Source organism: Ranitomeya variabilis, chromosome 4 (assembly GCF_051348905.1).
Source record: "Ranitomeya variabilis isolate aRanVar5 chromosome 4, aRanVar5.hap1, whole genome shotgun sequence".
In the NCBI taxonomy this organism is placed as follows: domain Eukaryota; kingdom Metazoa; phylum Chordata; class Amphibia; order Anura; family Dendrobatidae; genus Ranitomeya; species Ranitomeya variabilis.
The window spans coordinates 761,527,950-761,771,410 of record NC_135235.1 but is presented as its reverse complement, the minus strand read 5'-3'; the positions used below and the strand labels follow the sequence as shown (position 1 = coordinate 761,771,410).

General features: G+C 46.7%; 2 protein-coding genes and 2 long non-coding RNA genes across 4 annotated transcripts; 1 reads left to right on the top strand and 3 right to left on the bottom strand.

Annotated features, from left to right (window-relative positions):
- The first annotated feature begins 14,336 nt into the window (after nucleotides 1-14,336).
- LOC143766907 (uncharacterized) lies at nucleotides 14,337-23,012 on the top strand. Its single transcript, XR_013213661.1, has 2 exons — nucleotides 14,337-16,135; nucleotides 18,463-23,012. It is a non-coding gene; the product is annotated as an uncharacterized LOC143766907 (long non-coding RNA).
- Nucleotides 23,013-30,951: 7,939 nt separating this feature from the next.
- LOC143768282 (uncharacterized) lies at nucleotides 30,952-139,680 on the bottom strand. The gene is made up of 7 exons (XM_077256976.1): nucleotides 139,531-139,680; nucleotides 137,099-137,248; nucleotides 136,790-136,969; nucleotides 49,614-49,737; nucleotides 49,433-49,530; nucleotides 49,144-49,234; nucleotides 30,952-32,797 (listed from the first exon to the last, which is right to left on the bottom strand). The coding sequence occupies exons 1-7, from the start codon at nucleotides 139,678-139,680 to the stop codon at nucleotides 31,527-31,529; spliced, it is 2,064 nt and encodes a 687-aa protein (XP_077113091.1). The 3' UTR covers nucleotides 30,952-31,526.
- LOC143766903 (uncharacterized) lies at nucleotides 85,747-97,573 on the bottom strand. The gene is made up of 2 exons (XR_013213657.1): nucleotides 96,529-97,573; nucleotides 85,747-88,544 (listed from the first exon to the last, which is right to left on the bottom strand). It is a non-coding gene; the product is annotated as an uncharacterized LOC143766903 (long non-coding RNA).
- Nucleotides 139,681-208,683: 69,003 nt separating the features above from the next.
- Nucleotides 208,684-242,905, bottom strand: LOC143766897 (uncharacterized). Its single transcript, XM_077254901.1, has 8 exons — nucleotides 242,594-242,905; nucleotides 233,354-233,503; nucleotides 233,045-233,224; nucleotides 232,838-232,961; nucleotides 232,657-232,754; nucleotides 232,368-232,458; nucleotides 213,284-213,382; nucleotides 208,684-209,342 (listed from the first exon to the last, which is right to left on the bottom strand). Exons 4-8 carry the CDS (start codon nucleotides 232,866-232,868, stop codon nucleotides 208,825-208,827), a joined length of 837 nt encoding a protein of 278 aa, XP_077111016.1. The 5' UTR covers nucleotides 232,869-232,961; nucleotides 233,045-233,224; nucleotides 233,354-233,503; nucleotides 242,594-242,905; the 3' UTR covers nucleotides 208,684-208,824.
- Nucleotides 242,906-243,461: the final 556 nt, after the last annotated feature.

Below are 243,461 nucleotides of genomic sequence, written 5' to 3'. Positions count from 1 at the left end.
GGCATTTGAGGAGTGGAGACATTGGCTTGAGGGAGCCAAGCACCGCGTTGTGGTCTTGACCGATCATAAGAATCTGATTTACCTCGAGTCTGCCAAGCGGTTGAATCCTAGACAGGCTCGATGGTCCCTGTTTTTCTCCCGTTTCGATTTTGTGGTCTCGTATCTTCCGGGATCTAAGAATGTGAAGGCGGATGCCCTCTCTAGGAGTTTTTTGCCTGATTCTCCAGGAGTCCTTGAGCCGGTTGGTATTCTCAAGGAGGGGGTGATTCTTTCTGCCATCTCCCCTGATTTACGGCGGGTGCTTCAAGAATTTCAGGCTGATAAACCTGACCGCTGTCCAGTGGGGAAACTGTTTGTTCCTGAGAGATGGACTAGTAAGGTAATTTCTGAGGTTCTTTGTTCGGTGTTGGCTGGTCATCCTGGGATTTTTAGTACCAGAGATTTGGTTGCTAGGTCCTTTTGGTGGCCTTCCTTGTCGCGGGATGTGCGTTCTTTTGTGCAGTCCTGTGGGACTTGTGCCCGGGCCAAGCCTTGCTGTTCCCGCGCTAGTGGGTTGCTTTTGCCTTTGCCGGTCCCTGAGAGGCCTTGGACGCATATTTCCATGGATTTTATTTCGGATCTTCCTGTTTCCCAGAAGATGTCTGTTATCTGGGTGGTTTGTGACCGGTTTTCTAAGATGGTCCATTTGGTACCTTTGCCTAAGTTGCCTTCCTCCTCTGATTTGGTTCCATTGTTTTTTCAGCATGTGGTTCATTTGCATGGCATTCCGGAGAATATTGTGTCTGACAGAGGTTCCCAGTTTGTTTCCAGGTTTTGGCGGTCCTTTTGTGCTAGGATGGGCATTGAATTGTCTTTTTCTTCAGTGTTTCATCCTCAGAAAAATGGCCAAACTGAGCGAACCAATCAGACCTTGGAAACCTATTTGAGATGCTTTGTGTCTGCTGATCAGGATGATTGGGTGGCCTTCTTGCAGTTGGCCGAGTTTGCCCTTAATAATCGGGCTAGTTCGGCTACTTTGGTTTCACCTTTCTTTTGTAATTTTGGTTTTCATCCTCGTTTTTCTTCAGGGCAGGTTGAGCCTTCTGACTGTCCTGGTGTGGATTCTGTGGTGGACAGGTTACAGCAGATTTGGACTCATGTGGTGGACAATTTGACGTTGTCTCAGGAAAAGGCTCAACGTTTTGCTAACCGTCATTGGTGTGTTGGTCCCCGGCTTCGTGTTGGGGATTTAGTCTGGTTATCTTCTCGTCATGTTCCTATGAAGGTTTCTTCCCCTAAGTTCAAGCCTCGCTTTATTGGTCCTTATAAGATTTCTGAAATTATCAATCCGGTATCTTTTCGTTTGGCCCTTCCAGCCTCTTTTGCCATCCATAATGTTTTCCATAGATCTTTGTTGCGGAGATATGTGGTACCCGTTGTTCCCTCTGTTGATCCTCCTGCCCCGGTGTTGGTTGAGGGGGAGTTGGAATATGTGGTGAAGATTTTGGATTCTCGTTTTTTGAGGCGGAAGCTTGAGTATCTTGTCAAGTGGAAGGGTTATGGCCAGGAGGATAATTCTTGGGTTGTTGCCTCCGATGTCCATGCTGCCGATTTGGTTCGTGCTTTTCACTTGGCTCGTCCTGATCGGCCTGGGGGCTCTGGTGAGGGTTCGGTGACCCCTCCTCAAGGGGGGGTACTGTTGTGAATTCCGTTCTTGGGCTCCCTCCGGTGGTTGTAAATGGCACTTTTGTGAATTCTGCCCTTGGGCTCCCTCTGGTGGTTTTAAGTGGAACTGCTGCTCCTTGGATTGAGCATTAGCAGCTGCTTCCACTGATCATCTCTCCTGTTCTGCTATTTAACCTGGCTCTGGTCTGCAGCCATTGCCAGCTGTCAATGTTTCTTGGTTGGATTCAGATCTCTCTTGGATTTCTCTGATAGTCTGTCCAGTTCAGCACAGATAAGTCCTTGCTTGTTCATTTGTTGTCCACTTGCTGTGGACTTAATCGTTCAGCTCACTATATGTTTTCTCTAGTCCAGCTTGTCAGTATGATATATTCAGTTTAGCTGGAAGCTCTGGGGAAGCAGATTTGCCCTCCACACCGTTAGTCAGGTGTGGAGTTTTTTCTGTAAACTCTGCGGTGGATTTTCTAGCTTTTAATACTGACCGCACAGTATACTTTCCTGTTCTGTCTATCTAGGTAGAAGTGGCCTCCTTTGCTAAAATCCTGATTTCATTCTGTGTATGTCATTTCCCTCTCCACTCACAGTCAATATTTGTGGGGGGCTGTCTTTCCTTTGGGGAATGTTCTCTGAGGCAAGATAGCTTTCTGTTTCCATCTTTAGGGGTAGTTAGTTCTCCAGCTGTGACGAGATGTCTAGGGAGTGACAGGAACATTCCACGGCTACTTCTAGTGTTGTGTTAGGATCAGGAACTGCGGTCAGTACAGATACCACCACCCCAGAGCTCGTCCATGTTGCTCCTTAACCACCAGGTCATAACAGCGCCCCGCCGTGCAAACACACCGCCGTACTTTGAGGGGCCCTGTGCCAGTGCCAATGCGAACGAGTGGGCCCTCCTGCTTGCTCAGGATCACAGCACTTGCAAAGTTTAAATACTTATGTCTCCCTGCTCCACCGCCGTGACGTAGTCCACGTTTCCTGGGCCCACTAAAAACTTGAACCAGCCCTACCCCCCACAACTTTAGCCAAATGACCCCCAATTTCCAATGCCTAACTATTATTATAAAGTAAATTGAGATTGACAAGCTTCAGTAACAAGAATGGATGTTTTTGCCATTAAAATGGGCACTGTAGGTGTTTTCCTGGCCCCCACTCACTGCCGACTATGCTTCCCCATTGACTTGCATTGGGTTTCGTGTTTCAGTCGATCCCCGACTTTTCGCGATAGTCGGCCGATTTCACTCGACTCGACTTTTGAGATGGTCGGGTTTCGCAAAACCCGACTCGACCCCAAAAAAGTAAAAGTCGCTCAACCCTACCCTATACGGGTTTTAAGCAGCAAAACAGGAAAGCAAACAGTTAACTATTTACAGTCTTCGGTTCTCCGAGATTTATTCTTGTTCTGGCGGTCACAGCTCTGCAGGTAGCAATGGGCGAGGCCACCCGCCTGGATACTTGCGGCTACCAGGTGCCACGTAGGAAGCCCCCTCACTCCACATGGGGGTCTGTGTACCCAGTTTTCCGCTCAGAAGCAGCCGAAGCACCATCACTGGAGTCAGTTCCTTGGCCACAACTGTGGTAGTGGTAGCCACAGTACAGGTTGTGGTTTTGTTAATGGTACACGTTGGGGTAACAATCGTAGTCTTGGTAATAGCCATGGCTTGGGCACAAGGGGGCACTGCTGCCACAGGAGACAATTTCACTGGCGCTTTGGTTGGAGGTGCTATAAGGTCTTGCTTTTTATGCACATTCAGGGCAAACCAGCCCTTTTCCCCAAAGTGCCGGGTATAGGTGACTATGTCTCCCGGGTAGAGGTCTCGGTCCAAGTGTCCCTCCTGGAGATGGGATTCCACGTCCCTCCGATTTACAAAGACCTCAGCGTACAGCCCTTGCTCCTTAATGAAGCACCATCCTCCCTGGTGCTTGAAGGCTACCACCGTGCCCTGCCTGCGCGGGGCCTGGTGAGCGGTACGGTCCTTGCGGGCCTGGTCTTTCACCGCTAGGTCATGTCGATTATGGGCCTCTCGTTGGGCCTGGTACTTCTTTTCCTTCTCCAACTGTCGATCAAGCTGGGCCTGGTAATCTTCCCAGCTAAGGGCTTCCACCATCTCCCCTTCATGCGATTTCGCCCCGGGGAACCCCATGAAGTCTGACAAGGGTTCACCCAGCGGTACACAGTCCGCTCCACGTAGACCTCACCCGGCAAATTGGTTGGTGAAATCGGGGCCTTTAGGAACCGCTCCATGCCAATGGCCTGGTCCCAGGGTTCAAGGCACTGGAGTCTATTGGTCCCAGGGGGAGGTGGCGCTGCGACGGGGCCTATCAGCAGGTCCTCTGCCGCCGGGGCAGGGTCGGCTTGCTTACCGGCCGTAGCGGCGTCCTCAATGGCGGCTGGCTCTGCTGGTGGTGGCGTCGGCGGAGATATCAGTAGCAGCTCTGGCAGCGGTACAGGAACTGAAGTCGGGGGATCCTCCACTGGCACCACCTGGTACGGGGCCTTGGTCTTCACCCGTAGTTTAAGGAGCTGATCGATTAATTCCTCCATCCCAATCTGTAGGGGGTCGGTGCCAACAGTGGAGATTTGGCTGCAGTGCTCTTCCGGGTGGCTGGGGGAGTCCTCTGCTTCAACCCCACACTCTGGTTTTTAGCAGCTGGCCATGGCGTCCTCCATGTGGCTCGCTTCCTCCTGGTCTTTTTCCCGCTCTCTCCTCCATGGGCGGTTCCGTTTTCTTTGTCTCCGCCCACCATTGAGGATCAGGAGGCGGATCTCGGCTGCTGAAGGACACGTTCTCAAGGTACAGAAATATTTAGACTGGGCGGCCATTATCTTTCGTGCTTCTCAGTTCGTTCACGCCCACTTCACGCCCTTCTTCTTCTCCTGCGCTCCTCGTGGCCCTGTAGTGGCGGCGGTTTTGGCGGGAATTTTTGCGGCAAATGACGATAGTCTTTGCAATAAATCACAGTTCAAACACAATTCAGACACAGTTCCAAGGCACACATGACCCGATTCTCAGGCTTAAGTAGATCCTGTTTGTGACGCCAAAGTTGGATCGCCCCCAGGCGCAGGGCAATGGGGTACCCGGCACCGGGTCGCTCTGTCTCGGTTCTGGGGAAGTCACGGTGGACCGACCCGGTCCGTGGCCCTGCTAAGGGGCTCCCAAATAAAGGTGTAGAAAGTTTGTCAAGTGTTCGTGACGCCACCTTTGTTGTTCGGTCAGGGTGACCGACGCTGCTGGGGGTCCGCTGGGGTGATGGAATGGCAGCTAGATGGTATACCTTCCCACAGGTGAAGTATGTCCCCAGGGCTTCCCAAGATGTGTAGATGTGATGGTGGTCATTGTAAGGCGCGATGAATAACGAGGACACAACGGTTGCAGTCTCTTTACCTTTTACTGAAGACTTCCAGCGTCCAGAGTACCGTTCACAGGGCTAGCTGAGTCCGACCGGTCCGAAGGCACATCCAGAGTTCCCTTAGCCAGGAAGAAATCAGTAGCCTTCATACTAGCGCCTGTGTGTTGTAGAACCTCCCTGCTGAGCACCACAGGAAAGCCCTCACAACCTTTGTAGATGTTTTTGATGTTCTCTCTCTCTGTCCCCCAGATGGTATGGCTAGGACAACCAGTATGACGGGGTAGGCCTGGAGTTAATTTATAGGGACCCTAGTGGCGCCCCTCTCCCACAGTTGCCTCCTTTGTCTTCTTAGGTATTTAGGTTGGGCAGCGAATTTGGAATTGACTGTCCTGCCATTGTTTAGAGTAATGCGTAGAGCCTATTACTCCCTCGGTGTTCCGGCCACCAGCTACGTGCCTCAGAAGGATGTTGCCGAGATCTTAAGGCAGGACTCCTGCTGGTGTTATCTCCTTATTGCTAAAACTTCGGTTCTCACTCTCCACAATATACTTCACTTCTTGTCCTTTCTTAGGATGCCGCCACAATGAAGTGCAGGCGCAGCTCCGTAACGCTCTATCTGTGCTAGGCCCGTCAGGATCCCACCCCTGACAGGTCCTCCCTGGGTCTCCCCAGTCAGCTATCTGACTTGATGTTGCTTGGGCAGAGCCTAGTCTGCTTTCTCCCTAACTTCCTATCCAGCTCCCAGTTTTACCCAAGTGTGAGGAGTGGCCTAATAGATAGGACCCTTAGCTCCCCCTGGTGGCTGGAGTGTGAAGTGTAGTGTGTGACTGATACCTGGCAAGATGAACTCCTTTAGTGCAATCAGACGTACCATCACTCCCCCTGGTGGAGGAGCGACATTACTGCAACGACCAGTACTCTGGGGCACTGCAATAGCATCTGTTTTAGTCAAATATTCTTGGGTCTTCTTGCCAATGACGTTAAGAGCTAAAGCATGCTCCAAGATTACCGCTATTTTATCCTTAATAGATGCTGTAGGGTTATTGGATAAAGGCAAATAGACATCTCTATTTGAAAGTTGTGATAGAATCTCACTACGATAAGAGCGGCCCATAACTACTGTGGCCCCCCCCATTGTCCGCTGGCTTTATTATGATATCCTTGTCATCTATTAGAGTTTGTAAAGCTACTCGTTCAGCCTGATTGAGATTAGTCTGAAAGACCATCTCACCATTTGTAATTTGCTTCATAAATTTACATACTTCCTTCTCAATTAAAGAAATAAATGTTTTAACTGGTGGATTATTCTTTGGAGGATTAAACAAGCTACATAGTCAAAGTCCTAAATCAGGTAGATTTATCGGAGTCCTGTTGATCTCCATTGGTAATTGATGTATCGGTGTCTGACTATTAAAATAAGCTTTAAGTCTTAAGTTCCTGTAAAATCTTTGTAGGTCTAGATCGAGTTGGAACGTAGTAAACTTATATATCGGACTAAAAGATAATCCCTTTTGTAATAGACATAACTGCGAAGTACCTAGTGATTTTGACGAGATATTCATTACCAAATTTGAGTTATTACCTGTGACCTGGTGTTCATTGTATGTCGATTGGTTTCTAAAGCATTGCCCCCCCTCCGACCTTTTCTTTGGTTGTATCTCCTGCTAGAGCCTAAAAAGAAGATCTACCTGGACCAGCACATTCATTGTCTGAACTAGAAACTGATGAGCCATCAGTGAACCTATAATTTCGATAACCAAAGTAGGAGGAGAAAGTGGGGTTTTGCCATCTATAAACTCTTTTTTGCAAATAGTCTTGTGTGTCATTAATTTTTTTTTGACGTTTACATTTTTCAGTTTCTTGTTTAAAAACGTCCAAATTCTCTTTAGTGCGGGATTTCATGGAGTCAAATTCGTCCTTAGTTAAAGTGTCTTTCAATTGTGCTTCAATATTGGAGATCTTTTCTTGACCGTTTTTGATTTCCTTATTGAGATATTCCAGAGGTAATGTCATTATGTCTAGTGAACATTTATTTAACACCTGTTCAAATCTTTGACAAAAATCAGTGTTCTCCTGAAACAAGATAGGACGTAGTGATACTCGGAGGCCTCTTGGAATCCGTTGCGTTCTAATATATTCAGCAATCGTTGCACTGTGAAGCTCCAGGCTTATAAGATGACGAGATTCTCTTTCCAGATCACGTGATTTAACGTCACTGCCGGAAATTTGTAAAAATTCGCTGGATGCGGTAACTTGTGAGACAATATTGGCCACATCTGTCTCATTATAAGAAAAGCTGATTGCAGACATCTCTTGGTACGTTAATCATTGGAAAAACGGGTGCTTGTGTATATGGTAAAAATATATTCAATCACAAAACACGTCACTCCGTTCTAAAATTTGGGTGCACAGATAAAGGATAGCAATCCTAGTAATAAATATGAAGAAAAATCTGCCACTCCTTAATGCATCAAAATGAAAGATATTTATTGAAAATATGAGAGCCCCAATAATGTATAACTTTGGTAATTTAGTTATTGTATAGCATTGTGAGCTCTCCAGTGTCGTCATGTCTTCATTCATTGTTCTATTTCTGTGTTACCTGTTACCAAATATCAGTGACATGTTATAACTGATTGTAGATTGTTTTTTGATTTGTTTCGTTATATGTATCCCAGTCTGAAGAAGGTCCAATTTTGGACCACAACGTTACATAATTTTGTGATATAATTTTCAATAAATATCTTTCATTTTGATGCATTAAGCAGTGCCAGATTTTTCTCCTAATTTAGAGTGACATTAGTTGTAGCTGTATAAATAGGTATAAAGTGAACCCGGCATTGTTAGGGTGACGCTGTTAAGGTACCTTCACACGAAGCGACGCTGCAGCGATAGCGACAACGATGCCGATCGCTGCAGCGTCGCTGTTTGATCGCTGGGGAGCTGTCACACAGACCGCTCTCCAGCGACCAACGATGCCGAGGTCCCCGGATAACCAGGGTAAACATCGGGTTGCTAAGCGCAGGGCCGCGCTTAGTAACCCGATGTTTACCCTGGTTACCAGCGTAAAAGTAAAAAAAACAAACAGTACATGCTCACCTGCGCATCCCCCAGCCTCTGCTTCCTGACACTGACTGAGCTCCGGCCCTAACAGCACAGCGGTGACGTCACCGCTGTGCTTTCACTTTCACTTTAGGGCCGGAGCTCAGTCAGTGTCAGGAAGCAGAAGCTGGGGGACGCGCAGGTGAGCATGTACTGTTTGGTTTTTTTACTTTTACACTGGTAACCAGGGTAAACATCAGGTTACTAAGCGCGGCCCTGCGCTTGGTAACCCGATGTTTACCCTGGTTACCAGTGTAAAACATCGCTGGTATCGTTGCTTTTGCTTTCAAACACAACGATACACAGCGATCGGACGACCAAATAAAGTTCTGGACTTTATTCGGCGACCAGCGACATCACAGCAGGATCCTGATCGCTGCTGCGTGTCAAACGAAACGATATCGCTAGCGAGGACGCTGCAACGTCACGGATCGCTAGCGATGTCGTTTCGTGTGAAGGTACCTTTACACCAAGTACAATGATTCCTGGGTTGGAGAAATCCGTCTTGTGTTTCTTTTTTAAATCTGTGATTGAAGTTAATGAGATGCTTCATGCCAGACAAAGAGAAGTTCCTGATTCTGGGCCCCCTGCAGTCTGTGGCAGAGGGAGGTCTATGTCGGCACGGTAATAAATTGTGTTATCTCCAGCTTCACAGAAGGACGATAACCCCATAGAAATGAGAAGAATAATAGGCCTCAGTTACCACAACTGTCTACAAGGAAAACTGTTGCTCACAGCAACCAATCACAGCTCAGCTTTCATCTTCTAAACAGCTCTGCTGAAATGAAAGATGCTTAGTGATTGGTTGCTGTGGTCAACACAGTGAAAGCTGTTGTGGTCAAGATGATGTGCCTATGAAACATATACATAAGATATTATATACACTGCTCAAAAAAGTAAAGGGAACAATTAAACAACAGAATCTAACTCCAAGTAAATCAAACTTCTGTGAAATCAAACTGTCCACTTAGGAAGCAACACTGATTGACAATCAATTTCACATGCTGTTGTGTAATTGGAATAGACAACAAATGGAAATTATTGGCAATGATCAAGACACACTCAATAAAGGAGTGGTTCTGCAGGTGGAGACCACAGACCACATCTCAGTACCAATGCTTTCTGGCTGATGTTTTGGTCACTTTTGAATGTTGGTTGTGCTTTCACACTTGTGGTAGCATTAGATGGACTCTACAACCCACACAAGGGGCTCAGGTAGTGCAGTTCATCCAGGATGGCACATCAATGTGATCTGTGGCAAGAAGGTTTGCGGTGTGTTAGCATAGTGTCCAGAGGCTGGAGGCGCTACCAGGAGACAGGCCAGTACACCAGGACACGTAGAGGGGGCCATAGGAGGGCAACAACCCAGCAGCAGGACCGCTACCTCAGCCTTTATGCAAGGAGGAACAGGAGGGGCACTGCCAGAGCCCCGCAAAATGACCTCCAGCAGGCCACAAATGTGCATGTGTCTGCACAAATGGTTAGAAACCGACTCCAAGAAAATGGTCTGAGTCCACAGATGGGGGTTGTGCTCACAGCCCAACACCGTGCAGGACGCTTGGCATTTGCCACAGAACACCAGGATTGGCAAATTCGCCACTGGCGCCCTGTGCTCTTCACAGATGAAAGCAGGTTCACACTGAGCACATGTGAGAGACATGACAGAGTCTGGAGACGCAGTGGTGAGCAATCTGCTGCCTGCAATATCCTTCAGCATGACCGTTTTGGCAGTGGGTCAGTAATGATGTGGGTTGGTATTTCTTTGGATGGCCGCACAGCCCTCCATATGCTCACCAGAGGTAGCCCAACTGCCATTAGGTACCGAGATGAGATCCTCAGACCCCTTTTGAGACCGTATGATGGTGCGGTTGGCCGTGGGTTCCGCCTAATGCAGGACAATGCCAGACCTCACGTGGCTGGAGTGTGTCAGCAGTTCCTGTAAGATGAAGGCATTGAAGCTATGGACTGGCTCGTCCATTCCCCAGACCTGAATCCGATTGTGCACATCTGGGACATCATATCTTGCTCCATCCACCAATGTCACGTTGCACCACAGACTGTCCAGGAATTGGTGGATAATTTAGTAAAGGTCTTGGAGGAGATCCGTCTGGAGACCATCCGCCGCCTCATCAAGAGCATGCCCAGGCATTGTATCGAGGTCACACAGGCACGTGGAGGCCACACACACTACTGAGCATCATTTCTTTGTCTTGAGGCATTTCCACTGAAGTTGGATCAGCCTGCAATTTGATTTTCCACTTTCATTTTGAGCATCATTCCAACTCCAGACCTCCATGGGATATTAGTTGTGATTTACATTGATCATTTTTAGGTTTTTCTGTTCTCAACTCATTCCACTATATAATGAATAAAGATTTACAACTGGAATATTTCAGTCAGTGATATCTAGGATGTGCGATTTTAGTGTTCCTTTTATTTTTTTGAGCAGTGTATATATTTATTAGATTATTTATATATATTAGATATTTGTTATACGGGGTTTTGCGTGTGGAATGAGTGTGGCTATGTGGAGTGGGCGTGGCTTCATACACACACATACATATATGTATGTATACATGATTGATTACCACTTATGTCTCTGTAAAAACAATCCCCTCTAACCCCTTTCCAAAATCAGGTGGAAATGCACGCCGATGTTGGACTACTTTCCTTTGATGTGGGCTGATGTGGGCACTGGGTAGTGCTGAGCCACATCTTTTCTGGTACATGTCAACAAGAGCGCCCATTAGTGACCCAGTCACATGATCGCGGGTCATTGATGGGTTGGCATGACAACCAGAGGTCTCCCCTTGAAGTCTATGGTTGTCACTGCCGGATTGCTATGAGCGCCACCCACTAGCCGAAAACGCAGGGACCATGGACCATCTCGCCGAACTCCTGCTCTCCTTTTAACATGGGCAAAACGCTATTCAGGCAACACAGGGTGAGGGTAAAACAGTGTGGCATAGCTTTATTGAACCACAAAACAGGCAGATAACATATAGAACAGTCCCAGCACAGTACCCAAGATGGTGCACATTAGAGTCTCACCCTTACGCTGACTCACCTGGATAATACCAGCTGTGACTACAGATCTTCCAAGGACGCTACCTCACCTGTGGCACACACACAGAGAGGAGGTAACGACAAGTGTAGGAAGATACCAGTCCACACAAGGCCAGTTGATCCTAGGAACACAACCTGGCTTCAAAATCCAGGGTCGGTTACTCCACCTGTGGCACACACAGAGAGGAGGTAGCAACAAGTGTAGGAAGATGACAGTCTATTGAGTCCATACAAGGTACAAGGCCAGTTGATCTGAGGATCACAACCTGGCTTCTCCAAACGTATCCATGGTTCAGCGATGCTTAATGGAGCAGATCTGTATTCTTCCAACCGAGGCTGAAAACCCCTAGGTTGTTTCCTATAGAATGATAGAGCCGTGTCCCTCGTAATGGAGCCATGATGTAAAATGGCTGTTGTTCTGTCTCTGGTCCTTTTGAGATGTATGGATGTCTTGGCAGAATCTCTCTGGCTGTTTCTCTCTCTGTCTCTTTATACAGAGGCATGTGACCTATTTTTTTAACAAGTGTCTCTCATTCAGTATTTAAATAAAAGGGTAAGAATGGAGACGAGATCAAGTAGCAGTACTTGATTATTTAAACTATTTGCATAGTTTTTCCTTCTCTGGTTTAGAAGTCAACAAGCTAGCTCAATAATACAATACATACTTAGCATATCAGCAAACATCACTAGTAATCAAGGATAAACCACAATAAAAGTCAATATTGCCGGCGTACACAAACAAAAGTCTGCTTTCTTGACTAACCAGAAATCAACACTTAATTTGCAAGTCAACATACAGATAACATTCTAGTATTCTTCGTTTGCTAAAAATAGTCATCTGGTTAATTAGGATACAATGCTGTATGTCTTCACAATGCCAAAAGTAAACAAAAAAGGTTTTAAAAATATAAAAAAAAATATAAAAGTTCAAATCACCCCCTTTAGCCCCATTCAAAATAAAATAAAAAAATTCAAACATCCACATATTTGTTATTGCAACGTTCAGAATTGCTTGACCTATCAATATAAAAGAACTAACCCAATCGCGTAGCGAGAAAAAAAAAAGTCAAAACTGTTATGATCTGGCGGCTTAGGAGCAGCATGAGACGTGCTCTGGAGGAGGTGGTACCTATACTGACCGCAGACCCTGAACTTAACACAACTAGAAGTAGCCGTGGGATGTACCTAACACGGCCTAGACACCTCGACACAGCCGGAGAACTAAATACCCCTAAAGATAGAAACGGAAAACTATCTTGCCTCAGAGAAAATCCCCAAAGGATAGACAGCCCCCCACAAATATTGACTGTGAGAGGAGAGGAAAATAACATATGCAGACTGAAACCAGGATTTAGCAAAGGAGGCCAATCTAGCTAAAATAGAAAGGACAGGACTGAGTACTGTGCGGTCAGTATTAAAATACTAGAAAATATCCACCACAGAAATTACAAAAATCTCCACACCTAACTAAAGGTATGGAGGGTAAATCTGCATCTCCAGAGCTTCCAGCTTGGCTGAATAAATCTTTACACAGACAAAGCTGGACAAGAAAAAACATATAACTGCACTGAACTATAAAGTCCACAGCATGTGGACTGCAAAAACAAAACCAGGACTTATCTTTGATGAATTGGACAGAGTAGCAGGAGAATCCAGGAAGAGATGTGAATCCACCACGGAACAATGGACAACTGGCACCAACCAAAGGATCTAGCCAGACCAAACAGCCGAGTCAGAATTGGCAATCAGTGGAAGCAGCTGATGACTGCTGAAATCCAAAGGAGCAGCAGTACCACTTATAACCACCGGAGGGAGCCCAAGAGCAGAACTCACAATAGTACCACTTATAACCACCGGAGGGAGCCCAAGAGCAGAACTCACAATAGTACCACTTACAACCACCGGAGGGAGCCCAAGAGCAGAATTCACAACACAAAACACCACAATTAGGTTTTTTTGGTCACTGCCACATTGCATTAAAATGCAATAACGGGCGATCAAAAGAATGAATCTGCACCAAAATGGTATTAAAAATATCAGCTCGGCACGCAAAAAATAAGCCCTCACCCAACCCAAGATCATGAAAAATGGAAATGCGACAGGTATCGGAAAATGGCGCAATTCTTTTATACTTTACCTAATGAAGAGGAGTTATTTTAACTGATGTTTGTTTTGGGTCATTTATTTTCTGTTGGTATTTGGTTTATCCTATAAAACTCCCATATAATATTCTCAACTTAAAAGAACGCCACGCGCATCATGTTTTTGTACAATTTGTCAATAATATATTTACAGTGCCTTGCGAAAGTATTTGGCCTTCTGGAACTTTTCAACCTTTTCCCACATATCATGCTTCAAACATTAAGATACCAAATGTAAATTTTTGGTGAAGAATCAACAACAACTGGAATACAATTGTGAAGTTGAACAAAATTTATTGGTTATTTTTAGTGATGAGCGAGTATACTCGATGCTCGAGATTTCCCGAGCACGCTTGGGTGACCTCCGAGTATGTATGACTGCTCAGAGATTTAGTTTTCATTGCGGCAGCTAAATGATTTACAGCTATTAACTAGGTTGAGTACTTGTGGGGGTTGCCTGGTTGCTAGGGAATCCCCACATGTAATCAAGCTGGCAATTAGCTGTAAATCATTTAGCTGCTGTGATAAACTAAATTTCCGAGCAGTCATAAATACTCGGAGGTCACCCGAGCGTGCTTGGGAAATATTGAGCAAGGAGTACACTCGCTCATCACTAGTAATTTTAAATTTTGGTAGAAATTTAAAAACTGAAAAGTGGGGTGTGCAATATTTTTTGGCCCCTTTACTTTTAGAGCAGCAAACTTACTCCAGTAGTTCATTGTGGATCTCTGAATGATCCAATGTTGTCCTAAATGCCTAATGATGATAAATATAATCCACCTGTGTGTAATCAAGTCTCCGTATAAATGCACCTGCTCTGTGACAGTCTCAGGGTTCTGTTTGAAGCACCGAGAGCATCATGAAGACCAAGGATCACAACAGGCAGGTCTGTGATACTGTTGTGGAGAAGGTTTAAGCCGGATTTGCATACAAAATGATTTCCAAAACTTTAAACATCCCAAGGGTGATTCTTCACCAAAAAATTACATTTAGTATCTTTATGTTTGAAGCCTAATATGTGGGAAAAGGTTGAAGAGTTCAAGGGGGCCAAATATTTTCGCAAGGCACTGTAGGTTCTCCCAGTCTGAGTTATTTTTGAAGGTCAACAAAAAACGATTTTCCTGTAATTCATTTCTCACTATCTAGGTATAATGGATTTTTCCTGTGTGGGATTTTTGATGTTTAAAAAGGTTGTCAACTAGTTGAACAAGGCCTTCTCATTCCTCATGTTTGGTCCTGTTCAAATAAAAATCCTCATACAAACCTCCCATGGTGTTGCCGTTTCATTGGTGCTAGCGCTTGCGTCTCTTCTGAGGTTTTTACGTCATGTGAGCCCTGTGTCCAATCAGCGCTGACGTCACTGTCTCCACGTTTGGACAAATCAAGCATCATGAGGCAGAGAGCAGCCACGGCAATGGCTTCCTGTTCATGTTCAATACGTCCGAAGGATTAGTGAAGCTGCTGCTGATCGGGTACAGGGCTCGTGTGATGTAACAACCTCACGTAAGCCCCGGGACAGTGAGTCGACACCGCTGGAGTGGAGCCGACACACCAGCGGAGTATGAGTGTTTTTATTTTAATGAGGCCAAACATGAGCAATGAGTTCGCTGTGAAAAAAAAGATATATATACCGTATTTTTTGGACTATAAGATGCACCTATGTTTTAGAGTAGGAAATTATACAAAAAAAAAAATAGAAGCAAAAAATGTGGTCAACTCTGTACTTAATATCCCCTATCCTGGTATATATGGCCCCCTCACCCTCATCCTGATACACATGGCCCTCTCATCCATATTCTGGCAGGAATGATCGCCCTCGTCCTTATCCTAGTATGCATGGATCCCTCATCCCTATCCTAGTATGCAGGGCCCCCATCTCATCCTAGTACGCATGGCCCCATCCCTATGCAGGGCCCCCATCTCATCCTAGTATGCAGGGCCCCATCTCGTCATAGTATTCTTGTATGATTGGACCCCATCCAGTTCCTGGTATGCATGGCCCAATCCTTATAACTGCCCCCCACACCGATCCTGGTCTGCATGACCCCATCAGAAAACATAAGAAAAAAACAAAACATGACACTTACCTACCCGGCGCTCCCTCGCAGCGTCCTGCTCCGATACCAGCAGCTGCTTTATGCTTGTAAGCAGCATATGGCAGGGACGTCACAAGCAGAGCACAGCGGTGAGTATTCATTGCTCTTCAGTAGTGCGCAGTGTCAGCCACCGGATTCCTGCTGCTGTCAGTCACGTGAGCCGCTGTGAAGGAAGAAATTAAGAAAGAATCTCCATTTTGTGCTTTTCGACTCCATTTTGTTGTTTTGATATAAATTTTGTTAGTAGGCTAAAGGTTACAGCTGTTATGAGATTTTGATGAGACCTTGATTGTTGCAACCTCGGTAGAACATGAGACTGAGGGTGTATTGTTCTACAAAACTTTGACGCACAGATTGTTCCTGTATTCTTATAGGCTAAGAACCGTGAGCGTGTTCTTATGCTGATTGGTTGAAGTGTAATTTCTATGACTGTGATATAGTCATGCAGAATAAACGGGGGCCAGAGATCAGCTCGATCCCTCATACAGAGACACACGTCTCCGTCTGGTCATTTTCAGTTGCCGGCAACACCATATATATTAATTTGGAAATCACTGGGTTAACCGTGAAGGATCACTTTAAATCCTCCCTCAACAGTTGGTGCCGAAACCCGGGATCCAAGCAGGAACGCTTCTGCCCCCCGGAGGACAACAAGACAAAGGACCCTCGGACCGGACGCAGGCACTGGAAAATTGGGACTGATCATCCCCCACAACCACGGTAAGTTGGCAGTTATACTGTCCAGACTGACCGTTTGGTGTGGTTTTCCTGTGTTTGTTGCTGCAAAGAGGATCTGAGGTTTGTTCCCGGAGGTGGGATGATTCTAGGGTGGAATCATATAGAGGTGTAGTTCCGTTGGAAGCCCAGTGCTTGAACCGTACCTCATAAGGGATGGACACCCCGGATTAACCAGTGATGTAATTCTCTTTACAGTCAAAATACCCTGAATTCCTGATCACTGTTAGAATCAGGAGCGGTGAGGTGATCGAAGATTGGGTAGGATGCGTAACTCAGGAATACATAGATATATATGTGTATTTCCAGGGGTGTCCGGAGGGTTAAGTCTAAGACGCCCTCCTCCTTTCACTGAGTACCGCGATTTTGGGTTGTCCCAGCGGGGGACAGGTAAAAACCCCAGTGGAATAGACTATAAACGGCCGCTCTGGTAACTATACACGACTAAGTAGGGGTATTTCGCTCTAAAGGAGAATCAGTCCGTGGAAGAAGAAGACTTTGAATTGTGTGATAAAAATTAGATATTGTTAGCCCAAAGAAGGGAAAAGAAATCTGTCAGGAATGCAGGGAAAATATTCTCAATCTGGTATGTGAATTGTGCGATGAAGATTTTGTAGAAATTAATTAAGTCTGAGAACTGCTGTATTTCCGTGTCTGTGTTTGTCTTTGGAATATCCGATGGGCGGGGGGAGTTATACAGCTGCGTTATGGTTTTTTTCTGTGCTGAGGAATGTTGTGATTCCTCCTATCTCCGTGTTTCTGGTAAAGAGGGGCAGCAGCAGGTCGCTGCGCTCTTGAGTCTCTCTGTGTTTTTTTTAGTGTTGTACGCGCTGGTAGATCTGTGAAATATTGTAAATTGAAAGTGAAATCTGGTTGTGCCCCTCAGTCCTAAGGCACCAATATATATGTTGGGTTGTCAGAACTTAGTGCGCCTCCATTCTGTGATCCGGCTGCGTGGATCTGTGATGTATGCGGAGTTACTAATTCTCAGTGTAGAGAGGTCTGTTCAAGAAGACCCGGAGTTGTAGCCCCCACCTTTCCCTTGCTAAACGCTGACAGCAATTCCCCCGCTCCAAATACAGCCCCCCTTTCACAGCTGCATGGATAGCAGCGCTCCTTATCAGCTCCAGCCCTCCCCTTCTTACACAAATCCAGTCTCATACTAAAATATCCCTTTTAACCCTGTCTGGGAATCTCCCTCCCCAGCCCCATGTCAATTCTCAGATCAAGAGCTTGTTTTAATTAGAGTAGATAACAGACCCAATAAATATACTCTTATAAAACCTATCCCTGTGGGACCTTTCCCTGAAGTTACTGCTCAGTTCGTAATCTCTTCTATATGTTCGGTAAATTTACTGGGGGCAGATTTATTATTACAGTTCTGCTCCAGAATACAATTCCAAGATGATGGTCCTGATAGACCCAGATTCTCCCCCAATAATGCCTGTAGAACCAGTAAAAGTGTTTCTCAAACCTGGTGCCCCTTTTTCTAAAGTCCATCAATACCCTTTGAAATATGATCAGGAGCAGTGTCTCAAGGGGCAAATACAAATGTTATTCGATAATGGTGCCCTGATACCCTGTGTTTCCCAATGTAACACACCCTTGTTTCCCGTTAAGAAAAAGACCCAACCCAGCCAACCCCCTGTGTACCGGCTGGTACAAGATCTACAGGCATTTAATGCAGTTACTGTTCCAGAAACTCCGGTGGTGTCTAAGCCACATACTCTTTTGTCCCAGATATCTCAGGATGCTGCTTGGTTCATAGTTATCGATCTTGCCAATGTCTTCTTCAGCATTCCATTACACCCAGATTGCCAGTTCTGTTTGCATTCATTTATCAGGGATGACAATTGACGTGGACAGTTATGCCAAAGGGGGGCCAGTCATAGCCCAAGAGTGTCAGGCCTACCTTGCCACTTATGGCCCCTTGCAACCAGGAGAGTCTATGGCCACCCCACACGATGTATATAGTATCCTTAACCAAGTACAACCTGGCCACATGTCCATGGCTAGACAGTTGCGACTTCAGTGTGCTATTCTCATGCCTACTAATGTGACTTTGAAAAGGTGCGCTGTCCTGAACCCCGCTACTCTTCTCCTAGTTCCTATGGATCCAAAGGGGGGAGGAGTAGGTGACATAAGGAGTAGGTGACATGAAAAAGGACACTAAAGGACACTTTTTCTTTCTAGAATGGATCCAGAGGAACAAGATCAGGTTTCCAAACCACATGATTGTCTAGAATTGATGTCTCAGGAAACGGCTGGTCTCTAGTGTGCCTATTCTAATGCTGATTTTGAGCTTTTTGTAGATGGATCCCGTCACCAAGATGACCAAGGACGCTTCTGTACCGGATATGCTGTGGTCTCAGAACATGAGGTAATCAAGGCAGAGTCAATGCCAGCTCATATGTCTGCACAAGAAGCAGAAGCTCAAGGCGCTTACAGAAGCGTGCAAACTAGCAGAAGGTAAGACTGTAAATATCTACACTGATTCCAGGTATGCTTTTGGCATTGCACACGGTTATGGGCCTATCTGGAGAGCCAGGACTTTCCTGACAGCAAATGGCCACCCCTTTAAACGTGCTGAGGCAGTCCAGCAACTTATGAATGCAATACAGCTTTCCACCCAAGCAGGCAGGCATCATAAAGGTAAAGGCACATACCAAAGGCACTGATGGACGGACAAAGGGTAACGCACTGGCAGACCAGGCTGCGAAGAAAGCAGCAAGCACTCCTGTAGCCTCTCAAGTATATCACCTAGACACCCCACCATCCCCACTTGTGTTGAAAGACATCTTAGCCCGGTTACAAGAACAGGCAAGTAAGGAGGAGAAAAATAGGTGGCAAAAGATAGGGGCTTGCTCTGATACCGTCACTGGACTATGGGGGAGGGGTGAAAAGGTCTGCCTACCACAGGTACTGTACCCAATGATGGCACAGGTTCTGCACGGGAATGTGCACCACTCGAAGACGGCCATGTGTGACACCCTACAGAAACAATGGATTGCCCCCGGGTTTTCCACCTGCGCAGAAAGGCAGGTACAGAGCTGCATGATATGTGCCACACATAATCAGAGTAGGACAGTGAAAACCCCATCCAAACACACTCCCCGGCCCTTTAACCCATTCCAGAGACTGCAGAATGATTATATTCAGTTACCCAGGGTAGGGACGTATGAGTATGTGTTGGTCTGCATTGATTTATTTTCAGGTTGGCCAGAAGCCTACCCAGTTGCCAAAGCTATGGCTAAGACAACGGTGAAGAAACTGATGGCTGAGATCATATGCAGGTATGGAATTCCTGAAGTCATTGAAAGCGATCGGGGTTCCCATTTTACTGGAGAGATCATGTCAGAGGTAATGGCAGCACTGGGGGTAAGTCAAGCATTGCATACTCCATCCACAGAGTAGTGGAAGAGTGGAGAGACTAAATGGAACTCTTAAGCTTAAAATCCAGAAGGCAATGACAGAGACTGGTAAACCATGGACAGAATGCCTTCCTCTAGCTTTGTTTTTAGTAAGATATACCCCAAACAGGAAGACAGGACTGTCACCGTATGAGATTCTGTTTGGCAGGGGCCCCAATCTTGAATGTTTCTTTCCACAACAGTTGCAGCTCAAGTACCAGGACTTGACTAGCTATGTGCAGGCCTTACATGGACACCTTGCCAAAGTGCATTTAACTGTCTTCAGTTCTCTTCCAGACCCAGACAAGGTTCCTGGACACCATCCCTTTGTGCCAGGAGACCTGGTGTATGTGAAAAAGTTTGTGCGCAGAGATTGTCTCCAGCTGAGATTTGAAGGACCCCACACGGTGATCCTGGTTACCCCCACTGCAGTAAAACTCGAAGGAAAGAGCACCTGGATCCACGCCTCACATTGTAAAAGAGACCGAACCAGTGTTTAGTCACAGAAGTGACTGAAGGGAAATGTTGCTGTTGTTTTTGATCCTGGAACTGAGGGCTATCCTCGTCCCTACCTTTTCGGCCCCTATTGTAAAAATAAGAATTCTGGTCCCACTATTCTCTGGGTAAACCTGACAGCCCCGGCAAATATCTGGCGATTTGATTTTTGTGATGTAATCAAGTGCCTCGACACTGAACGGGTGGTAGAGGGGACCATCCAGTTTTATATGTGTGTTACCAGAAATGACAACAATAACCGTTATTATTGGTCAGATGCTGCCTGGAATACGGGAGATGATTGGGGATATAAATCTAGTGAAGCCATGTTCCCAAGGATGGGACGGGTAGGAGTCTCCGTGAGAGAATGCATCTAACAGCCCTTCTGCAACCACTTAGGGGCTGTAAATGGGGTAAAAGTTGTCACCCCCTCCTCCTAAATCTCGAAAGCCCCCAATCTGCTGACCTGCAGACATTTGTACTGGGAAGGCATTATAATTATGTATTTAGTAGTGGATACCATGGGAATTTAGGCCCAGGTGAGCGTTTGCAAAATGTAGTCAATGAAGTGATCCCCATTCCAGGTCTCAGTTGGCAAGAGGTTTTCTCCATAGAAACACAAACAGCCCCAAGGAAAAATCTATGGTTAGAATGGGTGAGATACAATGTAAGAGTCCAGAATATCTCTGTAGGATGTATTGCTTGTGCTGCTGCGAATACACACCTATACACACATGCATTGCTTTTTCCTGATGACAACACCACTGCCTGTGTCATGAATCTGTTGAAAGGTTTGAAGTCCACTGATTGCCCAGATTACGTCCCACTAATTCATGAGGAACCTAAACTAAAGGTCCCAGGAGAAGTAACCGTATTAGCTGACAATTACACCTGCTATAATTCCCACGACACCACAGGTACACTAGTAGGGATCTTCGAGACAGGTTTCTGCAAGGGGAGCAGTTCTCTAGATACTGATTTGCTAATCAAACATACAAAATATATGTACGACATTTATTGGTTATGTGGAGACGGTAAGCTCCGTCCTAGGTTGCCTAATGCCTGGATAGGCCAATGCACCCCTGTTAAACTAGCCATGCAGTTAAAGATTTTATTTTTGGGATCCAAAGATACCTGATGAACCTACCAGAAAGAGGAGAAGTCTCAATCAGCTCCACATGAGTTATGGAGAAGATCCACTAGTATATATTGATGCCATTGGGGTGCCAAGGGGAGTGCCTGACCAGTTTAAAGCCCAGAACCAGATTTATGCCGGCTTTGCTTCTATAATCCCACAGGTGCAGATTAATAAAAATGTTGAATGGATCAAATATATATATATATATATTACAGTGAACAAAGATTTGTCAATTATAGCTGTGATGCCTTTTAGGGTATAGTTGAGGATTTGGGCCCTAACACTCGTATGACTCGTGCTGCGACCCGACCTAAGAGAATTACACTGAATCCTGTCCAGACAAGATCACATGCAGTGACATAAGCTGACACAGGATTGTGGTTGGTGGATACTGGAGACACTAACTTTTGGGAGTAGGCTGACAGTAATCCTTTTGGAAAGGAGCTGTAGACCAGCATGTCATGTCGCCCCCACCACCAGAGAACCAACCACATCAGGTAGGGTAAGACAGATACAGGAGTATTATCCCTGGAGGCCCTCTGACTAGCTATGCAAAAACAATTGGCTGACCCTGAGAACCAACCTTTCTCATTTTACAAACAAATAATGACAATATGATGGACGTATAAGTACACCTAGGCAGGCCTAGGTAGTTAGTGAAAGCAACTCCGATTGGCACCTTCCACAATTAAGAAGTAGACCCACCAGAGTACGATGGTACTGATCCAGGGGAGATCCCTAAGTATGTCCCCCTCAAGAGAGAGTAGACAGAACCCCTCATTCTCAGATGATGCTAAGAGATTTAGTTTAGGGACAGTGGGAGAACTCCATGTGAGGTTAGTGAAGGGTTCAGCTGCCTGGAGGCCTCTCGTTAGGGGAGAGTTTCTGAGGTGTCTGGATGAAGAAATCCACCTCCCCTTTTCCCATCACATGGACAGTCTCGAAGGATCTTTCTTTAGGGAAAAAAAACTTAGTATTTAGGGGGGATTGTCAAGGTGAAAATATATATATATATCTTTATACCTTTTTGTACTGCTATACTCTTATACTGTGAAACAATAACTTTTTCCTATGCTTGCAGATATTACTGTATTTAAAATGGCTGCCAGTATTCACCTTTATCCTTGTTATGTATGTAATACTAAAACCTGTTTTTTGGTGTATTTCTGTGTGTATTAGGAAATTCTGCACTAGGATAACTAGTGATGAAACCAAAAGCGTTGCCACCTCTGCTCTTCTCTACACCGATTTCACAAAGTTACCTGATGAAGATGTTGAAGCCAAGCGCATGGCTGTCTTCAAAGGATACCCACTACTGTTATCAATAATTGTTATTCGTAAATTCTAGTATACAGGGGGGACGGGTACGCCGCAACAGACATGGCTGGTAACATGGCACCAGCCATGTGAAGACCAGTACCCCTCGAGCTTAGAGCTTGGGATAGTATCTCTGATGCTGGACATTAATTAACAAAATTTATCTAGGGGGGAATGTGAAGGAAGAAATTAAGAAAGAATCTCCATTTTGTGCTTTTCGACTCCATTTTGTTGTTTTGATATAAATTTTGTTAGTAGGCTAAAGGTTACAGCTGTTATGAGATTTTGATGAGACCTTGATTGTTGCAACCTCGGTAGAACATGAGACTGAGGGTGTATTGTTCTACAAAACTTTGACGCACAGATTGTTCCTGTATTCTTATAGGCTAAGAACCGTGAGCGTGTTCTTATGCTGATTGGTTGAAGTGTAATTTCTATGACTGTGATATAGTCATGCAGAATAAACGGGGGCCAGAGATCAGCTCGATCCCCCATACAGAGACACACGTCTCCGTCTGGTCATTTTCAGTTGCCGGCAACACCATATATATTAATTTGGAAATCACTGGGTTAACCGTGAAGGATCACTTTAAATCCTCCCTCAACACCGCTACTTAAAGGGAACCTGTCACCCCCCCAAGTCATTTCAAACTAAAAGAGCCACCTTGTGCATTGTGACATTGCGGGGCTGGGATTCACAGGCAGGGTGGCCGCGCAGGCAGCTGGGCTGCATATGAGGAAAGACGGGCAACGCTCACTGCGCCTGCACCAGGCAGGAGAAAAGAGCGCAGGCACCGGCTATTTTCAAACCAGCGGTTAAGAGGAGGTGGCGCCCGGTGCCAAGAAGATGTGAGTGACAGCTGTGTGGCGTCTAAAGCAGGGGGGAAACGCCGGCCTTCTGAAGACCAGGTATTTCTGACAAATTAAAAAAAAGGATTATTTCTCTAGTTACAGCACCCAGAACTAAAAGAGCCACCTTGTCAGAATGCAGCATTACTGCTGCACATGGTGGCTCTTTTAGTTTGAAACGACTGGGGGGGGGGGGGGGGTGACAGGTTCCCTTTAAGAGAAATGATTATTCATTATTGGATTCATTCATCAGGAGACTATTTAATACTGAACTATATTCAAGCAGGTTAGATTAAGAAATCCCTAAAATCATGTATCATGTTATCTGAAACAGTCAGAAAACTAGCCACATATTGGCAGACCCCAGACCTCAAACTATATACTTCGTAAGTTTATAAGCGACACCAGTGCAAAAAATATATAGTATCAAAATACAGTATATACCGCTCAGGGAACACTTAACTTTCAGAGATAATCTCCATATTCATGCTAAATAATGGCACAGATCTTCCAGACATTATGATTGCACAGATCCCTAGTCTTTATAAGGATATTGCACTCATTCCTTGACAGACCGCAGCATGGCCATTAGTTAGAAGCTGCTATTGATCTTTGGGGCAGGTAAGTTTTCCCTGAGTGGTACATATTGGGCCGCCTGAAAACGGAGTTTAGTCTAGGACAATTTGTCTGCACTACTAATTAACAGCTGTTACAATACAAAACTAGGGCAGTCCCTATAGGTGAAAAACACAAGAGTTATACTGTATTTTCACATACTATCTATTCCTGACACTGGAGTGGATTATAAACTTATGAAGTATATAGTTTGAGGTCTGGGATCTGCCAATATGTGGCTGGTTTTCTGACTGTTTTGGATAACATGATACATGACTTTAGTTTTTTTGTCTAGTCTTACTTGAATATAGGTCAATATTAAATAGTCTCCTGAGGAATCGCTTTTGGTGAGGACGACGAAACCCGTAGAAATGAGAGGCTTGGAGAGCGAGTGTGTATATGTCACCTGTTATGACCTGATGATTACGGGGTAGCACTGAGATGACCTGATGGGTAAAACCAATCATGGACAAGCTCAGAGGAGGTGGCAGCTCCACCGACAGCAATCACTGTTATGACCTGGTGATTACGGAGCAGCACTGAAATGACCTGTTGGGTAAAACAAATAATGTACAAGCTCTGAGGAGGTGGTAGCTTTACTGACCGCAATCCCTACTCCTAACACCAACACTAGAAATAGCCGTGGGATGTTCCTATCTCTGCCTAGACGCCTCGTCACAGCCTAAGAACTAACTACCCCTGAAGATGGAAACGGAAAACTATCTCGCCTCAGAGAAACCCCCAAAAGGAAAGATAGCCCCCCACATATATTAACGGTGAGTGGAGAGGGAAATGACAAACTCAGAAATGAAACTAGATTTAGCAAAGGAGGCCAATACTATCTAAATAGACAGAGATAGAAAAGGCTACTGTGCGGTCAGTATAAAAAACTAAATATCCACGCAGAGTTTACAAAAATAACCTCCACACCGACTCACGGTGTGGAGGAGCAAATCTGCTACCCCAGAGCTTCCAACTAGCCGGAATTTTTCATAATGACAAGCTGGACAAAAGAGACATAACTTAAACTGAACAGAAGGTCAAAAGCAGGGAAACACCCAAGAACTAGCAGAACTTATCTTAAGCTGAAATAGACTGGCCAACAGAGAACTTCCAGGAAAGGACTGAATCCAACAGGAAAACATTGACAGCTGGCATCGACTACAGACTAGAGCCCAGTTAAATAACAAGGCCAGGGAACCGATTAGTGAAAGCAGCTGCTAAGTTCCACTTAAACCACCAGAGGGAGCCCAAGTGCAGAACTCCCAAAAATACCATTCGTAACCACAGGATGGAGCCCAAGAACGGAATTCACAACAGTACCCCCCCCCTTGAGGAGGGGTCACCGAACCCTCACCAGAGCCCCCAGGCCGATCGGGACGAGCCAAATGAAAAACACCTACCAAATCGGCAGCATGGACATCGGAGGCAAAAACCCAAGAATTATCCTCCTGGCCATAACTCTTCCACTTGACCAGATACTGAAGTTTCCGCCTCGAAAGACGAGAATCCAAAATCTTCTCCACCACATATTCCAACTCCCCCTCAACCAACACCAGAGCAGGAGGGTGAACGGAGGGGACCATGGGCACCACATATCTCCGCAACAAAGATCTATGGAACACATTATGAATGGAAAAAGAAGCTGGAAGGGCCAAACGAAAAGACACCGGATTGATAATTTCCGAAATCCTATAAGGACCAATAAAACGAGGCTTAAACTTAGGGGAAGAGACCTTCATAGGAACATGACGAGAAGACAACCAGACCAAATCCCCAACCCGAAGCCGGGGACCAACGCACCGACGGCGGTTAGCAAAACGTTGAGCCTTTTCCTGAGACAATGTTAAATTGTCCACCACATGAGTCCAAATCCGCTGCAACCTGTCCACCACAGAATCTACCCCAGGACAGTCCGAAGGCTCAACCTGCCCTGAAGAAAAACGAGGATGAAAACCAAAGTTACAAAAAAAAGGCGAAAACCAAAGTAGCCGAACTAGCCCGATTATTAAGGGCAAACTCGGCCAACGGCAAGAAGGTAACCCAATCATCCTGATCAGCAGACACAAAGCATCTCAAATAGGTTTCCAAGGTCTGATTGGTTCGCTCAGTCTGTCCATTTGTCTGAGGGTGAAATGCCGAAGAAAAAGACAAATTAATGCCCATTCTAACACAAAAGGACCGCCAAAACCTAGAAACAAACTGGGTACCTCTGTCAGACACAATATTCTCCGGAATACCATGCAAACGAACCACATGCTGAAAAAATAAAGGAACCAAATCAGAGGAGGAAGGCAATTAGGCAAAGGTACCAAGTGGACCATTTTAGAAAACCGGTCACAAATCACCCAGATGACAGACATCTTCTGAGAAACAGGAAGATCAGAAATAAAATCCATGGAAATATGCATCCAGGGCCTCTCAGGGATAGGCAAAGGCAAAAGCAACCCACTAGCAGGAGAACAGCAGGGCTTAGCCCGGGCACAGGTCCCACAGGACTGCACGAAGGAACGCACATCCCGTGACAAAGAAGGCCACCAAAAGGACCTGGCAACCAAATCTCTGGTACCAAAGATCCCAGGATGACCAGCCAATACCGAACAATGAATCTCAGAAATCACCTTACTAGTCCATCTATCAGGAACAAACAATTTCCCCACAGGACAGCGGTCGGGTCTATCAGCCTGAAACTCCTGAAGCACCCGCCGCAAATCAGGGGAGATAGCAGAAAGAATCACCCCCTCCTTGAGAATACCAGCCGGCTCACGGACTCCCGGAGAATCAGGCAAAAAACTCCTAGACAGGGCATCAGCCTTCACATTCTTAGATCCCGGAAGATACGAGACCACAAAATCAAAACGGGAGAAAAACAAAGACCACCGAGCCTGTCTAGGATTCAACCGCTTGGCAGGCTCAAGGTAAATCAGATTCTTATGATCGGTCAAGACCACAACACGATGCTTAGCTCCCTCAAGCCAATGTCGCCACTCCTCAAATGCCCACTTCATAGCCAACAACTCCCGATTGCCGACATCATAATTACGCTCAGCAGGCGAAAACTTTCTGGAGAAGAAAGCACACGGTTTCAACACAGAGCCATCAGAATTTCTCTGAGACAGAACAGCTCCTGCCCCAATCTCAGAAGCGTCAACCTCAACCTGAAAAGGGAGAGAAACATCTGGCTGACGCAACACAGGGGCAGAAGTAAAACAACGCTTAAGCTCCTGAAAGGCCTCCACAGCCGCAGAGGAACAATTCACCACATCAGCACCTTTCTTGGTCAAATCGGTCAGAGGTTTAACCACAGTAGAAAAATTAGCAATGAAGCGGCGATAAAAGTTAGCAAAGCCCAAAAATTTCTGAAGGCTCTTCACAGATGTGGGTTGAGTCCAATCATAAATAGCCTGGACCTTAACAGGGTCCATTTCAATAGCCGAGGGAGAAAAATGAACCCCAGAAAAGAAACCTTCTGAACTCCAAAAAGGCACTTAGACCCCTTCACAAACAGTGCATTAGCACGAAGAATCTGAAATACCATCCTGACCTGCTTCACATGAGACTCCCAATCATTGGAAAAAACCAAAATATCATCCAAATATACAATCATGAATTTATCCAGATACTCCCGGAAAATATCATGCATAAAGGACTGAAACACAGATGGAGCATTAGAGAGCCCGAAAGGCATCACAAGATATTCAAAATGGCCTTCGGGCGTATTAAATGCTGTTTTCCATTCATCACCGTTTAATACGAACAAGATTATACGCCCCTCGAAGGTCAATCTTGGTAAACCAGCTAGCCCCTTTAATCCGAGCAAACAAATCAGAGAGCAAAGGCAAAGGGTACTGGAATTTGACCGTGATCTTATTGAGAAGGCGATAATCTATACAGGGCCTCAAGGAGCCATTCTTCTTTGCAACAAAAAAGAACCCCGCTCCCAACGGTGACGAAGACGGGCAAATATGCCCCTTCTCCAAGGACTCCTTTACATAACTCCGCATAGCGGCATGCTCTGGCACAGACAGATTGAAAAGTCGGCCCTTAGGGAACTTACAGCCAGGAATCAAATTAATAGCGCAATCACAGTCCCTATGAGGTAGGGGTGTTGTGAATTCCATTCTCGAACTCCCTCCTGTGGTCAGGAATGGTACTTCTGTGAGTTCTGTCCGGGGACTCCCTCTGGTGGCTGAAAGTGGAGCTGCTGGTCTTGAAGCTGCTTCCTCACCTGTCCCCGTTTAGGACTGGGCTGGCTTCGCTATTTAACTCCACTCAGATCGTTACTTGATGCCAGCTGTCAATGTATCAGCACTGGTTCAGATCTCTCTTGGACCTTCCTGATGACCTGTCTACTCCAGCAGAAGCTAAGTCACTGCTAAGCTCATTTGTTGTTCATTTGTGTACTGAATATATTCATTAGTACTTTCTAAGTTCTAATCCAGCTTGCTATCATGATATTGCCTTGCTAGCTGGAAGCTCTGGGTTGCAGAGTGGCACCACCGCACCGTGAGTCGGTGCGGGGGTCTTTTTGCACACTCTGCGTGGCTTTTTGTAGTTTTTTATGCTGACCGCAAAGATCCATTTTTCTATCCTCAGTCTATTTAGTAAGTCTGGCCTCCTTTGCTGAAACCTGTTTCATTCCTGTGTTTGTGCCTTCCTCTTAACTCACAGTCAATATATGTGGGGGGCTGCCTTTTCCTTTGGGGAATTTCTCTGAGGCAAGGTGAGGCTTTATTTCTATCTTTAGGGGTAGTTAACTCTGAGGCTGTGACGAGGCGTCTAGGCAGAGTTAGGCACGCTCCACGGCTAATTCTAGTGTGTGTGATAATAGGCTTAGGGTTGCGGTCAGCAGAGCTCCCACTTCCCAGAGCTCATCTTGTTTTGCAGTTTACCTATCAGGTCATTTCAGGTGCTCCTAACCACCAGGTCCATAACACAGGGGACTGGATTTGGGCTCCTCAAATATATCCTGGAAATCCGACAAAAACTCAGGAACTTCAGAAGAAGGGGATGAGGAAATTGACATCAGAGGAATATCACTATGTATCCCCTGACAACCCCAACTAGTCACAGACATAGATTTCCAATCCAGCACTGGATTATGTACCTGTAACCATGGAAACCCCAGCACAACCACATCATGCAAATTATGCAACACCAAAAAGCAAATATTTTCCTGATGTGCTGGAGCCATGTTCATGGTTAACTGTGTCCAGTACTGAGGTTTATTCTTGGCCAATGGTGTAGCATCAATCCCCCTCAAGGGAATAGGGCTCTGCAAAGGCTCCAAGGAAAAACCACAGCGCTTGGCAAATTCTAGGTCCATTAAGTTCAGGGCAGCGCCAGAATCCACAAAAGCCATTACAGAAAAGGACGACAATGAGCAAATCAGGGTAATAGACAAGAGAAATTTAGGCTGTACAGTACTGATGGTAACCGACCTAGCAACCCTCTTAGTATGCTTCGGGCAGTCAGAGATAGCATGAGTAGCGTCACCACAGTAAAAACACAGCCCATTCTGACGTCTGAACTCCTGCCGTTCTGCTCTCGTCAAAATTCTATCACATTGCATAGGCTCAGAACTCTGCCCAGAGGACACCACCATATGGTGCACCACCTTATGTTCACGTAGGCGCCGATCAATCTGAATGGCCAGAGACATTGACTCGTTCAAACCAGCAGGCGTGGGAAACCCCACCATAACATCTTTAAGGGCTTCAGAAAGACCCTTTCTGAAAATAGCTGCCAGGGCATCCTCATTCCATTTTGTAAGCACAGACCACTTTCTAAATTTCTGACAATATATTTCTGCTGCTTCCTGATCCTGACACAGAGCCAGCAAGATTTTTTCTGCCTGATCCACAGAATTAGGTTCGTCATAAAGCAGTCCAAGTGCTTGAAAAAATGAATCTACATTGAGCAATGCAGGATTCCCTGGCTCAAGGGAGAATGCCCAGTCCTGCGGGTCGCCACGCAGTAGAGAAATAACAATCTTCACCTGCTGAATGGGGTCACCAGAGGAACGGGGTCTCAGAGCAAAAAACAATCTGCAATTATTTTTAAAGTTCAAAAACTTAGATCTATCCCCAGAAAACAAATCAGGGATAGGAATTCTAGGCTCAGAAACAGGAGTTTGAATAACATAATCTTGGATACTCTGTACCCTTGCAGCGAGATGATCAACACGCGCAGACAGACCCTGAACCTCCATATCAGCACCAAGCTCCTGAACCATCCAAAGATCAAGGGGAAAAAAAAAAAGACCAAACAAGCAACAAGAAAAAAAAACAATGACTCAGAACTTTCTTTTCCCTCTTTTGAGATGCATTTAACACATTGTGGGCCAGCTGTACTGTTATGACCTGGTGATTACGGAGTAGCACTGAGATGACCTGGTGGGTAAAACCAATCATAGACAAGCTCAGAGGAGGTGGCAGCTCCACCGACAGCAATCACTGTTATGACCTGGTGATTACGGAGCAGCACTGAAATGACCTGGTGGGTAAAACAAATAATGTACAAGCTCTGAGGAGGTGGTAGCTTTACTGACCGCAATCCCTACTCCTAACACCAACACTAGAAATAGCCGTGGGACGTTCCTATTTCTGCCTAGTCGCCTCGTCACAGCCTAAGAACTAACTACCCCTGAAGATGGAAACGGAAAACTATCTCGCCTCAGAAAACCCCCCAAAAGGAAAGATAGCCCCCCACATATATTGACGGTGAGTGGAGAGGGAGATGACAAACTCAGAAATGAAACTAGATTTAGCAAAGGAGGCCAATACTATCTAAATAGATAGAGATAGAAAAGGCTACTGTGCGGTCAGTATAAAAAACTAAATATCCACGCAGAGTTTACAAAAATAACCTCCACACCGACTTACGGTGTGGAAGAGCAAATCTGCTACCCCAGAGCTTCCAACTAGCTGGAATTTTTCATAATGACAAGCTGCACAAAAGAGACATAACAAACTGAACAGAAGGTCAAAAGCAGGGAAACACCCAAGAACTAGCAGAACTTATCTTAAGCTGAAATAGACTGGCCAACAGAGAACTTCCAGGAAAGGACTGAATCCAACAGGAAAACATTGACAGCTGGCATCGACTACAAACTAGAGCCCAGTTAAATAACAAGGCCAGGGAACCGATTAGTGAAAGCAGCTGCTAAGTTCCACTCGAAACCACCAGAGGGAGCCCAAGAGCAGAACTCCCAAAAATACCATTCGTACCACAGGATGGAGCCCAAGAACGGAATTCACAACAGTCACCTCACCCTATATACTCAACTGTGGGGTACATGTTTTTTCTATTAGTCACCTACTAAATAACCTTCAGGGGGTGAATTATGGGTATAGTTTTACATTTGGAATTAATAAAGTTTAGTTTTATCCTTTTGTCAGCAAATATGAGGAATGACAGGAGACAACCCATTTAAGAAGATTCAATTTTGGTTAAAACTATTGCAACATTATGAACAGAAAAAAGGCTTCTCCCCTATGTGACATCTCTGATGATTATTAACAGTTGATTTCCAAGTTAAATATTTCCCACATTAAGAAAATGTAAAAGTTTTCTCCTCTGTGTGACTGCACTGATGTTTAACAAGAAGCGGTTTCCATTTAAAACATATCCCACATTCTGAACAGGAAAAAGGCTTCTCCCCTGTGTGAGTTCTCTGGTGACTAACAAGATTCCCTTTACGGTTAAAACTTTTCCCACATTCTGAACAGGAAAAAGGCTTCTCCCCTGTATGAGTTCTCTGGTGACTAACCAGACATGATTTCTGGATAAAACATTTCCCACATACTGAACACGAAAAAGGCTTCTTTCCTGTGTGAGTTATTTGGTGTGTAACAAGACTCCTTTTTTGGTTAAAACATTTCCCACATTCTGAACAGGAAAAAGGCTTCTCCCCTGTGTGAGTTATTTGGTGTGTAACAAGATTCCTTTTCTGGTTAAAACATTTCCCACATTCTGAACATGAAAAAGGCGTCTCCCCTGTGTGAGTTATTTGGTGTGTAACAAGATTCCCTTTCTGGTTAAAACATTTCCCACATTCTGAACAGGAAAAAGGCTTCTCCCCTGTGTGAGTTCTCTGGTGACTAACAAGACTCTCTTTGAAGGTAAAACATTTCCCACATTCTGAACAGGAATAAGGCTTCTCCCCTGTGTGAGTTCTACGGTGATTAACCAAATCTGATTTCCATTTAAAACATTTCCCACATTCTGAACATGAAAAAGGCTTCTCCCCTGTGTGAGTTCTCTGGTGACTAACAAGACTCTCTCTGAAGGTAAAACATTTCCCACATTCTGAACATGAATAAGGCTTCTCCCCTGTGTGAGTTCTATGGTGATTAACCAAATCTGATTTCCATTTAAAACATTTCCCACATTCTGAACATGAAAAAGGCTTCTCCCCTGTGTGAGTTATTTCGTGTCGAACAAGATGCCATTTCTGATTAAAACATTTTCCACATTTTAAACATGAAAAAGGCTTCACCCCTGTGTGAGTTCTTTGGTGCTTAACAAGATGACATTTCTTGTTAAAACATTTCCCACATTCTGAACATGAAACTGACTTCTTTGCTTTAGGAGTAGTTTGTTTTTTAATGCCTCTTTTGTGACTTTGATTTTCCTTAGTAGTCAATAATGAATCAGAAGATGGGACCTGTTTCATAGGATCAGATGACAGATCTTTGCTGTGAATGGATGATGATATATATGGAGTAACAGCAATCACTTCAGTTGTATCTTGTAGGATCTCAAGATCATCAGATTTAAAAATTGAAGATGTCAACTGTCCCTCTGATCTCCTGTCATCTGCTAAGATAAAAACATTTTTTTACTAACATATCCTTGAGTTTTATATTTTTGAACATTTCTACTTAAACTGTCCATAAAAATGGCAAGCTATGTAATAAACTTTAATTATTTACCAAGACAATGACAGTTCAGAGTCTAATAGAAAACCTTGTTGGATGAACCAGTAGTGCGTGGTGTTCAACTGTTTGTTCATTCTGCCTCCCAAATATTGAATAAAAAGAAATCAATCAATGTTATGTAGGCAAAAATAATACCAATTCTCATCTCACAAAAAACAAGTCCCCACTCAGGTCATCTGTCAATGGAAAAACAGAGATTCCCACACTATTAGTGGCTCAAAGGCTGTTGACAAGCAACAAAGTTTCTATAAACCAATCCATCAAAATCCGCTCTCACTTCTAAGTCTTGCAGTGTTCTCAAACAACATTTAGGATCCCTGTATTTAGCAATATTATAGTGAGAAGAATCCACTTAATTTGCAGTGCGTGTGTCTCCTGGAGCACAATCTGGGCACTATGTGCTGAGCAATAAAATAGCAAATGTGTAAGTTTCACTCTCCAACATCCACTTCGTGCTAATTTCCAGAAAGTGGCTGTGGAGTCAAAATATTAATTCCTGCTACATACGTGGTCAAAATTGTTGGTACCCCTCGTTTAATGACAGAAAAACCCACAATGGTCACAGAAATAACTTGAATCTGACAAAAGTAATAATAAATCAAAAATCTATTAAAATGAACAAATGAAAGTGTGACATTGCTTTTCAACCATGCTTCCACAGAGTTTAAAAAAAATAAAACTGATGAAGTAGGCCTGTACAGAAATGATGGTACCCTGAACTTAACCGCTTCATGACCGCCAACAGTAGATAAACGTCGGCGCTAGAAACACTTCCTGTGACCCCTAACCTCATCAAGACCTGATTGGTTCAGGTCCTGATGACGTCATTGTCACACCAGCCAATGAGCGAAATCACTTGGAAAGTTTGTTGTAGCAACTTACTTTCCTGGGCGATCTGCCTCATAAAAACACTGTTTCTCCTCAGATCTCCTGTCAGTGAGAGATTAGAGGAGAATCAGTGCTTCAAATGCTGCTGGCAACAGCTGTGTCAGTCAGTGATCTTGTTATAAAGTAACAAAAACAGATAAGGCAGGTTAGGGTTAGTGCTATCGGTAGGGTTAGTGTTGGGGATAAAGTTAACGTTACCGTTAAGCTAAAGTTAGGGTTAGGGTTGCTGTTAGGGTTAGAGATATGGATACTGTTAGGCTAAAGTTAAGGTTACTGTTAGGCTAAAGTTAGAGTTTGGGTTTATTCTAAAGTTAGGGTTAGGCTAAAGAAATAGACTTTTCTCAATTGTCTCCCCAATAATTTGGTTACCTCAGTCACGTCAGTCAGTCGGATCACGTCAGAGTTTTCTATTTCCGGGGAAAAAAAAAAAAGTAAAATGGCCCATCAGTATTATAGTGCAGAGGAGGCTTATGCACTTTTATGGTCTGACAGCGAAGAAAGTGCAGTGCCACGTGGCGATGTGGATAGCTAAGAAATGAGCAGGGATTCTGGTCCATCCTCACACACAAGGACCAGTACAACAAGAAAGACAAATAGCGCTTCTGGAGAAATGTCTCCAACTCAGGGAACAATGCCCAGTACTAGCGCTGTCCCTAGTGCTCGTGATTTGGCGCACACCAATGTCCAAGGGGCTTTGCATTTTGATGTAGCATTTCCCAGATTTACACCCCAACATTAAACATTTCCATTGATGAATCCCTTGTAAAATTCAAAGGAAGACTGCACCTCAAGCAATTTATTCCTTCTAAGAGGGCAAGGTTCGGAATAAAGAGCTATAAAATGTGCGACAGTTCAACCGGATACACATCAGCTTTTTGCATTTATGAGGGGAAAGATAGCCAACTAAACCCTCCAGGATGGACATCTGGTAAAAACGTTTAGGAGCTGATGACTCCATTTTTACAAATAGGCTACAATCTGTATGTTGACAACTAGGGTTGAGCGATTTTTATTTTTTTTATTCGCGAAACCCGACTATCTTAAAAGTCGAGTCGAGTGAAATCGGCCGACCACCGTGTAAAGTCGGGGATCAACCGAAACACGAAACCCAATGAAGATTTTTTTTCTCTCTCTCTCTCTCTCCCCCTCCCAGGCTGGTTTTACACATTACAAATCGCTGCAACACACTAACGAAAAAATGGCGATAGGTTTGCACGCCCCCTGACACCTATGTCATCACTCTGCCGCTCCTTCATTGGCTGGAAAAATGGCGCTAAACGCGTCATACGAAACGCGACTTTGGCGCCAAGTTCGCGTACCGCGTGGCCGACCCCACGCTGGGATCGGATCGGGTTTCATGAGACTTATGAAAATGACCGATCCGTTTCGCTCAACCCTATTGACAACTACTACACCAGCATACCCCTATTTAAAGTCTGGTTGAACATAACATGGGGGCTTGTGGAACCATTCGCAAAAACCATCAGGGGTTTCCACAATCATTAGTCAATGAAAAGTCCGAAAGAGGCAGTCAGGGACTTTACGCAATGGAGGTCTGCTTGCCCTTAAGTATAAGGATAAAAACTATATTTTTATTCTGAGCTCGATCCAGGCAGAGGCCACAAGGGCCACTGCAGACGAACAGGGATCCACTACTCCAAAACCTGTGTCTGTCATTGACTACAACAAATATATGGGGGTGTGGACCTTGCAGATAAGGTTCTACAGGCATACCGGGTATCAAGAAAATCATATACCTGGTATTAAAAGTTAGTCAGTTATTTGTTTCAGGTGGCCACATATAATTCTTTTGTGTCATACAAAAAAGCCAGAAATGCAGATACTTTCCTTGATTATCAGGAAAAGGTCATTGAAATTCTTGTTTTTGAAAATGTTGTCCCCGCCAATCCTTTAGAATCTGAAGATGTCAGAAGACTCACTGAGCGACATTTTATTGCACTCAGTCCAGCAACTGAAACAAGAAAGAACCTCCAGAGAAGATGTCATGTATGCTCCAAGAGAGGAATGAGCCATGATACCCACTTTTATTGCCCACAATGCTCATCATTGCCAGCCTTATGCCTCCATGACTGATTTACAATCTTCCACACAGAACCACGTTTTCAAACTGTTTTGACATTGAAGCATTTGGTTTATTTAGTGACAGACACATCTGAGTTGAGCTGACTTAACAATTTCCGGGGGTAGGTGGGGGGGATGTCTCCAGAGACACAAGCTGGGCACAATATATTGGGCACTACAAAGAAATGTTTGCAATTTTTGCTCTAAAACTTCCACTAGGTGTTTCTGGAAATCATCGGTATAGTGAAAATGGTCACTATATCCATAGATGAATTCCCAGAGGGGTGTCATTTCCAAAATGGGGTCACTTCAGGGGGATTCTGTTGTTCTGGCACTTTGATGCTCTCCAAAATTCCCTAACAGCAGAATCTCCCCTGAAGTGACCCTATTTTGGAACCGACACGCCTCTGAGAATTGGAAATGACACCCCTCTGTGAATTCATCTATGGTGTAGTGAACATTTACCTATCTACCGATTTTCCAATGTAAAATCTGGGGTTAAAACAAAATTTTAGTGGTTACAATGTAATTATTTTTTCTTCACTGCCCAATGGTATAATTTTCTGTGGAACAGCTGTGGTGTCAGTATGCTCACTGCACCACTACAAGAATTCAATCAGGGAAGTATTTTGTAAAATGCAGTCACTTTTGGGGGCTTATACTGTTCTGGCACCTCAGGGGCACTGACAATGTGACATGTCACCCACAAACAATTCCAGCAAAATTTCTCCAATATGGCGCTCCTTCCCTTCTGAGCTCTGCCATGCGCCCAAACGGTGGTTTACCCCCTGTGGCATAGCGACTGGTCATGTGATTAATGGGCGGTATGTATCGCAGAGGTGGGTGGCCCTGTGATGGAAGCCTGGGTATGTTTTGCTCAAGCAGATCTACTGCTGAGGGATTTGTTTACATTGGGAAGGCTTCCAGGTGATTGGAGAGATGGGTGGGTCCAGTCACCTACAAACCCACCCAAAGTGGTGTATCTGAACACCTAAGATGGACCTGTGGTGATGTCACGCTCACCTGACTGGCCATGTGACAGGTACCTGGGTGTGGTAACACCTATGTAAAGGAGGTGTGTGTAGCACATGGTGAGAGTGTTGGGGAGTCTGCGAGTGTGGACAGACTTCCATGTGTCCTGGCTGGACACTGCAGAGTGGCCTGTGTGTTGGACGGTTCCAAGTGGGGACAGACGTCCTGAACAGCACACAGAGACCATATCTAGGCTGGAGAGCCTGCGTGCTGGACATAGCACAGTCTGTGTGCCCACAGACCTGAGAGAGCGGAGCTCTACTATGGACATTGAGGATTCATCTGTCTGATGTAAGACTGTTTATCGTTTGTACATCTTTCTATGGTTTTTGGAGAGAATAAATCAAAAGACTGCTTTAAGTGGAAAACCGTGCCTGAGTGCTTGACTACCGCAGCCAAGAGAGTGTTTCCCCAAGACACGTAGTATGCGAAATGCTACACCCCACATATGGGATGTCAGCTTACTCAGGAGAAATTGCACAACAACTTTTGGGGTCCAATTTCTCCTGTTACCTTTTGGAAAAACAAAAATTGAAACAATTTTTGAGGAAAGAAAAATGATTTTCTATTTTCACGGCTCTACATAATTAACTTCTCTGAAGCACTTGGGGGTTCAAGGTGCCTACCACACATCTAGATAAGTTCCTTGGGGGGGTCTAGTTTCCAAAATGGGGTCACTTGTGGGGGTTTCCAATGTTTAGGCACATCAGGGGCTCTCCAAACGTGACATCACAACCACTAATTATTCCAGCATATTTTACATACAAAAAATCAAAATGGCGCGCCTTCACTTCTGATCTCTGCCGTGTGCCCAAACAGTAGTATTTTTCCACATGTGGGGCATCGGCATGCTCAGGACAAATTGCACAACAAAATGTATAGTCCATTTTCTCCTGTTAACCTTGCGAAAGTAAAAAAAAAAATTAGGCCTAAAGAAAAATTGTTGTGAAAGAAAAGTAAATGTTCATTTTTTCCTCCCACATTCCATTCATTGCTGTGAAGCACCTGAAGGGCTAATAAACTTCTTAAATGTGGTTTGCACACGTAGAGGGGTGCAGTTTTTAGAATGGTGTCACTTTTGGGTATTTATGTCATATTGACCCCCCAAACTCACTTCAAATGTAAGGTGTCCCTAAAAAAATGGTTTTGTACATTTTGTTGCAACAATGAGAAATCGCAGGTCAACTTTTAACCCTTATAACTTCCTAAAATAAAAAATTGTGCTGATGTAAAGTAGAGATGTGGAAAATGTTATGTATTAACTATTTTGTGATATGACTGATTTAAGAGCATAAAAATTAAAATTTTGAAAACTGCGAAATTTTTGCCAAATTTTCATTTTTTTAACAAATAAACGCAAGTTATAGCAGAGAAACATTACCACTATCATAAAGCACAATATGTCACAAGAAAACAATCTCAGAATCACCAGGATTCATTGAAGCGTTAGAGTTATGACCTCATAAAGTGACACTGGTCAGAATTGAAAAAATTGGCCAGGTCACGAAACCAAAAACAGGTTCTGGCGCGAAAGGGTTAATATTTTGCTGCACAACCTTTTGAGGCAATCACTGCAATCAAACGATTCCTGTAACTGTCAATGAGACTTCTGCACCTCTCGACAGGTATTTTGGCCACTCCTCAAGAGCAAACTGCTCCAGTTGTCTCCTGTTTGGAGGTTGTCTTTTCCAGACAGCATGTTTCAGCTCTTTCCAAAGATGCTCAATAGGATTTAGGTCAGGGCTCACAGAAGGCCACTTCAGAATAGTCCAATGTTTCCTTCTTAGCCATTCTTGGGTGTTTTTAGCTGTGTGTTTTCGGTCATTATTAGTGATGAGCGAGTATACTCGTTCGGGTGGTCTCCGAGTATTTGTAACTGCTTGGAGATTTAGTTTTTGTTGACACAGCTGCATGATTTATGGCTGCTAGCCAGCCTGAGTACATGTGGGGGTTGCCTGGTTGCTAGGGAATTCCCACATGTATTCAATCTGTCTATCAGCTGTAAATCATGCAGCTGAGACAACGAAAACTAAATCTCCGTGCACTTACAAATACTCGGTGATCACCCGAGCGTGCTCGGGAAAACTCGAGCAACGAGTATACTCACTAATCACTAGTCATTATCCTGTTGCAAGAACTATGACCTGCGCCTGAGACCAAGCTTTCTGACACTGGGCAGCACATTCTTCTCTATAATCCCTTGATAGTCTTGTGATTTCATTGTACCCTGCACAGATTCTGGACACCTTGTGCCAGATGCAGCAAAGCAGCCCCAGAACATAACAGAGCCTCCGCCATGTTTCACAATAGGGACAGTGTTCTTTCCATGATATGCTTAATGTTTCCATCTGTGAACATAGAGCTGATGTGCCTTGCCAAAAAGCTCAATTTTTGTCTCATCTGTCCATAGGACATTCTCTCAGAAGTTTTGTGGCTTGTCAACATGTAGTTTAGCAAATTCCAGTCTGGCTTTTTTATGATTTTCTTCAACAATGGTGTCCTCCTTGGTCGTCTCCCATGAATTCCACTTTGGCTCAGAAAAAGATGGATGGTGCGATCGGACACTGATGTTCTTTGAGCTTGAAGTTCACCTTTAATCTGTTTAGAAGTTTTTCTTGGCTCTTTTGTTACCATTCGTATTATCCGTCTCTTTGATTTGTCAGCAACTTTCCTCCTGCACGCACGTCCAGGGAGGTCGGCTACAGTCCCATGGATCTTACATTTCTGAATATGTGCAACTGTAGTCACAGGAACATCAAATGCTTGGTGATGGGCTTATAACTCCCCACAGTAGCCCCCATACTGTACGATGACCCCCACAGTAGCCCCACACTGTGTTATGACTCCCCACAGTAGCCCCCACACTGTATGATGACTCCCCACAATAGACCCCATATTGTATGTTCCCCCCAGAGTAGTCCCCACACTATATGATGCCTCAAAAGTCACTCCATTCTGTATGATGCTCTGACAGCAGCCCCCACTTTGATGAACAAGAGAATTACGTGCTATAGGGTGGCAACATGCAGGTGGTCCTCCCCCTCCGCCCTCCGGCAGCTATGCTACTGCAATCCAGTGGCGTATCCGGGGGGGGGGGGGGGCAGCCGGGGCATGTGCCCCGGGCGCATTCGACAGGGGGCGCCAGCGGGCCGCCTGATGCGGCGGTCCAAGGTGGAGGCTCCCCGTCGGCGGAATTCTGCAGACGCGGAATCCACCGCTTGTCCGATTCCGCGTCTGCAGCATCACTTACTGGGTTGCATTAAGTCTGCGTTTTTTTTGCTCATGGTTTCCATTTAAGGGATATCAGCAATATTTCAGTCTACCCACCGGGTATAGTTAGTTACATCTTGACCTACATTCATTCTCTGAATCCCTCCTCCCTCTCACAGACATAATTTCCATACACAATGCGGATGACGCTGCCGCTCTATATAACACCACAATAGCTGTAGCTTTGGAATCTGCTGCCCCACTTACACATACCAAAGCTCGCAAAATCAACAGACAGCCCTGGCACACCAGCCTGACCAAAGAACTGAGGCGAGCTTCCAGGGCTGCTGAGCGCAGATGGAAAAGATCCCACTCCAACGACCACTTAATCGCATTCAAACAGTCCCTCACTACTTTCAAGACCGCACTCGCCACAGCTAAACAAACCTACTTCTCATCTCTCATATCCTCCCTGTCTCACAACCCTAAACAGTTATTCAACACCTTCAATTCTCTCCTCCGTCCCCCAGCACCTCCTCCCTCCTCACTTATCTCTGCTGAAGACTTTGCCTCATTCTTCAAGCAGAAGATTGATAACATCAGAGACAGTTTTGGTCAACAAGCCCCAGAGCCCTTCCTCCCAACTTCCCTACCCTCCACCTCCAAAACCAACTACTCCACCATTACAGAAGATCAACTCGCCACTCTACTCTCAAGATCGCATCTCACCACCTGTGCACTTGACCCGCTCCCAACCCACCTCATCCCAAACCTCACCACAATCTTCATCCCAACCCTAACCCATCTCTTCAACCTATCACTAACAAATGGTGTTTTCCCCTCAAGCTTTAAACATGCCTCCATCACACCTATCCTCAAAAAGCCCTCTCTTGACCCATCCTCTGTATCTAGCTATCGCCCTATATCACTTCTCCCCTATGCCTCAAAACTACTGGAACAACACGTCTACCTTGAACTGTCCTCCCATCTCTCTTCTTGCTCCCTCTTTGACCGCTTACAATCTGGCTTCCGGCCACACCATTCCACTGAAACTGCCCTAACTAAGGTCACCACTGACCTTTTAACCGCCAAGAGCAAGCGACACTACTCTGTTCTCCTCCTCCTCGACCTGTCGGCTGCCTTTGACACAGTGGACCATTCCCTATTATTACAGACCCTCTCATCCCTTGGCATCACAGACTTGGCCCTATCCTGGATCTCATCATACCTAACAGACCGGACATTCACCGTCTCCCACTCACACACCACCTCCTCACCTCGCCCCCTCTCTGTCGGAGTCCCACAAGGTTCAGTCCTTGGGCCCCTGCTCTTCTCCATTTACACCTTTGGCCTGGGACAGCTCATAGAATCTCATGGCTTTCAGTATCACCTCTATGCTGATGACACACAGATCTACATCTCTGGACCAGATATCACCTCCCTACTAACCAGAATCCCTCAATGTCTGTCCACTATTTCATCCTTCTTCTCCGCTAAATTTCTGAAACTTAACATGGACAAAACAGAATTCATCATCTTTCCCCCATCTCACGTGACCCCCCCAACGAACCTATCCATTACAGTAAATGGCTGCCCACTCTCCCCAGTCCCACAAGCTCGCTGCCTCGGGGTTATCCTTGACGCTGATCTCTCCTTCAAACCACATATCCAAGCCCTTTCCACTTCCTGCCGACTTCAACTCAAAAATATTGCACGAATCCGTTCATTCCTCAACCAAGAATCTGCAAAAACCCTAGTCCATGCCCTCATCATCTCTCGTCTTGACTACTGCAACCTCCTGCTCTGTGGCCTCCCCTCAAACACTCTCGCACCCCTCCAATCTATTCTAAACTCTGCTGCCCGACTAATCCACCTGTCCCCCCGCTATTCTCCGGCCTCTCCCCTCTGTCAATCCCTTCACTGGCTCCCCATTGCCCAGAGACTCCAGTACAAAACCCTAACCATGACGTACAAAGCCATCCACAACCTGTCTCCTCCTTACATCTGTGACCTCATCTCCCGGTACTTTCCTACACGCAACCTCCGATCCTCACAAGATCTCCTTCTCTACTCCCCTCTTATCTCCTCTTCCCACAATCGTATACAAGATTTCTCTTGCGTATCACCCCTACTCTGGAACCCTCTACCACAACACATCAGACTCTCGCCCACCATCGAAACCTTCAAAAAGAATCTGAAGACCCACCTCTTCCGACAAGCCTACAACCTGCAGTAACCACCGATCAACCAACCGCTGCACGATCAGCTCTATCCTCACCTACTGTATTCTCACCCATCCCTTGTAGATTGTGAGCCCTCGCGGGCAGGGTCCTCACTCCTCCTGTACCAGTTATGACTTGTATTGTTCAAGATTATTGTACTTGTTTTTATTATGTATACCCCTCCTCACTTGTAAAGCGCCATGGAATAAATGGCGCTATAACAATAAATAATAATAATAATAATAATAATAATAAATATTGCAAGCAAAGTATAGTTGTGGTACACCTACACTCCTAAAAGTTATGCAGAGTGCAAAGCATTCCAAAAATTAAAAGCAGCATCATCTATACACCCCTGAAAGCAACAACTGGACGGTCTCCTTAAAATATTAAGAAAGTGTAGTTGATGTGCTCCTACACTCATGAAGGCTCTGTAAAAAGTGCAAAATCATGAAAAAAATGATAAAGAGGGTAATGCAGTCATCCATAGACCCTTGAAGGCAACAACTGTAGTGTCTCATTCAAGTATTGTGAGCAATATTTAATAATATAATATGATGACTACCCACAGTAGCCCCACACTGTATGATGACCCCCATAGTAGCCCCCACTCTGTATGACTCCCCACAGTAGCCCCCACATTGTATGATGACCCCCACAGTAGCCCCCACACTATTATGACTCCCCACAGTAGCCCCCACACTGTACGATGACCCCCACAGTAGCCCCACACTGTGTTATGACTCCCCACAGTAGCCCCCACACTGTATGATGACTCCCCACAATAGACCCCATATTGTATGTTCCCCCCAGAGTAGTCCCCACACTATATGATGCCTCAAAAGTCACTCCATTCTGTATGATGCTCTGACAGCAGCCCCCACTTTGATGAACAAGAGAATTACGTGCTATAGGGTGGCAACATGCAGGTGGTCCTCCCCCTCCGCCCTCCGGCAGCTATGCTACTGCAATCCAGTGGCGTATCCGGGGGGGGGGGGGGGGCAGCCGAGGCATGTGCCCCGGGCGCATTCGACAGGGGGCGCCAGCGGGCCGCCTGATGCGGCGGTCCAAGGTGGAGGCTCCCCGTCGGCGGAATTCTGCAGACGCGGGATCCACCGCTTGTCCGATTCCGCGTCTGCAGCATCACTTACTGGGTTGCATTAAGTCTGCGTTTTTTTTGCTCATGGTTTCCATTTAAGGGATATCAGCAATATTTCAGTCTACCCACCGGGTATAGTTAGTTATTCACCCCACTACTACTCACAGTATGTAACTGATGAAGGCCGTTGTTTGTGACCGAAACGTCTTATTGTTACTGTTCCATCACTTGGAATAAAAACCGCTTGCATACATAAAAGTTGAGTGCCACGTTTCGTTATATATGTCACTAAGGTTTGGGAACCTACCTTGGCACCACTCCATTGAGCTGTGCACACGCCTATTTTGATATTGAGGCTGGGTAATGGAGGCTGGAGCTGAAGACACAGAAGGCTTAATGTTGGAAATTTAAGGGGGCTACTAAGTACCTGGCTAGGAAGGGATGGTTGTGGTCGGCGGGGACGCTATTTGGCAGCAGACGTCACACATTGCCCAGAGACTCCAGTACAAAACCCTAACCATGACGTACAAAGCCATCCACAACCTGTCTCCTCCTTACATCTGTGACCTCATCTCCCGGTACTTTCCTACACGCAACCTCCGATCCTCACAAGATCTCCTTCTCTACTCCCCTCTTATCTCCTCTTCCCACAATCGTATACAAGATTTCTCTCGCGTATCACCCCTACTCTGGAACCCTCTACCACAACACATCAGACTCTCGCCCACCATCGAAACCTTCAAAAAGAATCTGAAGACCCACCTCTTCCGACAAGCCTACAACCTGCAGTAACCACCGATCAACCAACCGCTGCACGATCAGCTCTATCCTCACCTACTGTATTCTCACCCATCCCTTGTAGATTGTGAGCCCTCGCGGGCAGGGTCCTCACTCCTCCTGTACCAGTTATGACTTGTATTGTTCAAGATTATTGTACTTGTTTTTATTATGTATACCCCTCCTCACTTGTAAAGCGCCATGGAATAAATGGCGCTATAACAATAAATAATAATAATAATAATAATAAATATTGCAAGCAAAGTATAGTTGTGGTACACCTACACTCCTAAAAGTTATGCAGAGTGCAAAGCATTCCAAAAATTAAAAGCAGCATCATCTATACACCCCTGAAAGCAACAACTGGACGGTCTCCTTAAAATATTAAGAAAGTGTAGTTGATGTGCTCCTACACTCATGAAGGCTCTGTAAAAAGTGCAAAATCATGAAAAAAATGATAAAGAGGGTAATGCAGTCATCCATAGACCCTTGAAGGCAACAACTGTAGTGTCTCATTCAAGTATTGTGAGCAATATTTAATAATATAATATGATGACTACCCACAGTAGCCCCACACTGTATGATGACCCCCATAGTAGCCCCCACTCTGTATGACTCCCCACAGTAGCCCCCACATTGTATGATGACCCCCACAGTAGCCCCCACACTGTATTATGACTCCCCACAGTAGCCCCCACACTGTACGATGACCCCCACAGTAGCCCCACACTGTGTTATGACTCCGCTCTGCTAATGACCTCAGGTTAGCATCCTCAATAATCAGAACCTCCCACTCCCGTCTCCAAGACTTTACACGTGCGGCGCCGATTCTTTGGAATGCACTACCTAGGTTAATACAATTAATCCCCAATCCCCACAGTTTTAAGCGTGCACTAAAAACTCATTTGTTCAGATTGGCCTACCGCCTCAACGCATTAACCTAATTATCCCTGTGTGGCCTATTAATAAAAAACAACAACATAATCACGTTCCTCCATCATGTTCTCATACACTTTATGCAGTTAATAGCCTCTGTGTCTGTACTGTTACATACTTAGGCAGTTAACTGGTTCATGCAGCTTTACATGAACACCCGAGCCTTACACTATGGCTGGTCCGAACAACGAAAGCAAATGTTACCATCCACCTCTTGTGTCTCCCCTTTTCCTCATAGATTGTAAGCTTGCGAGCAGCAGGGCCCTCATTCCTCCTGGTATCTGTTTTGAACTGTGATTTCTGTTATGCTGTAATGTCTGTTGTCTGTATAAGTCCCCTCTATAAGTTGTAAAGCGCTGCGGAATATGTTGGCGCTATATAAATAAAATTATTATTATTATTATTATTATTACCTTTAACATGTTTGTCTATAATTTTCTTTCTGATCTCCTGAGACAACTCTTTCCTTCGCTTCCTCTGGTCCATGTTGAGTGTGATACACATCATGTCACCAAACAGCACAGTGAGTATCTGTAGCCCTATATACAGGCCACTCACTGATTCCAAGATTGTAGACACCTGTGATGCTAGTTAGTGGACACACCGCGATTTAACATGTCCCTTTGTCACATTATTTTCAGGGATACCATCATTTCTGTTACCTGTTTCATGAGTTCTATTATTATATTTTTAATTCTGTGGAAGCAATGTCTGACTTTCATTTGTTCATTTTCATAGATTTTTTATTTATTATTACTTTTGTCAGATTCAAGTTATTTCTGTGACAATTGTGGGTTTTTCTGTCATTAAACGAGAGGTACCAACAATTTTGACCACATATGTATAGATTATAACCCTCAGTGAATTAATTTATCACTTTATGAGGATTTCGACTATTCTGATTTCTGTCATTTAGTCATATTAGGGCTTCTGCATATGGTGTGTCCAATCTCATCTGGGATCTGTTCCTGCTGTCCAGCTGGAGTAATCTGCTCCCTACTTCAGCCAATTGGAAAGTACCACATCCTACGAAAGCTCAAAGCACATGGCCGGAATCTGCCAGAAACAGCGTTGTTCTCCTCTGGTTCAGTCCTCTGTGTTCAGCTTGCGGCTTGTGTATTTGTTTCCTGCTGTGACCGTGGCCCCTTTACTGACTACTCTTGTGTCTTCTGATTCTGTATTCTGTCCTTCTGGTTCTGACCCAGCTACCTGACTATTCTTCTTGCCATCTAATACCACAGAATAGCAGGTAACACCATGGTCCAAGCCTAGGGGTCTCAGTGTAAGTGCAGATCCATGTAATGGTGTTAAAGGGCGATGAGCAAGGCGATCCTTGGGATATGGAAAGCAGAGAAGATAGTGCCAAGCATGTTCATGGTGGAAATCTTTTGAGCTGCCAGTTGACCATGAACAGTGCTCCCAATACATTGTGTCTGCAAACTATTCCAGCTAGATCTGCAGTCAAACAGCTAAATGGCGCTCCTTCCCTTCTGAACACTGCCGTGTGCCCAGAGAGTAGTGTACAATCGTATGTAGGGTATTGTGAGAAGTGGGAAATAATTTGTAAGATCCATTTGTTTTCTATTATCCTTTGTGAATAATTCCAAAGTTATCACCACATAAAGTGACACACGTCAGATTGTAAAAATGGGGCCTGATTAAGAACACAAAACTGGCTGCGGGAAGAGGATAAATCAGAGTATTCTGGACACTACTGTAATCAGAAACTGACTATAGACAATAACATCTACTGAAATGCTCAAACTGAACAGTCTCCATCAGTAATAAATGAGGAGCTAGTGGTGAAACCTCTCTGGGGGAATTAGAGCACGGAGCTCGGTGACTTCACAATCTAAACTATCGGAAGCTCCAATATTTTCTGTCAGATGAGTTTCAAGAAGAAATATTACACATTTATAGAGAACTGTGTATAATAGTGCAGAGCGGAGATGTCTTACAGGGAACCTGTCAGCAGGATTGTGCTCAGTGACTACAGACACTGTCAGGTCGGTGCCGTTATACTGATTGCACTGATACCTGGTGATGAAATCCGTCTTGTGGTTGTTGCTTAATCTGTATTTGTAGTTTTCAGTTAATGAGATTCTCGTGCTCTGGGGCGGGGCTTTATGTGGTGCTCTGTGGCAGGACTTTATGTGGTGCTCTGATTACATATGCATCTGTATTGGCTTATGACAGGTCGCCGATCCCTCACTACAGGGGCTGACAGCCCCTCTGACTTTGAATCAGAGACTCCGTGGCATGATGTGACATGATCGCCCTCACACCAAGGCCGGCGTCACACTAGGAGTAAGTAAATACGGTCCGTTTTTTACGGCCGTAATACGCGGTGATGCGTCCTCTGCTGGATGAACTCATATGAACTCGAGCGTGGGAAAATATTCTGAAAAGTTCCCACGCTCGAGTTCATATGAGTTCATCCAGCAGAGGGCGCATCACCGCGACTCGAGCTATCTACAGTACATTCCCCTGCATTCCATTTATTCACCAAGTTTTACAGTCAGGAGCACAGCTGCATTAGCAGAGCTCCTGGGTGTAAAATGACTTAACCACTTCAGATGGATTTACAGCTTGGGACAAGACTGTAACGACGGAAGGTATGGAATATTGTTGTTTGCTTTTTTTAACTTTATTTCAGGTCACAAGGGTCTTCAGGTGGATTAAGAGTATAATAAAATATTAAAACACCATTATTAACCATTTCGTACTATTGGATTAATAATGGATAGGTGTCATAATTGACGCCTCTCCATTATAAACCTGGCTTAATGTCACCTTACAATAGCAAGGTGACATTAACCCTTCATTACCCCATATCCCACCTCTACAGGGGAGTGGGAAGAGAGAGGCTAAGTGCCAGAATAGGCGCATCTTGCAGATGTGCCTTTTCTGGGGTGGCTGGGGGCAGATGTTTTTAGCCAGGGGGGCCAATAACCATGGTCCCTCTCTAGGCTATTAATCTGCCCTCAGTCACTGGCTTCACCGCTCTGGCAGAGAAAATTGCGCGGGAGCCCATGCCAATTTTTTCCGGGATTTAACCCTTTAATAGCTAGAGCCCCCAAATTTGACACAAACACACTTCTACATTAGTAAAGAGGAATATGTAATATAATTGTCTAAGGGTTTTTCCGTCTGTCTGTCTGTCTGTCCTGGAAATCCCGCGTCTATGATTGGCCGAGGCCGCCAGGCCTCGACCAATCAGAGACGGGCACAGCATGGTGACGATGATGTCATAAAGGTTGCCTCGACCAATCATCAACGGGCACAGTATCGACGTAGATGTCATAATGGTTGCCATGGCGACGATGATGTCATAAAGGTTACATCGACCAATCAGCGACGGGCACAGTCTGCCGCGAATTCTGGAATCATCATTGTCCATATACTACGGGGACATGCATATTCTAGAATACCCGATGCATTAGAATCGGGCCACAGTCTAGTATGTAATATAAGAAGGGATATGAGATGGTTTCGCAAGTCACACTGCTGGTCCGTGTGTAATCCGTAATTTTCTCGCCCCCATAGACTTTCATTGGCGTATTTTTTGCGCAATAGGCTGACAAACGCAGCATGCTGCAATTTTGTACGTCCCCATAACACACCGTATATTACGAATGCGTAATATACGGCAGATAAGAGCTGCCCCATAGAGAATCATTGGGCCATGTGCAATGCGTATTTTCTGGACGTATTTTCTGCGCTCATACGTCCGTAAAACTCGCTAGTGTGAGGCCGGCCTAATACCAGGGAGTAGGTGGATCTACCAGGTTGTAAGTTCCATATAAAAGGGTTTTCAATGCCCAAAGTCATTTGAACAGTTTTGGGTGGAGGAGAATGTTGTGGTCTAGAGGCAAAATGGTGATCATGGTAATACGGCCGGACTACACCACCGATAAAGCAGCCACAGCCGGTGACTGAGAAGAATCTGTGACTTCTCTGCATTTAGTGGTTACTACTCACCTGGGTAGTCATATGTAGGAATCTCCTCTTTACACCGCTCATCCCCCCTCACATATGTCTCTGTAGTATTAATATGGGTCAGATCTTCACCCTGAAACAAATATTGTAAAAGTCACCGACAGATGGAGAAGTCACATCTATGATCAGCTCTAATCCTGCCATCTCCACCGTTCTCATTACACAAGTATAAAATATATAATACTGGTGGATAAAACAAGACTGAGCACAAGACCTTCACCGGCGTCTACACATCATAGGGGAGATCTCCTGATACCTTCTCTCCATCTACCTGATGGTCCTGAGGAGCATTGGGATCTTCTTGGTTACAGTCCTGTGGAAGAAGAGGACGGGGACATCTCTCTGGTGTTGTCCTCTTACTGGATAGATCTGGAGGAAACACATACAGGGAGTGAATTCATTCTTTACATACAGATAATTATAGGCCGTGTGTATTTAGTCCTGTCTATTACCTGGAGATGTGAGGGGCTGGGGAACCTCCATTATGACGCTCTTGTACAGATCTCTGTGTCCTTCTAAATACTCCCACTCCTCCATGGAGAAATAGACAGCGACATCCTGACACCTTATAGGAACCTGACACATACAATGATACCGTCATCCCCCGATCCCTTCATAGTGTTACTGTATAATGTCCCAGCATTCCCAGCACTGTCACCTCTCCAGTCAGCAGATCAATCATCTTGTAGGTGAGTTCTAGGATCTTCTGGTCATTGATGTCCTCATGTATCAGGGGGTGAGGTGGAGGCCCCGTGATTGGGCTCAGGGGTCTTCCCCATCCCTCAGACACAGGATTCTGACAGCGATCACTAGAGGTCTTCTTCACCACTGTGTAATCCTGGTAATGGAGAGACACATTAATAAATCTCACTACAGACATTTCCAGAGTCCTCACCTCTCCAGTTCTGTCCATCTCTTATTCCCATAGATAAGAATGATGTAATGTGACGTCATCAGAATCTCTCACCTCTCCAGTAAGCCGGAAGAGGATCTCTAGGGTGAGGTGTAATATCCTCTCCGCCATCTTGTCTCTGTCCATATCCATCTTTGATGGGTAAATCAGGAAAATTCTCTTTTGTAGAAGATCTTCATTGAGAGGATCCGATATTGTAGAGACCTGAATGAGAAGATGAGCCGATGTAACATCATAAGAATCCTGTGTAATAATACAATTACTGGAGATAATAAGGGAAACATATGAGGAGATTTATTATTTTACAGTATTTAGTTTCCTTCTTTCCATCTACTAATAAATCCTATATATTTAGGCCACCGACAACGAGCAGTTTCTTCCTCGGAGTCGGCAGCTGAATACGTTCCTCATAGACTCATCTTCCATAACGCTAATTCTCGTCTCATTTACCGACCCTGGAATCGGCATTAGCAATACTGCAGGAGATATTCATTACACGCGACATGAGAAATAACTACTTCATGATGAGGACGACATCTTTATCTTCTACTACGGCTCTAGAAACAGATTTGGCCAGAGTCTGTCACTGACTCCATTCCCACCGGCCGTCTATATGAAGGTTTCACATCTTCCCCGCACTGTAATCTTTTATCACGTTAGATCTCAGCTCTGATTCACACACACAAGTTTGTTTATAGCCTAGGAAGGGGGTAATACCCATGGAGCTTTCCAGGCTAGTAATATCAGCTCACAACTGTATACTTCGCCTTTAGTGGCTATTAAAATGGGGGACCCCCCAAAAAAGTGACGTAGGGTCCCCCTATAATAACCAGCAAAAGTTATGCAGACAGTTGCAGGTTGATATTAATAGCCTAGGAAGGGGCCATGGATAGGTGGCCCTAGGCTAAAAAAATCAGCTATCAGCCACCCAGAAAAGGCACATCCCTAAGATGCACCAATTCTGGCACTTAGCATCTCTCTTCCCACTTGACCTTTAGTGGATATCGCTGAAATTGTGATGATGGGAAGGAGAGGGTGACCAATACCACACCCCACTGAGCCCTGTCAATTCATAGGCATCATAGCAACCGAGTGGGCTACTGTTATGGATGACACACTCCTGCCTATCCAACTATTGTATGGTAAATATCTCATAGATGCTGGGTTCATTAGTATTTGCACCAAGAATGAGGCTAAGTGAGTATTTATTAATTAACTGTCGGTGGTCGGAGGTAGTCAGTGAGGTGGATGGTACCATATTGTGCATGTAGGGGCAGTACTGTGGGAACATTAAAAAGTGGGGGGATGGCAGTACTGTGGGGACATTAAAGTGTGTCTGAGGGGGATGGCAGTCCTGTGGAAACATTATGGTGTGTCTGTGGGAAGCCACTATTGTAGGAACAAAATACTGTGTGTGGTGGGATGATGGTACTGTGGGAACTTTATACTGTGTGTGGGGGTATGGCGGTACTATGAGAAGATTATACTATGTGTGGGGTTATGGCGGTACTATGAGAACATTATACTGTGTGTGGTGGGATGGAGGTAATGTGGGAACTTTATACTGTGTGGGGGGGTATAGCGGTACTGTGAGAACATTATACTGTGTGTGGGGGTATGGCGGTACTATGAGAACATAGTACTGTGTGTGGAGGGATGGAGGTAATGTAGGAACATTATACTGTGTGTAGGGGGGCAAATCACGAGAAAAGGGGACCGAAACACAGAGTACAAAAACCAGGGGAGGGAGGTTTTCTATATAAGTATAGTGAATCAGAATATAAAAATAATAAAACACCACCTTAAGTTTGTACTACTGTGAAAATGGACCTTGATAAAAATTGGACTATCAGGAAAAAAACACCATAGAAACACAAGAACAAAAGCCGACTAAAAGTCCAAAGTACAGAAAGTATAAATGTATTTTTTATTGGTATACCAGGTTAAAAATAATGTAGAATCGGGGGCGTGGCTGGCAGCTGAAGAGACAGGACGTGTTCTCCCTGAGCTCCGTGGATGGTGGCTGCAATACAAGCAATTCACAGCCTTTCGGTGCCCATCCACACCAATACCAAGCATTATCCATCAGCTCAAGAGCCCCTGTGCCAGTTTTTGATCATCCAGGGCACAAACTATAACTCTGAGCCTAGAGATGGACTGGGGCCTGTAGGAGAACCCGAAGCCTCATGGACGTGGTTCCCGCCTTTTGATTAAAGCATCTCCCCTGTCTATCCCTGTCCCTGCCACACTGAATTGAAAATAGCGGAGAGGGGGCCGGCAGGGACCTTATGCCCTTCAGCGGCACACCTTGAATCCCGGGAGATTCCTCCGGACTAGATCAGGGGACGTGGAGGAGGGACGACAGCGGCACCTGAACCGACTGCGGCTCTCCCAGCAGCGCTCCTGTCCTGCCGTTACCAGCGGCGGACCTTATAGCTGAGGCGCTCCTGGTACGAGGTCGACACTTCACGGGGGACCCTGCAGCACTTAACGGCAGGGAGAGGACGTGGAGGAGGGACGGCAGCGGCGCCTGAACCGACCGCGGCTCTCCCAGCAGCGCTCCTGTCCTGCTGATACCAGCGGCGGACCTTATAGCTGAGGCGCTCCTGATACGAGGTTGGCGCTTTACGGGGGACCCTGCAGCGCTTACCGGCAGGTGAGTGTTCCGGAGCTGCCCGTGTCTTACGTGGACTCTCCTCTTGCCGCGCTGTCTGAGGCCGGGCCCCTGCCTGTGTCCGTTGCCTGGGGGAAGGTCGCAGAGGGAGAATCAGCGGGCTAGGTGGAGGAGCTGGAAGCGAGGTGAAAGCATCGCTGGCAGTTACCTGACCATCATCTCTCTGCCTGGCCTGGACCGAGGCTCACGGACATAGTCCCTTCATACTCTTTGAGGAACTGAGGTGGGTGCCAAAGTACCCAGCAAATTTCTAAACCTAAGGCCGGCGGAGGGCTCTGGGAGAGACGTGTATTTTGCTTAAGGCTTGTTTCCCTCCCTACTGTCTCCTGCTGCCACTGACAACGCTGTCCTCCCTGCAGCCCTTCCAGCTATTACTAAATCAATCTCAAAGATACAGCATAATAGTGCAACAGGACCATATATATAACCGCCTGCTCGCTGTTCGCACATAGGTTTCCTGGGTGAATGTGAGATTGCACAAGAAGTACTTGTTCACAGCATGTTGAATACCCATCCACTCACCAAAACTCTGCTTAAGTCAGGCTTGAGACCCCGGATTTAACCTGCAGGAGACTGAGTTTACACCAGTGTGGTGGTAGTGAATAATTACATGCACCAACACTGACATCTAATGGTCACACAGGGAATCTGTAATTGATATCTAACTAAGACCACCCAGGAACTTGTAGGCATCTATACCTGCGAACGCATCACTTCACTATTAGTTGGGCTCCACCACTAATTCTTTGGTGCTATGGGTTAATGGAATACTAGATTTCTGAAATGGAAAACTAACCTCTCTGTCTTACGGGCTGGGAGAGATTATTGAAGCAACTTAATAAGAGTCACTCCGAAGCCTACTCAACTAGTCATGGGGAAAACCGGGGTTAAATTCTTAAGAGGAGCCGCAAAATCCTCAAAATCAATAACTCAAGCTGATGTTGATAAATTCCTAAAAAAGCAATCTGACATCTCTGAGATTATTAAATCCCCAAGACATATAGACTCTCAAATAGAAGAAGACTCAGAAATTGAAAGTGATTCGGATCTGGGGGGAAGACAACCGTGTGACCCGTTCATTTATAAAAAGAATACTCTCGAAGGGGTTAGAACCAATAGGAAAAGAACTAGCCGAAATAAAACAGGACCTCTCACAACAAGGCCACAGATTAGAAATAGTCGAGAACACTCAGACATCAATATCACAACATACCAATATCCTACTAAACTGTCTCAAAGAACACGAATCACAGATCCAAACGATTCAATCTACACTGGAGGACCACGAAAATCGTGAACGCAGAAATAATGTCCGCATTAAAGGGCTTCCAGAATCAGTGGCATTTGAAGCCTTACCCAAGGCCGCAACAGAGATCTTCGGTAAAATCCTAACACCCGAAGACCCCAAAGAAATAGAACTTGTCAGAGTGCACAGAGCACTCCGCCCGAGACCTAAACAAGGAGATCCCCCTCGGGATGTCATATGCAGATTTCTCGACTACCGAATTAAAGATCTTGTTCTTCGCCGAGCCCGTGAATCACAGGACATTTCATATGAAGACTCACAAATAGGACTTTTCCAAGACTTATCGGCTACAACGCTGAGAAAGCGAAGGATTTTGAAACCCTTCACAGAAGCCCTGACAACAAAGGGTCATCGCTATCGCTGGCTATTTCCCTTTGGAATCTTTATCACGGCAGGAGATAAGAAACTCCAAGCTAGAACATCTATGGAGATCAAAGAAATTTGCAGGGTTCTAAACATCACCTTAGATACTTATCCAGATTTGGAGACTTTCCACTCAGCTGCACAACAACTGTTCCCAATTCCTACGCCGTGGCACCTTGCAGGGACTCCCAAATCTCAGAGACAGAAAAGAAAATCAACCAAAACACCACCTCCAAAAGGAGACACTGAAGTTACTTGATCTGCTGGAGATAGCTTTAACTTGGAATACTATATCCTCCTCTCTGATTTGAGCTTAAATTGTTGCTGAACTATTGTTCCCGACTCTACCCAATCCTTCCCCCCCCTTACCCTTCCTATACCACCCCCAACTTTACCCCTTCCCCTCCCTCATCTCCCTTTCTACCCTCCCACTCTATACCCAACTTCTCTCCTTCCCCCCCTTCTCTTCCTCTCTCCCTTTCTCCCTTTCACCACATCCAAACCTTACCTCTACCCACCCCTCCCTCCGCAACCCTCCACCCTGCCCCCATCCCACCCTAACCCTACCCTATTACCCTAATTTACCCCTATACCCCGGTACGAATGTTAACTTTCAATTACTAGGCTTCGGACTAATTACTATTCTCTCCCACCAGAAGCCTGTGAGACAGCTGTGTTATCTGTCTAAATATGTTAGTTAAGAACCTTCTTGTGTTTGCATTTATAACTAATGTATTGTCTGTTAATTCTTTTAGGTTTTGCTCTCTCTCTATTTCTCTCTCCTTCCCTCTCTGCTTTTTCTTTCCCTCCTTATTTCCTGACCTCTTAACCAATTCACTAGAGCACCCGCATCACCAGATGATGATTACCCTACAGACGCTTGACTCCACTGAATATCATGGGCGCGGCAACTCAAGATAAGGTATTTACCTTTGCTTCCCTAAATGCAAATTGCTTAAACTCACCGATCACCAGACGACATACATTAAGCTACCTTAAAAAACAAAAAGCGGACGTGTTGCTAATTCAAGAAACACATTTCAAACCTGACAAACTTCCCAACTTTGAACACTCTCAGTATGATACATGGTTCCATGCTACTACAACACAGACCGGTTCAAGAGGTACTTCGATAGCGATAGCAAAGGGAATACCTTTTCAACCCCATAATTTGATAACAGATCCCAATGGTAGATACGTGTTGGTAAAGGGATTACTGGCTGGAAACCTAGTCACTATCTGTAGCTTATACGCTCCCAACAGAAAAACCCTAAAATGGTTCATGTCACTCTTAAAGAAAATTGAGGATTTCCGAGAAGGTTCCCTTATCATTGGAGGAGACCTGAATGTAGCATTGGAACCTCTAATTGATACAACAACAAAAAAGAGCTCGTTCCCTATGAAAGAATTAATCAAGATAAAAGCAAAACTTGGGTCTATGCAGGTAATAGACATCTGGAGATATTTACACCCGTCGGATCTAGACTATACCTTTTACTCCCATCCGCACAAATCATACCATCGGCTTGATTATATTTTCATACCCAGACAACTTCTACCCAACGCATTAAAAGCCAACATAATTCCCAATGTCCATTCGGATCACTCCATAGTACTGCTTCAAACAACACTAGCCAAACCCTTCTCTCTTAATAGATCATGGCAACTTAATGAATCCATTCTGAACTCTCCGGAACTCAAAACACGCATTGAAAAAAAACTTAATCAATATTTTGAACAAAACGATACTGGAGAGATATCTGCCTCAATGATATGGGAAGCCCATAAATCGGTGATCAGAGGGGAATTAATCTCAATCTCCTCGTATATCAATAAACAGAGACAAAAGGAGTTACACACTTTATATGAGGAGATCTATAATCTGGAAACTCGACACAAAAAACAGGTAGAACAACTCTTGAAGGAATTAACCAAGAAAAGGCAAAGGTTAAAAGATATTTTAAATTCAAAATCTGTAAAATGGTACTCTTCGTGGCGAACCAAAATGTTTGTACACGGTGACAAAGCAACAAAACTCATGTTATCGAAGCTCAGACAACGACAAGCGCACACTTATATACACTCTATCAAATCCTCAAATGGACATAGTACTCAAAATTATAAACAAATAGAGTCTGAGTTTCTAAATTACTATAAACATCTCTATAATCTCCGCCCAAAAGAGTCCAATCCCGAAAAATCCGAACGGAAATGCGCTATTAAGACCTTCCTAGCATGCCTGAATTTACCCCAACTAACAACTCCTCAAAACAACTATTAACTAAACCATTTCAGATAGGGGAACTCCAGTCCACCCTGTCCAGATCTCCTGCAGGGAAAGCCCCCGGTCCTGATGGTCTACCAACAATATATTATAAGTCCTTTCCTCTTGTGCTCCTTCCTCGCCTCTTAAAAATGTGCAATTCAGTATTAAAAGGAGATCATTTCCCTACACAAGCATTAGAAGCTAAAATATCACTAATTCACAAAGAGGGCAAAGACCTTGTTAAATGTAGACCTGAAATTATTTGCTAGTATGATAGCAAGGAGAGTAGCTATGTTTCTACCAGAATTGATCACGACAGATCAGACGGGTTTTGCCGCGGGCAGGGAGGGAAAGGACAATGCTTATAAGATACTACATCTGATACACTATGTTAAGAAAAGAAAACTACCCCTAGTTTTACTTGGGACTGATGCGGAGAGAGCCTTTGACAGGGTGGACTGGACATACCTAGAAGAGACCCTAGTTGGCTTTGGTTTTCCTCAACAACTAATTGAATCAATAATGGAAATGTATAGAAATCCCAGAGCCCGAATTAGGATTAATGGCTCACTGACTGACGCATTTACAATCCAAAATGGCACACGACAGGGTTGACCCTTGTCACCGATTCTTTTTGTGCTGGCGATGGAACCCCTACTGAGAGCAATACAGCAGAACAAAGAAATTGATGGCATTAAAATAGGTAACGCTCATTACAAAACAGCGGCCTTTGCCGATGATCTTCTTATACTAATGACGAGTCCACTCAAAAGCCTCCCTGCCTTGGCGAAGGTTTTAGAGGAGTATAGTTCCCTTACTAACTTTAAAGTAAACTTATCAAAATCCGAAGCATTAGATCTTAATGTCCCCCCACATGCACTGACTAAGCTAAAGAAATTATATCCCTACTCATGGCCTAAACAATTCATCACATATCTTGGAATTAAAATATGTAGGAACCATAAAAAATTATTTGCTCTTAATTTCTACCCTTTACTCGATAAGGTGAAGTCTACCATCCAATCCTGGAGAGACCAATACTTATCATGGACAGGAAGGAAAAATCTCCTCAAAAGTCTAATACTGCCTAAATTCATTTATTTGTTTCAAATGCTACCTATATATATCCCAGACTCCTACCTAGCTAAAGTTAATTCTTTATTTCTCCATTATATGTGGAAAAATATTAAACCGCGAATTGGCTACCACATGCTAACGCTTCCCAGATCCAGTGGTGGTATGGGTGCTCCAGACGTAAAAAAATATTATTATGCCGCAGTATTAACACGCGCAGTTGATCTAATTCGAGGCACTCAGAACAAACAGTGGCTGGCGGTGGAGGAGGGACTCTCTCCTCTACCCATCAGACCACTTCTGCTATCTTATGCTAAGGAGCACCCACCCCCTAAGTCTTGCAATCCGCTTACCCATTCACTTATTAGAATCTGGGCCAAAACTCACAACATTCTTCTTCCTCCTTCATCCTCCTTGCTTACACTTGCGTCTTACATCTTACATCTTACCACACACACTCACGACATCAACAAAAAGAGAGGGACAAGGTCAGCAGAGGTTTGACATACCTATAGATCGATTGATGCTAGATGGTGCACTCATCTCATTGTTAGACATTAGAAAACTCCCGGGACTAACAAATTTCAATTTTATACAATACTCTTCTCTCAAAAAATTATTGAGGCAACGGCATTATAATCCAGACTCCACTCAAAATCTTACTCCTTTTGAAACCCTCTGCGTTAAAGCAACTAGACCCTCAAAAATACTCTCCACAATATATCATTCACTCTTAACTGAAAATCTCTGCTTAAAAAGAGCTTACATAACAAAATGGGAGCAGGACCTGGGCTGTTCGCTTTCCAGGGCTCAAGTGCAACACATTTATAACCACTCACACGGTCCTACAAAGTGTGTTAGGACTCAAGAAAACTCTTACAAAATAATATCAAGGTGGTATATATCTCAGGCGCAAATTGGGACCTGGAGGGCGGATACCCCAACCTTGTGTTGGAGATGTGAGAAAGGGGTCGGAGACTATTTGCACTTATGGTGGTCATGCCCAACTATAAAAACTTTTTGGTCACTGGTCGAGAAGACCATTCAAGTAATTACGAAGAAGTCGCTGAAGCTGACTCCCGAAATTGCACTTTTAAATCTCCCTATGAGCTCTGAATACACCTGCTTTTCCACTCTTGTCGGCAATATCATGGCCGCTGCTAAACTCCTGATCCCGGTATATTGGAAGTCGCCGAATGTACCCTCACACTCTCAGTTATTAGAGAAAATAGATCAACTCTTTTGCATGGCCGAACTGGTTGCTTCAGTTAATCACTCATGGGCAAAATTTGCTGAACAATGGCGTCCATGGACTCTATATAGAGCTCACAAATACCGTATACTAAATCTGAAGATGCACATTGAAGACCATACGTGGTCTCTGCAGGGCGCTCTCCCCCTCCCTCCCTTCCCTTTCTAAATCATCTTCTCTTCCTTTTCTGACCGCTAACCCTCCCCCACTTACTATATTTTCTACTTTTCTATTTTTAATTCGCTCTCAAAATGTCTTTTTTTCCTGTTTGAAACTAAGATGAGTTATAACCAGGGTCTTAACCCAAAACCAGATATCCCCTGTCGAGATTTATTGACTTACGACGATAGTGATCACTCCGTAGTGATTATTAGTGTTGCAATGATTTGCCGTTATCATCCATAATGACTCTAGTTTTATATACATGATTTATACTTGATCACTCGTCTATACAACCTGTCTTTTGATCATATCTTGTTATGTCTCGACAATCAGTTACTGTATGTTTAAACATGTTAAAACCAATAAAAGATTTTTGAAAAAAAAAAAAAAATGAAAATTGAAAATGTGCCATTTGAATAACCAATAATAATAATAAAAATAAATAAATGTAGAATCAAAAAATTACATAAAATGATAAATACAATGCAGATCTGTATTCTACAAAAAAAAAGGGGGCGCACTACACAAGAATGGGGAAATATGGGGAAATATCTCAGGGTGCAACTAGGCAAAAATATAAAAAAAAAATGTGTCAACAAAAAATATGTAGTGCACAATAACAAAATATATAAGTGCACAATTACAAAATCAAAGTGTTATATATAGTGAGCATGATAAACATACATATTTTTTTGCATATAAAATAGTAAAGTGCAAGAGAGTGCAAAGATTCACAATTGTGTGTCAACGTGTCCACTGTAAACACAATACTCTGAATAAAATAATAATAAGTATAAAAGCGAAAGTTACACCAGCAGCTGTCAGTGTACCCATCGAGTGACCAGGATTGAACATCAGGGATCAGTAAATGAAATACAAGAGTGGTAATATCAGGTAACTTACAAAGTAGTAAGATCTGTTCCTGGTCTCCTGGATGGGCGCCCTCCCCAACGCACGTTTCGGCACGCTGCCTTCGCATGGTATTTCATTTACTGATCCCTGATGTTCAATCCTGGTCACTCAATACACTGACAGCTGCTGGTGTAACTTTTGCATTTGCACTTTATTATTATTTTATTCAGAGTATTGTGTTTACAGTGGACACGTTGACACACAATTGTGAATCTTTGCACTCTCTTGCACTTTACTATTTTATATGCAAAAAAATGTTATGTATGTTTATCATACGCACTATATATACAGTAACACTTTGGTTTTGTAATTGTGCACTACATATTTTTTTGCTGTGACACATTTTTGATATTTTTGCCTAGCTGCACCCTGAGATATTTCCCCATCTATCTACTATATAATTGTCTAAGGGTCACGTACGTCTGTCCTCCTGTCTGTCACGGACTCTGTCTGTCATGGAAATCCAAGTCGCTGATTGGTCGTGGCAAAACGCCCACGACCATTGCCACGACCAATCAGCGACGTCCATAGTCTGGCAGCGAAATGGCCGCTGCTTTACTGCCCTGCAGTCAGCGCTGAGCCCTCACACAGGGTTAATGCCAGCGTTAACGGTCCGTGGTGTAACGCACTCCGTTAACGCAGCTATTAACCCTGTGTGATCAACTTTTTACTATTGATGCTACGTATGCAGCATCAATAGTAAAAAGCTCTAATGCTACAAATAATAGTAATAAAAAAAGGTTATTCTTACCATCCGACGTCGTGCGCTGTCCTCGGCAGTGCAAGCGGCAGGTTCCGTTGCCAAGGATACTATGCGAGAAGGACCTGCCATGACGTCACGGTCATGTGACCGCGACATCATCACAGGTCCTGCGATCATACCAACCCTAGGACCGGAAGCTGCTGCGTGCACCGCACACCGGCGCCAGGACTTCACGGGGCCTTCGGAAGGTAAGTATATGTTTATTTTTTATTTTAAGTCTTTTCTAACCACGCATATAGTGCCCACATTGCTATATACTACGTGGGCTGTGTTACATACTGCGTGGGCTCTATTATATACTACATCTCTGTGCTATATACTATGTAGCTGGGCAATATACAACGTGACTGTGCAATATACTACGTGGGCTGTGCAATATACTACGTGGCTCTGTTATATACTAAGTGGCTCTGCTATATACTACGTGTCTGTGCAATACACTACGTGGCTATGTTATATACTACGTAGCTATGCTATACACTACGTCAGTTGTGTTATATACTATGTCACTGTGCAATATAGTACGTAGCCTGTGCTATATACTACCTACATATTCTGGAATACCCGATACGTTAGAATCAGGCCACCATATAGTTTTACATATTCTTGTGTAGGATGCCCCCTTTTCCTCGTAGAATACAGATGTGCATTGTATTTATCATTTTATGTAATTTTTTGATTCTATATTAGTTTTAACCTGGTATACCAATAAAAAAAAAAAAATTATACTTTCTGTAATTTGGACTTTTAGTTAGCTTTTGTTCTTGTTTCTATGTGTGTGTGTGGGGGGTATAGAGGTACTATAGGAACATTATACTGTGTGGGGGGTATAGCGGTACTGTGAGAACATTATACTATGTGGGGGTATGGCGGTACTATGAGAACATTGTACTGTGTGTGGGGGTATGGCGGTACTATGAGAAGATTATACTGTGTGTGGGGGTATGGAGGTACTGTAGGAACATTATACTGTGTGGGGGTATGGCGGTACTATGAGAATATTATACTGTGTGTGGGGGTATGGCGGTACTATGAGAACATTATACTGTGTGTGGAGGTATGGCGGTACTATGAGAACGTTATACTGTGTGGGTGGGTAAGGCGGTACTATGAGAAGATTATACTGTGTGTGGGGGTATGGCGGTCCTATGAGAACATTATACTGTGTGGGGGTATGGCGGTACTGTGAGAACATTATACTGTGTGGGGGTATGGCGGTACTATGAGTACATTATACTGTGTGGGGGTATGGCGGTACTGTGAGAACATTATACTGTGTGGGGGTATGGCGGTACTATGAGTACATTATACTGTGTGGGGGTATGGCGGTACTGTGAGAATATTATACTGTGTGGGGGTATGGCGGTACTATGAGAACATTATACTGTGTGGGGGTATGGCGGTACTATGAGAACATTATACTGTGTGGGGGGGTATGGCGGTACTATGAGATTATACTGTGTGTGGGTGTATGGCGGTACTATGAGAACATTATACTGTGTGGTAGGATGGAGGTACTGTAGGAACATTATACTGTGTGTGTGGGGGTATGGCGGTACTATGAGAAGATTATACTGTGTGTGGGGGTATGGAGGTACTGTAGGAACATTATACTGTGTGGGGGTATGGCGGTACTATGAGTACATTATACTGTGTGTGGAGGTATGGCGGTACTATGAGAACGTTATACTGTGTGTGGGGGTATGGCGGTCCTATGAGAACATTATACTGTGTGGGGGTATGGCGGTACTGTGAGAACATTATACTGTGTGGGGGTATGGCGGTACTATGAGAACATTATACTGTGTGGGGGTATGGCGGTACTGTGAGAACATTATACTGTGTGGGGGTATGGCGGTACTATGAGAACATTATACTGTGTGGGGGGGCATATCGGTACTATGAGATTATACTGTTTGTGGGGGTATGGCGGTACTATGAGAACATTATACTGTGTGTGGTAGGATGGAGGTACTGTAGGAACATTATACTGTGTGTGGGGGTATGGCGGTACTATGAGAAGATTATACTGTGTGTGGGGGTATGGCGGTACTATGAGAACATTATACTGTGTGTGGGTATGTCGGTACTGTAGGAACATTATACTGTGAGTGGGGGTATGTCGGTACTATAAGAAGATTATACTGTGTGTAGTGGAATGGCGGTACTGTAGGAACATTATACTGTGTGTGGGGGTATGGCGGTACTATGAGAACATTATACTGTGTGTGAGGGTATGGTGGTACTATGAGAACATTATACTGTGTGTGGGGGTATGGCGGTACTATGAGAAGATTATACTGTGTGTGGGGGGATGGCAGTACTATGAAAACATTATACTGTGTGTGGGGGGATGGCGGTACTATGAGAACATTATACTGTGTGGGGGGTATGGCGGTACTATGAAAACATTATACTGTGTGTGGGGGTATGGCGGTACTATGAGAACATTATACTGTGTGGGGGGGTATGGCGGTACTATGAGAACATTATACTGTGTGGGGGTATGGCGGTACTATGAGAACATTATACTGTGTGGGGGTATGGCGGTACTATGAGAACATTATACTGTGTGGGGGTATGGCGGTACTATGAGAACATTATACTGTGTGTGGGGGTATGGCGGTACTATGAAATACCTTTTTTACGAGAGATGCCAGTACTGTGGAAACCAGGGGCGTAACTACCGCGGTCGCAGCGGTCGCCATTGCGACCGGGCCCCGCAGGTCAGGGGCCCCGGGCCGGCAGGTCTGAGCAGGGCCAGGCTGGCCATCGGGCACTTCTGGCAAATGCCAGAAGAGCCGATGCCAGTAGTGGGCCGCTGCACTGTTCCTCCCCCGGAACCCCCCCCAGTGCCGCCGCCGCCGCATTTAACTATACCGGCGTCTATGACACCGGGATAGTTCAATGCAATGATGGGAGGAGAGAGCGTCACCTGACGCTTCCTCTCCCATCATTCCCCGCTCTGCCTCTGACAGTACACTGCGGGTGCGCGATGACGTCATATCATCGCGCACCTGCAGTGTCCTGGGCAGACTGCAGCCGCCAGGAGCAGCGCGGGCAAAAGGAAAGGTGAGGAGAGTTTTTTTTTTTTTCTTTTTAACCGGACTGTGGGGCCATTATCGGGGGGGGGGGGGGGGATGAGATGAGATGTGGGCTTTGCTCTATATATCCCTGTGCGGGCTCTGCTGTATATACCCCTGTGGGGGCTTTGCTCTATATATCCCTGTGCGGGCTCTGCTGTATATACCCCTGTGGGGGCTGTGCTGTATATATCCCTGTGCGGGCTCTGCTGTATATATCCCTGTGCGGGCTCTGCTGTATATACCACTGTGCGGGCTCTGCTGTATATACCACTGTGCGGGCTCTGCTGTATATACCACTGTGCGGGCTCTGCTGTATATACCACTGTGCGGGCTCTGCTGTATATAACACTGTGCGGGCTGTGCTCTATATACCACTGTGCGGGCTCTGCTGTATATAACACTGTGCGGGCTGTGCTGTATATACCACTGTGCGGGCTCTGCTGTATATAACACTGTGCGGGCTGTGCTCTATATACCACTGTGCGGGCTCTGCTGTATATAACACTGTGCGGGCTGTGCTGTATATACCACTGTGCGGGCTGTGCTCTATATACCACTGTGCGGGCTCTGCTGTATATACCACTGTGCGGGCTGTGCTCTATATACCACTGTGCGGGCTGTGCTCTATATACCACTGTGCGGGCTGTGCTCTATATACCACTGCGGGCTGTGCTCTATATACCACTGTGCGGGCTGTGCTGTATATACCACTGTGCGGGCTCTGCTGTATATACCACTGTGCGGGCTGTGCTGTATATACCACTGTGCGGGCTCTGCTGGATATACCACTGTGCGGGCTGTGCTCTATATATCCCTGTGCGGGCTGTGCTGTATATACCACTGTGCGGGCTGTGCTGTATATACCACTGTGCGGGCTGTGCTGTATATACCACTGTGCGGGCTGTGCTGTATATACCACTGTGCGGGCTGTGCTGGATATACCACTGTGCGGGCTGTGCTCTATATACCACTGTGCGGGCTGTGCTGTATATACCACTGTGCGGGCTCTGCTGTATATACCACTGTGCGGGCTCTGCTGTATATACCACTGTGCGGGCTGTGCTGTATATACCCCTGTGCGGGCTGTGCTGTATATACCACTGTGCGGGCTGTGCTGGATATACCACTGTGCGGTCTGTGCTGGATATACCCCTGTGCGGGCTCTGCTGTATATACCACTGTGCGGGCTGTGCTGGATATACCACTGTGCGGGCTGTGCTCTATATACCACTGTGCGGGCTGTGCTGTATATACCACTGTGCGGGCTCTGCTGTATATACCACTGTGCGGGCTCTGCTGTATATACCACTGTGCGGGCTCTGCTGGATATACCACTGTGAGGGCTGTGCTGTATATACCCCCTGTGCTGGCTGTGCTGTATATACCCCTGTGCGGGCTGTGCTGTATATACCCCTGTGCGGGCTGTGCTGTATATACCCCTGTGCGGGCTGTGCTGTATATACCCCTGTGCGGGCTGTGCTGGATATACCACTGTGCGGTCTGTGCTGGATATACCACTGTGCGGGCTGTGCTGTATATACCACTGTGCGGGCTGTGCTGGATATACCACTGTGCGGTCTGTGCTGGATATACCACTGTGCGGTCTGTGCTGGATATACCACTGTGCGGTCTGTGCTGGATATACCACTGTGCGGTCTGTGCTGGATATACCACTGTGAGGGCTGTGCTCTATATACCCCCTGTGCTGGCTGTGCTGTATATACCCCTGTGCGGGCTGTGCTGTATATACCCCTGTGCGGGCTGTGCTGTATATACCCCTGTGCGGGCTGTGCTGTATATACCCCTGTGCGGGCTGTGCTGTATATACCCCTGTGCGGGCTGTGCTGGATATACCACTGTGAGGGCTGTGCTGGATATACCACTGTGCGGTCTGTGCTGGATATACCACTGTGCGGTCTGTGCTGGATATACCACTGTGCGGTCTGTGCTGGATATACCACTGTGCGGGCTGTGCTGGATATACCACTGTGCGGTCTGTGCTGGATATACCACTGTGCGGTCTGTGCTGGATATACCACTGTGCGGGCTGTGCTGGATATACCACTGTGCGGGCTGTGCTGGATATACCACTGTGCGGGCTGTGCTGGATATACCACTGTGCGGGCTGTGCTGGATATATGGGCCCCATTTGGAAGTTCGCACCGGGGCCCATAACTTTGTAGTTACGCCACTGGTGGAAACATTATACTGTGTGAGCGCCATCAGATATATTACATAAGGGGTGTAATAAGGAGAGTCATTAAAAAGCCTCCTCAGGGCTGTGCTGCGTTTGTACAGACTGCTATCTGCCGTCCAGACGGGACCATGTGACACCAATGGGAAGAGGGAGGGTTTCCGGAGGGAAGAGTCTAGAGGGTGCACCTGGTCAGGAGACCTTGATGGCGCAGTTACTGAGATTATAAAGGCCGGAGCCCCAAAGGCAGAACAGATTTGGCGCCAACAAAGGAAAGGGGTGCGGGGAAGAATCTGAGGTACCAGCTCCTGGTAAAGTGCCCGAGGCAGCTGGGTGTGGGGCAGAACCTGCTTACAGGGCATAATGGGGGCATTACACTGTGTGGGGCCAAGAAAGGGGCCCTGTACTAGGAGAACACTCCGCTCCTCACTTCCTGTCCTCCATAGTTGGCTCGTATGTATCTATTACAGGAAACAGAACAACAACGTTATGGTTCTTATAAAGGGGCAACAACAACCCCAAAAGAGTCTCCTCCGTGCAGAAGGGGTTAATGTCCCCGGCTGCGCTCAGTACAGGGGAATCTCCACATACCTCCACCTGCAGAGCCGCACTCCACAGATATGGCTGCTCTGTGCGCACAGGACCTGTGATGAGGTCACAGGAGGGAGGAGTCAGGGGTCACGTGATCCAGTGATGGGCGGTCCGGCTCTTTTTGTAAATAACACTAGATTTTCCTCAGTCCTGGTTCCCGCTCTTTCCCTGTACAGTGAGGCCTCATTACACCCCTGTATAAGGCTCTAGTGAAGCAGTACAGACTGTTGTTTAGCATTGCTGTTTCCTCAGATTGTTGGCTCTTGTGAACAGAGCCCTGCTGCTCGGCTGTAGTCTTATGTATTAGGCCGGCCTCACACTAGCGAGTTTTACAGACGTATGAGCGCATAAACTATGTCCGTAAAATACGCATTACACACGGCCCAATGAATCTCTATGTCCCAGCTCCTATCAGCCGTATATTACGCATCCATAATATACGGTCTTGTACGGCCGTAGAAATTCACAGCATGCTGCGTTTGTCACCGTATTGCGCAAAAAAATCGCCAATGAAAGTCTATGGGGCGAGAAAAATACGGATTACACACGGACCAGCAGTGTGACTTGCGAGAAATACGCAGCGGTGTTAGTGAAAACACAGGAATGGGAAGAGAGAGGCCAAGTGCCAGAATAGGCGCATCTTCCAGATGTGCCTTTTCTGGGGTGGCTGGGGGCAGATGTTTGTAGCCAGGGGGGGCCAATAACCATGGACCCTCTCCTGGCTATTAATATCTGCCCTCAGTCACTGGCTTTACCACTCTGCGGACAAAATTGCACGGGAGCCCACGCCAATTTTTTCCGCCATTTAACCCTTTATTTTAGCAGCTACAGCGCCCAAATTTTGCACATACACACTACTAACATTAGTAGTGTGGAATATGCAAAAAAAAGGGGATATGAGATGGTTTACTGTATGTAAACCATGTCTCATATCCTGTCGGGTTTGTGAAGGAGAAATGAAAAGCCGGCAATTGAATTACCGGCTTTTCACATATATCGCCCTGAATAAATATAAATACAGAATATATATATGTGTCTCAATGTTTTCCGAACATTTGAGCACATAAATCCATTAGATGTCGGTTTTGCAAGCCTACGAGAGAATATCGCAGTACGGATGCCATACGGATTACATATGGAGGATGCCATGCACAAAATACGCTGAAACACCCTGCCTAGGATGACATACGGACCACTATTTTGGGGACATTTCTGCGTATTACGGCCGTAAAAAACGGACCGTATTTTTATACGCTGAGTGTGAGGCCGGCCTTACTGTGTAATATTTGCCGTTTTTTGTACACGTCCTTTCTGAATTAGTAAATGCTGTGCTATACATTGGTGCTGTATAAGATTGTAATTCATAAAAATAAAGGCGTGCTGCAAGCACTGTGCTAAGGCTGCTATCACACTAGCGTCGGTGCGGGGCCATCGCCATGCGTCGGCCCGATGTACCGATGCACGCTGTGAAAGAAATGAACAACGGGGGCAGCGGATGTAGTTTTACAACACAGATGCTGCCCATTGTGAGTTTCGGGGAGGAGGGGGCGGAGTTTCGGCCGCGCATGTGCGGTCGAAAATGGTGGACGTGAAGCACAAAAAAAAAAGTTACATGGAACTTTTTTGTGCCGACGGTCCGCCAAAACACGACGCATCTGTCGCACGACGGATGCGACGTGTGGCCATGCGTCACTAATGAAAGTCTATGGAGAAAAAACGCATCCTGCAAGCAGTACTTTAGGCTACTTTCACACTAGCATTTTTTGCAATACGTCGCAATGCGTCATTTTGGCTAAAAAACGCATCCTGCAAAAGTGCTTGCAGGATGCGTTTTTTCACCATTGACTAACATTAGCGACACATGGCCACACGTCGCATCCGTCGTGCACACACACACTGTATACACATTGTACACACACACTGTATACACACTGTATACACACTGTACACACACACACACACACTGTGCAAAGCATACGGAATAGTAAACTCAAGTTTATTTCAACACAACGTGGAACAGAAATGTATAAATGCTACTATACCATGGTATCAACTTCTGCTGGTGGTGCACAGCACTATAAATCCCAGCAAGTCAATCAGAATATGGCACTGCAACCCTAGTTACATACCAACTGTATTAACAGTTAAGTTACAGTAAATATAATTGGGGTAGTGTTGAGGGAGGATCTAAATTGATCCTTCACGGTTAACTCAGTGATTTCCAAATTAATATACAAGGTGTTGCCGGCAACTGAAAATGACCAGACGGAGACGTATGTCTCTGTCTGGGGGGGATCAAGCTGATCTCTCTGGCCCCCGTTTATTCTGTATGACTTTTCATAGTCATAGAAATTATACTTCAACCAATCAGCATAAGAACACGCTCACAGTTCTTAACCTATAAGAATACAGGAACAGTCTGTGTGTTCTGTTTAGATTGCAACAATCAAGGTCTCATAACAGCTGTAAACTTTAGCCTACTAACAAAATTTATATCAAAACAACAAAATGGAGTCGAAAAGCACAAAATGGAGAATCTTACTTAATTTCTTCCTTCACATTCCCCCTAGATAAATTTTGTTAATTAATGTCCAGCATCAGAGGTACTATCCCAGGCCATAAGCTTGAGGAGTACTGGTCTTCACATGGCTTGTGCCTTGTTACCAGCCATGGCTGTTGCGTCGTACCCGTCCCCCCTGTATACTAGAATTTACGAATAACAATTATTGATAACAGTAGTGGGGATCTTTTGAAGATAGCCATGCACTTGGCTTCAACATCTTCGTCAGGTAACTTTGTGAAATCGGTGTAGAGAAGAGCAGGGGTGGCAACGCTTTTGGTTTCATCATTAGTTGTCTTAGTGCAGAATTTCCTAATACACACAGAAATACACCAAAAAACAAGTTTTAGTGTTATATACATAACAAGGATAAAGGCAGCAATGTGTAACAAACTTTGCAAGATTCCAGCTATCCAGCCCCCAAGTCCCTCAAACCAATTTGCTGGATTAAGAAAGGAGAAGGTGTCTGCCCACCAACTGTCCTTATTACGGTCTTTGTCTTTATTATATTGATCTCTGAGTCTTTGAATATCCTCTAACTTTAACTTCATAATGCTATTGGGATCTATATAATGACAGCATGCGGGTCCAATAACCTGACACATACCATCCTGTGCTGCCGTTAAGTAATCCAGTACTACAGTGTATTGATTAGTGACTATAATAAATTGGTTTTGGACAGCAACAGTAGTATTAAGTATATCCAATATATCCCAAATTTGATCATCTAGAAAATCTATGGCCCTATGCAAATTATCCCACATTTGTGTAATCATAGGGTAAATGAAAATAGAACTGACAATTTTATTGGCTATACCCATCTGTACTACTAATCTTTCATGATATTGTACAAACTTATTATTCAAGGATATTGGGGAATTTAGGCTGTCCCATGTGGTTACCAATAATAATATAGAAAATGTGAAAACCAAAACATTATGTGTTATGATCCTAGTGGTAGAGGATCTCTGGTATTTCTGCTAAGTCTGCAAAAACATAGGAACTGCTCTAGGGAGGTGGAAACTGGGCTAACCGCATACCTGATCCTAACACACAACTAGAAGTAGCCGGTGAACGTGCCTACGTTGATTCTAGACGTCTCGAGCCAGCCGGAGAACTGACTACCCCTAGAGGGAAAATAAGACCTCACTTGCCTCCAGAGAAATTAACCCCAAAGATGTAGAAAGCCCCCAACAAATAATAACGGTGAGGCAAGAGGAAAACACAAACGTAGAGATGAACTAGATTCAGCAAAGTGAGGCCCACTAATCTAGATAGGCAGAAAATAGAAAGTGTACTATGCGGTCAGCAGAAAACCCTGCAAAAACATCCACGCTGAATATTCAAGAACCCCCACACCGACTGACGATGTGAGGGGAGAATATCAGCACCCTAGAGCTTCCAGCGAGCTAGAAAATCACATATTGAGCAAGCTGGACAAAAAACACTGAACATGCAAATGATTCAAAGTATGCAAACAGGACTTAGCTTTTCTTGCATGAGACAGATGGCAAGGAATCAAGAGGAGACCAAATAGAACTGAATACATCAATTCCAGGCAAGAGACTGAGTCCTAAGGAGGACTAAATAGGGAACACCCACAGCTTAATGAAACAGCTGAAGCCCAGGCCTGCAGAAAGACATGACTCATACAATACCATTAGTGACCACAAGAGGGAGCCCAGAAACACAGTTCACAACAGTACCCCCCCTTGAGGAGGGGTCACAGAACCCTCACCAAGACCCCCAGGGCGATCAGGATGAGCAGCGTGAAATGCATGAACCAAATCAGCCGCATGAACATCAGAGGCAACAACCCAGGAATTATCCTCCTGACCATAGCCCTTCCACTTAACCAAATACTGAAGTCTACGTCTAGAGATACGAGAATCCAAAATCTTCTCTATTACGTACTCCAACTCGCCCTCAACCAAAACCGGGGCAGGAGGCTCAACAGCAGGAACCACAGGCACCACGTACCGCCGCAACAAGGACCTATGGAACACATTATGAATAGCAAATGACGCTGGAAGGTCCAAACGAAAAGACACCGGGTTAAGGATTTCCAAAATCTTATAAGGACCGATAAAGCGAGGCTTGAACTTAGGAGAGGAGACCTTCAAAGGAACATGCCGAGAAGACAACCAAACCAAATCCCCAATACGAAGTCGGGGACCCACACCGCGTCGGCGGTTGGCAAAACGCTGAGCCTTCTCCTGTGACAATTTCAAATTGTCCACCACATGGTTCCAAATCCGCTGCAACCTATCCACCACAGAATCAACCCCAGGACAGTCAGAAGGTTCAACCTGGCCCGAGGAAAAACGAGGATGAAAACCAGAATTGCAGAAAAAGGGCGAAACCAAAGTGGCAGAACTAGCCCTATTATTAAGGGCAAACTCGGCCAGTGGCAAAAAGGTCACCCAATCATCCTGATCCGCAGAAACAAAACATGTTAAATAAGTTTCCAACGTCTGATTAGTTCGCTTGGTTTGGCCATTAGTCTGAGGATGAAAAGCCGATGAGAACGACAAGTCAATACCCATCTTAGCACAAAAGGATCGCCAGAATCTGGACACAAACTGGGATCCTCTGTCAGACACAATATTCTCAGGAATGCCGTGCAAACGAACCACATTCTGAAAGAACAAAGGAACCAAATCGGAGGAGGAAGGTAACTTAGGCAAGGGCACCAAATGGACCATTTTGGAAAAACGATCACACACCACCCAGATGACCGACATCTTCTGAGACACTGGAAGATCCGAAATGAAATCCATGGAAATGTGCATCCAAGGCCTCTTCGGGATAGGCAAGGGCAAAAGCAACCCGCTGGTACGAGAACAGCAAGGCTTAGCCCGAGCACAAATCCCACAGGACTGCACAAAGGAACGCACATCCCGCGACAAGGAAGGCCACCAAAAGGACATAGCCACCAAATCTCTGGTACCAAAAATCCCAGGATGCCCCGCCAACACCGAAGAATGAACCTCGGAAATAACTCTGCTGGTCCATCTATCAGGGACAAACAGTCTCTCTGGTGGGCAACGATCAGGTCTATCAGCCTGAAATTTCTGCAGCACTCGTCGCAAATCTGGGGAAATGGCAGACAAAATCACTCCCTCTCTGAGAATACCAGCCGGTTCTGAGACTCCCGGAGAGTCAGGCACAAAACTCCTAGAAAGCGCATCAGCCTTCACGTTCTTCGAACCAGGCAGGTATGAGACCACAAAGTCAAAACGGGAGAAAAACAACGACCAACGAGCCTGTCTAGGATTCAGACACTTGGCAGACTCGAGATAAATCAGATTTTTATGATCAGTCAAGACCACCACACGATGCTTAGCTCCCTCGAGCCAATGTCGCCACTCCTCAAATGCCCACTTCATAGCCAACAACTCCCGATTACCAACATCATAGTTCCGCTCAGCAGGCGAAAATTTTCTGGAAAAGAAAGCACATGGCTTCATCACAGAGCCATCAGAGCTTCTCTGCGACAAAACGGCCCCCGCACCAATCTCAGAAGCATCAACTTCAACCTGGAAGGGAAGAGAGACATCCGGCTGGCACAAGACTGGCGCTGAAGTAAACCAGTGCTTCAGCTCCCGAAAGGCCTCAACGGCTGCAGGAGACCAATTAGCAACATCGGAACCTTTCTTGGTCATATCCGTCAAAGGTTTAACTACGCTAGAAAAATTAGCGATAAAACGACGGTAAAAATTGGCAAAGCCCAAGAACTTCTGAAGGCTCTTAACAGACGTGGGCTGAGTCCAGTCATGAATGGCACGGACCTTGACTGGGTCCATCTCCACAGTAGAAGGGGAAAAGATGAAACCCAAAAAAGAAACCTTCTGTACCCCAAAGAGACATTTTGAGCCCTTCACAAACAAAGCATTATCACGCAGAACCTGAAACACCATCCTGACCTGGTTCACATGGGACTCCCAATCATCAGAAAAAAACAAAATATCATCCAGATAAACAATCATAAATTTATCCAGATATTTTCGGAAGATATCATGCATGAAGGACTGAAACACAGAAGGAGCATTAGAGAGTCCAAAAGGCATCACCAAGTACTCAAAATGACCCTCGGGCGTATTAAATGCTGTTTTCCATTCATCTCCCTGCTTAATGCGCACAAGGTTATACGCACCACGAAGATCTATCTTGGTGAACCAACTGGCACCCTTAATCCGAGCAAACAAATCAGACAACAAAGGCAAAGGATACTGAAATTTGACCGTGATCTTATTCAGAAGACGATAATCTATACAAGGTCTCAAAGACCCGTCCTTCTTGGCCACAAAAAAGAATCCTGCACCAAGAGGAGAAGAGGATGGGCGAATATGTCCCTTCCCCAAAGACTCCTTTATATAACTCCGCATCGCGGCATGCTCTGGTACAGATAAATTAAAGAGTCGACCCTTAGGAAATTTACTACCAAGAATCAAATTTATAGCACAATCACAGTCCCTATGAGGAGGAAGGGCATTGGACCTGGGCTCACTAAATACATCCTGGTAATCTGACAAAAACTCAGGGGTCTCAGAAGGAGTGGAAGAAGCAATAGACACCAACGGAGTATCGCCATGAATCCCCCGACAACCCCAACTTGACACAGTCATAGCATTCCAATCCAAAACTGGATTATGGGTCTGTAGCCATGGCAGACCCAAAACGACAACATCATGCAAATCATGCAAAACAAGGAAGCGAATCACCTCCTGATGTACAGGAGTCATGCACATGGTCACCTGCGTCCAATACTGCGGCTTATTCTCCGCCAATGGCGTAGCATCAATTCCTCTAAGAGGAATAGGAAATTCCAACGGCTCCAGGACAAAACCACAGCGCCTGGCAAACGAAAAATCCATAAGACTCAGAGCAGCACCAGAATCCACAAAAGCCATGACTGAGTAAGAAGATAATGAACAGATTAAGGTTACAGACAAAATAAATTTAGGCTGTAAAGTACTAATGGCGACAGGATTAACAACTCTTTTTAAGCGCTTAGAGCATGCTGAGATAACATGCGTTGAATCACCACAGTAAAAACACAACCCATTTTGACGTCTATGATTTTGCCGCTCGGCTCTGGTCAGAATTCTGTCACATTGCATAGGGTCAGGTGTCCGTTCAGACAGCACCGCCAAAGGATTAGCAGATTTGCGCTCCCGCAAACACCGATCAATTTGAATGGCCAGAGCCATTGAATCATTCAGACTTGTAGGGATAGGAAACCCCACCATCACATTCTTAATGGCTTCAGAAAGACCATTTCTGAAATTTGCGGCCAGGGCACACTCATTCCATTGAGTAAGCACGGACCATTTCCGAAATTTTTGACAATACACCTCAGCTTCGTCCTGACCTTGAGAGATAGCTAGCAACGCCTTTTCAGCCTGATTTTCAAGATTAGGCTCCTCATAAAGCAAACCAAGCGCCAGAAAAAATGCATCAACATTCACCAATGCAGGATCTCCTGGCGCCAGAGAGAAAGCCCAATCTTGAGGGTCGCCACGCAAGAAGGAGATAACAATTTTAACTTGCTGAGTGGAATCACCAGAGGAACGAGGTCTCAGAGACAGAAACAATTTACAATTATTCCTAAAATTCAGGAACTTAGATCTATCTCCAAAAAACAGCTCAGGAATAGGTATCTTTGGTTCAGACATAGGACTATGAGTGACAAAATCCTGAATGCTTTGCACCCTTGCAGCAAGCTGATCCACACTAGAAGTCAGAATCTGAAAATCCATGTCTGCAGCAGAGCTCAAAGCCACTCAGAGTATAAGGGGAAGAAAGAAGCTAGACAGACTGCAGCAAGGAAAAACAACACAAAAAAAATAAAAAATACTCAGAATTTCTTTTTAATCCCACTTCTGCGATGCATTAAACATTTCCTTTTTGGGCCTGGAATACTGTTATGATCCTAGTGGTAGAGGATCTCTGGTATTTCTGCTAAGTCTGCAAAAACATAGGAACTGCTCTAGGGAGGTGGAAACTGGGCTAACCGCATACCTGATCCTAACAGACAACTAGAAGTAGCCGGTGAACGTGCCTACGTTGATTCTAGACGTCTCAAGCCAGCCGGAGAACTGACTACCCCTAGAGGGAAAATAAGACCTCACTTGCCTCCAGAGAAATTAACCCCAAAGATGTAGAAAGCCCCCAACAAATAATAACGGTGAGGCAAGAGGAAAACACAAACGTAGAGATGAACTAGATTCAGCAAAGAGAGGCCCACTAATCTAGATAGGCAGAAAATAGAAAGTGTACTATGCGGTCAGCAGAAAACCCTGCAAAAACATCCACGCTGAATATTCAAGAACCCCCACACCGACTGACGATGTGAGGGGAGAATATCAGCACCCTAGAGCTTCCAGCGAGCTAGAAAATCACATATTGAGCAAGCTGGACAAAAAACACTGAAAATGCAAATGATTCAAAGTATGCAAACAGGACTTAGCTTTTCTTGCATGAGACAGATGGCAAGGAATCAAGAGGAGACCAAATAGAACTGAATACATCGATTCCAGGCAAGAGACTGAGTCCTGAGGAGGACTAAATAGGGAACACCCACAGCTTAATGAAACATGACTCATACAATACCATTAGTGACCACAAGAGGGAGCCCAGAAACACAGTTCACAACAATTATGTCCTCTTATTTGCTACTAGTCTGTTTGACCAGCTTGCAGTGTGATACGTGGATCCACGTCGCCCTTCCTTCCAGCTTTACTGACATAGGAGTGATACTGAGGACTTGGTAGGGACCGTCATACAAGGGTTCTAGTCCGTGTTTTATGACATGGCTTTTCACGACCACGAAACCACCAGACTTTAAATTATAACAAATATCGGTTTCTGCTAAATCTGGAAGGGAAGAAGAAACTAAAACATGGGTGTTAGCAAGATTTTTACTAAGCTGAATAACATATTGAACAGCACGGTCAGTTTCCTCTGATAACTACTGAGACTGGAAATTTGCAACTGGGGGCCTAGCACCAAACAGTATCTCATATGGGGACAGGCCATGTTTTGCCTTAGGGGTAGTATGAATGTGGTACAGTACAATGGGTTGGAGCTCTGGCCATGGAGCCGTAGTCTCCTGCATCATTTTGGTCAATTGTCCCTTCAGTGTGCCATTCAGCCTCTCAACTTTCCCACTGGATTGTGGATAGTATGGAGGGCTACAGTGGATCCAAACATTGTCAAAACCTCCTGATACACATAGGACTTGGTCACTTTCAACGACTTCTGGAACACCATATCTGCATATAACTTCCATCACCAGTTTCTTCACTGTAGTCTTTGCAGTCATGTCGGTAACGGGGAATGCTTCAGGCCAACTGGAGAACATGTCGACAACCACCAGACAATATTCATACCTTCCAGACTTAGACAACGTGATATGGTCCACTTGGAGCCTTTGGAAAGGATAGTCGGACTTAGCAAGATGCTTCTGGGGTACACGTTGAAGTTGACTGGGATTGCAGGTCTGACAGATATTTCATGCACGGTTGAGTGCTGTCAGGACTGGAGAAATACCTGGAGCCCAGTAGAATTTTTGTACCAGGGCTAGGGCCTGGTTTTTTTCCTCGATGTGTGGGCCCATGTGCCCACGTGGCAATAGCAGGATACATCCGCTTAGGGAGACACAGAAATTGGTCCTTTTTCCAGAGACCATTGTCCATACATGCTACATCAGCCTTCCACTGCTTCACTTCTTCCTTTGGGGACATTCTCTGCAGCGTCATTAAGCGGTCTCACGGGGTCCGACAGAAAACCTCAGTCTGGCATAGATCATCAGGTTCCTGTAGAGTCAGTGTTTCTTGTAACTGTTTACGCTGAGAGCGTGTGGTCACCAGAGCTGGTATGGTCAGATCAACGGGTAGAAGAGCAGCAGCTTTTGCTTGCATATCCACAAAGACGTTACCAACAGTGTGTGGACTGTTCCTAGGACCGTGCGCCTTAATTATGAGGGTTTTAACAGCTTCAGCATTCTTCACTGGAGTCCCGGCGGTAGTAATAAATCCTCGATTGGCCCATAGGGCTCCGAAATCATAGACAATACCAAATGCATACTGTGAGTCTGTGTAAATATTAGCCTGCCTGTCTTTGGTCAGAACACATGCAGTAGACAGAGCCTGAAGTTCTGCTTCTTGTGCTGACAGTGAGAGAGGGAGTGCAGCTCCGTGCATTACAGTGTCTTCCGTAGTAACAGCATATCCGGTGTAAAATCTGCCAAAATCATCAGCACATCTTGAACCGTCTTTCAGGGCATTGTAGAAAGGTTGCATTATATGGGATGCGTCCGGTATCCACTGACAACAATAAGTACATAGTCCAAGAAAACGCTGGAGTTCAGTCTCATCTTTTGGAAAAGGAAGGGAGCTGATGGCTATTTTTCTATCTTTTGAGATGTGTCTGACACCCTGAAGGAGACAGTGACCCAAAAATATCACTTGACCAAGGCAGAACGGAAGTTTCGAGGCCGCAACCCGACAGTTCAGATCTGCCAGATACTTGAGAAAACTAACAGTGGCAGCAATGGCTTCCTGCTCTGTTTGTGCACACACAAAAGATCAGCCACATTATATTCATCTGCATAGGGGTTATACAACTTAAGGACCATCTGACCATTATCTTGGAATTATATTCTGGAGCAGAACTGTAATAATAAATCTGCCCCCAGTAAATTTACCGAACATATAGAAGAGATTACGAACTGAACAGTAACTTCAGGGAAAGGTCCCACAGGGATGGGTTTTGTAAGAGTATGTTTATTGGGCCTGCCATCTACTCCAATTAAAACAAGCTCTTGGTCTGAGAATTGACATGACAGGGCTTTGGAGGGAGTGAGATTCCCATACATAGGGTTAAAAAGCATATTGGAGAACTGAATTTGTGTACGGTGGGAGGAGGGCAGAAACTGGGATCTGTTACATGGGCCACTGATAAGGAACAAAGCTGCGTCCTTGTACTGCGGTGGGGGCTAGAGAGCGAGCTGCTGATTTAACCTTTTAATTTCCCTGCTGATGCAGAATGGGCTTTTTATTACAATGAGAATCCCAGATCTCTAAATACTACTATAAGACGCCCATAGAATTTCTCGGCAGTCCAGAATATATTGGTGCCTTGGCTTTAAGGGGCATAGGGCTTACAGTCAGGAGGAGAGGCTTGATTTCCTGAGGAGGGACCATATCATCTAGCAGGGAGACCCCCCTGTTTCAGATTATTATTTTTAATTATTTGTCTTTCTAACACATTACCCTCAATCACTTTCTCAATTCCTTCTGGTACCACAAAACATCCAGTTTTTTTTGTCATAGTAATAGACAACTTTCCTTTTTCAACGTAATTCACTTCCTCTGTTGATCCTCAATTTGCTATATATCAACAACTCAACTTGAAGCAGGTAAATCTTTTACCAATCTTTCAATTACACTGATAATCAAACAATCACTTATGTTATGGTTCTCAATGGCAAGAGAACATAGCCCAGCATACATGAGAACTAGCTCTTGGAAGGATGGAAACTAAAACTGACCATGAACTAAACCTGCCGCACAACTAACAGTAGCCGGGTAGCGTGCCTACGTTTTATCCCTAGACGCTCAGCGCCAGCCGGAGGACTAACTAATCCTGGCAGAGGAAAATACAGTCCTGGCTCACCTCTAGAGAAATTTCCCCGAAAGGCAGACAGAGGCCCCCACATATATTGGCGGTGATTTTAGATGAAAATGACAAACGTAGTATGAAAATAGGTTTAGCAAAATCGAGGTCCGCTTACTAGATAGCAGGAAGACAGAAAGGGCACTTTCATGGTCAGCTGAAAACCCTATCAAAACACCATCCTGAAATTACTTTAAGACTCTAGTATTAACTCATAACATCAGAGTGGCAATTTCAGATCACAAGAGCTTTCCAGACACAGAAACGAAACTGCAGCTGTGAACTGGAACAAAATGCAAAAACCAAACAAGGACAAAAGTCCGACTTAGCTGGGAGTTGTCTAGAAGCAGGAACATGCACAGAAAGGCTTCTGATTACAATGTTGACCGGCATGGAAGTGACAGAGGAGCAAGATTAAATAGCGACTCCCACATCCTGATGGGAACAGGTGAACAGAGGGGATGATGCACACAAGTTCAATTCCACCAGTGGCCACCGGGGGAGCCCAAAATCCAATATCACAACAGTACCCCCCCCTCAAGGAGGGGGCACCGAACCCTCACCAGAACCACCAGGGCGATCAGGATGAGCCCTATGAAAGGCACGGACCAGATCGGAGGCATGAACATCAGAGGCAGTCACCCAAGAATTATCCTCCTGACCGTATCCCTTCCATTTGACCAGATACTGGAGTTTCCGTCTGGAAACACGGGAGTCCAAGATTTTTTCCACAACGTACTCCAACTCGCCCTCAACCAACACCGGAGCAGGAGGCTCAACGGAAGGCACAACCGGTACCTCATACCTGCGCAATAATGACCGATGAAAAACATTATGAATAGAAAAAGATGCAGGGAGGTCCAAACGGAAGGACACAGGGTTAAGAATCTCCAATATCTTGTACGGGCCGATGAACTGAGGCTTAAACTTAGGAGAAGAAACCCTCATAGGGACAAAACGAGAAGACAACCACACCAAGTCCCCGACACAAAGCCGAGGACCAACCCGACGCCGGCGGTTGGCAAAAAGCTGAGTCTTCTCCTGGGACAACTTCAAATTGTCCACTACCTGCCCCCAAATCTGATGCAACCTCTCCACCACAGCATCCACTCCAGGACAATCCGAAGATTCCACCTGACCGGAGGAAAATCGAGGATGAAACCCCGAATTACAGAAAAAAGGAGACACCAAGGTGGCAGAGCTGGCCCAATTATTGAGGGCAAACTCCGCTAAAGGCAAAAAAGCAACCCAATCATCCTGATCTGCAGACACAAAACACCTCAAATATGTCTCCAAGGTCTGATTCGTCCGCTCGGTCTGGCCATTAGTCTGAGGATGGAAAGCAGACGAGAAAGACAAATCTATGCCCATCCTAGCACAGAATGCCCGCCAAAATCTAGACACAAATTGGGTTCCTCTGTCAGAAACGATATTCTCCGGAATACCATGCAAACGAACCACATTTTGAAAAAACAGAGGAACTAACTCGGAAGAAGAAGGCAACTTAGGCAGGGGAACCAAATGGACCATCTTAGAGAAACGGTCACACACCACCCAGATGACAGACATCTTCTGAGAAACAGGAAGATCCGAAATAAAATCCATCGAGATGTGCGTCCAAGGCCTCTTTGGGATAGGCAAGGGCAACAACAATCCACTAGCCCGAGAACAACAAGGCTTGGCCCGAGCACAAACGTCACAAGACTGCACAAAGCCTCGTACATCTCGTGACAGGGAAGGCCACCAGAAGGACCTTGCCACCAAATCCCTGGTACCAAAGATTCCAGGATGACCTGCCAACGCAGAAGAATGAACCTCAGAAATAACTTTACTGGTCCAATCATCAGGAACAAACAGTCTACCAGGTGGGCAACGATCAGGTCTATCCGCCTGAAACTCCTGCAAGGCCCGCCGCATGTCTGGAAAAACGGCAGACAATATCACTCCATCCTTAAGGATACCTGTAGGTTCAGAATTACCAGGGGAATCAGGCTCAAAACTCCTAGAAAGGGCATCCGCCTTAACATTCTTAGAACCCGGTAGGTATGACACCACAAAATTAAACCGAGAGAAAAACAACGACCAGCGCGCCTGTCTAGGATTCAGGCGTCTGGCAGACTCAAGATAAATTAAATTTTTGTGGTCGGTCAATACCACCACCTGATGTCTAGCCCCCTCAAGCCAATGACGCCACTCCTCAAAAGCCCACTTCATGGCCAAAAGCTCCCCATTCCCAATATCATAATTCCGCTCAGCGGGCGAAAATTTACGAGAAAAAAAAGCACAAGGTTTCATCACGGAGCAGTCGGAACTTCTCTGCGACAAAACCGCCCCAGCTCCGATTTCAGAAGCGTCGACCTCAACCTGAAAAGGAAGAGCAACATCAGGCTGACGCAACACAGGGGCGGAAGAAAAGCGGCGCTTAAGCTCCCGAAAGGCCTCCACAGCAGCAGGGGACCAATCAGCAACATCAGCACCCTTCTTAGTCAAATCAGTCAATGGTTTAACAACATCAGAAAAACCAGCAATAAATCGACGATAAAAGTTAGCAAAGCCCAAAAATTTCTGAAGACTCTTAAGAGAAGAGGGTTGCGTCCAATCACAAATAGCCTGAACCTTGACAGGATCCATCTCGATGGAAGAGGGGGAAAAAATGTATCCCAAGAAGGAAATCTTTTGAACCCCAAAAACGCACTTAGAACCCTTCACACACAAGGAATTAGACCGCAAAACCTGAAAAACCCTCCTGACCTGCTGGACATGAGAGTCCCAGTCATCCGAAAAAATCAGAATATCATCCAGATACACAATCATAAATTTATCCAAATAATCACGGAAAATGTCATGCATAAAGGACTGAAAGACTGAAGGGGCATTTGAAAGGCCAAAAGGCATCACCAAATACTCAAAGTGGCCCTCGGGCGTATTAAATGCGGTTTTCCACTCATCCCCCTGCTTAATTCGCACCAAATTATACGCCCCACGGAGATCTATCTTAGAGAACCACTTGGCCCCCTTTATGCGAGCAAACAAATCAGTCAGCAGTGGCAACGGATATTGATATTTAACCGTGATTTTATTCAAAAGCCGATAATCAATACACGGCCTCAAAGAGCCATCTTTCTTAGACACAAAGAAAAAAACGGCTCCTAAGGGAGATGACGAAGGACGAATATGTCCCTTTTCCAAGGACTCCTTTATATATTCTCGCATAGCAGCATGTTCAGGCACAGACAGATTAAATAAACGACCCTTAGGGTATTTACTACCCGGAATCAAATCTATGGCACAATCGCACTCCCGGTGCGGAGGTAATGAACCAAGCTTAGGTTCTTCAAAAACATCACGATAGTCAGACAAGAATTCAGGAATCTCAGAGGGAATAGATGATGAAATGGAAACCAAAGGTACGTCCCCATGCATCCCCTTACATCCCCAGCTTAACACAGACATAGCTTTCCAGTCGAGGACTGGGTTATGAGATTGCAGCCATGGCAATCCAAGCACCAACACATCATGTAGATTATACAGCACAAGAAAGCGAATAATCTCCTGATGATCCGGATTAATTCGCATAGTTACTTGTGTCCAGTATTGTGGTTTATTACTAGCCAATGGGGTGGAGTCAATCCCCTTCAGAGGTATAGGAGTTTCAAGAGGCTCTAAATCATACCCACAGCGTTTGGCAAAGGACCAATCCATAAGACTCAAAGCGGCGCCAGAGTCGACATAGGCGTCCGCGGTAATAGATGATAAAGAACAAATCAGGGTCACAGAATAAACTTAGACTGAAAGGTGCCAATTGAAACTGACTTATCAAGCTTCTTAGTACGCTTAGAGCATGCTGATATAACATGAGTTGAATCACCACAATAAAAGCACAACCCATTTTTTCGTCTAAAATTCTGCCGTTCACTTCTGGACAGAATTCTATCACATTGCATATTCTCTGGCGTCTTCTCAGTAGACACCGCCAAATGGTGCACAGGTTTGCGCTCCCGCAGACATCTATCGATCTGGATAGCCATTGTCATGGACTCATTCAGACCCGCAGGCACAGGGAACCCCACCATAACATCCTTAATGGCATCAGAGAGACCCTCTCTGAAATTCGCCGCCAGGGCGCACTCATTCCACTGAGTAAGCACAGACCATTTACGGAATTTTTGGCAGTATATTTCAACTTCATCTTGCCCCTGAGATAGGGACATCAAGGCTTTTTCCGCCTGAAGCTCTAAATGAGGTTCCTCATAAAGCAACCCCAAGGCCAGAAAAAACGCATCCACATTGAGCAACGCAGGATCCCCTGGAGCCAATGCAAAAGCCCAATCTTGAGGGTCGCCCCGGAGCAAGGAAATCACAATCCTGACCTGCTGTGCAGGATCTCCAGCAGAGCGAGATTTCAGGGACAAAAACAACTTCCAATTATTTTTGAAATTTTGAAAGCAAGATCTATTCCCCGAGAAAAATTCAGGCAAAGGAATTCTAGGTTCAGATATAGGAACATGAACAACAAAATCTTGTAAATTTTGAACTTTCGTGGTGAGATTATTCAAACCTGCAGCTAAACTCTGAATTTCCATTTTAAACAGGTGAACACAGAGCCATTCCAGGGTTAGAAGGAGAGAGAGAGAGGAAGGCTGCAATATAGGCAGACTTGCAAGTGATTCAATTGAAAACACACTCAGAACTGAAGGAAAAAAAAAAAATTTTCAGCAGACTTCTTTTTTCTCTCCTTTCTCTGCCAATTAATTTAACCCTTTGTGGGCCGGTCAAACTGTTATGGTTCTCAATGGCAAGAGAACATAGCCCAGCATACATGAGAACTAGCTCTTGGAAGGATGGAAACTAAAACTGACCATGAACTAAACCTGCCGCACAACTAACAGTAGCCGGGTAGCGTGCCTACGTTTTATCCCTAGACGCTCAGCGCCAGCCGGAGAACTAACTAATCCTGGCAGAGGAAAATACAGTCCTGGCTCACCTCTAGAGAAATTTCCCCGAAAGGCAGACAGAGGCCCCCACATATATTGGCGGTGATTTTAGATGAAAATGACAAACGTAGTATGAAAATAGGTTTAGCAAAATCGAGGTCCGCTTACTAGATAGCAGGAAGACAGAAAGGGCACTTTCATGGTCAGCTGAAAACCCTATCAAAACACCATCCTGAAATTACTTTAAGACTCTAGTATTAACTCATAACATCAGAGTGGCAATTTCAGATCACAAGAGCTTTCCAGACACAGAAACGAAACTGCAGCTGTGAACTGGAACAAAATGCAAAAACCAAACAAGGACAAAAGTCCGACTTAGCTGGGAGTTGTCTAGAAGCAGGAACATGCACAGAAAGGCTTCTGATTACAATGTTGACCGGCATGGAAGTGACAGAGGAGCAAGATTAAATAGCGACTCCCACATCCTGATGGGAACAGGTGAACAGAGGGGATGATGCACACAAGTTCAATTCCACCAGTGGCCACCGGGGTAGCCCAAAATCCAATATCACAACACACTTACAAATTTCCTTCTAAAACTAAGCACTAGATTTCACTTTCAAATTCCAGATTATAATATTTCTTTATACTTCAAAATGATATTGTCGCTTTAAACAAAACACAGATCTACCAGCGCGTAATCTACACCAAGAAAACACAGAGAAACTCAAGAGCACAGCCACGTGCGTGCCCCCTCCACACCAGAAACACAGCATAGATAAGAAAATCACAGCATTCACAGAAAGAAGAAAGCAATAGCGCAGCTCTATGCCCCCCTTCCTCTGGCACGCAGCACAGATAAGGAGAAGAGAGGAGAAATCACAAACTCACAAACGAGTCGCGCAGCGGTCCGCTCCCCTCCTCCCATCTGGTACACAGCACTGATAAGAGCTCAGTATTTTCTACACAGAAACGGATTGCAGCAGTTTTCAGACTTAATTTCTACGAAACCTTCATCACACAATTCACATACCAGAACACCTTAGAAAAACCTATGATTGAGAATATTTTCCCCATTTTTGGGCTAACAATATCAGATTCATCACACAATTTAAAGTCTTCTTTTTGTTCCACGGAAACTGATTCTCCTTTAGAGCTAAATATCCTTACTAGTTGTGCACAATACCGACGGCCTTACGGTTTTGTTCCACTGGGTCTCTCTGTCCCCCGCTGGGACAACCCAAAAACGCAGTACTCAGTGAAAGGAGGAGGGCGTCTTAGACTTCCCTCCGGACACCTCTGGACATATATAAATATCAATATATTCCTGAGTTACGCATCCTACCCAATCTTCGATCACCTCACCGCGCCTGATTCTAACAGTGATCAGGAATTCAGGATATTTTGACGATAAAGAGAATTACATCACTGGTCAATCTGGGGTGTCCGTCCCTTATGAGGTACGGTTCGAGCACTGGGCTCCCAATGGAACTACACCTCTATATGATTCCACCCAAAAATCATCCCACCTTTGGGGACAAACCTCAGATCCTCTTTGCAGCAACAAACACAGGAAAACCACACCAAACGGTCAGTCTGGACAGTATAACTGCCAACTTACCGAGGTTGTTGTGGGGGATGATCAGTCCCAATTTTCCAGTGCCTGTGTCCGGTCCGAGGATACTTTGTCTTGTTGTCCTCCGGGGGGCAGAGGCGTTCCTGCTTGGGGCCCCACGTTCTCGGGCGCCAACTGTTAAGGGAGGATCTAAATTGATCCTTCACGGTTAACTCAGTGATTTCCAAATTAATCTACAGGGCGTTGCCGGCAACTGAAAATGACCAGACGGAGACGTGTGCCTCTGTATGGGGGATCGAGCAGATCTCTGGCCCCCGTTTTATTGTATATGAGTTTTGATAGTCATAGAAATTATACTTCAACCAATCAGCATAAGAACACGCTCACAGTTCTTAACCTATAAGAATGCAGGAAAAACTTAACCCATGAGGATACAGGAAAAATGGAGAAAAACATATACTCACAGGTGTCTCAAAGTCTTATCTAGCGATACACCCCAGAGTCCCTTCCCTGGCTCGAGTCCGAAGACTCAAGGTCTTTATACCAATTATGAACCATAGCCTAGTTGCATACCAGGCTTGTGAACAACAAAAAGTTACTTCATGGCAGCTGTAACCTTTTACCTAATTAAATAACAGAATTTATCTTTAAGCAACAAGAAAATGGAGTCAAAAACACAAAATGGAGAATCTAGCACAAAATGGAGAACCTTTCATAATTTGTTCCTTCACAACCCTTACTTCTGGAGCTATAGTATTTGTTACTGTAAAAACTACAGATACCTGTACTTTACTGGTTCTCTAGTTATCTGGAAGTTCCATGTTTTTACCCAATCTTCATCTCCTTCTGTAATAGAAAGTAATGAAGGGTCTAAAGTTTTCCCAAAAAGTTGTATCTTTAACCAAATATCTGTTTTGGATGTTTCAACTTTCCCTTTTGTGATCATATTTGTAATATCACCTGAGCACACAGCTTTTTCTTCACCTCTTATCTCTATACTCCAGTATAACACATCTGTAGGATTACATTCCCATGTGCCCGTCTTATTATTGTGTACATAATCTCCTTGTAACTGTATAAACCCAGCCTTAGGTCCTGTGGTAGCATGTAATGTTATGTCAGTGTCGTGTATGAAGTGTAGCTCAATACAGCATTTTACACCATAACCCATGCAAATGTTTCCAGTAATATCTACTGAATTGTCCGGTATGTCTTCATCTATTAGGCTTTGTAGACTTGATCCTCTTGGTTTCCTCGAATGTAGAGTTCTTTTGAAAGGTTTGTTCACTTCACTAGTGTTTGTTCCACGATGCAAGATATCTTCTGCATAGATCACCGTTGAAATAGTACATAGTAGCAGAAATGTGATTCCCATCAGATAGTAGCTTTTTCTGGGAAATGTCGTCTTCTCCCGAAGGATTGGTGTTGAATCCCTTCCATCAAGGACATGGTGTTTTGTATTCCAGCTCTTATTGGAATCCATTTCTTCCTAAAAGAAATGCGGTATCATTATTTTGCAATATACAATTTGCATTGATCGACATGGACCCACACTCTTTGTTGTCTGCGGGTATTTTTAACCACATTAGATGCTCGTTGCACAAGAATCATAACTTGTCCCATGGTTTCAATGATCTCAAAAGGACCTTCCCAGTTACTTACCCAAGGTCCATTCTTCCTGAAAGTTTTGATCATCACCTCAGCCCCTTTTTTGAATTTGGATTCATATGGTGGCTCCATTCTCTGCATTCTTGATGCAGCATATGGAAGAATCGTTTTCAAATTAGATCAGAGGTGATCATTCTTGGGATCCCCAAGTACAAAAGACATGATTAACCAATGCTCTCGCTGTAGACAAAGCATCATCTTTCCTGACAGGTAAAATTTCAACCCATTTAGAAAAAACCTCTACTACAACCAATGCATACCTGAGACCATTTTTACGTGATGGTAACGGTTCAATGTAGTCGATTTGTAATGTGGACCATGGACCATTTGCAGGTGCGGTTCGGAGTAGTGGCGGTTTCTGTCCTTTTGGTCTTGGATAAATTTGGGCACAAATGAGACCTAATTGAACAATACTTTATACAGTCTCTTCCATTTTTTCCCAGTAAAATATCTCTCTGAGAATGCCTAACAATTTCTGTTGACCCATGATTATATTTTGTGAACTCAGCCTGTATATGTTTTGGTACAACAGGACACAACTCCCTGTTTAAGTCATAGCACAAAACCCCGTTTTCACAAACAAAGGGAGGTTTTGGATCAACCCGGGAAGCAACAAGAGATGTGTCTTTTTCTTGTTCTTCCACAAAAGAAGGGATATGCGTGTCTGTTCTTTAAACTGCTAAAATCTCTAAAGTTTCAGGGTGAAACACTTCTTCTCCTGTCAGGACTGCCTCTTTGGCTAACATATCTGTGGTGGCATTTCCAACAGATAATTCATCAAATTTTTTATGGGCAGGGACTTTGACAATAGCAAAACCATTAGGGTTTTTGATGCCATCACAAAAATTGCTTTCAGTGTGTCACTATGTACAAGAGTCTTATTAGAAGAATCTACAGAGCCTCTTTTCCCCAAACTGGCAAATAATCTGATCTAACAATATAGGAGCTGTCACTGTAGATTACAATGGGACACTGATCATCAGCTTCGTTCAGCTGTAGTACCATTTTTATCACTTCTAGCTCTGCCCTTTGAGCTGAAAAATTACACAGTAATTTGTGTTTTACAACCTGTGATCTTTTGGGATAAATAATGGCATATCCTGAATAGTAATGCCCATCTGAATAGAATCTGGAACCATCTGCAAAAATTGGTTCATCTGTTGACTCTGCCTTCTGTCTGAAAAGCGATGGACTAAGATCCTGAAAAGACTGTAAACAATCATGAGTTTGTCCTTCATATTGCATCAACTGAGGAAGAACATATTTGGCTTTATAATCTACCTCAATTTGTTTTGGAGACAATGACAACAACCAATGAGCAAATCTCTGATGTGACACACCTGGGATATTGTTCTCAAAGAGAAGTTTTAGTGTAGAATGAGGAGTTTGTAAAGTAATTTTGTTGAACCTGTGAAGGAAGAAATTAAGAAAGAATCTCCATTTTGTGCTTTTCGACTCCATTTTGTTGTTTTGATATAAATTTTGTTAGTAGGCTAAAGGTTACAGCTGTTATGAGATTTTGATGAGACCTTGATTGTTGCAACCTCGGTAGAACATGAGACTGAGGGTGTATTGTTCTACAAAACTTTGACGCACAGATTGTTCCTGCATTCTTATAGGCTAAGAACTGTGAGTGTGTTCTTATGCTGATTGGTTGAAGTGTAATTTCTATGACTGTGATAAAGTCATGCAGAATAAACGGGGGCTAGAGATCAGCTCGATCCCCCATACAGAGACACACGTCTCCGTCTGGTCATTTTCAGTTGCCGGCAACACCTTATATATTAATTTGGAAATCACTGGGTTAACCGTGAAGGATCACTTTAAATCCTCCCTCAACAGTTGGTGCCGAAACCCGGGATCCAAGCAGGAACGCTTCTGCCCCCCCGGAGGACAACAAGACAAAGGACCCTCGGACCGGACGCAGGCACTGGAAAATTGGGACTGATCATCCCCCACAACAACCACGGTAAGTTGGCAGTTATACTGTCCAGACTGACCGTTTGGTGTGGTTTTCCTGTGTTTGTTGCTGCAAAGAGGATCTGAGGTTTGTCCCCGGAGGTGGGATGATTCTTGGGTGGAATCATATAGAGGTGTAGTTCCGTTGGAAGCCCAGTGCTCGAACCGTACCTCATAAGGGACGGACACCCCGGATTAACCAGTGATGAATTCTCTTTACAGTCAAAATACCCTGAATTCCTGATCACTGTTAGAATCAGGCGCGGTGAGGTGATCGAAGATTGGGTAGGATGCGTAACTCAGGAATACATAGATATATATGTGTATGTCCAGGGGCATCCGGAGGGGTTAAGTCTGAGACACCCTCCTCCTTTCACTGAGTACCGCGATTTGTGCGGTGAGGTGATCGAAGATGGGTAGGATGCATAACTCAGGAATATATTGATTTAAATATTTCCAGGGGTGTCCGGAGGGTTAAGTCTAAGACGCCCTCCTCCTTTCACTGAGTACCGCGATTTTGGGTTGTCCCAGCGGGGGACAGGTAAAAACCCCAGTGGAATAGACTATAAACGGCCGCTCTGGTAACTATACACGACTAAGTAGGGGTATTTCGCTTTAAAGGAGAATCAGTCCGTGGAAGAAGACTTTGAATTGTGTGATAAAAATTAGATATTGTTAACCCAAAGAAGGGAAAAGAAATCTGTCAGGAATGCAGGGAAAATATTCTCAATCTGGTATGTGAATTGTGCGATGAAGATTTTGTAGAAATTAATTAAGTCTGAGAACTGCTGTATTTCCGGTTCTGTGTTTGTCTTTGGAATATCCGATGGGCGGGGGGAGTTATACAGCTGCGTTATGGCTTTTTCCTGTGCTGAGGAATGCTTTGATTCTTCCTATCTCTGTGTTTTTGGTAGGGAGGGGCAGCAGCAGGTTGCTGCGCTCTTGAGTCTCTCTGTGTTTTCTCAGTGTTGTACACGCTGATAGATCTGTGTTTTGTTTAAAGCGACAATATTGTTTTGAAGTACAAAGAAATATAATCTGGAAAATTGAAAGTGAAATCTAGTGTCTAGTTTTAGAAGGAAATTTGTAAGTGATTGAAAGATTGGTAAAAGTAAGTTGAGTGGTTGATATATAGCAAATTGAGGATCAACAGAGAAAATGAATTCTGATTGTTTTTTGCTACGTTGAAAAATGAAAGCTGTCTACTCCTATGATAAAGTCTGGATGTTTTGTGGTGCAGGAAGGTATTGAGAAAGGGTTTGAGAATAATGTGTCAGAAAGACAAACAATTAAAAATGATGATCTGGAACAGGGGGTCTCCCTGCTTGATGATAAGGTCCCTCCCCAGGAAATCAAGCCTCTTCTCCCGACCGTAAGCTCTGTGGGTTGCCAAAACTTAGTGCGCCTCCACCCTATGATCCGGCTGCGTGGATCTGTGATGTATGCGGAGTTACTAATTCTCAAGAGAGGTCTGTTACCATTGTGAAGCAAGAAGACCCTGAGTTGTAGCCCCCACCTTTCCCTTGCTAAACGCTGACAGCAATTCCCCCGCTCCAAATACAGCCCCCCTTTCACAGCTGCAAGGACGCTCATTATCAGCGGTTCATGTAACAGATTCTAGTTTCTGCCCTCCTCCCATGGTACACAAATCCAGTCTCATACTAAAATATCCCTTTTAACCCTGTCTGGGAATCTCTCTCCCCAGCCCCACCATGCAAATTCTCAGATCAAGAGCTTGTTTTAATTAGAGTAGATAACAGACCCAATAAATATACTCTTATAAAACCTAACCCTGTGGGACCTTTCCCTGAAGTTACTGCTCAGTTCGTAATCTCTCCCTCATGTCCGGTAAATTTACTGGGGGCAGATTTATTATCACAGTTCCGCTCCAGAATATAATTCCAAGATGATGGTCAGATGGTCCTTGCGTTATATAACTCCTATGCAAATGAATATAAAGAGATGTGTATCCTACTTGCCCTTCCTACGGTTATGATGGTCCTGATAGACCCAGATTCTCCCCCAATAATGCCTGTAGAACCAGTAAAAGTGTTTCTCAAACCTGGTGCCCCTTTTTCTAAAGTCCATCAATACCCTTTGAAATATGATCAGGAGCAGTGTCTCAAGGGGCAAATACAAATGTTATTCGATAATGGTGCCCTGATACCCTGTGTTTCCCCATGTAACACACCCTTGTTTCCCGTTAAGAAAAAGACCCCACCCGGCCAACCCCCTGTGTACCGGCTGGTACAAGATCTACAGGCATTTAATGCAGTTACTGTTCCAGAAACTCCGGTGGTGCCTAAGCCACATACTCTTTTGTCCCAGATATCTCAGGATGCCGCTTGGTTCATGGTTACCGATCTTGCCAATGTCTTCTTCAGCATTCCATTACACCCAGATTGCCAGTTCTGTTTGCATTCATTTATCAGGGATGACAATTGACGTGGACAGTTATGCCAAAGGGGGGCCAGTCATAGCCCAAGAGTGTCAGGCCTACCTTGCCACTTATGGCCCCTTGCAACCAGGAGAGGCTATGGCCACCCCACACGATGTATATAGTATCCTTAACCAAGTACAACCTAGCCACATGTCCATGGCTGGACAGCTGCGACTTCAGTGTGCTATTTTAAAAAGGTGCGCTGTCCTGAACCCCGCTACTCTTCCCCTAGTTCCCCTGGATCCAAAGGGGGGAGGAGTAGGTGACATGAAAAAAGGACACTCTTTCTTTCTAGAATGGATCCAGAGGAACAAGATTAGGTTTCCAAACCACATGATATGTCTCAGGAAACGGCTGGTCTCTAGTGTGCCTATTCTAATGCTGATTTTGAGCTTTTTGTAGATGGATCCCGTCACCAAGATGACCAAGGACGCTTCTGTACCAGATATGCTGTGGTCTCAGAACATGAGGTAATCAAGGCAGAGTCAATGCCAGCTCATATGTGTGCACAAGAAGCAGAAGCTCAAGGTGCTTACAGAAGCGTGCAAACTAGCAGAAGGTAAGACTGTAAATATCTACACTGATTCCAGGTATGCTTTTGGCATTGCACACGATTATGGGCCTATCTGGAGAGCCAGGGCTTTCCTGACAGCAAATGGCCACCCCATTAAACATGCTGAGGCAGTCCAGCAACTTATGAATGCACTACAGCTTCCCACCCAAGCAGGCATCATAAAGGTAAAGGCACATACCAAAGGCACTGATGGACGGACAAAAAGGGTAACGCACTGGCAGACCAGGCTGCCAAGAAAGCAGCAAGCACTCCTGTAGCCTCTCAAGTACATCACCTAGACACCCCACCATCTCCACTTGTGTTGAAAGACATCTTAGCCCAGTTACAAGAACAGGCAAGTAAGGAGGAGAAAAATAGGTGGCAAAAGATAGGGGCTTGCTCTGATACCGTCACTGGACTATGGGGGAGGGGTGAAAAGGTCTGCCTACCATAGGTACTGTACCCAATGATGGCACAGGTTCTGCACGGGAATGTGCACCACTCGAAGACGGCCATGTGTGACACCCTACAGAGACAATGGATTGCCCCCGGGGTTTTCCACCTGCGCAGAAAGGCAGGTACAGAGCTGCATGATATGTGCCACACATAATCAGAGTAGGACAGTGAAAACCCCATCCAAGCACACTCCCCGGCCCTTTAACCCATTCCAGAGACTGCAGATTGATTATATTCAGTTACCCAGGGTAGGGACGTATGAGTATGTGTTGGTCTGCATTGATTTCTTTTCAGGTTGGCCAGAAGCCTACCCAGTTGCCAAAGCTACGGCTAAGACAACGGTGAAGAAACTGATGGCTGAGATCATAAGCAGGTATGGAGTTCCTGAAGTCATTGAAAGCGATCGGGGTTCCCATTTTACTGGAGAGATCATGTCAGAGGTAATGGCAGCACTGGGGGTAAGTCAAGCATTGCATACTCCATCCACAGAGCAGTGGAAAAGTGGAGAGACTAAATGGAACTCTTAAGCTTAAAATCCAGAAGGCAATGGCAGAGACTGGTAAACCATGGACAGAATGCCTTCCTCTAGCTTTGTTTTTAGTAAGACATACCCCAAACAGGAAGACAGGACTGTCACCGTATGAGATTCTGTTTGGCAGGGGCCCCAATCTTGAATGTTTCTTTCCACAACAGTTGCAGCTCAAGTACCAGGACTTGACTAGCTATGTGCAGGCCTTACATGGACACCTTGCATTTAACTGTCTTCAGTTCTTTTCCAGACCCAGACAAGGTTCCTGGACACCATCCCTTTGTGCCAGGAGACCTGGTGTATGTGAAAAAGTTTGTGCGCAGAGATTGTCTCCAGCCGAGATTTCAAGGACCTCACACGGTGATCCTGGTTACCCCCACTGCAGTAAAACTCAAAGGAAAGAGCACCTGGATCCATGCCTCACACTGTAAAAGAGACTGTTGTTTTTGATCCTGGAACTGAGGGCTATCCTCGCCCCTACCTCTTTGGTCCCTATTGTAAAAATAAGAATTCTGGTCCCACTATACTCTGGGTAAACCTGACAGCCCCGGTGAATATCTGGCGATTTGATTTCTGTAATGTAGTCAAGTGCCCCGAGACTGAACGGGTGGTAGAGGGGACCATCCAGTTTTATATGTGTGTTACCAGAAATGACAACAATAACCGTTATTATTGGTCAGATGCTGCCTGGAATACGGGAGATGATTGGGGAAATAAATCTAGTGAAGCCATGTTCCCTAAGGATAGAACGGGTAGGAGTCTCCGTGAGAGAATGCATCTAACAGCCCTCCTGCAACCACTTAGGGGCTGTAAATGGGGTAAAAGTTGTCACCCCCTTCTCCTAAATCTCGAAAGCCCCCAATCTGCTGACCTGCAGACATTTGTACTGGGAAGGCATTATAATTATGTATTTAGTAGTGGATACCATGGGAATTTAGGCCCAGGTGAGCGTTTGCAAAATGTAGTCAATGAAGTGATCCCCATTCCAGGTCTCAGTTGGCAAGAGGTTTTCTCCATAGAAACACAAACAGCCCCAAGGAAAAACCTATGGTTAGAATGGGTGAGATACAATGTAAGAGTCCAGAATATCTCTGTAGGATGTATTGCTTGTGCTGCTGCGAATACACACCTATACACACATGCATTGCTTTTTCCTGATGACAACACCACTGCCTGTGTCATGAACTTGTTGAAAGGTTTGAAGTCCACTGATTGCCCAGATTATGTCCCACTATTTCATAAGGAACCTAAACTAAAGGTCCCAGGAGAAGTAACCGTATTAGCTGACAATTACACCTGCTATAATTCCCACGACACCACAGGTACACTAGTAGGGATCTTCGAGACAGGTTTCTACAAAGGGAGCAGTTCTCTAGATACTGATTTGCTAATCAAACATACAGAATATATGTACGACATTTATTGGTTATGTGGAGATGGTAAGCTCCGTCCTAGGTTGCCTAATGCCTGGATAGGTCAATGCACCCTTGTTAAACTAGCCATGCAGTTCAAGATTTTATTTTTGGGATCCAAAGATACCTGATGAACCTACCAGAAAGAGGAGAAGTCTCGATCAGCTCCACATGAGTTATGAAGAAGATCCACTAGTATATATTGATACCATTGGAGTGCCAAGGGGGGTGCCTGACCAGTTTAAAGCCCAGAACCAGATTTATGCTGGCTTTGCTTCTATAATCCCACAGGTGCAGAGTAATAAAAATGTTGAATGGATCAAATATATATATTACAGTGAACAAAGATTTGTTAATTATAGCTGTGATGCCTTTTAGGGTATAGTTGAGGATTTGGGCCCTAACACTTGTATGACCCGTGCTGCAACCCGACCTAAGAGAATTACACTGAATCCTGTCCAGACAAGATCACATGCAGTGACATAAGAAGCTGACACAGGATTGTGGTTGGTGGATACTGGAGACATTAACTTTTGGGAGTAGGCTGACAGTAATCCTTTTGGGAAGGAGCTGTAGACCAGCATGTCATGTCGCCCCCACCACCAGAGAACCAACCACATCAGGTAGGGTAAGACAGATACAGGAGTATTATCCCTGGAGGCCCTCTGACTAGCTATGCAAAAACAATTGGCTGACCCTGAGAACCAACCTTTCTCATTTTACAAATAAATAATGATAATATGATGGACGTATAAGTGCACCTAGGCAGGCCTAGGTAGTTAGTGAAAGCAACTCCGACTGGCATCTTCCTCAATCAAGAAGTAGACCCACCAGAGTACGATGGTACTGATCCAAGGGAGATCCCTAAGTATGTCCCCCTCAAAAGAGTAGACAGAACCCCTCATTCTCAGATGATGCTAAGAGATTTAGTTTAGGGACAGTGGGAGAACTCCATGTGAGGTTAGTGAAGGGTTCAGCTGCCTGGAGGCCTCTCGTTAGGGGAGAGTTTCTGAGGTGTCTGGATGAAGAAATCCACCTCCCCTTTTCCCATCACATGGACAGTCTCGAAGGATCTTTCTTTAGGGGAAAAACTTAGTATTTAGGGGGGATTGTCAAGGTGAAAATATATTTTCTTATACCTTTTTGTGCTGCTATACTCTTATACTGTGAAACAATAACTTTTTCCTATGCTTGCAGATATAACTGTATTTAAAATGGCTGCCAGTATTCACCTTTATCCTTGTTATGTATGTAATACTAAAACTTGTTTTTTGGTGTATTTCTGTGTGTATTAGGAAATTCTGCACTAGGATAACTAATGATGAAACCAAAAGCGTTGCTATCTCTGCTCTTCTCTACACCGATTTCACAAAGTTACCTGATGAAGATGTTGAAGCCAAGCGCATGGCTGTCTTCAAAGGATCCCCACTACTGTTATCAATAATTGTTATTCGTAAATTCTAGTATACAGGGGGGACGGGTACGTTGCAGCAGACATGGCTGGTAACATGGCACCAGCCATGTGAAGACCAGTACCCCTCGAGCTTAGAGCTTGGGATAGTATCTCTGATGCTGGACATTAATTAACAAAATTTATCTAGGGGGGAATGTGAAGGAAGAAATTAAGAAAGAATCTCCATTTTGTGCTTTTCGACTCCATTTTGTTGTTTTGATATAAATTTTGTTAGTAGGCTAAAGGTTACAGCTGTTATGAGATTTTGATGAGACCTTGATTGTTGCAACCTCGGTAGAACATGAGACTGAGGGTGTATTGTTCTACAAAACTTTGACGCACAGATTGTTCCTGCATTCTTATAGGCTAAGAACTGTGAGTGTGTTCTTATGCTGATTGGTTGAAGTGTAATTTCTATGACTGTGATAAAGTCATGCAGAATAAACGGGGGCTAGAGATCAGCTCGATCCCCCATACAGAGACACACGTCTCCGTCTGGTCATTTTCAGTTGCCGGCAATACCTTATATATTAATTTGGAAATCACTGGGTTAACCGTGAAGGATCACTTTAAATCCTCCCTCAACAAACCCAACAATGAGTTCAGGTGCTTTGACTGCTAAGTACACCTACCAGGTGTCTTGCACATGTCTCAAACCCTCTTTCAACACGTGAGAGAAGCTCAGAAAAATAGCCCAAAATTCTCCACTCTTCTCCTTGCAACTGTAGCAGCACAGCAGACACAGATGTCTCTGATGTGTGCACTTGCAAAGCAAATGGAGCCGAAGGATCTACTGTGGACAAAGCAGGTGCAGTTTGCAAATTCATTTTCAATTGTTCAAATGAAGTTTGTTGTTCATCACCCCAAGGACCAAAGTAATCACTATTTTCACCTTTTAAAAGATCATACAAGGGTCTGGCCTTGTCTGCAAAATTGTCAATGAAGTACTTTGAATAGTTCTAACCCTAATACCCAAGAAATGTCACAATGCCTTCTATGATGTTGGAATTGGTAGAGAAGCAATTGCCTCTATTCTTTCCTGAAGTGGCTGTCTTTTTCCTGGACTCAACAACACTCTCAAAAACCTGACCTCGGTCTGTATCAATTTGACCTTTTTGGTGTTCAATTTCAACCCTGCATCATGCAGCAACTCAAACAATTCTGTCAGAAGAGAAACATGTGATTCTTTATCCTCAGAAGACAACAGAATATCATCAACATATTGCAAAATACAATCTGGCCTAGAAAATCTAGATAATACCTTTTGCAACGCCTGATGGAAAACACTAGGTGACAAATGTGCTCCTTGAAGTAACCTACAAAACAGATATTGCTCATCCAAGAAAGTAAATGCAAACTTGTACTGACAACTCTTTTCAAGAGGTCAGTGCTCAGTCAGAAGGCTAATGAATACAGATTTCAAAAAACTGACCGTCACATCCAAACATAGACTAAATGTGAACAGGTGCTGAACCTAGAGTCACCAACTCATATACAGTCAAATAAATAAGGCAGCACACTGTAGCGCTAAAACATGCAAATATAAAAATTGAACTGCATTACTGCACTAGAAATATGAAAAAATGAGAGCGTTTAGCGCATAAATTGGCCAATTCATGTGTACCTGGTAGCCACATTAGGGCATCTCTCGTATACCAGGTCCTAAACTTTTTTGAAATCTGTATTCATTATCCTTCTAACTGAGCACTCCGCCTCTTAGCCACAGGTGTTTTAATTGCAGCAGGTCCATTACTCCTCCACAGAGAGAGAGAAATTTAGTCTAAGAGGTTTCACAGGTACCCATTCAGATGAAGACGTTTATTCTCAGCGAGGAAAGGAACGTTTAGGACCTGGTACACAAGAGATGCCCTAATGTGGCTACCAGGTACCCATGAATTGGCCAATTTATGCGCTAAACGCTCTCATTTTTTCATATTTCTAGTGCAGTAATGCAGTTCAATTTTCATGTTTCATGTTTGCATGTTTTAGCGCTACAGTGTGCTGCCTTATTTATTTGATAGAATCAATTGATTCTGGAGGCAATTTATACTGACGTTGTGGTGGAAGATCTCACCCTTCCACATTTACAACAACATCCTTCATTGTACCAACCTCATTCCTGAACAGAGCCCAAAGAAAAGGAAAAAGCTGTACAATTTCTGTCAATAGCTCATCACCACCAGTTTCAGACCACAAATGATCTGTTGACACCACATCATTTAAGCAAATACTTCCAACATGGCTATAATCACTAGGGTTAATGACTTCAGGTTTACAACCATTAGAATCTTTCCAGATCACTTGATTTCCTAGATCGACTACCCAACCGAATTTCTGCACAAAATCTGTGCCAAGTATATTTTCAGAATCACGACCACAGCAAATGTCAATTCCTGTTTTGAAAGAACTAGGTATTTCCAACGTCACATTGATAACCAAGGTTGCTGTAGTTCCACCTTTCCACTAAAACCAATAGTACAAACTGGTGAATCTGGTTGTAGCTTCAAATCAAGATTTGTAACACTTAATTGAGCTCCTGTGTCAATAAGAAATACAACATTCTGTCCTGATAAATTTCCATTGATAAATGGTCTTCCACAGACATCCAATGTAACGAGTCACAAATTCCAATGGATGGGGTGTAGGAGTAGTCTGTGATTGTCAGAAAGATGGAGGAGATGGGAGAAGACCAATGTCCTTTTTAAAAGCACTTGGAATTCTGTCCCTGGACTCAGTCTCCTTCACTGTCATCTCTCTGATCTGTCTGATTAATGGTGCATACGGTGACTGCGTTTGTCTGTTGTCAGTGTGAGTGGGTGCAGAAGAATGTCATGGAGGTGCGGAAGGTTTGGTGGATGATTTTGGCATGAGTCCATTTTCCCTTCCAAGCTTACCTGTTCCTTGTGTACCTGTCTCTGAGTCTGCTCTCAAGAATTTTCTGCACTGCCATTTTAAGTGTCCAGGTATACCACAGAAATAACAATGGATATTGTTCCTTTCTGTAGTATTTTTACCTCTATGATCAATGTAATCTCTGTTCTTGGATGTTACTGTGGGTCTAGGTTTCAGCTGACTGTCTTTTTTCTCATGAACTATAGCTATTTTAGTCAATAAAAACTGTTGCTTCTTGTAATGATGGCTGAGCACTAGCCAATTGCTCTGAGGCAGGATCTAAATATTTGACCTTTTTTACAAAAAATTTGATCATGGACGTTGGCTCCGCATGAGAACTAAGATCCATCACCATCCTAAAGACCTGTTCAAATTTTACCAAAAATGCAAATGGGTCATCATTAATATTAGTTTGTACATTTTCCAGAACATCAATTGTAGGAGTGGCTTCGCTGGTTGTAAACAATATTAATTGTCTAAGTCTGTCTTCTTTTGTGCTATGCGTCAATTTATTATCATTTGTTTTACTGAGAAAAACCTCTTATCAATTTTAAGATTCTCTGCTTCACATTGGCTATACAAACTAGACCATAATTGTGAATCTGTATGGCTATGAACAAACTTAAACTCTATATTACTTTTCTTAGAATAATCATGAATAAAATCCATTTTCTCACCTATGGAATGTCTTTTCCTCTATTGGATTGGTCCTCTGTGTCTTTACTGAAATCCTCAGACCTCCGTCTGGATGGGACACATGTAGCTCTTTATGGTTGGAGACACGAATCCTCACTGTCTGTAGGCTCTGTCTGATCCTTGTGACGTGAAATAGTGGAATTCCTGCACCTTGAACAACAGAGCTCTCCTCCACCTGTGTGCAATCAAAAGGAATCCACCCAAAATAGCACAAAAATCAGATTTTTTACTGGGCTCCCCAAAATGTTAGAAAAAATAACACTTTCTTACTTTTTTTTTTTAAGTAAGAGCACAGTGAGGATAGAAAGGAACACAATATTGAATTGTGTGGATAAAACAAATCTTGTGTAATGTTTATTCAAAAAGTGATGAAGAAAAGTAAGTTCATAGCACCCAAAAATAAGTATTAGATTATAAAAGAGAAAACAAGCATTCAGTGGTTCTTACATATGGTCTTGAAGTTGATGTGGTCTTAGTTGGAGATTCGTAAAGTATGAGAGATCTGTCTGAACAGGAGTTAGGTCAGCTTATATACTATATTGACCCATAGGCTTACATTGGATCTATTTTTCCTGTCTCATAACCACATATGGTGATCTGCTGCTATGTTCATAGCCTCTACCGTATTAGAAGAACACTAGTAACTTGTGGAATATGCATATTAGTTATTTGTACATTACCTCATTTTGAAATGCTTAAGCATATAGCCTGTGACCTTTAAGAACCATTTACTATCTCCAAATAGCCACAGTTCTGACAAAAGCCCTATAGGTCTGACAAACAGCGAACAGATGTAGCGGCCACAATCCTCAGAATAACTCAGTCCCTCTATATACAGAGTATCTATTTGCTAGTTAGAACCTGCATATGTTAAGTAATCTATATTTTTTTATTATTATTGAAATACTAATATTTTACAGTGTCTTATCCTCCTTCTGGAGTGTGTCAATGACTGCCTTCTAGACATCTGTCCAGTGAGCAGTCTTCCTCGTGATTGTGGAGCCTACTGAAACAGACTAAGGGACCTCTTTTGAACGTTTAGGAAGCCACTGCAGGTGTTTTTTTTCTAATTTACTGACATAATGACTTTTGGGTTTTCATTGGCTATAGGATATAGTTATCAACAGAAATAAACGCTTGAGATAGATCACTCTGTAATGACTAATATAAGAGTTTAATTTTTTGCATTGAAGAACTGAAATAAATTAACTTTTTGATAATATTCTAATTTAGTTAGAAGCACTTGTATGTGACTATGTAAACACAATTAAGAACTTAAAAAAAGCTTCTCCCCTGTGTGAATTCTTTGGAGGCTAGAAAGAGGTGGTTTCTTCACAAAACATTTCCCACATTCTGAAAATGAAAAAGGCTTCTCCCCTGTGTGGGTTTTCTGGAGGCTAACAAGATTCCATTTCTGGTTAAAACATTTCCCACATTCTGAACAGGAAAAAGGCTTCTCCCCTGTGTGGGTTTTCTGGTGGCTAACAAGATTCGATTTGTGGTTAAAACATCTCCCACATTCTGAACAGGAAAAAGGCTTCTCCCCTGTGTGGGTTTTCTGGTGGATATCAAGATTCGCTTTCCTGTTAAAACATTTTCCACATTCTGAACAGGAAAACGGCTTCTCCCCTGTGTGGGTTTTCTGGTGAATATCAAGATTCGCTTTCCTGTTAAAACATTTCCCACATTCTGAACATGAAAAAGGCATCTCCCCTGTGTGAGTTCTCTGGTGACTAACTAGATGCCCTTTCTGGTTAAAACATTTCCCACATTCTGAACAGGAAAAAGGCTTCTCCCCTGTGTGGGTTTTCTGGTGGCTAACAAGATTCGCTTTCCTGGTAAAACATTTCCCACATTCTGAACAGGAAAAAGGCTTCTCCCCTGTGTGAGATCTATGATGTTTGATAAGACCTGATTTATCTTGAAAACATTTCCGACATTCTGAACAGGAAAAAGGCTTCTCTCCTGTGTGGGTTTTCAGGTGGCTAACAAGATGCGCTTTCTGGTTAAAACATTTCCCACATTCTGAACACGAAAAAGGCTTCTCTCCTGTGTGAGTTCTTTGGTGGGTAACAAGATGCGCTTTTCGAATAAAACATTTCCCACATTCTGAACAGAAAAAAGGCTTCTCTCCTGTGTGAGTTATTTGGTGGGTAACAAGCTGCGCTTTCCGAATAAAACATTTCCCACATTCTGAACAGGAAAATGGCTTCTTCCCTTTGTGAATTCTCTGGTGAATGACAAAATCTGATTTCTGGTTAAAACATCTCCCACACTTGGGACAAGAAAATCTATTGTCTGCTTTGTGAAGTTTTTGTTGCTTGAGAAATGACTTTTCTAGGGGAAAACGATTTCCATATTCTGAAAATGAAAATGTCTTTGTTGTTTTAGGAGCAGTTTGATTTTTAATGTTTATTTTGTAACTTTGATTTTCCTTAGTAGTCGGTAATGAATCAGAAGACAGGATCTGTTCCACAGGATCAGATGACAGATCTTTGCTGTGAAGGGATGATGGTATATTTGGAGTAATGGCATTCACTTCAACTGTATCCTGTGGGATCTCAAGATTATCTGATTTAAACATTGAAGATGTCAGCTGTCCTGCTGATCTCCTGGTACAGTTATCTGACAAGAATAAAACCAATTATTATTTTAGAATAAAATATCCTTGAATTCTATATTCTTGAACATTTCTACTTAAACGGTCTGTAAAAATGGCAAGTTATGCAAAATTATTGAATTATTCACAAAGACAATGACAGTATACAGTTTACTAGACTGTGATCAAAACCACATTAAGCATCCATGCTTTTGGCATTACTATAGTGAGAAGAAATCACTTATTTTACGGCATGTGGATCTCCTGGAGCACAATCTGGGCACTATGTGTTGGGTCATAACTTGGGATATTTGCAATTTTCACTTTCCAACATCTGGAAACTGCAGTCCAGTCAAAATAGTCACTATTTCTATAGATTAATTTATTGAGGGTTATAATTATAGTGCTTTGGAACAAAGCACTATATTGTAATCCGATCGTGGTTAACTTATTCTTATTATAGTGCTTTGGAACAAAGCACTATACTGTTATTCCATCATGGATAACTTCTTCTTATTCTTATTATAGTGCTTTGGAACAAAGCACTATACTGTTATTCCATCGTGGTAAACTTCTTCTTATTATTATTATTATAGTGCTTTGGAACAAAGCACTATACTGTTATTCCACCGTGGTAAACTTCTTATTATAGTGCTTTGGAACAAAGCACTATACTGTTATTCCACCGTGGATAACTTCTTCTTATTCTTCTTATTATTATTCAGTCCGCACGTAATGCGGCCCGAACCGCTTCACTCACAGACTCCAGTGAGGTGTCATTTCGAAGCCAGCGTCCCCAAGAGGTGTGCTAAGTATTTTTCGTGTCGATCGGACTTGTAGTTTTGGCGCAATTTGCGTTTGAAAATGTTTTTTCCCCTCATTGTAATGCATTTCAATAGGGAAATTTTCCCATAGGTTATAATGGCCGGGTTTCTGAGGCAATTTGAAATGTACCTGCCACCTGCCACCTGGCTGATTAGCTCATTGATATGCGCAGTCAGGCCCAGTTACTATGCCAACGCCTGCGAACTGTATATGACCACGCCAGCACAGTTTTGCCAGATAATATCAGTTCTTAAAGTGATAGCACAGCACAATTTCAAAGCACTATCTGTAGTCTTATTATAATTATTGCCCCGCTCACCAAATGGGACCCAGCCCGCCAAATCGGACCCGGAGTGGCGCCGCCCGCCAAATCGGACCCGGAGTGGCGCCGCCCGCCAAATCGGACCCGGAGTGGCGCCGCCCGCCAAATCGGACCCGGAGTGGCGCCGCCCGCCAAATCGGACCCGGAGTGGCGCCGCCCGCCAAATCAGACCCGGAGTGGCGCCGCCCGCCAAATCGGACCCGGAGTGGCGCCGCCCGGCAAATCGGGCCCGGAGTGGCGCCGCCCGCCAAATCGGACCCGGAGTGGCGCCGCCCGCCAAATCGGACCCGGAGTGGTGCCGCCCGCCAAATCGGACCCGGAGTGGTGCCGCCCGCCAAATAGGACCCGGAGTGGCGCCGCCCGCCAAATCGGACCCGGAGTGGCGCCGCCCGCCAAATCGGACCCGGAGTGGCGCCGTCCGCCAAATCGGACCCGGAGTGGCGCCGCCCGCCAAATCGGACCCGGAGTGGCGCCGCCCGCCAAATCGGACCCGGAGTGGCGCCGCCCACCAAATCGGACCCGGAGTGGCGCCGCCGGCCAAATCGGAACCCGAGTGGCGCCGCCGGCCAAATCGGACCCCGAGTGGCGCCGCCGGCCAAATCGGACCCCGAGTGGCGCCGCCGGCCAAATCGGACCCCGAGTGGCGCCGCCGGCCAAATCGGACCCAGAGTGGCGCCGCCGGCCAAATCGGACCCAGAGTGACCCCGCCCACAAAATCGGAGCCAGAGTGACCCCGCCCACAAAATCGGAGCCAGAGTGACCCCGCCCACAAAATCGGAGCCAGAGTGACCCCGCCCGCCAAATCGGACCCAGAGTGACCCCGCCCGCCAAATCGGACCCAGAGTGACCCCGCCTGCCAAATCGGACCCAGAGTGACTCCGCCCGCCAAATCGGACCCAGAGTGACCCCGCCCACAAAATCGGACCCAGAGTGACCCCGCCCACAAAATCGGACCCAGAGTGACCCCGCCCACAAAATCGGACTCAGAGTGACCCCGCCCACAAAATGGGACCCAGAGTGACCCCGCCCACCAAATCGGACCCAGAGTGGCCTCAACCCTGAGGGACTACAACTACCAAACCAGCGCCTGAGGGGCACCCAAGTGTGAAAGTCTTGCTGCGGCAACCCGGGCACCATTCCAAAGCACTATCTGTAGTTCCTTCAGGAAATACCCATCTAGTTATAGTGCTTTGGAACAAAGCACTATACTGTTATTCCATCGTGGTAAACTTCTTCTTCTTCTTATTATTATTATTAGGCTTTTTTTCGCAGTTAATGCGGCCCGAACCGCTGAACGCACAGACTCCAGTGAGGTGTCATTTCGAAGCCAGCGTCCACGAGAGGTGTGCTAAGTTATTTTCATGTCGATCGGATTTGTAGTTTTGGTGCAATTTGCATTTGAAAATTGTTTCCCCCTCATTGGAAAGCATTGTTTTCAATGCATTTCAATAGGGAAATTTTCCTATATGTTCAAAATGGGCTGGTTTCTGAGGCAATTTCTAAAAATACAGCATACAGCGCGGAGCATACAGCATACAGCGCAGAGCCGCGCAGCATACAGCGCGGAGCCCCGCAGCATACAGCGCGGAGCCCCGCAGTATACAGCGCTGAGCCCTGCAGCATACAGCGCAGAGCCGCGAAGCATACAGCGCAGAGCCCCGCAGCATACAGCGCAGAGCCCCGCAGCATACAGCGCAGAGCCCCGCAGCATACAGCGCGGAGCCGCGCAGCATACAGCGCGGAGCCGTGCAGCATACAGCGCGGAGCCCCGCAGCATACAGCGCGGAGCCCCGCAGTATACAGCGCAGAGCCCTGCAGCATACAGCACAGAGCCGCGAAGCATACAGCGCAGAGCCCCGCAGCATACAGCGCAGAGCGCCGCAGCATACAGCGCAGAGCCGCGCAGCATACAGCGCAGAGCCCCGCAGTATACAGCGCAGAGCCGAGCAGTATACAGCGCAGAGCCGCGCATTATACGGCGCAGTGCCCCGCAGCATACAGCGCGGAGCCGCGCAGCATACAGCGCGGAGCCGCGCAGTATACAGCGCAGAGCCACGCAGCATACAGCGCAGAGCCCCGCAGCATACAGCGCAGAGCCCCGCAGCATACAGCGCAGAGCCGCGCAGTATACAGCGCAGAGCCGCGCATTATACAGCGCGGAGCCGAGCAGTATAAAGCGCAGAGACGCGCATTATACAGCGCAGAGCCGCGCAGCATACAGCGCAGAGCCGCGCAGCATACAGCGCAGAGCCACGCAGCATACAGCGCAGAGCCGCGTAGCATACAGCGCAGAGCCCCGCAGCATACAGCGCAGAGCCCCGCAGCATACAGCGCAGAGCCGCGCAGCATACAGCGCAGAGGCCCGCAGCATACAGCGCAGAGCCGCGAAGCATACAGCGCAGAGCCCCGCAGCATACAGCGCAGAGCCCCGCAGCATACAGCGCAGAGCCCCGCAGCATACAGCGCGGAGCTGCGCAGCATACAGCGCAGAGCCCCGCAGTATACAGCGCAGAGCCGAGCAGTATACAGCGCAGAGCCGCGCATTATACGGCGCAGTGCCCCGCAGCATACAGCGCGGAGCCGCGCAGCATACAGCGCGGAGCCGCGCAGTATACAGCGCAGAGCCACGCAGCATACAGCGCAGAGCCCCGCAGCATACAGCGCAGAGCCCCGCAGCATACAGCGCAGAGCCGCGCAGTATACAGCGCAGAGCCGCGCATTATACAGCGCGGAGCCGAGCAGTATAAAGCGCAGAGACGCGCATTATACAGCGCAGAGCCGCGCAGCATACAGCGCAGAGCCGCGCAGCATACAGCGCAGAGCCACGCAGCATACAGCGCAGAGCCGCGTAGCATACAGCGCAGAGCCCCGCAGCATACAGCGCAGAGCCCCGCAGCATACAGCGCAGAGCCGCGCAGCATACAGCGCAGAGCCCCGCAGCATACAGCGCAGAGCCCCGCAGCATACAGCGCAGAGCCGCGCAGTATACAGCGCAGAGCCGCGCAGCATACAACACAAGTGTTGTCAGATAATATCAGCTCTTAAAGTGACAGCACAGCACAATTCCAAAGCACTATCTGTAGTCATATTATAATTATTGCCCCGCCCGCCAAATCGGACCCAGAGTGGCGCCGCCCGCCAAATCGGACCCAGAGTGGCGCCGCCCGCCAAATCGGGCACAGAGTGGCGCCGCCCGCCAAATCGGACCCAGAGTGGCGCCGCCCGCCAAGTCGGACCCAGAGTGGCGCCGCCCGCCAAGTCGGACCCAGAGTGGCGCCGCCCGCCAAGTCGGACCCAGAGTGGCGCCGCCCGCCAAGTCGGACCCAGAGTGGCGCCGCCCGCAAAATCGGACCCGGAGTGGCGCCGCCCGCCAAATCGGACCCGGAGTGGCGCCGCCCGCCAAATCGGACCCGGAGTGGTGCCGCCCGCCAAATCGGACCCGGAGTGGCGCCGCCCGACAAATCGGACCCAGAGTGGCGCCCCCCGCCAAATCGGACCCGAAGTGGCGCCGCCCGCCAGAGTGGCGCCGCCCGCCAAATCGGACCCGAAGTGGCGCCGCCCGCCAGAGTGGCGCCGGCCGCCAAATCGGACCCAGAGAGGCGCCGGCCGCCAAATCGGACCCAGAGTGTCGCCGCCCGCCAAATCGGACCCAGAGTGGCGCCGCCCGCCAAATCGGACCCAGAGTGGCGCCGCCCGCCAAATCGGAACCGGAGTGGCGCCGCCAGCCAAATCGGACCCAGAGTGGCGCCGCCCGCCAAATTGGACCCAGAGTGGCGCCGCCCGCCAAATCGGACCCAGAGTGGCGCCGCCCGCCAAATCGGACCCAGAGTGGCGCCGCCCGCCAAATCGGACCCAGAGTGGCGCCGCCCGCCAAATCGGACCCAGAGTGGCGCCGCCCGCCAAATCGGACCCAGAGTGGCGCCGCCCGCCAAATCGGACCCAGAGTGGCGCCGCCCGCCAAATCGGACCCAGAGTGACCCCGCCCACCAAACCTGACCCAGATTGACCCAACCCACCAAATCAGACCCAGAGTGACTCCGCCTACCAAATCGGACCGCCTGAGGGGCACCCAAGTGTGAAAGTCTTGCAGGGGCAGCCCTGGCACCATTCCAAAGCACTATCTGTAGTTCCTTCAGGAAATACCCATCTAGTTATAGTGCTTTGGAACAAAGCACTATACTGTTATTCCACCGTGGTAAACTTCTTATTATAGTGCTTTGGAACAAAGCACTATACTGTTATTCCACCGTGGTAAACTTCTTCTTATTCTTATTATTCAGTCCGCACGTAATGCGGCCCGAACCGCTAAACTCACAGACTCCAGTGAGGTGTCATTTCGAAGCCAGCGTTCCTGAGAGGTGTGCTAAGTATTTTTCGTGTCGATCGGATTTGTAGTTTTTGCGCAATTTGTGTTTGAAAAAAGTCTTTCAATGCGTTTCAATGGAGAAATTTTCCTATACGTTTATAATGGGCTGGTTTCTGAGGCAATTTCTAAAAATAACTGCCACCTGGCTGATTAGCTCATTGATATGCGCAGTCAGACACAGTTACTATGCCAACTCATATGAAATCTACATCAGCTCACCAGGTCACAAGTTTTGTCAGATAATATCAGCTCTTAAAGTGACAGTACAGCACAATTCCAAACCACTATCCGTAGTCTTATGATTATTAGACTGTGGCCCGATTCTAACTCATCGGGTATTCTAGAATATGCATGTCCACGTAGTATATTGCACAGCCACGCAGTATACAGTGCAGAGCCGTGCAGTACACAGCGCAAAGCCGCGCAGTACACAGCGCAGAGCCGCGCAGTACACAGCGCAGAGCCGCGCAGTATAAAGCGCAGAGCCGCGCAGTACACAGCGCAGAGCCGCGCAGTACACAGCGCAGAGCCGTGCAGTACACAGCGCAGAGCCGCGCAGTATAAAGCGCAGAGCCGTGCAGTACACAGCACAGAGCAGCGCAGTACACAGCGCAGAGCCGTGCAGTACACAGCGCAGAGCCGCGCAGTATAAAGCGCAGAGCCGTGCAGTACACAGCGCAGAGCCGCGCAGTACACAGCGCAGAGCCGCGCAGTACACAGCGCAGAGCCGCGCAGTATAAAGCGCAGAGCCGCGCAGTACACAGCGCAGAGCCGCGCAGTACACAGCGCAGAGCCGTGCAGTACACAGCGCAGAGCCGCGCAGTTTAAAGCGCAGAGCCGTGCAGTACACAGCGCAGAGCCGCGCAGTACACAGCGCAGAGCCGTGCAGTACACAGCGCAGAGCCGCGCAGTATAAAGCGCAGAGCCGTGCAGTACACAGCGCAGAGCCGCGCAGTACACAGCGCAGAGCCGCGCAGTACACAGCGCAGAGCCGCGCAGTATAAAGCGCAGAGCCGCGCAGTATAAAGTGCAGAGCCGCGCAGTACACAGCGCAGAGCCGCACAGTACACAGCGCAGAGCCGTGCAGTACACAGCGCAGAGCCGCGCAGTATAAAGCGCAGAGCCGTGCAGTACACAGCGCAGAGCCGCGCAGTACACAGCGCAGAGCCGTGCAGTACACAGCGCAGAGCCGCGCAGTATAAAGCGCAGAGCCGTGCAGTACACAGCGCAGAGCCGTGCAGTACACAGCGCAGAGCCGCGCAGTACACAGCGCAGAGCCATGCAGTACACAGCGCAAAGCCGCGCAGTATAAAGCGCAGAGCCGCGCAGTATAAAGCGGAGAGCCGCGCAGTACACAGCGCAGAGCCGAGCAGTACACAGCGCAGAGCCGCGCAGTAGACAGCGCAGAGCCGTGCAGTACAGAGCGCAGAGCCGCACAGTATAAAGCGCAGAGCCGCGCAGTATACCGCGCAGAGCCGTGCAGTACACAGCGCAGAGCCGCGCAGTACACAGCGCAGAGCCGCGCAGTACACAGCGCAGAGCCGCGCAGTACACAGCGCAGAGCCGCGCAGTACACAGCGCAGAGCCGCGCAGTACACAGCGCAGAGCCGCGCAGTACACAGCGCAGAGCCGAGCAGTACACAGCGCAGAGCCGCGCAGTACACAGCGCAGAGCCGCGCAGTACACAGCGCAGAGCCGCGCAGTATACAGCGCAGAGCTGCGCAGTACACAGCGCAGAGCCGCGCAGTACAGAGCGCAGAGCCGCACAGTATAAAGCGCAGAGCCGCGCAGTACACAGCGCAGAGCCGCGCAGTACACAGCGCAGAGCCGCGCAGTACACAGTGCAGAGCCGCACAGTACACAGCACAGAGCCGCGCAGTACACAGCGCAGAGCCACCCAGTATACAGCGCAGAGCCGCGCAGTACGCAGCGTAGAGCCACGCAGTATGCAGCGCAGAGCCGCGCAGTATACAGCGCTGAGCCGCGTAGTATACAGCGCAGAGCCCCGCAGTATACAGTGCAGAGCCCCGCAGTATACAGCGCAGACACGCGCAGTACACAGCACAGACACGCGCAGTACACAGCGCAGAGCCGCGCAGTACACAGCGCAGAGCCGCGTAGTATACAGCGAAGAGCCACGCAGTATATAGCGCAGAGCCGCGCAGTACAAAGCGCAGAGCTGCGCAGAGCTGCGCAGAGCTGCGCAGTATACAGCGCAGAGCCGCGCAGTATACAGCGCAGAACGCGCAGTACACAGTGCAGAGCCGCGCAGTACACAGCGCAGAGCCGTGCAGTACACAGCGCAGAGCCGCGCAGTACACAGCGCAGAGCCACGCAGTATACAGCGCAGAGCCGCGTAGTATACAGCGCAGAGCCGCGTAGTATACAGCGCAGAGCCACGCAGTATACAGCACAGAGCCACGCAGTATACAGCGCAGAGCCACGTAGTTATACTGCCCAGTCACGTAGTATATTGTCCAGTCACATAGTATACTGCATATCCCTGTTAAAAAAAAAAAGAATTAAAATAAAAAAAGTTACATACTCACCTCCTGGAGCGGCCGGTATCTGATGGTTGTTGCACCTCCTAGAGCGGCCGGTACACGATGCTTGTTGCACCTGGAGTGGCCGGTACCCGATGCTTGTTGCGCGCTCCGGTCCCAAGAGTGCATTGCGGTCTCATGAGATGATGACGTAGCGGTGTTGTGAGACAGAAAGACGGAAGTGCCCTTAGATAATTAGATAGTAGATTACCCCGCTCACCAATTCGGAACCCGAGAGGCCCGGCCCACCAAATCGGACCCCGAGGGGCCCGGCCCACCAAATCGGACCCAGAGTGACCCCGCCCCCTAAATCAGACCCAGAGTGACCCCGCCCACCAAATCGGACCCAGAGTGGCTCCGCCCACCAAATCGGACCCAGAGTGACCCCTTCCACCAAATCAGACCCAGAGTGACCCCTTCCACCAAATCGGGCCCAGAGTGACCCCTTCCACCAAATCGGGCCCAGAGTGACCCCTTCCACCAAATCGGGCCCAGAGTGACCCCTTCCACCAAATCGGGCCCAGAGTGACCCCGCCCACCAAATTGGACCCAGAGTGACCCCACCCACCAAATCGGACCCTGAGGTGCCCAGCCCACCAAATCAGACCCTGAGGTGCCCAGCCCACCAAATCGGACCGAGTGACCCCACCCACCAAATTGGTCCCTAAGGTGCCCCGCCCACCAAATCGGACCCAGAGTGGCTCCGCCCACCGAATCGGACCCAGAGTGGCCGCGCCCACAGAATCGGACCAAAAGTGACCCCGCCCACCGAATCGGACCTAGATTTACCCCGCCCACAAAATCAGACCCAGATTGACCCAACCCACCAAATCGGACCGCCTGAGGGGCACCCAAGTGTGAAAGTCTTGCAGGGGCAGCCCGGGCACCATTCCAAAGCACTATCTGTAGTTCCTTCAGGAAATACCCATCTAGTTATAATTATTGCCCCGCTCACCAAATCGGACCCAGCCCGCCAAATCGGACCCAGAGTGACCCGGGCCACCAAATCGGACCCAGAGTGACCCGGGCCACCAAATCGGACCCAGAGTGACCCGGGCCACCAAATCGGACCCAGAGTGACCCGGGCCACCAAATCGGACCCAGAGTGACCCGGGCCACCAAATCGGACCCAGAGTGACCCGGCCCACCAAGCCTCAACCCTGAGGGGCTACAACTACCAAACCAGCACCTGAGGGGCACCCAAGTGTGAAAGTCTTGCAGGGGCAGCCCGGGCACCATTCCAAAGCACTATCTGTAGTTCCTTCAGGAAATACCCATCTAGTTCTTATTATTATTATTCAGTCCGCACGTAATGCGGCCCGAACCGCTAAACTCACAGACTCCAGTGAGGTGTCATTTCGAAGCCAGCGTTCCTGAGAGGTGTGCTAAGTATTTTTCGTGTCGATCGGATTTGTAGTTTTGGCGCAATTTGCGTTTGAAAAAAGTGTCTCAATGCATTTCAATAGGTACATTTTCCAATACGTTTATAATGGGCCTGATTTCTGAGGCAATTTCTAAAAATAACTGCCACCTGGCTGATTACCTCATTGATATGCGCAGTGAGACCCAGTTACTATGCCAACGCCTGCGAACTGTACATGACCAGCACAGTTTTGCCAGATAATATCAGCTCTTAAAGTGATAGCACAGCACAATTTCAAAGCACTATCTGTAGTCTTATTATAGTGCTTTGGAACAAAGCACTATACTGTTATTCCACCGTGGTAAACTTCTTCTTATTCTTATTATTCAGTCCGCACGTAATGCGGCCCGAACCGCTAAACTCACAGACTCCAGTGAGGTGTCATTTCGAAGCCAGCGTTCCTGAGAGGTGTGCTAAGTATTTTTCGTGTCGATCGGATTTGTAGTTTTTGCGCAATTTGTGTTTGAAAAAAGTCTTTCAATGCGTTTCAATGGAGAAATTTTCCTATACGTTTATAATGGGCTGGTTTCTGAGGCAATTTCTAAAAATAACTGCCACCTGGCTGATTAGCTCATTGATATGCGCAGTCAGACACAGTTACTATGCCAACTCCTATGAAATCTACATCAGCTCACCAGGTCACAAGTTTTGTCAGATAATATCAGCTCTTAAAGTGACAGTACAGCACAATTCCAAACCACTATCCGTAGTCTTATGATTATTAGACTGTGGCCCGATTCTAACTCATCGGGTATTCTAGAATATGCATGTCCACGTAGTATATTGCACAGCCACGCAGTATACAGTGCAGAGCCGTGCAGTACACAGCGCAGAGCCGCGCAGTACACAGCGCAGAGCCGCGCAGTACACAGCGCAGAGCCGCGCAGTATAAAGCGCAGAGCCGCGCAGTACACAGCGCAGAGCCGCGCAGTACACAGCGCAGAGCCGTGCAGTACACAGCGCAGAGCCGCGCAGTATAGAGCGCAGAGCCGTGCAGTACACAGCGCAGAGCCGCGCAGTACACAGCGCAGAGCCGTGCAGTACACAGCGCAGAGCCGCGCAGTATAAAGCGCAGAGCCGTGCAGTACACAGCGCAGAGCCGCGCAGTACACAGCGCAGAGCCGCGCAGTACACAGCGCAGAGCCGCGCAGTATAAAGCGCAGAGCCGCGCAGTACACAGCGCAGAGCCGCGCAGTACACAGCGCAGAGCCGTGCAGTACACAGCGCAGAGCCGCGCAGTTGAAAGCGCAGAGCCGTGCAGTACACAGCGCAGAGCCACGCAGTACACAGCGCAGAGCCGTGCAGTATACCGCGCAGAGCCGTGCAGTACACAGTGCAGAGCCGCGCAGTACACAGCGCAGAGCCGCGCAGTACACAGCGCAGAGCCGCGCAGTACACAGCGCAGAGCCGCGCAGTACACAGCGCAGAGCCGAGCAGTACACAGCGCAGAGCCGCGCAGTACACAGCGCAGAGCCGCGCAGTACACAGCGCAGAGCCGCGCAGTATACAGCGCAGAGCTGCGCAGTACACAGCGCAGAGCCACGCAGTACAGAGCGCAGAGCCGCACAGTATAAAGCGCAGAGCCGCGCAGTACACAGCGCAGAGCCGCGCAGTACACAGCGCAGAGCCGCGCAGTACACAGTGCAGAGCCGCACAGTACACAGCACAGAGCCGCGCAGTACACAGCGCAGAGCCACCCAGTATACAGCGCAGAGCCGCGCAGTACGCAGCGTAGAGCCACGCAGTATGCAGCGCAGAGCCGCGCAGTATACAGCGCTGAGCCGCGTAGTATACAGCGCAGAGCCCCGCAGTATACAGTGCAGAGCCCCGCAGTATACAGCGCAGACACGCGCAGTACACAGCACGGACACGCGCAGTACACAGCGCAGAGCCGCGCAGTACACAGCGCAGAGCCGCGTAGTATACAGCGAAGAGCCACGCAGTATATAGCGCAGAGCCGCGCAGTACAAAGCGCAGAGCTGCGCAGAGCTGCGCAGTATACAGCGCAGAGCCGCGCAGTATACAGCGCAGTACGCGCAGTACACAGTGCAGAGCCGCGCAGTACACAGCGCAGAGCCGTGCAGTACACAGCGCAGAGCCGCGCAGTACACAGCGCAGAGCCACGCAGTATACAGCGCAGAGCCGCGTAGTATACAGCGCAGAGCCGCGTAGTATACAGCGCAGAGCCACGCAGTATACAGCACAGAGCCACGCAGTATACAGCGCAGAGCCACGTAGTTATACTGCCCAGTCACGTAGTATATTGTCCAGTCACATAGTATACTGCATATCCCTGTTAAAAAAAAAAAGAATTAAAATAAAAAAGTTACATACTCACCTCCTGGAGCGGCCGGTATCTGATGGTTGTTGCACCTCCTAGAGCGGCCGGTACACGATGCTTGTTGCACCTGGAGTGGCCGGTACCCGATGCTTGTTGCGCGCTCCGGTCCCAAGAGTGCATTGCGGTCTCACGAGATGATGACGTAGCGGTGTTGTGAGACAGAAAGACGGAAGTGCCCTTAGATAATTAGATAGTAGATTACCCCGCTCACCAATTCGGAACCCGAGAGGCCCGGCCCACCAAATCGGACCCCGAGGGGCCCGGCCCACCAAATCGGACCCAGAGTGACCCCGCCCCCTAAATCAGACCCAGAGTGACCCCGCCCACCAAATCGGACCCAGAGTGGCTCCGCCCACCAAATCGGACCCAGAGTGACCCCTTCCACCAAATCGGACCCAGAGTGACCCCTTCCACCAAATCGGGCCCAGAGTGACCCCGCCCACCAAATCGGACCCAGAGTGACCCCACCCACCAAATCGGACCCTGAGGTGCCCAGCCCACCAAATCAGACCCTGAGGTGCCCAGCCCACCAAATCGGACCGAGTGACCCCACCCACCAAATTGGTCCCTAAGGTGCCCCGCCCACCAAATCGGACCCAGAGTGGCTCCGCCCACCGAATCGGACCCAGAGTGGCCGCGCCCACAGAATCGGACCAAAAGTGACCCCGCCCACCGAATCGGACCTAGATTTACCCCGCCCACAAAATCAGACCCAGATTGACCCAACCCACCAAATCGGACCGCCTGAGGGGCACCCAAGTGTGAAAGTCTTGCAGGGGCAGCCCGGGCACCATTCCAAAGCACTATCTGTAGTTCCTTCAGGAAATACCCATCTAGTCTTATTATTCTTATTATAGTGCTTTGGAACAAAGCACTATACTGTTATTCCACCGTGGTAAACTTCTTCTTATTCTTATTATTCAGTCCGCACGTAATGCGGCCCGAACCGCTAAACTCACAGACTCCAGTGAGGTGTCATTTCGAAGCCAGCGTTCCTGAGAGGTGTGCTAAGTATTTTTCGTGTCGATCGGATTTGTAGTTTTTTCGCGCAATTTGTGTTTGAAAAAAGTCTTTCAATGCGTTTCAATGGAGAAATTTTCCTATACGTTTATAATGGGCTGGTTTCTGAGGCAATTTCTAAAAATAACTGCCACCTGGCTGATTAGCTCATTGATATGCGCAGTCAGACACAGTTACTATGCCAACTCCTATGAAATCTACATCAGCTCACCAGGTCACAAGTTTTGTCAGATAATATCAGCTCTTAAAGTGACAGTACAGCACAATTCCAAACCACTATCCGTAGTCTTATGATTATTAGACTGTGGCCCGATTCTAACTCATCGGGTATTCTAGAATATGCATGTCCACGTAGTATATTGCACAGCCACGCAGTATACAGTGCAGAGCCGTGCAGTACACAGCGCAGAGCCGCGCAGTACACAGCGCAGAGCCGCGCAGTACACAGCGCAGAGCCGCGCAGTATAAAGCGCAGAGCCGCGCAGTACACAGCGCAGAGCCGCGCAGTACACAGCGCAGAGCCGTGCAGTACACAGCGCAGAGCCGCGCAGTATAAAGCGCAGAGCCGTGCAGTACACAGCGCAGAGCCGCGCAGTACACAGCGCAGAGCCGTGCAGTACACAGCGCAGAGCCGCGCAGTATAAAGCGCAGAGCAGTGCAGTACACAGCGCAGAGCCGCGCAGTACACAGCGCAGAGCCGCGCAGTACACAGCGCAGAGCCGCGCAGTATAAAGCGCAGAGCCGCGCAGTACACAGCGCAGAGCCGCGCAGTACACAGCGCAGAGCCGTGCAGTACACAGCGCAGAGCCGCGCAGTTTAAAGCGCAGAGCCGTGCAGTACACAGCGCAGAGCCGCGCAGTACACAGCGCAGAGCCGTGCAGTACACAGCGCAGAGCCGCGCAGTATAAAGCGCAGAGCCGCGCAGTACACAGCGCAGAGCCGCGCAGTATACAGCGCAGAGCTGCGCAGTACACAGCGCAGAGCCGCGCAGTACAGAGCGCAGAGCCGCACAGTATAAAGCGCAGAGCCGCGCAGTACACAGCGCAGAGCCGCGCAGTACACAGCGCAGAGCCGCGCAGTACACAGTGCAGAGCCGCACAGTACACAGCACAGAGCCGCGCAGTACACAGCGCAGAGCCACCCAGTATACAGCGCAGAGCCGCGCAGTACGCAGCGTAGAGCCACGCAGTATGCAGCGCAGAGCCGCGCAGTATACAGCGCTGAGCCGCGTAGTATACAGCGCAGAGCCCCGCAGTATACAGTGCAGAGCCCCGCAGTATACAGCGCAGACACGCGCAGTACACAGCACGGACACGCGCAGTACACAGCGCAGAGCCGCGCAGTACACAGCGCAGAGCCGCGTAGTATACAGCGAAGAGCCACGCAGTATATAGCGCAGAGCCGCGCAGTACAAAGCGCAGAGCTGCGCAGAGCTGCGCAGTATACAGCGCAGAACGCGCAGTACACAGTGCAGAGCCGCGCAGTACACAGCGCAGAGCCGTGCAGTACACAGCGCAGAGCCGCGCAGTACACAGCGCAGAGCCACGCAGTATACAGCGCAGAGCCGCGTAGTATACAGCGCAGAGCCGCGTAGTATACAGCGCAGAGCCACGCAGTATACAGCACAGAGCCACGCAGTATGCAGCGCAGAGCCACGTAGTTATACTGCCCAGTCACGTAGTATATTGTCCAGTCACATAGTATACTGCATATCCCTGTTAAAAAAAAAAAGAATTAAAATAAAAAAGTTACATACTCACCTCCTGGAGCGGCCGGTATCTGATGGTTGTTGCACCTCCTAGAGCGGCCGGTACACGATGCTTGTTGCACCTGGAGTGGCCGGTACCCGATGCTTGTTGCGCGCTCCGGTCCCAAGAGTGCATTGCGGTCTCACGAGATGATGACGTAGCGGTGTTGTGAGACAGAAAGACGGAAGTGCCCTTAGATAATTAGATAGTAGATTACCCCGCTCACCAATTCGGAACCCGAGAGGCCCGGCCCACCAAATCGGACCCCGAGGGGCCCGGCCCACCAAATCGGACCCAGAGTGACCCCGCCCCCTAAATCAGACCCAGAGTGACCCCGCCCACCAAATCGGACCCAGAGTGGCTCCGCCCACCAAATCGGACCCAGAGTGACCCCTTCCACCAAATCAGACCCAGAGTGACCCCTTCCACCAAATCGGACCCAGAGTGACCCCTTCCACCAAATCGGGCCCAGAGTGACCCCGCCCACCAAATCGGACCCAGAGTGACCCCACCCACCAAATCGGACCCTGAGGTGCCCAGCCCACCAAATCAGACCCTGAGGTGCCCAGCCCACCAAATCGGACCGAGTGACCCCACCCACCAAATTGGTCCCTAAGGTGCCCCGCCCACCAAATCGGACCCAGAGTGGCTCCGCCCACCGAATCGGACCCAGAGTGGCCGCGCCCACAGAATCGGACCAAAAGTGACCCCGCCCACCGAATCGGACCTAGATTTACCCCGCCCACAAAATCAGACCCAGATTGACCCAACCCACCAAATCGGACCGCCTGAGGGGCACCCAAGTGTGAAAGTCTTGCAGGGGCAGCCCGGGCACCATTCCAAAGCACTATCTGTAGTTCCTTCAGGAAATACCCATCTAGTATTATTATTGTAATCCGAACGTGGAAATCTTATTATTCAGTTTTTTTCTGCAATTAATGTGGCCCGTACCGCTGCACGCACAGACTCCAGTGAGGCGTCATTTCGAAGCCAGCGTCCACGAGAGGTGTGCTAAGTATTTTTCGTGTCGATCCGATTTGTATTTTTTTTTAAAAATTGCATTTTAAAAAAAAAAATTCCCATAGGAAATAATGGCGAACTTTCCATTACCCCCAACTTGACCTTCCAAAGATGGCAGCTATGCAAATGTATGGTGTCCATTTTAGGACATGATCATTTATCAAAGTCAAACATCAGAATAGAGTGACTATGACACCCTCTCGTCCCGTGTGTGAAAAGTAAGTGCACCCCCGATCCCGTGTGTGAAAAGTGCACCAAGTGGCCCCGCCCCCAAATTGGACCCCGAGTGGCCCCACCTACCAAATCGGACCCAGAGTGGCCTCAACCCTGAGGGGCTACAACTACCAAACCAGCATCTCAGGGGCACCCAAGTGTGAAAGTCTTGCAGGGGCAGCCCGGGCACCATTCCAAAGCACTATCTGTAGTTCCTTCAGGAAATACCCATCTAGTTCTTATTATTATTATTCAGTCCGCACGTAATGCGGCCCGAACCGCTAAACTCACAGACTCCAGTGAGGTGTCATTTCGAAGCCAGCGTCCCCAAGAGGTGTGCTAAGTATTTTTCGTGTCGATCGGATTTGTAGTTTTGGCGCAATTTGCATTTGAAAATGTTTTTTCCCCTCATTGTAATGCATTTCAATAGGGAAATTTTCCCATAGGTTATAATGGCCGGGTTTCTGAGGCAATTTGAAATGTACCTGCCACCTGGCTGATTAGCTCATTGATATGCGCAGTCAGGCCCAGTTACTATGCCAACGCCTGCGAACTGTACATGACCACACCAGCACAGTTTTGCCAGATAATATCAGCTCTTAAAGTGATAGCACAGCACAATTTCAAAGCACTATCTGTAGTCTTATTATAATTATTGCCCCGCTCACCAAATCGGACCCAGAGTGGCGCCGCCCGCCAAATCGGACCCAGAGTGGCGCCGCCCGCCAAATCGGACCCAGAGTGGCGCCGCCCGCCAAATCGGACCCAGAGTGGCGCCGCCCGCCAAATCGGACCCAGAGTGGCGCCGCCCGCCAAATCGGACCCAGAGTGGCGCCGCCCGCCAAATCGGACCCAGAGTGGCTACAACTACCAAAACAGCGCCTGAGGGGCACCCAAGTGTGAAAGTCTTGCTGGGGCAACCCGGGCACCATTCCAAAGCACTATCTGTAGTTCCTTCAGGAAATACCCATCTAGTTCTTATTATTATTCATTCCGCACGTAATGCGGCCCGAACCGCTTCACTCACAGACTCCAGTGAGGTGTCATTTTGAAGCCAGCGTCCCCAAGAGGTGTTCTAAGTATTTTTCGTGTCGATCGGATTTGTAGTTTTGGCGCAATTTGCATTTGAAAAAAGTGTCTCAATGCATTTCAATAGGGAAATTTTCCCATACGTTTATAATGGGCTGATTTCTGAGGCAATTTCTAAAAATAACTGCCAACTGCCACCTGGCTGATTAGCTCATTGATATGCGCAGTCAGACACAGTTACTATGCCAACGCCTACGAACTCTACATGAGCCCACAGGACACACTTTTGTCAGATAATATCAGCTCTTAAAGTGACCTCGCCCACCAAATCGGACCCAGAGTGACCCAGCCCACCAAATCGAACCCTGAGGGGCCCCGCCCACCAAATCGGCCCCTAAGGGGCCCCGCCCACCAAATCGGACCCTGAGGGGCCCCGCCCACCAAATCGGCCCCTGAGGGGCTCCGCCCACCAAATCGGCCCCAGAGTGGCCCTGCCCACCAAATCGGACACTGAGGGGCCGCTCCCACCAAATCGGCCCCTGAGGTGCTCCGCCCACCAAATCGGCCCCTGTGGTGCCCCGCCCACCAAATCGGACCCAGAGTGGCCCCGCCCACCAAATCGGACCAAGTGGCCCCACCCACCAAATCGGACCGAGGGGCCCCGCCCATGAAATCGGACCCATCGTGGCCCCGTCCACCAAATCAGCCCCTGAGGGGCCCCGCCCACCGAATTGGCCCCTGAAGGGCCCCGCCCATGAAATCTGACCCATAGTGACCCCATCCACCAAATCGGCCCCTGAGGGGCCCCGCCCACCAAATCGGACCCTGAGGGGCCCCGCCCACCAAATCGGCCCCTGAGGGGCCCCGCCCATGAAATCAGACCCATAGTGGCCCCGTCCACCAAATCGGCCCCTGAGGGGCCCCGCCCACCAAATCGGCCCCTGAGGGGCCCCGCCCACCAAATCGGACCCTGAGGGACCCCGCCCACCAAATCGGACCCAGAGTGGCCTCGCCCACCAAATCGGCCCCTAAGGGGCCTCGCCCACAAAATCGGACCCAGAGTGGCCCCGCCCACCAAATCGGCCCCTGAGGGGCCCCACCCACCAAATCGGCCCCTGAGGGGCCGCGCCCACTAAGTCGGCCACTGAGGTGCCCCGCCCACCAAATTGGACCCAGAGTGGCCCCACCCACCAAATCGGACCGAGTGGCCCCGCCCACCAAATTGGACCCTGAGGGGCCCCTCCCACCAAATCTGCCCCTGAGGGGCCCCGCCCACCAAATCAGACCCAGAGTGGCCCCGCCCACCAAATCGGCCCTAGAGTGGCCCTGCCCACCAAATCGGCCCCTGAGGGGCCCCGCCCACCAAATCCGCTACTGAGGTGCCCCGCCTACCAAATCGGCCCCTGAGGGGCCCCACCCACCAAATCGGACCCTGAGGGGCCCCGTCCACCAAATCGGCCCCAGAGTGGCCCCGCCCACCAAATCGTCCCGAGGGGCCCCGCCCACCAAATCTGCTCCTGAGGTGTCCCGCCCACCAAATCAGCCCCTGAGGGGCCCCGCCCATGAAATCGGACCCATAGTGGCCCCATCCACATCGGACCCGGAGGGGCCCCGCCCACCAAATCGGACCCTGAGGGGCTCCGCCCACCAAGTCGGCCCCTGAGGGGCCCCACCCACCAAATCGGACCCAGTGGCCCCGCCCACCAAATTGGCCCCTGAGGGGCCCCGCCCACCAAATCGGACCCAGAGGGGCCCCGCCCACCAAATCGGACCCTGAGGGGCCACCGCCCACCAAATCGGACCCTGAGGGGCCACCTCCCACCAAATCGGCCCCTGAGGGGTCCCGCCCACCAAATCGTCCCGAGGGGCCGCGCCCACCAAATCGGCCCCTGAGGTGCCCCGCCCACCAAATCGGACCCAGAGTGGCCCCGCCCACCAAATCAGACCCTGAGGGGCCCCGCCCACCAAATCGGCCCCTGAGGGGCCCCGCCCATGAAATCGGACCCATAGTGGCCCCATCCACCAAATCGGCCCCTGAGGGGCCCCGCCCACCACATCGGACCCTGAGGGGCCCCGCCCACCAAATCGGACCCTGATGGGCTCCGCCCACCAAGTCGGCCCCTGAGGGGCCCCACCCACCAAATCGGACCCAGTGGCCCCGCCCACCAAATCGGCCCCTGAGGGGCCCCGCCCATGAAATCGGACACATAGTGGCTCCGCCCACCAAATCGGCCCGAGTGGCCCCGCCCACCAAATCGGCCCCTGAGGGGCCCCACCCACCAAATCGGACCCTGAGGGGACCCGCCCACCAAATCGGCCCCAGGGGCCCCGCCCATGAAATCGGACCCATAGTGGCGCCGCCCACCAAATCGTCCCCAGAGTGGCCCCGCCCACCAAATCAGCCCGAGGGGCCCCGCCCACCAAATCGGACCCTGAGGGGCCCCGCCCACCAAATCAGATTCAGAGTGACCCCGCCCACCAAATCGGCCCCTGAGGGGCCCCGCCCACCAAATCGGACCCAGAGTGGCCCCGCCCACCAAATCGGACCCAGAGTGGCCCCGCCCACCAAATCGGCCCCTGAGGGGCCCCGCCCACCAAATCGGCCCCTGAGGGGCCCCGCCCACCAAATCAGCCCCAGAGTGGCCCCGCCCACCAAATCGGCCCCTGAGGGGCCCCGCCCACCAAATCGGCCCCTGAGGGGCCCCTCCCACCAAATCTCCCCCTGAGAGGCCCCGCCTACCAAATCGCCCCTGAGGGGCCCCGCCCACCAAATCGGCCCCTGAGGGGCCGCGCCAACCAAATCGGCCCCTGAGGGGCCCCGCCCACCAAATCAGCCCCTAAGGTGCCCCGTCCACCAAATCAGACCTAGAGAGGCCCCACCCACCAAATCGGACCCAGAGTGGCCCCGGCCACCAAATCGGACCCTGAGGGTCCCCGCCCATGAAATCGGACCCAGAGTAGCCCTGCCCACCAAATCGGACCCAGAGTGGCCCCGCCCACCAAATTGGACCCAGAGTGGCCCCACCCACCAAATTGGCCCCTGAGGGGCCCAGCCCATGAAATCGGCCCCAGAGTGGCCCCGCCCACCAAATCGGCCCCAGAGTGGCTCCGCCCACCAAATTGGCCCCTGAGGGGCCCCGCCCACCACATCGGACCCTGAGGGGCCCCGCCCACCAAATCGGACCCTGATGGGCTCCGCCCACCAAGTCGGCCCCTGAGGGGCCCCACCCACCAAATCGGACCCAGTGGCCCCGCCCACCAAATCGGCCCCTGAGGGGCCCCGCCCATGAAATCGGACACATAGTGGCTCCGCCCACCAAATCGGCCCGATTGGCCCCGCCCACCAAATCGGCCCCTGAGGGGCCCCACCCACCGAATCGGACCCTGAGGGGACCCGCCCACCAAATCGGCCCGAGGGGCCCCGCCCATGAAATCGGACCCATAGTGGCGCTGCCCACCAAATCGTCCCCAGAGTGGCCCCGCCCACCAAATCAGCCCGAGGGGCCCCGCCCACCAAATCGGACCCTGAGGGGCCCCGCCCACCAAATCGGCCTCTGAGGGGCCCCGCCCACCAAATCAGATTCAGAGTGGCCCCGCCCACCAAATCGGACCCAGAGTGGCCCCGCCCACCAAATCGTCCCGAGGGGCCCCGCCCACCAAATCTGCCCCTGAGGTGTCCCGCCCACCAAATCAGCCCCTGAGGGGCCCCGCCCATGAAATCGGACCCATAGTGGCCCCATCCACATCGGACCCGGAGGGGCCCCGCCCACTAAATCGGACCCTGAGGGGCTCCGCCCACCAAGTCGGCCCCTGAGGGGCCCCACCCACCAAATCGGACCCAGTGGCCCCGCCCACCAAATTGGCCCCTGAGGGGCCCCGCCCACCAAATCGGACCCAGAGGGGCCCCGCCCACCAAATCGGACCCTGAGGGGCCACCGCCCACCAAATCGGACCCTGAGGGGCCACCTCCCACCAAATCGGCCCCTGAGGGGTCCCGCCCACCAAATCGTCCCCTGAGGGGCCGCGCCCACCAAATCGGCCCCTGAGGTGCCCCGCCCACCAAATCGGACCCAGAGTGGCCCCGCCCACCAAATCAGACCCTGAGGGGCCCCGCCCACCAAATCGGCCCCTGAGGGGCCCCGCCCATGAAATCGGACCCATAGTGGCCCCATCCACCAAATCGGCCCCTGAGGGGCCCCGCCCACCACATCGGACCCTGAGGGGCCCCGCCCACCAAATCGGACCCTGATGGGCTCCGCCCACCAAGTCGGCCCCTGAGGGGCCCCACCCACCAAATCGGACCCAGTGGCCCCGCCCACCAAATCGGCCCCTGAGGGGCCCCGCCCATGAAATCGGACACATAGTGGCTCCGCCCACCAAATCGGCCCGATTGGCCCCGCCCACCAAATCGGCCCCTGAGGGGCCCCACCCACCGAATCGGACCCTGAGGGGACCCGCCCACCAAATCGGCCCGAGGGGCCCCGCCCATGAAATCGGACCCATAGTGGCGCTGCCCACCAAATCGTCCCCAGAGTGGCCCCGCCCACCAAATCAGCCCGAGGGGCCCCACCCACCAAATTGGACCCTGAGGGGCCCCGCCCACCAAATCGGCCTCTGAGGGGCCCCGCCCACCAAATCAGATTCAGAGTGGCCCCGCCCACCAAATCGGCCCCTGAGGGGCCCCGCCCACCAAATCGGACCCAGAGTGGCCCCGCCCACCAAATCGGCCCCAGAGTGGCCCCGCCACCAAATCGGCCCCTGAGGGGCCCCGCCCACCAAATCGGCCCCTGAGGGGCCCCGCCCACCAAATCAGCCCCAGAGTGGCCCCGCCCACCAAATCGGCCCCTGAGGGGCCCCTCCCACCAAATCTCCCCCTGAGAGGCCCCGCCTACCAAATTGCCCCTGAGGGGCCCCGCCCACCAAATCGGCCCCTGAGGGGCCGCGCCAACCAAATCGGCCCCTGAGGGGCCCCGCACACCAAATCAGCCCCTAAGGTGCCCCATCCACCAAATCAGACCTAGAGAGGCCCCACCCACCAAATCGGACCCAGAGTGGCCCCGGCCACCAAATCGGACCCTGAGGGGCCCCGCCCATAAAATTGGACCCAGAGTAGCCCTGCCCACCAAATCGGACCCAGAGTGGCCCCACCCACCAAATCGGACCCAGAGTGGCCCCACCCACCAAATCGGCCCCTGAGGGGCCCCGCCCATAAAATCGGCCCCAGAGTGGCCCCGCCCACCAAATCGGCCCCAGAGTGGCTCCGCCCACCAAATTGGCCCCTGAGGGGCCCCGCCCACCAAATCGGCCCGAGAGGCCCCACCCACCAAATCGGCACCTGAGGTGCCCCACCCACCAAATCGGTCTTGAGGGGTATGCAAGTGTAAGACTCTTGCAGGGGCAGCCCGGGCACCATTCCAAAGCACTATCTGTAGTTCCTTCAGGAAATACCCATCTAGTTTACAAAATGGAGTCACTTTATAGGGATTTCATCAGATCTGGTTTTCTGCAATTTTGTCATATTAGAGATTCTGCAACTGGTGTGCCCCATCTCCTCTGCGATCTGCTCCTGCAATGTCTGCTTCGGACACCAGATGCGGCTTACTAATTCTGCAGGCGATGCTGGTAACAGAGGTGGGGTTGGAACCAGAAGCTCTTGGCGGTGCAGGCTCTTCCCAGCCACTAAGATTAGGGTGCCTGGTATCTGTAGTACCATCCAGTCTGGCAGTGTGGGTGTGTGTGTATTCAGCTGCAGTAATCTCTTCCCTGTTTAGCCAATTGGAAAGCACCAAACATGTTTTAATCAGATAAATTTGTATTAACGATAACAAGATTTACAACAGATCACATGTTCATACTCATTTTATGTTTTACAGTAAATTAACCCCCCCGATGGAGACGATATCGGGAGCAAACAATAATTCGTCCATAGTTGACAATATCAAACAGAGTTCCAGTTTACCATAAATTGTACTATATACTGGTAGAACATTAATCTTATCCAACCACGGCTGCCATAATTTATGGAAGAAATCTAGCTCGTCTCTCCTGGTGTAAATGCTTTTCTCAAGCTCAGTTATGTGGTTCGTTTGAGCAATGAATTCACGTCTGGACGGAGGCTCCTCTCTAACCCAATATTTTGCAATCAGTTTACTTGCAGCAAACTATAATCTTGCAATTACAATTTTAGTCGTATTGTCAGTTAATATTTACCCTAATATACATATCAACGGATCCCTAGGAATAACGTACCCATACACCACTCCAATGCAGTTCAACACTACAATCCAATAGGAGGACAATCTGGGACAATGCCAAAGCATATGCAATATGTCCGCCTGAGATTGCCAACACCTTGGACAATCAGAGTTGGACTTCAAAAGCACCACACCTTGCTAAAGCATGAAACATATTGCCGGAAGCTGCCAGATACAGCCTTGATCTCCTCTGGTTCAGTCCTCTGTGCTCAGCTCCTGGCTTGTGTATTTGTTTTCTGCTGTGACCCCAGCCTGTTTACTGACTACTCTTATGTCTCCTGAGTTAGTGTTTTCTCTGGCCTCTTGGTTCTGACACAGCTATCTGTCTATTCTTCTACCCATCTTACTCCACAGAACAGCAGGTAACACTGGGCTTCAAGCCTAGCGGTCTCTGTGTAAGTCCAAATCCATGTAGAGGGGTTAAAGAAGTTAAAGGGTAATGGGTAGTGTTGAGCGATACCGTCCGATACTTGAAAGTATCGGTATCGGAAAGTATCGGCCGATACCAGCAAAGTATCGGATCTAATCCGATACCGATACCCGATACCAATACAAGTCAATGGGACTCAAGTATTGGAAGGTATCCCTGATGGTTCCCAGGGTCTGAAGGAGAGGAAACTCTCCTTCAGGCCCTGGGAACCATATTAATGTGTAAAAGAAAGAATTAAAATAAAAAATATTGCTATACTCACCTCTCCGACGCAGCCTGGACCTCAGCGAGGGAACCGGCAGCGTTGTTTGCTTAAAATGCGCGCGTTTACTTCTTTCCGTGACGTCACGGCTTGTGATTGGTCACGTGCCGCCCATGTGGCCGCGACGCGACCAATCACAGCAAGCCGTGACGTAATTTCAGGTCCTGAATGCCGAATTTTTTATTTTAATTCTTTCTTTTACACATTAATGTTGTTTCGATACCGATACCCGATACCACAAAAGTATCGGATCTCGGTATCGGAATTCCGATACCCGCAAGTATCGGCCGATACCCGATACTTGCGGTATCGGAATGCTCAACACTACTAATGGGCAAAACTGTGACTATAGACAATAACACATCTACTGAAATGATCAAGCTGAACAGTGATCCTCAGGAAAAAAAAATGAGTAGTGGGGTGAAACTTCTCTGGAGTAATTGGACTATGGGACTTGGTGGCTCTAAGCAATATAAACTATCGTAAGGACCAATATTTTCTGTCAGATAAATGTCAAGAATTAATATTAGAAATTTAAATAGAACTTTTTATAATAGTGCAGAGCTGAGGGATCTTACATTTAGATCTCAGGTATTTGGTAACTGAAACCTTTTTCTAAACACTTCCAGGGAGTTACAGACTCAGTTAAGTGAGGCAGGCCGATCCCACCACATTCAAACTATCATGCAGAATGAACATGTATAAAAGAAAAAAAAAGTTACATCCTCAACAACAACATATGTATGAGGGGAGAACTCCAACACTAAACTGGAGTTGCACTCATTCATGGTGGACTACTGGAGCTACTATGAGTCCTGACCAGAAGAGTAGAGAAAGTATTAGCGCCCCCATTTCAGGAGAGATTACTGCACAATCCGAATTAACGTATATACTCGAGTATAAACCGACCCGAGGATAAGCCGAGACCCCTAATTTTGACACAAAAAAAAACAAAACTTAATGACTCGAGTAAAAGCCTAGGGTGGAAAATGCAGCAGCTACCGGTAAAAATAGATACCAATAAAAGTAAAATTTATTGAGACATCAGTAGGTTAAGTGTTTTTGAATATCCATATTGAATCAGGAGCCCCATATAATGCTCCATACAGTTCATGATGGGCCTCATAAGATGCTCCATACAAAATACACCCCATATAATGCTGCACAAATGCTGATTATGGCCCCATAAGATGCTCCATACAGACATTTTTCCCATGTAATGCTTCATAAATGCTGATTATGGCCCCATAAGATGCTCCATACAGACATTTGCCCCATATAATGCTGCACAAATGCTGATTATGGCCCCATAAGATGCTCCATACAGACATTTGCCCCATATAATGCTGCGCAAATGCTGATTATGGCCCCATAAGATGCTCCATAAAGTCATTTGCCCCATATGCTGTTACTGCGATAAAAAAAAAAATCACATACTCACCTCTCGTCGCTCAGGCCCCCGAAAGTTACTATATTCTCCTGCTCCCCGTTCCACCGTCGCCAGCCGCCGCTACGTTCCACGTCCACTGCACTGACTGCTCAGGCAGAGGGCGGCGCGCTCTAATAGCGTCACCGCGCCCTCTGACCTGAGCATCAGTGCAGTGGACGGGGAACATAGCGGCGGCTGGCGACGGTGGAATGGGGAGCAGGAGAATATCGCGCACTGCTTATACTCACCTGCTCCTGGCGCGGTACCTGCAGGTCTGTTTCCTGGCGCCGGCAGCTTCTTCCTGTAGTGAGCGGTCACATGGTACTGTAGCGCCCCCACCGCCGCAGGGCCGAGGGGTACCCGGTACCGGGCCTTCTGAGTCTCTGTCCTGGGGTTGTCACGGTGGCTAGACCCGGTCCGTGACCCTGCCGAGGGGCGCACGATGAAGGTGGTGCAATAGTTCAATGTAGCTGGTGGTTAATAGTGGTGATGTTGCGGTGCAGTGTAGGCCGCAATAAATAACAAGGACACCAGGTTGCAGTCTCTTTACCTCTTTACTGAAGGCTTCAGGGTCCTCAATCCGGAATATGGTTAACCGGGCCGCGCAAGCCTGGCCGGTCCGATGGCACGTCCAGAGCTCCCTTTGCAGGTGGAAATCTGTGCCTACCTTCTAGCGCTGTGTGTTGTGGTCCTCCCCTGCTGTGCTTACGGGATAGTCCCCACAACTGTTGTGTCTGTTTCTCGTGTTCCCTCACAACTCGATTCTGATGTTCTTCTTCTTCGTCCCTCCCTGATGTTCTGGTTAGGATGCACCCGTATGACGGGTAGGCTCGGAGCTCTTCCGGGACCCTAGAGTCGCCCCTCTCCTAGTGTGCCCCCTATGTCTGCGTAGGTGATTTAGGTGAGACAGCCCGCCTGTAACTGACTGTCCTGCCGTTGGTTTGAAGTATTGCCTGGAGCTCTATACTTCCTCGGCGTTCCGGCCGCCGGCTGTGCGCCTCAGTAGGATGTTGCCTCGGTCTAACAGCATGACTCCCACTGGTATTCTCCTTCTTGCTTTGATCTCGTTGCTCACTCAGCACAATAAATCTCGCTTCTGATCCTTTCTTTGGGCACCGCCGCTATGCTGAGCAGGCACAGTCCCGTAACGTTCTCTCTCGTTGCCAGGCCTCTGTCAGGATCCCACCCCTGACAGGGACCCTACCGAATCTTCCCCCACAACACCCTCTGCCACAAGGTGTTGCCTGGTTCCAACCCAGTCAGCTTTCTCTGAACTAACTTCCTGCCTGACCCCCAGTTTTACCAAGCTGTGAGGAGTGGCCTAATGAATAGTAGCCTTAGCTCCCCCTGGAGGCCCGACTGTGAAATGTATTGGTGTATGTGATACCTGGTCAGATGAACTCCTTCAGTGCCATCAGACGTACCATAGCCTCCCTTAGCGGCAGAGCATCAGTACTGCAACGACCAGGACTCTGGGGCGCTGCACTCCCCCCCGGTTAAATCCAGTACTCCTGGACTGGGAAGAAAACAACAATACATATCAGCAAAAAGACATACAATTTTGAAAATGCAGTAACAATAAGCAAGTTTGAACAGAGCTTCCCTTTATGGGAGGTGAGGACACTTGAACGTTACAAACATGGTTAATAACTTACTATAAATAACTTCTCTTACCCAACCGGGTATTCTACTTAGTGCAAAACTCTAAACCATAATTTAACATTGCCTTTAAGGACGTACACACTCAATCCACTAAAGACCTGCTCATAAAACATTATGAAACTAACTTCTCTTTTAAGGGCGTATAAGCTGAACCCACTAAAGAATTATCCTTAAAACACTATAACACTGATCAACTGTTCTTCATTCTATTTCTTTATATCTGCAGGACCGCCTGTCCTAACTGCTCCAGGCCTGCTGCCTCTCCTTTCTGTTACAGGACCGCCCCTTTCTGCCCGGGCCTACTGCCTTTCTGCTACTATACACAGTATAGAACGTATCATTCATCCATCTTTCAGTTCAGGATCACTGAGCCATCTCTGTATGGCTCCTAGGAGGACGCACTGACTAACCCCGTACGGGTTCACTTTCTGTCCTCATTCCTCTATCAACATTATTGAACATTTCTGACAATTAACTATTTTTCTACATATAACTTTACATGTAAGCATTATTACTTCCTTTCTTAAGGCATCATTAGACTCTAAGTGCTATAAATGAATGTTCCCTTTAAGAGGGGACCAAGTCTCTATGAGGTAGTGCAACTCCTCAGGCTGCAAGTCCGTACGCAGCAAGGACTCGGGTACGGGTTCCAAGAACCGTGTCTTCGCAAAGAGTCCTTCTTTGATGTAAAACCAATAGAGAGCACCTTTAAGAAGGTGCAAACTATTTACAATATCAGTTTGTGAATCATTCACTGTCCATGATTCGGCAGTCTCTTAATAACGGGGCAAAAAGTAGAAAACAAACAAAAAGCAATAGGGATCCCGGGTCAACAAAGGGATCCCTTTAAGAGTTAACCCTGGATGGGTTTAAGCAGCAACATCAGGAAACAAACAGTTAAAGGAACTATTTACAGAAATGAAGCATTCTTACTCAGCTTTTGGTGACCTCGATCTCTGATCTCCGGCGGATGCGGTGTTTGTACCGGTGGCTGGTCTCTCAGGTGCCGTCAGATCACCCGGCGTCTGGATTTGAAGGCTAACCCTGCTTGCCAGTTCGGTGGCCGCTACAAGGCGTACGGTGGTGATAGTAACAAGATCTGTCAAATCTGGGTCAATTGTGGTTGGGTTAGCAGGTGACGCTCCCTCAGGCTCACATCGGTGGACGTTCCGTGCGCACCATCCTTGTGCGTTCCGGTGGCGGGTATAGGTCACCTGATCCCCTTTTTGCAATGGGTCACCATCTCGGCTGCAGCAGGGAGTTTTCACATTGTAACTAGTAACAAAAATGTCAGTTGGTAGTCCCGGTTCCTGTATGGAGCCCCAACCCCTCTTTGGGTGAAAGGCCAGCACAGTTCCCCGCTTTACCACATCTTTCTTGCCGTGCGCAGGCTTTCTGCGTTGCGTTTTTGGCATATCAGGTTGTTCTGTCTCGATTCGGTTTTTCCAATGTAGGATCAGACATTGTTTATACTGTTCCCAAGTGAGCACAGCAAGGGTGAGGCCTTCCCCCCGAGCTCCATCTGGCTCGTTCCATGGGGTGTCCCACTGGAGGATCACCCCGTCTGGGCCCACATCTAGGGGTTCTCCCATCTTGGTCGGTAGTGGAGGTACCAGCTTCCCCATCATGTCGGGGGTGAGGACCACCCGCTCTACCGAGTAGAGGCGGTTATTGTTGGAATGCGGAGTGGTCGCGGGAGCGGGAGCGGGCGGGGGAACAGGGGCATCTTCCATACCTGCGCCTGATGTGATTCCACCGATGTCGATCCGTTCCATTAACAAGGACGCTGGAATCGGCTGCAGCCCGGACCGCGACTCCTCCTCGGCGGCCTCTGGATGCGGCTCCGCTCCCCATGGCTCCTCCTCCACTGGCTCCGAGGTCGGGATGAATAGGCTCCGCTCCGCTGCCGGCTCCAAGGGGTGCAGATCCCTCCACAGTGGTGGACTCTGGTTCGCTTCCGGTGGGTGAGGGCGAGCCGAGATCACTTCGTCGTTGCTCGGGCACTTGCTGATCATCATCGCTGTCCGACATTCGGTGGCAGTGCATGCATCTGGCTCCGCCATTCCTCCAGGGTCGAGCTCCCTCTTCACCTCGTTCCCGCCGTTGCAAGTCAGGGGGCAGTTCTCTTTCACTGCTGGGCAGGTCGTCACCTCGCAGCAGGAGTCGGAGGGGGCGGTCGTTACTTTTGGCGCCGCTTTGGTAGTCTCCTCCCATGGCACGCCCTCCTTCCTCTGCGCTCCCTGTGGCGCTGCAATGGCGGCGGTTTTTGGCGGGAACTTTTGGCAATACACAGTCCTTCCAATAAAGCACAGTCCAAGCTCAGTAAATCACAGTTCCAAGGCACACATGACCTGATTCTTCAGGCTTAAGTAGATCCTGTTCCTGACGCCAAGTTTTGTAGCGCCCCCACCGCTGCAGGGCCGAGGGGTACCCGGTACCGGGCCTTCTGAGTCTCTGTCCTGGGGTTGTCACGGTGGCTAGACCTGGTCCGTGACCCTGCCGAGGGGCGCACGATGAAGGTGGTGCAATAGTTCAATGTAGCTGGTGGTTAATAGTGGTGATGTTGCGGTGCAGTGTAATAAATAACGAGGGCACCAGGTTGCAGTCTCTTTACCTCTTTACTGAAGGCTTCAGGGTCCTCAATCCGGAATACGGTTAACCGGGCCGCGCAAGCCTGGCCGGTCCGATGGCACGTCCAGAGCTCCCTTTGCAGGTGGAAATCTGTGCCTACCTTCTAGCGCTGTGTGTTGTGGTCCTCCCCTGCTGTGCTTACGGGATAGTCCCCACAACTGTTGTGTCTGTTTCTCGTGTTCCCTCACAACTCGATTCTGATGTTCTTCTTCGTCCCTCCCTGATGTTCTGGTTAGGACGCACCCGTATGACGGGTAGGCTCGGAGCTCTTCCGGGACCCTAGAGTCGCCCCTCTCCTAGTGTGCCCCCTATGTCTGCGTAGGTGATTTAGGTGAGACAGCCCGCCTGTAACTGACTGTCCTGCCGTTGGTTTGAAGTATTGCCTGGAGCTCTATACTTCCTCGGCGTTCCGGCCGCCGGCTGTGCGCCTCAGTAGGATGTTGCCTCGGTCTAACAGCATGACTCCCACTGGTATGCTCCTTCTTGCTTTGATCTCGTTTTTCACTCAGCACAATAAATCTCGCTTCTGATCCTTTCTTTGGGCACCGCCGGTATGCTGAGCAGGCACGGTCCCGTAACGTTCTCTCTCGTTGCCAGGCCTCTGTCAGGATCCCACCCCTGACAGGGACCCTACCGAATCTTCCCCCACAACACCCTCTGCCACAAGGTGTTGCCTGGTTCCAACCCAGTCAGCTTTCTCTGAACTAACTTCCTGCCTGACCCCCAGTTTTACCAAGCTGTGAGGAGTGGCCTAATGAATAGTAGCCTTAGCTCCCCCTGGAGGCCCGACTGTGAAATGTATTGGTGTATGTGATACCTGGTCAGATGAACTCCTTCAGTGCCATCAGACGTACCATAGCCCCCCTTAGCGGCAGAGCATCAGTACTGCAACGACCAGGACTCTGGGGCGCTGCAGTACTGCCACTCCCCTACCGACCCCTGGGTATGACTCGAGTATAAGCTGAGAGGGGCAATTTCAGCCTAAAAAAATGGGCTGAAATTGTCAGCTTATACTCGAGTATATACGGTATTTAGGATTGAAAACATAATGGAAATTATGACGTGGAGTGAATCCATGAAACCAGGGCTCGAGCCATGCCAACACATCTCCTGCAGGCGTGAATAAATGTACAGTGGGTACAGAAAGTATTCAGACCCCTTTACATTTTTCACTCTTTGTTTCATTGCAGCCATCCCATTGCATTACACCCCATCTTGACTGAAAACAAAACAGAAATATAGAAATTTTAGCAAATTTAATATAAAAGAAAAACTGAAGTATCACATGGTCATAAGTATTCCGACCCTTTGCTCATACACTCATATATCAGTCCCATGCTGTCCATTTCCTTGTGATCCTCCTTGAGATGGTTCTACGCCTTCATTGGAGGCCAGCTGGGTTTAATTAACCCCCGGAGCCTTTTTCAGTTTAGCGTTTTCATTTTTCACTCCCCTTCTTCTCAGAGAGATAACTTTTTTATTTTTCCATCAATATGGCCATGTGAGGACTTGTTTTTGCGGGATGAGTTGTACTTTTGAATGACACCATTGATTTTACCATGTTGTGTACTAGAAAACGGGAAAAAATTCCAAGTGTGGTGAAATTTAAAAAATAAAAGTGCAATCTCACACTTGTCATTTGTTTGTTTTTTTGCTACGTTCACTAAACTGAGCTGCCATTATGATTCTCCAGGTCATTACGAGTTCATACACAACAAACATGTCTAGGTTCTTTTTTTATCTATGTGGTGAAAAAAAAAAAAACAACTTTGTTAAAAAATAAAATTTGCGCCATTTTCTGATACCCGTAGTGTCTCATTTTTTGTGATCTCGGGTTGGGTGAGGGCTTATTTTTTGCGCGCTGAGCTGACGTTTTTAATGACATCATGTTGGTGCAGATACGATCTTTTGATCGCCCATTGTTGCATTTTAATGCAATGTCGCGGCGACCAAAAAAACATAATTCTGGCGTTTTGACTTTATTTCTCGCTATGTCGTTTAGCAATCAGATTAATCCTTTTTTTTATAGATCAGGCGATTCTGAACGCAGCGGCGCCAAATATGTGTATGTTTGATTTTATTTTTATTGTTTTATTTTGAATGGGCGAAAGGGGCTGATTTGAATTTTTATACTTTTAAAAACTTTTTTTGTTTTACTTTTGGCATGCTTCAATAGTCTCCATAGGAGACTATTGCTAAAAAACACATGAAGGACTCCCAGACTATGAGAAATAAGATTCTCTGGTCTGATGAGATGAAGACAGACCTTTTTAGTGATAATTCTATGCGGTATGTGTGGAGAAAACCAGGCACTGCTCATCACCTGCCCAATACAATCCCTACAGTGAAACATGGTGGTGGCAGCATCATGTTATGGGGGTGTTTTTCAGCTGTAGGGACAGGACGACTGGTTGTCATCGAAGGAAACATGGATGCGGTCAAGTACAGAGATATCCTGGATGAAAACCTCTTCCAGAGTGCTCTGGACCTCAGACTTGGCCGAAGGTTCACCTTCCAACAAGACAATGACCCTAAGCACACAGCTAAAATAACAGAGGAGTGGCTTCAGAACAACTCTGTGACCATTCTTGACTGGCCCAGCCAGAGCCCTGACCTAAACCCAACTGAGCATCTCTGGAGAGACCTGAAAATGGCGTCCACCAATGTTCACCATCCAACCTGACGGAACTGGAGAGGATCTTTCCAAGAAGAATGGCCGAGGATCCCCAAATCTAGGTGTGAAAAACTTGTTGCATCATTCCCAAGAAGTCTCATGGCTGTACTAGCTCTGAAGGTGCTTCTACTCAATACTGAGCAAAGGGTCTGAATACTTATGACCATGGGATAGTTCAGTTTTTCTTTTTTAATAAATTTGCAAAAATTACTACATTCCTGTTTTTTTCAGTCAAGATGGGGTGCAGAGTGTACATTAATGAGGAAAAAAATGAACTTTTTTGAATTTACCAAATGGCTGTAATGAAACAGAGTGAAAAATGTAAAGGGGTCTGAATACTTTCTGTACCCACTGTACATTTATTCACGCCTGCAGGAGATGTGTTGGCATGGCTCTAGCCCTGGTTTCATGGATTCACTCCACGTCATAAATTACATTATGTTTTCAATCCTAAGGTATTCAGATTGTGCAGTAATCTCTCCTGAAATGGGGGCGCTAATACTTTCTCTACGCTACTTTCCGTGCCCACTGTATATTACAGCCATCAGCCACGTACAACTTAGAGATACATCATGGCACCGGTGTACTAATTATTATGTAGATTATCACAATCCTGTCTGAAGTTAGTCGGTTTTATAAGAAATTGTAAAATCAGGATAAAGGGAAACTCTGTTATTGTGCAGAAATTCACACTTGGCCTCACTGCACATTCAATGTTGTCGATCATAAAAGTGAAGTTTGGCCAGAAAGACGGGACCTGGTCTTGTAGGGACCATATGATCACATTCAGCAGCACAGAAGGGAAAGAAGGGAGATTCATCCGATATCAGGGATCTAAGAATGACCCAAGCGATCCCTAATAGGATGACCAGCCAGAGACATAATATTAGGAAAGGTGTAATCTGTCACAGACTGTTTAGGCATTTTGTTTTAGAATATGAACGAGATCCCACCAGTTTAAGACTCAATATATTAGAACAAATATCAGAACGTGTGTCTAATAGGTCCCAAAGACTTGTGAATAGAGAATCATATTGGATGTTTAAACTATCCACACTTAAACCGGAGGATTTTCCATGTACATATATTGTTCTTTATACGGATTTTATTGTGCAGCCAATATGCATTTTACATCTATTTGTATTGTTTTGTATACGAAGAAAGGTTTCTATACAAAAAACTGCACCATAGGCACGGTGTAATTAATGAATTAAGCAATTGGATCAGTGACGCCGTTCTGGAGGATATAAAACATCCACAATGTATCATTTGTATAAGCCGAGGAAGGAGCTGGTTCACATCGGAAAGGAGTAGAATATTAACATGAAAAGTTTTGGGTTTTTTTTAACGTTCATTTGTTTTGATAGCCAACTTTATGGCTCAGCACTTGGCAGTGCTTTTCAAAGCCCTGATTTTTTCCTTCTTCCCATATCAGGGATTTTGGAAGCCAACAGCATCATTACCCTCCGTTTTATCTAAAAGGCTCATCATAATATTTTTCTCACTTGTCAGCACATTCTACATACCCTGCCGTTTGGCTTTGTAGTTTACAGATCTGGGCAGGTAACGGTCAGAGTCTTCTAATCTCAGGGGATAGGTGGATCTACCAGGTTGTAAGTTCTAGAGAAAATGGCTTTCAATGCCCAAAGTCATTTGAACAGTTTTGGGTGGAGGAGAATGTTGTGGTCTAGACGGTGATCATGGTAATACGGCCAGACTACACCACCGATAAAGCAGCCACAGCCGGTGATGAGAAGAATCTGTGACCTCTCTGCATTTAGTGGTCACTACTCACCTGGGTAGTCATATGTAGGAATCTCCTCTTTACACCACTCATCCCCCCTCACATATATCTCTGTAGTATTAATATGGGTCAGATCTTCACCCTGTAACAAATATTATAAAAGTCACAGACAGATGGAGAAGTCCCATCTATGATCAGCTCTAATCCTGCCATCTCCACCGTTCTCATTACACAAGTATAAAACATATAATACTGGTGGATAAAACAAGACTGAGCACAAGACCTTCACCGGCGTCTACACATCATAGGGGAGATCTCCTGACACCTTCTCTCCATCTACCTGATGATCCTGAGGAACATCGGGATCTTCTTGTTTACAGTCCTGTGGAAGAAGAGGACGGGGACATCTCTCTGGTGTTGTCCTCTTACTGGATAGATCTGGAGGAAACACATACAGGGAGTGAATTCATTCTTTACATACAGATAATTATAGGCCGTGTGTATTTAGTCCTGTCTATTACCTGGAGATGTGAGGGGCTGGGGAACCTCCATTATGACGTTCTTGTACAGATCTCTGTGTTCTTCTAAATACTCCCACTCCTCCATGGAGAAATAGACAGCGACATCCTGACACCTTATAGGAACCTGACACATACAATGATACCGTCATCCCCCCGATCCCTTCATAGCGTTACTGTATAATGTCCCAGCATTCCCAGCAGTGTCACCTCTCCAGTCAGCAGCTCAATCATCTTGTAGATGAGTTCTAGGATCTTCTGGTCATTGATGTCCTCATGGATCAGGGGGTGAGGTGGAGGCCCCGTGATTGGGCTCAGGGGTCTTCCCCATCCCTCAGACACAGGGTCCTGACAGCGATCACTAGAGGTCTTCTTCACCACTGTGTAATCCTGGTAACGGAGAGACACATTAATAAATCTCACTACAGACATTTCCAGAGTCCTCACCTCTCCAGTTCTGTCCATCTGTTATTCCCATAGATAAGAATGATGTAATGTGACGTCATCAGAATCTCTCACCTCTCCAGTAAGCCGGAAGAGGATCTCTAGGGTGAGGTGTAATATCCTCTCCGCCATCTTGTCTCTGTCCATATCCATCTGTGATGGGTAAATCAGGAAAATTCTCTTTTGTAGAAGATCTTCACCGAGAGGATCCGATATTGTAGAGACCTGAATGAGAAGATGAGCCGATGTAACATCATAAGAATCCTGTGTAATAATACAATTACTGGAGATAATAAGGGAAACATATGAGGAGATTTATTATTTTACAGTATTTAGTTTCCTTCTTTACATCTACTAATAAATCCTATATATTTAGGCCACAGACAACAAGCAGTTTCCTCCTCGGAGTCGGCAGCTGAATACGTTTCTCATAGACTCATCTTCCATAACGCTAATTCTCGTCTCATTTACCGACCCTGGAATCGGCATTAGCAATACTGCAGGAGATATTCATTACACGCGACATAAGAAATAACTACTTCATGATGAGGACGACATCTTCATCTTCTACTACGGCTCTAGAAACATATTTGGCCAGAGTCGGTCACTGACTCCATCACCACCGGCCGTCTATATGAAGGTTTCACGTCTTCCCCGCACTGTAATCTTTTATCACGTTAGATCTCAGCTCTGATTCACACACAGAAGTTTGTTTATAGCCTAGGAAAGGGGGTAATACCCATGGAGCTTCCCTGGCTAGTAATATCAGCTCACAACTGTATACTTAGCCTTTAGTGGCTATAAAAATGGGGGACTCCTCTAAAAAAGTGACGTAGTTTGCTCCTATATTTAATAACCAGCAAAGCTATGCAGACAGTTGCGGGTTGATATTAATAGCCTAGGAAGGGGCCATGAATACTGTTGCCCCAGGCTAAAAATATCAGCTCTCAGCTGCCCAGAAAAGGCACATCTCTAAGATGCACTAATTCTGGCACTTAACCTCTCTCGCTTCCTACTTGCCCTGTAGCTGAAATTGTGATGATGGGAAGGAGAGGGTGACAATACCACACCCCACTGAGCCCTGTCAATTCATAGGCATCATAGCAACCAAGTGGGCTATTGTTTTGGATGATACACTCCTGCCTATCCAACTATCGTATGGTAAATATCTCATAGATCCTGGGTTCATTAGTATTTGCACCAAGAATGAGGCTAAGTGAGTATTTATTAATTAACTGTCGGTGGTCGGAGGTAGTCATTGAGGTGGATGGTACCATATTGTGCATGTAGGGAGCAGTATTGTGGGAACGTTAGAAAGTTGGGGGATGGCAGTACTGTGGGGACATTATACTGTGTGTGAGGGGGATGCAATTCCTGTAATAACATTATCCTGTGTCTGTGGGAAGCCACTATTATGGGAACTTTATACTCTGTGTGGGGGTATGGCGGTACTGTAGGAACATTATACTGTGTGGGGGTATGGCGGTAGTATGAGAACATTATACTGTGTGTGTGGGGGTATGGTGTTAATATGAGAACATTATACTGTGTGTGGGGGTATGGTTGTAATATGAGAACATTATACTGTGTGTGGTGGGATGATGGCACTGTGAGAACATTATAATGTGTGTGGGGGTATGGCGGTACTATGAGAACATTATACTGTGTGTGGTGGGATGGAGGTACTGTAGGAACATTATACTGTGTGTGGGGGTGTGGCAGTACTGTAGGAACATTATACTGTGTGTGGGGGTATGCTGGTACTATGAGAACATTATACTATACCCACACAGTATAATGTTCTCATAGTACCAGCATACCCCCACACACAGTATAATGTTCCTACAGTACTGCCACACCCCCACACACAGTATAATGTTCCTATGGTGGTATGGTGGTAGTGTGAAAATACCTTTTTTACGAGAGATGCCAGTACTGTGGAAACATTATATTACATAAGGGGTGTAAAGAGGAGAGTCATAAAAAAGCCTCCTCAGGGCTGTGCTGCATTTGTACAGACTGCTATCTGCCATCCAGACGGGACCATGTGACATCATTGGGAAGAGGGAGGGTTTCCGGAGGGAAGAGTCTAGAGGGTGCACCTGGTCAGGAGACCTTGATGACGCAGTTACTGATATTATAAAGGCCGGAGCCCCAAAGGCAGAACAGATTTGGCGCCAAGCAAAGGAAAGGGGTGCAGGGAAGAATCTGAGGTACCAGCTCATGGTAAAGTGCCCGAGGCAGCTGGGTGTGGGGCAGAACCTGCTTACAGGGCATAATGGGGGCATTACACTGTGTGGGGCCAAGAAAGGGGCCCTGTACTAGGAGAACACTCCGCTCCCTCACTTCCTGTCCTCCATAGTTGGCTCGTATGTATCTATTACAGGAAACAGAACAACAACATTATGATTCTTATAAAGTGGCAACAACAACCCCAAAAGAGTCTCCTCAGTGCAGAAGGGGTTAATGTCCCCGGCTGCGCTCAGTAATGGGGAATCTCCACATACCTCCACCTGCAGAGCCGCACTCCACAGATATGGCTGCTCTGTGCGCACAGGACCTGTGATGAGGTCACAGGGGGAGGAGTCAGGGGTCACGTGATCCGCAGTGAAGACGCTACATGGAGACTTCTCCTCAGTCAGTGACATTCCCGCCATTATTCGCCCTCACTACTGGCACAATCACCTCGCGCCGCCTTTTCTACACAATGTTCTGTGTGGAATGTAACGTGTGATTTCTCTGGAGACAAATAGACCCCACACATGAGGAAATTATCACCAGTTGGGGGGGCGTGGCCTAGGCAGCAATGGTGTAGGGTGTGCGGTGCCTAAGCTCCTGAGTGACATCATCTGAAATCAACTCAAACCGTGGAAAAACAGCATCCTTTGGTAAAAATAATTGAGGATATGTTCCCAGTATCTCTCTAGGATAACAAAGAGCCTAAATTTGTGACTTAATTGTCTCTTCTGAGAGAAATTCCTGTCAGCATTTTGAGGCCTGTCAATCTTTATGACAGGAATCCTCAGCCATTTTTCCTGCCGGTTTTCTCCCTGTTAAATTGACTGTGATTCCTCAGCTTGTCCACCCAGTACTGTGACAACCCACCTGACAACAGAGGAACCCCTGGAATTAACGGGTCACAGTGTTTATTACCTTCACCCCGACACCGGCCCGGGTAATTAGAGAAGTACCAGCTCTCCGGGCGCCATCTTAGAAAATCGTCATCTGACACAATAGGAGTATTTACCGCCCTGCCCATCTCTATACAGCACCAAGCCTCCCCGGACTGAAAGGCGGAGGCAGAAAAGAACAGTTAAGGATTCAGGGAGGATCCGGTGAAGTGACGGACAGCGCTTCACGCCACCTCCGACACTCCCCTGGACTTCGCATCATAGGAGAAAACAGAAGACGCCGCCATTTTATTGGTGGTCAGTGGCGGACCAGGCGACATGCACGACCGGCTCCTGTTAAAGCTGCGCCGGACAACACAAGCTGGACCCGATCATCTGCAAATCTACTCGGCGGTAAGTTCCAGCTCCTGGCTGGGAAAGTCCCTGCACCGGAAGACGACAACGTGGCAACACAAGCGGAGGACTCAGACAGCTGGCCGGACTGCTTCAGCGCCATTTCTGGAGGTGGTGAGTTCCAGCTTATGTTGGATGCTGCATCACAGGGGGTAGAGAGATTAACGGAGACCGACGGTCCGGAACGCCGTTGGCTCTGAAGATCCTGCCAGATCCACTAGCAAGAAGAAGAGACTACAACACAACTAATCCTGCTGACGACTAGTTAGGAGCCTGAAGGGCTTTTAATGCAAAAGAGCTATAACCTAATTTCTCTGGCAGGATCAACCCCAGGTGAATAGTATTAGTTTACACACCCCTCTGTATCTCTGCATAGTCATAACTACTGCCTGCCTATATAGTACCTTCTCTCTCCTAATTATATTCTTAGGGTTATTCTAATAAGCAACCCTTTGTCGCTTACTTCAGAGTTACCAGTAGAGAATTCTGACTAATGCTCCCTAAAATTCTTCCACGACAACATATAAATCAGTCTATATAATTCCAACTTTGCTGGGAGATTTAGAGTGTGGGCAACCCTCCTACCCTATTCTGTGACTGTCTTAGTTACTACTATCTGAACTCTAGAGCACTGATCGGGGATAATTATGAGTAAATCCTCGGCCAAACCCCAATTCTCAAACATGGCCTCATCAAATTCTCAAAAAGCCCAAAAATTTAAAGGGGTAGGGCGAAATACATCAAAAGACTTGATAACTAAAACAAGTCCCAATAGGTCCAGGTCCCCACTAAAAGATGAGGAAGAATCAGACCACGAAAAACTCTCTAACCGCAATGAAGTAAAATAATCCTCCCCCACTACTATTATAGAGATGGATTCATCTACCTCTTTAAAGAGGAAAATTCCAGAGGTTATAGCCGAAAAATACACTACTCCACATGACTCATCTGAAGAGGTCTCAGAAACCTCTCCTAACTTGAGCCCAGCTAAATCCAAGCAAAAAATAAGTAACCCAAACATAGACGATACCCAGGGATTTGACCTGAATTCTGTGGGGATTCTTATATCTAAATTGACAGGGAAAATGGACAAATTCGAAAATAGTATGGATGAAAAATTTGATAAACAAAATAAATTACTAGAAGACTCATTGTCCCTCCTCAGCAAAAGGATGGACAGGTTTGAGGACAGAATTAAAAAATAGAAGAGAGGCCAGATCTAACCTCTAAAATAAACAAAGACATAACAAAAGAGTTGCACAAGCTGAAGCTCAAGTTAGCAGATTTAGAAGATCGAAATCGCAGAAACAATATTAAAATTAGGGGCATCCCCGAGACCATAGGCCCAAACAAACTGGAGGAAATTACCAAAAAATTATTCAGGAAAATTATTCCCTCCCTAACGGAGCAAGAGCTAGAAATTGACAGAATACATAGGCTGCGAAAACCGCCCACCATCCCTAAAGACCTACCCAGAGACACACTCATGAGAGTGCACTTCTTCAAAACAAAAGAAAGAATCCAAAATTACTTTAGAGAAAATAAACATTTCCCTGAGCCATTTGAAAAACTAAAAATATATGCTGACCTCTCCAAAGAAACGATTGAAGGGAGGAAAACTTTCAAAGCATTACCATACCTCTCAGGGAGAATTAAATCTCCTATAAGTGGGGATTCCCACTCAAGTTAATAGTCAACTACAAAGGCAACTTTATCGTTCTTAATTCTCCAGAAGAAGGCAGAGACTTCTTGCACTCCATCAGTATTCCTCTTCAACCACGACATAAGGATCGCCTTGACTCTGATGGTAAAACATGAAGAGTTTTTGATCAAGTTTATTGTTTACTTAAATGGGAAACTATCCCGATAAGAAGCTAATACCTATCTTTGGTTGTTCTTGTTAATGTTACATGGATATAAGTTCAACAACTAAGAAGGTGTTGCTTGGGAGCTAGTAACACGAACTTTTCCCCCCAACAGGTGAAGTCAGGTTCACCGCAGTGGACCACTTCAAGTGGACATTTCAGTTTACTGTTTATTGTTCTTAATTTTATTTAAAGTATATAGGTTTGTTAATCCTCACAGGTTTTCTTATACACAATGAGTTTAAAATTATTATCTTACAACGTAAGAGGTTTAAATAGTCCACACAAAAGACACACCCTTTGGAGAGAACTAATTAAAAGCCATGCCGATATAATTTGCATACAGGAATCCAAATTTAAACACACAGACAACCCAAAATTTTCGCATAAAAACTTCCCACATATCTACAAGTCTGACAACACAAAAAAGAGGAGATCAAAGATGCTAAAGGGATATTTCATATTCTTGTTTGTTCTCTGAATAACCAGATTTGCACAATCGTTAATATCTACGCCCCCAACACGGGTCAAATAGGTTTCCTGAACAAAGTAAATAAAAAAGTCATATCAGTCAAGAGAGGTGCCATGATTTGGTTGGGAGACTTTAATATGGTTCCGAATGCAAATATGGATTCCTCCAACCCAAATAGATACAGACCACACACTTTAGACAATTGGATACATCAAAATGAATTATTTGACATCTTTCGGTGCCTAAACACCACTTCAATTGAATTCTCCCATTTCTTTGACCCTCATCAATCAGCGTCACAAATTGACTTAATCCTATCAGATATCTTTACACTCCCCAAGATCCATAGAATTACTATAGAAAGGAAAACCTTCTCGGATCACTCCCCAGTTTCAGCGGAAATTCAAATTGGCCACACGATTAATAAAAATCCACTATGGAAATGTGACGCTAACCTATTACACCACCCTGATCATAGATCAATAATAGAAAAATCACTAACAAATTATTTCACAGAAAACTCACCTACCGAAACAACACCATTCACCCATTGGTGCGCCCATAAAGCGGTCATAAGGGGCATCATGATCCAAATCTCTGCAAAAAGGAAAAGAATGTTTAGGATCCAGATTGAGGATATTCAAAATAAAATAAAAGATAAGGAAAGCGAACAACTAAATTCAAACCCCCCATCTACTCAAATTAAAACAGAGCTACTAAAACTCAGGCAGGAGCTCAAGAAAATAATTTTTTCATCATACCACACCATGGTCAAAATTTCCAAAATGAAGCAGTATTCCTCAATTAATAAGCCAACGCGATACATGACTAATAGAATAAAAAAGATAAGACAAGTAAACAGGATCACCAAAATACAAAAAACAAAAAATGGTACAACGGTATCTCATCCCCAAGATATAGCCAACTCCTTCGCAGATTATTACAGCAAATTGTATAATTTACATTCCCAACCCTCCACCCCACTTCCCAATATTTCTGACACTGAAAAATTCTTGACCTCAATTAGCCTTCCAAAATTGACCCTTGATGATTTAGAAAACCTAACCTCCCCTTTTTCCCTAGAAGAAATAGAAAGAACCATTCTTCAACTCAAGGACTTTAAATCACCAGGCCCAGATGGTTTCGGAAACGAATATTATAAAACCTTCACCAAATTACTCTCCCCACATCTACAAAACCTTTTTAATATAGCTAGTTCCTCAGGTAAATTCCCAGCAGAAATGTTAGAATTGACAATTATTTTAATTTCCAAACACAATTCGGACTTAACCCTTGTTAATAATTACAGGCCAATTTCCTTAATCAATACAGGTCTGAAAATTTACTCCAAGCTAATTGCAAATAGGCTCAAATCCTATTTGCCGTTATTGGTTCATGGGGACCAAATGGGTTTTATAACAGGTCGTCAAGCGCCAGATGGTACTAGAAGACTTATCAACTCACTTAAATTGATTAATTCTTCTAAAGTGCCATCTGTAATTATTACTCTAGACGCCGAAAAGGCTTTTGACTGACTAAATTGGCTTTATTTAACATCAGTACTTCAAAAATTTGGGTTTAATGAAAAATATATTAACAGCGTAATGGCACTCTATTCAAAACCAACAGCCAAAATTTATGCAAACAATTACTCCTCTACACCATTTAACATTTCAAATGGTACACGACAAGGGTGCCCTTTATCTCCGCTGCTTTTTATTTTATCAATGGAACCACTGGCGCAATCAATTAGGCAAAATAATTCCATAAAAGGTCTACAAACGCGAACACGCCATTATAAGATAGGGCTCTTTGCCGACGACATGATGTTTACCTTGACGGACCCCTATGAATCAGTTTCGGAGCTACAAAAAACCCTTCAATTTTTTTCAACTATTACCTTTTTTAAGATAAACGAAAATAAATCCAAAATATTGCCATTTTACTTGACGGAATTAGAAACAAAGAAAATAAAAGATATAGTTTCATTCAGTTGGTCGGAAGGAGACCTAGACTATCTAGGTACAATCATTTCAAAAAACTTAGACACATTAATGAAGAAAAACTTGAACAAACTCTTGGAGAATATAAACAAAGACCTAGGTTTCCTCGATACTAAAGACCTCTCATGGTGGGGCAGAGTATTGGCAACTAAAATTTTTATCGTCCCAAAAATCTCTTATATACTGAGAACACTTCCCCTAAAAATCAACACTTCCTACCTGACTAGCTTCCAATCAACAATAAATATGTTTATTTGGAATAAAAAAAGGGCCCGCATTTCCTCAAACATTCTATATAAATGCAAGGAATTTGGGGGCATAGGCTTACCAAACATTACAGCTTTATATCTATCGAATTTAATAAAACAAAGCCAGTATTGGTTCATGAAAGAAGATCCTCCAAATTGGCTTGACCTTGAAATTGAACTTAACCATAGGAAATCTCCCAAAGAATTGGTTTTTTACCATATTCTCAACAGACCTTATAAGGCCTACGCCCATCACCCTATCTTTTCTCCCATTATACACTCACCGGCCACTTTATTAGGTACACCTGTCCAACTTCTTGTTAACACTTAATTTCTAATCAGCCAATCACATGGCGGCAACTCAGTGCATTTAGGCATGTAGACATGGTCAAGACAATCTCCTGCAGTTCAAACCGAGCATCAGTATGGGGAAGAAAGGTGATTTGAGTGCCTTTGAACGTGGCATGGTTGTTGGTGCCAGAAGGGCTGGTCTGAGTATTTCAGAAACTGCTGATCTACTGGGATTTTCACGCACAACCATCTCTAGGGTTTACAGAGAATGGTCCGAAAAAGAAAAAAAATCCAGTGAGCGGCAGTTCTGTGGGCGGAAATGCCTTGTTGATGCCAGAGGTCAGAGGAGAATGGGCAGACTGGTTCGAGCTGATAGAAAGGCAACAGTGACTCAAATCGCCACCCGTTACAACCAAGGTAGGCCTAAGAGCATCTCTGAACGCACAGTGCGTCGAACTTTGAGGCAGATGGGCTACAGCAGCAGAAGACCACACCGGGTACCACTCCTTTCAGCTAAGAACAGGAAACTGAGGCTACAATTTGTACAAGCTCATCGAAATTGGACAGTAGAAGATTGGAAAAACGTTGCTTGGTCTGATGAGTCTCGATTTCTGCTGCGACATTCGGATGGTAGGGTCAGAATTTGGCATAAACAACATGAAAGCATGGATCCATCTTGCCTTGTATGGAGCATCTTTGGGATGTGCAGCCGACAAATCTGCGGCAACTGTGTGATGCCATCATGTCAATATGGACCAAAATCTCTGAGGAATGCTTCCAGCACCTTGTTGAATCTATGCCACGAAGAATTGAGGCAGTTCTGAAGGCAAAAGGGGGTCCAACCCGTTACTAGCATGGTGTACCTAATAAAGTGGCCGGTGAGTGTATATGCCTGGAATAAATTGTCCAAACGAAAGAGAGGCTCCAACAGGAAAGTCCTCCTCCAAAATACCCCTATAGAGATTATCATGCTTACCCAAAATATTAACCCCTCCCCCATATGGAGAGACAATGGGATTCAAAAATTAAATGATATCCATGATGGGGTTAAATTTCTCACCTTCAGCTCTTTTAAACAAAAATTTAAAATACCCTCTTCAGCCTTTTTCCCTTACATGGTACTAAAGGACCAAGCTCAAAAATTTATTACAAACAAACCAAAAATATCTGAAGCAACTATTAATTTACTAAAAAAAAACACACACAATTTATTTTGGAGTAACAAGCAGATATATCGGTGGTTTAACAATGACACACAATTTAATAAGTTAGCTCATATGATAAAATGGGAAGGGGATCTGAATGTAACGTTCACTCCAGAACAGTGGGAAAATGCGATCCACTTTACTTATGCATCAAACATCTGCATGACACTGAAAGAAGCCTACTATAAAATAATAACAAGATGGTACTATACTCCGGCTCGCCTTTCTCATCTGCCGTCAGGAGGATCTCCATTATGCTGGAGAGAATGTGGAGAGCGTGGAAGTTTGCTACATGTGTTTTGGTCATGCCCCCAGGTAAAACCCTTATGGAGGCAAGCCATAAAATTAATTAACAAATTATTAACAGGTAATATTATAGTTACCCCTGCAATGGCCTTGTTGTCCCTGAACTGGGAAAAAATAGACACAAATGTGAGATCTCTTATCATCCATATCTGCCTTGTGGTCAAACAAATCATAGCTTTCCATTGGAAGAATCCGATTTTACCGGCTTTTACTGAAATTATAGACCAAATTAACTTACACAAGACATACGAAGAAAACTTCGCAATAGCAAATAATTACTATACGAAACATGATAGGAAATGGAAGAAATGGGTTGAGGTAAACTCCAACCTATCGCATTAAAGGAAAGACGATGGCTTCTACATACCTGTGAGGATATTACAATTTATTATATGCTATATGCTATTATTATATGCTATTATATGTTACTATATGTTAATCTGTTAAACAATTGTTAATCATTATCAAATTTTGTTTAAAATGGACAGCGTGTCCACAATGTTGTTCTTACCTTTCTCCAAACCCACCCCCCCACCTACCTCCCTCTCCTTCCCCTATTCCCTTGTGAGCTGACTCCACATGCTAATATTAAATTTCAAAGATATAATAAAATTATTTGAATAAGTATGATCACAGGTTACCTTTCCCCAAACCCATCCCCCCTACCTCCCTCCCTCTCCTTACCCCTATTCCCTTGCGAGCTGACTATATGATTATTTCCACATGCTAATATTAAATTTCAAAGTTATAATAAAAATTATTTGAACAAGAAAACAGCCCTGTGCAGTTCTCCTGTGTTAAAAGCCGTCGTCAGCAGTCGGCCGTTCCTGATACAGACCGACACCAGCTACTTTGGCCTCGGTTCTGTGCTCAGCCAGGTGGACTCGGGTAACCAAGAGCACCCTGTGTTGTACCTGAGCCGGAAGCTTCTGCCGAGGGAAGTGGCCTATTCCACCAAGGAGTGCCTGGCCATGGTTTGGGCCCTGCAACGTTTGCAGCCCTACCTGTACGGACACTCCTTTAACGTGGTGACTGACCACAACCCCCTGAGCTGGCTGCACACTGTCTGGTACCAACGGAAGGTTGCTACGCAGGAGCCTTCCCGTCCAACAGTATGACTTTGCCGTGAAACACAAAAAGGACAGCAAGCATGGCAACGCAGATGAGTTGTCCTGCCGGAGCGAACCTGCCGAGGTGCACATGGAGGAGTACCAAGAGGTCCTGCCTCCGTAGCGCAGACCAAAAGGGGGAGGTGTCAGGAGATATGCTGTAATTGACTCTATATTATTATGCACACTGAGCTCTGCTACATCCATTAGGTCTGTATAACAACTTATAAGACTAAACACCATGGTAACTCATAATATGACAAAAATCTGTACCATAGGTGAAAAAGGACCAACAAGACCTATCATCAAGATAAGCACATGACACAAGAGGGAAACGATGAAAAATGGTCACACACAATAAATAGAAATGCTATAACCTTTATTAATACCAAACCACAATATTAAAACCAGGTGAGCGGAGGGAAGGTAGTAAAGCACAGAAAACACTGTTATGAAGTTAACAGGAAGGGCGCCACCAGAGATAACAGTCCTACAGGCTTATACATTATCAGAGTAAACAAATAAGCAAAAATAGGAAACAAATAGTAAAAAACTAAATAAACCAAAATAATAACTTGATCCTACTGCAGTCAGGGATACCAAGCCAAGTACCAACTATTTCACATATAAGATAGGTGAGTGCAAGAACCGCTATAATGCTATCCTAATTGAAATCCCATACCTATCAAACCGACACAGTAGATATTAATAAAGCAAGGTACCCACCGCACAGAGGACTGTAGTACTGGAGGCGCGCTTCCACCCCAACGCGCGTTTCGGCGATCACACCTTCATCAGGGGGCAAAGACAGTGAGTGCACATGGGTTTAAAAAGCTCCCGGACAGGAAATGAGCAGGTGCAGCGACCAAAATGGTCCGTACGGCAACAGGGAAGAGAGAAACAGTGACCGCATCTGCCGGAAGTGAAGGGGCGTGGCTGTCAAATTGATAACGCAGTAACGTGCAAACCATGACGCAGAAGCGTCAAAAAGAGAACGCATTAACATGGAATTCAGAACGCTCCAGCGTCCAAAACCACAACGCTAACAGCGTCCAAAAACCTCCAAGTAATCGCGAAATTTCATGAACACCATAGCGCCGGCTGCGTCCAATGGGGGCCAAAGGGAGCCGAGGACCACTGGGGCCCCAAGTGGACCACAGCACCCAAAGGTCACCACAGGAACGCTCCGGCGCATAGGAATCGCTAAGGCAGCACCCACAGATATAATAACTGCTAGGTGGAGTCACCACAACCACTAAAAATAGCCCCATTTAATTATACATGGACAAACATAAAACCATAAAATATATAAAGACAAAAAGGGCAGATACCAATAAATGACTAGGACACCAACCACAAACTATACATTGCTTAATCACCTCTATTCGCATAGAAGTACAAGAAGCTCACAGTTAATGAAAACTTAATACATAATCTATACATTGCAAACGAAATGGCAATCACATATATAGATAACAATAATAAATATAAAGAAAACATATATATACAAACAACTATGATTATAAAGACAAGGCTTTATCATAGTGGCCGTGGTCCATTACTCATTAATGCCTTCTGAATCCTTTTCTTTCTTTTTTCCTTTGTTCTCTTCTTTTTATTCTCTTTTTTTCTTATTCACACCGTTAAGGAAATGTCCTCTTCATAACATCGTAATACAAAAATATGGAATATGCCACAGGAAACTACCAGGTCAACATGTGCTAAAAACAACGAGGTAAGTAAAAAACAAGATTAAAAACAAAGAACTAACAGCGTAAACATGCAGATACTACAAGCAGGACCGATAGCAGCATATACACTTAGGAGAGGAGCAGTTGTATTGATACCGATTCTTACAAGAAGGGGGCATAGCTAATATTGTCATTGAGGCCGGGGCCCGTCTACCAGTCTGCAGGAATTTATGACATCCCTCAATGATAACACCAGTAATATCAAATTGACATATAAATTCGACGGCAATGCCGTCGAATTCTTAGATGTCATGACTAAACGAGATGTTCATGGTGACCTGCAGACAGTTATTTACAGGAAACCCACCTCTACCAATCTCTTGTTGCACGCCTCCTCCTCACACCCGGATCATGTCATTAAATCAGTCCCCACGGGGCAATTTCTCCGTCTACGTAGACTCTGTTCTACTGAGACGGATTTCTGCGAACAGGCTGAAGATTTAAAAAACAGATTAGTGTCCAGAGGCCATAGTAAACGTAGTATCAAAAAAGCGTTCAATAGAGCGAAATACTCCTCGAGGGATTCACTACTATATAAGAGCAATGCTAAACAAGAGCATGATATTGTCAGATTTGTTACTAGGTACCACTCCCAATTCCCGATGATGAAAAATATCCTACAAAAATCATGGCATGTATTGAGGGCTGACCCTGTTATTGCACGATATCTCCCTGAGAGGGCTGGGATTGCAGTTAGACGGTCCAGGAATCTCAGGGATACCCTGGTGCATAGCCATTATACCGGTGAGAGGAGGACCACATTTCTTGATAGTATGGCGGTTCGGGTGGGGTGTGTTCCGTGTGGCCGCTGTGTCGCATGCCCAAACATTGAGAGAATTGGCGTATTTGCCAACTGGGATAGATCACGCGAACTTAAAATAAAGAAAAAAATAACCTGTACTAGTACTAATGTGATCTATGTTGTCACATGCCCTTGTGACAAAATGTACGTAGGAATGACCACCCGCCAACTAAAAACACGCATCCGGGAACATGTCTTGGGCATCGGCGCAGCGGCTACTGTGGAAGACACATCCACCCTTAAAACAATACCACGCCACTTCAAGACCTTTCACAACTGTAACCCTGATCTTCTCAGGGCTAGAGGGATTGATTTACTGGAAGTAGGGATCCGCGGGGGTGGTACCTTCCAGAGGCTGGCCCGTGTCGAGTCAAGATGGATATGGACTCTGGGCACAGTTCAGCCAACCGGCCTCAATGACAATATTAGCTATGCCCCCTTCTTGTAAGAATCGGTATCAATACAACTGCTCCTCTCCTAAGTGTATATGCTGCTATCGGTCCTGCTTGTAGTATCTGCATGTTTACGCTGTTAGTTCTTTGTTTTTAATCTTGTTTTTTACTTACCTCGTTGTTTTTAGCACATGTTGACCTGGTAGTTTCCTGTGGCATATTCCATATTTTTGTATTACGATGTTATGAAGAGGACATTTCCTTAACGGTGTGAATAAGAAAAAAAGAGAATAAAAAGAAGAGAACAAAGGAAAAAAGAAAGAAAAGGATTCAGAAGGCATTAATGAGTAATGGACCACGGCCACTATGATAAAGCCTTGTCTTTATAATCATAGTTGTTTGTATATATATGTTTTCTTTATATTTATTATTGTTATCTATATATGTGATTGCCATTTCGTTTGCAATGTATAGATTATGTATTAAGTTTTCATTAACTGTGAGCTTCTTGTACTTCTATGCGAATAGAGGTGATTAAGCAATGTATAGTTTGTGGTTGGTGTCCTAGTCATTTATTGGTATCTGCCCTTTTTGTCTTTATATATTTTATGGTTTTATGTTTGTCCATGTATAATTAAATGGGGCTATTTTTAGTGGTTGTGGTGACTCCACCTAGCAGTTATTATATCTGTGGGTGCTGCCTTAGCGATTCCTATGCGCCGGAGCGTTCCTGTGGTGACCTTTGGGTGCTGTGGTCCACTTGGGGCCCCAGTGGTCCTCGGCTCCCTTTGGCCCCCATTGGACGCAGCCGGCGCTATGGTGTTCATGAAATTTCGCGATTACTTGGAGGTTTTTGGACGCTGTTAGCGTTGTGGTTTTGGACGCTGGAGCGTTCTGAATTCCATGTTAATGCGTTCTCTTTTTGACGCTTCTGCGTCATGGTTTGCACGTTACTGCGTTATCAATTTGACAGCCACGCCCCTTCACTTCCGGCAGATGCGGTCACTGTTTCTCTCTTCCCTGTTGCCGTACGGACCATTTTGGTCGCTGCACCTGCTCATTTCCTGTCCGGGAGCTTTTTAAACCCATGTGCACTCACTGTCTTTGCCCCCTGATGAAGGTGTGATCGCCGAAACGCGCGTTGGGGTGGAAGCGCGCCTCCAGTACTACAGTCCTCTGTGCGGTGGGTACCTTGCTTTATTAATATCTACTGTGTCGGTTTGATAGGTATGGGATTTCAATTAGGATAGCATTATAGCGGTTCTTGCACTCACCTATCTTATATGTGAAATAGTTGGTACTTGGCTTGGTATCCCTGACTGCAGTAGGATCAAGTTATTATTTTGGTTTATTTAGTTTTTTACTATTTGTTTCCTATTTTTGCTTATTTGTTTACTCTGATAATGTATAAGCCTGTAGGACTGTTATCTCTGGTGGCGCCCTTCCTGTTAACTTCATAACAGTGTTTTCTGTGCTTTACTACCTTCCCTCCGCTCACCTGGTTTTAATATTGTGGTTTGGTATTAATAAAGGTTATAGCATTTCTATTTATTGTGTGTGACCATTTTTCATCGTTTCCCTCTTGTGTCATGTCATCCATTAGGTCTGTGTAAGACACACGCTGTGGGCTTTTTGACCCCTCCTCACTACACTGTGTAATTCTAAACCACTCATCCCCCTCCCTCCGGGCAGCTGTGAAACTGGCTGAAAGCAGTTCTACTAGTCATGTGCTCTCTGTTCTATCCTAGAGATATTCAAGATGAAATAACTCAACCCCAGGTAGTGAGATAGGTGTGAAAGTTACATATTTAGGATGTGCCAGGGTAGAGTGACACGCAGTGTTTTTCTAAGCTCAGCGCCTTGTAGAAAGGAGAAACACCTTACTGCTTACCCGAGTTACATAGCCAAATCATGTTTAGACTTAATAGAACACTAATCTTAGAACAAGATGATGGTAGTTCCGTCGTCGCTGTACGGGTTCTATCCAAAAGATACTACGGTTATGAGTTGTCAGGGAGTTTGAGTCCCTCTGAGAAAAGGGTAGTGCTTCGATAACTCAGCCCACTCAGTGATGTCACAACCAGGGGGTTTAAGATAGTGGGACCTCATTTTGCACTAGTCTTTGCCAAGGGAGTGAGCTAAGAGAGGCTCTGTGATGTATTTTGATGTCACCCTTCCCTCACGCAGCATGGTCTGCCATGAAATGAAGCAACTGTAAGTGTTTTTCAACTTTAACCCCTTTTTATTTGTAATTGTCTGTACATACTGCAATTGTCTCCTGTTGTAATATTTTGTATATACTTTTGTAAACACTGCCTAATCTTTTGGAGTAAAAGCTATATTTACTAGCTTCGTTTTCCTTGCTATAAAACATACCCCCAATGTCCTCTGAAGTAAATCACGTTACTGATTGGGTTGGCACCTGACCCGCTATTAGTCATAGTAATAGGAGCTGGTGTCAGCAAGCATTCTGAGCTGGTTGGGCAAAATTGGCAGAGATGGATGGCATTTGATAACTAGATGGGTATTTCCTGAAGGAACTACAGATAGTGCTTTGGAATGGTGCCCGGGTTGCCCCAGCAAGACTTTCACACTTGGGTGCCCCTCAGGCGCTGTTTTGGTAGTTGTAGCCAATCTGGGTCCGATTTGGCGGGCGGCGCCACTCTGGGTCCGATTTGGCAGGCGGCGCAACTCCGGGTCCGATTTGGTGAGCGGCGCCACTACGGGTCCGATTTGGCAGGCGGTGCCACTCCGGGTCCGATTTGGTGAGCGGCGCCACTCCGGGTCCGATTTGGCGGACGGCGCAACTCTGGCGGGCGGCGCCACTCCGGGTCCGATTTGGCGGGCGGCGCCACTCCGGGTCCGATTTGGCGGGCGGCGCCACTTCGGGTCTGATTTGGCGGGCGGCGCCACTCCGGGTCCGATTTGGCGGACGGCGCCACTCCGGGTCCGATTTGGCGGGCGGCGCCACTCCGGGTCCGATTTGGCGGGCAGCGCCACTCCGGGTCCGATTTGGCGGGCGGTGCCACTCCGGGTCCGATTTGGCGGGCGGCGCCACTCCGGGTCCGATTTGGCGGGCGGCGCCACTCCGGGTCCGATTTGGCGGGCGGCGCCACTCTGGGTCCGATTTGGCGGGCGGCGCCACTCTGGGTCCGATTTGGCGGGCGGCGCCACTCTGGGTCCGATTTGGCGGGCGGCGCCACTCTGGGTCCGATTTGGCGGGCGGCGCCACTCTGGGTCCGATTTGGCGGGCGGGGCAATAATTATAATAAGACTACAGATAGTGCTTTGAAATTGTGCTGTGCTATCACTTTAAGAGCTGATATTATCTGGCAAAACTGTGCTGGTGTGGTCATGTACAGTTCGCAGGCGTTGGCATAGTAACTGGGCCTGACTGCGCATATCAATGAGCTAATCAGCCAGGTGGCAAGTGGCAGGTACATTTCAAATTGCCTCAGAAACCCGGCCATTATAACCTATGGGAAAATTTCCCTATTGAAATGCATTACAATGAGGGGAAAAAACATTTTCAAACGCAAATTGCGCCAAAACTACAAATCCGATCGACACGAAAAATACTTAGCACACCTCTTGGGGACGCTGGCTTCGAAATGACACCTCACTGGAGTCTGTGAGTGAAGCGGTTCGGGCCGCATTACGTGCGGACTGAATAATAATAATAACTAGATGGGTATTTCCTGAAGGAACTACAGATAGTGCTTTGGAATGGTGCCCGGGCTGCCCCTGCAAGACTTTCACACTTGGGTGCCCCTCAGGCGGTCCGATTTGGTGGGTTGGGTCAATCTGGGTCTGATTTTGTGGGCGGGGTAAATCTAGGTCCGATTCGGTGGGCGGGGTCACTTTTGGTCCGATTCTGTGGGCGCGGCCACTCTGGGTCCGATTCGGTGGGCGGAGCCACTCTGGGTCCGATTTGGTTTGCGGGGCACCTTAGGGACCAATTTGGTGGGTGGGGTCACTCGGTCCGATTTGGTGGGCTGGGCACCTCAGGGTCTGATTTGGTGGGCTGGGCACCTCAGGGTCCGATTTGGTGGGTGGGGTCACTCTGGGTCCGATTTGGTGGGCGGGGTCACTCTGGGCCCGATTTGGTGGAAGGGGTCACTCTGGGTCTGATTTGGTGGAAGGGGTCACTCTGGGTCTGATTTGGTGGAAGGGGTCACTCTGGGTCCGATTTGGTGGGCGGAGCCACTCTGGGTCCGATTTGGTGGGCGGGGTCACTCTGGGTCTGATTTAGGGGGTGGGGTCACTCTGGGTCCGATTTGGTGGGCCGGGCCCCTCGGGGTCCGATTTGGTGGGCCGGGCCTCTCGGGTTCCGAATTGGTGAGCGGGGTAATCTACTATCTAATTATCTAAGGGCACTTCCGTCTTTCTGTCTCACAACACCGCTACGTCATCATCTCGTGAGACCGCAATGCACTCTTGGGACCGGAGCGCGCAACAAGCATCGGGTACCGGCCACTCCAGGTGCAACAAGCATCGTGTACCGGCCGCTCTAGGAGGTGCAACAACCATCAGATACCGGCCGCTCCAGGAGGTGAGTATGTAACTTTTTTATTTTAATTCTTTTTTTTTTAACAGGGATATGCAGTATACTATGTGACTGGACAATATACTACGTGACTGGGCAGTATAACTACGTGGCTCTGCGCTGTATACTGCGTGGCTCTGTGCTGTATACTGCGTGGCTCTGCGCTGTATACTACGCGGCTCTGCGCTGTATACTACGCGGCTCTGCGCTGTATACTGCATGGCTCTGCGCTGTGTACTGCGCGGCTCTGCCCTGTGTACTGCACGGCTCTGCGCTGTGTACTGCGCGGCTCTGCACTGTGTACTGCGCATTCTGCGCTGTATACTGCGCGGCTCTGCGCTGTATACTGCGCAGCTCTGCGCAGCTCTGCGCTTTGTACTGCGTGGCTCTGCGCTATATACTGCGTGGCTCTTCGCTGTATACTACGCGGCTCTGCGCTGTGTACTGCGCGGCTCTGCGCTGTGTACTGCGCGTGTCCGTGCTGTGTACTGCGCGTGTCTGCGCTGTATACTGCGGGGCTCTGCACTGTATACTGCGGGGCTCTGCGCTGTATACTACGCGGCTCAGCGCTGTATACTGCGCGGCTCTGCGCTGCATACTGCGTGGCTCTACGCTGCGTACTGCGCGGCTCTGCGCTGTATACTGGGTGGCTCTGCGCTGTGTACTGCGCGGCTCTGTGCTGTGTACTGCGCGGCTCTGCGCTGTGTACTGCACGGCTCTGCGCGGTATACTGCGCGGCTCTGCGCTTTATACTGTGCGGCTCTGCGCTCTGTACTGCACGGCTCTGCGCTGTCTACTGCGCGGCTCTGCGCTGTGTACTGCTCGGCTCTGCACTGTGTACTGCGCGGCTCTCCGCTTTATACTGCGCGGCTCTGCGCTTTATACTGCGCGGCTTTGCGCTGTGTACTGCATGGCTCTGCGCTGTGTACTGCGCGGCTCTGCGCTGTGTACTGCACGGCTCTGCGCTGTGTACTGCACGGCTCTGCGCTTTATACTGCGCGGCTCTGCGCTGTGTACTGCACGGCTCTGCGCTGTGTACTGCGCGGCTCTGCGCTGTGTACTGCACGGCTCTGCGCTTTATACTGCGCGGCTCTGCGCTGTGTACTGCACGGCTCTGCGCTGTGTACTGCGCGGCTCTGCGCTGTGTACTGCACGGCTCTGCGCTTTATACTGCGCGGCTCTGCGCTGTGTACTGCACGGCTCTGCGCTGTGTACTGCGCTGCTCTGCGCTGTGTACTGCACGGCTCTGCGCTTTATACTGCGCGGCTCTGCGCTGTGTACTGCACGGCTCTGCGCTGTGTACTGCGCGGCTCTGCGCTGTGTACTGCGCGGCTCTGCGCTTTATACTGCGCGGCTCTGCGCTGTGTACTGCGCGGCTCTGCGCTGTGTACTGCGCGGCTCTGCGCTGTGTACTGCACGGCTCTGCGCTTTATACTGCGCGGCTCTGCGCTGTGTACTGCACGGCTCTGCACTGTGTACTGCGCGGCTCTGCGCTGTGTACTGCACGGCTCTGCGCTTTATACTGCGCGGCTCTGCGCTGTGTACTGCACGGCTCTGCGCTGTGTACTGCGCGGCTCTGCGCTGTGTACTGCGCGGCTCTGCGCTGTGTACCGCGCGGCTCTGCGCTTTATACTGCGCGGCTCTGCGCTGTGTACTGCGCGGCTCTGCGCTGTGTACTGCGCGGCTCTGCGCTGTGTACTGCACGGCTCTGCACTGTATACTGCGTGGCTGTGCAATATACTACGTGGACATGCATATTCTAGAATACCCGATGAGTTAGAATCGGGCCACAGTCTAATAATCATAAGACTACGGATAGTGGTTTGGAATTGTGCTGTACTGTCACTTTAAGAGCTGATATTATCTGACAAAACTTGTGACCTGGTGAGCTGATGTAGATTTCATAGGAGTTGGCATAGTAACTGTGTCTGACTGCGCATATCAATGAGCTAATCAGCCAGGTGGCAGTTATTTTTAGAAATTGCCTCAGAAACCAGCCCATTATAAACGTATAGGAAAATTTCTCCATTGAAACGCATTGAAAGACTTTTTTCAAACACAAATTGCGCAAAAACTACAAATCCGATCGACACGAAAAATACTTAGCACACCTCTCAGGAACGCTGGCTTCGAAATGACACCTCACTGGAGTCTGTGAGTTTAGCGGTTCGGGCCGCATTACGTGCGGACTGAATAATAAGAATAAGAAGAAGTTTACCACGGTGGAATAACAGTATAGTGCTTTGTTCCAAAGCACTATAACTAGATGGGTATTTCCTGAAGGAACTACAGATAGTGCTTTGGAATGGTGCCTGGGCTGCCCCTGCAAGACTTTCACACTTGGGTGCCCCTCACGTGCTGGTTTGGTAGTTGTAGCCCCTCAGGGTTGAGGCCACTCTGGGTCCGATTTGGCGGGCGGCGCCACACTGGGTCCGATTTGGCAGGCGGCGCAACTCTGAGTCCGATTTGGCGGGCAGCACCACTCTGGGTCCGATTTGGCGGGCGGCGCCACTCTGGGTCCGATTTTGCGGGCGGTGCCACTCTGGGTCCGATTTGGCGGGCGGCGCCATTCTGGGTCCGATTTGGCGGGCGGCGCCACTCTGGGTCCGATTTGGTGGGCGGCGCCACACTGGGTCCGATTTGGCGGGCGGCGCCACACTGAGTCCGATTTGGCGGGCGGCGCCACTCTGGGTCCGATTTGGCGGGCGGCGCCACTCTGGGTTCGATTTGGCGGGCGGCGCCACTCTGGGTCCGATTTGGCGTTCGGCGCCACTCTGGGTCCCATTTGGCGGGCGGCGCCACTCTGGGTCCCATTTGGCGGGCGGCGCCACTCTGGGTCCGATTTGGCCTTCGGCGCCACTCTGGGTCCGATTTGGCGGGCGGCGCCACTCTGGGTCCGATTTGGCGGGCGGCGCCACTCTGGGTCCGATTTGGCGGGCGGCGCCACTCTGGGTCTGATTTGGCGGGCGGCGCCACTCTGGGTCCGATTTGGCGGGCGGCGCCACTCTGGGTCCGATTTGGCGAGCGGCGCTACTCTGGGTCCGATTTGGTGAGCGGGGCAATAATTATAATAAGACTACAGATAGTGCTTTGAAATTGTGCTGTGCTATCACTTTAAGAGCTGATATTATCTGGCAAAACTGTGCTGGTGTGGTCATGTACAGTTCGCAGGCGTTGGCATAGTAACTGCGTCTGACTGCACATATCAATGAGCTAATCAGCCAGGTGGCAGGTACATTTCAAATTGCCTCAGAAACCCGGCCATTATAACCTATGGGAAAATTTCCCTATTGAAATGCATTATAATGAGGGGAAAAAACATTTTCAAACGCAAATTGCGCCAAAACTACAAATCCGATCGACACGAAAAATACTTAGCACACTTCTTGGGGACGCTGGCTTCGAAATGACACCTCACTGGATTCTGTGAGTGAAGCGGTTCGGGCCGTATTACGTGCGGACTGAATAATAATAAGAATAACTAGATGGGTATTTCCTGAAGGAACTACAGATAGTGCTTTGGAATGGTGCCCGGGCTGCCCCTGCAATACTTTCACACTTGGGTGCCCCTCAGGCGCTGGTTTGGTAGTTGTAGCCCCTCAGAGTTGAGGCTTGGTGGGCCGGGTCACTCTGGGTCCGATTTGGTGGGCCGGGTCACTCTGGGTCCGATTTGGTGGGCCGGGTCACTCTGGGTCCCATTTGGTGGGCCGGGTCACTCTGGGTCCCATTTGGTGGCCCGGGTCACTATGGGCCTGATTTGGTGGCCCGGGTCACTCTGGGCCCGATTTGGTCAACCCGGGTCACTCTGGGCCCGATTTGGTGGCCCGGGTCACTCTGGGCCCGATTTGGTGGCCCGGGTCACTCTGGGGCCGATTTGGTGGCCCGGGTCACTCTGGGTCCGATTTGGTGGCCCAGGTCACTCTGGGTCCGATTTGGTGGCCCGGGTCACTCTGGGTCCGATTTGGTGGCCCGGGTCACTCTGGGTCCGATTTGGTGGCCCGGGTCACTCTGGGTCCGATTTGGTGGCCCGAGTCACTCTGGGTCCGATTTGGTGGCCCGGGTCACTCTGGGTCCGATTTGGTGGCCCGGGTCACTCTGGGTCCGATTTGACGGGCGGCGCCACTCTGGGTCCGATTTGACGGGCGGCGCCACTCTGGGTCCGACTTGGCGGGCGGCGCCACTCTGGGTCCGACTTGGCGGGCGGCGCCACTCTGGGTCCGACTTGGCGGGCGGCGCCACTCTGGGTCCGACTTGGCGGGCGGCGCCACTCTGGGTCCGACTTGGCGGGCGGCGCCACTCTGGGTCCGACTTGGCGGGCGGCGCCACTCTGGGTCCGACTTGGCGGGCGGCGCCACTCTGGGTCCGACTTGGCGGGCGGCGCCACTCTGGGTCCGATTTGGCGGGCCGGGTCACTCTGGGTCCGATTTGGCGGGCCGGGTCACTCTGGGTCCGATTTGGCGGGCCGGGTCACTCTGGGTCCGATTTGGAGGGCCGGGTCACTCTGGGTCCGATTTGGCGGGCCGGGTCACTCTGGGTCCGATTTGGCGGGCCGGGTCACTCTGGGTCCGATTTGGCGGGCCGGGTCACTCTGGGTCCGATTTGGCGGGCCGGGTCACTCTGGGTCCGATTTGGCGGGCCGGGTCACTCTGGGTCCGATTTGGCGGGCCGGGTCACTCTGGGTCCGATTTGGCGGGCGGCGCCACTCTGGGTCCGATTTGGCGGGCGGCGCCACTCTGGGTCCGATTTGGCGGGCGGCGCCACTCTGGGTCCGATTTGGCGGGCGGCGCCACTCTGGGTCCAATTTGGCGGGCGGCGCCACTCTGGGTCCAATTTGGCGGGCGGCGCCACTCTGGGTCCGATTTGGCGGGCGGCGCCACTCTGGGTCCGACTTGACGGGCGGCGCCACTCTGGGTCCGATTTGGCGGGCGGGGGCACTCTGGGTCCGATTTGGCAAGCGGGGGCACTCTGGTCCGATTTGGTGGGCTGGGTCCGATTTGGTGAGCGGGGCAATAATGATAAGACTACAGATAGTGCTTTGTAATTGTGCTGTACTGTCACTTTAAGAGCTGATATTATCTGACAAAACTTGTGACCTGGTGGGCTGGTAGAGTTTATAGGCGTTGGCATAGTAACTGGGTCTCACTGCGCATATCAATGAGGTAATCAGCCAGGTGGCAGTTATTTTTAGAAATTGCCTCAGAAATCAGGCCCATTATAAACGTATTGGAAAATTTCCCTATTGAAACGCATTGAGACACTTTTTTCAAACGCAAATTGCGCCAAAACTACAAATCCGATCGACACGAAAAATACTTAGCACACCTCTCAGGAATGCTGGCTTCGAAATGACACCTCACTGGAGTCTGTGAGTTTAGCGGTTCGGGCCGCATTACGTGCGGACTGAATAATAATAATAAGAACTAGATGGGTATTTCCTGAAGGAACTACAGATAGTGCTTTGGAATGGTGCCCGGGCTGCCCCTGCAAGACTTTCACACTTGGGTGCCCCTCAGGCGGTCCGATTTGGTGGGTTGGGTCAATCTGGGTCTGATTTTGTGGGCGGGGTAAATCTAGGTCCGATTCGGTGGGCGGGGTCACTTTTGGTCCGATTCTGTGGGCGCGGCCACTCTGGGTCCGATTCGGTGGGCGGAGCCACTCTGGGTCCGATTTGGTTTGCGGGGCACCTTAGGGACCAATTTGGTGGGTGGGGTCACTCGGTCCGATTTGGTGGGCTGGGCACCTCAGGGTCTGATTTGGTGGGCTGGGCACCTCAGGGTCCGATTTGGTGGGTGGGGTCACTCTGGGTCCGATTTGGTGGGCGGGGTCACTCTGGGCCCGATTTGGTGGAAGGGGTCACTCTGGGTCTGATTTGGTGGAAGGGGTCACTCTGGGTCTGATTTGGTGGAAGGGGTCACTCTGGGTCCGATTTGGTGGGCGGAGCCACTCTGGGTCCGATTTGGTGGGCGGGGTCACTCTGGGTCTGATTTAGGGGGTGGGGTCACTCTGGGTCCGATTTGGTGGGCCGGGCCCCTCGGGGTCCGATTTGGTGGGCCGGGCCTCTCGGGTTCCGAATTGGTGAGCGGGGTAATCTACTATCTAATTATCTAAGGGCACTTCCGTCTTTCTGTCTCACAACACCGCTACGTCATCATCTCGTGAGACCGCAATGCACTCTTGGGACCGGAGCGCGCAACAAGCATCGGGTACCGGCCACTCCAGGTGCAACAAGCATCGTGTACCGGCCGCTCTAGGAGGTGCAACAACCATCAGATACCGGCCGCTCCAGGAGGTGAGTATGTAACTTTTTTATTTTAATTCTTTTTTTTTTTAACAGGGATATGCAGTATACTATGTGACTGGACAATATACTACGTGACTGGGCAGTATAACTACGTGGCTCTGCGCTGTATACTGCGTGGCTCTGTGCTGTATACTGCGTGGCTCTGCGCTGTATACTACGCGGCTCTGCGCTGTATACTACGCGGCTCTGCGCTGTATACTGCATGGCTCTGCGCTGTGTACTGCGCGGCTCTGCCCTGTGTACTGCACGGCTCTGCGCTGTGTACTGCGCGGCTCTGCACTGTGTACTGCGCATTCTGCGCTGTATACTGCGCGGCTCTGCGCTGTATACTGCGCAGCTCTGCGCAGCTCTGCGCTTTGTACTGCGCGGCTCTGCGCTATATACTGCGTGGCTCTTCGCTGTATACTACGCGGCTCTGCGCTGTGTACTGCGCGGCTCTGCGCTGTGTACTGCGCGTGTCCGTGCTGTGTACTGCGCGTGTCTGCGCTGTATACTGCGGGGCTCTGCACTGTATACTGCGGGGCTCTGTGCTGTATACTACGCGGCTCAGCGCTGTATACTGCGCGGCTCTGCGCTGCATACTGCGTGGCTCTACGCTGCGTACTGCGCGGCTCTGCGCTGTATACTGGGTGGCTCTGCGCTGTGTACTGCGCGGCTCTGTGCTGTGTACTGTGCGGCTCTGCACTGTGTACTGCGCGGCTCTGCGCTGTGTACTGCGCGGCTCTGCGCTGTGTACTGCGCGGCTCTGCGCTTTCTACTGTGCGGCTCTGCGCTCTGTACTGTGCGGCTCTGCGCTCTGTACTGTGCGGCTCTGCGCTGTGTACTGCGCGGCTCTGCGCTGTATACTGCGCGGCTCTGCGCCGTGTACTGCGCGGCTCTGCGCTGTGTACTGCGCGGCTCTGCGCTGTGTACTGCTCGGCTCTGCGCTGTGTACTGCGCGGCTCTGCGCTGTGTACTGCGTGGCTCTGCGCTGTGTACTGCGCGGCTCTGCGCGGTATACTGCGCGGCTCTGCGCTTTATACTGTGCGGCTCTGCGCTCTGTACTGCACGGCTCTGCGCTGTCTACTGCGCGGCTCTGCGCTGTGTACTGCTCGGCTCTGCACTGTGTACTGCGCGGCTCTCCGCTTTATACTGCGCGGCTCTGCGCTTTATACTGCGCGGCTTTGCGCTGTGTACTGCATGGCTCTGCGCTGTGTACTGCGCGGCTCTGCGCTGTGTACTGCACGGCTCTGCGCTGTGTACTGCACGGCTCTGCGCTTTATACTGCGCGGCTCTGCGCTGTGTACTGCACGGCTCTGCGCTGTGTACTGCGCGGCTCTGCGCTGTGTACTGCACGGCTCTGCGCTTTATACTGCGCGGCTCTGCGCTGTGTACTGCACGGCTCTGCGCTGTGTACTGCGCGGCTCTGCGCTGTGTACTGCACGGCTCTGCGCTTTATACTGCGCGGCTCTGCGCTGTGTACTGCACGGCTCTGCGCTGTGTACTGCGCTGCTCTGCGCTGTGTACTGCACGGCTCTGCGCTTTATACTGCGCGGCTCTGCGCTGTGTACTGCACGGCTCTGCGCTGTGTACTGCGCGGCTCTGCGCTGTGTACTGCGCGGCTCTGCGCTTTATACTGCGCGGCTCTGCGCTGTGTACTGCGCGGCTCTGCGCTGTGTACTGCGCGGCTCTGCGCTGTGTACTGCACGGCTCTGCGCTTTATACTGCGCGGCTCTGCGCTGAGTACTGCACGGCTCTGCACTGTGTACTGCGCGGCTCTGCGCTGTGTACTGCACGGCTCTGCGCTTTATACTGCGCGGCTCTGCGCTGTGTACTGCACGGCTCTGCGCTGTGTACTGCGCGGCTCTGCGCTGTGTACTGCGCGGCTCTGCGCTGTGTACCGCGCGGCTCTGCGCTTTATACTGCGCGGCTCTGCGCTGTGTACTGCGCGGCTCTGCGCTGTGTACTGCGCGGCTCTGCGCTGTGTACTGCACGGCTCTGCACTGTATACTGCGTGGCTGTGCAATATACTACGTGGACATGCATATTCTAGAATACCCGATGAGTTAGAATCGGGCCACAGTCTAATAATCATAAGACTACGGATAGTGGTTTGGAATTGTGCTGTACTGTCACTTTAAGAGCTGATATTATCTGACAAAACTTGTGACCTGGTGAGCTGATGTAGATTTCATAGGAGTTGGCATAGTAACTGTGTCTGACTGCGCATATCAATGAGCTAATCAGCCAGGTGGCAGTTATTTTTAGAAATTGCCTCAGAAACCAGCCCATTATAAACGTATAGGAAAATTTCTCCATTGAAACGCATTGAAAGACTTTTTTCAAACACAAATTGCGCAAAAACTACAAATCCGATCGACACGAAAAATACTTAGCACACCTCTCAGGAACGCTGGCTTCGAAATGACACCTCACTGGAGTCTGTGAGTTTAGCGGTTCGGGCCGCATTACGTGCGGACTGAATAATAAGAATAAGAAGAAGTTTACCACGGTGGAATAACAGTATAGTGCTTTGTTCCAAAGCACTATAATAAGAAGAAGTTTACCACGATGGAATAACAGTATAGTGCTTTGTTCCAAAGCACTATAATAATAATAATAAGTTTACCACGATGGAATAACAGTATAGTGCTTTGTTCCAAAGCACTATAATTATAATGTCCCACCTGAGTGGGAGTAGTTATATCACCCTCACTGCAGTGTGCCCAATAGCCAGTACACAGTAAGGCAGCTTTTCTGGCGACTAATTATCCTAGGTGCAGTTCCCTGACTGACCTGACTCTCTGCTCATTCTTCTCGACCTTTCTGCAGCTTTCGACACTGTTGACCACCCTCTCCTACTCTCTAGGCTCCAGTCACTTGGCATTAAGGACACTGCTCTCTCCTGGTTCTCCTCCTATCTTTCTGACCGCTCCTTCAGTGTTCTGTTCTCTGGCTCCACTTCATCTCCTCTTCCTCTCACTGTCGGTGTACCCCAGGGTTCAGTCCTTGGCCCTCTTCTCTTCTCCCTCTACATGGCCCCAATTGGACAGACCATCAGCAGATTTGGCTTTCAGTACCATCTTTATGCCGACCGCACACAACTATACACGTCATCCCCTGACCTTACCCCCGCTGTACTACAGAACGCCACTGACTGTCTGCAGTCTCTAACATCATGTCCGCTCTCTATCTGAAACTCAACCTCTCCAAAACTGAACTTCTGCTCCCACCATCTACTAACCTCCCTAAATCTGACATTTCTCTCTCCGTGGGTGGCACCATAATAACACCCCGGCAGCAGGCGCGCTGTCTGGGTGTTACGTTTGACTCCAATCTCTCCTTCACATTCCATATACAATCTCTTGCCCGCTCATGCCGCCTAGACCTAAAGAACATCTCTAGAATCCACCCTTTTCTCACTATAGAAACAACAAAAACCCTCACTGTCGCCCTGATCCACTCCAGCCTGGACTACTGCAACTCTCTATTAATTGGCCTTCCCCTCACTCGACTTTCCCCTCTCCAGTCTATCCCTAATGCAGCAGCCAGGGTCGTCTATCTAGCTAATCGTTACTCAATCGCGTCCGCTCATCGCCAGTCATTACACTGGCTGCCCATTCATTATAGGATACTATTCAAAGCACTTGTTCTCACCCACAAAGCTCTCCACAGTGCGGCACCCCCTTACATCTCCTCCCTCATTTCTCTCTATCGGCCTAACTGACTTCTGCGCTCTGCAAATGACTTTCAACTAACCTCTGCACTAATCCGTACCTCCCACTCCCGACTCCAAGACTTCTCCCGTGCTGCGCCAATCCTCTGGAATGCTCTACCCCAAGATATTAGGACCATCCAAACCGGAACTGGGAAGTGGGATATAAATAAATCCCCTAAGAAAGAACCCTCTACCCTTCTGGTAGCACACTATTTACGTCTGTCCATGGTATTCACGTCTTCTACCATCCTAGGTGACTAATCTCGTCACGACATCTCTATGAATATTTTACCCCATATGAGAATCCCAGCTCATTTGAGAAGATCCCATGTTCCAGTACTTTCAGGAATTGGCTAATACATGGAGCACCTGCTTCTCTATTATTATAGTGCTTATATATGTACTAATATCTGTGTTTTGCATGCACATCTGCTGTACTAAGAATGTGTTTTGAACTACTGTACTATATCTCTACTATTGTCTGTCACTCATACCACTTTAAAGAAAATGATGAAATAACGGTCCAACAAATAATATACAAAGAAATATATAAACTTTATTGGTAATCAACATGACCAAAGTGCAAGGAGGGAAAATGACGCTAACGTGAAAAATGCTGGATAAAAAAGCAGGAGGCGTGTGCCCTGGACAAAGTCCCTAAGACTGACAATAACCTAGTATGTAAGGTTTTGCCATAAAAAAACTAAGTAAAAATGCAAAATGAAAAATAAAAACACAAAAAACATAACGCAAAAACCTGAATACAGAATAGTATAAATATAGTGCGGTAATAAAGTAATAATGCAGTAATCTGCAGTAATCAACAAACCACCATTACTATAATACACAGAAGCGGCTGAAGATAATACATAAAGCAAATGGCCATGCTAACGGCACTTAAGCAATGGACCACTCCTGTGAAATACCGATAACTATAGTGGCTGTCAATCACTTACCGCACTAAGGGACAATTGTGCCAGGGACCACGCCTCCGCCCCAGGGGTCTCATTCGGGCCGTCTCCTCGGTGAAGCGTCCTGCCTTCCGGCTTGTCGGGTTGCATGGTAACGGCTAGGAGCCAACCATTCCACGCGACCTGACTTGTCCGGCGGGGGATGCGCCTCTGTGAGGGGCCGTAGCTGCATCGCGCATGCGCCCTTTTGTTCATTTCTATTGGTTTATGTGGACCATGTGACCGGGTTAACCGGATATATATCTGGGGACATTTGACCTTATTAACCACGCTCCCTGAGGAAGGAAAATCACAGAAATGTACATCGGGGACTGAGTTTCCTGGCGCGCACTCAGCAGGGTGCAGGGTAATTACTAATTTACTATCCTCTGTTGCTGCCTTCTCCCCCTTTTACCTGGGCTGATATGGCTCTTAGAATGTGGAGTATTGCTATATGTATAGATACATAGTTTGGATTTCAGATGTCCCCAGTAGGGTTGAGCAAAACGGATCGGACAAATTCAAAAATCGCCGACTTTCGGCAAAGTCGGGTTTCATGAAACCCGACCCGATCCTAGTGTGGGATCGGGCATGAGGTCGGCGATCTGCGTGAAAAAGTCGCATTTCGTATGATGCTTTCACCGCCATTTTTCAGCCAATGAAGGAGGACGCAGTGTGTGGGCAGCGTGATGACATAGGTCTTGGTCCCCACCATCTTAGAGAAGGGCATGACAGTGATTGGCTTGCTTTCTGCGGCGTCACAGGGGCTATAAAGGGGCGTGCATGCCGACCGCCATCTTACTTCTGCCGATCGTAGCATAGGGAGAGGTTGCTGCAGCTTCATCAGAAGGGCTCTTTCACACGTCCTGATATTTCCGGTACCGGAAAAACCGGTACTGGAGATATCCGTGTCCGTATGTCCGTGTGTGTGCTCCATGTGTCATCCGTGTGTCCGTGTTGACGTTACGTATGTCATCCGTATGTCATCCGTGTGGACACGTACCTCAGAGAGTTTTTTCAGTCTGCAATTAAAGGCTTGGGCCTGTAATTAAAGGGATAGATGATGGAAAGGTGCACTAATTATCAATTTTCGATTCTAAACACACGTTTACACCTTCAGTACTTGTTCATTATTTTTCTTTAGCACAATATATTGTGCTTTTGATCCCTTGGTGCTACATAGCCTACAATTAGTTAGTGAAGTTGTTCCAAATAAACACAGCATGTACATGAATTTGTTTTAACCAAAATTTTTTAATAATATGAGCCCAAAAGAAAAGTTTTATAATTTTACAACAACATATGCCCAATAATGTGCATTAACGACCTTGTTACATGCCACATATTAGAAAAACTATTATTTAAACCTTGAGAACATTTAAAGATTTTGGAAATCATTCTGAGTAGACACTGATTCTTCTGTAGTGTTTTCTGGTCCTACACCTTCCGTGATGGCGGATTGTGGGGGCATTTCAGATTGGGTCATTTGTGTCTGCAGTGGTGGATTATCGACGGATGTTCCAACATACATTTGTTGGTATCCAGAGGTAGTAGTGTTGTAGCTTTGGGTTTCTAAGGAGGGGCCATAAAAGTGTTGCTGTTGGGGGAGTGGTTGTTGCTGGTAGTTTGCACAGACTGAGTATTGGCCAACCTGAGCAACAGGTTGCATATGGCTTTGTGGACGTGAAATGTAACCTTGATATGTTGGGCCAGTTGTTTGTTGTGTTGTTGGCGGAGGGTTCGGTGGGCCAAATCTAGTTAGGCCAGGCATGATTTGCCTTGGTGGCCTGGTGTACTGCTGTTGCCCTTGAAATCTCAGAGCAACTTCACCCAGTGGCCTATGTTGGATCTGTTGGCTTGATGCAGGGGGGGGGGGGGGGGGGGTTCATGCACATAATATGGTACTGGCATTTGTGTGAATTGTTGGCTGGTTGATGGTTGCCCATAAGAGGTTGCAGGCACCTGTTGCTCCTGGTGTGTTGACGCTCTAGTGGCCAACTGGGTCTGATTTTGGTCAGTACGCCACTGTTCTATTTGTGCAAGCACCTGGTTGGGCTCATTCTCTCCCTGGCTAGCAGCAAGGAGGGTAAGCATAGCTGCCCGAACACGTTCTTGACGTTGTGTGGGGACTTTGGCCAGACAGGGAGACAGTGAGCAACAAAAACGATCAACATCTGATTCTGGTGTCATTGAATTCAGTATATGCAGGACTCTTGCATCAATTGCTTCTGGCAACATCCTGATCTCCTCATGTCGCCTGCTCTGTCTTCCTCTCAGGCTAGGTGGTATGTACCGCGGTGGAATGTTTGATGCTGCTTGTGATGCCTGGGGTGCTGGTGCGCTTGATGCCTGTGATTGTTGTTCTGTTGTATTTTGGCTGCTTCCAATCATACCCTCAGTGCTTGTTTCACCAGCAGCAGATGGCTGTTGTGGCTGTGTTGTTTGTGTGCCCTCAGCTGTGTGATCCGTCTCTGATGCTGAGGTACAAGGTGCTGAGGCAGCCGCTGCTGGTGACTCATCAGAATCGTCCAAGTTGTCCACAGTTCTAGGATTAAAGAAATGGACATTGTTTTTCAAGTTGTAACGTAAACATGTATTCATTGGAATAATAGCCTTTAAAACATTTTCCAACCTACCAATTGGGAATTTCATGTCACACCCTTATATTTAAAATGTCAATTTTGACAACCTTGGTATCTGTATGCAACCAGTTTATATTCCCTTTTTTTTTAAGGACTATTCATCTGGAACCTTTTTGTTTCAATTGTAAAAAATAGGTGTGTGTCAAGCCATTTTACATGTGCATGGACAAAGTGGCTTACTTGAGTATTTACAGTGCCACATACATAGTTTGCCTCAAACAATATTGTTTTTTGGGACTCTAAATTTAAAAATGAGATAGTTGAAGCAGTACACTTACTGGTTGACTTCCATGACTGGGCGCAGGAATTCTAATTGCCGGAAATAAGCATATTGGCGCTTTCTAGATGCCCCAGATGTGGAGGGAAGGGGATTATATTCCCGCCGGTACTGGTCCCTTGCTGAGCGCCAGCTGTTATGGTTTCCAATGGCAAGGAAACATCAGAAGCATAGAATAAACTGACAAGCTCTCGGGTGATGGAAACTAGAGCTGACCGCGATGCTAAACCTACACACCACACTAGAAGTAGCCAGGGGGCATTCCTGCGTTGTCTCTAGATGCCGCGCGCCAGCCGGAGAACTAACTACCCCTGGTAGAAGAAAACACAGTCCTGGCTTGCCTCCAGAGAATGTCCCCACAGGAGATAGCAGCCCCCCACATATAATAACGGTGAGAGCAGATGAAAAGACACACGTAGTATGAAAGCAGATTTAGCACAGAGAGGCCCGCTAACTAAATAGCAGAAAGATACAACAGAGGACTTCGCGGTCAGCTGCAAAACCCTTCAAAACACCATCCTGAAATTACCTTAACTCATGTGACAACTCATGCCACTGGAGTGGTAATTTCAGCCCAACAAGAGCTTCCAGCTGCAGAGATTCACATAAGTGCAAACTGGACAAAACATACAAAAATAGACTTAAGGACTAAAGTGTCCAACTTAGCTGAGCAGAAAACTGGGAGCAGGAACATGCAACAGAATCACTCTGGATACATTGATGGCCAGCATTAGAATGACTGAGGAGCAAGGTTAAATAGGATACTCCCACATCCTGATAGGAACAGGTGAACTGAGAAGGCAAAGCTTGCAGGACACCAGTACCACAAGAGACCACTGGGGGAGCCCACGAACCGAATCACAACAGTACCCCCCCCTTAAGGAGGGGGCACCGAACCCTCACAAGAACCACCAGGGCGATCTGGATGAGCCCTATGAAAGGCATGGACCAAATCAGAAGCATGAACATCAGAAGCTGTAACCCAAGAATTATCCTCTTGACCGTAGCCCTTCCATTTCACCAGATATTGAAGTCTCCGTCTGGAAACACGGGAGTCCAAGATTTTCTCCACCACGTACTCCAATTCACCCTCAACCAGCACAGGAGCAGGAGGCTCAACAAAAGGCACAAGTGGTACCTCATACCTCCGCAATAATGACCGATGGAAGACATTATGGATAGCAAAGGATGCTGGGAGGTCCAAACAAAAAGACACAGGGTTAAGAATTTCCAAAATCTTATAAGGACCGATGAACCGAGGCTTAAACTTAGGAGAAGAGACCCTCATAGGGACAAAACGGGAGGACAACCACACCAAGTCCCCAACACGAAGACGAGGACCAACACGACAATGGCGATTAGCAAAACGTTGAGTCTTCTCCTGGGACAACTCCAAATTGTCCACCACCTGCCCCCAAATACGATGCAACCTATCCACCATGGTATCCACTCCAGGACAATCCGAAGACTCCACCTGACCAGATGAAAAACGAGGATTGAACCCTGAATTGCAAAAGAAAGGGGAGACCAAAGTGGCAGAACTGGCCCGATTATTAAGGGCAAACTCAGCCAACGGCAAAAAGGAGACCCAGTCATCCTGATCAGCAGACACGAAACACCTCAAATAAGTCTCCAAGGTCTGATTAGTACGTTCCGTCTGGCCATTTGTCTGGGGATGAAATGCAGATGAAAAAGACAAATCAATGCCCATCCTGGCACAAAACGCCCGCCAAAATCTGGACACAAACTGGGATCCCCTGTCGGAAACGATATTCTCCGGAATACCATGCAGCCGAACCACATTCTGAAAAAACAGGGGCACCAACTCAGATGAGGAAGGCAGCTTGGGCAAGGGCACCAAATGAACCATCTTAGAAAAGCGGTCACACACCACCCAAATGACGGACATCTTCTGAGAAACAGGGAGATCAGAAATAAAATTCATAGAGATGTGTGTCCAAGGCCTCTTAGGAATAGGCAAGGACAACAACAACCCACTAGCCCGAGAACAACAAGGCTTGGCCCGAGCACAAACATCGCAAGACTGCACAAAAGTACGCACGTCCCGAGACAGGGACGTCCTTCTGGTGAAGGACCTAGCCACCAAATCTCTGGTACCAAAAATTCCCGGATGACCTGCCAACGCAGAAGAATGAACCTCCGAGATGACTCTATTGGTCCACTCATCCGGCACAAACAATCTACCAGGCGGACAACGATCAGGCCGATCCGCCTGAAACTCTTGTAAAGCACGTCGCAGGTCTGGGAAGACAGCAGACAATATCACCCCATCCTTAAGTATACCCGTAGGTTTAGAATCACCAGGGGAATCAGGTTCAAAACTCCTAGAAAGGGCATCCGCCTTCACATTCTTAGTACCTGGCAGATACGAAACCACAAAATTAAACCGGGAGAAAAACAACGACCAGCGCGCCTGTCTAGGATTCAGACGTCTGGCCGACTCAAGATAAATCAAATTTTTGTGATCAGTCAAGACCACCACCTGATGTTTAGCACCCTCAAGCCAATGACGCCACTCCTCGAATGCCCACTTCATCGCCAAAAGCTCCCGATTACCGACGTCATAATTTCGCTCGGCGGGCGAAAATTTTCGAGAAAAGAACGCACAAGGTCTCATCACTGAACAATCTGAACTTTTCTGCGACAAAACCGCCCCCGCTCCGATCTCGGAAGCATCAACTTCCACCTGAAAAGGAAGAGAAACATCAGGCTGGCACAACACCGGAGCAGAAGAAAAACGGCGCTTAAGCTCCCGAAAGGCCTCCACAGCAGCAGGAGACCAATCTGCAACATCAGCACCCTTTTTAGTCAAATCAGTCAAAGGCCTGACAACGCTAGAAAAACCAGTTATGAATCGACGATAAAAGTTAGCAAAGCCCAAAAATTTCTGAAGGCCCTTAAGAGAAGTCGGTTGCGTCCAGTCACAAATAGCCCGAACCTTCACAGGATCCATCTCAATAGAAGAGGGGGAAAAAATGTACCCCAAAAAAGAAATCTTCTGAACCCCAAAAACACACTTTGAACCTTTAACAAACAGAGAATTGGTCCGCAAAACCTGAAAAACCCTCCTAACTTGTTGAACATGAGATTCCCAGTCATCCGAAAAAATCAAGATATCGTCCAAATACACAATCATAAATTTATCCAGATATTCACGGAAAATATTGTGCATAAAAGACTGAAAGACCGAAGGGGCATTTGACAGACCAAAAGGCATCACCAAATACTCAAAATGGCCCTCGGGCGTATTAAATGCGGTTTTCCACTCATCCCCCTGCTTAATTCGCACCAAATTATACGCACCGCGAAGATCAATCTTAGAGAACCACTTCGCCCCCTCAATGCGAGCAAATAAATCTGTCAGCAATGGCAAAGGATACTGATACTTGACTGTGATCTTATTCAAGAGTCTATAATCAATACAAGGTCTCAAAGAACCATCGCTTTTAGCTACGAAAAAGAACCCCGCTCCAAGAGGAGACGAAGAAGGACGAATATGTCCCTTTTCCAAGGACTCCCTAATATACTCTCGCATGGCAGCATGTTCAGGTACAGACAGATTGAATAGACGACCCTTAGGAAATTTACTGCCAGGGATCAAATCTATGGCGCAATCGCAATCTCTGTGAGGAGGAAGAGAATTAAGAGTAGATTCCTCAAAAACCTCACGATAATCAGACAAAAACTCAGGAATTTCAGAGGGAATAGATGAAGCAATGGAGACCAAAGATGTGTCCCCATGATTTCCCTGACATCCCCAGCTTAGTACAGACATTGTTTTCCAGTCAAGGACTGGGTTATGAGTTTGCAACCATGGCAATCCCAGCACCAACACATCATGTAGATTATACAGTACAAGGAAGCGAATCACCTCTTGATGGTCTGGAGTCATACGCATAGTCACTTGTGTCCAGTATTGTGGTTTATTACTAGCCAATGGTGTAGAATCAATACCCTTTAAAGGTATAGGAACTTCCAGAGGCTCTAGATCAAACCCACAGCGCCTGGCAAAGGACCAATCCATAAGACTCAAAGCGGCGCCAGAATCCACATAAGCATCCGCAACAATAGAAGATAACGAACAAATTAGAGTTACAGACAAAATAAACTTGGACTGCAAAGTGCCAATAGCAGAGGATTTATCAACTTTCTTTGTTCGTTTAGAGCATGCTGATATAACATGAGTAGAATTTCCACAATAGAAGCACAAATGATTTTTGCGCCTATAAATCTGTCGTTCGCTTCTGGACAGAAAGCTATCACATTGCATACTCTGTGGTGCCTCTTCAGAAGACACCGCCAACTGGTGCACAGGTTTGCGTTCCCGTAAACGCCGATCAATCTGAATTGCCATTGTCATGGACTCATTCAGACCAGTAGGTGCAGGAAACCCCACCATGACGTCTTTTACGGCATCAGAGAGACCTTCTCTGAAAATTGCCGCCAGAGCGCACTCATTCCACTGAGTAAGCACAGACCATTTTCGAAATTTTTGGCAATATATTTCGGCTTCATCTTGCCCCTGAGAGAGGGCTATTAGGGCTTTCTCAGCCTGAATCTCCAAATTTGGTTCCTCATAAAGCAACCCCAAAGCCAGAAAAAACGCATCCACATTGAGCAACGCAGGATCCCCTGGTGCCAATGAAAATGCCCAATTTTGGGGGTCACCCCGCAGTAAAGAAATAACAATTTTTACTTGCTGGGCAGGATCTCCAGCAGAATGAGATCTCAGCGAAAGAAACAATTTACAATTGTATTTAAAATTTAGAAAACAAGATCGATCTCCAGAAAAAAACTCCGGTATAGGAATTTTAGGTTCAGACCGAGGAGCATGTAACAAAAAATCTTGTATATTCTGAACTTTAGAGGCAAGATTATTCAAATTGGTAGCCAGACTCTGGGGATCCATATTTCAACAGATAAAGTCTGAGCCATTCAGGGGTTAAGAGGAGAGGAAAACAGGAGACTGCAATTAGAGCTGGAGTGCAACTTCAGCGGAAGGAAAAAAAAAAAAAAAAAAAAAAAAAGTTTTCACACAGTTCCTTTTCTCTCCTGCTTCAGCCTATAGATTAAACATTTGCGGCTGGCCATACTGTTATGGTTTCCAATGGCAAGGAAATATCAGAAGCATAGAATAAACGGACAAGCTCTCGGGTGATGGAAACTAGAGCTGACCGCGATGCTAAACCTACACACCACACTAGAAGTAGCCAGGGGGCATTCCTGCGTTGTCTCTAGATGCCGCGCGCCAGCCGGAGAACTAACTACCCCTGGTAGAAGAAAACACAGTCCTGGCTTGCCTCCAGAGAATGTCCCCACAGGAGATAGCAGCCCCCCACATATAATAACGGTGAGAGCAGATGAAAAGACACACGTAGTATGAAAGCAGATTTAGCACAGAGAGGCCCGCTAACTAAATAGCAGAAAGATACAACAGAGGACTTCGCGGTCAGCTGCAAAACCCTTCAAAACACCATCCTGAAATTACCTTAACTCATGTGACAACTCATGCCACTGGAGTGGTAATTTCAGCCCAACAAGAGCTTCCAGCTGCAGAGATTCACATAAGTGCAAACTGGACAAAACATACAAAAATAGACTTAAGGACTAAAGTGTCCAACTTAGCTGAGCAGAAAACTGGGAGCAGGAACATGCAACAGAATCACTCTGGATACATTGATGGCCAGCATTAGAATGACTGAGGAGCAAGGTTAAATAGGATACTCCCACATCCTGATAGGAACAGGTGAACTGAGAAGGCAAAGCTTGCAGGACACCAGTACCACAAGAGACCACCGGGGGAGCCCACGAACCGAATCACAACAGCCAGCGTCGTTTCATCAAAGCCACTGTTGGTGACAAAGTAAACATTTGAAAAAAATTATGTAATATACATAAACATAATTTGCTTATAATACATATGCCTTTAATGGTCACTTGCTCAATATGTTCACAAAAGTAAACAGCAGCTAGGACCTTACTATACATCTAATTCTTGCCACTTCTGACCTCATGGCATGCATAAATTTAACAACTGTAGCCTGCACCATAATGTACACATTGCTAGGGTTCTTATCTCAAAAACTATGTTCAAGATATATGTGTGTAGAGTAGTGAGTATACACATCCATTACAATGCCTGTCAGACACCTGTAAGGGCATGATTTGTGTCAGATATTTGCAGGGGTTTTTGAAAATAAACAACTAATACTGACAGAAACAAGTGAAGAAGAAAAAAGTGTCGGGGAAAAAAAAAAAAGGAACATGGGACAGTCTACTTTGGGCCTTGCAGAAGCATGGTTGTTCAGGAGAGGCACAACAGTAATGTAATGTGTGCTAACATTGTGAAACATCAATTTAAGCATTTTTTTTAGGGATTAACACATTACATGCCATTTTGATGACCTACAAACAGATTCCCTAACACGTCATCACTGTAAGCACTATTTGAAATATGAATTAAGTAAGTACAGTTTGTTAGGACATAGGAACATCCATGGGTCCACTCACCATACTTCGCTTGCTTTGATGGGGAATATGTTGACCAACCACTACGTGCAAACAATGCTTCTGCTACTGCACGCCATCCACGGACTATAATCAGCCGGTCGTGGTATCCCTCCACACGAGTGTCCCAAAGTTCTGGGTGTTGTTCTACAAGAGCTATTAGGCGCTCAGTATCCACACGAGGTGCCATTATCTCATAAAAATACAGGATAAGCAATCCCCAAATGTGCCTGAAGACACAACTACTTCACCTCAGCAAAGAAAAGGCCAGACTGAGTTTATTTCTTAATATCACCTGACATTCAGGACACCTGTCTCTCATAATGATACAATGTTTGCAAAAACGCACACGGACAGCACACGGATGAGCATCCGTATGTACGTATGCCGTCCGTATTGGGGACCATGCTGCCGGTAAAAAACGGACATGTCGACGTGTTTTCCACACGGACACACGGTCCGTGTGAAAACACGCACATGTGCAGAAACACATAGATTCTAATGGGTCTACGTGTGTCAGTGTCTCCGGTACGTGAGAAAACTGTCACTACACGTACCGGAGACACTGACGTGTGAAAGAGGCCGAAGGGATATAGTTAGGGAGGGAAGATTAACCCCCAAACTGCTTGTGCTGTAGCGATTTCCACTGTCCAACACCACCTTTTTTTTGCAGGGACAGTGGAGGCTATATTTTTGTGCATCAGTTCTGTAGCTTATTAGGCTGCCTTATAAGGCTCCCTGATAGCTGCATTGCTGTTTGCACGCTGCTGTGCAAACCAACTGCTTTTTTAAAAGCAAAAATCCTGTTTCTCCTTTCTGCACAGTTATCTTGTTTATTTGTCCACACTTTTGTGCACAGCAGTCCTTTTTATTGCTGCCATACTTGTCCTGAGATCATTGTAGGGAGATTGAAATTGTACTACAGTCCTTGTATTTTTTCATAGATCATCCAGCCACTTTCTGCCACTTACATTATGTTGTGTTATACACTGGGCCTGAGTTTTGGTTCAGTCTCCCCCCAAAAAAAGGGAGATTTAAATTCTCAACAAGTTTATATACACCTTCTACCTTGTTTTACAGTACCATATAATTATTACTGGGCCTCTAAAATAGACACCTGGCCTGAATTGGCAGAATATGGATTACAGGAGCTAGCTTGCCCAGCAGCTAGTGTGCTATCAGAAAGATTATTCAGTGCTGCTGGTTCAATACTGACCGAAAAAAGGACACGTCTGGCTACCCAAAATATTGATGATCTAACCTTCATTAAAATGAACCAATCATGGATTTCCAATTACTTTGCCCCACCTTCCCCTGCTGACACGTAGCTTGCCTGAAAAATGTCTTGCTTTTGGCCTCCTCTTACTGACTGCTCCAATTCCTCCATTTGCAGCTGCTGAATGTCCACCATAGGCCTTTTTTTTACCTCCCTAAATGAGCTGATTCCCCCCACAGGGCTGTGGTCACCACCTGGCGCAAGCACCTGTGCAAGTGCCGTTTGCCTGGACAGGTGGGTGTGCCCACTCTTGGGCGACGGCACTGGCACAGGGTCCCTCATAGTACAATGAAGTGTCTGTGACGGTGGTGGTGCACAACCAACGTCAGACACACCGTCGTAATATGAGGGGCCCTGTGCCAGTACTGCCACCCTCGAGAGAGTGTTCCCCCCCAGCTCAAACAGTGCTCTACCACTTGCAATACTTACCTCTCCCTGCTCCACCACTGTGTAGTCTGTGCTGATAAATCCTTCAATGGCACTGGCAATACAAATTTGTTAAAATGATAGATGATAGTTAAAATATACAGGGGCCCTGGCCTCCATTTAGATCAGTTAATACTTTGCGCCTACTACCACTGTCTGCTACTCAGCAGAGGAGCCCACCCCTGTACCTAGCTATGCCACCTGTTTATTTATGAACAATTTTTTGGCAGACATTTAGCCCACTTTATTATTTTGGCCTACTAACTGTGTCAGCCACTCCTTACAATTGTCCTCCCCTGAACAAAGCAATGCCGTCTGCTTAGTCCTGTAACCAATTTTGAACTGCATTTAGCCTACTTTATTATTTGGGCCTACTAACTGTGTCAGCCTCTCATTACAGTTGTCCCCCACTGAACAAAGCAATGCCGCCTGTTTAGTCCTGTTACCACATTTGAACTGCATTTAGCCTACTTTATTATTTGGGCCTATATCTATGTTTCTTCCTCATCCTGCCCATTGCCCAGCCACTGCTAGATGAGTCTGCTGGTACATTGACCCAGACCACTACATTCCCCTTGCACTCTACACAGCCAGAATCTGACCCTGCTGAAAGTCAGGTTCCCCTTCCCGCATACTATACCACCTTACATAGGGACAAAGAGGAAGGTGCAGATGAAAGTGCAGGCTCCTTCATCAGGTGGGGGGGCATACTCGTTGGTGACGTCAATGGCACAAAGTATGCAAAAGTGTCTCTGCCAGTGGGAGGCGCCACCCGCCGTCAAACACACCGCTGTACTATGAGAGGCCCTGTGCCAGTGCCAATGAGTGGGCCCCCCTGCTTGCTCAGGATCACAGTACTTGCAAAGTTTAAATACTTACCTCTTCCTGCTCCACCACCGTGACGTATTCCGCGTTTCCTGGGCCCACGAAAATCTTGAGCCAGCCCTACCCCCCACAACTTTAGCCAAATGACCCCCAGTTTTCAATGCCTAACTATTATTATAAGGTAAATTAAGATTGACAAGCTTAAGTAACAAGAATTGATGTTTTTGGCATTAAAATGGGCACTGTAGGTGATTTCTGTTGTGAACTATACTTCTTGGCTCCCTCTTGTGGTCACTAGTGGTTTGGCACTTGGATTACTCACCTGCTTCGTTAGGCCTGGGGTGTTGCTATTTAAACTTCCTGGATTCTCAGTCCAGTGCCTGGCATCGTTGTAATCAGTTCATTTCTGTTTGCTCCTGTCTTCAGGTCCTGGTTCTTTGCAAGATAAGCTAAGTCCTGCTTTCTTATTTTTGTTTATTTGCATTGTTCTTATTTTTGCCCAGCTTGTACAATATGTGATTCCTGATATCGCTGGAAGCTCTAGGGGGCTGATATTCTCCCCCCTCACCGTTAGTCGGTTTGGGGGTTCTTGGATATTCAGCGTGGATATTTTGCAGGGGTTTTTTGCTGACCATATAAGTCATCTTACTATCTTCTGCTATTAGTCAGTGGGCCTCTCTGTGCTAAAATCTAGTTCATTCTTACGTTTGTCTTTTCTTCTTACCTCACCGTTATTATTTGTTGGGGGCTTACTATAACTTTGGGGTATTTTCTCTGGAGGCAAGAGAGGTCTTATTTTCCCTGATAGGGTTAGTTAGTTCTCCGGCTGGCGCGAGACGTCTAGGATCAACGTAGGCACGTTCCCCGGCTACTGTTAGTTGATTGTGCTAGGATCAGGTATATGGTCAGCCTAGTTACCACTTCCCTATGAGCTGGTATTTATGTTTGCAGACTTTGCTGTAATCTCTGAGATTCTCTGCCATTGGAATCATAACAGATTTCCTGTCCTCCACTCACTGCCGACTTTGATTCCCCATTGACTTGCATTGGGTTTCATGTTTCAGTCGGCCCCCGACTTTTCGCAATAATTGGCCGATTTCACCCGAAACCCGACTCGATCCGAAAAAAGTAAAAGTCGCTCAACTCTAGTCCCCAGTTGTAAATTAGATTTACGCTGTGGGAGAAATCCAGATACTGACTCCATTTTCCTTATCTTGTACCAGGATTAAGGGGAGTTTTTCACATTTAAGCATTAGGCCCCTTATTGTGGTAGCCAATTATTTCTGGCACTGTAGGATACTGACAATTAATACGCCTTGCTTGCTGTTTGTGATGTGCTTGGAACTCACGATTATTAGCTTTGGGTTTATATGCCACTTATTCACATTGGTATCTACTCCTACACATTTTTTGCCCAAATACCTTGTCAATCTTCTTTCCCCCTCCCCTTTTAACTTTTGTATAATGTATATGAGCACCCACCAGGGCCATGGGGTATTCGGGCCGGATCGAACAGTTCTTAAGGGGGTTGTCACGGCAGCAGTTATTAGGGGGTTGTCACGGCAGCAGTGATCCGGTCTGTGGCCCTGGGTGTCCAATAAAAGTGAAATGAAGGGGAAATAATGTTTATGGGGATAGTTCGTGACGCCATCTGTGGTTATCGGCACGGGACAGCCGACGCTGCCTAAAGAGACCGCTGGGGTTGATGGTGATACAGCAGAGTGAGTACAGCTTTCCACAGGTAGAGCTAAGTCCCAGGGCACTTACGATGTGAAAGATAGTAGTGATGATTGTAGTGCAGAGTGGATGGTGCAGTAAATAACTCTGAGGACACCGCAGGGTGCAGTTTCCACAGCTTTACTCACAGTTCTTAGTTGCCCCAGCCGGGGTGCTGTGTCCTGTAGGGCTGTGGTCTGGCCAGCTCTCAGGCAATTTGGGTGCACTTTTCCAGGACAGCCCTTTCTTATGTTCCTTTCGTGGCCGTCTTGCTGCGCTGGCTCCCACCTCTCCTGCTCTGTGCCTTCACACAGTGTCCCAAGCCTGCAGCCTCGGATCTTGTCGGGCAATGTCTTTCTGGTCCCCTTGGTCCTATGTGGCTGCCTTTTCAGCGAATGTGTGTGGATGTGGCTGCGGCTCATACAGATACCACAGGCTCTGGCTTGCTAGCTGAGCCTTGTAGTTCTCCACTAGTCTTGGGGGGCCGGTTCCCCCACTGTGACCTGGTCCCTCCACCCAACGATACTCAGCTTGGAAACGGGCCCCACGGGTGGATTCCTCACTACCCATGCCCTTATGACCCCTTCTTTCTGTAGCTTCACCTTTCTCTAGCTCCCTCTCTCTGGGAGCTCCTTTCTGCACGTCTCATTCCATCTACTTCCTCTCACTTTCCCACATGTCTGCTCTGCTCTCCTCCTTCCCAAAGACTGATTACTCACTTCCCTCCAATTGTCACTACCCTTTAATTCTAATGTCTGCCAAATTCTCAGGCTAAAGTAATGCATGTTGAATACAAGTGTGTGGGTCCCAGGCAGTGCCCCCCTTCTTACCTGAGAGTGGAATACCACACCTCTGGCTGACGTGCAGTACCTCTGTAGTGACCGGACCTCAGGGGCGACACATATAGCTTTGGGTTTACATCTTATTAACTCATTTTTGTATTTAGTCTCATACGTTTTTTTGCCCAAATACCTTATCTACCCCCTTCCCCTCTGTATTACTTTTGTATAATGTGTGTTTAATATTTTAAAATAATTGCATATAATTTTAAAGTATAGCTTTGACTCAGGTTCTCTTCTTATATTATGTATCGTTGAGTCACTTTTCCATTATGTATTCTGCATATGGGGTGCACTTATTTGCACTATGACTAGATATACCGTAATATGATGACTTCTGGATCAACATGTTAGGGCATGTTAGGTTAGGCTATGGGTTGAACTAGATGGACTTAAAGTCTTCCTTCAACCTAAATAACTATGTAACTATGTAACTATGACTTGGAGATTATTTTTGCTAGACATGTTTGCTGTCTATGAACTCGTACTGACCTGGAGAATCATAATGGCCAGTCATTTTTAGCATTTAGTGAACATCGTATAAAAAAAAACAAAACAAAAAAACCAACAACTGTGGGATTGTATTTTTTTGCAATTTCACCGCACTTGGATTTTTTTTCTCGTTTCCAGTACACGTTATGTTAAAACAAATGGTGTTGCTGTTCAAATTTCACATATTCCAAATTGACATGCTTTAGCATGATAGAGTGCAACCTTTTTTTGTATATGGAGGTACATAGGTAGGCACTAGGGTTGAGCGACTTTCATTTTTTTAAGATCGAGTCGGGTTTTGTGAAACCCGACTTTGTCCAGAGTCGAGTCGAGTGCAGTCGGCCGATTATCGCTAAAAGTCGGGGATCGACCGAAACACGAAACCCAATGCAAGTCAATGGGGAAGCATAGTCGGCAGTGAGTGGAAGCCAGGAAAACACCTACAGTGCCCATTTTAATGCCAAAAACATCCATTCTTGCTTTCTGAAGCTTGTCAATCTTAATTAACATTATAATAATAGTTGTTCATTGGAACTTGGGGGTCATTTGGCAAAAGTTGTGGGGGGTAGGGCTGGTTCAAGGTTTTAGTGGGCCCAGGAAACGTGGACTACGTCACGGCGGTGGAGCAGTGAGAGGTAAGTATGTCAAGTTTGCAAGTGCTGTGATCCTAAGTAAGCAGGGGGGGCCCACTCGTTGGCATTGGCACTGGCACAGGGCCCCTAAAAGTACAGCGGTGTGTTTGCATGGCGGGGGCGCCTCCCACCAGCAGTGACACTTTTGCGTACTCTGAGGGGCCTGTGCCAGTGACGTCGCCAACGAGTATGCCCCCCCACCTGATGAAGGAACCTGCACTTTCATCTGCACCTTCCTCTTTGTCCCTATAAAAAAAAAAAAAAAAAAAGGGAAGCGGGCACCACTCCAATACAAAAATTAGGGATCAACCATTGCATATAAATAATTACTGAACAGAGAGAGAGAAGATATGCAAACCAATGGGATCAACCTTAAATAATCAATTTTATTATACAAAAATCATTAACCAAAAACAGAGCCAGGCAAGACATACATTTAAAAGCATTTAAAACAATGATATGGTAAAATAGACCATAACGAATTTGACCCAAGGGAAAAAAAGGAAGCTAATACTTCACAACATATCTAGAACAGGAAAAATTACCAAAAAATGCTGAATAAAAGACTACATAAATCCTATTGTTTGCTGCCAACTGACCCCCTGAGTACTATGACAAATAACATGTACTCCAGCCTAATATCAGGAAAAGATATATCATGGATCCTATCTTGTCCAAAGCGGCATGTGTGCAAACAGATGGTAAAAAAGTAGGAGCAGACCCCTGTAGAAAAATAATCAGGGAAATAAATATACTGCAATACTACAATGTCCTAGTTGTTTAAATAAACATATGCACACACACGCCATATGGAAATACAGGAAATCAAGATCCAATGTCCTAAGGCATGAATAAGTGTCAGTCCATGCAAGCAATGAATAGGTGGAATTCCATAGCAGTTATAGAGGCAAGTTACCCGGTCCTGTCCCTCGGGGAAAAAAAGCCCTGAACCCCACGCGTATCGACGCTACTCAAGCGTCTTCATCAGGGGAAGAGTGTGTTCCTCTTTGTCCCTGTGTAAGGTGGTATGACATGCGGGAAGGGGAACCTTACTTTCAGCAGGGTCAGATTCTGGCTGTGTAGAGTGCAAGGGGAATGTAGTGGTCTAGGTCAATGTACCAGCAGACTCATCTAGCAGTGGCTGGGCAATGGGCAGGATGAGGAGGAAACAGATATAGGGCCAAAGCATAAAGTAGGCTAAATGCAGTTCAAAATTGGTAACAGGACTAAACAGGCGGCATTGCTTTGTTCAGTGGAGTAGCAAACCCATGAGCAGCAGACACTGTTTTAAGGGCCCAACCACACTAGTATGCCAAATGCATTTTAATATCTGATACTTTAGGCCAAAAGCCTAAAGATTGAAGCTCAGCTTTATACAGTTGAGGACAACACCAGGGAGCGGCAGACACCGTTAGTAGGGCCGTAACCAAAGTTGAAGGCCAAATGCAGTTTAATATCTGATACTTTAGGCCAAAAGCCTAAAGACTGAAGCTCAGCTTTATACAGTGGAGGACAACACCAGGGAGGGGCAGACACCATTAGTAGGGCCTAACCACCAATTTTTTTTAAAACAGCACTTAATGAGAGCCAGAAGGTTGAAGCTCAGCTTTATACAGTGGAGGACAACACCAGGGAGCGGCAGACACCGTTAGTAGGCCCCAACCACCAATTTTAGATTAAAAAAGCACTTATTGAGAGCCTGAAGGTTGAAGCTCAGATTTAGACAGTGGAGGACAATTTGAATTAGGGACTGCAGACAGACTTAGTAGGCTGTCCCCTGTGGACCATGCATCCACCACACTAAACCATTGCGCCGTAATGGACACGTAACCTTCCATGGCCATGCCTACAGGTCCATGCATCTGTTGTCAGGTGCACCTTTGTACTCACAGATTGCCAGAGTGCATGGACAATATGGTCTTTTACATGCTGGTGGAGGGTTGGGATGGCTTTTCTCACAAAAGAAGTGTCGACTGGTTAGCTTGTAGCGTGGTACAGCGTAGTCCATCATGGCTTTATAAATATTAAATAAAATATATAACTAGGCTCTATGAACTTTTAAATAGGTTCCAGGGATACACAGGCAGCATTGGTGTGGTCAGTGGAGGAGTATTGCAAGTAGGGACCGCAGATAGGCTAATTAAGGCCTAAAGTAACAAAAAATAGGCTCATGGCATTTTTCCATTGGTTACATGGATACACAGGCAGCATTGTGGTCATTGGAGGAGGATTGCAAGGAGGGACCGCAGACAGGCTAACGAAGGCCTAAAATAACAAAAAATAGGCTCATGGCAGTTTTACATCGGTTACATGGATACAGAGGCAGCACTGTGGTCAGTGGAGGAGGATTGCAAGGAGGGACAGCAGACAGGCTAACGAAGGCCTAAAATAACACAAAATAGGCTCATGGCAGTTTTACATCGGTTACATGGATACACAGGCAGCACTGTGGTCAGTGGAGGAGGATTGCAAGGAGGGACCGCAGACAGGCTAATGAAGGCCTAAAGTAACAAAAAATAGGCTCATGGCAGTTTTAAATTGGTTACATGGATACACAGGCAGCATTGTGGTCAGTGGAGGAGGATTGCAAGGAGGGACCGCAGACAGGCTAACGAAGGCCTAAAATAACAAAAAATAGGCTCATGGCAGTTTTACATCGGTTACATGGATACACAGGCAGCACTGTGGTCAGTGGAGGAGGATTGCAAGGAGGGACCGCAGACAAGCTAATGAAGGCCTAAAGTAACAAAAAATAGGCTCATGGCAGTTTTAAATCGGTTACATGGATACACAGGCAGCATTGTGGTCAGTGGAGGAGTATTGCAAGGAGGGACTGCAGACAGGCTAACGAAGGCCTAAAATAACAAAAAATAGGCTCATGGCAGTTTTACATCGGTTACATGGATACACAGGCAGCACTGTGGTCAGTGGAGGAGGATTGCAAGGAGGGACCGCAGACAGGCTAATGAAGGCCTAAAGTAACAAAAAATAGGCTCATGGCAGTTTTAAATCGGTTACATGGATACACAGGCAGCATTGTGGTCAGTGGAGGAGGATTGCAAGGAGGGACCGCAGACAGGCTAACGAAGGCCTAAAATAACAAAAAATAGGCTCATGGCAGTTTTAAATCGGTTACATGGATACACAGGCAGCATTGTGGTCAGTGGAGGAGTATTGCAAGGAGGGACCGCAGACAGGCTAACAAAGGCCTAAAATAACAAAAAATAGGCTCATGGCAGTTTTAAATCGGTTACATGGATACACACGGCAGCATTGTGGTCAGTGGAGGAGTATTGCAAGGAGGGACCGCAGACAGCCTAACGAAGGCCTAAAATAACGAAAAATAGGCTCATGGCAGTTTTAAATCGGTTACATGGATACACAGGCAGCATTGTAGTCAGTGGAGGAGTATTGCAAGGAGGGACCACAGACAGGCTAACGAAGGCCTAAAATAACAAAAAATAGGCTCATGGCAGTTTTACATCGGTTACATCGATACACAGGCAGCATTGTGGTCAGCGGAGGAGGATTGCAAGGAGTGTCTGACACAGTTAGTACTCACAAAAAATAAATAGATGTTAATGTCTCGCAAAACAACAACAAAAAAAAGTGTGGCATACTTAGGTACAGGGGTGGGCTCATCTGCTGAGTTTCTGACAAAGTAATTTGGCAGTAACTTAGTATTTACTGGTGGCAATATAGGACACTGACCCAGACTACTTTAACTAGCATCATAGATGTCAACAAATTGGTATTGTCAGTGCCAGGCATTGAATGATGTCAGCGCATAGACTAAACATTGGTGGAGCTGTGTGAGATAATTTTGCACGTGGTAGAGCACAGTTTGAGCTGGGGGGGGGGAACTCTCTTGTGGCCGGCGGTACCGCCCCAGGGCCCCTCATGTTACAACGGTGTGTCTGACGTTGGGTGCGCACCACCACCTCCAGAGACACTACATTGTACTATGAGGGACCCAGTGGCAGTGCCGTCGACCAAAAGCGGGCACACCCATCTCTTCAGACAAACAGCACTGTAACGGGTGCTTGCGCCAAGTGGCGAGACCACGGCCTTGTGGGGGGAGTTTTCCCATTGGGGGAGGTGTAAACATGTCGTATGCTGGACAAACAGCTGCTGAAAATTAAGAGATTGGAACACTCAGTAAGACCAGTCCACAAGCAAGACCTTTTTATAGGAAAGCTAGGTGTCAGCCAGGAAAGGTGGGGCAAAATAATTTGAAATCCAGGAGTGGTTCATTTTAATGAAGGTGAGATCATCCACATTTTGGGTAGCCAGACGAGTCCTTTTTTCAGTTAATATTGAACCAGCAGCACTGAATACTCTTTCTGATAGCACACTAGCTGCTGGGCAAGCAAGCTCCTGCAATGCATATTCTGCCAATTCAGGCCAGGTGTCTAATTTGGATGCCCAGTAATCAAATGGGAATGACGGTTGAGGGAGAACATCGATAAGGGATGAAAAATAGTTAGTAACCATACTGGACAAATGTTGTCTCCTGTCACTTTGAATAGATGCTGCAGTAACTTCGACCACTGCACACCTGACAACTCCATGTCTGCCATCCAACTGCCTGCCCGTGTATGTGTATCCTCCCACAAAAACATAACAGCACGCCTCTGTTCGCACAGTCTCTGAAGCATGTGCAGTGTGGAGTTCCACCTTGTTGCAACGTCGATGATTAGGCGATGCTGGGGAAGGTTCAAAGACCGCTGATAGTTCTGCATACGGCTGGAGTGTACGGGCGAACGGCGGATATGCGAGCAAAGTCTGCGCACTTTGAGGAGCAGGTCGGGTAACCCCGGATAACTTTTCAGGAAGCACTGCACCACCAGGTTTAAGGTGTGAGCCAGGCAAGGAATGTGTTTCAGTTGGGAAAGGGCTATGGCAGCCATGAAATTCCTTCCGTTATCACTCACTACCTTGCCTGCCTCAAGATGTACAGTGCCCAGCCATGACTGAGTTTCTTTCTGCAAGAACTCGGACAGAACTTCCGCGGTGTGTCTGTTGTCGCCCAAACACTTCATTGCCAATACAGCCTGCTGACGCTTGCCACTAGCTGTCCCATAATGGCACACCTGGTGTGCAACAGTGGCAGCTGCGGATGGAGTGTATGTGCGACTGCGGTCTGTGGACGAGTTCTCGCTTCTGCAGGAGGAGGAGGAAGAGGAGGAGGGGGGGCGAACGCCTACAGCCAACTCTTTCCTTGACCGTGGGCTAGGCAGAACTGTCCCAATATTGCTGTCCCCTGTGGACCCTGCATCCACCACATTCACCCAGTGTGCCGTGATGGACACGTAACATCCCTGGCCATGCCTACTGGTCCATGCATCTGTTGTCAGGTGCACCTTTGCAGTCACAGACTGCCTGAGTGCATGGACGATGCGGTCTTTAACATGCTGTTGGAGGGCTGGGATGGCTTTTCTAGAAAAGAAGTGCCGACTGGGTAGCTCGTAGAGTGGTACAGCGTAGTCCATCAGCGCTTTGAAAGCTTCGCTTTCAACTAACCGGTAGGGCATCATCTCTAATGAGATTAGTCTAGCAATGTGGGCGTTCAAACCCTGTGTACGCGGATGCGCAGATGAGTACTTCCTTTTCCTAACAAGAGTCTCATGTAGGGTGAGCTGGACTGGAGAGCTGGAGATCGTGGAACTAGCGGTGGTGCCGGTGGACATGGGTGAGTGACAGAGGGTTGGAGATGGTATTCTTGCCGGTGCCCTACATGCAGTGTTTCCTACAGCAAACCTGGTGATTCCCTGACTGCTTTGGCCTGGCGACGAAAGCTGCACACATACTGCAGGTGGTGCGGGAAATGGTGGGTTTACAGTGAGGGAAGGGATGTAGCATTGCTGACTAGCTTCATTGGCCGAGGGTGCTGCAACCTTTAGGGACGTTTGGTAGTTAGTCCAGGCTTGCAAATGCATGGTGGATAAATGTCTATGCATGCAACTTGTATTTAGACTTTTAAGATTCTGACCTCTGCTTAAGGTAGTTGAACATTTTTGACAGATGACTTTGCGCTGATCATTTGGATGTTGTTTAAAAAAATGCCAGACTGCACTCTTTCTACTATCGGATACCTTTTCAGGCATTGCAGACTGAGCTTCTTTAACTGGATGGCCACGCTGTCCTCCAACAGGTTTTGGTTTTGCCACGCGTTTTTGGCCAGATACGGGCCCGGTAGATGGAACCTGTTGTGATGTTGATGCCTGCTGTGGCTCCTCCTCCTCCGCTTCAGAACTACTGCCGCCTGCACCCAGTTCCCCCAATGGCTGCCAATCGAGGTCAACAACTGGGTCATCTATGACCTCCTCTTCTATGTCGTGTGCAACTTCGTCTGTGTCACCGTGTAAGCCGGTGGTATAGCGTTCGTGACGGGGCACCATAGTCTCCGCTGGGTTTGATTCTGCCTCAGTACACTGCGAGGGCAATGTTCTGGTCTGAGTGAAAGGAACAGCATAGTAATCTGGCTGTGGCTGTGCATCTGTGCACTCCATGTCCGATTCAACTTCTAATGGGCATGGCCTGTTAACTGTTTCACTGTCTAACCCAGGAACGGTATGTGTAAAGAGCTCCATGGATTAACCTGTTGTGTCGACTGACGCATCCTTCACTGTTGTTCTGGGAGAAGGACACAAGGAAGCGACTTGTTCCTGACCGGGAGCATCCACTGACGATGCACTGCTCTGACATTTGGCACTTTCCGAGGAGGAGGCGAAAGAGCTAGAGGCAGAGTCAGCAATGAAAGCCAATACTTGTTCCTCCTGCTCCGGCTTCAAAAGTGGTTTTCCTACTCCCATAAAAGAGAGCGTTCGAGGCCTTGTGTAGCCAGAAAACGAACCTGGCTCAACAACTCCAGACTTAAGGTACCGTCACACAGTGGCATTTTCATCGCTACGACGGCACGATTCGTGACGTTCTAGCGATATCGTTACGATCTCGCAGTGTCTGACACGCTACTCCGATCAGGGACCCTGCTGAGAATCATACATCGTAGCAGATCGTTTGAAACTTTCTTTCGTCGCTGGATCTCCCGCTGTCATCGCTGGATCGTTGTGTGTGACAGCAATCCAGCGATGCGTTCGCTGGTAACCAGGGTAAACATCGGGTTACTAAGCGCAGGGCCGCGCTTAGTAACCCGATGTTTACCGTGGTTACCAGCGTAAAAGTTAAAAAAAACAAACCGTACATACTCACCATCTGATGTCCGTCAGGTCCCTTGCCGTCTGCTTCCCGCTCTGACTGTCTGTCGGCTGGAAAGTGACGTCACTGCTGTGCTGTGCTCTCACTGTACGGCGGCGCTCAGTCAGAGCGGGAAGCAGACGGCAAGGGACCTGACGGACATCAGATGGTGAGTATGTACGGTTTGTTTTTCTTTACTTTTACGCTGGTAACCACAGTAAACATCGAGTTACTAAGCGCGGCCCTGCGCTTAGTAACCCGATGTTTACCCTGGTTACCCGGGGACTTCGGCATCGCTCCAGCGCCGTGATTGCAAAGTGTGACCGCAGTCTACGACGCTGGAGCGATAATCATACGACGCTGCAACGTCACGAATCGTGCTGTCGTAGCGATGAAAATGGCACTGTGTGACGGTACCCTTAGGTGCTGTACTGCTTTTACCACGACCACCTGATGCTCCACCACCACTACCATCATTACCAGCTGACAATGACCGCCCACGGCCACGACCTCTTCCACTAGACTTCCTAATTGTTTGCAAAACGTAACCAAAGTAATGCTATTTGTTACTGTAAAACAACTTATAAGGTGAACTCAAACTTTGGTAGGATTTATATATACCTTTATAGGTGCCTGACACTGAAAGGAAAATCAGGCCCAATGTTACACACTAGGTTTTCTGTGCCCCAATAATTTGAGACAGATGGCACACACAGGACCAGCACTCAAGCATAAATGCCAATATTTATCTCCCACTAATTTTTTTTTTTTACAGGAATAATTTACCCCCCCCCCCAAAAAAAAAAAATGGCCAAGTATTACACAGTGGTTTTTGGTGGCACACAATGAGAGACAGATGCCACACACAGCAATGGAACAGAGGCAGACTTGCCAATATTTATTTTCCACTAATTATTTTTTTTTTTAAAGGGAGAATTTACCCCCCCAAAAAAAATGGCCAAGTATTACACAGTGGTTTACGGTGGCACACAATGAGAGACAGATGCCACCCACAGCAATGGCACAGAGGCAGACTTGCCAATATTTATCTCCCACTAATTATTTTTTTTTTTTACAGGGAGAATTTACCCCCCCCAAAAAAAGGCTAAGTATTACACAGTGGTTTTCGGTGGCACACAATGAGAGACAAATGCCACCCACAGCAATGGCACAGAGGCAGACTTGCCAATATTTATCTCCCACTAATTATTTTATTTTTTAAAAGGGAGAATTTACCCCCCCAAAAAAAGGCCCAGTATTACACAGTGGTTTTCGGTGGCACACAATGAGAGACAGATGCCACACACAGCAATGGCACAGAGGCAGACTTGCCAATATTTATCTCCCACTAATTATTATCTTTTTTACAGGGAGAATTTACCCCCCCCAAAAAATGGCCAAGTATTACACAGTGGTTTTCGGTGGCACACAATGAGAGACAGATGCCACACACAGCAATGGCACAGAGGCAGACTTGCCAATATTTATCTCCCACTAATTATTTTTTTTTTTACAGGGAGAATTTACCCCCCCCCAAAAAAAGGCCCAGTATTACACAGTGGTTTTCGGTGGCACACAATGAGAGACAGATGCCACACACAGCAATGGCACAGAGGCAGACTTGCCAATATTTATCTCCCACTAATTATTTTTTTTTTTACAGGGAGAATTTACCCCCCCCCCCCAAAAAAAAGGCTAAGTATTACACAGTGGTTTTCGGTGGCACACAATGAGAGACAAATGCCATCCACAGCAATGGCACAGAGGCAGACTTGCCAATATTTATCTCCCACTAATTATTTTTTTTTTTAAAAGTGAGAATTTACCCCCCAAAAAAATAATGGCCAAGTATTACACAGTGGTTTTCGGTGGCACACAATGAGAGACAGATGCCACACACAGCAATGGCACAGAGGCAGACTTGCCAATTTTTATCTCCCACTAATTATTTTTTTTTTTACAGAGAGAATTTACCCAAAAAAAAAAAAAGGCCCAGTATTACACAGTGGTTTTCGGTGGCACACAATGAGAGACAGATGCCACACACAGCAATGGCACAGAGGCAGACTTGCCAATATTTATCTCCCACTAATTATTTTTTTTTTTAAAAGGGAGAATTTACCCCCCCCAAAAAAAAGGCCAAGTATTACACAGTGGTTTTGGGTGGCACACAATGAGAGACAGATGCCACCCACAGCAATGGCACAGAGGCAGACTTGCCAATATTTATCTCCCTGCAGTAATCTCAGAAAAGTATGGCAGGCAGCTATAAAAAGGACTGCTGCACACAAAAGTGTGGACAAACACACAAGATAGCTGTGCAGAAAGGAAGGAACAACAGGATTTGTGCTTTGAAAAAAGCAGTTGGTTTGCACAGCGGCATACACACACAGCAACGCAGCTATCAGGGTCAGGGAGCCTTCTAGGGCAGCCCAATGAGCTACAGCGCTGAGGGGAAAAAAATGTAGCTTCCACTGTCCCTGCAAACAAAAGTTGGTGTTGGATAGTGGAAATCGCTACAGCACAAGTGGTTTGTGGTTTTATGTACCCTGCCTATCACTATCCCTGCTTCTGACGAAGCGGCAGCAACCTCTCCCTACACTCAGATCAGCAGCAGTAAGATGGCGGTCGGCGGGAACGCCCCTTTATAGCCCCTGTGACGCAGCAGAAAGCAAGCCAATCACTGCAATGCCCTTCTCTAAGATGGTGGGGACTGAGATCTATGTCATCACGCTGCCCACACTCTGCGTCCACCTTCATTGGCTGAGAAATGGCGCTTTTAGCGTCATTGAAACGCGACTTTGGCGCGAAAGTCGCGTACCGCATGGCCGACCCCACACAGGGATCGGATCGGGTTTCATGAGACGCCGACTTAGCCAAAAGTCGTCGACTTATGAAAATGAACGATACGTTTCGCTCAACCCTAGTAGGCACCTATTCACACTAGTCTGGATGTGCCAGTCAGTTTTTTGTCTTTTGTAATGTTAGTTTACTGATCGAGCATTTTGCCCTCCACCAAGTGGTAATTTTAATTACAGCAGGTCCCTACTTGTATACTGCCCCTATTGGACAAACAATCAGTAGATTTGGTTTCCAGTACCATCTCTATGTTGATGACACCCAATTATACACCTCTTCTCCTGTTATCACGCCGCCCTTTTTAGAAAACACCAGTGATTGTCTTACCGCTGTCTCTAACATCATGTCCTCCCTCTATCTGAAATTGAACCTGTCAAAAACTGAACTCCTCGTGTTCTCTCCCTCTACTAGCCTACCTTTGCCTGACATTGCCATCTCCGTGTGCGGTTCCACCAATACTCCAAAGCAACATGCCCGCTGCTTTGGGGTCATCCTTGATTCTGAGCTTTCATTCACCCCCCATATCCGATCACTGGCTCGCTCTTCTTATCTGCATCTCAAAAACATTTCTAGAATTCGCCTTTTTCTTACTTTCGACTCTGCAAAAACTCTTACTGTTTCACTTATTCATTCTCGTCTGGACTATTGTAACTCTCTACTAATCGGCCTCCCTCTTACCAAACTTTCCCCGCTCCAGTCTGTCCTGAATGCTGCAGTCAGGATCATATTCCTCACCAACCGTTACACCGATGCCTCTACCTTGTGCCAGTCATTACACTGGCTACCCATCCACTCCAGAATCCAGTACAAAACTACTACCCTAATCCACAAAGCACTCCATGGCTCAGCACCACCCTACATCTCCTCTCTGGTCTCAGTCTACCACCCTACCCGTGCCCTCCGCTCCGCAAATACCTCAGGTTAGCATCCTCAATAATCAGAACCTCCCACTCCCGTCTCCAAGAATTTACACGTGCTGTGCCGATTCTTTGGAATGCACTACCCAGGTAAATACGATTAATCCCCTATCCCCACAGTTTTAAGCATGTCCTAAAAACTCATTTGTTCAGATTGGCTTACCGCCTCAACCTAACGATCCCTGTGTAGCCTATCATAAAAAAAAAAAAACAAAGAAAAAAAAACATAATCAGGTTCCTCGCATCATGTTCTCATACACTTTATGCAGTTAATAGCCCTCTGTGTCTGTACTGCTACATACTTAGGCAGTTAACTGGTTCATGCAGCTTTACATGAACACTCGAGCCTTACACTATGGCTGGTCCAAATAACTAAAGCAATTGTTACCATCCACCTCTCGTGTCTCCCCTTTTCCTCATAGGTTGTAAGCTTGCGAGCAGGGCCATCACTCCTCCTGGTATCTATTTTGAACTGTGATTTCTGTTATGCTGTAATGTCTATTGTCTGTACAAGTCCCCTTTATAATTTGTAAAGCGCTGCGGAATATGTTGGCGCTATATAAATAAAATTATTATTATTACTTACCCATAAATGCAGGCATTGCTGACAGAGGTGTCCACATTCACCCAGGAATTCAGTCATCAGCCTTACAGAGGTATTCACACAGGTCAGGGACCCATCAGGCTGAGACCACCTTGATGGGCACATAATATTTGGACAAATTTTATGCTAAGCGTCTCATATTTTTTCCTAATCCTCCAAAGCCGTATTGCTATTCAAATTTCACATATTCCAAATTGACATCCATGTTAATGCCATCCAGTGCACATCTTGCCACATGTATGCAGTCCTTGATCAGCCGGTCAAGGGTGCATACTGCTGTGCGAGATATGAGCACGTTGTGCATTTGGAATCCCAGATCCTGGATCTAAATGTGCAGCTGGCAACACTGAGATCCATAGACAATATGGAGAGGAGTCTTCTGCTCACAGAGCAGACGCTCAATGGGATAGATGAGGAGGGGGATGGTAGGATGGAGCTGCAGGACAGTGAAGTAGGTAGCTGGGTGACATTCAGAAAGCGGGGTAGAGGGAAGAGTGCCAGGGAGGCTAGTCCTGATCTGGCACACCCCAATAAGTTTGCTAAGTTGGCAGATGAGGGGGGTGCCAGTACAGGGGTAGCACTGCTGCAGCCAGGCATGTCCTCTGAAAGCCGGAGGAGTGACTGCTCCAGTAAGGAGGGAAATAGGAGAGCAGGGCAGGCCAGACAGGTGCTTGTAGTGGGGGACTCAATTATTAGGGGAACAGATAGGGCAATCTGTCACAAAGACAGGGATCGTCGAACGGTGTGCTGCCTACCTGGCGCTCGAGTCCGACACATGGCTGATCGGGTGGACAGATTACTGGGAGGGGCTGGTGAGGACCCAGCGGTCATGGTGCACATTGGCACAAATGACAAAGTTAGAGGTAGGTGGAAGGTCCTTAAAGATGATTTCAGGGAATTAGGCTGCAAGCTGAAAGCAAGGACCTCCAACGTGGTATTTTCTGAAATACTGCCTGTACCGCGTGCCACGCCAGAGAGGCAACGGGAGATTAGGGAGGTTAATAAGTGGCTCAAGAATTGGTGTAAGAAGGAGGGGTTTGGGTTCCTGCAGAACTGGCCCGACTTCTCAGTTGGCTACAGGCTCTACGCTAGGGACGGGCTGCACCTCAATGGGGAAGGTGCAGCTGTGCTGCGGGAGAAAATGGCTAGAAGGTTGGAGGAGTGTTTAAACTAGGGATTGGGGGGGAGGGTATTCATTTTATAGGAGGGGAAGATAGTGCAGATAGAGACCTGGGCACAAATAAGAAAGTTGGGGGTGGCGGTGGCATGGGGGGTGGGGTTAGAACAGTTAATAATTTAAGAAAGAATAGAGGTACAGAGAGGAACATCAAGTGCATGTATACTAATGCCAGAAGCCTCGCCAACAAAATGGATGAATTAGAACTAATGTTGTTGGAACATAATTATGACATGGTGGGGATATCTGAGACGTGGCTGGATGAGAGCCATGACTGGGCTGTTAACTTGCAGGGCTATAGCCTGTTCAGAAATGACCATACAGATAAGCGAGGGGGAGGGGTGTGTCTGTTTGTAAAATTTTCCTTAAAACCCATCCTGCGTGATAATATAGGTGAATTTAATGAAAATGTGGAGTCCCTGTGGGTGGAGATAAGGGGAGGGGGAAAAAATAATAAATTACTGATAGGGGTTTGTTATAAATCTCCAAAAATAGTGGAAGCAATGGAGAATATCCTCGTAAAGCAAATAGATGAAGCTGAGACTCAAGGAGAAGTCATTATTATGGGGGACTTCAACTACCCTGAAATAGATTGGGGAACAGAAACCTGCAGTTCCAGCAAAGGTGATCGGTGTCTGACAACTATGAGAGACAATTACCTTTCACAACTGATTCAGGACCCAACAAGAAGGGGGGCTCTGCTAGACCTAATATTAACCAACAGGCCAGACCGCATAGCAAATATAAGGGTTGGGGGTCACTTGGGGAATAGTGATCACAAAATAATAAGTTTTCATGTAACCTTTAATAAGATGTGTAGTAGAGGGGTTACACGGACACTAAACTTCAGGAGGGCAAATTTCCAACGGATGAGAGAGGATCTTGGTGCAAATAACTGGGACGATATCCTGAGACATAAAAATACACAAAGAAAATGGGAGACATTTATTAGCATCCTGGATAGGACCTGTGCACAGTATATACCGTATGGGAATAAACATACTAGAAATAGGAGGAAACCAATATGGCTAAATAGAGCTGTAAGGGGCGCAATAAGGGACAAAAAGAAAGCATTTAGAGAATTAAAGGAAGTAGGTAGTGATGAGGCATTAAATAAATACAGAAAATTAAATAAATTCTGTAAAAAGCAAATCAAGGCAGCAAAGATTGAGACAGAGAGACTCATTGCCAGAGAGAGTAAAAATAATCCCAAAATATTCTTTAACTACATAAATAGTAAGAAACTAAAAAATGACAGTGTTGGCCCCCTTAAAAATAGCCTGGGTGAAATGGTGGATGAGGATGAGGAAAAAGCCAGTATGCTAAATGACTTTTTTTCATCAGTATTTACAAAAGAAAATCCCATGGCAGACAAAATGACTAGTGATAAAAATTCCCAATTAAATGTCACCTGCTGAACCAGCAGGAAGTACGGCGGCGTCTAAAAATCACTAAAATTGACAAATCTCCGGGCCCGGATGGGATCCACCCCCGAGTACTGCAGGAATTAAGTACAGTCATTGATAGATCATTATTTTTAATCTTTAAAGACTCCATAATAGCAGGGTCTGTACCACAGGACTGGCGTATAGCAAATGTGGTGCCAATATTCAAAAAAGGGGCAAAAACTAAACTCGGTAATTATAGGCCAGTAAGCTTAACCTCTACTGTGGGTAAAATCCTGGAGGGCATTCTAAGGGATGCTATACTGGAGTATCTGAAGAGGAATAACCTCATGACCCAGTATCAGCACGGGTTTACTAGGGACCGCTCATGTCAGACTAATCTGATCAGCTTCTATGAAGAGGTAAGTTCCGGACTGGACCAAGGGAACCCAGTGGACGTAGTATATATGGACTTTTCCAAAGCTTTTGATACGGTGCCACACAAAAGGTTGTTACATAAGATGAGAATAATGGGGATAGGGGAAAATATGTGTAAGTGGATTGAGAGCTGGCTCAGGGATAGGAAACAAAGGGTGGTTATTAATGAGCACACTTGGACTGGGTCGCGGTTAGAAGTGGGGTACCACAGGGGTCAGTATTGGGCCCTCTTCTTTTTAACATATTTATTAATGACCTTGTAGGGGGCATTCAGAGTAGAATTTCAATATTTGCAGATGACACTAAACTCTGCAGGGTAATCAATACAGAGGAGGACAATTTTATATTACAGGCTGATTTATGTAAACTAGAAGCTTGGGCTGATAAATGGCAAATGAGCTTTAATGGGGATAAATGTAATGTCATGCACTTGGGTAGAAGTAATAAGATGTATAACTATGTGCTTAATTCTAAAACTCTGGGCAAAACCGTCAATGAAAAAGACCTGGGTGTATGGGTGGATGACAAACTCATATTCAGTGGCCAGTGTCAGGCAGCTGCTACAAAGGCAAATAAAATAATGGGATGTAATAAAAGAGGCATAGATGCTCATGAGGAGAACATAATTTTACCTCTATACAAGTCACTAGTTCGACCACACTTAGAATACTGTGCACAGTTCTGGTCTCCGGTGTATAAGAAAGACATAGCTGAACTGGAGCGGGTGCAGAGAAGAGCGACCAAGGTTATTAGAGGACTGGGGGGTCTGCAATACCAAGATAGGTTATTACACTTGGGGCTAGTTAGTTTGGAAAAACGAAGACTAAGGGGAGATCTTATTTTAATGTATAAATATATGAGGGGACAGTACAAAGACCTTTCTCATGATCTTTTTAATCATAGACCTGAGACAGGGACAAGGGGACATCCTCTACGTCTGGAGGAAAAAAGGTTTAAGCATAATAACAGACGCGGATTCTTTACTGTAAGAGCAGTGAGACTATGGAACTCTCTGCCGTATGATGTTGTAATGAGTGATTCATTAATTAAATTTAAGAGGGGACTGGATACCTTTCTGGAAAAGTATAATGTTACAGGGTATATACGCTAGATTCCTTGATAAGGCGTTGATCCAGGGAACTAGTCTGATTGCCGTATGTGGGGTCGGGAAGGAATTTTTTTCCCCATGGTGGAGCTTACTCTTACCACATGGTTTTTTTTTGCCTTCCCTTGGATCAACATGTTAGGGCATGTTAGGTTAGGCTATGGGCTGAACTAGATGGACTTAAAGTCTTCCTTCAACCTTAATAACTATGTAACTATGTTACTATGATAGCCTGCATGAAGCACGATAGAGTGCAACCTTTTTTTGTATATGTTAAAACAAATGGTGTCGTTCAAAAGTCCAACTCCTCCCACAAAAAAACAAGCCCTCACATGACCATACTGACAAAGTAAAAAAGTTATGGCTCTGGGTAGAAGGGGAGCAAAAAATGATAATGCAAAACCAAAAATATCTCTGGCATAGCTCCCAACCGTCCCTCATTCTGCGGGATTGCCCCGGATGTGATGCTTTGTCCTGCTGTCCAGCGCAGGACGCGCTGATCCCGCATACAACACAGGAGAAGCTGCCGTCACGCTCCCTTGCGTTAGGCCACGCCCCTTCCCCATGTTCCTGAGTCTTACTCTTAGGGCTTCCTGCCTGTGGCATGAAGGAGGCGCTGCCAGCGCTGGGCACGGGGTCATGATCTGCAGGAGGAGGAAGTCGAGGAGCTCTGCTGGATGTTGTGCAGGACGAGCAGGCACACCGACCCTCCTGCCCCTGTGTGCGGTGCCAGGTAGGTGCCAGCAGGATAATGAGCTGGAGTGGGCATGCTCAGTAGCCATGTGCTGCAGCAGGCTGCTTGTTGCTCTGCTTGTAAGGAAACTTGTTCTCACCGTGCAGAGAAATGTGTCCAGATTTACTGATCTGCACCTAATGAGGCTTTGTGCTGTCGCTGCCCCTCCATCACTGCCAGGGAAGCAACACATGCCCTGGTGAGGGCACCCACAGGTGAGCGCCATGCAGCACTGGCACAGGGCTCACACAGCCCCTTCTCTGGTGAGAAGCACGTGCCCTGGTGATGTGCTGCCTGTTATGTGTGGGGTCAGGAGGTGTTTACAGTGTGGATGTAGCCGAGCCATGTGTGTATGAAGTGTATGGAGCGGAGCCGTGTGTGTACGAGGTGTATGGAGCGGAGCCGTGTGTGTACGAGGTGTATGGAGCGGAGCCGTGTGTGTACAAAGTGTACGGAGCGGAGCCGAGTGTGTACGAAGTGTACGGAGCGGAGCTGTGTGTGTACGAGGTGTACGGAGCGGAGCCGTGTGTGTACGAGGTGTACGGAGCGGAGCTGAATGTGTGCGGAGCTGAGTGTGTACGAGTTGTACGGAGTGGAGCCGTGTCTGTACGAGGTGTACGGAGCGGAGCTGAATGTGTACGGAGCAAAGCTGAGTGTGTACGAGTTGTACGGAGCGGAGCCGTGTGTGTACGAGGTGTACGGAGCGGAGCCGTGTGTGTACGAGGTGTATGGAGCGGAGCCATGTGTGTACGAGGTGTACGGAGCGGAGCTGAATGTGTACAGAGCGGAGCTGAGTGTGTACGAGTTGTACGGAGCGGAGCCGTGTGTGTACGAGGTGTACGGAGCGGAGCCGTGTGTGTACGAGGTGTATGGAGCGGAGCCGTGTGTGTACGAGTTGTATGGAGCAGAGCCGTGTGTGTGTGTGGTGCATGGAGCGGAGCCGTGTGTGTACGAGGTGTACGGAGCGGAGCCGTGTGTGTGTACGAGGTGTACGGAGCGGAGCTGAATGTGTACGGAGCGGAGTGTGTACGAGTTGTATGGAGCGGAGCCGTGTGTATGAGGTGTACGGAGCGGAGCCATGTGTATGAGGTGTACGGAGTGGAGTCGTGTGTGTATGAGGTGTATGGAGCGGAGCTGAATGTGTACGAGGTGTACAGAGCAGAGCTGAATGTGTACAAGGTGTACGGAGCGGAGCTGAGTGTATGAGGTGAGCGGAGCCGTGTGTATGAGGTGAGCGGAGCCGTGTGTATGAGGTGTACGGAGCGGAGTCGTGTGTATGAGGTGTATGGAGCGGAGCTAAATGTGTACGAGGTGTACGAAGCGGAGCCGCGTGTGTACGAGGTGTATGGAGTAGAGCGTGTGTGTACGGAGCGCAGCCGCGTGTGTAGGAGTAGCTATGTGTGCCCATTATACGGTGCGAAGTGTCATGTGTGGCCATTATAAAGTATGGAGCATCATGTGCGGTCATTATACAGTATGGAGCATCATGTGCAGTCATTATACAGTATGGCCAAATCCAAATTGAAGAAAAGGACAGCGCCACACCGGATAGTGAAAAGCAGCTCACATATTTATTCTGCCTCCTGCGGCAACGTTTCGGTCCAAAGACCTTTGTCAAGCTTGACAAAGGTCTTTGGACCGAAACGTTGCTGCAGGAGGCAGAATAAATATGTGAGCTGCTTTTCACTATCCGGTGTGGCGCTGTCCTTTTCTTCAATTTGGATTTGGTTGTTCTGTCTGGGATGGACCCCCTGGTGAGGACGTGCGCCCCGATGTCCATAGAGAGTATATAATTATAGGGTGCGGCTTTACTGCTTTTTTTGAAATTATACAGTATGGAGCATCATGTGCAGTCATTATACAGTATGGAGCATCATGTGGGGCCATTATATAGTATGGAGCATCATGTGTGGCCATTATACAGTATGGAGCATCATGTGTGGCCATTATGTAGTATGGAGCATCATGTGGGGCTATTATACAGTATGGAGCATCATGTGCGGTCATTATACAGTATGGAGCATCATGTGTGGCCATTATATAGTATGGAGCATCATGTGTGGCCATTATACAGTATGGAGCATCATGTGTGGCCATTATACAGTATGGAGCATCATGTGTGGCCATTATGTAGTATGGAGCGTCATGTGTGGCCATTATACAGTATGGAGCATCATGTGGGGCTATTATACAGTATGGAGCATCATGTGTGACCATTATACAGTATGGAGCACTGTGTGGCCATAGTTTTTTGTTTATAATTATTCTTTATGAAAGTGTGATCAGCAGTGCTAAATGGGTGTGATTGGGACGTGGATATGGGTGTGGCTAGTTATGAATGGGTGTGGTCAGAGGCGTGGCCTAAAATTTGCCCCGGCGCACTATGCGCGCCGCAAGTTTTGTCCCTCTTTCCCATCTTCAAAAGTTGGGAGGTATGTCTCTGGTGGTTAAGGGGTTAAACTCGGTTTTCAATTGCATGTTCTTTTATACTTTACCTAATAAAGATGAGTTATTTTTACTGATAAATGTTTGTTTTGGGTCGTTTATTTTCTGTTGGTATTTGGTTTATCCTATAAAACTCCCATATAATATTCCATCCCTGAACGCACGCTGCGCGCATCATGTTTTTGTACAATTTGTCAATAATATATATAGGTTCTCCCCATCTGAGTTATTTTTGAAGGTCAACAAAATACGATTTTCCTGTAATTCATTTCTCACCCTCTAGGTATAATAATGGCTATTACCTGTGTGGGATTTTTGATGTTTATTAAGGTTGACAACTAGTTGGACAAGCCCTTCTCATTCCTCATGTTTGGTCCTCATGTTTGCTGGTGCCATTTCACTGGTGTTGGCGCTTGGGTTCTTGGGGCTCTTTTGAGGCTTTTTACGTCATGTGAGCCCTGTGCCCAATCAGCGCTGACGTCACTGTCCCCACCTTCAGACAAATCAAGCATCATGAGGCAGAGAGCAGCCGCGGCCCTGGCTTCCTGTTCATGTGCAATACGTCCGAAGGAAGGAACAGTGAAGCTGCCGCTGATCGGGTGCAGGGTTCGTGTGATGTAACAACCTCTCATAAGCCCCGGGACAGTGAGTCTCCACACCGCTGAAGTGGAGCCGGCCGCCAGCGGAGTATGAGTGGTTTTATTTTAATGAGTCGAAACACGAGGAATGAGTTCACTGAGAAAAAAAAATAGGTATTAAGCTTACCGTTAATGATGTTTCCAGGAGTCCATCCTGACAGCACCCTGGAGGACGTCCTCCTCCCCTTGTTGGGACAGGAAATACACGAGTTTAAAAGGTCATGTCCCACCCCTAATCCTCAGTGTTGTAACAAGAACCGCTACAAGGATATGCAGAAAAGAAGTTTAATGAAGACTTCAAACATAATACATTGAATCCAGACATATTACATCATATGTTAGAAACATGTTACATACATGCCAGATTTAAACAAACATGATATAGGTAATCAAGGGAGGGAACTACCAGTGCTGTCAGGATGGACTCCTGGAAACATCATTAACGGTAAGCTTAATACCTATTTTCCAGGACGTCATCCTGACAGCACCCTGGAGAGTACCAAAGCACCTCCTCAGGGTGGGATTACCGCTTAGAGAACCTTTCTCCCAAACGCAGTATGTTGACCAGACAAAACATCAAGTTTATAATGTTTACAAAAAGTGTTGGCACTAGCCCAAGTCGCGGCCTTACAAATTTGTTCTAAAGAGGCCCCTGCCTTCTCTGCCCAAGAAGTAGCTATCCCACGGGTAGAATGTACGTGGAGACCCTCAGGAGGAGGGACCCCTTGAGACTGGTAGGCCTCGGAGATCACAGATGTGATCCACCGTGCGATAGAGGCCTTAGAGGCCTTCTTACCCTTATTTTTTCCCCCATATAGAATAAATAAATTCGGATCAATACGCCAAGAGCTGGTAGCTGTCAGGTAGTCTAGAACCGCCTGCCTGACATCCAGAGAATGTAATTCCCTTTCTTTAGCATTAGTGGGTTTATCACAGAATGATGGCAATACGACTTCTTGGTTTCTATTTTTACTTGTTCCCACTTTTGGGATAAATGAGGGGTCCAGTTTAAGAACTAGGCAATCGTCTCTAACCTGGAGGTACGGGTCCCTAGTACATAGGGCTTGAATTTCCCCCACCCTTTTAGCTGTGGTAATTGCCACTAGAAATGCCGTTTTGCGAGTGAGTACCGAGATGGGCATATCAGTGGAAGAAGCGTAAAGGTCTGTAAAGACAGAGGAACCTAAGGACCAGATTAAGGTCCCAAGAAGGCGATAAATGCCTAATAGTAGGGCGCAACCTCTGTGTGGCTCTGATGAATTTAACTATCCACGGATGTGAGGCTAGGGGATAGTCTAGGAAGGAGCTAAGTGCCGAAATCTGCACCTTCAAGGTGCTAGGTTTGAGACCTTTGTCAAACCCAGCCTGAAGGAAATCTAGGATTCTGGGTAAGTCAGGAGTGCCTGCCGTAACCTCAGACCTGCCACCTTCCAGACAGAATCGCCTCCAGATTTTAAGGTAGATTGCTGAAGTAACAGGCTTTCTACTGAACTTGATAGTTGTTATCACTCGACTTGATAGGGCCTTTGCTTTCAGAATGAGCCGCTCAGGATCCATGCTGAGAGACGGAGTTTCTCTGGGTTTGGGTGAAGAACCGGGCCTTGGTGGATGACATCCGGTCTGAGAGGAAGCTCTAGTGGATCTGCTATTGCCAGCTGTAGTAGAAGGGAGAACCAGCTCCTTCTTGGCCAGTATGGGACGACCAATATGACCCGGGCTTGATCCTGTTTGATCTTCCTGAGAACAGCCGGGATTAATGCCTGAGGAGGAAAAGCATATGAGAGGGGTTCTGTCCAGACTTGGCTCAGAGCGTCTATCCCTTCCGGAAGATCTCGAGGGTTCAGTGAGAAGAATTTTGAGACCTTCGAATTTTTCCTGGTTGCAAATAGGTCTATGCAAGGAGTCCCCCAGCGAAGACACAACTCCTGGAAGATGTCCTGGTTGAGTTCCCATTCTGTGGGGAACACCCTTCTCCTGCTGAGGTAATCTGCTATGATGTTTTGGGACCCTTCCAGGTGAACCGCTGAGATGGAAAGAACTGATCTTTCTGCCCACCGAAATATCCGATCCACCAGTTTCTGAAGCAGATGGTGTCTTGCGCCTCCCTGATGCTTCAGGAAAGAGACTGTTGTCACATTGTCGGACATTATCCTCACATGGCGATTTTCCAGGATGTGTCGGTTCCTCTTCAAAGCTTCCCAAACGGCGTACAGCTCTTTGAAGTTGGAGGAGCTCTGGGTGACTTCCTCCGGCCATCTTCCTTGAAGGAACCTGTTTTCCAAGTGGGCTCCCCAGCCCCAGGCGCTGGCATCTGTAGTGACTACTACGTGGGGCTCGGCAGACCATAATACCCCTTTTCTTAGGTTTTCTGGTTCTGTCCACCAAAGGAGAGACTCTCTTACCAGAGGAGTTAGTCTCAACGTTCTGTCCAGAGAAGCTAGGCGTCTGTCCCATTTGGACAGGATTAGTTTCTGCAGCGGCCTGGAATGGAACTGAGCCCATCTTATGCACGGAATACAGGCAGTCATTAGGCCGAGGACTCTCATGGCCACTCTTATTGACCCTCCTTGTCTTAACAGGATCCGGATCTGGGACTGTATTGCTTCCAGCTTGGGCTCGGGGAGGAGAGATATTCTGTCTGTCGAGTCCAGATATACTCCCAGAAATGTTTTTCTGTGTTCTGGGGTTAGGTCGGATTTCTTCCAATTTATGACCCATCCTAATTCTTCCATCACCGAAATGGTTCGGTTCCTGTGATCTGATAGAATCTCTGGCGTTCTTGCTACCAGGAGGAAGTCGTCGAGATATGGGACTATTATGATCCCTTGACTTCTTATGAAAGCGACGATCTCGGACACCAGCTTTGTAAAGATACGGGGTGCTGAGGCAAGCCCGAACGGAAGGCACTGGAACTGGTAGTGACAGGTCCCGGATGGCAGAACTACCACAAACCTCAGAAGCTTCTGAGACGAGGGGTGGACTGGGACCTGATAGTAGGCACTCTTCAGGTCGAGAGTGCACATCACGGCATTTCGATCTATGAGAAGGATCGCCGACCGGATAGACTCCATACGGAATCTCTTGTACCTCACCCAGGCATTCAGAGGCTTTAGATTTATTATAGTGCGAGATTCCCCGGATGGTTTTGCGATGGAGAAAAGGGAGGAATAATGACCCTGGCTCACTTCCCGAGGTGGTACTGGCACTATGAACTCTGAGGACAGCATGTCCTTTAGGTCTAACATCATTGGGGAGTTTCGCATTATGACCGTAGGTGCAATAAATCTGTCTGGTGGAGGAGAGTAAAATTCGATACGGTAGCCCTCTGACACAGTCCAAAGAACCCAATTGTTTTGAGTGATTTGGGCCCATTTGTCCGCGAAGTGACGTAGCCTCCCCCCTATAAGTGTGGCGTCATTGTGGTTTAGATTTTGAGGAGGGACTGAAAAAGAAACTTCTGTTTCTATTGCCCTGGTTACGGGAGCCTCTATAAGATCCTCTATGGGATCTACCTCCTCTAGAGTCAGTCTGTCTTCGGAAGGGGAATCCCCCCCGAAAGGACTGAGGTTTCCTAGTTTTGTCCTCCGGAAACCCCTTCTTTTTATCCGAAGCTGACTCTAGGATAGTATCCAGAGGAGGCCCGAATACTCGAGCTCCGGAGAAGGGGATTGAGCATAGCTTAGATTTGGAAGCACTGTCCCCCGACCAGGATCTTAACCATACCGCCCTCCTAGCCGCGTTCGATAGCGAACCACTCCTAGCCGAGAATCTGACTGATTCAGCAGTCATATCGGACAGAAAGGCCGTGGCGGACCTCATAATAGGGATGGATTTTAAAATTTCAGATCTCGGGGTCTTATTGGACAGGTGTTCTTCCAATTGACCCATCCAAAGATACATAGAGCGAGCTACCGAGGTAGCCGCTATGTTGGTTTTAATCAGAGCCGCGGAAGATTCCCAGGCTCTTTTCAAAAGGATGTCAGACTTTCTATCCATGGGGTCGCGCAGGCTTGAAGAGTCCTCAAAAGGTATGGCAGTCTTTTTAGCCACCTTCGCCACCGGAACGTCAACCTTAGGGATTTCTTCCCACAGTTTTACGTCCTCAGGTTCAAATGGTAGACGAGCTTTGAACTCTTTGGATAACACCAGCCGGCGTTCCGCTTCCTTCCACTCCTCCATTATCATGGCTTTAATGTGTTCGCTAACGGGGAATACAGTCTGCTGACGTGACATAAGTCCCCCAAACATCAGGTCCTGCCTGGACTGTGGTTTAGGAGTCTCTTCTATCTGCATGGTGCACCGTACTGCCTGCACCAGATCATTTGTCTCTTCTGCCTGGAAGAGATATTTCCTTTGGTGGTCTTGGCTTCCTGACGGAAGCTCGCCCTCTTCCTCTGAGATGAAGTCCTCTGAATTAGACGTCCTCAGAAGTAAACTCTGGTTCTCGTTCCTGTCTGGCCCTCTTGCGGCTGGGAATAGGACTGGGCTTCTGCACCATATTGGATAACGAAGCCTGTACCTCCTCACGTATAAGGGATCTCATCTCGGACAGTAATGTCGGCTGTTCGTCCCTCACGACTTTAGACGTACAATCTGCACACAAAGTCTTTCCATGGGAATCCGGGAGCTTCGCATTACAGATAGGGCATCTAGCAGATTTTCCCGAGGCCTTGCCGGATCTCCTAGCCTGACCAGAGGGACCAGAGGAACCAGAGGGGCCAGCAGGGGTTCCCTTATCCTTAAATGACATAAGATAGGGATAAGCGCTGGGGTAAGCCTGCTTCTAGGTGCGGATAGGGGTCTGCGCTATGCGCACTTACCACCTCCTCGACCGGCATACTTGTATCCATGATGAGTGAAGCAGGTCCCCGCAGCTTGTAGCGACGGAACAGGAGCGCTGAAACAGGAGCGCTGAGGCGCCGGAACAGGAGCGCTGAGGCGCCGGAACAGGAGCGCTGAGGCGACAGAACAGGAGTGCTGAGCGTCGGAACAGGAGCGCTGAGTGTAGCAGGTCCCCGCAGCTTGAAGCGTCGGAACAGGAGCGCTTCAGCCGATATGTGTTCCACAGTGGAACGCACGCTTTCCCCCTTCAGTGCAGCGTTACCGGAAGTGACGGTAACGGATGCCGAAAACCGGAAGTGACGCTGTCCTGGTCACTTCCGCCTAGGGACGCCGATCTGGATACCACGCTGCTCCACACAGCGTGGATGGCGTCCGCAGCCGAGAGCCTCCCACCGGGAGGAGCGGCTGCCACCAGGAGTCTCGTCCACTCCTGGTCTTTGGAGCAGAAGGACCCCCCACCGGAGGGTGTCTGCCCTGAGCCTCTTGACAGGGGGAAGGATATTGGCAAGCCGCACGATCCCCCTGAGCTCTGGTAAGCTTGCAGCTTTTCACTCGTGCGTCCTTTCCTTGCAGGGACAGGAAAAACACTGAGGATTAGGGGTGGGACATGACCTTTTAAACTCGTGTATTTCCTGTCCCAACAAGGGGAGGAGGACGTCCTCCAGGGTGCTGTCAGGATGACGTCCTGGAAAATTATAATATATAATTATATATAAAATGATCCCTTGATTAGAAAAAGATTCACTGACAAAAGGATAAAAGTAAACTTTATTAATTCCAAACGTAAAGCTATACCCATAATTCACCCCCTGAAGGTTAGTCAGTAGGTGGCTAATAGAAAAAACATATACCCCACAGTTCAGTATATAGGGTGAGGTGACGTATACACACTCACTCTCCAAGCCTCTCATTTCTACAGGTTTCATTGTCCTCACCAAAGGCGACTCATCAGGAGACTATTTAATATTCACCTATAGTCAAGCGAGACTAAAAAAAAAACTAAAATCATGTATCATGTTATCCGAAACAGTCAGAAAACCAGCCACATATTGGCAGATCCCAGACCTCAAACTATACACTTCGTAAGTTTATACTCCACTCCAGTGTCAGGAATAGATAGTATGTGAAAATACAGTATATACCGCTCAGGGAACACTGAACTTTCAGAGATAATCTCCATATTCATACTAAATAATGGCACAGATCTTCCAGACATTATGATTGCACACATCCCTAGTCTTTATAACAATATTGCACTCATTTCTTGACAGACCGCAGCATGGCCATTAGTTAGAAGCTGTTATTGATCTTTGGAGCAGGTAAGTTCTCCCTGAGTGGTACATATTGGGCCGTCTGAAAACGGAGCTTAGTCTAGGACAATTTGTCTGCACTACTAATTAACAGCTGTTACAATACCAAACTAGGGCAGTCCCTATAGGAGAAAAACACAAGAATTATACTGTATTGTCACATACTATCTATTCCTGACACTGGAGTGGCGTATAAACTTACGAAGTATATAGTTTGAGGTCTGGGATCTGCCAATATGTGGCTGGTTTTCTGACTGTTTCGGATAACATGATACATGGTTTTAGTTTTTTTTTGGCTAGTCTCGCTTGAATATAGGTCAATATTAAATAGTCTCCTGATGAGAAGCCTTTGGTGAGGACAATGAAACCCGTAGAAATGAGAGGCTTGGAGAGTGAGTGTATATACATCACCTTATCCTATATACTGAGATGTGGGGTATATGTTTTTTTCTATTAGTTACCATCTTACTAATCTTCTGGGGGTGAATTATGGGCATAGTTTTACATTTGGAATTAATAAAGTTTAGTTTTATCCTTTTGTCAGCAAACATGTGGAATGACTAGAGACAACCCATTTAAAGGGACACTGTCACCTGAATTTGGAGGGAACAATCTTTAGCCATAGAGGCGGGGTTTTAGGGGGTTTGATTCACCCTTTCCTTACCCGTTGGCTGCATGCTGGCTGCAATATTGGATTGAAGTTCATTCTCTGTCCTCCATAGTACACGCCTGCGCAAGGCAAGATTGCCTTGTGCAGGGATGTACTACGGAGGACAGAGGGACAGAGAATGAACTTCAATCCAATATTGCAGCCAGCATGCAGCCAGCGGGTAAGGAAAGGGTGAATCAAACACCCTAAAACCCCGCCTCTATGGCTAAAGATTGTTCCCTCCAAATTCAGGTGACAGAGTCCCTTTAAGAAGATTAAATTTTGGTTAAAACTATTCCAACATTATGAACATAAAAAAGGCTTCTCTCCTATGTGACGTCTCTGATGTTTGTTAACAGGTGATTTGCAAGTAAAATATTTCCCACATTAAGAAAACGAAAAAGGCTTCCCCTCTGTGTGACTGCTCTGATGTCTAACAAGAATCGCTTTCCGTTGAAAACATTTCCCACATTCTGAACAGGAAAAAGGCTTCTCCCCTGTGTGACTGCACTGATGTCTAACAAGAAGCTGTTTCCATCTAAAACATTTCCCACATTCTGAACAGGAAAAAGGCTTCTCCCCTGTGTGAGTTCTTTGGTGAATAACAAAATGTGATTTCTTGTTACAACATTTCCCACATTCTGAGCAGGAAAATGACTTCTTTGCTTTAGGAGTAGTTTGTTTTTTAATGCCTCTTTTGTGACTTTGATTTTCCTTAGTAGTCAGTAATGAATCAGAAGATGGGACCTGTTTCATAGGATCAGATGAAAGATCTTTGCTGTGAATGGATGATGATATATCTGGAGTAACAGCAATCACTTCAGTTGTATTTGGTAGGATCTCAATATCATCAGATTTATAAACTGAAGATGTCAGCTGTCCCTCTGATCTCCTGGTACAGTCATCTGCTAAGACAAAAAACATTTTTTTTTTAATAAAATATCCTTGAGTTTTATATTTTTTAACATTTCTATTTAAACTGTCCATAAAAATGGAAACTATGTAAAAAACTTAAATTATTCATCAAGACAGTGACAGTTCAGTCTAATAGAAAACCTTGTTGGATGAACCAATAGTGTGTGGTGTTCAACTGTTTGTTCATTCTGACTCCCAAATATCGAATAAAAAGAAACCAATCAATGTTATGTATGTGAAAATAATACCAATTCTCATCTCACAAAAAACAAGTCCCCACTCAGGTCCATCATCTGTCAATGGAAAAACAGAGATTCCCACACTATTAGTGGCTCAAAGGCTGTTGACAAGCAACAAAGTTTCTATAAACCAATCCAGCAAAATCCGCTCTCACTTCTGAGTCTTGCAGTGTGCTCAAACAACATTTAGGATCCCTGTATTTAGCAATATTATATTATGAGAAGAATCCACTTAATTTGCGGTGTGTGTCTCCTGGAGCACAATTTGGGCACTATGTGCTGGGTAATAAAATTATAAATGTGTAATTTTCACTCTCCATCATCCACTTCGTGCTAATTTCCAGAAAGTGGCTGTGGAGTCAAAATATTCATAACTCCTGCACATGTGGTCAAAATTGTTGGTACCCCTCGTTTAATGACAGAAAAACCCACAATGGTCTCAGAAATAACTTGAATCTGACAAAAATAATAATAAATAAAAAATCTATGAGAATGAACAAATGAAAGTCAGACATTGCTTTTTAACCATGCTTCCACAGAATTAAAAAAACAAACAACAAACTCATGAAATAGGCCTGGACAGAAATGATGGTACCCTTATCTTAACCACTTCGTGACCGCCAGCAGTAGATAAACATTGGCGCTAACTATAACGATGGGATTCTGGCGCACAACTATTACTGTGACCCCCAACCTCATCAAGACCTGATTGGTTTAGGTCCTGACGACATCAGCATCACACCAGCCATTAAGACAAATCATTAGGAAAGTGTGTTGTAGCAATGAACTTTCCCGGGCGATCTGCCTCATAGAAACCCAATTTCTCCTCAAATCCCCTGTCAGTGAGAGATTAGAGGAGAAACAGTGTTACAAGTGCTGCTGGCAACAGCTGTGTCAGTCAGCGATCTTGTTATAAAGTAAAAAAACCAGATAAGGCAGGTTAGGGTTAGTGCTATAGTTAGGGTTAGTGTTGGCGCTAAAGTTAGGGTTACTGTTAGGCTAAAGATAGGGTTAGAGTTTATTCTAAAGTTAGGGTTAGGCTAAAGAATTAGGCTTTTCTCAATTGTCTCTCCAATAATTTGGTCACCTCAGTCACGTCACGTCAGTCAGTCACGTCAAAGTTTTCTATTTCCTGAAAAAATACATAAAAATGAATAATCAGTATTATAGTGCAGAGGAGGCTTATGCACTTTTATGTTCTGACAGCGAAGAAAGTGCAGTGCCAGATGGCGATGTGGATTTCGAGGGCTTCAGTAGCAGCGACAGTGATAGCTCAGAAATGAGCAGTGATTCTGGTCCATCCTCACACACAAGGACCAGTACAGCAAGAAGGACAAATAGCGCTTCTGGAGAAATGTCTCCAACTCAGGGAACAATGCCCAGTACTAGCGCTGTACCTAGTGCTCATGAATTGGCGCACACCAATGTCCAAGGGGCTTTGCCTCTTGATGTAGCATTTCCCAGATGGGAGGCTTCGGATGCGGCTACTCCAGTCATCCCTAATTTTAATGCCATTCCTGGTATAAATGTGGAGGTGGAAAATTTTGGACCAGTTAATTTTTTAAAATTTGTTTCTGACAGATAGCTTGCTAGAGCATATTGTCCTACAAACAAATTCATATATGTCCCAATTCATCAGCCAGAATCCACGATCCTATTATGCTAGGTCAAATTTATGGACACCAACTAATGTCCTAGAAATGAAAACAGTTTTAGGGGGAAAAAAAAAGAGCTTTCGGTCCTATTGGTCCAATTGCCCTGTTCAAGCCACCCCAATGTTTTCTGCCTTCTTTCTAGGACTCGTTATGAAATGCTCATGAGATTTTGGCATTTTAACGACAATAGTCAATGCCTGTCCGAGATGCCCCAGAACATGACAGACTATTCAAAATCAGACCCATCATCGAAGACTTGACAGAAACATTCTTAAAGCTCTACACCCCAACAGAAAACATTTCCATTGATGAGTTCCTTGTAAAATTCAAAGGAGACTGCACCTCAAGCAATTTATTCCTTCTAAGAGGGCAAGTTTCAGAATAAAACTCTATAAAATGTGCGACAGTTCAACCGGATACACATCAGCTTTTCACATTTATGAGGGTAACGATAGCCAGCTAAACCCACCAGGATGCCCTACTTATCTGGGGACATCTGGAAAAACTGTTTGGGAGGTGAAAACTCTATTTTTACAAAAAGGCTACAATCTGTAGGTTGACAACTACTACACCAGCACACCCCTATTTAACCCCTTTCTGACATGAGACGTACTATCCCATCACGGTAACCTGGGCCCCTATGACCACCGATGGGATAGTACGTTATCACCGATCAGCGGCCGGGTGTCAGCTGATTATCACAGCTGACATCCAGCACTATGTGCCAGGAGCGGTCACGGACCTCTCCTGGCTCATTAACCCCTGGAACACTGCGATGAAACATGATCGGAGCGTTCCGGTGGCATAGGGAAGCATCGCGTAGGGAGGGGGCGCCCTGCCTTCTTCCCTGAGACCCTCGGAACAACGCGATGTGATCACGTTGTTCCGAGCATCTCCTCCCTTCAGGCCCTGGATCCAAAATGGCCGTGGGGCTCCATCTGGGTCCTGCAGAGAGTTGGCTTACCTGCAAGCCTCCAGCACTACCTGTCAGATCGCTGTCAGCACTGACACATCAGATCAGCGATCTGACACTATATCATGATGTCCCACCCTGGGACAAAGTAAAAGAAAAATATTTACATGTGTAAAAAAAAATCCTAAATTAAAATACATATATATATATATATATATATATATATATATATATATATATATAGTTCCAATTAATGCATTTATGTAACTAAAAAAGTACACATATTTAGTATCCCCGCATCCGTGACGACCTGACCTATAAATGTGTCCCACTAATTAACCCCTTCAGTGAACACCGTAAAAAAAACGTGGCAAACAACGCTTTATTATCATACCGCCAAACAAAAAGTGGAATAACATACGATCAAAAAGACGGATATCAATAACCATGGTACCGCTGAAAACGTCATCTTGTCCAGCAAAAAACGAGCTGCCATACAGCATCATCAGCAAAAAAATAAAAAAGTTATAGCCCTCAGAATAAAGCGATGCAAAAATAATTATTTTTTTTTGTAGAATAGTTTTATTGTATAAAAGCGCCACCCTGGGACAATGTAAAAAAGTTAAAAAAAAAAATATATTAGCATGTGTAAAAATATTTTAAAAAAGTCCTAAATAAAAAAAATATATATATATATTGTTCCAATAAATACATTTCTTTATGTATATAAAAAATAAAAATAAAAGTACACATATTTAGTATCGCTAACAACCCGACCTATAAAACTGCCCCACTAGTTAACCCCTTCAGTGAACACAGTAAAAAAAAAAAAAATAAAACGAGGCAAAAACAATGCTTTATCATCACATCGCCGAACAAAAAGTGGAATAACACGCAATCAAAAATACGAATATAAATAACCATGGTACTGCTGAAAACGTCATCTTATCCCACAAAAATCGTGCCACCATACAACATCATCAGCAAAAAAAATTAAAAACTTATAGTTCTCAGAATAAAGCGATGCAAAAATAATTATTTTTTATATAAAATAGTTTTTATTGTAGAAGAGCACCAAAACATAAAAAATGATATAAATGAGGTATCGTTGTAATCGTACTGACCAGAAGAATAAAACTGCTTTATCCATTTTACCAAACGCAGAACGGTATAAACGCCCCCCCAAAAGAAATTCACAAATTGCTGGTTCTTGTTCGTTCTGCCTAACAAAAATCAGAATAAAAAGCGATCAAAAACTGTAACATGTCCGAAAATGGTAACAATAAAAACGTCAACTCGTCCCGCAAATAACAAGACCTCACATGACTCTGTGGACCAAAATATAGAAAAATTATAGGTCTCAAAATGTGGAGACGCAAAAAATATTTTTTGCAATAAAAAGCGTCTTTTAGAGTGTGACAGCTGCCAATCATAAAAATCCGCTAAAAAACCCGCTATAAAAGTATATCAAACCCCCCTTTATCACCCCCTTAGTTAGGGAAAAATAATAAAATAAAAAAATGTATTTATTTCCATTTTCCCATTAGGGTTAGGGTTGGGGCTAAAGTTAGGGTTGGGATAACATTTCCGGCTGGGTTAGGGGTGTGGTTAGGGTTATGGTTGGGATTAGGGGTGTGTTGGGGTTGGGATTAGGGTTAGGGGTGTGTTGGGATTAGGGGTGTGGTTAGGGGTGTGTTGGGGATAGGGTTGGAGATAGAATTTGGAGGTTTCCACTGTTTAGGCACACCACGGACTCTGCAATGCAACATGACGTCCGATCTCAATCCATACAATTCTGCGTTGAAAAAGTAAAACAATGCTCCTTCCCTTTCGAGCTTTGCTGTGCGCCAAAACAGTGGTTTATCCCACATATGGGGCATCAGCGTACTCAGGACAAATTGGACAACAAGGTTTGGGGTCCAGTTTCTCCTGTTACCCTTAAAAAAATACAAAACTGGGGGATAAAAAATTATTTTTGTGTAAAAAAAATTATATTTTTTATTTTCACGGCTCTGCATTATAAACTTTAGTGAAACACTTGGGGGTTCAAAGTTCTCACCACACATCTAGATAAGTTCCTTGGGGGGGTCTAGTTTCCATTATGGGTTCACTTTTGGGGGATTTCTAATGCTTAGGTACATCAGTGGCTCTGCAAACACGAGACGCCTACAGACCATTCCATCAAAGTCTGCATTCCAGAACGCCACTTCTTCCTTTCCGAGCTCTGCCATGCACCCAAACAGTAGTTTTCTCCCACATATGGGGTATCAGCGTACTCAGGACAAATTGAACAACAACTTTTGGGGTCCATTTTCTCCTGTTACCCTTGGTAACATAAAACAAATTGGATCTGAAGTAAATTTTTTGTGAAAAAAAAGTTAAATGTTCATTTTTATTTAAACATTCCAAAAATTCCTGTGAAACACCTGAAGGGTTAATACACTTCTTGAATGTGGTTTTGTGCTCCTTGAGGGGTGCAGTGTTTAGAATGGTGTCACACTTGTGTATTTTCTATCATATAGACCCCTCAAAATGACTTCAAATGAGATGTGGTCCCTAAAAGTAAATGGTGTTGTTAAAAATGAGAAATTGCTGGTCAACTTTTGACCCTTATAACTCCCTAACAAAAAACATTTTGGTTCCAAAATTGTGCTGATGTAAAGTAGACATGTGGGAAATGTTATTTATTAAGTATTTTGTGTGACATATCTCTGTGATTTAAGGGCATAAAAATTCAAAGTTGAAATATTGCGAAGTTTTCAAAATGTTCGCCAAATATCCGTTTTTCACAAATAAACTCAAGTAATCTCAAGGAAATTTTACTACTATTATGAAGTACAATGTGTCACGAGATAATAATGTCAGAATCATCAGGATCCATTGAAGCGTTCCAGAGTTATAACCTCATAAAGGGACAGTGGTCAGAATTGTAAAAATTGGCCCGGTCATTAACATGCAAACCACCCTTGGGGGTAAAGGGGTTTAAAAAAGTCTGGTTGAACATAACATGGGGGCTTGTGGGACCACTCGCAAATATCGTCAGGGGTTTCCGCAATCATTGATCAACAAAAAGTGCCGAAAGGGGCAGTCAGGAGCTTTACACATTGGAGAGATGCTTGCCCTTAAGTATTAAAAAAAAAAAAATGTTATCCTGAGCTCGATCCACACAGATGCCACAAGGGCCCCTGCAGACCAACAAGGATCCACTACTCCAAAACCTGTGTCTGTCATTGACTACAACAAATATATGGGGGGTGTGGACCTTGCAGACCAGGTTCTCCAGCCATACCGGGTATCAAGAAAATCATATACCTGGTATAAGAAGTTAGTCATTTGTTTGTTTCAAGTGGCCACATATAATTCTTTTGTGTCATAAAAAAAAGCCGGAAATGCAGATACTTTCCTTGATTATCAGGAAAAGGTCATTGAAAATCTTGTTTTTGAAAATGTCCCCGTCAATCCTTTAGAATCTGAAGATGTCAGAAGACTCACTGAGCGACATTTCCATACAGAACCACGTTTTTAATCTGTTTTGACATTCAAGCATTTGGTTTATTTAGTGACAGACACATCTCAGTAGAGCTGACTTAACAATTTCTGGGGGTAGGTGGGGGGATGTCTCCAGAGACACAAGCTGGGCACAATATATTGGGCACTACAATTACATGTTTGCAATTTTTGCTCTAAAACTCCCACTACGTGTTTCTGGAAGTCATCCGTGTAGTGAAAATGGTCACTGTATCCATAGATGAATTCCCAGAGGGGTGTCATTTCCAAAATGGGGTCACTTCAGGGGGATTCTGTTGTTCTGGCACTTTGCGGCTCTCCAAAGTTCCATAACAGCAGAATACCCCCTGAAGTGACCCCATTTTGGAAATGACACCCCTCTGCGAATTCATCTATGGGTGTAGTGACATTTACCCATCTACCTATTTTCCAATGTAAAATCTGTGGTTAAAACAACATTTTAGTGGTAAAAATGTAATTATTTTTTCTTCACTGCCCAATGTTGTAATTTTCTATGGAACAGCTGTGGTGTCAGTATGCTCACTGCACCACTAGAAGAATTCATTCAGGGAAGTATTTTGTAAAATGCAGTCACTTTTGGGGGCTTATGCTGGTCTGGCACCTCAGGGGCTCTGACAATGAGGCGCTTTTTCCCTTCTGAGCTCTGCCATGTGCCCAAACAGTGGTTTACCCCCACATATGGCGTATCGGCATGCTCAAGAGAAATGTCACAATAATTTTTGGGGTCCAATTTCTCCGGTTACCCTTTGGAAGAAAAAGTGACGGCAAAAAGATAATTGTAGACAAAAAATATGATTTTTTTATTTTCACGGCTCTACGTAATTAACTTCTGTGAAGCACTTGATGGTTCAAAGTGTCCACCACACATCTAGATAAGTTTCTTGGGGGGGGGGGTCTAGTTTCCAAAATGGGGTCACTTGCTGGGGTGTTTCCACTGTTTAGACACGTCGGGGGCTCTGACAATGTGACATGTCACCCACAAACAATTCAAGCAAAATCCGCTCTCCAATATGGCGCGCCTTCCCTTCCAAGCTCTGCCATGCACCCCAACAGTAGTATTCCCCCACATATGGGATATCGCCGTGCTCAGGAGAAACTGCACAACAAATTGCATGGAGCAATTTCTCCTATTACCCTTACGATAATGCAAAATATGGAGCTAAAAAGATTCATTTGTGAAAAATGTATTTTTTTTTTTTTATTTCCATGGCTCTACATTATAAACTTCTGTGGAGCATCTGTGGGTTTAAGGTGCTCAATGCACATCCAGATAAGTTCCCTAAGGGGTCTAGTTTACAAAATGGTGTCACTTGTGGAGTGTTTCAATGTTTAAGGCAAATCAGGGGCTCTCCGCGACATGGCAACCACTAATTATTCCAACATATTTTACATTCAAACAGCTAAATGGCGCTCCTTCCCTTCTGAACACTGCCGTGTGCCCAGAGAGTAGTGTACAATCGTATGTAGGGTATTGTGAGAAGATGGAAAATAATTTGTAAGATCCATTTGTTTTCTATTATCCTTTGTGAATAATTCCAAAGTTATCACCACATAAAGTGACCACGTCAGATTGTAAAAATGGGGCCAGATTAAGAACACAAAACTGGCTGCGGGAAAAGGATAAATCAGAGTATTCTGGACACTACTGTAATCAAAAACTGACTATAGACAATAACATCTACTGAAATGCTCAAACTGAACAGTCTCCATCAGTAATAAATGAGGAGCTAGTGGTGAAACCTCTCTGGGGTAATTAGAGCACGGGGCTCGGTGACTTCACAATCTAAACTATCGGAAGCTCCAATATTTTCTGTCAGATGAGTTTCAAGAAGAAATTTTACACATTTAACCCCTTAACGACCGCCGATACGCCTTGTAACGGTTGGCAGTTAAGGGTACTTAAAGGGCCACTGTCACCCCCCTCCAGCCGTTATAAACTAAAAGAGCCACCTTGTGCAGCAGTAATGCTGCATTCTAACAAGGTGGCTCTTTTAGTTTTTGGTTCAAGTATTCCCAAAATAAAGCGTATTTTGGATAAGTTTCAAAACGCTTTATTTTGGGAATACTTGAACCAAAAACTAAAAGAGCCACCTTGTTAGAATGCAGCATTACTGCTGCACAAGGTGGCTCTTTTAGTTTATAACGGCTGGAGGGGGTGACAGTGGCCCTTTAAACCACAGCAGCGTTAATTAACGGCGCTGTGGAAAAAGTGAATAGTGCCCCCCAGAGTCGGATTTTCTCTGGGGTCTCGATTGCTGAGGGTAGCCGAGACCCCAAAGAACATGATTCGGGGGGGGGGGGTTTACCGACCCCCGAGTTGCGATCGCTGGTAATTAACATTTACTGGCGGTCGCAACAAAAAAAACAAAACAATGCGATTTGACATTTACTTTCTCTGTCCTCCGATGTGATCGCACATCAGAGGACAGAGAAATGGAGTCCCCGATCGCCCCCTAATACTGACCTGTTTCCCCCAGTGCTCCTCGTGGCTCCCGATGGGCGCCACCATCTTGTTCCGAGAAAAAAATGGCGGGCACATGCGCCCGCTGCCCGGGACCTGGCAGATCTTTGGGGTCTCGGCTGCCGGGAGTAGCAGAGACCCCAAAGAACATGATCGGGGTCGTTTTTTACCGACCCCTGTTTTGCGATCACCGGTAATTAACCATTTACCGGTGGCCGCAAAAAAAAAAGCAATCTGTCATTCTCTGTCCTCTGATGTGATTGCACACAATAGGGGGATCGGGGACCCTGTTATACTTACCGGTGTCCCTGGGTCCTCCTGCTTCAAATTCTGGCCGTCGGCTTCTTGCTCTGGTAACAAAAATGGCGGGCGCATGAGCAGTGCGCCCGCCGTGATCTGCCGGCCAGCACAGGAAGATTCTTCCTCTTGTTTTATTTTGGTCACTGTGAGATCCTATCACAGTGATCAAAATAAAAAAATAGTAAATAACCCCCCCTTTATCACCCCCTTAGTTAGGAAAAAATAATAAAATAACAAAAATGTATGTATTTCTATTTTCCAATTAGGGTTAGGGCTAGGATTAGGGTTAGGGCTACGGTTAGGGCTAGGATTAGGGTTAGGGCTAGGGTTAGAGCTAGGGTTAGGGTTGCGGTTAGGGTTGGGGCTAAAGTTAGGGTTAGGGCTAAAGTTAGTGTTACAGTTGGGATTAGTGTCATGGATCCCAATGGCTGGGGATCGCACTGGACAAGCAAAATAACATAAATAACGGACGAGCTCTAGGGTGATGGAACCTGGGCTGACCGCTGCCCTACTCCTGACAAACACAACTAGAAATAGCCAGGGAGCGTGCCTACGTTGATTCTAGACGCCACGCGCCAGCCTAAGAGCTAACTAGCACTGCAGAGGAAATAAAGACCTAGCTTGCCTCCAGAGGAATGAACCCCAAAAGGTATAGTTGCCCCCCACATATATTGACGGTGAAATGAGAGGAAGGCACGCACATAGAGATGAAAATAGATTTAGCAAAATGAGGCCCGCTATAACTAGAAAGCAGAATGATACAAAAGGGGTCTGAGCGGTCAGCAAAAAACCCTAATCAAAAACCATCCTGAGATTACAAGAACCCATGTGCCAACTCATGGCACATGGGGAGAACCTCAGCCCACTAGAGCTACCAGCTAGCATAGAGTCATAATTAGCAAGCTGGACAAAAAAACAAACAACTAAAAAACAGAACTTAGCTTATCCTGAGAGATCTGGGAGCAGGTAGTCAGGAACCAAACTGAGCACATCTGAGTACATTGATAGCTGGCAAGGGAATGACAGAAAAGCCAGGTTAAATAGGAAACACCCAGCCTCTGATGGACAGGTGGAAAGCAGAGACCGCAACCCACCAAAGTCACCCAGTACCAGCCGTAACCACCAGAGGGAGCCCAAAAACAGAATCCACAACAGTACCCCCCCCTTGAGGAGGGGTCACCGAACCCTCACGAGAACCCCCAGGGCGATCAGGATGAGCTCTATGGAAGGCGCGGACCAAATCAGTCGCATGAACATCAGAGGCGACCACCCAGGAATTATCCTCCTGACCATAACCCTTCCACTTAACCAAATACTGGAGTTTACGTCTGGAAACACGAGAATCCAAGATCTTCTCAACAACATACTCCAATTCTCCCTCCACCAGCACCGGAGCAGGAGGCTCAACCGAAGGAACAACGGGCACCTCATACCTCCGCAATAACGACCGATGGAACACATTATGAATAGCAAACGATGCTGGGAGATCCAAACGAAAAGATACAGGGTTAAGAATCTCCAAGATCTTATAAGGACCGATGAACCGAGGCTTGAACTTAGGAGAAGAGACCTTCATAGGGACAAAACGAGAAGACAACCACACCAAGTCCCCAACAAGAAGTCGGGGACCCACGCGGCGACGGCGATTAGCAAACTGCTGAGTCTTCTCCTGAGACAACTTCAAATTGTCCACCACCTGATTCCAAATCTGATGTAGCCTGTCCACCACCACGTCCACTCCAGGACAATCCGAAGGCTCCACCTGACCAGAGGAAAAACGAGGATGAAACCCCGAATTACAAAAGAAAGGAGAGACCAAAGTAGCAGAACTAGCCTGATTATTAAGGGCAAATTCGGCCAGTGGCAAAAAGGCAACCCAGTCATCTTGATCAGCAGAAACAAAACACCTTAAATAAGTTTCCAAGGTCTGATTAGTTCGCTCCGTCTGGCCATTCATCTGAGGATGGAATGCAGACGAGAAAGACAAATCAATGCCCATCTTAGCACAAAACGTCCGCCAAAATCTAGACACAAACTGGGATCCCCTGTCAGAAACGATATTCTCCGGAATCCCATGCAAACGAACCACGTTCTGAAAAAATAAAGGGACCAACTCAGAAGAGGAAGGCAACTTAGGCAAGGGTACCAAATGAACCATCTTAGAAAAGCGGTCACACACAACCCAGATAACGGACATTTTCTGTGAGACAGGGAGATCTGAAATAAAATCCATGGAAATGTGCGTCCAAGGCCTCTTCGGGATAGGCAAGGATAACAACAACCCACTGGCCTGAGAACAGCAAGGCTTAGCCCGAGCACACACTTCACAAGACTGCACAAAGGTGCGCACATCCCTTGACAAGGAAGGCCACCAAAAAGACCTGGCCACCAAGTCTCTAGTACCAAATATTCCAGGATGATCAGCCAACACAGAAGAATGGACCTCGGAGATGACTCTACTGGTCCAATCATCCGGAACAAACAGTCTTTCTGGTGGACAACGATCAGGTTTATCCGCCTGAAACTCCTGCAATGCACGTCGCAAGTCTGGGGAGACGGCGGACAATATTACCCCATCCCTAAGGATACCAGTAGGCCCAGAGTCTCCAGGAGAGTCAGGCACAAAACTCCTGGAAAGAGCATCTGCCTTCACATTCTTTGAACCTGGTAGGTATGAAACCACAAAATTGAAACGAGAAAAAAACAACGACCAACGAGCCTGTCTAGGATTCAGACGCCTGGCAGACTCAAGGTAAATCAGATTTTTGTGATCAGTCAAGACCACCACACGATGTCTAGCACCCTCAAGCCAATGACGCCACTCCTCAAATGCCCACTTCACGGCCAAAAGCTCCCGATTACCCACATCATAATTGCGCTCGGCGGGCGAGAATTTTCTAGAAAAGAACGCACATGGCTTCATCACCGAGCCATTGGAACTTCTCTGTGACAAAACCGCCCCCGCTCCAATCTCGGAAGCATCAACCTCAACCTGAAAAGGAAGTGAAACATCCGGTTGACATAACACAGGAGCAGAAGAAAACCGGCGCTTAAGTTCCTGAAAGGCATCCACAGCCGTAGGAGACCAATTAGCAACATCAGCACCCTTTTTAGTCAAATCAGTCAAAGGTTTAACAACACTGGAAAAATTAGTAATGAACCGACGATAAAAATTAGCAAAACCCAAGAACTTCTGAAGACTCCTAACAGATGTAGGTTGTGTCCAGTCACAAATCGCCTGAACCTTGACGGGATCCATCTCAATAGTAGAAGGAGAAAAAATGTACCCCAAAAAAGAAATTTTCTGGACTCCGAAGAGACATTTTGAGCCCTTCACAAACAGAGAATTGGCCCGCAGGACTTGAAACACCTTCCTGACCTGTAGAACATGAGACTCCCAGTCATCAGAAAACACCAAAATATCATCCAAATACACAATCATAAACTTATCCAGATATTCACGGAAAATATTGTGCATAAAGGACTGAAAGACTGAAGGAGCATTAGAAAGTCCAAAAGGCATTACCAAATACTCAAAATGGCCCTCAGGCGAATTAAATGCGGTTTTCCACTCATCACCCTGTTTTATCCGCACAAGATTATACGCACCGCGAAGATCTATCTTAGTGAACCACCTAGCCCCCTTAATGCGAGCAAACAAATCAGTCAATAATGGCAATGGATACTGATATTTGACTGTAATCTTATTCAGAAGGCGATAATCTATACAAGGCCTCAGGGAACCATCTTTTTTTGCCACGAAAAAAAAAACCTGCTCCCAGAGGGGACGAAGATGGACGAATATGTCCCTTTTCCAAGGACTCCTTAATATAATTCCGCATAGCATTATGCTCTGGCACTGACAGATTAAATAAACGACCCTTAGGGAACTTACTGCCAGGAATTAATTCTATAGCACAGTCACAATCCCTATGAGGAGGGAGCGAATTGAGCTTAGGCTCCTCAAAAACATCCCGATAGTCAGACAAAAACGCAGGGACCTCAGAAGGAGTAGATGAAGCGATTGAAATCAGAGGTGCATCATCATGAACCCCCTGACATCCCCAGCTTAACACAGACATTGTTTTCCAATCCAGGACAGGATTATGAGTTTGTAACCATGGCAGACCAAGCACTAGTACATCATGTAAATTATACAGTACAAGGAAGCGAATCACCTCCTGATGAACGGGAGTCATGCGCATGGTCACTTGTGTCCAGTACTGCGGTTTATTCATAGCCAATGGTGTAGAGTCAATTCCCTTCAAAGGAATAGGAACTTCCAGCGGCTCCAGACTAAAACCGCAGCGTTTGGCAAATGACCAATCCATAAGACTCAGGGCAGCGCCCGAATCCACATAGGCATCGACGGAAATGGATGACAGTGAACAAATCAGAGTTACAGACAAAATGAACTTAAACTGCAGAGTACTAATGGCAAAAGATTTATCAACCTTTTTTGTGCGTTTAGAGCATGCTGATATAACATGAGCTGAATCACCACAATAAAAACACAATCCATTTTTCCGCCTATAATTTTGCCGTTCACTTCTGGACTGAATTCTATCACATTGCATAGTCTCAGGTGCCTGTTCAGAAGACACCGCCAACTGGTGCACAGGTTTGCGCTACCGTAAACGCCGATCAATCTGAATGGCCATAGTCATAGACTCATTCAGACCTGTAGGCGCAGGGAACCCCACCATAATATCCTTAATGGCCTCAGAAAGACCATCTCTGAAGTTTGCAGCCAGGGTGCACTCATTCCACTGAGTAAGCACCGACCATTTCCGAAATTTTTGACAATATACTTCCGCTTCATCATGCCCCTGAGAGAGGGCTAATAAAGCCTTTTCAGCCTGAATCTCCAGGTTAGGTTCCTCATAGAGCAATCCCAGTGCCAGAAAAAACACATCCACACTGAGCAATGCAGGATCCCCTGGTGCCAATGCAAATGCCCAATTCTGAGGGTCGCCCCGCAGGAAAGATATTACAATCTTAACCTGCTGAGCAGGGTCTCCAGAGGAGCGAGATTTCAAAGAAAGAAACAATTTGCAATTGTTCCTGAAATTCAGGAAGGTAGATCTATCTCAAGAAAAAAACTCTGGAATAGGAATTCTAGGTTCAGACATGGGAGTGTGAACAACAAAATCCTGTATGTTTTGAACTTTTGCAGCAAGATTACTCAGGCTGGAAGCCAAACTCTGGACATCCATGTTAAACAGCTAAGGTCAGAGCCATTCAAGGGTTAAGAGGAGGTAAGAAGCAGCTAGACAGCAATTAAGGGCTAGGCAGCAAAACTCTGAGGGGAAAAAAATAAATAAATTTCCCTTAAACACTTCTTTTTCTCCTGCTTCAGCCCAAACAATTAACACTTTGTAGGCCGGCTATACTGTCATGGATCCCAATGGCTGGAGATCGCACTGGACAAGGAAAATAACATAAATAACGGACGAGCTCTAGGGTGATGGAACCTGGGCTGATCGCTGCCCTACTCCTGACAAACACAACTAGAAATAGCCAGGGAGCGTGCCTACGTTGATTCTAGACGCCACGCGCCAGCCTAAGAGCTAACTAGCACTGCAGAGGAAATAAAGACCTAGCTTGCCTCCAGAGGAATGAACCCCAAAAGGTATAGTTGCCCCCCACATATATTGACGGTGAAATGAGAGGAAGGCATGCACATAGAGATGAAAATAGATTTAGCAAAATGAGGCCCGCTATAACTAGAAAGCAGAATGATACAAAAGGGGTCTGAGCGGTCAGCAAAAAACCCTAATCAAAAACCATCCTGAGATTACAAGAACCCATGTGCCAACTCATGGCACATGGGGAGAACCTCAGCCCACTAGAGCTACCAGCTAGCATAGAGTCATAATTAGCAAGCTGGACAAAAAACCAAACAACTAAAAAACAGAACTTAGTTTATCCTGAGAGATCTGGGAGCAGGTAGTCAGGAACCAAACTGAGCACATCTGAGTACATTGATAGCCGGCAAGGGAATGACAGAAAAGCCAGGTTAAATAGGAAACACCCAGCCTCTGATGGACAGGTGGAAAGCAGAGACCGCAACCCACCAAAGTCACCCAGTACCAGCTGTAACCACCAGAGGGAGCCCAAAAACAGAATCCACAACAGATTAGGGTTGGCATTAGGGTTACGTTTGGGATTAGGGTTAGGTTTTGAGGTTAGGGTTGAGATTAGGGTTGTGTTGGGTTTAGGAGTGTGGTGGGGTTAGGGTTGGAGTTAGAATTGGGAGGTTTCAACTGTTTAGGTACATCAGGGGTCTCCAAATGAGACAGCCAATTTTGCGCTCAAAAAGTCAAATTATGCTCCCTCCCTTCCGAGCTCTGCCGTGCGCTCAAACAGTGGTTTACCCCCACATTTGGAACATCAGCATACTAAGCACTAGTTGGACAACAACTTTTGGGGTCCAGTTTCTCCTGTTTCTCCTTGCGAAAATTAAAAAAATTTGGGGCTAAAAAATCATTTTTGTGGAAAAAAATGATTTTTTATTTTCACGGCTCTGCGTTATAAACTGTAGTGAAACACTTGGGGGTTCAAAGTTCTCACAACACATCTAGATAAGTTCCTTGGGGGGTCTAGTTTCCAATATGGGGTCACTTGTGGGGGGTTTCTACTGTTTGGGTACATCAGGGGCTCTGCAAATGCAACGTGACGCCTGCAGACCAATCCATCTAAGTCTGCATTCTAAATGGCGCTCCTTCCCTTCGAGCTCTGCCATGCGTCCAAACAGTGGTCCCCCCCACATATGGGGTATCAGCGTACTCAGGAGAAACTGAACAACAACCTTTGGGATCCGATTTCTCCTGTTACGCTTGGGAAAATAAAAAATTGGGGGCTAAAAAAATCATTTTTGTGGAAAAAAAATATTTTTTATTTTCACGACTCTGCATTATAAACTTCTGTGAAGCACTTGGGGGTTCAAAGTTCTCACCACACATTTAGATAAGTTCCTTGGGGGGGTCTAGTTTCCAAAATGGGGTCACTTGTGGGGGGTTTCTACTGTTTAGGTACATCAGGGGCTCTGCAAACGCAACATAACGCCCGCAGACTATTCTATCAAAGTCTGCATTCCAAAACGGAACTCCTTCTCTTCCGAGCTCTGCCATGCGCCCAAACAGTGGTCCCCCCCACATATGGAGTATCAGTGTACTCAGTATAAATTGCACAATAAAGTTTGGGGTCCAATTTCTCCTGTTTCCCTTGAAATTGAAACATTTTGGGGTGAAAAGATAATTTTGGAAAAAATATGATTTTTTATTTTCATGGCTCTACATTATAAACTTCTGTGAAGCAGTTGGGGTTCATAGTGCTCACCACACATCTAGATAAGCTATTTGGGGGGTCTATTTTCCAAAATGGGGTCACTTGTGGGGGGGTGTCTACTGTTTAGGTACATCAGGAGCTCTGCAAATGCAATATGATGCCCGCAGACCATTCCATCAAAGTCTGCATTTTAAAACATCACTACTTCCCTTCCGAGCCCCGATGTGTGCCCAAACAGTGGACCCCCCTACGGTATCTGCGTACTCAGTACAAACTGGACAACAAATTTTGGGGTCCAATTTCTCATGTTAGCCTTGAGAAAATAAAAAATTGCGAGCTAAAAAATCATTTTTGAGGAAAAAAAAAGGATTTTTTATTTTCACGGCTCTACGTTATAAACTTCTATGAAGCACTGGGGGGTTCAAAGTGCTCACCACACATCTACATAAGTTCCTTAATGGGTCTAGTTTCCAAAATGGGGTCACTTGAGGGGGATTTCCACTGTTTAGGCACATCAGGGGCTCTCCAAACGCGACATGGCGTCCGATCTCAATTCCAGCCAATTCAGCATTGAAAAAGTCAAACGGAACTCCTTCTCTTCCAAGCTCTGCCGTGCGCCCAAACTGTGGTTTACCCCCACATATGGGGTATGGGCGTACTCAGGACAAATTGCACAACAACTTTTGTGGTCTAATTTCTCCTGTTACCTTTTTGAAAATAAACATTTGGGGGCGAAAAATCATTTTTGTAGAAAAAAAATGTGATTTTTTTATTTTCACAGCTCTACGTTATAAACTTCTGTGAAGCACCTGTGGGTTTAAAGTGCTCACCAGACATCTAGATAAGTTTTTAAGGGGTCTAGATTCCAAAATGGTGTCACTTGTTAAGTGTTTCCACTGTTTAGGCACATCAGGGGCTCTGCAAACGCGACATGGCATCCGATCTTAATTCCAGCCAATTCTGCGTTGTCAAGTCAAACAGCGCTCCTTCTCTTCCAAGCCCTGCCGTGCGCCCAAACAGTGGTTTACCCCCACATATGGGTTATCGGCGTACTCAGGAGAAATTGCACAACAATTTTTGGGGTTCGTTTTCTCTTTTTACACTTGTGAAAATAAAAAAAATTGGTTCCGAATTAAAATGTTTGTCAAAAAAAAAGTTAAATGTTCATTTTTTCCTTCAAATTGTTTCAGTTCCTGTGAAGCACGTAAAGGGTTAATAAACTTCTGTGGTTTTGAGCACCTTGAGGGGTGCAGTTTTTAGAGTGGTGTCAAATTTGGGTATTTTCTGTCATGTACACCCCTCAAAGTGACTTTAAATGTGAGGTGGTCCCTAAAAAAAATGGTTTTGTAAATTTTGTTGTAAAAATGAGAAATCGCTGGTCAATTTTTAACCCTTATAACTTCCTAACTAAAAAAAAAATTTGTTTCCAAAATTGTGCTGATGTAAAGTAGACATGTGGGAAATGTTATTTATTAACTATTTTTGTGACATATCTTTCTGATTTAAGGGAATAAAAATTCAAAGTTTGAAAATTGCAAAATTGTTTCACTTCTACAAAAGGGCCTTAAATTTGCCCCCACCACTTCCACTAAACCCTTTAATTTGTATATTGGGATGAAAAAGTTTTTGCGTAACTTGGCTTTGAAGAAATATTTTTTGAAAAAGGAGCAAACGGCCCTGAGGAGTAGTGTGCAGGAGTCATCCCGATTCATCCATACTACATTATCCAACCCGTCCACCTTTAACCCCATACAGGAGTATTCCAATGCATTCCACACATTTGATACACTGGTAACTGCAGACATTAGGAAATTACAGAAGGGTAAAAGGATATATAGATCCCATAATCTGAATTTCCAAGAAAGAAGTTCCCTAAGGAGTCTGCAAACTAACAACGATATCATTGTCCGCCCGGCAGATAAGGGTGGGGGAATTGTTATTTTAGACAAAACCAAATATCAGGAGGAAGCAGAACGGCTCCTTGGGGATATGACCACCTATAAAAAACTAATGGGTGATCCAACTCCACAATATGTGAAGAAATTGAAGGTTTGGGGCCTAAAGGGAAAATCATCAGGTATTCTTGATAAGAAGGAGTATCTGTTTATAATTAACCCTAGTCCAAATGTGGCCTTTTTCTATCATATACCTAAGGTGCTCAAGAACCTGATAGATCCTCCAGGGAGGCCCATTATTTCAGGTATTGGCAGCCTTACGGCAAATTTATCTCAGTACGTGGATATACATCTACAGAAATGTATGCCCTTAATTCCAGCATACCTAAAGGACACGGGCCATACCTTAGAGATTTTAGAAACTATTGAGTGGAATCCCAAGTATATTCTGGCAACGTTGGATATTAAATCCTTATATACTGTCATCAATCAGGACATGGGATGCCAGGCATCCGGAGATTTCTTGAAAAAATTAGGGGTATACTCCAGCAATCAAATTGAATATATACAGGAATGTATAATGTTTATCACCAAGCACAATTATTTCATGTATGAGGGCCGTTTTTTCCTACAACAATGGGGCACGGCAATGGGGACGCGTTTTGCCCCATCTTTTGCAAACATATACGTAGCCAAGTGGGAGGAGTCGGCCATCTACGAAAATGGCCAATTACGTACGGGAGTGGTATTGTGGCGTCGTTTCATTGACGACGTCATACTTATTTGGGAGGGCACCAGGTCTGATCTAGACTCATTTATCCTTGGTTTAAACACCAATAATTTTGGCTTGGAGTTCACACCCACCATAAGTGACAGCACTATTAACTTCCTGGATCTTCACATCTTTATAGAAGGGGGCCATCTACGTACAAAATGTCATCGCAAGGAAGTTGACTCGAATAGTTATATTCATACCACCAGCTGCCACTTGCCGGTGTGGCTCACGAATATCCCGAAGGGGCAATTCACCAGGATTCGGCGCAACTGCACCAACCTTAGTGATTTCGAGCAGGAATCTGAATACCTCACACAACAGTTCCTGGAGAAGGGTTATGCTCTGCCATTGGTCGAACGGGCAGTAAACGAAGCAAGGGCTATACCCAGGAGCACCCTGGTACATAGATCTAGATCCGATTCCCAAAGAACGGAAACTATCCCTGAACAGATTAAACAACTGCCAATTATTACACAGTTTCATGCAGGATACAAGCAATTTCAGGGTATCATACGTAAACACTGGGCAATTCTTCAGAGGGATAGGATCATAGGGGAGCATTTACCATCATACCCCAGGTTTGTATACAGGAGAGCCCAGACTTTGAACAATCTTCTGGCCCCTACAGCGAAACTGGCTGGCCACAAGCAGGATTTGGTGCGCAGCCAGCAACCTGATCCTAACATGGGTGTTACACCATGTGGGGGGTGTTTTTGCTGTATTAGTACAGGTTCAAATAGGAGGTGCCAGGCCACATTCAGGAATTCAGATAACACTGAAATATTTAAGATCCAGGACAAAATAACATGTTTCTCATCAGGAATAATCTACCTAATTCAATGTCCATGTGGGAAATTGTATGTTGGCAGGACTAAGAGGAAATTAGTGGTACGAATAAAGGAGCATCTGAGAAATATTCAGAAAGGGTTCTTAGGTCACCCCCTGTCCCGTCACTTTAAAGAGAAACACAATATGAGTGTCAAAGGGGTGCAATTTTGTGGGATCCAAAAGGTCCGTCAAAATCCAAGGGGGGGCAATTTCCTGAAACAGATGTCAAAAATTGAGTCTGAGTGGATATTTAGGTTGGACTGCCTTACTCCCAAAGGCTTGAACCACGACTTTGAATTATATGCCTTTCAATGACACGTGTGGAGTTTTGTGCCCAAGTGGCACGTTTAAGTCTGTTATGGTCATTTTTAAATAATGTCTGGAGGCAGTGGAAATACATTTATATAAATAATTTTAGGGACATTTTTTTAGCATATTTTAAGTACTGGTCCATATTTGAATCCATGAGGGTTATACATGATTTTAAATAATAAAGATAGTTCTCATATATTTTGTACTTTTCTTATATTTGCATTTTTTGTATATTTTTATATTTTTATGCATATTTGCTCAGTATGGCAAATATTTATTTAATAAACATATATTTATATTTTTAATGTGGTATACACCATTCTGAATATGGTCCAGAGCTAGTTTTGTTTGGAGGTCCTAATAATAGTTGACAGGAAGCGTATATTCTTTTACAACCCTGATATGATAGGGTAACATTAATGTGGTGCGACAAATAGGCTGTTATTTTAGACCTATATTAAGTAAGGCAGGTGGGGTGGGACCTCAAGCCCTGAGGGGCAGGCACAGGTGCGCAGTGGAGGTATATAATAGAGGAGTTCCTAGATAGGGCATCAACCCTGATGAAGAAGGGCGATTACCCTTCGAAACGCGTTGGTTAGTCTTTTTGTCCTAGCAGGGCTCCGTAGGCTCGTGACGTCACACGCTGCTTGTCAGCGGCGGCCATTTTTTTCTTCAGTGTAACCAGGGACGCCTCCGGCCGGGACGTCTTCCTGGCTCTACACTGAGTAGCTACAGCTATCAGACCTGCACGGCTCCAGGCGGCACCAACCCTCGTCTGCCCACCTGTCCACCAGCAAACGCAGGTCATCTCATCTTCGCACCTGCCGGGTCTATTGGGGGAATAAGGCACATCACCTCCGGGAATCACAACGAGCAGATCAGCGGGATCACAACACAGTACATCTGTTCCCTGCAGACCATACCTCTATTCGGTAAGAACTTATGCACGGCCGTTACCGAGTTTATTTTAGTATATAAGTAACGCATAAGGTACGGGCACTATATGTGTCCATGGTATCACATTGCAAGTAACATACAACTGAATGTACGGTCTAAACAATACGCAGGGTGAAGGCTCACACATTAGCTTATAATTGGATTGGTCACAACGTGTAGCCTATCACCTATTGCCATATATTTATGTGGTCTTTGGTTTTTGCTAGCCAAGTTCTGTTTGTATCACCCAAGCGCGGTATCAGTTGTTATAAAAATTTTAATTTTATTTTGTCATATTTTCGTTTTTTTCATAAATAATCGCAAGTAATATCGAAGAAATGTTACCACTAACATGAAAGAGAATATGTAATGAAAAAACAATCTCAGAATCAGCGGGATCCGTTAAAGCGTTCCAGAGTTATAACCTCATAAAGTGACAGTGGTCAGAATTGTAAAAATTGGCCCGGTCAGTAAGGGGTTAAAGAGAACTGTGTATAATAGTGCAGAGCGGAGATGTCTTAAAGGGAACCTGTCAGCAGGATTGTGCTCAGTGACTACAGACACTGTCAGGTCGGTGCCGTTATACTGATTACACTGATACCTGGTGATGAAATCGGTCTTGTGGTTGTTGTTTAATCTGTATTTGTAGATTTTAGTTAATGACATTCTTGTGCTCAGGGGCGGGGCTGTGGGCGGGGCTTTATGTGGTGATCTGATTGCATATTCATCTGCATTGGCTTATGTGTTGTGAATTCTGCTCTTGGGCTCCCTCAGGTGGTTGTAAGTGGCACTTTTGTGAGTTCTGCTCTTGGGCTCCCCCCGGTGGTTTTGAGTGGAATGGCTGCTCCTTGGATTTAGCATCAGCAGCTGCTTCCACTGATCGTCTTTCTGGCTCGGCTATTTTAGTCTGGCCTTATCCCTCAATCAGTGCCAGTTGTCAATGGTTCCTGCTTAGAGTCACATCTCTTTTGGATTTCTCTGACATCCTGACCAGTTCAGCAAAGATAAGTCCTTGCTTGTTCTTTTGCAGTCCACTTGTTGTAGACTTAATTGTTCAGCACATTCTATGTTTGTTTTTCTAGTCCAGCTTATCAATATGGATCTATTCAGCTAAGCTGGAAGCTCTGGGCAGCAGACTTTCCCTCCACGCCTTTAGTCGGGTGGTGGAGATTTTTGCATTCTCTGAGGTGGACTTTTTCTAGTTTTTATTACTGACCGCACAGTATTCCGTCCTGTACTATCTATCAAGCTAGAAGTGGCCTCCTTTGCTACATCTTGTTTCATTCTACGTATGTCATTTCCCTCTCCACTCACAGTCAATATTTGTGGGGGCTGCCTATCCTTTGGGGATTTTCTCTGAGGCAAGACAGCTTTCCTGTTTCTACCTTTAGGGGTAGTTAGTTCTCCGGCTGTGACGAGGTGTCTAGGGAGTGACAGGAACATCCCACGGCTACTTCTAGTGTTATGTTAAGATCAGGAACTGCGGTCAGCATAGTTACCACCTGCTCAGAGCTCGTCGCATGTCGCTCCTCAACCACCAGTCCATAACACTTATGACAGGTCACTGATCCCTCTCTACATGGGCCAACATCCCCTCTGACTTTGGATCCTAGACTCCGTGGCATGAATCGTAGTTCCGATCGCTGCCATGGAGACCCGATGTCGCCACGACGACATCAGGGTCTCCAGACCTGAGAGGTTTCCAGTCATGCGCAGTGATGATCAGGAAGTCTCTCAGGTCAGTGTATAGAAGGAGAATGTTGTGGTCTAGAGGCAAAATGGTGATCATGGTAATACGGCCGGACTACACCACTGATAAAGCAGCCACAGCCGGTGACTAAGGAGAATCTGTGACCTCTCTGCATTTAGTGGTTACTACTCACCTGGGTAGCCATATGTGGGAATCTCCTCTTTACACCGCTCATCACCCCTCACATATGTCTCTATAGTATTAATATGGGTCAGATCTTCACCCTGAAACAAATATTATAAAAGTCACCGACAGATGGAGAAGTCCCATCTATGATCAGCTCTAATCCTGCCATCTCCACCGTTCTCATTACACAAGTATAAAACATATAATACTGGTGGATAAAACAAGACTGAGCACAAGACCTTCACCGGTGTCTACACATCATAGGGGAGATCTCCTGACACCTTCTCTCCATGTACCTGATGATCCTGAGGAGCATTGGGATCTTCTTGCTTGCAGTCCTGGGGAAGAAGTGGACGGGGACATCTCTCTGGTGTTGTCCTCTTAGTGGATAGATCTGGAGGAAACACATACAGGGAGTGAATTCATTCTTTACGTACAGATAATTATAGGCCGTATGTATTTAGTCCTGCCTATTACCTGGAGATATGAGGGGCTGGGGAACCTCCATTATGACGTTCTTGTACAGATCTCTGTGTCATTCTAAATACTCCCACTCCTCCATGGAGAAATAGACAGCGACATCCTGACACCTTATAGGAACCTGACACATACAATGATACCGTCATCCCCCCGATCCCTTCATAGTGTTACTGTATAATATCCCAGCATTCCCAGCAGTGTCACCTCTCCAGTCAGCAGCTCAATCATCTTGTAGGTGAGTTCTAGGATCTTCTGGTCATTGATGTCCTCATGGATCAGGGGGTGAGGTGGAGGCCCCGTGATTGGGCTCAGGGATCTTCCCCATCCCTCAGACACAGGGTCCTGACAGCGATCACTAGAGGTCTTCTTCACCACTGTGTAATCCTGGTAATGGAGAGACACATTAATAAATCTCACTACAGACATTTCCAGAGTCCTCACCTCTCCAGTTCTGTCCTTCTGTTATTCCCATAGATAAGAATGATGTAATGTGACGTCATCAGAATCTCTCACCTCTCCAGTAAGCCGGAAGAGGATCTCTAGGGTGAGGTGTAATATCCTCTCCGCCATCTTATCTCTGACCATATCCATCTGTGATGGGTAAATCAGGAAAATTCTCTTTTGTAGAAGATCCTCACTGAGAGGATCCGATATTGTAGAGACCTGAATGAGAAGATGAGCCGATGTAACATCAGAAGAATCCTGTGTAATAATACAATTACTGGAGATAATAAGGGAAACATATGAGGAGATTTATTATTTTACAGTATTTAGTTTCCCTCTTTACATCTACTAATAAAACCTATATATTTAGGCCACAGACAACAAGCAGTTTCTTCCTCGGAGTCGGCAGCTGAATACGTTTCTCATAGACATCTTCCATAACGCTAATTCTCGTCTCATTTACCGACCCTGGAATCGGCATTAGCAATGCTGCAGGAGATATTCATTACATGCGACATGAGAAATAACTACTTCATGATGAGGACGACATCTTAGTTACATAGTTATTAAGGTTGAAGGAAGACTGTAAGTCCATCTAGTTCAACCCATAGCCTAACCTAACATGCCCTAACATCTTCATCTTCTACTACGGCTCTAGAAACATATTTGGCCAGAGTTGGTCACTGACTCCATCACCACCGGCCGTCTATATGAAGGTTTCACGTCTTCCCCGCACTGTAATCTTTTATCACGTTAGATCTCAGCTCTGATTCACACACACAAGTTTGTTTATAGCCTAGGAAAGGGGGTAATACCCATGGAGCTTCCCAGGCTAGTAATATCAGCTCACAACAGTATACTTAGCCTTTAGTGGCTATAAAAATGGGGGACTCCTCTAAAAAAGTGACGTAGTTTGCCCCTATATTTAATAACCAGCAAAGCTATGCAGACAGTTGCAGGTTGATATTAATAGCCTAGGAAGGGGCCATGAATACTGTGCCCCCAGGCTAAAAATATCAGCTCTCAGCCGCCCGGAAAAGGCACATCTCTAAGATGCACTAATTCTGGCACTTAACCTCTCTTGCTTCCTACTTCCCCTTTAGCTGAAATTGTGATGATGGGAAGGAGAGGGTGACAATACCACACCCCACCGAGCCCTGTCAATTCATAGGCATCATAGCAACCGAGTGGGCTACCTTTATGGATGATACACTCCTGCCTATCCAACTATCGTATGGTAAATATCTCATAGATCCTGGGTTCATTAGTATTTGCACCAAGAATGAGGCTAAGTGAGTATTTATTAATTAACTGTCGGTGGTCGGAGGTAGTCAGTGAGGTGGATGGTACCATATTGTGCATGTAGGGGGCAGTATTGTGGGAACATTAGAAAGTGGGGGGATGGCAGTACTGTGGGGACATTATACTGTGTGTGAGGGGGATGCCAGTCCTGTGGAAACATTATCCTGTGTCTGTGGGAAGCCACTATTGTGGGAACTTTATACTGTGTGTGGGGGTATAGCGATATTGTGAAAACATTATACTGTGTGTGGGGGTATAGCAGTACTATGAGAACATTATACTGTGTGCGGTGGGATGGAAGTAGTGTAGGAACATTATACTGTGTGTGGGGGTATGGCGGTACTATGAGAACATTATACTGTGCGCGGTGGGATGGAGGTACTGTAGGAACATTATAGTGTGTGTGGGGGTATGCCGGTACTATGAGAACATTATACTGTGTGGGGGTATGGCGGTACTATGAGAACATTATACTGTGTGTGGGGGTATGGCGGTACTGTGAGAACATTATACTGTGTGTGGGGGTATGTCGGTACTATGAGAACATTATACTGTGTGGGGGTATGGTGGTACTATGAGAACATTATTGTTGTGAATTCCGTTCTTGGGCTCCATCCTGTGGTTGTGAATGGTATTTTTGGGAGTTCTGCCTTTGGGCTCCCTCTGGTGGTTTCGAGTGGAAATTAGCAGCTGTTTTCACTAATCGGTTCCCTGGCCTTGCTATTTAACTTGGCTCTAGCCTGTAGTCCATGCCAGCTGTCAATGTTTTTCTGGTTGGATTCAGTCCTCTCCTGGAAATTCTCTGTTGGCCAGTCCATTTCAGCTTAAGATAAGTTCTGCTAGTTCTTGGGTTGTTCCTTGCTTTTGACCTTCTGTTCAGGTTTATGTTATGTCTCCTTTTGTCCAGCTTGTCATTATGAAATATTCAGGCTAGTTGGAAGCTCTGGGGTAGCAGATTAGCTCCTCCACACCGTGAGTCGGTGTGGAGGCTATTTTTGTAAACTCTGCGTGGATTTTTAGTTTTTTAATACTGACTGCACAGTATCCTTTTCTATTTCTGTCTATTTAGATAGTATTGGCCTCCTTTGCTAAAATCTATTTTCATTTCTGAGTTTGTCATTTCCCTCTCTACTCACCGTCAATATTTGTGGGGGGCTATCTTTCCTTTTGGGGGTTTCTCTGAGGCGAGATAGTTTTCCGTTTCCATCTTCAGGGGTAGTTAGTTCTTAGGCTGTGACGAGGTGTCTAGGGAGAGATAGGAACACTCCACGGCTATTTCTAGTGTTGGTGCTAGGAGTAGGGATTGCGGTCAGTAAAGTTACCACCTCCTCAGAGCTTGTTCATGATTTGTTTTACCCACTAGGTCATCTCAGTGCTGCTCCGTAATCACCAGGTCATAACTGTGATTGCGGTCAGTAAAGCTACCACCTCCTTAGAGCTTGTCCATGATTTGTCTTACCCACCAGGTCATCTCAGTGCTGCTCCGTAATCACCAGGTCATAACAGTACAGCTGGCCCACAATGTGTTAAATGCATCTCAAAAGAGGGAAAAGAAAGTTCTGAGTCATTTTTTTTTTCTTTGTAGCTTGTTTTGTCTTTTTTTTTTCCCCTTGATCTTTGGATGGTTCAGAAGTTAGGTGCTGATATGGAGGTTCAGGGTCTGTCTTCGCGTGTTGATCATCTCGCTGCAAGGGTGCAGAGTATCCAAGATTATGTTATTCAAACTCCTGTTTCTGAGCCTAGAATTCCTATCCCTGATTTGTTTTCTGGGGATAGATCTAAGTTTTTGAACTTTAAAAATAATTGCAGATTGTTTTTTGCTCTGAGACCCCGTTCCTCTGGTGACCCCATTCAGCAAGTGAAGATTGTAATTTCTCTGCTACATGGAGACCCGCAGGACTGGGCATTCTCCCTTGAGCCAGGGAATCCTACATTGCTCAATGTAGATGTATTTTTTCAAGCACTTGGACTGCTTTATGACGAACCTAATTCTGTGGATCAGGCAGAAAAAATCCTGCTGGCTCTGTGTCAGGGACAGGAAGCAGCAGAGATATATTGTCAGAAATTTAGAAAGTGGTCTGTGCTTACAAAATGGAATGAGGATGCCCTGGCAGCTATTTTCAGAAAGGGTCTTTCTGAAGCCATTAAAAATGTTATGGTGGGGTTCCCCACGCCTGCTGGTTTGAATGAATCAATGTCTCTGGCCATTCAGATTGATCGGCGCCTGCGTGAACGTAAGGTGGTGCACCATATGGCGGTGTCCTCTGGGCAGAGTCCTGAGCCTATGCAATGTGATAGGATTGTGACTAGAGCAGAATGGCAGGAGTTCAGACGTCAGAATGGGCTGTGCTTTTACTGTGGTGACGTGACTCATGCTATCTCTGACTGCCCGAAGCGTACTAAGAGGGTTGCTAGGTCGGTTACCATCAGTACTGTACAGCCTAAATTTCTCTTGTCTATTACCCTGATTTGCTCATTGTCGTCCTTTTCTGTAATGGCATTTGTGGATTCTGGCGCTGCCCTGAACTTAATGGACCTAGAATTTGCCAGGCGCTGTTGTTTTTCCTTGGAGCCTTTCCAGAGCCCTATTCCCTTGAGGGGGATTGATGCTACGCCATTGGCCAAGAATAAACCTCAGTACTGGACACAGTTAACCATAAACATGGCTCCAGCACATCAGGAAAATATTCGCTTTTTGGTGTTGCATAATTTGCATGATGTTGTTGTGCTGGGTTTTCCATGGTTACAGGTACATAATCCAGTGCTGGATTGGAAATCTATGTCTTTGACTAGTTGGGGTTGTCAGGGGATACATAGTGACATTCCTCTGATGTCAATTTCCTCGCCCCCTTCTTCTGAAGTTCCTGAGTTTTTGTCGGATTTCCAGGATATATTTGAGGAGCCCAAGTCCAGTTCCCTGCCTCCTCATAGGGACTGTGATTGCGCTATTAATTTGATTCCTGGCTGTAAGTTCCCTAAGGGCTGACTTTTTAATCTGTCTGTGCCAGAGCATGCCGCTATGCGGAGTTATGTAAAGGAGTCCTTGGAGAAGGGGCATATTCGCCCGTCTTCGTCACCGTTGGGAGCGGGGTTCTTCTTTGTTGCCAAGAAGGATGGCTCCTTGAGGCCCTGTATAGATTATCGCCTTCTCAATAAGATCACGGTCAAATTCCAGTACCCTTTGCCTTTACTTTCTGATTTGTTTGCTCGGATTAAAGGGGCTAGCTGGTTTACCAAGATTGACCTTCGAGGGGCATATAATCTTATCCGCATTAAACAGGGTGATGAATGGAAAACAGCATTTAATACGCCCGAAGGCCATTTTGAATATCTTGTGATGCCTTTCGGGCTCTCTAATGCTCCATCTGTGTTTCAGTCCTTTATGCATGATATTTTCCGGGAGTATCTGGATAAATTCATGATTGTATATTTGGATGATATTTTGTTTTTTTCCGATGATTGGGAGTCTCATGTGAAGCAGGTCAGGATGGTATTTCAGATCCTTCGTGCTAATGCATTGTTTGTGAAGGGGTCTAAGTGCCTTTTTGGAGTTCAGAAGGTTTCTTTTTTGGGTTTAATTTTTTCTCCTTCGGCTATTGAAATGGACCCTGTTAAGGTCCAGGCTATTTATGATTGGACTCAACCCACATCTGTGAAGAGCCTTCAGAAATTTTTGGGCTTTGCAAATTTTTATCGCCGCTTCATTGCTAATTTTTCTACTGTGGTTAAACCTCTGACCGATTTGACCAAGAAAGGTGCTGATGTGGTGAATTGGTCCTCTGCAGCTGTGGAGGCCTTTCAGGAGCTTAAGCGTCGTTTTTCTTCTGCCCCTGTGTTACGTCAGCCAGATGTTTCTCTCCCTTTTCAGTTTGAGGTTGACGCTTCTGAGATTGGGGCAGGAGCTGTTTTGTCTCAGAGAAGTTCTGATGGCTCTGTGATGAAACCGTGTGCTTTCTTCTCCAGAAAGTTTTCGCCTGCAGAGAGTAATTATGATGTCGGTAATCGGGAGTTGTTGGCTATGAAGTGGGCATTTGAGGAGTGGCGACATTGGCTTGAGGGAGCTAAGCATCATGTTGTGGTCTTGACCGATCATAAGAATCTGATTTACCTTGAGTCTGCCAAGCGGTTTAATCCTAGACGGGCTCGATGGTCTTTGTTTTTCTCCCGTTTTGATTTTGTGGTCTCGTATCTTCCGGGATCTAAGAATGTGAAGGCTGATGCCCTATCTAGGAGTTTTTTGCCTGATTCTCCGGGAGTCCTTGAGCCGGCTGGTATTCTCAAGGAGGGGGTGATTCTTTCTGCTATCTCCCCTGATTTGCGGTGGGTGCTTCAGGAGTTTCAGGCTGATAGACCTGACCGCTGTCCTGTGGGGAAACTGTTTGTTCCTGATAGATGGACTAGTAAGGTAATTTCTGAGATTCATTGTTCTGTATTGGCTGGTCATCCTGGTATTTTTGGTACCAGAGATTTGGTTGCCAGGTCCTTTTGGTGGCCGTCCTTGTCACGGGATGTGCGTTCCTTCGTGCAGTCCTGTGGGATTTGTGCTCAGGCTAAGCCCTGCTGTTCTTCTGCTAGTGGGTTGCTTTTGCCTATCCCTGAGAGGCCCTGGACGCATATTTCCATGGATTTTATTTCCGATCTTCCTGTTTCTCAGAAGATGTCTGTCATCTGGGTGGTTTGTGACCAGTTTTCTAAGATGGTCCATTTGGTACCTTTGCCTAAGTTACCTTCTTCCTCTGATTTGGTTCCATTATTTTTTCAGCATGTGGTTCGTTTGCATGGTATTCCGGAAAATATTGTGTCTGACAGAGGTACCCAGTTTGTTTCTAGGTTTTGGCGGTCCTTCTGTGCTAGAATGGGCATTAATTTATCTTTTTCCTCGGCATTTCATCCTCAGACAAATGGACAGACGGAGCGAACCAATCAGACCTTGGAAACCTATTTGAGATGCTTTGTGTCTGCTGATCAGGATGATTGGGTTACCTTCTTGCCGCTGGCCGAGTTTGCCCTTAATAATCGGGCTAGTTCGGCTACCTTGGTTTCGCCTTTTTTTTGTAACTTCGGTTTTCATCCTCGTTTTTCTTCAGGGCAGGTTGAGCCTTCGTATTGTCCTGGTGTGGATTCTGTGGTGGACAGGTTGCAGCGGATTTGGACTCATGTGGTGGACAATTTAACGTTGTCTCAGGAAAAGGCTCAACGTTTTGCTAACCGCCGTCGGTGCGTTGGTCCCCGGCTTCGTGTTGGGGATTTGGTCTGGTTGTCTTCTCGTCATGTTCCTATGAGGGTTTCTTCCCCTAAGTTCAAGCCTCGTTTTATTGGTCCTTATAGGATTTCAGAAATTATCAATCCGGTGTCTTTTCGTTTGGCCCTTCCAGCTTCTTTTTCCATTCATAATGTGTTCCATAGATCTTTGTTGCGGAGATATGTGGTGCCCATGGTTCCCTCCGTTGACCCTCCTGCTCCGGTGTTGGTTGAGGGGGAGTTGGAATATGTGGTGGAGAAGATTTTGGATACTCGTCTTTCGAGGCGGAAACTTCAGTATCTGGTCAAGTGGAAGGGTTATGGCCAGGAGGATAATTCCTGGGTTTTTGCTTCCGATGTCCATGCTGCCGATTTGGTTCGGGCTTTTCATTTGGCTCGTCCCGATCGGCCTGGGCGCTCTGGTGAGGGTTCGGTGACCCCTCCTCAAGGGGGGGTACTGTTGTGAATTCCGTTCTTGGGCTCCATCCTGTGGTTGTGAATGGTATTTTTGGGAGTTCTGCCCTTGGGCTCCCTCTGGTGGTTTCGAGTGGAACTTAGCAGCTGCTTTCACTAATCGGTTCCCTGGCCTTGCTATTTAACTTGGCTCTAGCCTGTAGTCCATGCCAGCTGTCAATGTTTTTCTGGTTAGATTCAGTCCTCTCCTGGAAGTTCTCTGTTGGCCAGTCCATTTCAGCTTAAGATAAGTTCTGCTAGTTCTTGGGTTGTTCCTTGCTTTTGACCTTCTGTTCAGGTTTATGTTATGTCTCCTTTTGTCCAGCTTGTCATTATGAAATATCCAGGCTAGTTGGAAGCTCTGGGGTAGCAGATTTGCTCCTCCACACCGTGAGTCGGTGTGGAGGCTATTTTTGTAAACTCTGCGTGGATTTTTAGTTTTTTAATACTGACCGCACAGTATCCTTTTCTATTTCTGTCTATTTAGATAGTATTGGCCTCCTTTGCTAAAATCTATTTTCATTTCTGAGTTTGTCATTTCCCTCTCTACTCACCGTCAATATTTGTGGGGGGCTATCTTTCCTTTTGGGGGTTTCTCTGAGGCGAGATAGTTTTCCGTTTCCATCTTCAGGGGTAGTTAGTTCTTAGGCTGTGACGAGGTGTCTAGGGAGAGATAGGAACACTCCACGGCTATTTCTAGTGTTGGTGCTAGGAGTAGGGATTGCGGTCAGTAAAGCTACCACCTCCTCAGAGCTTGTTCATGATTTGTTTTACCCACTAGGTCATCTCAGTGCTGCTCCGTAATCACCAAGTCATAACTGTGATTGCGGTCAGTAAAGCTACCACCTCCTTAGAGCTTGTCCATGATTTGTTTTACCCACCAGGTCATCTCAGTGCTGCTCTGTAATCACCAGGTCATAACACATTATACTGTGTGTGGGGGTATGGCGGTACTGTGAGAACATTATACTGTGTGTGGGGGTATGGCGGTACTGTTAGAACATTATACTGTGTGTGGGGGTATGTCGGTACTATGAGAACATTATACTGTGGGTGGGGGTATGGCGGTAGTGTGAAAATACCTTATTTACGAGAGATGCCAGTACTGTGGAAACATTATACTGTGTGAGCGCCATCATATAGATTACACAAGGTGTAAAAAGGAGAGTCATAAAAAAGACTCCTCAGGGCTGTGCTGCATTTGTACAGACTGCTATCTGCCGTCCAGACGGGACCATGTGACATCAATGGGAAGAGGGAGGGTTTCCGGAGGGAAGAGTCTAGAGGGTGCACCTGGTCAGGAGACCTTGATGACGCAGTTACTGATATAAAGGCCAGAGCCCCAAAGGCAGAATAGATTTGGCGCCAACAAAGGAAAGCGGTGCGGGGAAGAATCTGAGGCACCAGCCCCCTGACGAAAGCTCCGCCGAAACGCGCGTCGGGGTGATGTGGTGACCGCTGGCTCTCTGTTGTGCCCCCTCAGTGATGGTCCTTGGCAATTCACTTCACCGATATTTGGGTATGTTACATCATTATTTATGATTCGCCTGGGACATTCTTACAGATTTAGTATAGGCCGATACTTGTGGCCATTGATTCATTTATACTACGGGCCAACAGTATGATTCCCACTTATTGTTATATATATGCAGTGTTGCATTACAAATAAGGGATAATTAGTCTACTATACCTAAGGGCCCCTTCACACTGGTCGATTCTGCTACGATTACGACGCATTTGCGTCATATTCGACATCGCAGTACGAGCTCGTAGCCAGCGGTCACACTCTACGATGTTAACGCTTTTTCTGACGTAGTTGCGATGTGAACGTCACGCGTCGCAATCATACGCTACCCTTCACACCGCCATAGTCCTACGACTCCGAGCGTGACGTATTACCAGCATGGGCGTGCTAAAACGTCACGCCCAATCAGGAGACAGGTATGCGGAAGCCCAACCCACGTAGTCGCATTACGAGCTCGTATGACCGCCGTCACATACTACGATTTCGACCGCCACAGCGGGACATTTACGACGAAAGAAAGTTCTGCTCTTTCTTTCACATCGTACGATGCTGGGCTGCGTCGCAAATCGTAACGCCATGTCACACTTTGCAACCTCGGAACGAGGACGGATAAACGTCACAAATCGAACGCTCGTTCAGACTTTGATTGCACAGTGTGAAGGGGCCCTTAGTCACGGTCTACCCATCCCGTTTCTTTGGATTGTTTATATGCACTGTGGTTGCATCCAGTTTTTCACGTGTTGTTCTGTACATTTTTCTAAATAAAGTTTTGTTACTTTTATATTTACCTTGACCTATGTATCATCTTTTGTTCTCTTGTTGTTTTGCTCTTCTAGTTATTGATGATTTGGTCTTCAGATTGTCCTACTTTGTGACATTAGGATTATGTATATTTCTAAAATGATGACCTGAGATTTATAATGTCGCCTCTATTTTTGTTAGGTTCCTCTCATGGTAAAGTGCCCGAGGCAGCTGGTTGTGGGGCAGAACCTGCTTACAGGGCATAATGGGGGCATTACACTGTGTGGGGCCAAGAAAGGGGCCCTGTACTAGGAGAACACTCCGCTCCTCACTTCCTGTCCTCCATAGTTGGCTCGTATGTATCTATTACAGGAAACAGAACAACAACGTTATGGTTCTTATAAAGGGGCAACAACAACCCCAAAAGAGTCTCCTCCGTGCAGAAGGGGTTAATGTCCCCGGCTGCGCTCAGTAATGGGGAATCTCCACATACCTCCACCTGCAGAGCCGCACTCCACATATATGGCTGCTCTGTGCGCACAGGACCTGTGATGAGGTCACAGGGGGAGGGGTCAGGGGTCACGTGATCCGCAGTTTAGACGCTACATGGAGACTTCTCCTCAGTCAGTGACATTCCCGCCATTATTCGCCCTCACTACTGGCACAATCACCTCGCGCCGCCTTTTCTACACAATGTTCTGTGTGGAATGTAACGTGTGATTTCTCTGGAGACAAATAGACCCCACACATGAGGGGATTATCACCGGTTACCGGACGTCTAGTATATGGCGGCATATGATTGTGCTATCGCCTCCACACCAGGAGCTAAAATGCCGAAATCTCGCTTATTTAACCCCTTCCAGTGTCCGGCTAAGGGCTCATACTCATTTGTGTGAGAAATGGACGAGTACAATC

Bases quoted from the DNA above. Each gene is read 5' to 3' on its own strand.
- LOC143768282 (XM_077256976.1), bottom strand. From the start codon at position 139,680: ATGGCGGGAATGTCACTGACTGAGGAGAAGTCTCCATGTAGCGTCTTC. The intron at 137,249-139,530 runs GTATGTGGAGAT...CTTCTCATTCAG, and splicing joins GTGCGGCTCTGCAGGTGGAG to GTCTCTACAATATCGGATCC. The intron at 32,798-49,143 runs GTGAGTAGTAAC...TTTTTATCTTAG, and splicing joins TCCTACATATGACTACCCAG to CAGATGACAGGAGATCAGAG.
- LOC143766897 (XM_077254901.1), bottom strand. From the start codon at position 232,868: ATGGAGGTTCCCCAGCCCCTCATATCTCCAG. The intron at 232,755-232,837 runs GTAATAGGCAGG...TGTTTCCTCCAG, and splicing joins CCAGCCCCTCATATCTCCAG to ATCTATCCACTAAGAGGACA. The intron at 213,383-232,367 runs GTGAGTAGTAAC...GATTTTTGTTAG, and splicing joins TCCCACATATGGCTACCCAG to GCAGAACGAACAAGAACCAG.